This window comes from Cygnus olor, chromosome 22, assembly GCF_009769625.2.
Source record: "Cygnus olor isolate bCygOlo1 chromosome 22, bCygOlo1.pri.v2, whole genome shotgun sequence".
NCBI classification, from domain to species: domain Eukaryota; kingdom Metazoa; phylum Chordata; class Aves; order Anseriformes; family Anatidae; genus Cygnus; species Cygnus olor.
The window spans coordinates 4214443-4458714 of NC_049190.1; the positions used below are offsets into that span (position 1 = coordinate 4214443).

Here is a 244272-nt window from a genome sequence, read left to right on the forward strand (position 1 = left end):
TGCCTGCAATGGAAAGAATAGGTGCTTAGCTGTCAGTGAATTGGACACTAAGGCTTTTTGGTTGTTCAACAACTAACTGACAATCCAAGACACACTTCAGCCACAATCTATAATCTATACTAACTGTTACTAACTTCTGCATATATCCTTTCTGACTTCTCTAAGTCCTTTGGGAGAGGAGAAAAAAAAGTCATGTAACTTTGATGTCCATTACATATCTCAGTTATGCTGCTGACACAGAGTATGTTTCCACAGAGCTTACACACTGCCATTCCTGTCTGGACCCCATTCCTGACCCCCATTTGTCTACTTTAAATCTAACAAAAAGAAACCTAAAACATATAATAAATATTTATTACAATACAACCCTGTACTGAAAGAGGCAAGGCTTCAAAGCCTGATGCTTTGCTGGTTTTTAAAGCACCAGCACTAAAACACCTCAAAACCATCACCTGCATTGCTATAACCCCTCTCAGGAAGCCTGGTGTGCCAGGCTGTGCTCCTTTCACATCAAACAGCCCCCCGCTCATTTTGGAAGCTCACCTGGGTGTAGATGGGGGATGGTCTTTAGCCTACTTGTCCCTAGCAGCACTAAATCATGTAGCCTACTTATGTATGCTTTTTCCTACTTTTATATGAGAAGGTGGAAAGTTTGCTTTTTAACTAGGCATTGGAGACACGTGGTCCAGGTACTTGAGATGAGAACTTTCGGCTGTGTTGTGCAGTGATTTCTACGCAGATCTGTAGGCCTGCGATATGCCCAAGCAGAGTAAAAGACACACTTTCATGCTTCACAGTTTCACTTCTGCATGTCAAAAATGCTAACCAGAAGGGAGTACATACATACAGGTTTTGGTGAATACAGTTTCTTTCTCACATGACCTTAATCCTTCTCCCTTTCCTGGTAGCTCTGCCTTCTCAGACCTGTATTGCCATCATCTTTCAGTGATGCAGAGGCACTTAAATGGAGGAGACAGAGAGGGTAGCCTGCAGCTTTCACACTGGCCAGCACTAGGACAGAGTGGTAGAGATAATCTCCAACCCTAAAGAGACCTGCACACAGAATGAGCTGCAAACTAGAGGTTAGTGGCGGAAATTCTGGGGGAGTGAATCACTCCTAGCTAGTTAGATGATTTTCTCCTTACTGCTAGGAGTGGAAAAACTTTGGGCCCCTTCTTCCTCTGGGGTTCATTTACAGAAACACAGCATGAAGTTAGTGTGAGTTAAGGTGTAGGAAAAACCCATCTGTGAATGCTCATGTCCAGGCATACACAGTCTCTAGCGTATTGCAATGATCTGGGAAGCGGTTCTGTCTGAAATAGGAAAAATTTCATTTGTGGCAAACACATTGAGTCCTACTCTGCCATCAGTGTGATGCGACCTTGCTCCTGAAAGCACCTCTCCACAGAATGTCCGTCCATGCTTGCTTCCATGGGAGGTATGTACTGAACTAGCCATTTTCCAGCATATAACCAGGGCAGGACTCTATCTGTGTTTCTTTTTCCCAATCAGGATACAAGCAAACCACTTTCTAAGTTAGAGGTGGCAATTTCTGGTTCCACAGCATGCTAAAGGTGAAACAAACAAGGCATCAGCACCGGGTGCCTGCAGTACTGCTGGCTAGGAGAAGCAACGACCTAACTCAAGGGAGGCACTCTGTCATGTTTCTCAAGGCAGAATTGTGTTGCCAGAACTGTTTTTTCCAAATTATGTGCTCAACTCTGAAGAGATCATTGCAGCAGGATCTCTGCTAGGCTTGCTGCCATTGAGAATCACAGAATATCGTGAGTTGGAAGGGACCCACAAGGATCACTTGAGTCCAATTCCTGGCTCCACACAGGACCACCCAAACAGTGCAGTTGTGTAGACTCTGGCTCAGTCTTTTCAGTCTCAGAACTAGTTAAAACACCCAGCAGGGGCTTGCTTAAAAACAGTACTCAAAACAGAGTCTCTTAAACCAAAGCATCCGAGGTAAGTGGCTCGCAAAACCTTTGTGTCAGTGTAGTTTCTAAGATGTGACCATGCTGGCCTTCTGGCCTGTTCCCTCTGCCTGTCATGCTCTGAGCGCTATGCTTTGCAGTCTCCATAGCACGCGTCTCTTTGTGCCATAATACCTGTCTTTTTCTAGATGTGCACACTGGCCAAATAATCTCCTCACGTCTTGATCAACTGCCGATTGAGATTATTCCTTGATCTAGCCAGACAGCATGGGCTTAACCCTTAGCATGGATACGTGGTGTGCCATGCCTCTTATCCCATACACATTTTGCAGTGCTTGCTATGGCTCTTCCCTCTCCCCATGTCCCTTTGCTGCCAGACAATCATTCCCTTTGTCATAGATGGACTGACCTGGTGCTGTCCCTGCTTGCCTTTCCTTGATGCAGTCCGTACCGCTCTTCAAGTGAATGTGTTTTTTTTGTGTTTTTTTTTGTGTTTTTTTTTTTTTTTTTTTTTTTTTTTTTTAAGTAGGGAAAAGGACTTCCTTCTGCAGAAGGAATTATATTTGCACATGGCTTAGGGAGGTACCCTCTCTGGCCGTTTCTGTTACCTCACTCATTTAGGCCAATTCCATTGCTAACGTTAAATGGCCACTTTCCCCAACCGAAACTCCAAGAATAGTTAGGGAATAAAACAAATGTGCAGCTCAGGTTCTACAGCCACTTGGTCGTGTCACAGTCTCAGCTCAAACTGCCCCAGCAGCACTAGGATTTGTGAGAGCAGCTGTTATGAAACAGCAACTTCATCCAGCAAAGAGGTGGAGCCTGTGCCACACGGGTGTAGTTCCAATCTCCGCAAGCCCACCTCCCTTGTAATAGCACTTAGCAGAGCAGATACGGAAGCACTAACCTGGCTCTTGGCCTGCTGAGGTCAGAGTGGAGGGAGGAGCAGCAGAACCGTTGCAGCGTACATCCTTAACCACCCTGGACTGGCATCGTGTGGCTGCGGACCCTCTGGGACGTTATCATTCCCACGGCAGTTCATCTCTCATCACATGCTCCAGGGCTGGGTAAAGCTGCTAAAGACCCTGGAGCGTGTTCTCCTCATCTGAGGTCCCGGATCCTGCAACCCCAGATGCTGTCGTAATCGCAAATTAACGAGGATGGCCTCATGTCGGCAAGGAAAGGGAACGGGTCATACAGTCACCCGCAGGTGCGTGCTTCCCTTTGGGATTTCACCACCGGAGCCCGGGAAGCAGAGGGCTGTTGGCCAAGGCTGGTGCAGCCTGTAGCGCCACCGTGAACTTCAGGGTGGGGTGGGGGACGAACCGTGATTTTGTTTTAGGAGTTGTATAACTGTCAAACTTTGCGCTGTGCGCAAAATGCGATAAAACGATAATGAAACTTACCTGCTAGAACCTAGGAACTGTAAAGGCTATGCAGCCGAAACTTAATGTAAGTAGCTAGTACAATGAAAGTATAAATTAAAAAAAAATCTATCAGACAAACAGCATGACTCATGAGTGCTTTGTTATTTTTATTGTCCTGCCTATTCTAAAATCTCTTCTGTCATTGCCAAATACACAGAGAGGGTCTTTTCAGATACCAACCAGGACCATCTCGCCCAGGACACAGCCTGCCTTTAACACCGCCCTTGAAAAAAACTTTTTTTTTTTTTCCCCACTATGGGACTCTTGAGCAGAATTTAGACACCATTTTCCCCTACCTAGAACAACACAGGGCAATAGTCATATCTGTATGCAGGAGCTGGAAAAGTGAAAGATTTGTCCAAAAGGCATCTTAAGAAGATGCATGTAAGATACCTGAAGGTGCAGGACTAAAGGACGGCCCTTCTTTACCACCTGAGGTAGCTCTCAAGAAGTTTTCAATTTACTCCTTTTTTGACTTCACATTATAACATCAGAAGGTTATCATTACTTCACAAGGACTGGGAGGAACAGAGCTGAAGTGAGAGAGAGATTTATGTAACCTTACCTAAAAATCACTCTGAGCATTATTGCCATGGTCAGCAATGGAAACTCTGTAGTTATTGTATAGTCACTCCTCTGTTGCTGTGGATCTAGAGTTAGGATTATGCACAAAAGTGCCTTAAGGTCAGGCAAGTTGGCCTAGGGAAAACAAAGATATCCATCAAAAGTGGAAGAGGAGCTATTTTTGGACATTATGTTTTAAGGAACCAGTGCCCAGACTACAAGCGTGCTTCATCTGGAAAATGTGCTCACGTTGCCAGACTCAGCTCTGGACTTGAGAAAGATCCTACAGTGAAGACTGGATCCTAGTAGTTTACTGAAGTTGACGCTGCTCTAAAAAAGGCATTTTTGAATAACTGCCAGTTAGAAATCTGGCTTGGGCTTGACTGACAAATGGAACAATTTCTGTGATTTTTAGCAACACATAAACTGCAGCAGAACATAAGCAGGGGAAATTCCATATGTAGGAAGCATGCTTTTGATTCACAAGCACTTTGTAATATTTAAAAGCGGTCAGTGTAGCAAAATTTGTCAGCTCTTGCAAGCAGTACAGGCTCCATTGCAGCAGGGGTGTAACACCATCTACTATATGAAAAGAAAACCTTCTCCCACTTTAAGTACAATTCTACCCCGGCCAATGTTTCTACCATTTGTTTCCTCATAGTCCTGGTTATTGAGCTCAAATATCTATGTTTGAGGCCAGAAAACTGATTTTATTCTGTTTAAACCACTAAAATTTAAAAGGTCAGTTTGCATACACTGAATTTACAGTGTAATTCCTGTGCAGTAGTGGGTCATTTACAATGAATATCGAGACTAATCATCACGTAATACATAATTACTACAAAACTAGGAAAAAGTAACCACTTTCCATATTCCTCTAGGTGGTGCTGCACGATAGCATGAGAAGACCATCACGGTTACAAGTACTATCATTTTACAAAGCTGTCGGTCCTTTTACTGTGAGGACTACGCAGCCTATTTACTTGGCATGCTTGTTTGCTGCCAGCTGTCATCCTTTCAGGGTTTTCCCCAGAAACAGGTTAAAGGCATACCTTGTCTGACTGGCTTGCCTGTTGTTGCTGAACACGGCTCCACAGGTTATTCCTACCATTGTGTCTCTGCATGCTTGAGGAGTAAACCTGCTACACAAGGGAAATGGAAGGAACTAAGAATTTTGACACGTGCTAAGTGGAAGGGAGGGTACAGGGGATTTTTGTATCATACAGCCTCCCAAATTAGGAGTACTTCAGGATTTATGTTCTCAGCTCCCTCCTTCAGAAGCAAGTGTGAACATGGCACAGGGACTCATCCTTCCTACTACACATTTTTCATCAATTCCAATGCGTTTATAGTCTTCATACCTCATACTCTACATCTGCACTGGTAGCCCAAAGTCCAGAGCAACTTACTGAGCAATAACTCAAATAATTGAACTCCTTCTGTTTATCACCTACAATAAATGCTGGGGCTGTAACAAATGGTGGAACATCACCCTAAATGACCTCGTTCCCAGTCCTGCAGGTCAGAACAACACGATACATACAACCTTTACCTCTGCAATGGAGAACTAGCATATTTTGCAAATAAAAGTGGTGGTGACAGCAGCTAAGGAATGACACTAACATTTACAAAGCCATTAACGTGATGAGGGGACTGAAACTTGGGAAGGAGCCGAGCTGCCCACACCCCTGTGCCCTTTGCTCAGCATGCTTCAAAAGGAGAGTCCATTAACAAATGGGCTGGCAGCTCAGAATGGAGTCATGAGGCCAAAGTCAAGGCTGTACAGAGTCCAAGGCAAATGGAAGAGAATTTACACTTCCCCGTATTTCCTCCCGACGGCGTAGAGCTCCCCCTCAAACCTGGCTGGCATGACATGGTCCTTCTGTCTTCAGAGCCCCTGCAAGTGAGAGAATTCCCTTGGAGTGCAAGTCATTTGAAGGTACTGAAGTGAGGATCGTGATACATTTAGCGTGATACCTGACAGGACATGAACAAGTCTTTAGAAGATCTAGATGACAGACTTGCACACAGAGTCCTTCCTAGGAGACGTATCCTTTGGAGACGGTGCCATTTATTCCTCCTGTTCCCCATCTGCAGGGGACAGTGACTGTCTCCAACTCCACAGGAACGCACAAAGGAGGAGTAATGAAATCATGGCCTAAATATGTGCCTTGGTTTGGGGTTTAAAATAATTAGTATACCCACCATCCAAAGACACCTGAATTGCTTTTAAGGTCACTGGAGAAGCTCCAGAGAAGGGGCAAAGCCAGACTCCAGGAATCTCCCCTCTGCCATTTCTCCAGTCCCACACACACCTAACCCGCTGTAGTAAGGGTGAGGGGTTGACAGGCACAAGCAGCAATTCACTGCTCCCTCATCACCTACCCTGGTGCCGTTTGTTCCACTGGATCCTCTCTGCTATTCCTCCACAGGCACGGCACAGTTTTCCTTGTTTTCTGATGGAATTGCAAGGTAGTCTGTTCTGTAGTTGGAAGGAAAGAGGAAAGCTTAACTTCAAGTGCACATTTCAGGCCCATTCACCCTTTCAGAGATACTGAACGACTGTAAGTATCCCTAAGGTAACAAATTCCACCTGTAGAAGATGCTCACAGTAGGATATTCTCCTTGGCATAGTCAGGAGCAGACAGTGAGCCTTCCCAACTGTTAAATCCTATACATACAGCTTTCCTAGAGATGGGAATGGGCCAGCGTAAAAATTGGAACATCTCTGGTGTGTCAGCTGCCAGAATTGCCCTTCTCTTCCTCTGCTTTTTCAAAGTAGCACAGGCTGCAGACTTGTGAGTCAGATCTCTTGAGGGCAGGCCTTCCAGGAGAGCATCTCCGCACAGTTCATGCTGGGCTACTTTGGAATACTGCCCACCTTGGCCACCCTCCCTTCCCCGTACAACATCCCTCACCTTGCTACTACACTGTCTCTTTTGGTACTCCAGAACACCGCAATTATTCCAGACATAGCAAGCATCAGCTAGAAACGTGCAAGACCAAGGTTTGGTCTTCTTGCAGCTTGACCTGGACTGAGACATCTGAAGGACCCTTGCAGAACCACTCACATCTGGAGGGATGTCACACTTACGCATTTTCCTGGGCAGCCTCCTCTGCCTTAGAGACTTTTCTGTAGCAATAGACCATTTCTATCAGTAGCCACAAGGTGAGGAAGACCAGCAGAATATACATCATAATTTCAGAGATGACTGAGGTGAAGTCTTCTCCAGCTGTTGAGAAAATGAAATCATCTCTGATCATTTACATGCAGCTGTCAGAGCACAGCAGCTCCATTCAAACTTTCCACCCTCCTGTCATCCTTCCTAACCCACCGTGCCACAGACCCAAGTGCCACTACACTGTCATGGGTCAAAAGACAGGGAGCAGGCAAGGCTGCCAGCAGAATATGTATGCCAGCAGTGATTCCACTGTGTGTTTCCACAGGCATCAAGTATGCACAGGCTTGCACGTGTCTTGCATTCTCTGCAACCTACACATTCCTACAGATTGCTCACCGTGTGCCTGTCTCATCTTCACATTCTGCTTCCTTTGTACGTCTTACTCGCTGCTGTTACTTGACTGTGCTGTGCCGGCAGTGATTTGAGAGAGATCAAAACATGGATGCTTGTGGGGAAGAAGGAAAGGGTAGACACAACAGGAAAAGATGAGGGCTAAAAACTCTTGTCCCTCTCTGTAGAGGACAGCAGGATTCCTAATGGTTTCTAACAAGCCAGGATCTCAGCACAGACGTGAGCAAAACCAAAAGGAGTGGTAAGACAGGAGCAGTGCAAAGGGAAGGAGGGGCTGGGAGAGGGAAGAAGCAACAGACTGCTATCAAAATGGAGATTGAGTTGTTCAAAGAGGGAGGGGGCGGAAGTGAGGAAGGAGAAGCTGTGGGTATCCTGGCAAAGGCCGTGCTGTAGCATCCCAGAGCCACCAGGGGAGAAGCGAGGGTTCTCTGAGCAGAGGAACTGGAAACCTCTGCTTGCACTATGTGCCTGCCCAGCTGTTCCCAGACATTGCCTCAGCCTTCCATGCTTATACCTTCCCACACTCACACAAGCAGTCTGTGCCCAAGGCAAGGCTGCAGTCAGGAAACAAAATAAAGCTGGGCTTTCCTCTTGAACCCTGTACAGTACTTGCTGTTGGCAAAGAAAGACACAGCTACCTGGGAGCTCAGTCACCCCTCTCCTGCCATGCAATACAAAATTATGTCCCTGTTAGACAATGCCCATGGCACGTTAGGACACAACGCACTGTCTGCCAGTCCTCCGTACCCTCCTCCACCACGGTGAGGTGGATCTGTCTGGAGCTTGTGAAGAGAGGCCGGTGAATCTCAAACTCAAACTCCCGGGTGATATTACAGGTGTAGATACCCGAATCGTTCAAGGTCACGTTTAACACAGTGATGGACACATCCTGCATGTCTTTACTCCCATTCCACTGTAACCGACCACTGAAGCGGCTTGGAAATTCTTGATTTGTATTCCTGTACTTGTAGATCTGTGAGGAAACATGAAGGGATACTCAGATTAATCACTGACTCATATCTTGGACAACACCACAGAATATGCAAGAAATGGTTGAAACTCTGTTCTTCCCTAGGTACACCTGTGTATGGTCTGGGATATGACTTCCTTGGGAACAACATGTATTCAGATTCTATCATCCTTTACCTCAAAATCTTAAACTACTTTGCAAAAGAGAGAAAACTGAATTATCCCCATTGTGGAAGTAGAAAAACTGAGGCACAGAACAGCAGAGAGACACAGGGACAATGACACAAAAGATCAGCAATGGAACTAAAATTAGGATCCCGTAGTCTTAATGACCAGCCTGTCAGTCACTGGATCATCTTCAGAAGGTACCACAGAAAATAAATACTGCAAAGACAAACGGTCATCTTCAGTAAGCCCTGGGATACTCAGCTGAAATCGAAGTGTTGCAGAAGAAATAGAGCAGTGTGAAAATAATATGTCAGAAGAACAGATCTTAGGTGGCTTTCACAGGCCTAATCTTTGGTAAGTTTCTGGCTGACCACAGTTCACAACATTACACTGCCTGCCCCAGCTCACCGTCATTACCTTTCTTTGGGTTGCCACCAGCACATACATCGCCTGGGTCACTAAAAGTGAATGCCTGCCTCACTCCCTAGTGTGGCTCCTTTTGTTCTCAGACAGTTAGAGACTATTTGCTGTCTTGTCTGTCTCTGATTAATCACAATAAAATGCAGGTACTTACGTAATTATTCACACTTACATAAAATAGCTAGAAAGAAATGCGTGCACTCAAACCTTGTTCTCAGATTTACCATTCTTTCTTGATTTCCAGTTGCCTCTTGTGTAAGATTCTCATTTTAATTCACCGTGAAAACTTAATTCTACCCTTTCCTGACAGGGATCCAAAACAACAGAGATCATGCCACAGTCAGCACACTACTGCTTTCTCTGTAGCAAAAAAAAAGAATTAAATTATGTTCTACAGATTTAGCAGAGCCTGATTTAACCTCCAAAGAACAGTTTCAGGGTTAAGAAGTTGCCCAGGAAATAAGACTTGGCCAAGGCAGCCAGGACTCACTCCATACTTTTATTTCCCTTCTCAATTCCCTCATATATTGGACAATACATATTAAAGGAAAAGAACTAGAAATTCTCATTCATGTACATTCATGTACAGCCCCAAATGTTTGGGCTCACCAACAGATTCCAGCTTTTCCTGACACAGGTACCTGCTATGTGCAAGTGTGGATAACAGCTAAACATGGAAAAGACACTTTAGATACTGACCAAAAGCAGTGCTGTGGAACCTCTGGGTGAAAATGCTATACAAACGGTGCAGACCTGCAGTTTGGAGCTGAATTTAGCTCCAAGCTTGTCTCTCCTCCATGTCATTAAAGCAGCCTGCTAGACATTTCTACAGACTTTGAATGAAAACGAGGCATAAACCTTTTGTTTGTATTTAGGTCTCTCTTCTTCATCAAGGACCCTGTGGCAAGACAAACTCACTCTCCTAGCACCTTTTGGCTTCTCCTACATGCCTTCACTGGCCCATGTTACACAAGATGACCTAGGAAAGCAAGGGCTCAGCTACCAAACATACATACGGGTTCATCTTTTCCACCCTCCGGCCTGTAGAACCATTCCACCATCGTGCTGGCTGTGACCTCTTCCCTTTTCATGCAGGAGATGCAGAGAAGCTTCATGTGTGTTCCTTGGACAGCCTCTGTCTCTGATGGAACTTCAACACATACTGCATAACAAAAACCAGCTAGGAGGAGAAGCGAGAAGAAATGTTAAGAAAGAAAAAGAGACATATCAGTTATCCACATCTCAGCACTTATGACCCCATCATCCCCCAATGAAAAACCTTTTGATTCATTACTAGCACCCTCTGACAACAAATAAGTCTCAAATGTCAAATTTTACCAAGCTTCCCTCTCAGAGGCATAAATAATTCATAATAATTAACAGAGGGTGATCACTTCATGCAGATTCACCTCTTCAGCATCTGCCTCGCCACAACTTTAATTTTCCCTCTAGTAATTAATGCTGCTTTAGAGGCACCGTTCATTCTCTCTCGCACATGCTGAGCATGCTCCTGTTTCAGCAGCAATTACAGTGTCTGGTATGAGAGAAAGCCCAGAATTCAAGCATGGAGGAACAGCTCGCTCTTCTTTGTGCTAATTTAAAAGGTCTGGATGTTTTAATCTGGCAATGTGTTCAGAACAAAGGGGTAGGATTCCTGTTTCGCTTCCTGTTTCTAGGTTTCATAAGCAGTCCAAGGAACCAAGGGGCTTGGACTCGAGTACATTTGGCAGCTGGGGGAGTTATTGATTTTATATGCATTCCTGTTCAAAATGTTTCCAATCAGATTTGTGCTAACACTGGCAACTATAAAATACTGCTCTCCCAACCAAGACAAAAATCACAATCTGTGAAGTCGAATACTTGATGTGAAAACGAATGCTTCAAAACAGCATCTCAGACTAAATCCCTGCTGACATTCGTCCTCTGGGCTAAACAATGCTGGGTTACGTCTGTCCAAACCTGTCTCCAAAGCCTAGAGTGTAGCTGACTGAAGATGCTGATTTTGCTAGCTGCTCCCTTCCTCCCCAGACTCTGAGATCCCATTAACCCCCACATCTTGAGCACTGAATTATCCTGGGACCTATCCTGGGGAACAGCCGGATTCCAGTTCTCCCATACTACCAGCTCCGTGGGTAGCAACAGCTTTCTGGGAGAAAGGAAGAAAAAAATACTGGATCATGTTTTATTCCAGTTCAATTAAATATGTACACCCACATTCACGTACACACACACGTACACAGAGCTGTAGGTATACGTGCATATTACATTTAGCTGTATTTGCAAAACTAGCAAACCTTTGCTGGATTTCAGAGGAAAAACTGAAACTGCAATAAAAGCTACACATTTCCTCTAGTTTACACACACTGCATGGACAACTAGCACTGAACACGCACTGCATATTGGTTTGCACAACCTCTCTAAGGAAACTACACGTTAAATTACATTGCAAATTTGAGAACAACAGCAAAAAGGAAACAGTAAAGAACTTGCATGCATATAAAAGCACACGTTTTCTGTGGTAAATCCACTTAGCAAGAATACATTTTCTTTGTTCACATTAACTCCGTTACATTCATAGTAACTCTCTAAACGTTATTTCCTTCTCTTGTAAACAAAACTAAAATCCACTCTGAAGGCTGGGCTCCACGGCAGCCTTCAAGAAACCCTGCTAGGAAAAGCGGCACTTGAAAGAAGCATCCTCCGGGAAGGAAGCAGAGGATTTGGAGGAGAACCTGAAGATGACGAGGAACGGAGCACCTACCCCAGACCACCAGCACGGCCGAGGACACCCACACCAGCCGTGGCAGCGCAGCCATTGTTGGGAGCGAGGAGCAGATCCCAGCCTGGGCAGCGGCTCTGGCGGAAAACGCTCCGGCTCCTCTCGCCGCCTCGTCCCCGGTGCAACAGGATGCCTCTGGCGTGCCTGGAGGAGAGAGCCGAGGGTGGGTGGATGCTGCTGAGCGCTCCCGGATCTTCGGGTGCCGCTTTCCCCGCGGGGCGGGATCCACGGCCCGGCGGCAGCACCACGGACAGGGCCGGGGCAGCAGCCAGCAGCAGGTGGCCGCGGGATGGGGCTGGCGGCGCTTCGCCCTCCGGCCTCCCCGGCAGCCTCCCCTCGCTCGGCAAAGGCTGCGCCGAGCCCTGCCTAGCCCGGGCGGGGGGCCCGGCTCCCGGCAAGCATGCGCGGGCCCTCCCCTCCCTTCCTCCCGGCCCCGGCCCCAACGCGGGGAGCAGCCGGGCTCCTCCCGGCACCGGGGAAGGAGCTCGGGGGGCTCGGCTGCGCCCCCCCTGCGGCGCCTTGTGGAGTCAGGGGAGCGGGCGGCGCTCCGGCATCCTCCTGCCCCGGCTGCGCGGACGTGGGGCTTGGTTGGAGCCGGAGGGAGGATGTTAGCGATGCTAGCATCACTTATCTGGCCTCCGAAATAAATCCGGATTGAGGGAGGGGGAGAGTTATCCGTGCGAGGTCACACAAAGGCCTCCGCCTCTAATGAGGTTAATATTAACATTCGTATAGCTCTGAAGGTCGCAGTTGGAAATACTGGGAAATCCTCTCTCCTCATGTTCCAGTCTGATTCCCAGGGGGTCGATGCCAGCAGCAGGCTGGGCTTTCTCTTCTTGGACTGGAGCCACCACGCCCAGAAGGGCTTCTCCAACTTTGAAGGTCACAGTGGACTGAGAGGGAAAAATGAAGTGCTTGTTAAATGTGCTCCCTCTTTTTAAGGCGTCTGCTCTGATGGCAGCTCAATAAACAGCACAGTCTATTGAATTAAACCTAACCCATCCCATCAGACGACATGTGAGCAACTTCAGTGCCAAAACCCAGAAGCAAGTGTTGGACACAGGCAGCGTGCAGACGGTCAGACTCACCCGAACAGAAAAAACTGCAGGCAGCAGAGAGCATCAGCTCCGAGCCCGTCAGCTGGACGTTTACTCTCAGTAGGGCACAACATTGCTGAGGTCCAGACCTGCCTGGTGCTGGGGGCTTGGTGCTAAGGGCACATGCGTACAATCTGGTCCCTGTGCTGCGTAAGCGAAGCAGGCACAGAACAAAGACAGCAAATGCTTTTCCTAGACATCATCATGAGATGATGATGATGCTCATGTCAGTACACTCCATTACTATCTGCCAATAACCATGTGCTGAGCAACTGCCTCCTCAGCACCCGCTACCCCCTCCTGCGGTTCCCTTGCATGCTGCATTTCTGCGATGGCAGAATTACATGAGGCATGCCAGGGTCCAAGCAGCACCCACATCTCCCAGGCAGCATCAGGCACCGAACCACAAATGCTCAGGAAGAGAACATCAGGTGTAGGTGCACGAGGAGCCATGCAACAAGTCCAGGTAATTCCTACCTAAGGACATCTTTTCAGCTCCTTGCTCTGCTCCATTATTACCCCCTGGACACGTTGTACTCTGCCTGGTTTCAACCCTCGGCTGGTTGGGAGCTGAAACCTTTGCAGCCCTGAAGTATTACAGCAGCAACTGACCAAAGCCATGATGGTTCCTGTATGCTGGTGGTCAAGTTTCACTCGCTGCTCCCTCTGCTCCTAGGCTGCTTGGGTTTCTGTGCACTCCCAAACTCATCACAGCTAAGACCCATTCACTATATCTCCAGGAGCCAGGTGTGACTGGGGAGACCGACAAGTCACTGCCCTGCAGATGCCAGCAACGCATCTGCAGATGCCAGCAACACACTTCCAATTTCCCCCTTAAAAGCCAGCCCTGATGAATATCCAAACCCTAACATTTCACTTTTCTCTACAGAAAGACAAAATAGCAACTGTGATACCCAGAGCTGACGGAAGGACACAGCCTACTACAGTCAGTCAGTTGTTTTCTCCCATCGCCCCGTGCTTCACAGCTCAACAAAAGGAAGGGCAGACAAAGCCATGGGATTTGCTCCTAACTTTTCTGGAACAATCCAGCCTGTGTGTGGTGGATGAGTGCCGATGGAGGGTTTTTTTATAGACCCAGGAACTACTGAACAATGTCCACGGCCATCTCATTTGACAACCACCTGTTTCATGAAGTGGGGTGGAAATCACATCTGTTCTCAGGAAGCCAGGTGCACTGCCAGGAAGCACAGGACATGGATCAGCAGAGTTGTACTGCGTGTGCTGCGGCTGCTCTAATTACATCTATCATGGAGAATCCTGCCAGGGACAATAGGGGCTGGAACTATAGGCTTACGAGGAAGCAGCAGCTCTGTCATTTGGTCAGCAGCCACTAATTGACCCTTCATCATTTCTTCTCCTTTCTTAGCACAACCCTGCTCTCAGGTGCCTCAGTGCTCCTCCAGCAAGAAACAGAAGCCTTTCCTCCTCTAACCCCAGGCACTCCAGAACTCATCTGTCAACCAATTTAAATTACAGTAACAAACAAATATCCTTAATGAGTTTGTCCCTCAGAATCACTCATGTACAGACCTCAAGCGCTGCGCACTACCCATCCTGGTGAGACTGGAGCTCTAATTACTATTTAAGGAGACAAACTGTACCCAGAGATGAAAATTGGTGAAACTGGGCTTGGATTTGGGTGGATTGTAACACAAAAAGTCATAGGCTAGAGAAGTACATGGAGATCACACCCTCTCTCACCTGGCTCTGAACTTTATTCCTTCACCTAGAGTATGCTTCATGTACTACAGACAAAACCAAAGGTGATTTAAAACAAATACCTGTAGTCAGTCCAGTTTATTGAACTGCTAGAACGTGTTCCCTGGACTTTTTTTTCAGCTATACTGCATGTTTTGAGAATGAAAGGATAAGATACTTTCACTCTTACTGCAATCTGGGCTTAGCTGGGAACCGCTCCAACATCTCCATGTGCCTGTCTTGAGCAGAAAAGAAACACTGCCCAGACCTCGTCAGAAAAACCTGCAAATACATGGGATGTTGTACTGGAAGCCTCTTTGAATTTTCTGTGCTGTGAAAGGGGTGGAGAGCACGTATCCTCCACAACCCACCCAAGCCAAGGATGCACAGCCGCTCCTTCCTGCCCTGACACTTCCAGAGGGCAGGCTGAGGACAGGTGTGACCCACAGGGTGCAGGGTCCTCGGCACCACAAAGCCCTCAGCCATTTTGCTGCTGCAGGGGAAATGCTGAAGGGTACTGAATGGTGAGGGAGAAATCTCTCTGCAAGAAGCAGCCCAACTTACCGTGAAGGAGTTGCTATGGCAACCCACCCAGTTAATGCTTCACAGGCAAAAAAAAAAAAAAGGGAAAAAAAAAGGCTGGCACTTTTGCACAGGCACAACAAGACAAGGAGATAAAAATAAATTCAGCACCCCTGCCCCCACTAATCCCTCACTCTTATGGTCTCCGAGCCAGGCTACAGGAGTGGGAACACAAAACCTGTATCTCTGGTCTCCATGTGACAGCCATCGCGGCAGCTTCCTCTGCCATCGCAGTCACATCAGCTCCCTTCAGTGCAAATCTCCTCTTCGCTGTGCAGCTACACATCAGCAAAGCTTGTTCCCTGCACAGCCTCTCCTGTCTGGCAGGAGCCAACACAGACCCACCCCGGCATCACTTGCTCCTAGTCAGTCATCCCAGTCTCCGTGCAGTAAGCCAACAGCAGCAGTGCAAGCTCCCGATGCACAACAAGTGCTGGAGGAAGGAGCACAAAAAGCAAGGGATCACCCTTCACGCTTGCTCACTGCTGCTCCTTGAGAGCAGCCTCGAGCTGGTACCAAACTAGAAATGGTTTGCAGCAAAGTCACACAGGATAATGCTGATAAGACTCATTTAAAAATGCTGAATTAGATGAAGGCATCCTTCCCAAGCACTTAAAAAAACACTCTACAGAAATCCACTGTAAGGGCAGACTTCTCTAGTTGCCTTTACAGGACAATTTCAATTCTCTCTTTATCCCATGCAAGATTTTAAATGTATTCGCCATGTACATACTGACATCTGGCCCCAGTTACTGTAAGCAGCAGACAGCGATACTCCTCATACACCTTTCCATCTGCAGACCTACATTTCCAGGCGATGCAGAGCTCCCAGTGCAGTTTCAGGTGCGCCCAGCCCCAGCTGTGTGCTCCTCCCAGACACCCACCCCATACACAAGGGAGGTCCCTGTCGGTGCTCTCACAACGCAGGTACCCAGAGTAACTGTGCAGCCTGACCTGCTCTCTGATATAAACACCTGCCTGAATTTGCTTTCCAGCCTTTTTTTCTATTTCCCCACGAATGTAGCAGATTCGGGTTCCCAACACACATACCCCTACGATTCCTGACAGCTATGCTCCATACTGAACAACCACTCCATTTTCTGTCCCATACACGCTGCAAAACATCTTTCCAATGTATAGGATTGTGCATGTTCTTGATTTACTACTACTCGCAGAGCTTTATGTAGGTCTGTTCGTGCCTGCAGGAGAGACCAGCTGATTTCCAAGGCCTCTGGATGGGCAATACTCTGGCCCTTTAACACCAGCTGCTCTCCCTTCTCTTTTCAGTTAAGACACACAAGACCTGATCCCTTTGCCATCCTTACCTCCCAGAGAAAACACAGGCTGTTCAACACACCTCTATTTATTGTTGGCTCTGAGAATTATTTTCCTTTCAGGACAAAGAATGAGGAGGACAGGATACAGAGATCCCTTCTCTCTGTGAACAAGAACCAACTGCTCTGGCAAGCCGGCTGCCTGAGCTGTTTGTGAGCCCGTAATGCTTCCAGAGTGGTGCTCCCTGTCAGAGAAATGCTTTCTCAAACATACAACAGCATTGCATAAGCCAAAGCCTGCGCATGCACAGAGGGCTGGCAGGGTCTGGGGACTTGGATCCCTTTAAGCAGCAGGTGCACTCTGAAGGCTGGGCTGAAAATTGTCCTCTCTGTCTGAGAAATTGGCACTGAGAGACATTCCTGCACATTGCTAACTCTGTGGTCAGCAACTAAATAAACATTTTTTCAGACCTTTAGTGCAAGCCATATTTGGAGGTGTGTTATGGTATACATCCTGGAAATTCTAAGCCCTGGTGTTGCTCCAGGTACTTTTGAGATATTGTTTTCTGAGACTCAATGCCAATAAAATCAAGTAGTGCATATGCACATAAGCAAGCCTTTGTGTGCTGTAACTGAACTGCTGTTTTACCAACCTGGAATCTAATGAGGTGGCACTTTCACAAATACGCTTTTAGGCCTCTCCTCAGCCCATTCACTTCAGCAGCAGCTGAAAATCCATTAGCGTTAGATTGCCACACACATTCATTCACATTTGCTCATTTAATTTCTAAACTTTTACTGCTAGTAAAATACACCAAAGCATCAATTATTGTAGCACCATGCAATGACTGTATTTCTGGAAAAAAAAAAATCTTGTTCAGCAAGTGTTAGCACCTTACCTTTGCTGAATTGAAGAGCTGGCTGTTGCGGTTTTCCTTAAATGGTGAGCAAGGCTGAAGCTCGTCACAGCCGTTAATAAACGAGGGGCATGCAGCTTTAAGTTCATTTTCAAGCCTCCTAAAAGACACCTCTGGGCTACCTCTCAAATGTGCTTTGTTTACACAGAAGTCCAGGGAATACAAAGGATTCCAAGAGACTTTTTTTTTTTTTTTTTTTTTTTTTTGTACAGGAGATGTTTGGTTGGATATACTTACTATCTTGCAGTCACATCTCCATTGTGAAAGAAACTTTATTGGTTTTTGGTCATGTTGTGTATATATACCTTCTATCTGTAGGTTTCCAACTTCCCGTTCCTATTAACACAACTGTCATCTAAAAGAACAAGTACACATAATACATTAGACATCACACACAAAAAAAGGAGAAACAGTTTTTCCAGCTTCAGTACGACAAATCTGAAAGGTCTTTTGACAAATTTGAAAGATGTTTTGTCTTCAGACAGTAAGAAACATCTTCCAGGTCAAATTCATAGGGGCTGGGTAAAATAATGCAAGTTATACAGAGCTTTTAATCTGTAAAAAAAAAATCACTTTTGTTGTCAAAACCACTGTTTTTCAAAGGGAACTCATTGCTCGTACTTCAGCATCCAAGTAAGCACCTTCTCCTGGCTAGATATTGTGCTACAGCTTGCTGAACTTCAGTAGTTGTTTTATTAACTTAAAAAATAAATAAAAATAAAAAAAGCAAAACCAACCAAACAAGAACAACAAAAAACAGATTTAGAATAATCATAGGTTTTCATCCAAAGGCCAAATTCTGTACAGGAAAGCAGAGGCTACATGGAGAAATACCAAGGAAAATGTGTGTGAGTAGATGTGTGCTGTGGGCAGGAGATAAAATATCCCTAGTGCTCTGCTTTGAAGACCTGGAAAACACCAGCAGTGCTCTGCAGGGCCGGCAGATAGCGCTGTCCTCTCTGTATTCCCGCAGAGAGCTGGGAGGGGAGAGGCGCTTCACGCTGTTGCAGGAGGCAAGAGCAGGCGCCTCTGTTCAGAGAGGTTTTTCAGGCAATACAGATCTGAAGAGTTAGAGATACCGTGTCGCTGTTTCTGTGTTCTCCCATCATTCTGGCTGCATGCACTTGTTGTCATCTGATGGTATTACTGTTCATTATTCACCTTGGAAAGTCCCCGTCACAGACGAGGCGTTCTGTCCTGAGATTTCATGACAGGGAGTTCTTCAGGGTCCCAGTTGGGGACTGATGAAAAGTCAATGGAGAACAAAACTTTCATCAGAAAAGCCATGAGTTGTATGAAAAAAGGAATCCCATAACCCTGTGATATTCCATTTCTGGCATGGATTCTTCTTAATATTCTACCAACAAACTGATCCGTCCTAAACTACTTCATTGCTCTGAAAATTCCCTTTCATTTATCTACAAATAGTGTATGTGTGTCTATCACTTATCCCTTTTCCCTGGTTACTGTGAGACTCTTCAGACATACATCAATTCTCTTAGGAAAACAAACAAACAAACAAACAAAACCAGCAGCACAAAGCTATGTTAAAGTTGCACAGTAACTGCCAGGTAGAACGCAATACCTAATATCTCACGTGCAGGGGCAAATATTGCACTTTCACCCCAAGGATCTGAAGTTCTTGATTTAGCAGAAACATAAAATCCCTGCAGCAGAACAGCTCTCTGTTTGGTGTCTGGTGCCTGTCGAGCTCTAGAAGCATTTGGCCATAGAAGACGTACGTGATGCTTAATAAGGACTTCAGAATTAGATTTCTGTGACACGATAAAAGCAAGAGAGATACAGAAAGCTCTCTGCAGACTAAACCTAGGGATATGGTACCAATTCTGACCCGCTCCACAAGCTTGCCTTGCTTTCCCCCTCTCCCTCACTCCTCCCATTTCACCTCTGTCTTCTTTGCCCTGCTCAACCCCTGTCCCCCCAACAGGTACCCTTATTTCTGTCATCCTGATCTGTCTGTACCCTGCTGCCTCGTATACCATACCGGCAAGCCTCATCGGCCCTTGTCCCCTCTCACTGCTTGTTTGATGGACACTTACTCTTTCCTCCATGGTGTCTCTGAAGAGCACGTGGATTACACTGAACAGAGAGGATGCTACACATAAATAGACTGTATTGCATGCAGTAACCAACTACAGTGAGTCACTACTTTTAACTAGAAGCTACAGACTATATAAAAACACTGGCTTTGGCTCTAATTAAAACATCCGATGCTCTGAGGAGAATGAATCGGTAGCTGCTGATATCACATACAGATATCCATGTGCTCCTGCCACACATCAGCCACTTCTTTAAAATAAAATAATAATAATAATAATAAAAAAAAACAAACAACTGTGAAATCAGACAGGGTGGAAGGCAGAGCGAATAATGCAATTCCAACAGCAGCCCTTGTACAGAACATAACAAAAGCATCCCTAGTTCTACATCCCGTGGACAGGAGAGCCAGCAACCTGAGTCATGTAATTGCCCGAAGGTCACAGAGGTTGCTTACTTCAAGGTAAGCTGAAACCAGGTCATCAGCTCAAGTCTGTGCTTTGGCAAGGACTGAAAATCAGTGCCAACTGCCAGTGCCACATGGAGGATGAAAGAAGTTCAAGAGTGCTCTTGGTCCTAAAGATACCATAATTACCTGCCCACCCTCAATACTAAATGAAACCAAACCCAACTCTTTGGATGGTACTTACTTTGGAAACAGAAACGGCTTCCTTCCATCACTAGAGATGGGGATCTCACCTCCAGAACAAGGGACACTGCTGATGGGCTCTCCCTAACCACACTCAGAAATACAGAAATACAGAATTTCAGCGTGGTGCTTCCAGAAGGCCATTATTATCAGAAACACTTCCTATTAAAAGAAAAAAAAAAAAAAAAAAGAAGATATTTGCTATTACTCGTAATTAAGAGAGAAGCTTTCTGGTCTGATGAGAATTAAATTTTGTCTGCAACTTCCATAACATTTTCCTTGTTATTATATACAGTTGAATGATCAAAACAGGAAATTACTTGTACAGTAATGTCCTTTGTCTTTTTCTTTCATGCTTGTATAGATTCAGCTTCAGAGCATTCTTGTCTAGATACAATCATCCGATGATAACAGCAGATTGTGGATAAGGAGCCATGCTGATTGCATCAGAGAGTGAACACTACACATATATTTCATTTAAAGAGACAAATATATCCCTCTACATAAAAGTGGTGATGTCAGAAGCTATCAATATAGTCATAAAATCCCAGTAAGAATGAGGTGAAAGGCTACATATGTGACCCAGTAAGGAGTGGTGTGATCATTTCCATTCCAATGGCACGACACATGGCCTTCAGCCCCTAACAGTACACCAGCTACTAAATTCTGATCATTCATGTACCCAGGATGCTCACAGTACCTCTACAGCAGCTAGTTATTGCTTCCAGGGTAAACAGTCCTTGATTAAAAGCAGTTTGGGAAGTACAGTTTTCATTCTAAAACCAAGACATTTTATATTCTCAAGCCTTTCTAGAGGCTTTTCTGTATAGGATCAGCAGAACAATAGCTGGGAGGCTGAGGGAAGCAGAGCTCTCTCTCAACCCTCATGCGTGGCAAGCAAAGGAAGATGATGGGATGTCCACTTTTTGTCAGAAGACTTCAAACAAAGCCATCTCAAGAGGGAGTTTTTGTTGCTGTTGTTATTTTTTTTTTGTTTTCAATAAAACAAGTTTTATGCCAGAAATTTCATTACATTAAAAACCAAGCCGTGCACTAAGCAGCACAACCCCGACAGATGTTCGCAGTTGGCTGCACGTAACCGTACTCCATTTGCCTGGATTATGTTCTCAGCTCCTGCGTGTAACTGTTCTCCCCACCCGGGGAGCCGGAGAGAAAGGTGCTTGGTGGGGCTTGGGCTGCTTGCTGCAGAGCAACTCCCAACGCTTTGACATCGCTCCTTCCTCCTCCTACACGCATCCTGATGTACGCCACACGAGGAATGACATCTCCTAACACAGGAGCTGTTTGTTCTATAAATAGTCTTTTTCTCACCAACCACAGACGTTGCCACCCTTTCCCAGCATCTTGGAGCAACAGCACACAACTAGTATCAGACTAGTTGTTTCTCTAAGAAATGACACCCATCAGCACAACATACAGAAGGCACAAGCATAAAGCTGTTTCTGAAGCAGAAATAAGAATTTCACACAACCTCAGAAAAGCAGAAAGCTTATTTCAATTTATAAAGAAATGTGCTTTTTCCTATATGTCAGAGTAGCCTCTCTCATTCTCTGAAAGCAAGAAATAAAGCTGCATTTTTAGAGGAACCAAAACCTAAAATAATTATAAAAAAACATCACAGCAAAGTATTAACAAGTATCTTAAACACAGCAGCATATTTGAGTTGATTCAAAATACCACGATTGCTCCTAATCTGTAGCAGAATATTAAGCATGGTATTTTTCCTCTCAATTACTGTGGGGGCCATAAAAGCAGAATTTTAAAGACCAGACAAGACACGTAGGGTCAGTTCTGCACACAAGCATATGCAAAATGCATTCAGGTTTTGAATACTCCTCCGGTGTCACCTCCTTCTGCTTTCAGTAGGTACTGGGTACGTATCCATCCATAAACTGATGCAGCCCTTTAACACCTGAGCCCACGCAGTACCAGGTCCTCCCACCCAAGAGGCAGAGTGGAGGCACAGGTAGACCGAGGTGAAGGGATTTGCTCAAGGCCACAGATTAAATCTGGCCTTGAGGTGAGGGCCTTTAGCTTCCTGTTTCCTGCTTTAATGACCAGGTTACGCAGCCTCACCCCACCACTGACCCCCATACCTTCATGGCTGGCCCATGATCACACATGGGCTCGTTTGGCAATATCAGTTTTTCTCCTGCCTTTATGCAGCTTGCTCAGCAAAACCTCCTCACCTGATTTCCCTTTCTAGGCAGAGCTTTGCAGTCCCTTCTTTTCCCCACATTGTGTTATGCTGTTGGAACATATGGGTGCCAACGTGCAAGCAGGAAGCACTTCAGTACTTCAAAGTATCAAAAGCCTTTGCCTGCTGATGATAGCAGCATCCTCTTACCCTAAATAATTTCACAAGCTGCTGCAGCAGCGCAGCACAAGGTCCTCTTCCCGCACAATTCTGTGGAATGGGAAGAAATGAAATGCCACACAAGGCAGGCATACAGTAGGACAGTGGACAAAAATCTTCTCTTTTGACAGAAAAGGTCAGCAACATCAGCATACTCCATTACCTGTGTCCAGCTGTGCATGTGAAGTATGGTAAGGAGAATGGTAACCTCACAGGACCTTGTTCTAACCCTTTAGGAAGTACCATTCCAACTACAACCCTTTCAGTTACTTTAAGATATTGACACCTTCTTAATCCTGCACAAACCAGAAAAGTTTCTTTATTCTTCGCTGGGGAAAGAGGGCTCCATTGTTGTAGCTGTTGTACAAACAACAGATGCAAAGTCAGGTGCTATAGCTCCAGTAGAAGGCAAGAGAAAAATGCAGAATGGGGGAGCAAAAGGAACAGTCAGGCCAATAAATCTGGACTAAACCAAATCTTAGCATTTAAACTTCAGGGTCCTTGACTGACTGCAATAATACAATAACAAAACCAACCTTCCTCTTGGTGCTATCTCAGAATGAAATGTTTCATTTTTTTCTCCTGTTCTCATACTTTTTTTTTCCTTGGGGTATTAAGGCATTTGCATTAATGATTTGCATATCATTACATTTGCAAATAGCTACAGTCCTCTATAAACGGATTCTGTGTTCTACTAATTTGCTGTTTTCCGGTGAAAACACTCATCAGCCAGCTTGATAGACACACCATGCATCACACAAAACAAGCATGAAACTGAGCAAACCTGAACACAAGCCTGAGAATCCATGGCACAATTCCAAAGGCAGGCTTAGATTGATAAGGAAGATCTAATGCAGTTAGGAATGCTTCTAGCAGTGCATAGATTTTCCTGTGTGTTATTTTAGCCTCAAAGCCAAAATGCTGGCTTGGAAGGTTGGTGTCTTCTGGCTACACCTGGAAAATACAACACAAATACCCTGCTGTGAGAAGGAGCTATCTCCAAGACTTGTTCTAGTTTTGATAATGACATTGTCACCCAAAGGAATGCAATCACACTAACAGCAGCACCATTTCCTATTCACGTGGAAGCACTATCACAGAAAAGACAAAAGCCCACGGTGTATTTCACAGAACCCACACAAATAGCTCCCAGACAGCAACCCTCTCTGGCCCAGTCTACTGGAGCAGAACTCAGGCTTACCAATGGGAAGTTCCACCTGCCCTTTACTGGAGCAGCCAGAAAAGCTGATCAGCAAGAGTGTGTCAGTTACTTGTTAATTTCAGCTGTTTTGAAAAAAAAAAATTTAAAGTTTGTAAAATAAATTAAAAACATATGATTCTTATACATACCCCAAAAATAAAAAATTCACAATTTGAACAACATCAGTCAGTTCCATCAATTACTATTTAATGGGGTGTCTCTACATTCCTGAGCACCAAACTGCAAATTCCTTTCAGCTCAAAATGTAATAAAATAGTACCCTCATCAGTACTGAAGTGCTGAGCAGCAGCAGAGTGAGGATGTCAGAGAGAAAAACAAGACGAGAGAACAGGGCATCACTAAAGCAGGTTGTTGGAGAAGACAGCACAATTATTGGATCATGAAAACTGGCTGGATGCATTAAATAGCAGACCCCAATACTCACTCAAGGAATCTCAGGAAAGGAGATGTTTTGCCACCTGTGTCCTGCTCTAATGAGGCCAACCCAGTCTTGGTTTCGACTGGAATTTCCTTCTGCAACCAGAACAAAAACTTCCCAGCCCTTGCCTGAAGCAGTCTAGAGCACAGTTCACGTGATACAGGTTCTTTTTTTTTTTTTTTTTTTTGGTGCAGTTCTCGGAAGCAGAAAGGAAGCAGCAGGCCCACAATCCTTACTCCCATTACCAGCCTGCTGCACCCACCTCTCTCACGTGGCTTTTAACACTTTCCATAAGGAGGCTGGCAGGCTGCAAAAAGGTCTCACAGTCCTGATAAGCATGAAGATAAAGACAGCAGAAAACCATCAGTTAGGACTTCAAGTATATAACCTACATGTGCTCTGGTTCACTGTACATGTTTAGCTCTTTATATGCCCTCAATTCTGTAAGGTACTAATTTCCTTTTCTTCCAGCAAATTCTCAGTGGCACCCTGATCTACCCTGACCCCATCATTTAATTCTCTTTGCCTCCAAAGTTCTCCCAAGCCACTCTTACGATCCCTGCTTTGCTACTAGGTTTTCCCCTTTCTCAAAGCAGTGCTCCCTCCCACTACTTGCAGGCAGGTTTTTTCCATGCCCTAAGCTTTCCACATCCTGAGCCTTCGGGGCCCAACAACCTGCTTAAGCTACCATTTTGGGCAGATAGAGGCACGTTCTTTACGAGCGGCAGGAGACAAATTCAGTCTATGGGAACTAAATATGTAGACACCACAAAATTTCTGGCACTCTGACAGTGACCAGACTATGCAGCACATATCCACAGGTTCACAGGAGATTTCTGTATGGTGGCAGAGTATATGTAGGGTAATAAATGCCTCAGAACTGGGCTGGGCTTCTGGGAGCGAGGGAGGCAAACCACTGAGTGGCACAGGTCAAAGAAGCAGGCAAGGAGCTGGAAAATTGCGAGGCAGCGTGAAGGTTTGGGACATGCTCCAAGGCAGCGTCCTGACGTGCCCCATGTTACAGAAATCCCTCCTGGAATCAATGCCCAAATCTCCTAACCTCGCACTCCGCAGGACATAGTCTCAGAAAAAATAGGGCATGCAGTTTAAGAGGGAATCAGCAACACAGCACTGAATAAAGACTTGGAAAAAAAAAAAAAAAAAAAGACCTCAGCCTGGAGCACAGTCTGAACTCAGCTCAGGTGCTGGGAGCCCTGACAAGCCTCAGAGAAGGATTTACACCATTTGGTCTTCTCAGACATACACAAACCAGGAGGCTGAGCTTTGCTGTTTATCAGTGTATAATGCAAGAACAGAAAGTAGGTCAGCAAGAATATCTCAAAAATGAAGAAAACTACCCGCCAGTCCCTTCCTCTGGGGCAGTCTTGATGCATCTGGGCACCAGCAGAGAGGATTTTTAGAGTGAAAAAACAGAGAAACTGCTCGAGCCTGAGGCTGCAATGGACTCCCCCAGACTAGGTCAAGTAGCAGTGCAAGTAAGCGAGCATTCAGGGAAGAAGAGAAAGATGTTCACGCCTAAGTTCCTGGGGGCCTCAGGCAGAGGCACGCTGCCAGCTCTGGGTGCTCTTACTGCCTCAAAAAGTCAACCCAACGTACAGCAAAGCAGCGATCACACCACCAGATTCAGCACAGGCACACACAGCTTTAAGCTATTCTTCCTGAGCGTCCTACATAACAAACCCAAACAAATTAAGGAATGAGTAATGAAAAGGTAGGAGGTGGCAAGGCTTGTTTTGGTTCAGGAAAGGATTCCCATCCCTTGCTTGGAATCTAAATTAGATTCAATTTAGATTAGAGTAGGGCAAGGCCAAATCCCCTTGATGAATGAGTTGCTTTAGCAGATTGCTTGTATTTTGTAGCCATTTTTCAATGCATTTCTTTTTTGTCTCCTGCTCCTACTTTTGATTCTGATGTTATCAGTTTCGTGCCATGCCCTCCCCTGTTACTCTAGGTTAGGGTAGCCCTTATAATCTCTCTCAGTAAGGAAAGAACTAATTTGTCATCTAGTGAAGAGAGAATGTGTGCTTGGGCTGATAAGTGGATTATCTCCATAAACATGCTTTATAATGCAACGACACCCCACGCTCACAAAAACCAAAGGAATTAATCACAGCCAGTGATGTGCCATCCCAAGGTAAAAGCTCCCTCTCCTGCCTAATGTGCTAGTATTGCAGCCAGGTTTTGTTCTGAAGGGAAAAAAAAAAAGGAGAAATGCACATAAGAAAATGCATATTCATGCTTACCGTGACACTACAGAAGGCTCTGCCCACGTAATGGACTTTGTAAGGTCACAGAAGGAGGCAGCCGTATGCCCAGGCCAGATGTACAATTTCAAGCAACACGTTTTACACTGACAGCACTTCTCCAGTTTTGAAAATCAAACCACATGATGGGCAGCTTTGAAGATTCGGAACTTACCTTTAGATTGTAAATAACTGCTGACAGACCGGTATATATTGCACTGCGTGAACAGAACAATTTACAAAGCGAAACCTCCAGCTAAAAAGCATTCAGTAGGCAAGAAACATAAAGAGAGAAACTACATCAGGAAATGCAGTACTGAGAGCACCACAAGCTAATGCAAAAAATGAACAAAGGAACTTTAATGCGCACATTTGAGGGAACCAGGAGAATGCTTTACACAAAAGGCACAGGAACAGTGCTGGCTGCAGAAGAAGCAGAGTCCATCTACCCCCAACAACTCGAGAATGTCGAGGCATTATCTGGTTGGCTTGCTGCAGTAGGGGCTTGTAATTTTGTTCTGATACTCTCCATCTCAAAGATTACTGTGTGAAATATCAACAGTATCAGCTGAAACGTTCAGTCCCTGCTATCTCCCTCTCAGGAGAAATCAAGAAAGCACGGCTACTTAAAATGGGTACTCTGCTCCTCACTAGACTGAAACTCTTTAGTCTCTGACTCATCTCCATAAGGAAACCAAGCATAAGCAAATCAGACACTGATCCAGAACAGCGAACCCGGTAGACATTTATATGCTTTGGAAGGCCACCTGCTTTAACAGGAAAGGGATTCATTCATTTCAGACTTGTCAAGAACTGATTTACAACTTGCTCTTGCTGGGTAATAGGGTTTGTGTAAACCAAAAGCAAAGGCCATCACTGACACTTCCTGCAGGAGGCTGGGAGTGCTGAAAACCATCTGTGTGACTTACAATCACTGCACATGGCACAGCTCCTGGGAATTGGGCCGATTCACCTAGAAACCCTGGACACATGCCTGGCTTTCCTCTCACATTGAACATTTCAGCAGTGCCACTCCATCAGCCAAATGAATTGGCTTTCAGAATTTTTTACTGGCAAAAAGTACATCCAGGTATTTCATAGGATAAATTATCACCAGCTGCCAAACTAGATGTTTTATACTAGATTAGAGCTCTATTGCAAGAGACACAATCGTACAGGCAGCTACCACAAAAGCACGAGGCAGCTGGTAACAGCCAGGGAGGTGTCCAAAGGCAAATGGGAAATGGTACTGACCCGCAGCATGTAGGAAGCAGAACTGGAATGCTCTTCAACGTGAATGTGCTACTTGAAGCCACCATGAGGGATAAACACATCTTGGTTTCACGGAGTCTGTGGAGAAAGACAAAAACTTAAACGTAATTCAGAGCAGGAGACTGAATCCAGTTGGTGAAACCTCTGCTTAGAGGGCCAGCCTGTCGTGGCTAGGCTTTAATTGCGTAGTTAAGTACCTAAGGTGACTTTGGAGGAAAGAGCGTAAGTCAGCATGGGGATGATACAGCCTTGTGATGTGGTCCCAGTTTCCCCTGTTGAATCAAAACTGAACTGCTGTATTTCATTGGTCCAACTCCTTATGCAAGTATCCTCATTTTTGTCTCTTTCTTAGAGAACCCGGTTTCACAACGGGCAGCTGCAAAACCACTAAGCTTTCCTTTTTTTGTACTTATCTTTTGCTTAAGCATGCTACCTCTTGCAGAATCAGTCCATTAATCATTCTGGTGAATTAATCACAGAATTGCTTTTCAGAGCACAAAACAATTCCCACAGGAGAGGTAATTTATTACAACTGGTTTCCTTACGATGCTATTTTTCCCTTTCTCAACTCTTGTGGACCTCAAAAAACTGTCACTATTGGATTTTAGTTTTTTCTTTTCCTACTAGTATAGCATATAATTTATCCTTTCTGATGTTTAGTTTTACGTGCATTTTGTGACAAAATGACACTCATTTTGCAGTATCACTTCAGCAGCTGAATAATACACTTCAGGATGATACTGCAAGACGGTAATATTTGAATGCAATGCTGATTTTCTGCGATAACCCAATAGAGATGGTTATTGTCCCAAGCAGCTTTCTTGAATGGATGCTTTAAATCTTCTGAAATTATTAATCCTAAAATACACTATGTTAAAGAGTAATCTAATTTCAAATGATGCAGTAGCATAAATTTCTACATGCTATGATTACAAAACCTCCTTTTTCCAGATAGTGGAAATTTTCAAGGTCCTGAAATAGCTGTAAAGGAGGTATTATTATGTGCATGTGAACTATCAAAGTATCAGGCTTCACTTCCATGGAAGAAAATACTAACTCATGTATTTTAATTTGCCATGATTACATTTTTCTTAGGAGACACATTTTGGAACTTTTCTAGTCATTCCTAATGCATTATCTGTCTATAGTGTCCTGGCTGCCCAAACTGCACTAGAGTTTAAAACAATTACAAAGATCAAGTTTACTATTGCCAACTAAAAAGCAGGTGGATAGTGTCCAACAAAACCCCAAGTCAGTAACTAAGTTCTGCACATTTCCAAATTTAAATTCTCATCAGCATCAAGAAGGATGAAAAGTTCTCAAGTAAAATGATCATTATGGCACCAAGCACAGTAAATCTCATCATAAAACAGCTCGCACATTAAGTAAACCAGAGCATGGCTGTTTCCATGGCTTTTAAGGCACCTCCTGGAATCACGATCCCAAAATGCTGCACATTCCTCTACTAACAGCTCTCTACACTCAGATGGTTTCACAGCTCATCTACACCCTTGAAAAGGAATAAAACTGTCTAGTCCGAACCAAACTGAAAAAAAAAAAGCTGATTGACTCCATCTTTTATTTTAAATCCATATCAACTGCCTGAGTGCCTGATTAGCTGAGAGGGCAAGCTATACAGACGGTCTGGAAGCCAACCTATTTATCATTTGCATTTAAGCAATTCTTTCATATTTGCAAAGCGCTACGCAAATACCAATTACCGCTGTGATGCAGCAGAGCTTATTACCACAAGCACAGTGCTGACGTGGCTGTGCTGCTTCCAGCTCTGGAGCTGGCTCATTTGCCAGCAGCCCCAGCCCTGCCTGCCTCCTGTTGCAGGGTACGGTTACGCTTCCACATCCATCTCCATCACGTCGCCCTGGAAAAGCACCAGGAAGCGGCAGGCACAGTACAGCGAGGTACACGACACATCACAACGCATCAGAACTGACTTCTGAAGCAGGAAGCTGGGTTTGAACACTTCAGCTGTGCCCCATATGTGAGCTACAGGTACCTGCAGACAGGCTGCACAGCAGCGAGGAAGGCGTGATACAGCTCATTTGACAGGATGCTGTAACTATCCCCTGCTTCGTCTGTCTCCTCACAGGATTACCGAGATCATCAGCAGGTGTTGCAGGGCACAGTCCTTCACTACGGCATCTCCTAGAGCTTTGCTGGCTTTGGAGTCATCCCTCCTGCGAACAGAGAAAGACACGGAGCCCTCGGCGCTTCTCCCAGGACAAACCTGACCTCCCCAGCCCTTGGAGCCACCTGGGGCAGACTCACTACACCAAGATGCCTCCGTTTGCTTTCCCTCTCATCAAAAGCAGAGATCTTGTCGAGATATTTCAGCTTTTTTTGTGTGTTTATATTAGCATTAAGCTTATTTGCACGTAGCTTACAACAGACCTCAGCTCCTACCTGCTTACTTGTAAAACTTTGCATACTGAGCATGGTCCGGGTGACACGGGCAGCCTTTCCTTCCTAGTTAGCTTGTTCACAAATCCTCTCACCCCAGATGCATTCAAAATAATTGACTCTTAAAGCAAAACTTGATGGGACACGCAGGAGCCACTCTTGGTAAAAATCACTATTAGCAGCAAATCTTTCCATGGCAAATTGATGTGACAGGCTGCAGCTCAATCGCTAGCAAAATGTGTTAAAAGGAAGCCCAAGGACCACACGTGCCCACACCTGTGACTAATTCATACATGCCCAGACACAAAAGCCAAATCCTAACAGAGCGCACGCTTGGAAAATACTTGTTTCAATATTTAAAACACGTCACCTGGCCTCATTGATATGCATTTGTTCCTAAGGACAGGATTCATCTCCACTAAAAGCTAGGTATTTCATCTGAATTATTCTTCCAGGCTCCTCCTCTCTGCAGGCAGAGAACAGCACGCCTCTACAGGGTTATCATTATCTCATATATGCTTAACACAAATGAAACGAATTGCTGTCTGGAGGTGCTTCCTTCTTCCCTTTGGCTATACAGACAATCTGAGTGACTACTGTAGCCTCGGCGTTAAATTAGATGAGCTGTATCTTGTCCTAAGCAATTTTATAGTAGGAGATCCTATTACGTTTTGCAGCTATCAAGCAAATTGTACGGTGAAGGGGCACAAATCGAGCAAGCAGAAAGCTCAAGTCTCTTTGTTCCCCAGGACCTTACTGCTGCTATTGATTTTCCTATGAGAGCACTCGGGTTGTGGCACAGCCTGACGTCCTCAGCAAACCGCCTTCCGCTCTGCACCACTCCACAGGGCGCTGCTGCAGGTCCACCCAGCCCCCTGCAAGCCTGCGGTGGCAGCCAGCAAACACAACGGCTAAAAACACCGAACGGGGACCGTGACATCATGAGCAAGTCACCACAGTGCCAGAATAGCACTCCAGGTTTCCCCGTTGGTTTGTTGCCCCTCTATGACTCAGTTTCTCCATCTACAGAGTAGAGATGATGCTCCTGGCCGCCTTTGTCAAACGTTATTAGATTTATTGGTGGAAAAAACCACCCTAGCACAGAGTGGACACAGGTCACTCGCTACCTAGGGGTATTTGTAAACCTTTACATATGATACTAAAAAGTCCCTGCAACCTCCAGGGGCCTTCCTGAAGCAGAGCACAGTAAATAATAAAGTACCTCAGACAACTTACCAAAGGAGATCTACAGGGAAAAAAATCTAACTCAGCTAGCATCTTCTATTGAAGATAACATTTTGAAGCTGTTAAATATAAATGCTTCACCAAAACAAGACTACAGAACACTTCAGTAGATGTTACATCTAACAACATACAATCTTTGTGAAGTGCCTTTAGAAAATGTTGACCATGCTGTCCTGAGTGTCTTCCAAAGTCAAAAGGACCACGAGGAGAAGAAAATTCAAAAACGACGTGAACATCGTGTCTATGCTTCCATGCCATGAGGCCTAGAATCCCATCTTCTTTCTCTCCCAACAGTGACTAATACTTTACAAACTCCTAAGTGCTGCAAGGTACGGAAACAAGTTTTATATAGAAACTACTGGTGACAGAGTACAAAGCCAGACATTATATTACTTGAGCAAATATTACCTAGTCATTATTTCTAATCAGAGCATCTATTGTCAGCCTATTTCCTAATTAATTTAGAATTACGGAATGAATGAAAAATGCCTTAAGACAAAGCCCTATGCCTGTGTTACTAATATAGATAACACTGTCAGGAAGCAGAAAGTACCAGCCATGATCCCAATTCCAAACGACATTCACATGTGAACTTATTTTAAATATGCTGAACACAGCATTCATTGAATGAGGGCCTAAGTCACTTTATATAAAAAAACAGTTAGTCACTGAACGTGGCTGCCTTAATTCCTTGCTGGCTTCCCTGAGCCACACGGCCCCTGGAACACATCCCCACTCCTCCAACTTTCTGGATTTCTTACTGAACTGACTTCACACTGATTTGCATCAAATGAGCGGTTGGACTGGTTCTCGGCAGCAGCCAAGCACTATCCAGTGTAAATCACAGTCAAGGGCATTTTCCCAAGAGGGAAGTAGGTGAAAGGTACGGCTCCATTTTCCGACAGCACCAACTGCCCCAGGACTGAGGGCGCGAGGTGAAACTGCCCACGCACGGGGATGTGCTCAGCGCTGCTGGAAGGGAGGCAATGGCAGCGGCGCAGGCAGCAGCAGAGCGCCTCGCTCGTGCTGCTTTCACGGAAAGCTCCGAGGAGAGCACGACCACCTTCCTCTTTCCATGCCCATTCCTCCCTCTGATGCCACCAGCACACATGTACTGATCTGCAGCACATAAAATTCTGGACGGAGCTAAGTGGCAAGGGAGTTTTTTCACCGTGACTTTCTGCCTCATGGCAGAAGCACAAGTAACTTAGGAGAGCAGGGTACAACCAAAAGGGGCTTCCAGAAAGCTGGGCTTTCACAAACTGCTGAGAAACAGCTCTGGGAATTTCTCACTCTCATCATGCTCCTTTGTCATGCTATGACACCGGCACTTTCTTTAGCTCTGCACTTTACCTTTCAGATTGCTCACTGCCCACCTGACCTGCGGTGTCTCAGAGCACCTGGGTGACTGATCTGGGATGCTGGTTTACAGGTGCGGAGCCTGGTGCAGGACCAAGGCAGAAACACCGGTGGCAAAGGCACAGAGACTGGGCCAAGCCCCTTCACATGCCTTTGACAAATATGAAAACAAGTTTTTCCTGATCCTAAGTATTTTCAGTCTAAGGCCAAGTGCAAGGTCTGTAGGGGTTAAGATTTCACACTGCTCTGGGTTGCACATAAGCCCATGTGATTTTCAAATTCCACAGGCAAAATGCTGTTTTCAACTTCGTATCGCAGCTCAAACATCTCAGTTGTGTAACACCCTGAACTATTTCAAGACCATTTTCTCTCACCCTGTAAGCCTTCTCTGAATTTTGCTGCAGCACACAAACATAACCACTATTGCTAAAGAACAGACTTTCGTAAGGAAATACAAATGAAAAATGAAATGCATACAGATTCTCTGAAATCTCTCTAAAGGTATGAACAATTGAGTAGAGGAAGCTCTTCCTCCTTACCCACCTTTTAAAGTGGAAAAGGAAAGAGGGAGACACAACATTCTCCATTAAATGCTTCAATAGATTCCTACCTTATCTGCTGGTGCAGCTCTGTACAATCTACAGAAATGAAAAAACAGTTTAAAATAGTCATCTTAAAACATGGTTCACTCTTATCTTCCACTAAGCTGCTGTAGCCCCCAATTTTCAATGTCCATTTCAACTATTGACAATTTCAACTTTGCTTCCTTCCTGCAAATCTGCTAGCACAGTTCCTGATGGGAATACCAAACACCGAGGTCAATCTGCATCAGAGCACTGGTCGCTGGCTGTCAGGTCTTGTAAACCATGAGCCATCACTTCGTCAGTCTCAGCCTTCGGCTCTGCAAGCTGTGACTAAAGATCCTGGCTTGCTCTGCTAGCAGCTGTTGCAAGCTGTGAGGCAGCGTCTTGGCATTCTCAGCTGAAACGCTCACCACTTCTGTGCTCGCAAACTGTCATTTTCTGTTAGCAGAACTCCTGGGTGACATGACATCAATGTAAGGACATCACGGCGCTTAAAAAAAAAAAAAAAAAAAAAAAAAAGAAGATCATCTGTCTGAGCAACCCACATTCAACCAACTGACTCATTTTTAATCACTTTCCAATAGAGGTCATCCAGACAGTAAACAGCTGGCTGTGGCACCTTAGCAGTCTTACAGTGAGAATTATCTCGCTAGTCAACATCTAAGCCTGCTGTATCGGTTGTCAATTACTGTGCAGTCACGTTAGTCCAATGACCTGCTTTTCATCATCAAAAAGCAAAAGCCCCAAACTTTTGCAAGTTTTCTGTGCAAAAGAGCATCGTGCCATTGCCCGTTAAGAGCGACTTCAGACAAATAATGGCCAACCCTCTTCCAGAGGCTGTGTATGGAAACACTTGCTGACCACACAATGCTGCTTCTAGACTGAATTCTTTAGAAACACGTATGACACATACTGTTTATTTTACAAGTGAAACTACCCCAAAGCTTTCTTTCCTATATTTGCATAGGTGCTTTGCGGTAAACGTCCCTTTGTGTTACTGACTTCTCCTCCTGCGTACCCAACTTTAGCTTCACGTAGGCCCATACTCACAGCCCTCTTCTAACTGTTCCTTTTTCATCTATTGCACAGCCCGAAGAGCTAGCTTGCCTCTGCCCCTTGACGTGCTGTGACATCTTTCAGGAATGAGGTTGGATATGTTGTGCTAGAGGACTAGATTTGGACTGCAAACTACAGGTTCGCTGTGCAGGCTCTAGATATACTGGTTTGGCAGATTAGACCAGCACATTAGAGAGCATTTTAAAAGGAAAAAAGGTTTGCCTGAGAATGATGAGAGCACCAAGACAGCAACTGTTTGAACAAACGACTAGAATTTACAAATTCCTGTAAATCACATAAGATTGCAAATGAAGCATTGAAAATATCAGCACATTTAAAGAAGAAAGTTGTACTGTGCTTCTACACCAACTTCCAGTCCTGACTGTACCTTTGGGCAGCCCCAGCAGTTGTGAAGAGGAGGAAGTCCAATTTTCCTTACTCTTTTTATACCAAGCTCAATAAGAATTGAGTAACAGATCACATTAACAGCAATAAGAAGCAGGCAGATAAAATAGCAAGAAGAATAACCAAGTTCTAGACCCCGTGTTTCATTTGTGACTTCTTTTTTTTTCCTCAAAAGTCCTGCACCCCACCCCATTCACAAGAAACATGCAAATTTGTCTCATCTTTGTGAACTTTCCTTGGATAGGGAGTTGCTAGTTCAGCAGTTGACAGCATGCTGTGAAAGACGTACCTTTGTAGCTCACTATTTCCAATAACCCACGATTTCTCTGGATACATTAGAGACACTCATGGCTTCTCAATGACCCATGTGAAAATGTTTTGAATGAGCAAATTAGAAAGTGACAGAATACAAATGACTGCATTGTTATAGAAATCTGAGAAGCAACTCCCTAGCTAGAAATAACAAGATCAGACACTTCCCCCAAGCCTAATTCTCTCTTCTTCAGAGGAAGAAATAAAAGGTACATTGAAATGAATGTATGAAATGATATATTTCATCTGTTATCTCATGTGCATACACAAAATTCACCCCAGGAATACATTAGCTTCAAAACCCATAAGCTTAAGGCAATTCCTTTTATAAAACTGAGCTAAAACTTTCACTGAAACAGACTACAACAGTGGTGACTGTGCCAGGCCCCTAGGGATATCAAGTCAACATGGCACTTCGAGTAAGGCAGACTACAGCTCATCATTTAGAGTGCCATCTTAAAAGCCGGGACCCGATCCTATTGGTTTTCAAAATTTCCTATTCACCTGTGATGAACAAGAAAGAAAAACCATAAAAAAGCACAGAAATATACCTTTCTATGACCTCCATAAACTACTACATAAAACAGAACATGCAATTTGCTGATTATGGGAAGATGAGTGCTGTAGGCACTCAAAGAGCGGTTTATGGCCAGTGTTTACATTATCAATGTCAAAATACTGCCTGTGTTTTTCATTTGGCTTCTTCCATGTCTATAGAAGTGTTTTGTTCATCACTGGTGGCCTGTGAGTTATGGTTTAGCATCTCTGAATTCAACTAAGAAGGAAAAGGGTAAGATTTGACACTGGCTTTTCCCTCTGCTCAGAGTTTTTCCTCTCTCCCGAGTAAGGAAGCGAGGACTCCCCAGAACTTCCCACATGAGGGAAGTTCCCAACCCAGAACATGTCCTCAGCCTAACAGCTGCAACAGCCACTGGAGAGAGCTGGCTGCAAAGCCTCATTTTAAAGGCTCTGACAGCACAAGGGAAGCCCACAGCTCATTTGGGTACCTGCCAGTGCTTGCCTAGCTCATCTGTAGTTCTATCCCACCTTTGGAAGACGACTTTAGCACTACAAAACTATCACCTGTAGTTCAGATTTTTCTTCGTTTTTGCTTTATGTTTACATTACAAAATAAAAAGCCACAACACACTTCTCTCTAGCTAGAGACAGGCCTGTATAGGACATTGAGACACACACTGTTCTCTGAAATCTCTGAGTATTTTTGTTGCTGTGAAAGCAATGAATGAACAAGGAAAGACCTAAGCACAGAGGCTGCTGCGCTCCCTCTGCTGGCCTTCCCTGTGCAAGCAGCAAGCTCCTACGCCCTGTGAAAGCAAACTCGAGCACCGATCTACCACCCACACACTCCTGCATCTTTAGGTACTTCTCTAACTGCATGCTGCTTTTTTGGTAATGCACGCCCTAATTTATGCAAGATGGAAGGTATTTAAATAAAACTGTAGTGTTATGAAAGGTACACACTGTCAAGAAGATAAATGAAAGCAAAACCATTAAATAGTTTCTTTACTCCAGAAGTTTTTACAAATATTTTCACCTTCCCTGCACTACCTGAACAGATTTGAGAATCTGAGCACACGTACCGACAATGAGCCTGCAGTCTTCAGAGTACGTGTGAAGAAACACCTCGGTGTGTTAAATAACAGCAAAATATTCTCCTGTTTGTCCTCCTGCAACACTTGCAAGCAGACATTGCCTTAAAACAGAATCAAAATATATCTTAATACTGAAGACACAAGAGACAATATTTCAGAAGGGACACTCACTATTTCCTAGGCCAACAGCTAGAAATCTGAACAAAACATGTTTGTTTTACCTTTGAAACAGGGCTCAGCTTGAAGTGTTGAGACACGCTGGGAACCCACATGATGATTACAGCTCTGGCACAGGCACAAATATATTCCTCTCTGGGCATGCCACATCTTGCCAAGCCAAGGGACAAGTGCTTCACTGGCAGGATTCAAGGGTGTCTATGCACTTGTCCAGCACTGCAGCCTGGCTTCTCACGTGGGCTCCATTTCTGGCACTTCTTCACCACAGGGCCAAACAACAAAACCCAAGAACATCAGTGCTCCCAACAGTGGGATCCTCCCGTGTCCTGCCGTGGTTTGTTGGTTCACAGGGAACAAGAAATTTGCCTTTTATAGCACTTCTCATCTTTACTTTGTAATTCACATGAAAATCAACAATCCCTTCAGTGAAAAAATGAATGAAATTCCAGCCACAGAATTTTAAACCATCGCTTTTGTACTTTCAACTTGGAATCTCACTACAGATTGTTTGTAAGCAGTAAAACCAGCTCAATACTTTGTGAACATTAAGCTATGGCACTGCCTACAGGCCTTTCCCAGTTGAATTAACTTGCTATAAGACATACCTTTAAGAAGGTACATCAATGTAAATATTGCATCCAGACAATGGCACATGGAGAGCTTTGTTGCCAAGCACTTTCTAACTTGTGTCTCTAGCATTTGTCCCCAGACAAAAACGATAACTGCTTAGAGAAATGTGAAACCCACCAAAGTGACCCAGAAAACATTCTAAATCATGAATTATTAGGAAGAAGTACAGGGTAGTTGTTTTTACAAGTCAGTGAACAGCATGGTATGATACACACTCCTGTTTTCCATCTACCAGCTATTCCTCACTGCTGGATTGTAAATCCCAGTTCCCAGTTAAAAATTATAAATGCAAAAGGTAAAGTTATGTTAGCCCTCTTCTCTCATTTTCCAGCTCACCGTCTTTACTAATAGATCTGAAGGACAACACAACTGCGTTCCTGGATGGCTTATCACTATTTTCAAGTAGACGTTTGCTTTCAGATAGCCCCTCACTTCCAGCATTAGCATTCTGGTTTAGTGTCCAATACCATTCTGGTTTTGGTGTCCCTGTACCTCTCGATCCGCTTGGTTCTAGTAGCTTGGTAATGGGAAACACATGACACACAGAGACACCGAATAGTCAACATATGTTCTTGCATATGGCATATATCATGAAATCTCCAATGTTTATACGCATATTGAAAGGTTTCTGTTCAAGCTCCAGGACACAATCCAGTTCTCAAAAAATTAGCAAACAGCAGAAATTCAAGGTGAAACCTTTCCAGATGCAATTCTATATCTTACATAACGTTTTAAGATTGAAGAATGCCATGGAAAAGGACAAATAAATGTAATTTGAGAAATAGATGAAGTTCTGATTTTAAATGTAAACATAGCTTAAGGATGCATGAACTCTAGTCACTGGAAGCCAGTCCCTAATTTGAATGTGTTTGCTCTTGGTCCTGTTGAAGCAGTAAAGCATGTTTCTGGGTTCTCTTCCCTACTCTAACAGCTTACACGTATGGCTTGAAATGGTCCATGTTAGTTATTTCTAGTAATGTCTTCTATCTCTTACGACAAATGGAGTCATCTGCCAGTGACTGTGGTACCTCACAGCATCTCAAATGATGCAATTTTAAGCTCATGAATTATATAACGTAGAACACTGCTGGAACGTTATGTGTGCAGTGAGACCAGTTCTGCCAGCCAGATGAAAGACACCCTTTCCCAAAGTAATGTTGAAGTACAGAAAATTTTTCATATATGTCTTAGTTTTTCTTCAGTGAAATTAAAGGGATGAAGAAAAAGTTAACTTTACTTCTGACTGATGCGATATACCAGGTATCAGGCATGTCATAAATCCTGTTATCACTCCCATATGGAAGCTTGTAATTGGCACAAGACAAACAATTTACACAAGCTGTTCAGGTAAGTGCTGTTGCTGAAAATGCATGGGGAAGTGATTTTTTTTCCGGATCCACATGAAGGTTAAAAACGCATCAAATGCAATCCAAAATAAAAAATGAAGTCAAAGTTAAGAAACTTGAAGGAGAACTCCTCCATAAAATCCCTAGTACCTAAATAGGGCAGGGATCTGACTTTTAGGGACCCAAGGCAGACAAACAGAACAACGCGTTAACAGCCAGGAGATACAGAATGTGCTCAGGCTTCCTTTACCCCACCACATGCTGCCGTGACAGCTAGAAATCTGAAGGGGAGTCCGGTGCTGGAAAGTCTCCGAAGGAAACTCTTTGCTTCTAGCAAGATGAATAATACACCTGTTCCCTAGTCGTGAGCAAACACTACAAAGGAATAATTAGAAACTATCTGACCTGAAACCCACATGCCCATTACTGTGGTATTTTTCCACCTACTACAGGTGAAACAGAAGATGGGCTGGACCTGGAAGGGAAGGGGTGGAGTGGCAGCACAAGATGCTGATTTATAAAGCACTAGCAAACAGTGCTCTTTCTCCACAGGCTTTGGACAACGAACCCGTCCTGCCTGAAGGATGCCAAAGCACAGGCAGGATTCCAGCTAACGTCTGCTTGTCAGCTGAGAGGGAACTACAGCCTCTGTGAGCTTTTGCACTGCAATAGCCAGAAGTGCTCTGAGATACTCTGTTGTTCGTCTGGGCTTTTGCTTTTCATCCAGACCCTTTGGCTTGGCTGTTTCATTCCATCAGCAGGGGAATAAAATCACCAAGATGGTAAAGGTGAGTACACTGTTCACCAGAACTACTGGCACTGCACAAGTTTCTTAAGAATAAGCACTGAATTAAGTTTTAATATACATGTATGTGTTGTAATTGTGAGCTAAGTGAAAATGGAACTGATACTAGACAATGCTGGGCATCCAGTGTAACAACTAAAATTTTCACTCTAGATAGGAATGCATTTCTAATCCTAAAAAGTAAGGAGATCAGATTGGATAGGAAATGCTTCTAGGAATAGCTAGTTTTGTAATCAACAGTTTCATGAATGGTAGCTCTTCTGCAAATGCCAAAATCTGAGATTTTATGAAAATGTTTGGGTTAAAGGTTACGTGTACATCATGCACAGTGACCAGAAGATTTTACTAACTTCATGAGTTTTCTTTATTATTCTCTTCCTGTGACACTCTTGCAACAGATAGTTGCTTTCTTTCTATCCTTGTCTTTACTTTCTGGATATTTGAAAAGCCAAACAGATTTTGGGCTGGATAGTTAAAGGAAGGAGGAGAAGCTTGAAGGAAAAATTCCAACAGATAATCCAGACTAAAACTTCTGCAAGATAAAAAATTAGAACATCTTGTAACAGAGATGACCTTTACCTGGGATATGTATCAAACAAATCCAAGTGCTTTAGGGAGAAGGCTTCCAGACTTGTAACTGCTCAAACTACCACCAGCTCTTAGCTTTTCCCTTCCTTCCTCAAGATACAACTTCAAGATTTCAACATTCCTCTAACTAAAGGGCATTGGAGGACAGGGTGCCAGTTTTGAACTCATAATAATAGCAAGATGTCTGAAACCTTTCCATTCCTTGCTGTTTCCATCACTTGAGCTGTCTGGTTTAGTCTGTATGTAGGATGTCTACTTTCATCTCACCTGAAATATTACCTTTGCAGAACAACTCTGAACATTGACATCTGTCCTACAAAAATGTGTATGTACTTGTTAGACAGACAGGTAACAGCAGCAGCAGCATACAAGTGCATCCATCTCGCTAGTAGAGCACACCATCAGATAAGATGCAGTATGACTCTCACGAAGCTCTGATGGTTAATCTCTAAGGAAGCCTCTGAAATGGGGTCAACCAATAGTTCTTCCAAGGAATGGCATGTAGTTTACAAGATAATTAATATCTGGAACGTTATGATTATAGAAGCTGGTAAATTGGCAACACAGGAAGTTTGCCCTTCAGACTACAGTGTTAACTTAAACTTGGGAGGCAGCAACTCCCTCCCCCTCAAGTTATCAATAAAAGCAGAACATCAGGGGTTTGGCAGCATCCCTCGGTTATTTAACAGTCTCCTGTACCTGCTACTAGATTGACAAGTATGAGTAAAGAGAGAATGCAGAAGTAACAGGCTTGGTTCTCCTTGGCAACCATTATGCTGTTTGCCTCAATTTCTATGTAATCCAGTGTAAATGGGTAAATATAAACATTAATTTTATTTCAAAAAGAAAAATTAAAGTCACATATCTAAATATCCAGGAATAGCCAAAGAAAAAAAGTTCTCATTTAAATTTTTTCCTTTCCTTTTCCTTTACTCTTCACTTTTCTTTTAAACAACTTTTGCTTTTATATTTATCTCCTCTTTAGAGCCAATACATGACAATGGTTTTCAGTGGTGATCCTGAGATCCTAGGCAATATTCCTATGCTTTGTGTTAGATCATAAACTACTGGAAGTGTTGCACTCTCTAAGGAATCACTGTCAGTTACATATGCTGAAGACCAGATCACGAGTGATCTAACACTTGCTCTAGAAATCTCAGGACAAGAACTAGTGCTCTAAGTTGCCAGCAGAAAAACAAAACAAAAAACAAACAAAAAAACAGTAGCTGTTTGTAACTTGTCTCAAAAAAGTGGATTTGTCAGTCTGAAATGTTTGCAGTATTTTTTACTGCTTCCTTCTAGTCGCAGCAGGTGCTCACACCAATGCCAAAACTTTATTTCTTCTACAGAAAAAGTCTGATGTTTACTCAGTTGAGATCAATGGAATAAAAGATCTGGAAAAAACAGAGACTGGAGATGAAGAGGAGAAGTACAAAGACCTGAAAGGCAACAAGAAGAAAAAGAATGAAGACCTTAAGAAAGAACTGGACCTGGTGAGTGTTGCTAAGCTCCTGTTTCACCTGGCATTTTAACGGCATATTGCATGAAAATCATAATCGGGAAGAACTACCTTCCCCACTCTCCTGAAGTCTGCCAGAGAAAAAGTTGTGCGGGATTAATACCTATAACAAAAGAATGATTCTGGCTTACTTAAGCTACCAATGGTACAGAACAGTATCTCCCTAAAGAGGTCTGTATTCTCCCAGATGGAGTTACTATAATCAGCATTTCCTCTGAACTGCCACCTGTACATTCAGCCAAGAAACAGAGGGAAGATGGAAGCAAAATATCTTGCTCTAGATTTCTAGCACATCTAAAAGCATGCCTCAGCTTTAAACACAGCTTTTCCGCCCTGAATTAAATGCAATGTACTTCAAGGACTGCACACTAAGCCTAAGAAACCTGTATTTTACTTCTGGGTCGCTCCTGACTTGACAACTGATCTTGGAAACCTTACTTCTGCTCTGTATGTTTCAGTTTCCCAATCTGAAAAATGAAGGTAATTATACTGACCTCTTTTCTGAATTGCTTTAAGAGCAACTCACAGCAAAGGCTATTTAGGGGCTACACAGTATTTCAAAGGTAAGGAAAGCCAAAAATGGGCCATTGATTTATCCAGCATCTTTCCAAGACCAATTCAGTACCAGCTAAATAATTCTCAATGTATCTTATGTTTGCTATTAGGGGATGTAACATTACTCTCATGTTTCTAAAGTGAAACCAAAGCACAGACAAGTTAATTGACTCATCCAAGTACCAATGAATCATTCTGTGAAAACAATTGTGAGAACTCACGAATTCTTGGCTTCTAAATCTCAGTTGGGCACAAGTTATAATTAGGTCAATGATACCACAAAGGTGTTACTGCAGAGAAAGGAGAAGAGCTTTCAGACTTCCCTCTCCCATGCGCCTTTTTAACTGTGTTTAGACCCTGCTGCTTTCTTTCTACAAGACTGTGGCAAACCATTTCACATACCTTACCTTGTCAATCAGATGCAAAGATTGTTGTCACACATATTCCAACACCACACCCTTTCTTCTATCAACAACATTGCCCATGGTACTGAATGCATGGTCTTGTAGCATGCATGTAAAGAGGAACTATTCAACAGAAAGCAGCACACACATTTGTGGCAAACAGTATGGTATTAACACGAGAACACCATTCTGTTCTTGCAATAGATTTGTTGGAGGAGGGAGATATTTACAAAAGTACACACAAAATCTAAAGAAAATGCTATCTTCCAGTGGTGTGTACACTGCTAGCAGCTCCCCCAGACCTTTCACATTTATCAGTTAAGCTTCTTGATTCCACATAAGACTGACATTTGTGGTGAAACACATCTTACTTCTGTCAAGAGAAGACAAGAAGAAATGTTTTGCAAACAGTAAAAAATGAGCTAACAGCAGAGGTGGAAATAGACAAGAGAAGACTCGTGCTTTTTATGAAAAACTGCATATTGTTTATTCATGGAAGTGGGATGTAATCCTAGCAACTGGATCCATGGTCCCAGATCAAGGCAGTTTGAACATTCTCTAGATCCCAATATAAAATTTCCAACAGTCTGACATCCTGCTTACTATCATTTTCTCTTTCTTTTGGAATTCAGGATGACCACAAACTCAGCGCTTCAGAACTGGAAGAAAAGTACGGCACGAGCATCAACAAAGTAAGTACTTAGGGCATCACTAAGAAACTGCCCAATTCACATGCCTTCCTATATCTTTGGCTGATTCAAAGCTTCATAAAGGCGATGGAAAAGCATCCAAATCGAGAGATGCACTCATGGATACATACGTGCATGCATAAGCATGATGCACTAACCCCCAATAAAGCCTAAAACAGACAGCAAGTCAGCGTGCAGCAGTGACCTGGATTCAGACTAGAGTTTTTCTCAAGTCTGAAGCAGTCCGATCTACTGCTTTGAAATAAAATTCCCTGTACAAAACCCGACCTCAAAGTTTTCAGAAGGACCTCTGCTTTTCTAAGGACAGAGAGTTTTTATCAGATGTTCAGATCTCACTACAATTCATTTTTCACTGGCAGTGTCTGTAAAAACCTATGGCAAGTGAGTGCACTGGACATTATTTTGTCTTGAGGGAAACACTAAATTTGAGAAGCTGTGCCCCCTTTGATATCTTACATCTGAATATCAAAGCATCTAACACAGACAAATACAGACAATAATTTCAAGGAACCCATGAACTGCAGACTTCATTGTGGAAATATAGAAACAATAGCAAAAGAACAGATGTCTGTTTTTTCTCATCTTTCCAAACATTTAGTACAGGTGTACTTGACAGATAACTGACAGAGAATGAAAACTCCTAATGGACACAGCCACAAATTCACTGTTCCAGAAAAGCAGTATCTATGTCTTCATAGCAGATAACTAATAATAGCTACCCTGAAATCACAATTTGGAAATCAAAGATGCAGGTTACTGCAGCTGATCCGTAACACTAACAACGTTTAATGAACAAGCAGCATGCAAATTTTATTTCTGAGTTCAGATAAAAAATCTGTTTTCTGTGACATCGTTTTAAACATGACATTTGCTTTTGCAGGGTCTCTCTAGTTCAAGAGCAGCAGAGATTTTGGCTCGTGATGGTCCCAACTCACTCACTCCTCCCAAAGCCACTCCTGAAATTGTTAAGTTCCTCAAGCAGATGGTGGGAGGGTTTTCCATCCTTTTATGGATAGGAGCTGTCTTCTCCTGGATTTCATTTGGCATTCAGTTTGCCCAGGGAGCTGAATCACCCTTTGACAACGTAAGTGTTTGAATAACTACAAAGTGAGTATGTGACCCTTTGACAATCTAAGTAATTTAAATACTACTTCATAGTTACTCAGTAACTACAAGGAGGCCTTTTATTCCTTCAGGACTCTCCCTCCACTACTGAACATTTCTGATAAATACCTGACATACCACTTCTGTCTATGAGTGCCTGTCCAAAGTTTTTATAACCACTTACCCACAATCATAACACTCGAGAACTCATAAGAGCAACACTGAAGTCTGAAAAGGACTCGAGTCTTTGACTTCGATTCCCTTATGAGTTGCACTCTGCTAGGAATATAATTTGTTCAGTTTAGAGAAGGCTTTTCAGAGAAACTGGACACTTGCAATTAAAAATCCTTTTTATACCCCAAAAGACGTACTTGATCACCAGCAGGGCAAAACTTGAAAGCTCTTTTCTTAATTTGTCTTTTAGCCTGGTCCAGTAAGTCATTTTAAGAGTCTCTTGAAACAATACAGAACTATGAGTTATTCTAGCAAAGGAACTGCTGAATGCATACCTTTAATTAACTGGGTTATTTCTTTTATTGATTAGCTCTACCTTGGTGTAGTCCTCGCACTGGTTGTCATCCTCACTGGTATCTTCGCTTACTATCAAGAAGCTAAAAGTACAAACATCATGGCCAGCTTCAGTAAAATGATTCCACAGGTGAGAGCAACCAAGGCTTTTCATTTGAGATAAAAACTCATTCTAAGAGCACACCTCAAAATGACACAAGTAGGACTTAAGCAATAAGCACAACTTGAATCTACCTCTTGGTAGGAGATTTAAAGAACAGTGAAACACTAATTTTTGTCATACTTCCATCCCCTCAGCAAGCTCTTGTCATCAGAGATGCGGAGAAGAAGGAACTGCCAGCAGAGCAGCTGGTGGTTGGAGACATCGTGGAAATAAAGGGTGGAGACAGGATCCCAGCGGACATTCGCCTGATCTCTGCTCAGGGGTGTAAGGTAAAAAATGCTTTGTAGAGCATGTGGAGAGAGGAAAAACATGGTCGAGAGGCTTTTATAACAAAGAATTTCTATGCACCCAATACGAGTTATTAGAGCTTTAAGATCAGCCATTAGCTATTAAAATTACAGAATGCAGAAACTCTACTGAGACGCTCAGTTCATGCAGTACTAACATCCACACTTGCCAAACACCAAAAGAAGGCACTACGGCCATACCTTGTTCTAGCAATGCTCTTTGTCAGGACAGAGGCAGAAATACCAACGCTGTGTTAAATGTCTTCTGAGACCTGGAGGTAGATTTTCAAACCATGTTTTCTTTCAGGCTGCTACTTGAAAATCCCACCACCGGGCATACAATGTGGAAATCCCACAGTAACAGATTCTCTCAGTGACAACGACAATCATCTCAGAGAAACAGCACTGAGAGATTATGGCCCTGTCACCTGTTACTAAATGTGCTGCACTCTTGCCTTCTGGGCTGTAACCGTGTATTACTAACTTTAATATGGGCATGTCTCCATTTCATTAAAGGTGGACAATTCTTCACTCACAGGGGAATCAGAACCACAGTCCCGCTCTTGTGACTTCACCCACGAGAACCCTTTGGAGACCAAGAACATTGCGTTCTACTCCACCACCTGTGTGGAAGGTGTGTAGTGACAGAGAAAAGGGCTTCCTGAAATGACACATGGACAGGGTGCTACATAATATTACTAACTCATTTTGAACAATTCTGCTTCAAGGAATTAGAATCCTCTAAGTATTTGTGGATGTTTCTGTGAAAGGGCTCTGTACACTTAAAGGTGCTGTCCCTATTTTCAGAACTAAAAAGTTACGTACCATTCTTAACAGACTATCTGTTAGGAAACTGTACAGTGCCCAGGATAACGATGCATTCCTACTGCAACACAATCAAAAAAGATTATAATTAATGAAAATATGTCCTTCTTTCCCTTCACTGATACCTCTAAGATTTCTGTGGGGGAAAAATGTCATTCTGGGATAAAGTCTTAGTCACATTAGGCCAAGAAGGGACTTCGTCAATCAGTACTATGTACAGAAGACAAACTCTCTTGGAGCCAACAGACTCTTATTTCCTTGCAGGCACTGCTACTGGCATTGTAATCAACACCGGGGATCGCACTGTCATTGGGCGGATTGCCTCGCTCGCATCGGGAGTAGGAAATGAGAAAACACCCATTGCTATCGAGATAGAGCATTTTGTCTACCTGGTGGCAGGAGTGGCCATTTCCATTGGTGTCCTCTTCTTCATTATTTCTGTTTCAATGCGATACAAGATTCTGGACTCCATCATCTTTCTCATTGGCATCATTGTGGCAAATGTGCCAGAGGGACTGCTAGCTACAGTAACAGTAAGTCTGTTAACTAATACATAAGAATTATCACTAAAATCTGTGGCTGAGAAGCAACAAAACTGTTAAGTACTGTTAGCCCTAAAGTACACCACCAACGACCAACTAGCAGTACTACAATAATGAAGAGGCTTGCTTCAGGATTAATTAAGGTAGTGATTAGGAGTTTTCCCCACATTGTAGTTTCTTCCACCTAAAACAGCCTCTTAATTGACATGACACTCTTATTTCTATCAGCAGGGAAGCAGGTTCCTTGTACAGCACATGTACTTTGCTAGTTACTGCAAAACCTCTGATCTTAATAATGCTATTAAAAAGAAAAACAATGCACTGCAACCAACCAGAAGATTTTTTTTTAAAAAGATCTTTTAGAAAGTAAAAAAGCATTAAAAAAACAGAAGTATGTAACTTCATTACACCATTCTGTAACTGTACCTCACTAACAGCGAGCTGAACTTCTTTACTTCTGCCAGGTGAGTCTGTCCCTGACGGCCAAGAGGATGGCGAAGAAGAACTGTTTGGTGAAGAACTTGGAAGCTGTGGAAACACTTGGCTCTACTTCCATCATCTGCTCTGACAAAACAGGGACCCTCACACAAAACAGGATGACTGTTGCTCACCTCTGGTTTGATAATCAGATCTACTCAGCTGATACCAGTGAAGATCAAACAAGTAAATATGGCAATGGGGGATCTGGAAAGTGGCAGCTTACATTTATCAAACCTGTGATGTTTCACACCTACTGTCTGCCAAACTGGTGTCAATGGGGGTCTTTCCATAGCTAAAACAGATATGTCTCCCACACAGAAGTGTGTGTGCAATAGGAAAGTCCCTTCTTTGCCATGTAGAGATGCGAACAAAAGAATTACTATTTGAACTCCATTCACAGAGAGTAAGTCTTGAGGAGGTTCTAATGCATGTCCATTCACCAACAGTAAATTTAGTAAGAAAACAGACAGAAACATCATCTAAGTAACATTGCCAGAACTAATTAGTTGACTAATGCAAAGGCTTGTGTCAAATTGGTTTTCTATAACAGAACCTATCAAAAGAACGATGCTCTTCTGCAAATAATTCAGTCCTGTTGTTTCAAACTTAAGTTTCTACTTCTACCATGTAATATGCTAAAGGATGCAATCTTTATTTTGTTTCACTTCAGCTCAGCCTTTTGATCAAAGTTCTCCATCATGGACAGCATTATCAAAAATTGTAACTCTCTGCAACCGGGCAGAATTCAGACCAGGACAGGAAAATCTCCCAATAATGAAGGTATAGCCTACTTCACGTCAACCTGTTCCTCCTCCTTTAAAAGAACAATACACACGAGTTGTTCTGTTTAGCTTCAGTTATCTCTTAAATTTTACCGCTTCAGTCTTCTGAGTTACTACTTGCTATAGGCTTGCAAAAAGTTTAAGGCAGGAAAAAAAAAAACAACTCAGGTATCAAGAATTTCCATGCTATTAATTACTAAAATTTTTAGTGTATTTTTCAGGACAACCGTTGCTTTATGTAGCTTCATTGCTGTTTAAGCACACAACATCTTATAGAAGTATGCAAGCTCTCTTGACAGAAGTGCAGAAGTGTATGTGCTATAAACTGTTTCAACCTTAATGATTCTATGATTCTTCTGTCCATACAGAGAGTTGTGGTAGGTGATGCCTCTGAAACAGCTCTGCTGAAATTTGCAGAAGTCATTCTGGGTGACGTCATGAGTATTAGAGCACAAAACAAGAAAGTGGCTGAAATTCCTTTCAACTCCACCAACAAATTCCAGGTGTGTTTCAGTTTGGGAAATTAGGCCAGACCGTTTCAGCTTTCACTGTTTCTATCACTATGTGTAATGCATCAGTTTGTGACCTGCAAGTCTTAATGGGGGAATGCAATGACAGGGGAAATTTAACCTACAATAACAGCAGTTCATTCCATTTGATGGAAAGAATTATGTTTTCATGGAGAAAAGCAGGAGAAATGTTATTTTCATGCAAAGTGACCAAAACCAGAAACAAATGAGGATCACAAATGTTCTTTCAAATCATTTCATATTTGTGGCATGCAGCTTTCCATTCATGAGACTGACGATCCCAACGACAAACGCTTTCTGCTGGTGATGAAAGGTGCCCCAGAGAGGATTTTAGAAAGATGTAGCACCATCATGATCAATGGCAAAGAAGAACCACTGGACAGTGAAAAAGCAGAAGCTTTCCAAACAGCATACATGGAGCTGGGAGGCATGGGAGAGAGAGTACTGGGTGAGTGCAACTAGAGAGACTGTAAGAGAACTGCAATGTAGAATGGGGCTTTAAATCCTGGTACGAGACCAGTTTGCCTGGACACTTGCAGTGAAGGAGAAAAGCAAAGTGTACAGCCTCCTCAGCAGAGGGCTAAAACCTCAATGATGTGCTGTAAGCTCCCTGTGGCGGGGATGCCCTTACTGCTATATACTGGTGCTGATCTGCCACGCCGTGCAGCCAAAAAAAATAAAAAGCCAACAGAAGTCATCCACAAAAGAAAACACTCTTGCCCAGCTAGTAGCATCAATACCTTTGCCACGTGAAACACTGACTCTATACGCACTTTGATTTGAAGGTTAAAATGGCAGGTTAAATAGTGCTCCATAAAAAGCTCGTGGTTAAATGCATGCGAGTTTTATAGACAAGAGGAAAGTCTGAAGCTATGCTACAGCAAACTCTCTTATTTCTCTCACTATTTCCTGTACATTTCATCAACTGTTTCCTTTCAGGTTTCTGTCATCTGTACCTGCCTGAAAATGAGTTTCCAGACACGTACCCATTTGACACAGATTCCATGAACTTCCCCACCTCCAACCTGTGCTTTGTTGGGCTCTTATCTATGATTGACCCACCTCGTTCCACAGTGCCAGATGCTGTCTCAAAATGCCGCAGTGCTGGAATCAAGGTAGGGATCCTACACCGAAGGATACAGTGATGCTACAGAAAGACTAATGATATTGTAACTTTTAAGATCTTCCACTGCATTGACATTAAATATCTTTCTAGAAACACCTACCACAAATTTCAATGTTCATTAATACTGTTCTGAAATTGTAACTTAGAGAAACTACTTGAAGGCCCTGAGACAGGAAATGGATTAAATTTAAGTGGGAATCAGACCACAGAAAGTGTGTGAAGAACCCTGGAACTGGAAATCCAAATTTAGAGAAACCGAGATAGTCTCATTGGATCCCCTTCTAGAGTATAGAAACCATGCCAGCTAGAATTACTTGTCTGTAAACAGCGTAAGGTAATAGGAGCAATTCTTGAGAAAGCATCAGGACACAGGGCTACACTTGTTAGGAACTTTTACACATATGAATCACTAATCTCAAAACCATTCAAGTTGAAGTTGACGCAATAGTTCTCCTAATTTCAGTCCCAAGAGAACCACAAGTAAATTTCCAGCTTGAGACTGAGAGGCCACCTAGCTAAATAAAGGAAAAATTGGTATTTGGAGTTACCAATTTCTCATTATCCTTGATGAGATGAATCCCAAGTCCTAATTCTGAGTAATTTTTCTGTAGTCTTAAGACAGATCTGGAAACTGGCAACTTTTCTTCAAGAAAAATAAGAAAAATCTTTGCCTTGTCTGTCAGGAGACCTCATTCTCAAGGATCCATTTTACAATGCAACATTCCAAGAACTCTTACTTTTGAGTATACGTGTTATAAATTCTTATATAAAAGCTTCTTTATTCTGCATCGTTCCAACCTTGCTGCTCATGACAAGTTTTTCTTTTGCAGCCCTGATAAAATAGTGCCAATAGCAAGAAGTGGAGAACAGAAATCAATACAGAGCTAATTAATAGTCATAATCTGTCTTTGTTACGTACATGGCACAGCTTTCCAAGTTCAGATTCCAAACTGCTTCCTGGTAATAGAACAATAGATATTTCAACTTATCTCTTTACATCCATTGCATATGCATTTGTCACTTACCCTAAGTGCTTGTCCCTTCCTCAGGTTATCATGGTCACTGGCGATCACCCAATCACTGCTAAGGCCATTGCCAAGAGTGTAGGCATCATTTCAGCCACCAGCGAGACCGTGGAAGATATTGCTAAGCGCCTCAATATTCCTGTTGAGCAAGTCAATAGACGGTAAGAGCAGGCAGAATATAGGAGGTACCCATGGCTTCATTTTCTGCAAGCTACGCCTTCTCCCTCTACAATGCTTTTGGCCAATTTCTGCACCACAGCTGCTTTTTGCTTTTCTGGTTCTTGGTAACATGCCCAGCCACCTTGTCCATCTAAGTCATCTCTACGTAAATAACTGTATGCTTAGGGCAGGGGCTCTCATCTGCGTGGGGCACTTGGGAAAAACTAGTGACTAAAACTTGGCAGATCACGTTGGTCTTTGCTGTCACTGCACCTCTGACAAAACACACGCATATGAAAAGCAAAATTCAGAATCCCATGCAGTGCTGGAGGACGACCTAAGGACCAGCAAGTCTACGTTCCTCTTTCACCCATTAAATGTGAAAAAATTAACATAATAAGAGAAACCTAAAAGCTTTTTACAGAAAAGATCCTCCTCCACTTCCACTGTCCTACCCTCCCACTCAGTTCTCTTTAAAATGCATTTTCTCTTGTTAGGTCTACTCAGGAGGAAGCTTCAATTGCTTCCCTCTGTATCTAGGTAACTAATTCTGTCTGGATTTCTACAGCATCTTTCATTCAATACCTGCTGATTAACAACTACTGCTTGTGAAATTAACTCCGATTGCTGCTTTCCTTAAGCTGCATACATTCTACAAGCATGCTATTTTTATCTAAGCATTTGGATTTGAGAATTTATCCAGCTTTCCCATGGCTATTACAGGGAAGCCACGGCAGCAGTAGTCAATGGGATGGAGCTGAAGGACATGAGCTTGCAGCAGCTGGATGACATTTTGTGTAACCATTCAGAGATAGTCTTTGCTCGGACATCGCCCCAGCAGAAACTGATCATAGTGGAAGGCTGTCAAAGACAGGTAAGAGGTGTACAAGGTTATACATGATACGGCTACGGCGCATGCACCAGGTAGCAGGGGAAAGGGTGGAAACCAATTTCCCAAGCACTCCAAGCTCTGGTTATACTCTGTTCACTGTGCAAGAACGTTATCTAACAGCTTGCCACAAACACTGTCTTCTCTGGACAGATGCCAAGCCATTTAAATTCCTGTTACAGACGCTGAACTCCGATTGACAAAATGAGCTTTTCCTACGTTTGAGTGGGTTGGAGCCATACTGAGGGAGGGGGCCTGACTAGCTTGCACGAAATTCAGAGAAGCTGCTGCTGGGATGCCCAGAAAGCCTCCTGGGTAAAGACTTGTACACAATTTGGGAAGGAGCCTTCCCCCAGGAATTCCTTAAACCCAGATAAAAGCAGTGTTGCCACATCCCCTCATCTTATCTCTCGTAGCCATTTAGACCTATGTACTTCCCGCCCACAGAAATGCTCAGACATGAAATAAGGTATGAATCCCACAAAATGTCACAGCATGATTTATCTATGACCAAGCCTTATCTATATTACTTTAAATGACTGCAAAACAACCCACAGAAAGCATGAATATGAGGCAGGATTTAAAGAGGATTTGTCCTATTCATAGGCAATATTATGTAAAGGAGCATGGAGTGCAGCCAGCACGGGAGGCACAGGGAAAGAAACACCACGTATAGCGCTCAGGAAAAGGTGCAAACTGTCATCAGGAGATTTTGCCCTCTGACATTTTCCAGATAGATGCTGCAAACTGAAAGCTCCACTACCACCACACCTGAACTTTACAGGAAAGGGGACGGCACAAGCTATTATTTTGTTTTTGCAATTATGCCAGCACTAAGCTTTCCAATCAGCATTATCAGCTCTGTGGGTTTAAGCCTGAATTACTTGCAGGGGAAAAACTGCATTTAATCTCTTTTTTATTTTTATTTTTATTTTTTTTTGAATGGCCATGAGCAGGCAGAGGGTAAACATGTTCTGTACTGCTTAGATGCCCAAACTCCTAGTAGCTTTGGCTAGGTTGAAGAGGAAGACCCTACCCTTCCTCCCTGACTCAAGCCAAGCAGTCTACATGCTATGTTTAGTGCTTAGAGCTTATAAGCCCTTCTGTACATGGCAATATTTATAATTAGTGACACAGTGTTAAATCCCCAAAGGGACAGGGCATTTAGTATTTGTTTTGATCAGTTTGTCAAGCTTTCTTCCCCTCAGAACACTCTGTGTTCTAGCTGAGAACCTAGCTGAGAACTTTTGCATCAACTAGAAAAGGCCCCTTACCTGCAGTAGATGGTTTAACTGGAAGGCAACAACGAAGCTGACTTGAAAAATCAGAGTTTTCTGTCTTTTGGACTACTAGTGCAGTTCTAGCATAGCCTGGCAATGGCCACAAGTTGTTGGGATAGGAAACTAAGGATCTCTAACTGAACAGCTATGCAATTTACAGATAAAATCAAAAGCAACTGATTCCATAAGCACTTCACAAAGCAAGACAAGGACAGATCATGTTGAATCCGTTTTAATATCCCACAGATGCCAGAGATGAGCCTGGGTCTGCTCAGACAGAGGTAGACCACATAAAAATAGAGAGATTCAAAAAATTTAAGCCTCCTTATAGCCCACGAAAATAAATAATAAGATTAAGTGCATTTTAAATGCATCTAATTCAGGTGTTGTCTTTAGGATATGGTAAATCCCATCCCTGAATTTCCCATTTCTCTCTGCTGACTGTGGAGGCAGTCTCGATGACACACAGACATCTACACATACATCTGTACAGACATCTATTGCACAAAAGCCCAAGGCTGCCATGTTAATCCTACCCACTGTCTTTCTGATCACTGGTTATGTTTTATGTATGAAGAGAGTTCAAAACTTCGTATCAGCAACTTTCTTCTAGAGATTTAAAGACAGGGAGTGTACTGAGAGCAGATTGTCCTTACGAGAAAACACCATAACCTCAAAAAAACCCCACATCCGGATCCTTTTGTGTGTTCCAGGGAGCAGTTGTTGCCGTGACTGGAGACGGAGTCAATGACTCCCCTGCTCTTAAAAAAGCAGATATTGGAATTGCTATGGGTATTGCTGGTTCTGACGCAGCTAAAAATGCAGCTGACATGGTACTGCTGGATGATAACTTTGCTTCTATTGTCACAGGAGTGGAGGAAGGTAAAAATAATGTTGCTATTCACTTTCTTAGCTGAAAGCTGCTGGCAGCCCCACACACTGGCCAAGTCCTCCTGATCCTTCCCTCCTGCATACCCCCACACCCTATTTTCTACCTGAATTGGGAAATGTGATTTTGGTATTTGGAAAAAATGGGAATTGCTTCCATTCACTAGACACAACAACCTCACTGACAATGAGGAACCTCTCTCAGACATATTTGTTAAGTAGAGCATTGGTCTGCTATCTCTGCTTGTTCAAACTCCAAACAAAGCACTTCCCATCTTGTTCCCATGCAGTTCTAAACATCACAAAGATACAAGGTGTTTTCTTTCCATTTTCTCTCTGTTACTTGCCTGCACCTCATTCTCATCATGCTCAGTCCACGACACTAACACACACTCCATTTCTCTAGCCACAAAAAGCTTGTGGTTTCCATTAAAACTACACTGTGTTGTGGAATGGGATTTTTCCTCCATCTTTCTCATTGAAAGTGATTTTTTATTTTCATTTGAATTTTCAGAAGAGTTGAAGGGAAGGAAGGTTTGAAAAAAAAAGTTAAAAAAAAGGGGAAAACATATGAGGATAGCAGACATATGCCATGACTATTTTCACTTCAATTAATTAAAAAATTAAGGTTTCTTATTGCAAACACTGTTGACAATAAGCTTTTATAGAAGTGTTTCCTTTTCCTCCAGGCCGCCTGATCTTTGACAACCTAAAGAAAACAATTGCCTACACCCTGACTAAGAACATTGCTGAGCTCTGTCCCTTTCTCATCTACATTATTGCCAGCATTCCCATGCCCATTGGCACCATCACCATCCTATTCATTGACTTGGGAACGGACATTGTAAGTTGCTGCCTCAATGCTGGTGTCTTTTAAGTTATTTTCTGCTGAAATACCATGACAAGTGAGAGAAGCTGGGAGCAAAGGGACGTTAGGAGATTTAGTTGCCTTACCCTACAACTGAATAACAAACTAGTGAAAGGGTAGAGGGCTAAATTAAAAACAGCTGGGTATAGAGAAAGACGAGCTGGGGAAGGAACTGCAGAGGGGGAATGGAAAGAAAAGACTTCTGATCCCTGCTGACAGGCAAAATCCAGCAGTGTGCAAAGTATCAGTGTTTGTCAATCAAGAGATCATACGGATTACTGCATTTAGTACAGGGGATGAACACTAGGCACTTGATCAGAGCCCGGTCCAAGGTATCTGAAGGACACTTTAATGTTTTCAGTATCCTCTCACCCTCTGGACTGTCAAAAGATCATCAGACCTATAACAGAGTTTCAGCTTTCTCTCACATCTTTTATACATGTCAACATAATGCCACATGGAGCCTTTCTTCATTTGCTCTGTGTATATTTAAAAGCCAAGTGTTCTGATTTCAGCTGGTTTAGGAGGAAAATTAACTCTATCCTAGCTGAAACCAGGACACCAAGGGAGGTAACAGAACCACTCCAGAACTGAAACTTGTCTGATGAGCCTCTGAGAAGCAGACAAATGTTGCTACCAAGACTCTGATGGTTTATTTCTGTTGTAGATCCCCTCTGTTGCACTGGCCTACGAAAAAGCTGAAAGCGACATTATGAACAGGAGACCTCGAAACAAAAAGAAAGACAGGCTGGTGAACGAGCAGCTCGCTGTATACTCCTACCTGCAGATAGGTAGGTTGGCCTATTCTCTGCAACACTGTCTTGCATCAGCAGAACGAGACAAAGACAAGTTCATTAACTTCTTAGAAAAGGGGGATCTGGAATTAAATTCTTTCCTCCGCCTTCCTAGGCAGACTTACTAACTCCCTTCTGTTGCTCATATCAGACAACACAACAGGTTTTATCTACACAGGTCAAGAACGTTAGAGCACCTAGAGCTCTAAAACTAACTTTCTTAGCACGTTTCATGTCTTAGCAGGCATCTCAACGCTGATCCCCAGTGCCCCTTGATTTTGCATCTTCTCATTTCTCCCTCCTTGATTTTGCAGGTATCATGCAGTCAGTGGGAGCCTTTGTAACCTACTTCACAGTCTATGCTGAACAAGGTTTCCTCCCTTCCACACTGCTTGGTGTGCGAGTCGACTGGGAAAACAACGCCATTAATGACTTCGAGGACTCGTATGGACAGGAATGGGTAAAGATGCACTGAAACATGCTTGCACTGTCTCTTACCCAACAGTTTCTTTAAAATTCTATTCTATCCTCCAAAATAGAAGTTAAGAGAAAGAGAGAGATTTAAATGTAAATATAGTTTTCATCTAATGGTTCCTCAGGATATATTCTTTAGAGCTTCAGGCCACCTAGCTCATTCAGACTCATTCATTTATTCTTCTACAATTTCCCTTCTTCTGACTTCAAGCCCCTGGAGATGCACCTTCTTCTCTGGACTTCACATTTAGATCCATCATAATCTCTCAGCCCTGCTTCTGAAGAGCACTATTCAAAGCAGTCTCTAGACTCTCCCTCCTCCTTTCAACACTTCACTCCCCCTCACTCCCTTCTGCTTAAATCATAAGACACAAAAGCCATTAATAAATCAATATAAATTCCTCCTCATACCACACCAGTGCTCCAGCCACATGACTCATCCACTATAACTAGCAGACTAGAAAAACAGGCCAAAATGTGATCATTACCTATCTAAATCTGCGATAACTCTGCATTTACACCTTTGTAACTGAAATCTTACTATCAAGGTTTGCAGTCACTTGCACGAGATATGAGTGTCTGATGTAACACAACTGTTTTTTCCTTTGCTTTGCAGACTAAATACCAGAGGATGTACCTGCAGTGGACTGGCTATACTGCCTTCTTTGTCAGCATCACAATTCAGCAAGTTGCAGATTTGATCATCAGGAAAACACGAAGAAATTCCATTTTCCAGCAGGGTCTTTTCAGGTAAGTTTTGCAGGTTCTGTATCTCACACAAGGAAGGATAACTTAGCCTACCACTGATCTGACGAAAAAAAAAAAAAAAAGAAACATTAGCTCAATGATCTAGCTGCCTCACATTCAGTTGGTGAACAAAGACTAAACTTGGATTCTAGCAATTGCAAATCTCAGACAAACATTTTATTATGCTTCCCCCACCTCCTTTTCTATGTCATGATAGAAGGTTTCTTTAAAGAAACACTTCGTACTGTTTAATCCGAACACAATTCAGCTTAAAAAGCAACTCTCCATTCATTAAAATGGTTACTACAAAGAAAAAGGGAGTTTCCTCTCCAGACTGTTTTCTTAAGTTTTATCTAGTTATCAGTAGATAGAACATTTAGACTTCTCCAAGCTAACTTTAGCCTGTCAGATAAGGAGATACCAGCTGGTCAAACTCCCCAAGATAGCACTGGCAACCCTTTGCAAAAGGTTCTGCACCTTTCAATCCCATGAAAGCCAGGGAATTAAAAATATCTACTGGGATGGAGGCCACATGTAAAGCTGGCATTTAGTCAGAGTATTTCTGATAGGAAAGCAAATTGTTTTCCTTTCTTTATCTGCAGATACAGAGCCTACACCTATGTATTTTTCCTTCTTACATTTACATTTGAGTCACTATGAGCACATTGACAATGCAAGAAAAAGACATGACTAATGCACACTGCAGGCCTACCTAAAGCTAGCTTTAACCTAGGTAGGTCAAGAACGGTAGCAAGGAAGACACAGGAATATGTGACGTACAACAGTGCTACAGTCTACCAGATGTCTTGTGCTACTGTGTCTACGTTGCTCATCACCTGAGGCAGGTCATGCTGCAATGATGCTGAAAGTGGCCCAGCCTTGTATTATGCTGAGGAATCTGTTTTTCATGCACAGACAGACACGTGTAACCCGTTCTCTTTGGTTTTCTTGTAGGAACAAAGTCATCTGGGTGGGTATATTCTCCCAGATAGGAATTGCTCTGATTCTCTCCTATGGTCTTGGACATGTTACAGCCCTGAACTTCATTCCTCTGAGGTGAGTTTTGATGGCAGCATACATCCCTTGTCTTTGTGTATAAACGGACATGGACTTACCATTCTGCTAGCAACAGATACATGGGAACAGGTTGCTCATGCATTACAATTCCAGGATAAATATTTAAGAATATTCATTATGAAGAACAGGGTGGACAATTTCTTGACCAAAAAGGGAGTTATTTTCATAGTTCCTACAAAAAAACACACTGCTTTTTCTACTGGATTTACCATAGAGGATACAGAAATCTACTTGTGTATAACAAACACTAAGATTTTTTCCAGGATCCCCAATCTTTTGGTGAGATTAGATAACATTTTAGTTAATTTTACACAAGCAACATTTATCTTAAATATATCACTGTCAGAAATGTTCAATTTTTCTGCCCTCTTCAGAGGCTGTAATGCCACTAGGCAACAATCCCTTCTGAACAGTATCTGGAATAAATTAATTCAGTTAACTACTTAAGCTTAGTAGTCTTGCATGGACCTAATCTTATTTCTAACTATTTAAGTGCTTCACTTAGAGGAAAAAAAAAGCCATGAAATCCAGATTCTCTTTTAGTGACATCAAGTAGCATAGTCAGAGAACCAGAAATTCAGCTGAGTAGTTAAATGCTTCTGAATGAGAACCTCTTCTCCCACTCCCAGGTTTCAGTACTGGTTTGTGGCTGTACCATTTGCCATCTTGATATGGGTCTATGATGAAGTCCGCAAGCTGTTTATCAGGAGATACCCAGGAAGTAAGTAGAATTCTCTACATTTAGGACTTTAAGTTACCTCTTCCTCCCCTTCCACTTATTCACCCATGTTAGCTGCCTCGGACAGGTGCAGGAAAAACTGGACCATTTGTTCCCAATGATTACTCTTCCTCTTTGAGAAAAAAGTAACTGGTTTTATTTTTTTACCCTCTCTTTTTCCTAATGCAGGCTGGTGGGACAAGAACATGTATTATTGAAACAATCCTTGTCACTGGACTTCTTCATCCTTGTGGAGAGCTGCTTCCCCACCTCACACAGCACGTGCTGCTTAAATGTCCTGTCTGTGCAATATCAAGCATGTACTGGGTTCGCCCCATGAATGGGTGGAGAAATTTCATGAGTTTCATGAAGAAATAAGGACTTCACAGTCTGACAAATTACCTCCCACTGTACTGTAAAGATGACACTTGTCTGAAATTGAAATGCTATCTATTTTTATAACAAGCACAACTTTCCCTCATCCAAAGATGAACTTTGAGAGCACTCAGAGAGGAAAACACACATAAAGAAAAAAACACCAGAAAATCCTAACAATGTAAGGCATTAACTTGCACTAGAGGTGTTGTTTGCTGATTTTCTTTTTTTTTTTTTTTTTTTTCTGAATTCCAAGCAACTGCATACCTAGATCTGTATTACCTTAGCAAGGGTAACAATACTGTATAGGAAGAATTTGATAATAAAAGTATTTTCCAGAAAACTGTTTTCCACCTTATTTTATTATTTGTAAAGACTATGAAATGGAGTGAGATGGAGAAGGATCTAAGCTCTGCCTGAAAGAGAAAAGAAGCGTGCACCTGCTTTTTTTTTTAACCTCCGTTAACAGATTACCGTATTTCAAATGCCTGTTCAGTTTTGATAAATACATCTTACAAAACAAAGCATAAATAAATGATTTATTCACCTTAGGATACCCAATTTACCACTCATTTTCCAAAGACTACACTCTCTGGCAAAATAGACCAGTAAGGAAGACCAATAATAAAAGACCAATAATGCATAGTAAATGCATTAAAGATTCTACTACCATTAAGATTTTGTTTGAAACCAGGTCTTTAATATAGTCTTTTTTAGCAGAGACCAATAGGTAACATGTTGTTTAGACAAAGGCTTTAACAAATTTAAAGAGAACAAGAAAAATAACCTATGTTGCTATTTCACATTTAAATACAAGTCCAGACAAGAAGCTTTAGAGAAGGAACAGGGACAGAAAGGAACCTCCTGATGCAGGAAAAGGCAAGAGGGATTATGAATGAGGAAGAAACTAGAAGAACTGAGGGAGGGCAAAACGGAGAATGTTTTCTGGCCTAGAGCCTGCCTGTTCCCAAATCTCCAGTCTTACATGCTAGAAGTTACTCTACTTTTAGTAAGCCCCCCTTTCAAAACCCTCTCCCCATGAAAACTGGCTGGGTATTACAACAGATAACAATTACACTGGCTATATCCCGGTTTTCCACATATTGACATGAAGAAGAGGAAATACAAAAGAAGAAGGAAGAGTGACAAAAAATAAGCATGTAAACTATGAATTATGAGGGCAAGCCTAGATTCCAGATCCATGCCTTCATGCGCTGCTTATCACTTGGTGATGCAACCCTGCAACACACCAACAAGAAGTATGTGAGGTGCCAAGCGGACTAATTTCAACACCTTGTCATTTGCCAGCTATCAGGACTGATTTGTTTTCTCTTCTGCTTAGAAGACAGGAAATATATGAGGAGAAGCTACACGGAGGAGCAACATAACCCTTTTTTCACCAGCAGTACTTAGTCAAAACACCTTGTCCAAGTTCAGATAGGAAGAGATTGAAAAGAAGAAAAAGGGTGAGGGCAGTTTTTGCACAACACAGGGACAGTTCCTGCACAGAACCAGGACAGAATACACCTACCTTTGTTTTACTTCAAAAACAAAATATATTTTCTGGAAAAAAAATGAGGAAAAGATAAGTAGACACGTTGTTCACTCACAGAATATTCAAGACCCTAAAAGCACCAAGAAATCCAGTGGTTGCTCTGGAAAACCTTTGAACAGTGAAGGCTTTTTTCTCCCACTGGTTGAAGACCAAATCCACAACAAATTCTTACAAAAAGAGATGTAGCTTGTTTTGCTCTAATTCCTGGTAGTTATCTCATAAACACAGGACTTTTGAAGAATAGGAGTGTACTATCTCTAAGCACTGCAGGGACAGCCTGGAAAGCTCATTTAGGATAAAATTTTTGTTGAAGCTGCAAGAAGACCTTGAGAAAAAGTCAAATAGATCAACAGATAGACAAGCATCACTGCAGCTCCTTCAAAACAGAAACAATGTGATGTGGGAGACTGAGGCATATGGGATACAGGGAAGATTCTGTTAATCAGAATCTCACAACACAGCAAAAGAGACTGACAAAACCACAGAGCTGCAGGAGAGGAATTTTTCAATTTCAAGGCCAAATGACAGCAGAAGCACTGCAACACCGGATGCTAATCCATGTTCTTCATTGTTTTTCTACAGACATTCTTCCCTTGCATTATCACAAACCATTCAGTCTTGGTCTGATAAATATATCCGTCCAGTGTCAGAGGGAAGTTTGATACATGGATGCCACTGGCTTGAAGAAAAGCCAAAGAAACCAGGAGGAAACAAGTAATGCAAGCTGGAAAAAAACTCAACAGCAATGGAACAAAAAATAATAAAGAGAGGTTTGAAAGGAAAACTTAGAAGATGATGCAATATATCCATTTTTAGTATTAGCATATGCTTTTGGCAGAAGAGTAGAAGAATTCTGTCATGGTAATACCTGTAGAACTAGCAAACGTGTGTCTCCATGCTTCCCTCGGTGCTAAAGTGAGTGGGGACGAATTGTGGCATCTCATTTCCCACATGAATAACCATTTTAGGGGGAAAAAAAGCCATCTAGAACATCAGAAACAGCAAAAAAAAAGCAGCTTATGGTCTACAGCAAAACCCTCAAAACCCAGCAAACGATTCTGAAACAGCCTGCTCTCCTACCTATAGGATCATTTCTACTTCTAACAAGAGGCACCAGCAAATGTTTCTTTGCATTTCCAACATTGCTTTAGTTCAAAGTCCTCTTCCAAAGGCTAAGGGCAGTATACAACCTAACACGTCTTCCATACTTCGTCTGCCTGTGACTCCAGCACACCAACATTTTCTTTGAGAGGACAAGATGTACTTAGCAATCTGTTTTACTATATTGATGCCTAAACAGACAGTGCAAATAGCCAAGCAACCAAAAAGACAAGTTATGAAATCAGAAGATGAATAGCCAAAAAGGGATCCAAGAAAGGCAAAGCCCATGAACACCTGAAGAATGATTCACTTTTTCTAAATCAAAGAGACTTTCCAGTATTACATAAGACCACCAAAACACTAAGGCAAAATGGACAAACATGCCATAGGTGTGGAAAGAATGAATCCTACATTCGCTTACTGGCATGCATAATGCTTGTTAGAACGAGTAAGTCTGGGAATTACCGCGTTGGACAACACAGGCCGTTGCATAACAGCATGTGCAGTAAACAGCAGGTAGGACCTCTCCGTCCAGTACAACCATCCTCCACTGACAGTAAGGTGTGAGGCTGTAGTGTCTGTTGCAAGTGAACATGGAACTATCCTCAAACAAAGGCCTCATTTAACCCAGAGGATGTTACTGTACCCACCAAAGTTGACTATTAACAAGAAGTGCAAAAAAGGTGGTACAATGCAGCTGCATTGACGTTAATCAAACAGGTACAGAGGAATCCTCCCTTCAATCTCATAATGGGTTTCTAAAAGGCAATAGCTATGCCACCCATCAATTCTTATACTTACTGCTGCATTATTTATTGTTTTACTTATTTTGCATCCAAATCATGAGCAGGTTAAAGATGTTCGCTATAGCATGGCATCTTCAGGTTCTAACTGCTCCCATATCAAAAATGTTACAGACATTCAAGTTAAATTGCAAATCTGGGCAGAATACTCACACTGCGATCCAGGAACTGAAAAACTGAGCTGAAAGAGTCTTCATATTAGTAACTGGTAAGGAAGATAGTTTACTTTCCTGTTCAGGTCTACATACTGCTTTTTTGTTTAGTCTCGCAGAGCCTTTATCACAAGGATCTTTTAACCTTACATAGGTTTCTTACCACTGCATGCATACTACACCATAATTATCTTCTCGGGATTAGAAAACGTGCAGAAACCATTGCCATGAGCCATGATAAATAATTCTATGCTAACTACTAAAGCAGAAAGAAAATGCAATTTCTCCACTCAGTCCTTACTTATAAATTCCTTTACCAGCTCTGCAGCTTCAACATGAACAGGCATTGTTCTCCCTCAGTCAAGTAAGTAGCAATAACTCAGAGATATGCAAAGCAGAGGAGAAGATTTTGAAATGGAAGTTACACCTTCAAGCAGGCTGTTTCTTTTCTGGCTACACCTATGTTGCAAGCATGCAAAAGTTAAGTTATTACCTCATAAACCGAGAAATCTTTCTTTAACACAAAACTGTGCTTTCTTGCTCCAGCCTAAGCCAGACTAGACAGGTCAGATGTCCCCACTGATTACATAGAAATTCACAGTTTTCCTTTACCTCCCTTGTAACAACAACAACTTTGCACAGTTTTCTCTAGTTTAAACTAGCTCTCACCATCTCCCCCTCCTCCCACCTCCAAAAAACCCTGACACCTTTCCCCTTTTTCATGTTATGTCACTAGACAATTCCTGCCTTCTGGTCAAGAGGCAGCCAGATGAAAACGGAGAGTTGCCCTAAGGTAAAGTGCTACTCCTCAGCACATGAGAGAGAGAATTTAAGGACAACAAAAACTGCTGTGCAACAAAGTGTGTAAGAGCTATTTAGGCAGGAAAATTGCAATAATTTGTCTGTCCTCAGGTCTGTGTCTTGGCCCTGTTAGTATGTTGCTGAAAATTTTTACTCATAAGAATACTTCATACTATAGTAAAATCAGTAGGATTTTGTATTGTACTTCTGAACACAGGGCTTTTGAACAGGTCAGTTATAAGCACTAAATTTTGGGTTAGGCAAATTTTAAAACGATAACAAATAATAATACTTACACCTTCCGCTTTAAGTGAGTAAAAGATGAAGTTCTTATGTGTAGCAGGTCCAAATTTTCCTATATACTCAAATGCAAAACTGATTTTGGCAGTAGTAGCAGAGAGACACGTAATATCTGAGTATAGTATGCAGCCTTTCTAGTGACTACTTTATGTAGAGAACATTCCCTTCCCCGTAAATCCATTCTGCAGACCTCATGCAGGATCACTCATCTTTCAAAATATTACTAACCAGGAATTCTCAATAATACATTTTTAACCACATAACATGATTCAAGAGCTGATGAACTGTTTGAGAGAGAGCTTGTGGTGTTGAGATTTCACTGAAGACTGGAGGGATATAGTGAAGACTCGCATTGCTGCAGTGTAGAGAGTGCCTTCCCTGCCATTAACTCATAGGCAGGGTTCACATTTCTAAACAAAAATACAGAGCCAAATTATACAGTGGAAATTGTTTTTATTACCTTTCCTGGCAGCACCACCTCTAGAGCAAGGAACCTCTTCAGCAGACACCACAATGCTGCTGGTCCATGTCAATCTCTGCTAGAAGAGGAAGGAAAACACAAAAATAATCTTCTTCCTGCAAACATTTGCAGACAACTGCTGTTCTCACTACAGGGTCAACACTTACTGAAAATAGAAATGATCACAATGATGCTGGATACACACACCCCATTCACTGTCTGTTTAACCATGTAATTCAATAGATTATTGCCAGAGCACTACCACACAAAGAACTCAGGATTAGCTTCCCATCAGGGTAACACATTCTCAGGGGCCTTACTGGAGATCTGTGATGCATCAAAGTAAATTACTGTGAACGCATATCTAAACCACAAGAAGCGAGTCCACACCACACTCATTGAGTATGATTATGATGCCACTCTTGTGCCTTGACATAAGTCTCAGAAATGTCTTTAGCACTACACAACCCGGGGCCTCTTGATTTACAGCAACACCGATGTCTTGTTCCAATCCCATGCTCTGCCAAAAACACTCAAGATGACGTTAAGCTGGCTGCATTAATTTCTTCTGATACCAGAGGTTTTCAGAGGAAAAACGCCATCTCCAAAGTCATGCCTTATTACACTTGCTTTAACCAGATCACTTCACCAACTCTTTCCAAAACATTATTTTGCAGTGAATGACTAACGAGCCCAGACCCACCAGTGTGAAAGATCCCCTGGGAGCAGATATTTTCTGGCAGCCCTACACACTCCATAATCACTCAATCCATCTGACTTCCAGGTAACAGCACCAGAAAACACAATGTTGTTTGCATTCATAATGACAGTCAATTTCTTGCTCAGACAGTAATTGAATTTCCTATGACTTCACATTGTGAAGTTTATTTTTAAGCTGACAGAAGAGTTTTAAGTTGCAGGTGCAATATTTGAGTCCATAAATGAAAAACAAACACAAAAGTGCTAGTTGCAAAGGTATTTACCCCCAGCACTGGCTACCTTACAGATTTGCTGGATGAACCATAACCACTACAGCAATGTGAGCTACCATTCAGCAACATGAGCTACCATTTGTTCCCTGTAAGATGCTATCTTAAAGGCTCATTTGGCATCATTTACATGCTCACATTACTAACCATGCTATTTAGGAAACAAAGCTCAACTGGAATCAACTTTAGCTGGCTCGATGCTGCAAAATTATTGCAAATTTCAAGCAGAATGCCCACCAGATCTTTCATAGCAGCACGGTATGTTGTATTTAAGGATGAACATGAATTTTCTAGCAGACCTGTATAGCAAAGCAGCAAGAAACCCAGTTATTCACTTCAGAACTGTGTCTTTTCTCTAACAACCTACTCTGAAATACCACTGTTTTTTAACTAATGCTCCTTTCATTGGAAAATGAATTGCAACAGAACTGATGCTTTCTGAACAGACTAAAAGACTACTTTCCTTTGATCTTACAGATTTTTGGAACTGGATGCATACTTTCAATGAAGTGTTTAATAGAAAAAATATAAGCAAAAATCCAAAACAAGTGACAGAATGCATTGCTCTTTTTCTTGAAAAACAATAATAAGACCTTCAGCAGCTGATTATATATCACAAACAAAACAGTAATTCCTAACTACTCAATACATGCCAATAGGCCGAGTGAAAGCACTGGAGCTAGGGTTAACCAGACCACAGCCTTTTATAAGGAAGTTCTGGGGCTCTGCCGTTGGTTATATATCAACTGTATCTCTTTCTCCACTGTCTGAAGATGTTGGCATGATATTCTGCATAGACAGCTATTTCCCTCTTTTTCTAAAGCATTACCTGCTGACGTTAAATATCTGATCTGTTGCAGGAAAATCTCATTTCCAGCACTCAGACTCTGTACTTTTGCGATAAAAGATTATCCTAATGCCTTTAAACAGTCTCAACTTGAGGGCCACAGTTCCTGTTTCAGACAAGGATTATTTTCCAAAACCTTAACAAATTTTAATAAAAAAGCAATTGCCAGGTGATCCCCAAGTAAAGCAAATCCACTGATACCAAACTCTGCTGATGATATTAATGATGTGGATCTGTAAATCTCTGAATGTTTATTTCCTAGAAAAAGAAATGGTCTAAACTTGCAACAGTTCTGCTACAGAGAGGGGTTTCTACATATCAGAAATATGAGTCAGAGTCCCATGGAGACAGGCACTTTGACTTCAAACAACTGCAGGTCATGCCTTTGCCAAGGAGGCAAATCCAAAGACCAGACTTCCTAACTCTGTGTTACTGCTTCCCTTGAAAGTTCAGCCCTTACCTCTGCTAGCTTAACAATTACATGGTCATAAGGGTCAAAGTCCCCAGGACTTCAGAGAGCCACTTTGGAAAAAAAACAGTAGTAATTGCTGCCTTATTTAGGCAGTCAATTTGGTCCAAAGCAATCATTGTTAGTTCCAAAAATGCAGCATTCATTAGATAGGAACAAATAAAAAGGGTAAAGTACAGTGTTTGTTAGCATCCTATGTAGCCAGGGGGCATGTAGACGGCACTCAGCTGAGAACCAACTGAAAGAAAAGTCTCATTTTTAGCAAGCAAGGCCGAAAGCATGACCTAGTACAGCAAAGCGTACATCAGGTGAAGTAACTGAAGCCCATCCTGCCTGTTTTAAGGTCTTTATAGTGTACGAGTGGCATGTGTTGTTTAGAAAGGAAAGCCCCACAGTTCTGGCCTGGTCTGTCATGACTTCCACAAATGCTGATTACCTGTAGTCCCGCATTCATTTTAAAGGGGACTGAGAGAACTAACCCCTTCTAAAGGCAGGGAAATCTACTAAAATGGATATAAACCCATCTGTAAGGTCTTATTTTAGCTAATGCTCAGTATTATGATCCTATGGGTCTTTTCCAGCCACCCTTTCTGTGAAGAAATTCTTCCTAATATCAAATCTAAACCTACCCTGGAGCAACTTGAGGCCATTGCCTCACGTTCTATCACTTGTCACCACAGAAAGGAGACTGGCACCCTCCTTGCTGCAAACTCCTTTCAGGTATTTGCAGAGACCGTATCTGCAAAAAATTGGCAGAGTTCTCCCCTCAGCCTCCTTTTGAAGGGTTAAGAACAGTAAGGGCCCTCACCTCCAAGTATTTCTGAGGGGGAGCCACCAGAAGAGCCTGGCCAAGCCGCAGCTCTTCCAGGGAAACCATCCTGACCTCGGGAGCGCCACAGGCGGCTGGCTGGTGGCCACACACCCTCTCCAGGCCCAGCAGAGGTGTGGAAGGGCAGACAGTTTGTGTTGGTCATTAGTAAAGGCAACTCACATTTTATTTTTCCCTGCATTCATGGATTACAAGCTCACAGGAGCCACAGATGCAGCCGGTCTGTCACCAAGACCATGCTGAGGTGAAGTGCAGCCTCAGCTCACCACAGACAGGCTCTGCCACCGGTCACCCCCCACCTCTCCAAGTGCTGCCTGAGCATTTACAGCACTCGCAGCCAAAAAAGCAAAACCTCAGCAGCATGATCAATACTCCTCGCCTACACAGAGGTACAGTGTGAGGCAGTGTGTCCACAGACACTGCAGGGCTCCACACTGCTGTGCTCACTGCCCCTCAGGGCTGTTCTGCTTGCCACGGGGGCACCCACATGCTCCTGCACACCTTGCAGAAGCTTTCTCAATGACATGTTTTCCTAAATAAATACACTTTGGAACAGATGTTTGTCAGTATTTATACTCCAGGTTATTAACTGAAGGAAGAAAGGCGTTTTTATATCTGGCAAGAACAAAGTACTTCCTGGAAGGAAGCAGCTGTACACTGAAGCCCATTCCCTATCAGCAGTAAAAACACAGCAAGATTTGGAAATGCTGCTAAGATGAGCAATAAGCAAACGCAGCCTCCAGTTCTGCAGGGGCTGTCTTAGGTGCCCTGCAGGCAGACATCCCTACTGAAGCTGTCTGTAAGCACAAAGCCAGTGTATGTGCATCAGCAAGACACACAGACTTAAAGTAGAAGCTTTTCTGTGTTACCAGGAGCTTTTAAGATGAACACTGTAAGACACTGTAAGTCTTCCTGAGGACAAAAGACAGGCACTTGGGTGTAGAACAGGTAGAACAGATGAAAAACAGCAAAATCGGTGGCAGATTTCTCTGTTGAATGAAGTGGGTTTTGGCTACTGTAAAATCTCTCCCTTGGAAGCCAACAAAGCCATGCTATTCAAGGTCTGTTCCAACTTCACTGGTCCTTTATTAAGCAGAAAGAAAAACAGTAATTTTATAATAAATATGATGCAAATAGCATAGTCTTGAAGCTTCTAATAGAACACAACTATTACTAGAACTCTGTTCCTCCAAATTTCACCCCAAGAAAGTCTGCACTGTCTCTTTTTGTACATTGTAGTGTAACCCCACTAGAGATTCATAAAATTCAGCCCAATCTCATTCCAATCTCAATGTGAAAAGTAAACGGTACTTTATCAGTCACCTTCTGTCAGCAGGCAAGAAATGCCCTAACCTGAAACTATCATGACAATAAAAATATTGCAAATGACTGCATTATTTATTTTTCCAACATACGAATTCTTCCGTCATATGGCACTTTTGTTTTGTCCCATCGTTCCAGCCCTACATAGTCTCCATACTTCTCCAGCCACTACTCTTGTAAAACTGGAAAACAGACAACATTTGGGGCTGTGCAACTGAGAAACTACAAGAAAAACCACATTGTTCTGTACAGGACTAGCCTCTTAAGCACAAATTCCTATACTGTCAGTTTGCCAGGTCTGAAGCCCTCTAAGACTGCTTCACTGACCTAGACTGGGCTTCTTCCAGTTGATGCCTACACATGTTGCTTCCTATACTGCTGCAATAATCTCTGCTGCCGGCCCTGTTCAGATCAGTAGCTCAGTTTGTTTTATATACTCAGAAACTTGCGACTTTCTTCTGCAGGTAGCATTAATGCTTACAGGGCCACATCCCTCTGGAATATCTGTTCCCCCTCACATGACACATCAATGTATGCCATTTTTATTAATTCAAGGAGACAATTACTCCAAAACTATCAAGATCTGTCACAGATCTGCAGTTTGGTGGCAAGAAAATACACAGCACAATTTTGAAAATCTTGAATGAGTACATCTGCATTGAGCTAAGGGTTTACAGGACCAGGCTACTAGGAGATTCAATAGGAAGAAAATACGCAATATCTCATCTTTGTGAAAAGACATCAACACCTAGAATAGACCCTGTCTGACAGGAAAATACACTTCCAAACAAGAACTAATTATCTAGATGAGCAACTTCTCTCTTTTCCTCAAGAATCTCTCACTTGCTCTTCTCTTTTGCCTATATATATTTGTTAAGTCTGCATTATGTGAGACTGGCTGGTCTCGATAATACACTGGTAAACAGCACACCTGAGACTGCCTGTTACTGTCCCTTCTGGCCTTTCTGAAGCAAAGGGGACAGGAACAGAATGAAGATAGTTCAAAGAAATATATTTTAAAAGGCTTTCACTACCAGGCATCCCTGAGCTGTAAAAGCTGGTGTTTTAACTATGGAGAAAAATACCTCACTCTGGACCAAATGAGAAAAAAATAAATAAATAAAAAATGCTGGTACCAGCCCGAACCTGAGTAAGGAGAATGCGCTGGTACCAGCAGGGAAGGAGAGACTGTCTGCATGCACAGGTAAATAGTGCTCTCTCTTCTCTGCTGGTACCAGCAGTTTCTCACCCTTGTGTACCACAGCCGCCCCAGGCTCTGACATCTCTCTGGTCCCTCCATGTCACGCAGGCTGAGTCAGAAGAGGTGAGGTTTGAGCAGCAAAGAATTGTTCACAGCTACAGCTGACAGACACAAAGACCGTGTGTACTGAGCAGGGAAGTAAATGAAGTAAAATGGCTCAAGTAAGTCTGTGACACTTAACTGTTCACCTCCTACAGTCTTAGGGAGAGAATATGGAGAATCAGTAAATTTATCACAAACTGGTGCTAATGATTCATAGATTTTAAAGGCCAGAAAGGATTACTCAGTAAGATTATTCCAAAAAGAAGCTGAAAAACAGAAGTGGATTAGAAAAATACAGAACAACGGAGAGAAATATGTAGACATGGAAAGTGAAGGGAATTAAGGAGAGATGGATGCAAACGAAAGAACTGACAGGAAGGAAGGATAGAACTGAGTTATTCTTAAATAACTTCTCAGAAGGGTTCACTGCTGATAAAAATCCCACGAATGGTACATTTATCATGCAAATAAACTTACTTATGGTAGACTTCCTGGCATATCTTGCCTCATCTTTAGGCCTGTTTTCCAGACATTAAGTCAACATCTCAACGATCTCCCTGGCAGTCTGAATGGTCTGCAAATCAAGAGTGCACACTTAAGCAGGAACAGTCCTGATCTATGAATCCTAAACAGAGCGTAGAAAAGCACTTCGCAGAGTATCAATAAGGCCTGGAAGGAAGGACAGAGGGAAGAATGCAGAAGTGTGCTGAATGGATGGACTTTGTGAAACAGGTCAGCAGTGCATCAGAATTTCTGCGCAAATAAAAAGCAAAATAATATGTTGAGTAAGAGAGTAGGTAAGATTCACACAACAAAGTGTAGGAAATTCCCCCAATGGAGAAAGCCCAACAGCCTGAAGAAGCTACCTGTGTTTCTCCTGAGGGTAAACGTGGTGCCAGAGAGTCGGGAAAGGAGGGTTAAAGTTCAGATACCACTCACAGCAGTGCTTTGCAACTGCTTGTTTTGAGCTTGGTTCTCCTACTTGCCTGCAGGAAGGCTGGGAGGAGGAGGCAGCCATAGAGATGCACTGAAATTATGCGACAGAGGAAGAAAAATACATATGCAGCTATTTTTGAAGATGCCCACAGTGCTAATTCTCTGCAGCATTCTACTATCTTACAGAAAGAAAAAAAAGAGAAAAGGAAACAGAAGAAAAAAGATACAATGAAAAAAGGAATAAAAAAAAAGAAAACAAAAGATAAGAAGAAAAAAAAATATGAAAGAAAAAAGGAAAGGCTGGTTTGTGAGAGGACAATTTAGATCTGTAAGTCCTGCCTTATGAAGACAAGAAATGTAATGGCTAGACCATGCAGACATGAGCAAGGGCAAGAGCCAAAGCAATGGCAAACTAGCCCAAGAGGTACATGACAACAGATCACAAAGATCACAAATAAAACCTTTGAAAATCACACCAGCCCGACTCAATCAAAACCAGAGTCAGGTGGCCAGACCTACATCATGCCTGAGCAGAGAGCTCCTGCACTATAGCTTGCGAGGGAACAGGCAATCAACTCTTGACAAGTTTCTTGTTAACACACACCCACTTCAACAAAGCAAAGGCACAGACTGGGTGGCAAATTCATATGAAGGGACACACTCGAGTTAGGCCAGCACCTTGATGTCATATTTTCATTTAGATCCCCCTCTGAAATAAGGTGAGATCAGTAGAACACATTCCATTGGAGAATTTCAGTATTCTGCAATAGGCTTTGTACCCATTTTGCACAAAACAACTTGTACACAGCAAAAGCTTTTGGCAAGTCCCTTGGCCACAAAGAGTGCTAGCAGAAGAGTCAGGTTATTATTTTAAATGGGAATACTGAGACAACCCAAAACAGACAGTGCCAGGTTAGATTATTCCAGACTCGTGGTGCTAGTTCCTAAATTGGAACAATTTAGTAACTTTCCTTGAATATTATTCAAAGCCTTGGAGCTTCAAAAAAGTCTTCATCTTTACTGTTCCTAGTAAACCAAATCTACTACTCATGAAGACCTCCTTTTTCCCCTATGCAGATTTAAAAAAAAAAAAAAAGTCACCCCAAAAGCATGGCTTAATGATAAAGTACCTGTCAAATGTAATTTCCCATGGGAGTGTAACAGACAATAAATGAAGACTACATAGGGATTTTATACCAGAAAAATAAATCTGTTTCTTCCTGGTACATACATAAGGTACCTGTCAAAAGGGCTCAAACCCAGCCTTGGTATTAGTTCTGAAAGTTACCCTATTGTCACACAAAAAACTGTTCAGTAGATGTGCTGGTATGGAGGTTTCTAACTTACAGTACGACTCTGTGCAAGGCCTTTCATCTGAGGAAGTCCAAGCGTTTTCTACAATCAGAGTCCTGAATTCCTCCAAGACTGGAAAAGCAACCTGATGTAATGCTGTCACTAAACACCAGATGCAGAGAAATGAGAGCACAGACCTATGTATGCTTTTAATCTGAACAACCTCTGGTCCAATTTTCCACTGAGGTTCGTAGGCTCCCAAAGCATAAACATTAACAGATTTACCCCAAATCATTCATAGTTACCAGCAGACCTGGAGAAAGAAGCTATTTGTGGCACCTTCCCCATTTACATATGCAAGTCAGAAACTCAATGCTCTTTTACTGCATTTGCATTTCAGGCATCCACCTCAGTCTGAGGAACTATAGGGCTTTCCCCATCCTAACTCTCTCCATTACTTTGCCATGTTGGAAGCAGCACAGCCCTAGCTAGAACCAGTCTCTTCTCCTTTTTGCGGACGAACAGAATTTTGTTTTTAATTCCCAGGGGGTCCAAGTCAGCTGTGCTAGATTGGACTTGAATTACTCTCTACTTTTGTCTGGAATAGCCAGGCATGAGCTACTTTGGAGGAAAGTTCATTATATCCTGAACAGACAGAATGTTCCTAGCACAAATCTCCTCCCAGTTCCCAACTGGCCAGCTGTAACTGAACCTTCTTTATAGGGTACACACCAGGGCAGGTCAAATGGGGTGCAGGAGAGCTGCCCCCACCACACCATTAGCACCACCCAATGAAGTATGAATAGTAACTCGAAGGGTAAGTAGCCGCTTGGCTGCACAGCCCGCTGTTCAGATTGCAGCTGGATCCAGCTTGCTTGCTGCTGAGATTAGCCTCTTCCACAAGGTGAGTTTCTCCTTGAGTCCAGTAGCTACACAGCCAATTCTCAAATCCCCTCCCAGACCAGAAGGTGAATGTAGCAGGAAGAAAAAATCACGCAAGAATAAAACTCACCAGGAGTAATTCTGCTGCATGAATACTTCCTTTCTGAGCTTGGCTATGAATTTTGAAAGCGCAGTTTGCTAACAGAGGGTGGAGAAGCCAAGGTAAGCAAAGGATTTATAACACCACAAAAGTTTTCCTCATTCTTAGTTACTGCTGACCTACAAAACACAGGTAAATACGCTACGGGAAAACTGTTTAGGGTAGTAAATCATTGATGGGAGACATTTGCTGATGGACTTACCACGGATCAAATAACTTTAACATCTTAAATTCAAAACAATTCTCCAGGAGAGAGTTGAAGGACTGGTTACCTAGTGTAGCATACTTTTTCTACTTGAAGAGAAAAAAATAACTGGCTTCTCTGACAAGACAGAGAAAAAAAACAAACAAACAAACAACAACAAAAAAACAGGTCCTGGCCTCATTTATAGCAAAACATTTCAAAATTTCATGCAAGTGGAGTAAATTAAACTTAACAGGAGCATATATTAAGAGAGGACCCTGTCTTTTTATTGCTCGAATTTCTAGCTTCTTCAGAAGTGTCATGATGTAAATCCAAACCATGAATATCCACTTTTTCCTCTGATCTCTCCCCTGGTATCATTTGCAGGCATATACATTATCCGACACTATTCCAGAAAGCTGTTAGCCGGCGTCTGCACTTAGGACTGCGGTAATTCGCCCTTCTTGCCAACTAATGTTGCAGTAAAGCTCAGCCTGTGGATCCAAAAGAGCTGGGTGCTTCAGACAAGCTGCTCTTGAAAATGCTATTTCTTACACCTGCCATAAAGGGACTGACCTCAATATGCAGCGTTACAAGAGGCCTTTGATTCGTACAGCATGTTGACTTCTCTTTTTCACCACAACCCAGGTATCAGCTCATACCTCCCCTGGCACTGTTAACAAAGGGCAACCTGTCAGACCTACGCACAATGGCCTTCTAGCGAAGTTTAGCTGGGTACCTGGAAACCACCAGCTTTTTAAATGCCACATTCTTCACTTTATCTATGTTTGGTTTGGCAAATTTGCTCCAAGAAATAGGCCTACTAGCACCTTTTCTCCCTAGCCTGTGGTATTCTTACAAGAATACCAGAGGTGTACACTTTGTATAGCTTTGGAACTACAAAATACAGTGCTGTTTGCTTTGTTGCTCAGAGGTGTAGGAGTGATGGGCTGCAGCAGATTTCACACAGAGAACAGTGCATCTTTTCTGCTATTCTGGGCTTTGATTTGTCAGAACTTAACCGGCTGACAGATGGGTGAGGGGGAGACTGGGAATTAATGCCTGTTGCTTTTGGTAGATATGAGTGTATTTTCATGGTTTCACTTCTTCAGGGTCTAATACTGCTGGTCAGGAACAGGCAAAAAGGAAAACCCAGTTTCTGCTTCCTCACTTCAAGCTTCTTCCAGTTTTTCTAATGACTGGGCTGGATACCTGGCCTACTTGAAAAAAACATTTTATCCTGCTTTATTAATGAAGTTAGCTAGGTCTACATGCTACTTTTCCAGGGTTATCTGTTTTCTTTCCAAGGAAAAGCTACCCTGGATAACTACTGCCTTGATCTCATTTTTGTTTTGCCAGGTTTCTTTTAAGACTGAATTCTGTATGTTCAAGAAAAAACAGAGAAACATCCCACTGAAGTAATTGCTATCTCCAATGCTACCTTACAAAAATGCTGTGTCCCAACAAATTTTAGATCTCCAAAACCCCAGAGCACACACTAGTTTTGCACTTCCCTAATATCAGTACAATCTGCCTTTGCAGCTCCATTGCTTCATGCCTTTGGCAATCGCCATCAACAATGCAGCAAGTCAGCAACATGATCTGCAGTGATTCTTCCTGTATCATCACAGCATGTCTTAGCATTTCTGCCAATCTAATAGAAAAGAGATGGATTCAAAGTATGCATTAACATATGGCAGAACAAATAACATATAGAACAGTGGCTATACTGAAGGGATTTATATCAGAGGAATATAGTATGTCCAGGACCACATATTTCCCCTTCGGATTTAATGGCAGAGGGCTGTTTTACTTACAAAGGCATTTTAATTGCTGTCTGACTGTGATCTTTCCTTGACCATGTGTTCCTTGTGGAAAATATAGATACTACTTTTTCCATGACGCAAATAATTAAATATATCCAAGACTGTTATATAGTACTCACACAGACGCAGGTGAATTCAGTGTACAAACATCAGCATGTAGGGAACCTTACAGGAAAGTCCCAACAGCCCTTTTCTTATTTAGGGGTCACTGTTAAAAATACATTTTGGAGATCTTTTTGTTTAAATTGAAGAATTTTCAGCAACAAAAGATTTGCACAAAATCAAGTGTTGCAACTTTAAAATTGTTTGCAAACTTATCTTTATTCTGAGATCAATGTATCACTGGGTGTTTTATACAGGGAAGTTATGTTTTGACTGATTAGATTTTACAGCCTTTTTTTAAGAGGAGCCTTGAAGAAGAAAGGTTTATCTATTACTTTTACAAGATTATCTTAAATATTATATGCAGGTTTAGTATGTTTCTCATTGTGCAGGGTATGAAGAAGTACTCAGCACAGCAAATCAGCAGGATTACAGTACACTACGGATGGGACAGGGTCCATCCCATGGAGATATGATCCATATGAGGAGTTATAAAGTTATTTACAAAGTTGGTTAGGTAAAAGTTTAGAGGAGACTACTAAGGACACGTTAATTGAATACTTCAACAACTTCAGAAATAAAACTAAGTTAAAGATGAATCAATTACAAGACTGACCCTGAAAGCAGCCACCTGGGGCTGCAGCTGTCCATCTGCCAATTTCTACGATTCACCCTGTGTCTGCAAGAACCAAGGCTTCATTTGGCAAAGTCATTAAGCACGTTCCTGGCTTCAAACTGATGAACTAGCTCAGTGAGACTTCTTTCTGATAGGAAAGAGGCATTTAGTATTTCAGCCTAAGTATTGAATCTCATTCAGGCCAGAGGCTTACCTTCTGTGGATGGAACTTCCAAAAGCAAGATTGTTTGCTTGCCACATTTTCTAGTTTTCAGTCAGTAGGTGACACTTTCAAATCTTTCCACTTTCCCAATTTAGCTCCAGAGAGAAGAGAAAAAGAAGCTGTTAAGAAAAGATCAAATGCCATTCTGGTACTTCTACGGCACACACCAAGTCATCTATGATTTCAGTACCTCACAATGAAAAGCTATTAACAAGCATTTTCTTTTCTAGTTAGCTGTAGTTTTTTGTTTGTTTTTTACTTCTGAAAAGACTTCTCATTTTGACCATAAATTTAAAGCATTCTTCTTTACCTCAGGCTTTTATTCCTTCCTGAGGAACACAGCTGACACAATACTTTCTCCTCTCAGGTTTGAGAACAACATTACAGAAACACCTACCTTAGGCCACCAACATGGGAACTTTGGAGTGACAATGCTGTGATCTTTCAACAGTGGCATAAACACAGCTTCTTGAGAACCTTCATGTCCTGTTAGGGATAGAAGCATGGCATAAAACCAGAAACTTAAAAAAAAAATAATTTCTTGGAGGTCAAAACCGAGGTTGTAAGGAAACCTCTGTCCTACAGGGAGGCAATCCTAGCTTCCACTGGACCATTTTAAAAAGCAACTTAATTTCAGATGTCCAATTTCTGGTATCTTAGCCTTGTCTTCAGTAAGTGTTCAAGATCATTAGGTTCTATTATCTCTGACTGGAGTTAAGGATGCTCACAGGCTTAGCCAGGGAATCCAAAATGAAAAATTCCCTTTAACTTTCAGCCTTCATTTGTGTGTGTGGTATCTCTTCAGCTGCAAAGGAAAATAATAGCATCTGCAATACAGAGATTAGCAGATTTACATACATGTAACTCTGAGTAGTACACAAAACTCTCTCTCACTTAGGAACTGTGATGTATAATGGTTCTGGACCAAATTCGTCACCTTGCCATTCTCATCTGTCAACTCAATTTCACCTGCAACACACAGAAGTCCTGGTCAGGGTTCAAGGGCAGAAAGTTACTAAGGGCCATGCAATTTAACTCAAGACATGTCTCAGCTATGCAGATATAATCCACGTCTGATAAAAAGCACAGAGTCTGGGTGCCTTTTACTTGAGGACTATGATCCAGGACCACCTCAAAACAAATTATCTGCCTTTCACTCTAACAGTTAGTCAAGTTAAAACAACCTGTGCTTTTAGTCAAGGCAAAAACTAGTTTGTATAGTTCAGCACAAAATTCTTTTGCTGTGGGGTAAGCTGGGTCATAATAACCTGCATCTGCTACAGTCTAGGAGAATTCAATGGATATTCATTATTGTTATGTTTGTAGCTGGCAATTGAATAGGCTTAATTAACCTGCCTGTACTTAAGCACTGAGTGTGAAAACCTGCAGAGACTCTGCCAGCAGATCCGGACCGGTACTGCATTTCATTTGCGTTGACATACTAATGAAATCCTCATTGGACATTTTCTTCGGATGGACATTCTCATTAGTTGTTTTCACTGGACCTTTTCTTCCAACAGCATTTGAAAGCACTGTATAGAGCTCTATCTGGATGAGAAGCAAGGATTAACTACATAATGAGCACAGCCAAGGTGGGCCTCAGTAACTGCGACACACAACACTGGAACGTTGTCTGGCTTTGTTAACCCACTAGGAGGCTTGATAAGCTTCACACTGGAAGACAAAAGCAGCAGAAACCACCCAGTTTCAGCAGGTGTTGCTTCAGAGCCACACACAGCTGTAAGCTGGAGAGGTTCCTGGTCAGGGAACTCACCATACCTCCCTTTTCACACTCACAGCCATGTTTAGTGCTCTCCATGAGAAGCTAAACTTTACCCTGAATGCTGAAAAGGGCCTTTCATTTTCTGTTAAGAGAGGCATAAGTCAAAACAACCGAAGGAAAACCAACAGCCCTGTGATCCTTCTTCGAATTCCAAATTAAGTCACCCTGGACTTGGTCAGTCTTATCAGCAGTCTCAGGGAAACAGCAGCCTTCCAAACGTAAGGGGACTTCAGAGCTACTCCAGACAAGCTTGACTTCCAGAAGGTTTCAGAGAACACTAGAAAAAGAGCTATCAACAGTAAATACTTTAGAAGAAGAACAAAAATAATGGTCGCACCACTCCTCTTTATATTTGTTCTTTCTTTCAGTAACCATCAACAGAACATGAAAAGAAAATGCTGTGTGAAATTCTGGTCATTTCATTGATATTCTTTCATTTTGTGGAAAAAAAATATAATAATAATTTGAAACACAAAATTATTTACTTATAACTGAAGTGTACTTGTTAAGAAAACAACAGTGGAGAAAAAAAATCAGCAAAATTCTATATACATATCTTTGTTTTGATCTAGAATAAAAATAATTATTTTCATTGGAAAACTGTTGCAATGAAAAAATTGTCAGATTTTACTTGCTACTGCCTTCCAACATGCCTTTTACAAGTATCAGCTGGAAGCACAGCACACAGAGATAACTCTATCACCTGTGTACCGTATTTTCCGGTGGATGTTACAGAGACAGCAGTCACTGAAGATACTTATGTCCATGTAGTACTGTTATATCTGCTGATAACCTGAAAAGAAAGCAATTAGGAGAGCAATGACAGCCTTTTCATTACTATATCCCAGAAGAAGGCAATCACGGTGTTTTGTAGTGGTTGCCTGTAGGTACATTTTGCTTCCTAAAATCCTCTCATTTTCTGAAAGTCCCTTCAAAGTGTCAGCAAATAACTAAATTCTCCCAAGGTGCAAAGGAACTACAACAGAGCTTTTGCTTCTGGGAGCAAGCTCAGAAAATGTGGAACCACCAAAGTGAGTAGGTAAGGGCAAAAAACAGGCAGTTCCTCTCGATCGAGGAGAGACACCAGTTTATGGAACTGAAGCTGACAGCTTCTGTCTTGGCTTCCAGGCACTTAAGTCTCACCCTCTTAATACCCTCTACAGTTATGCAAAGGCAGAATGAGTAAGCACAGGTTTGTGTTTAGGAACCAGGAAGGAGTGGGTTCACAAACCTCTTCACACATAAGCAATTCAGTAAACACTGAAATGAAAAAAGAACAGACTTTGCTGTTGAAAACAGTTGGCTGAAGCCTACCAGTGTGGTTTGCCAAGGCATTGTGCTGGCTCACAGACGAGCAAGTTTATGTTATGCTACTTCACCTGGAGCTAAGGAATACTGTGCAGAAAGAGACAGCAGGTGTGCTGAGTCCAATCTTGCTCCTCAGAAACAAAGCCCATTTTGCAGCCAGGCTCTCCTGGCATCATAAAGACAGACTAAAAGAATATAAATGGTAGAAAAGATATATTCTATTTAAAGATCAAGCTCACAGAGCATTGGACACCAGCAGACACACAGATTGCTGCACTCTCTACTACAGGGAAATATTTAAGTGTACTCTTTGCCCAAACATCACACCTCTAAAGGCCTTCAAGGTCTCTGCCAGCAGATCTTACTGATCAATACGATTCTATTGAAAACATGCACAGGCAGCGTAGAAATGCTGGGCAAGGCTTTGAAGTATTGGTCTGAACTGTACCTAAAAGATCCTCACAACTATCCTTGATATCAGAGGTGAAAAGGCAGTACAGAATGCACTGGTAAGAGGGGGTGACCCAAGGCCTCACATCTTTTCTGCTTTACTGACTTAGCAATGAAAACTCTGAAATTAGTAAACAACGTTAAGAACTTCAGCTTTCCTCTCAAGCCCAGAAAATTATTGATGACTGAGGGTAAGTGTGAATGTACTTCAACCAATTAAAGAAAACAGAATATGGATTATCCATGACATATTTGACCGAGTGCATCTCTAACTACGTATGTATCTATCACGATACTTCTGATAAAGCACTCTGTCCACAGATTCAAACATGCTCCCATAATCTGCCTTTAGCTATTGCCTTATGAGCTAAGTTCCTCAAGGAAATGGGCTGGTGCCTAGTTTACTTTGCTGAAGATAAAACAGTTCTGCTTCCATCTCTTCAATTCTCTGAGCAACGCAGTTCTTCCTTATTTCCAGCAGCAGGGCTTCATCCCTCTTTGTGGCCCAAGAATCCAACAGCTCTGAATATTGCTGAGCTCCCCACGCTTGTTTGTTGCTTGCAGTCTATTACAGAAAATCAAAACAAAAGCAGAGTGTAGATTCAGTGGACAGCATCAAGGGATGGCTAAGCCACCACCGAGGCCACCTCACTCAGTGGACAGGTCCGGGACAGGATCTACTGCCAGCACTATATGCTGACGCAGTTACTCAAGAGCATGTAGTGAACTCTGTAGGGCACACTCATTGCACATTCTGACCTTTGCAGAGCCCACTGTATCTGAATTTCAAAATACTGCAAACAACCCACGCCTTATTACATCAAAGCCACACCAATAATAATTTCAAGCTCTAGGCATCGCAGTCTAAAAATTCAGCAACAGCTGGAGGAAAATATTCAGTGCACAAGACATCCAGCTTATTTTAATTCTTTGTTTATTTACTGCTAGAAACAGGTATACATGAAAAGGAAGAGGCTTCTTATTCTCTTGCAGGAAAATTGCTCCCTAAGATCACAGAACTTGGCTATATTGCAATGGTTTCGCCTGAATCTTTTGTGATGAACCAAAAAGCTCTAACAAACGAGTTCATAAGAAACAAAACCCCTGAGTTTTTGCAAGTACCTGCTGGGAGACCAAAAGACACAAGAAAAATAAAAGGACTTGTACCTGAATGGCTGTTCTCCACAGCTTTCTCTTAAAAACTGTAATTTCATTCAATATCATGTTATTCTACACAGTGTTTGAATTCTCAGCACCTCTGCTTTCCACTACATAGCTTAAGGATAGGCTGTGTCACTCTTCGTATGACTCAAGGAATCTGCTTATCACTGTAGCTTACTGTAGGCTTTTGAAAAATAAATGGAGAGACTAATGAACAAGGAATTTACAGGACTTATCCAGTATCACGCATGGAGATGAGAAGAGAACACAGGAGGCCTGAGTCCCAGGTTCTGTCAATGAAGCACAGCATTTAATTCAAGCTGTTGCTTCTCACTCGTTAGCTTGAAACCAGAGCTGTGGACTGAGCTCAGCTTGATACTTACACCGTAAGGACATGGAATACGTGAGGAGTGAGGTATGCTACTTATCTTGCAAAAAAACTTTAAGTAAGGGGACATTGCCTGACAGAACCAATTACATGAAAAGAAAATCTTTAAGTTTAAGTGAAGAAAGAATCTCTTCCATTGTCTAATACTCCGAAATAAAGATACTGGAGCTTACGGAGGTTCAGATTGGAATGCAACTGATTGGCATAAGCACGTGTTTTCTGGTGTGCCTTTTTCACCTGCCTTCACCTCTGCAATGCAATGAAGCTGAATCACAAGGGCATGTGCCTATGTAAAGATGAGCTGCTGTGGCCACTGCTCTATGGCTGGTTAAAGACTAAACAGCAAAAGATGATTCATACCATAAATGACTCTTCCTGCATTCTCAGCTCCTCCTCCAACGATTCCCAGTCTTCCTGCATGCTCAAGGCCCGTACTGTCAGTTCAAAAAACTCCTCATTTAGCTCATCCAGCCTCTCCTCCAGTTTCACAACCTTCAGCTAGAGAACACAAAATACCTTCATGGAAAACAACAAACACACATTCTACGATGGCAGCATCTTCTAGCAGGGGTCAGTCACTCTTGGGGACAGGCATGCCAATTCAGAGGATACAGGTCATGTCATAACTGCAAGTAAAAGAGATGTCTCACTGAACGCAAATTCTTAGCAGGAGTTGTAGCAAGAGAGAAATGCAGAGGTGATGCTGTTGTTTTGCAGACATTGGCCAGTCGATGTAATGTGTCTGTCAGATTGAGGTTGAACAAGATTGTCAAAAAATTACTAAAAAGTTGAGGTGTTCATACTTAATTTCTAGAGCATAAGGACTTCATACTTTTCTGAAATTAAGACTCTCTGAACCGACTCTCTGTATTAAAGACTGTCTGTATTAAATCAATATACATAATTTGAGACCTTTGATGACTATCATCATTGTGCATAGGGTGAGAGTTAAAAGAGAAAACAAATTCTTAACTTCCTAAACACTAGAGAATTTTTTTTTTTTCCCTGCACACTCAAAATATCAGGGAAAGTTTTAGAGACGTTGATGGATGATTGTAAGAGAAAAACTAGTAAAATGAATGACTGACCTTAACAGCAGAGGAATCTAACATCCAGTTGTAGTCATTTTTCTGAGAACTTTCCATCCTGTCCTGGGTCTCCACTTGCAGCTTAAGGGCCTGGTACTTTTCCAGACTAGACACCCTAATTGGGAAATAAACATGACAGGAATTTCCAGAAGGAATCACAGAAGTACAGCCCATATTTTATCTATTTCTTTTCAGAAGGATGGAAAGAATGAATGAAGGAAGGAAGGCAGGCAGGCAGGCAAACATACAGGATAGCACTGTGAACTGTCTCATCCTATATCTCCAAGTAAGTCTGGTAGATTAGACAGTGAAAGACTTTTTGCCACATTCTGTAGGGATAGGACAAGGGGTAATGGTTCCAAATTGAAAGAGGCTAGATTCAGATTTGATATTAGAAAGATATTTCTTACCACAAGGCTGATTAGGCACTGGAACAGGTTGCCCAAATAAGAAGCGTTCAAGATGAGGTTGCACAGGGCTTTGTGAAACCTCATCTGGTATGAGGCATTCCTGCTCCTGGCAGGGGAGTTGGACTAGATCTTTAAAGATCCTTTCCAACCCAAACCATTTAATGATTCTATGATTAGCAAAAGGGATTTCTCTGCCTCAGTTATATGCCTGAAGAATACTTGAAACAAATGATTGCAGGTAACTGACCAGAACTGAATCCAGCATTTGGAAGGAGAAAAGTGTCAGCTGCAGTAATAGTTTTGCAGCAGAATACGAAGCAATTTGTATTAGAACATATGAAAACGTTTCCATCAAATATTTTTCTCTCTCTCTAGTAGCATATGACTTCTGCTATTAAATGAGAGATTTAAAGCTGACTTTTCATTAGAATAGCTGTCTTTTCTATTTATGATAAAAGACTTTAGTTCCCAAAGTAAGTTGTTATGCCATTCTCTTTCTGTCCTGCTCATATTCACAATAAAGACACCAATTCAGAAACCCCGATGTCTGTTTCACTGTTTAACCCATTCCTGGGTTAAAAAACGTAGAAACAGGTTTTCAAAAAAGGAAACTGAGGCACTGGTCAATGACTTTCCTACAGCTTAAAAGCCAGATGATGAAATTGGTCTTCATAATGGAATCCTGAATCTGTACCACTACAGCAAAGCTGATTCAGGACTCCAGATCATGAGCAGAAAAAACAGGATGTTGGGAAGCACAAACTTTGATAGAAACAATGTGTTGCCACCCAAAATGGAAGAGTAATATATCCACTGTCTAGAAAGACAAAGTAAATCATTCTACATAGTATGAATACTTTTATTTCTCTGGCAGCAATCTGTTGATGTGTTTTACCTCTTTTCTGGGGCTTTTTCCTTGACACATGGGAGTGGTGATACTCTGATGCTGACAATTTCTTTGAGCACTGTCTGAGGGTCAAAAGGAACAGCTAAGCAACCTCCTGAAGAATCCTGAAGTTGGAGATTAAAAAAACAAACAAACAAACACCCAAATATTGCATAGAACATCACAATTCCAGAGATGATTTTACCCCAACCATGATCCAGTAAGTTTTGCAACCTATTTAGTTAGTAAAACTGACAAAAACTGGTTACTTTCCAGTGAAGAATTTCTGGTTATCAACTATCCTGCCAAGCTGAGATCTAGCTGTAACTATAGATCTTAATTCTTTACGGAACTAGATGTTCACAAGCAGTCCTGAAGAATCCCCTTTCAAGGAGGCGTTAAACTCTGTACACCTAAAGAAACTTTCCACTCCTTGCTTCATATTATGAATGTCTATTTAATGTTAACATCCCTAAATGCAATAGATGTAGAAGTGGGAAAAAACATGCAGTAGAAATCTGCCTTACACAATGGAGAAAATATTCCTGCCCAATAACACCTAATCACAAGATGCCTCTTCTCATTAAAAAGAATTCTAGCTTTCTTATGCTTCTTTCTTGCATGTTGGAAAAGTGTATCTCAAAGAAACTCAGACTCCTGACTGCAAATAAAATCAGGGTAATACCAAAAATTCTAGACAAAGCCAAAGATCATGCTCAGGCTCAGCCAGAAAATCCCCCAGCTCCTAAAAAATCAAATCATTTTATACTGCTTCTGCCTCCTGGCTTCCAGATTTGCAAGCTAGATAGTTGCTGCCATTAGACGAAATCACCACATTTACCTTCTCTGCTATCCCCCATGAATGCTGGAAAAAGGCATTGGCAAGAGCCATGATAGCTCTGTTGAGCTCCATCAGAAAGCAGGAATGACCGATACCAGTTGAGGGACAACCTAAAGCAAAGGAAAAGGAATAGGACATATCTGTTGACATCAAGACTGTTTTAAGTCAGAACATCAAAGAGGCAATTCTTCTTCCTGTTCTTCCACACTTAAGATGTACAAGTATATCCCTTATCCACGACACAGAAGTTTTTTGACACACACACACACAAAAAACCAAAAACCCAAAAAACAAACTGATGCTCCTAGGTTTCATAAAATCCTGCCTGCTTTTGGGAACAGGACCCCCCTATTTACCTATGTATCTCAACACAAGGTGTCATTTCCCACATGCAGAACCAATGTGAAGACCAGACGCTGCCTCTCCCACAGGCTACACACTCCTCATCACACCTGTACCTGCTGTGATCCATGCCACAGCGTTCAGCAGGATAGCAGTAAATTCCCCTGCATCTTCCAGCCTCACTGCCCGTACATAGAGGTACTTCGTGGTGGCGTCATAGTAGCAGTCCCCAGGGCTTGGGAGAAGCTCTTGGCCTGGACTTCGGGCAGGAACTGAGTGAGCCAGTGCAAGTATGAAAGCAGGGCATGAGCAGGCCCCGATTAACAGGCGCACCACTGCACAGCCAAAGCGATACACCACAAACTGATGAGGTGACAAACTAGCCAAGTCTGTGGGGATGAGGGCACTCCTCATATCTTCTGAGGAACTGTCACTTAAACATTTCTCTGAAAAGGAGGAAAACAGCTGTAGCGGTACATATTAAGCCAGCTGAATGCTCCATCTTGTCCTCTTGCACATGGCAGCTGTCTGCCACCTCTTATTCACTCCTTCCCTGCTGTCTGCTCACTGTGCCGCAGCCCCGTGCCATGCCCTGTGCAAGACTCCAAAGCCACAGTTTCTTTTCCATCACAACACTGTCTGAGATTGCACTGGTAGCCCAGCCCCCTAAACATGCCAGTAACTACTTGGGAGTTGTTTGAAAAGACTGGCAGAGGAAACCTGGCCTGCCACTTGGAACTTCCTCTCCTTCTGCTTACAGAAGGATTTAGAACTCCCTGATGCCAAATGCCAGGCAAGCTGGCCTTTCCAGTCTACACATGTGAATTATTCAAGCACTTTGTTTGGCTTATCAGTCTTCTGGTGACTTCCTTCTAATGACCGGCAGCTCAACAGCACACATTTTTGTGTGCAAATGCTTTACCAAGACAGCAAGGATGAGAGACTTCTTTCCACCCAGTCTTATAATCTTATATTCTATCTCCTATAGGGAAACAGAAGCTGCAATACAGACTAAGCTTTGTTACCTGGATTACGAAGGTCTAAAGGTTGTTGCAGCTTCACCAAAGCTTGCTTGATCTCACACAGAGTCGTGGCAAGGGGAGAAGCTGCTATCAGGCCTTCCACCTCCAGCTCAGTCAGGTAAGCCAGCTGGGGATCTAAAAACAGGGGGACACTTATAACACCTGAAGCTAGAAGAAGCTCTTCATGGCTGGATGACTGCAATAAACATGCTGCCACAGGAATACTTCATTCAGCAGAGAGAATGCCTGTCTGGAAGCTGTGAGGGTCACAGAACTTACGGTGTAGAATTTTCCTGACCTCCTCATATTAACACTTAATTAGCATAGTGACGCTCAATCTCTTCCCTCCAGGTGGTTGCTTAATCTAGAGGTATAAAGGGCTCTATGGGGATGAAAGATTCTTAGGTTCCCTCTTTTTGAGGAACAGAGGGGACAGAAGCAGCTTTACTAACTGAAGAACTTTCCAGTTATCCACCTCAATGAAAAGAATTATGTGCGAGTAAAAATAGCATAAATGGGGAAAGGTAATTATACATTTGCTCTGTTAGCAAAATACAGATCCTCTCTTAACCTGGGCTTCACTGAGTCAGCCTTCTATTGTGACCTTTGTCAACTGGCATACTCACCATGTTCGTCATGTCCAGGGAAGCTGAAAAGAGCACCTTTTCTACGGAAAAGCTCACATTGCTGAAGCAGCTCAAGATCCTGTGGGATAAAAGAGGGCCCAAGAGTTAAAGAAATGGGCAGGTGGAAAAAAACAGCAGAAAGGTGAGAGATGGCCCTGCAACAGACACCTGCAACTCACCTGCCCTTCCCCTACTTCTGCTTTACTTTCACTGGCGAGGCTGCCCAGTGAGGGTACAACTGCCAGCGCATCCTGTCCTTGGACCTGCTGCTCCATCTCTTGTTTCACAGAGATATTCTTGCGCTGAGCTCTCCTAAGCAGGATTTCCAGAGCTTTCATTAACTCTGTTGCCTCTTGCCACGGTGCACCTAACAGAATCCAATAAGCAATTAAATTGGACTTCAACAGAACCATCTGTCAAGTTGTCATCACCAGAGCAAAAACAAGAGCAGGAACCTTTCTCTGAAACTTTCCCCCGATGGCTTCAAGATGCCTCCTAAGAAGATGACCAGACACTGCCATACTCATTAGGCTTGGACTTCTGGGAGGTGCTGTAACTCTGTGCTCACCCATGCCTAAGCTGACAGACCTGTATTCTGTCAACAGGCTGTCAACTCTTCAAGAATTACAACAACACTGGAAGACACAAGCTCATCCATACGAGACATGCCTTTTTTTAACCATTACACTGTTTCTTCCTTCCCGCTCCACTTCTCTCTTGCTCTGCCCTTTCTCTCACCTGTGTGCCCTACTGCTTGGAAGTTGCTGCTACAGTGCTCATCACATGGTTCAACGCTCACTGCTGCCCAGCTGCTCTCTGCAGGTTTATGCCCACAAATCCTTTGCTTGGCAAAGATTTTCCGGCCTCCAGAGTCCAGTGCTTGCACTATGTCCTGTTTACAACAAAGTAGTATTTTACTTTGCAAGCCTCACAATCCATTCATTTCACTTTCTTGCTCTCATATCAAAATAGAGATTAGCACAAACTATTTTATGCTAGGGTACAATAAAAAATCAGTGTACAATAAAATTAAAATAGGGTACAGTGGGGAGTAAGACCTATCATTCCCCACTTCAGGGGAACCATCCATCTCACAAGTTTCACAGTTCCAAGACTCCCCTTCCCTCAATTGTTTCTTCACACTGACCATGAGACCTTGAATCTGCTGGCTGATTCCGTTGTAAAACACCAGCACATCCATCCTGTGTTTTGCCAGCTGAGACGCCAGGTGTAAATTCTGATCCTCCAGCTTATCATACAGGGTGCGAACACTGAAATCCTCCAGATCTCTCACTGCAAAACACTCTTCTGAAACACGAGGTAAGTCTCAAGCTTGACCACTGGCCACAAATCTATTCTATTTCCCCCCAGGGGGCACTGACTATCCATAGGAGGTAACAGTGTTTTGTGTACTGAGAGTAAATACCATGAATAGGCAAGACATGTAAGAAAAGGTCTCATTCCCTAGTAAGGGGGAGGATGACGGAGCGTTACTATCAACTTCTAACTTGTCCAGTAAACTGTCAGGGTGCTACTTCTCTACCAGATTTGTAGCTGTGAGTGGTAGTTTCTCCATGAACTGTTCTCAGCACCACTAGATAGTGCCATCTACTGGGCTCCAGACGTGCTGTGAACATCCTGAAATTGCCAAGATGAGGTCATCGAAGGCCTTTTTAGGCCCACAAATCACATGCATTCAGAGAATAGAATAAACATCAGAATAACCCAGGGAATTCTTTTTAAAGATCTTTTTTTCTTCACAAATCACTTGAACCCACTCTTGCTCCAAACTATTTTTCAGAGCTAGCCACTTGTCCTCCTACCTTCTAGGAAAAAAAACACTAACTTATTGCAATGATAGGAGGTCACAGTCCCCTACTGAAGAGATCAAATGAACCTAAAATAAAAAGACGTGTGTGTAAATGCCTACATACGAGTGCACAGCAGTAAAAGTGCCTGTGATCATGTGTGCACATATTTCTAGGTGAGCAGGTACCAAAATTATCATACCAGGCTAACAGAAGACACAGAATGGGGAGTAAGTGGTAAGAAGGAATGGAAAAACAGCTGGGGTTGGCACATCACTTCACCTTCCTTATGTGCAGCTCCTTTCTCTTCAAAGTCAGCATCTTCTCCAGAACCACGAGGGCCAAGTGTCTGATAGTACTGCAGGCTAGAGGCAAGGACAGAAGTTGGTGAAGGGCATCTCTGTGTCTGACATACACATTCACCCTGGTCAAATCAGACACTGCACTATCACTACTTTAGTTCAAGCAGAAGAACAATTTTTTTTTCTCTAGATTCAAAACAGAGGAAGCCTAGGTCAGGTAGCTCTTACAACAGTACTCTGTGCAGAGGGCATGGTATAGCTGCCATACACTGTGCTGAAAGAGAGCTAAAACACTGCTGGGGAACACCAAGAAACTTCCCACGCAGCCAGAAACTCAATCTATTGTGCTGCTGGCCAGGAGTCCAGCCCTGGGGACTGAAGGAGTCAGGAAGTGCAACAGGACATGATTTGGTACTATCGAGGTGTGAGCTGCTGCTTATCTACCACCCAAAGGCAGCTTACCTGTCTTTAAGAAGGACATACTCTGGGGAGATGTGTGGCTCACCCAGGCTCCTCCACCGTGGCTTCCAGCTCTTCAGGGGGTTAAGGATGGGGACAGTGGGCTGTAGCACAATAGCCAGAGTTGTCAGCACCACAATTAAGAAGCCCAGAACAAAGAGCACCGCTGGGGAAGCCACAAGGGATGGCAAGAAGTGAGAAACACAGGAAGCAGTTTGTGTCAATAGCATTGTCTCCCTTTACACTTTACTAAATGCTCTCCTTCCCACAGAAACCAACATTTAGCAAGTTTCATCTTCATTACACGGGCTTCTGCTCCTCCCCTCCCTGATCTGGTACACACAGGCAAGGAGACAAAATGTTTTCCATGCAGGTAGTGAAGAGAACCAAGACTCACGCTTTCATTTCCATCATTATGCTGTCCTCTCTCTGAAGGACAAGAGACTGGTACAGGCAGAACACTTACAGAGAGGTAGGGCTTTGGGAAAAGACCTTAACTGCCCTTGTGGTTAGCCTTTAGTGAACTCTTAAATGATGCATTTAATTTCAGTTTAGTTTATCATGGAAACATACTGACACTTTCTGCTTTCATGCCAACGGAAACAAAGCCCTCAATTACTTGAATTCTTCAAGCAGGGTGTGGGTAGAAACACAACTGCTCCTTCCCTCTCTCTCCCTTCTGCTCCTACACAAGCAGGTTCTTGGCTACAGAGCAGTGAACTTCGGGAAGGAAAAACTGACGGGGAAATGGATTAAAAACGACAAAGCCCGTGGATTGATGGCATTTCTTAAGAAATGCTGGTTTAAACACACCCAAACAGGTACAATGAAGGTTATGTCAAAGTATCAGAGTTCAAGATCCCCCAGCATTTTGGCTGTACCTGTGATAGCAGCCCAGTTAGGAGCTAAGTTCAGTTCCTGGTGCTTCAGAACCCCATGTCTGGCCAGCTGGATCAGAGAAGAGGGCTGGAAGGACACATTTCTGGGGCTGCAGCCCACATTTGCTTCATTTACAGTCACAATCAAGAAGTGTTCCTGAATGGTCCTATCCCTGAAAACATATGTCCCAGACTCCAGGAAAACATGGGCAAACCTAAAAGGGAGAAAAAAGGAAGGCACAGGTTGATCTAAGCGTCCTTTAGCCTGCAGCAGTGATGACAGTTAAGTACATGGACCTGAACTCACCAGATTTCTGTATTTGCACATGCTGTTCGCTGCCGAGGACCTAGCAATTATGTGAAAGACTCGCTCTCAATTCCTGTGCCTAACACATGCACTATTAGTCACACCAGATATTACCAGGAGATGTTGAGGTGAGTCTCCTGGACGAGGTGGTCTAGCCTTCGGAAGGGTCCAAAATCCCACCTGGGGTTGCTGTTGTAAAGATGCTGCTTCTGATAAACTGGGTAATGGCTGGATGTGCGATCTGGGAAGAGTTCAACACAATGTCAGCAACTTTGACCCACTTCAGTTAGGAGAGCTGACGGTGGTCTCACAAAGTGCTTTGTCACTGCATTTGTTTTACAGGGCCATACAGTGTCAGCTCCTTTGTTTGAACTGTGCTTTACTACCCAGCAAACACACTCTTCTAACAGAGGAAATATATTATCTGTAGCCTACAGAAATCCAGTCAAAATGTAAAAACACCAGATGAGTCACTGACAGAGCCTAGACTAATGATGAGGAATCCCTTGAAGGCAAGACAGTCTGGGAGGTGAAGGAATGTGCTCGTACATGCAGCACTACCAAAAGTACAGTCACTGCTCTGAACGCCGATATATCCACAAAGAGCACACAGACCCAATCAACACTCACTGTGAGAATCGATGCTAAGCTGGAAAAGGATTGTGTCTCCTGCTTCCAGACATACCAGTGGGTTAGGGACAAGGGGCAAAGCATGGGTATCTTTGAAGAAAGTCCTTTGCACTTGATGACCTTTCTGTAGCACCTGATCTGATGAAAAATCTCCTGCCACAAGCAACAGAAAAAAAATAAGAATCAGCTCTGGAAAATGAGCAGCATGTGATAACACCCAGCCCTTGGCAATGCAGCACTCTTTTGTATCTGTGGATGGTCTGAGCACACAAGCCCAAATTCTACTCTAAGTGACACTACCATGCACCAGGATTACACTGGAATCGAGAGCCAGTACACATACTAACAGATTTGCCACCAAAGGAAGTTTACTTTTAGCAATTTTGGAAGGCCAAAATCAATCTAAAATCTTAATTTGACAATAAATACCCTCTCTGTGCCAACTTGCTGTCCTCTTGCTGTGCAGACTTGAAAGTAAATTGACAGCTGAGCCTGGCTGGGACCTCAGTTCACCCTGAGGTGCTCTCAAACCTTACCTGTGAGAAATGCATCCAAAACATCTGTGCTGGAGACAATAAAACCTAGCACTCCACCGGGACTAAACAGAACCAAATGCACCCGCTGGCTCTTCTGCACATGGTCGTCTGGGCCCAGAACATTTGCCACCTCCTATTAAAAGCAAAGGGGAACACTGATCACTGACAGGATCAACCCTGGGCTCAGACCCTGGTTGTGATCACATCTTATATTCAGCTGGGTAAGACTGCTCCTAGTGAGGTTTTTTGCCACAATTCTGGAACTGTCATTTCTCAGGAATGCACCATCCTGCCTGATCAGTATTCTGGGCCATGAGACATAAGGAGCCTCCCTTCTCTCTGCTCACAGCTTCATACCTTTCAGTAACATCAGCCCCCTGGGGTCTCTTTATGTAACTGTCATCTCTAAGGGCTCTCTCCAGGCTCTCACATGATCCACACTTACCCTGACTTCTCCTTCACTCATCCTCAGAAGCAGCTCTCTCTTGATGCCAAATCTCAAGGAGATCCGTGGGGCTTTCAGCAAACACAACTGGTCACAGAGCTCCTCAGCTGAGACATACTGCTTGCAGTGACATCTGTACAGCAGAAAAAAGGTCCTGCCTCCTGATCCACGAGCAAACAGCTACAAAATACTGAGGGTCAGGCTAGCCCTGGTATCTTACAATCTACACAACGAGTGGACCTACTCTATTGTCATGGAAAACAGGATAAAGCAAACTCGCAGTCCATCTCATCCAGTACTGTGCCTGTTATTCAATACTTCTTCCTTAGCACAAGGACCACATATGATAGGCCAAAATGTGATAGCCCACTCTCTACCAGGGATTAGTTACAGTCTGGAGCAGAGCATCATGTATCCCTCCCCAAAGTTCTGCCTTGATAAAATGGTTGAAAGCAACAGAGTATAATTGCAACACACCAACTTTCTGTGCTGTGCATGTCAGGAGGAGATTCTGCAATACAGAAGTTCATTCATGAAGAGAAAAAAGCAGAATATGACAAGAACTGGTTTCAATGCTTCAGTCAGTGTTAGAAGGGGGGGGATAAGAACTGGTTTTGGTTCTGTTCTAACTCTAATAAAGTCATCATCCACTTGAGGTGGGCTTAATCTGAGATATGTGGAAGAGATCTCCCTCAGAAAATGTGAGTTTTATCCACTCTTACATCGTCACTTGGTGGCCATTCTGCTGTCTCCACCCAAGCATACAGAAATCACTAGGTAATTTTAAATACACAGGAAGAGGAGTGAGGCCAATGAACTGAAGGCCAGCATCTCCACACAAAGGAACTCCAACAATGGAAAGTTTCTCAAAAACACCTCCACAGGTCCTACCCTGGAATTACCTCATGGGCTCCGTAACTTAGCCAGTCAGAACTAATTGTGAAGTGTTTCTTAATGAGAGGCTAGGCTGAGACTTACATGCCCAGCTCTGCATTAATCTCTCCACCTGCAGGCCCACAAGATGGAGAGCAGTCATATTGCTCGGGAAAAACGCACTGCCGTGTAGATGCCAGACGAACCTCTCCAGGAGCACAGAGCTCATCCACCTAGAAAACCAAGACATCCGATCTGTGAAACCTGACAAGCTCTAGTGTTTCAACAGAGAAGCAGCATCGCTGAAACCCTCCACTCATCACTGATGTTCAACATAATGTCAATCCAACGAGGGTTGCTAATTGACAACTTGAAAAGCATGAAGAAAGATCACAACAATTTCACTTTCCATCCAAATTCCTCAACCAGCCATAATGAAGATTTCCATAGTGAAAATACAGAGGCTTAAATTCCTGCATCTGGCATCTGAGATGCTTAGCTTCTCCCCCTTGTCCTAGCACCCAAGTATCTTTTGCCTCCAGCCCTCAATGAATTTAACCTTGCAAGATTCTGTGAAAGAAGACAAATGCCATTAACCCACAAGGAAGGGCCAAGAGTAGCGAACAAAATAGCTGAAGTGCATGCTTGTGTCTGCAGCAGCTCAGTGAACTGAACTCAGATCGCACACATCCACAGGCTCAGAACCAGCACCAAAAGCATCAAGCTACTCTCCCTCTCCCGTGTGTCATGCAATAACTGTTTTGAAGCCTGAGGTTTTACCTGAGGTAGGCAGTCTTGATCACTGTTGCTGTCTGGGTTTTCCTTGCCTCGCTCGTCGTAGTACACATAACCTGCCTGGCAGATACAGGAGGCATCTGACTGCTGGAAAGCCCGGTTCAGCCCATGGCAGGTACAGCTGGTAGCACCTTAGAGAAGGGTTGGATTTAAAGTTGAAATCAGGGTAAGGAATATAATTTGCAAAAAGTGTGCTCACAGTAAAGGAGCAGTTCCTGTGCTGAATACTCTGGGCAAATCACACTGCTTGTTTTAGTCACACCTGGAGTTTGCTGTCCCTCTAGCACAGCAGAGCTAAGCCAACAGGAAAGCCCGCAGGAGCCTTTGCTTCACCAGCACAACCATTTGCTGCAGTGTCCATTTAACAAGAAATGCAGAAAGGCCCAGCTGGGAATTGTAGCAATGGCATTTTGCCAAGCTCTGTTAATGTGTAGGTTAAGCCACCGGACAGGATAAAGACCCAGCCAAGGCTGCTGAGCTCCTCTCTGCAGTTTCTCTGTGCCTCAAGATTCTCAAAACCGCTTGGCTTGAAATGCTGGAAGAATACTGCACAACACATGGAGTAAGGCATATGCATTCTCTACTGTACTTAGCTTCCTCCCCTATGCTTTTTCAATCTCTTCCTGCTTTATTACGGTCCCAGTTAGACATGGCTATAGTGCCCAATTTTGGCTCAAAACCACAACTACACTTACTGCAAGCTCTGCAAAGGCAAAAGTACTCCACTGCTTTCAAAGCAATGATAGAACACAAATTAGGAGGGCTGCTCATCTATTCCTTCCTTTGAAGGAGATGAGATCAAAACCCCTTGGCTAATAGAAGATAAGAGACAAAAGAAAGCTTTGAAAAGTCAATCCTCCTTCTTCCAGGTGGGGCAGGAAGAGCAGCTGGGCCTTGTTAGCACACACAGCATCATGAGGATCCCATGTCTTGCAGTCCATGGGGAAACCACATGGAGGAATCACTTTTCTGGGTGATATTCTTATTAGATTTTCTCTCAACTGCAGGGCAAGTTTCACTGACAAACAGCAACTCACCAGGCTGCGACGAAGAAGAGCTGCCGCAGGGAAAACAGGCAGCCTGTGCAGGAAGGTGGTTGAAGGTGCCAGCAGGACAGGCCTGACAATCCTCTATGTGCTTTGCAAAGTTGCTGCTCCCATGGGTCCCTGGGGGACAGGGAAGAGGGGCAGATGCCAGGGGAGGGCAGTAGTAGCCACTGGGACAAGGCTTCTCGTGGTAACTCTCACTGCCTAGAGAAAGTGGTGGCGTTATCTCAGATACAGACACTGCTTATGGAACTGAGCAAGTGTTAAAAGATAGACAGAAACCCCCTTGTTTGTTCCAGTTATACATAAACACGCACCCTTATACGTTACATGCAAATATATGAAAACACATACACATACAGACATGTAAAATTAATCACCATTCAACATTTTCCAATTTAATTTATTTATATTTAAATGTCTTGACTTGTTTGTCCCAGTTCTTTGGACAAATCAGTGGCCACAGTGGGTAGGCATGATCTCCTCCACGCTTTACAGCATGAGCTAACACATCACTGAACTTAACAGAGGATTCCAACCAGGGGAGACCTCAAAAAGCTTGTAAAGCTATTCCCCTCCTGCCCAGCAGGATCCATGCAGCACTGGCTGTCACACCGCAAGGTTTGAACACCTAGGTTCACTCTTCTGGTAATATATTAATTCCTGGTCTTGCAGCTGAGTCACAAAATTGGAGGAAAAAGGGATCACAGGGGCCAGAGAGATCATCCCCTCCACCCACACCAGGGATTTAAAACTGTAGAGGATCAAGAGCTTTGCCCATATAGAACTTAGAGCTTTCTGGTTACAATTCAAGCTACTTCTTGTACTACTTCTGCTTAGCAGCCCCATTTACCTTGTGGGCAGATGAAGCCTGCTGGGCAGGGCTGACAGGGGGCAGCGCTGGCAGAGACGTTACGATAGCTGCCTGCGTCACAGATTCTGCAGAATTTCTCAAATGAATCCCTTGGACCGGGCAAGCTGAGGGCCATGAATCCTCCTTCACAGGGCAGTGGATGGGCACTGCCTGGGGGGCAGTAGTAGGGAAACACACACCTGGAAAGCAAAACAAGGCAGGAAGAGAGGAGAAAAGTCTCTGAAAATGTTCTGATTTCTGGACTCAGTCACCAGTGCAAAATTAAAAACGATTCTCCTCTGGTTCTGGGCTTAGGCTAACTCATACAAATCATAAATCATCCTATGCAGTCCTACCAGTCACCAAATCCCTAACTGTGATTACGAAGATACCTTTGCTTTTGCACAATGCACAAAAACTGTGGTTGAAGCAGTAACTCAGGTTTTATCACAGGCAGATTTCACAATATTCAGAGTTTTAAAAAATCCTTACGCTGGCTCCACCAAACACATGAAGTACTTACAGCTGCTCAGGGCTATTGTATGTTGACGAGCCTTCAGGACAGTAATACCCAGCAGGGCACACGGAAGGTATGGCTGTGTGAGCACCACAGTATGAGCCAGGTCTGCAAGGCTTTGGATTCACTGAACCTGGAGAAAAAGGGGAACCAGAGACTGATTTATGTGACATTCCCAGAACAGGAGAGCATGTGTTGGGAAGACAGTGAGCAAGATGCCTTTATTAAGTGTTACTGTCCATAAAAACTCCACTTTTTCTATTGCTTACTAAGGACATAGATCCTTTGGGAACCAATTAGCCATTTAGCATGAAATGCTAACACACCTGAGTATCTAGCCTTGGATTACTTATGCCTGCTGTGCACTGTTCACCTATCTGGACTCAGAAAGAGCTGGAAATAAGGAAAACCAAGGTGTATGTTTACATCACCTGCTGGGCATTCAAAGCCAGGTTTACAAGGTACTCCTTGGCTGTTAGGTAGCCCTGTGTGCGCTGGGTCTGGGCAGTAGTATCCAGGTGAGCAGGGACCACACTCTTCCAGTGATTTTGCACCCGGCTGGCTCCTGGAAGTACCAGGTGGACAAAGGAAAGCGTCCCCTTTACCAGTGCACCAGTATCCCAGGGGGCACGGATAATCCTCAAACCTGGTTAGACCTGTTAGAAAGAGAAAAGAATGAAGAAAGGGAGGCCGAATGGCCATGAGGTGTTTTAGAGAAGAGCTCTAAGCTCACTGTGAACATGAATTACCTCTCCCCTTCCCTATCTCATCTTGGGGAGTTTTGTAATCCGCTCCAGTGGTGGGAGAGGGCTGGCTTTCATCTGGCACTTACCTGATAAAGGGCAGTGATAGCCTGGAGGACACGGCTGGCAATCTGTCACACTCTGAGCTCCAGGGTGTTTGCGGTAAGTGTGCGGAGGGCATTTCTGAGGTTCCAGGAGATTGCTTTGGTCACTGACGTTACCTCCGAGGCAATAGTGTCCTGAGGGACATGGATAAGCCTCTGAATCCCCTAACAAAAAGAAAACCAAGCTTTAAGGAGCCATCTTTTCACTGTAATTGGAACATTTTTCTTCCGTTTCCTCCCTGGGTCCTTCCTAAACTACCACATGTATGTGTATGATCCACCTCCACAATTTAAGCCCCTCTTCTGGCAGATGGCACACAGAGATATTTGCAGACTGGCTTTGGTCTTACGCTCTCCTACATTTCCATCCTTTGACGGAACAGCATATCATACCAACAGTGTTATATGACTCTTCTCTCCACAGACTCTAGAACTCATCAGTAGAGACAGTGTGTCCCACTGCAAGGACTGTCCCACAGTGCAGTATCTGATACCAAAACTAGCCTGACCAGATTCAGGGATACCTACAGCTCTTGTGAAAAGCAACTCTCATTCCCCCCCTCATCATTCCCCCAAGTCCCAACCTGCTTTGCACCAGTGGCCGGGTGGACAGGGCAGGCAGTCTTCTCTCCGCCCAGCCCCTGGAATATCTCTAATAGTATTGGAAGGACACGGTATGGGCACCTCAGAGCCCTCCAGGCAATAGAAACCTACAGAAATGGATGGGAAAGAGATGAAGGTGAAATACAGAAGCCCTCCAATGGCAAAAAAAGGATTCAGCAAGAGTCTCCTGTTGATGGACAAGACACAGCTGTTAGGATTCTGTGCCTATAGAGGGCCAACCCAACAGCCTTCAGACTCTTCCGGACTGGCAGCTTAGCCCAACAAATTCAAGGTGGTGTATTTGGTCAGGAACAACTCTTTGTTCAAAAGATGTAAAAACAGAGGACGCTGGTGAGCAATGACAACTTCTAAGCAAGTATCATGCAAGGTAACAGGTGCTCCCCAGTTAGAAATAGAAACAACTCACTATTCTACAATTTATACACTTCTGAGAGTCTCCCTTACCTGCAGGACACAGCCCAGCACAAACCTGACCCCAGCGGCATCCAGACAGAAAGCGCCAGGAAAAGCCAGGGTCCTGTGGAGCAGACTGTGAGCTCCCAGCAAGGCAGAAATAGCCAGCAGCACACTTGCCCTCCAGCTGCCCATGCCTGGAGCAGAGAGAACAGGAAGAATTTATATAAGACCTGCTGATAATGACTTGGTACATAAACAGAGCAGTTGTTACACTGATAAGAGGGAGAAAATAGACCCATTTTTGCCACTTAAAAAAACACGTAGATGACTGGAGTGAGCCACACACTTCTGAGTTCAAGTTCCACGAACGTGGGCAAATTGCTTTACATGAAATTGTGGACGACTTTCCACTGGGCTGGACTTTCTGGATAATTTTATCTTTTCACAAACACTGCCTACATCTCTCTTTCAGATGCTCCTTTACCTTTATTACATCATGGCAATGCCAGACTGCTTTGAGATCTCTCTCCAAATTCACAGATCCAACATCTCTGTACCCAAAAGCTGTGTCTGGGCTTATACTTAATTCTTTGAGAGAGAGGAGGTAGAGAAACTGGGAAGAACTTAGCATTGACTTATCAGCACAAAACAAGGATGCCTAAGTGCTTAAGACAACGTGAAAAAACACCGGATTGAAATGAACGGTCACTACCTGCAGTAGTGGCCAGGTAAGCAAGGCAGGCATTCCTTCTCATTCCAGAGGCCAGTCATATTTGGAGGAGTAAAGGTGCCTTCAGGACAGGTCTGAGGAAACCGTGTGCCTGAAAGGGAGAACAAAGGAAAAAAAATAATTCGGAAGACCCCTGTGATCTGACATGACTCTAGAACCATATCAATGAGTAACAAACGATGCCCAAGAAGGCAGATGGCACTATGTCAGATTTGTTGATTGTCACTTCCCCATCTCCTACCCTACAGGAAAACAAACACAAGGCCTGTACAAGTCTGGGGCCACAACGAGGCTCGCAAGGTTTGAGTCCTCAGCATAGCCAGTGTGCCAGCTTTATTGTACCTGTGGGACAGTAAGAATGTGGTGGGCAGCGCCTGGGGTCTCCTGCCACCAGGTCCTGGCAGTAGAATCCTCTCTGGCATGGAATGCAGGATGCAGAGCCCCTGGCTGGCTGGTATTCCCCAGGAGGGCACGGTGTGGGGTGGGCTGCCCCTGACTGGCAGAAGTGACCCTGGCAATGACAGAGAAGGAAGAGGATTGCATGGCGATGGTGGCAAACTTGGGGTCTGCATGAAGGGTGAATCCCAGCATTACCAACGCCTGGGGCAACACTCCCTGTGGATGCAATCAACATTTCAAACAGGCCTGTAAAGACACTCTGCCACAGTGGAAGACACACACTTCCTGCCCAGAGCTGAGACACACCTCTTTCACTACCCAGACATCACTCAGCAGTACCTTAGGGCAAAGGAATGCTGTGGGGCTGAAAGAGCTGAAGTTTGCTGGGCAATAAAACCCCTCAGTACAAGGTCCTGTTGGAGAGCTTAAACCAAGGCTAGCACAGAAAGACCCAGGATAGCATGGCACACAGCTCTCTGGAGAGGTACCACCTGAGGAAGAAAGGAGAACTCCACGTCAGTGACAGCGGACATGGAAGCATCTCCAGGACAGTCACAGTTTTATAAGCATCTATTCGTAGGGATAACACATCGCCATTATCAGGCTCGGCTGAGTGTATCAATACCCTGCAGTGACCAAAGGGCAGCCCCGCACCACAGCTGCCAGAAACCAAGACCCCAATCACTGTGGACTACAGGAGAAACCTGGGGGTGAAGTCACACTTACCTGTGCCGTTGTTCAGGGTCCCAAGCGGGCAGGTGACTGGGAAGGGAGTTCCCTCTGGACAATAGTGCCCAAGCGGGCAGGGCCCGCTGAGGGGGAACCCAGGCGTCCCGTGTGGAACAGCATCAGTGGCTCCCCCCTCACAGTAGTACCCAGCTGAACACAGACCTGCCATGGGACAACAGAGCAGGTAGCTGTGGCGCTGTGGTCAATGAAGAGGATGGAGGCACCTCCTCAAAACCTCAGATGTAGGCAGATAAATCAGAGGAGAGAAGTTGAAGCCCATCCTTGCCCCATGTAATCACTCTGCTGATAGCCTGCACTGTTCACCTTTGGTTCATCTCCTCTCTTCACCACCACCTATGCCATCTATCACTTCCTTTCTTTACTTGCACTGACCTCAACTGGTATTTTTTATTATCTAAATACTTTAACTTCTTCCCCAGATTTTGTTTTCTGTGAAAAGAGTTCTGCCTTTCTTCTCTTCATGTGTCCCACCTTTGCATTTTGGCCCAGTAACAACCACTCTGAACAAACAAGAAAGTGGTGGGGGAGGGAGGAGTGGTATTTCGGACAGAAAGAAGACCAGTAAAAGCGTTAAGAACAAGGAAAGAGCGAAAGCAGAGAAAAACTAAGGGACACTAGGAAAGTAATGCAGGAGGAGACTGAACACCCAAAACAAATGCTCAATTAAAAGAATGAAACAGAGAAATGACTGATAGGAACAGACAGGATATGAGAGCACCCTCCAGTACTACCCCTGTTCTCTGTGTTATGATTTCTACTTCCTCTGATTCCTTCAGCCCTGAATCTGTGACCCCTCTGGTGTGGGAGGTCTGCTATTAATTAAACTCACCATCAGGTTCCCAGTTAGCGTCTCCTCTGCAGTACCTTCCCACAGGACACAGCTTACAGGCAGTGAGGGCCAGGGCCCCCTCCAAGGCGTTCAGCGTCCCCTCAGGGCAGGGCAGGGGAGCAGCAGTCCCTGCTGGACAATAGTAACCTGTGCATCAAGAGATGAATGAAATATTGCTCAGAAAAGAAAGGAGGAAGAAGTGGGAATGCTGACCTTGCTCTAATTATTGTCAAATATGGCATTCCCTGGGGTGAACCACTGCTATGGTCAGGCAGAAAGATGTTTGCATGACTGTTCTGATTGCATGACAGGGGATTTGCAGCACACATGTACTGCTTACCTCTGGGGCAGCTGAGTGGCTCCACAGTGGCAGCACTGCTGCAGGCCATACCAGCTGGGCAGGGGAGGCAGACACTCGCCCCAGGCATAGGGCTGAACATGCCAGGCTCACAGGGCAGCTCTACCCCAGTGCCAGCAGGACAGTAGAAGCCACTGGGACATCTGTATCCATGAATCCCATCCAAAGGGCAGGGAGAAGAGCTTCCCTCCAGGCAAACATACCTATAAGGAGAGAATTCAGTCCTGAAACAATGGGCTCACAGGCTGTTCATAGATAACAGATGTGGGAGGCACTAACCAAGAACCAAAGGTCTGCATGTTAAGAAACATCCCTTTAAATATACATTTTATTTCAGTTTGGCCAACAATTGCTCCTACCCCAACCCAGCAGCTGTAATTTACTGCCCACCTGATAAACCTAGTAAAAAGCTTTTTTTTTTTTTTTTGCACTAAGCTGTCTGGAAAGTGTTCTCGTTCTGGAAGAAAAAGACTTTAAAAATTAAGGTTTCTATTTTATTTCAAAATACAGGGCCCAAGTGTTCAGTTCCTGCTGTTTTTGCTTAGTCTCATTTTGCCTTCGATCTTCTTGTAGGCCTCTGCCTTCATGTCATCTATTTCTACATTGACTCTTCCTATACCACTCCTCTGACGCATACTCACAATAAATAAAGATGAGGAAATATTAAAAAAATATTATGGTTTCCAGAAGCTAAGCAACAAGAAAATGAGATCCATAGTCCTACTGTATGCTGCAGATGCAGTTTCTAAAGAAAAACAATTCCCAGTCCTTAAGACAATGACCGAGTGTAAAAGGAACAGCGTTAAGCAAAAGAACAGCAGAGCTGCCTGTCATGCTTCCCCACAAGCAAGACACACTAGACTGAGTAGCAGGCTATGAGAGCTGACAGATTCTACATGATAGACGTGTTGGAAAGCAGCCTGGACAAAACACAAATTGTACCCAGTTGGAGGACAAGAGCTTCAAAGATTTTGTAAGCCAAGGGTCGTTTATAATCACATAACGTTCATTATAACCCAGGCCAGAAAACCTTCCCCAGTACTGTTGCAGCCAGGCTGTCACATCTTCCTAAAGTTAAAGGAATTCTTAGGAAGGCTTAAAATTTAACTAGGATTTGGTAAATACCTCTTTTTCCCAGGAAGTTTGCTCCTGTGGCTAATTATTTTAGTTCTTCCAAATGTAGCCCTTACTTCTAATCTGAGCTTAGCTTCATCTTCCAGCTAGATTAAAACTGTGTTATGATTTTCTCTAGTAGATTGAAGGGCTGTTTGCTATCACAAATCTTTCCCTACTAAATCCTGTTACACCATGCTGAAATCACTTCTAAGCTTCTCTTTCACAAATTAAATGAACCGAGCTTCTGCAGCCTTATGCTTCAAGGCATACTCGTGAGATGGACAAATGTTGCTAACAGCACTTTTCTGCTTGCGTTACGCCGGCTAGGACTGCTAGCTTGCCAGTGGTTATTGCACCACCTTGTGGGAAAAGAGATAAAACACAGAACAGGGAAAAGGATGCCCAGGTCAAATGCTCATCAAGAGTAATTATGAGACCAAATAAGGGTTTTGTAATAAACTGAACCTAAGGGGAAAACAGTAAAAGACCACGTATAAGGCTGGGGCAGAATGTGAGGCAAGTGTAGAGGGAGAAGGAATAGTTTTGACGCCATTTAGTGAGATCACCAAGCAGATGCTGTATAGACAACCTGGAGGGCTAAGAACAAAGTCTTTGCAGTTTAATTAATCTTGAGTATAAATATTTGCACAAAAGAGACTGCTTTAACCTACAGTAATCCCGCCAGCTGTATTTTCCCACTAACAAGCAACTTTCTCACCGCACCCTGCGTTACACAGCAACGTCTGAGCCAGATCAAACAATCCTGCCCCACTGCAATACCGTCCTGCTGGGCAGGGCTGGCACTGCTCTTCTGCCTCCAGGCCCATGACAGCAGAGAAGGATCCAGGAGGACAGGGCAGGGGATACCCTGTACCAGTGGGGCAGAAATGCCCGACGGGACAGATGTCATTAGTAGGCACACCAAGGCCAGAAGATTCCACCTGTGTAAGAAAAAAAGAAAACAGAGAAAGAAAGCAAAAATATTATTGAAACAAACTTTGGCACCAAGTACTACAGGGATAGGTTCTGGAAAGGTTATGTATGAGCTGAATCCTGCAAGCTTTCTGCCTATGAAATTACATGAAGACCACAGCTGGCATAAAAAGGCCGCTGGAAGTGTTGGCTGCTGAGCCATGGCTATCTGATCACTGCTGCCATCATTTGGAAGAGACCTTTGCACACTCCAGTACAATCTACAGAAATGGCGGTCTGGCCAGAAGCTGTTAGCAGGCAGCTACATGTTCCAGCAGATGTTAAGAGCAGAACGTTAGGCTACCTGGGGAGCTCTCAAGGGCAGCAGTAGCAGGCAAGAGTAACTCTATACAGAGCAGTAATACTTGGAAAACATTACGCTAGAAGCTATGAGATTGTGACAGTCCAGTCCTTGTCCCCAGGAAGCTAGCCTTACTCTGCTGCTGCCCAGCACTCACTCACCCTGTGTTTGAAGGGTGCTGGGCTGGTGGCTCCACTGGCACAGTGATAACCCGAGTAGCACAATCCAGAAGGCTGGGAAAGACCTGGTGCTGAGCAATACATGCCTAAAACGAACAGAAAAGCGATCTCCATAACATGGCCTGCACAGAAGACTGGTGGAGGAGTCAGTAACATGAAGGGAGAAGACATTTTCCTGAGCTTTTCCACATGTGCCCCCTGAGTTTCTCATGCCATGTCCCTGCTTACCTGCTGGGCAGGGCTCGCAGTCAGAGCTACTAGTGGCACCAGCCCTGGGGCCAAAGGTTCCCTTCGGACACGGATACTGTGCACTGAAGTTGGTACCTGGCAGACAGAAGTACCCAGCAGGGCACAGCTCAGGAGTACGTGCTCCAGAACCTACGACACAAAGGAGAGCATCTTGCTCAGGAAATATTACAAGACATGACAGGCAATGTCGTTCCCTATCAACATATTCAGCCTTCCCCCTCCTCTATCAGTTCAGCCAGACCCAGGACATAGGATTCATGATGTGTATTCTGATGTAGTTGTTCAGATTCCTGTTGCAGTAATTGGAGAGAAACAGCACTTACAGAGGAACTGCGCTTCAAGTGCGATTCATCTCCCCCTAAGGCAGACATCTAAAATAAGAAAGATGAATTGCACCCCAGATGTGCCTCTTTCTTTCCACTGACTACAGAGGAAGGATAAAAATCTAGCTCAGATTCAGATGTCTACAAAGGAGCAGTCTTAAGTTTTATTACAGTAATCCCATCTAGGGAGTAGAACCATGCCTGTGCAGTTATATTTCTTGTGTTTCTTGTTGCATGCATGAGCTGCCAGAGAGGAATAGCTTCATTGTATTTTCCTGGGCATTGAGTTTCTTTCCCCGCAGAGAGGAGAAGGATTTGGCTTCAGCTTACACTTTCAACGATAGTCTCAGTGTCTTAGAAATCTGTTTTGGCTTCTGTTCTTGGCAGAACCTGATGGAGCTGCCTGCATGGTCCAATCCACGTAACACTTAGCAGAACCTTAACAGAAGTAAGGAAGCTACGGCACTCAAAATCCTTTTTGTCCCACTAAGTCTCAGAGGAAGACTCAGCCCTTAGTGACATGGGATCCCTTTTTATCACAACACACAGCCCCCTCACATTTGTTAGGCTGTTCACAGAAGAGTCCAGCTGGGCAGAGTTTGTGCAAGTCCTTCCTCTCCTGTAACTGACAGATCCTGTTGCCACATGGTACAGGAAAGGCAGATGTTGTGGGGCAATAAAAGCCTCATGGGCAGCAATAGGGAATGGGACTAGTAGCCAGGTGGACAGTAGTAGCCCACAGAACATGGTCATTTGGAAGTGATTTTTCCCAGCCCTACAACGAGAACAGCAAAGTCTTTAACCATCTTTTACTGATCAAAGACAACAGGAAACCTTCATCTCCTGAGAAAACAACCTCCTTCAGCATATACCTTTAACAAGCATCAGAAAGCAAGAATTCTCTGAAGTTCAGCCTCAGACAAAGAACATCTTAGCAGACAGGAATGTCAATTCTGAATTATATGCCTGCAGGAAACATGGGCTTCCAATTAAAATGCTCAATCATAATTTTGGAAATCTCAGTTGTGGTTCCAGCTCCGCTATAAACTTGTGTAAGCTCAGTTGAGCTATTTCCTTTCTACTGCTTCTGTTTCCCACCTGAGAAAGGAAAAGCCTCTTCGTCTCAAGGAAGGGGCGGGTGAATTTAAACTACCAGAGTGACCTCAAATAAACATACTGCACAGATGGATTGGGAGAACCTCTGAGAAGGAGCAGCTGTCTCAGAGCACAGCCCCTGGCTGCTAGCCAGTACCAAGGACCTGTTTGCCTGGCTATTTTCTTTCCCTGAGGGGCTGACTATATATAAGACATCTAGAAAGGGTGTCTGAGCCAAGGAACAAAGAAGGTGTAAAATAACACAAAGCGGTCTGTGTGAGCTGAGACTGCTATGGAGAACCCAACAGAAATGTTGGAAGAGAAATGGTTTAGGGCATTTATACCTGGTGCACGTCCTGCAGAAACCTTCACTAACCTAAGAAAATATTGTAAGCGATAAAGTTGTGAAGGGTACTTATCTCACTTTACATTGTGTAACCCACACATCTCAGGTACACCAGCAGACACTCACCACTACAGAAATACCCAGCAGGGCAGAGCAGGCAGTCTCTTGACTGCCATTTTCCACTGTCAGAGTTGAAGTGCCCAGGGCTGCAAGGGACTGGGGATTCAGAGCCTTCAGGACAGTAGGAGCCAGGTGGGCACTGCTTATGGTCCGGCTGTGTGGACCCAGCATCACAGAAATAGCCTACATAACACAATCCTGCAAGAAAGAAAAGCTTCAGCATTAGGATTAAGCATAATATTAAATCCAAAGAGATGTTAGGTACACATGACACACACCTGAAACACTGGTCAGGCCCTCTCCTCGGCAGAACCTCCCCCCAGGGCAGGGCAGACAGGCGTTATGGTAAACCATTCCAGACAGAGGCAAAAATGTGCCAGTGGGACATGGCTCTGGCTTGCTGCTGCCTGGTGGGCAGTAATGGCCTGGTGGACAAAGGCCCCCAGTCTCATCACTGACTGGGCTTGGTATACGTGCCTTTGAAGTGCAGTAATACCCAGGCAAACAAGTACTACTTGGGGACACGAGTCCTAAAGAGAAGAAACAGAAAATCAAATAAGCCAGTGTGTTACCTAATTCACAGCTTCTGGACTAAAGAAACCAGACAAGCCTTGTCATTCAGAGTCTGCTGATCTGTGACTACCTCTGTTATTTAAAAGCTAGATCTACAGTCTCCGTATTTTCTAACAAAGCTGATTACCAGAGAGCCAAAGGCCTGAACAGCTTTCTAGATCACCTCACAGAAGAGGCTGATAAGATCATGCACCCATTTCTCCACTAAGAGACAATCAAGAACAAATAAGCCCAAGAATCCAAGCAACTTGTCTTTTGGTTTAGTAATCTATTCAAAAACAAACCCCACCTTAATCTGCCTCTTTTACTAAACTTACAGAAGATAGGTTGGAAGAAATCTTTGTAATGACTGTAAGCAGTCTCTAGTCAAGGGGTCCCAGAGACCAGAGCAAACGCTACTTGAAAGTCATACAAACTGCAGACAGAAAGAAACTTCATTCATCAGTGAAACTTTTTAACTCTCCTAGAAACAACACAGTTAGGATTGTCTTTAATCTACACATGATCCCTACCTGCACTGGCACAAAACATGCCTCCAGGACAAGGTCTGCAGTCTCTCTGATTTCTTAGTCCAGTTTCGTTACTGTAGGTCCCCACTGGGCACGGATACTGATTGCCAGCTTTTGTGCCTGAGAGGCAGTAATATCCTGCTGGACAGTCTGTTGGTTTGATTATCCCATGGGAGTTCTCTTGAAGATTGTCTGGGTGGTCCTTTAGGGCACAGAACCTAACAAAATAAATAAATAAATAAATAAATAAAAATCCAAGTACTGCCACAGACCATGCTTTCCCTCCTTTCTAAGGGACTGAGAAACCCTTTCTGCACAACAGTGGTAGTCTAAGATGACAAGCCAAATTACTTGAAATAATACAGAGAGCTGAGATGCAACCTGTCAGGGCCATTTTTTCTTCCCCAGCAGACACACCTATCAGGACAGATCTTCTATCCACACAGGCTGAAATACAGAAAAGGACATAATAATGGGAAAGGCGATAAAAATACAGGAACAAAAAGAACAGCCACGTGTATCAAATGATGCATCACACACAGCAGCCTAAGGCAGATGGAAATGACATGCTAATTCCCAAGGAAAGCATCAAGATGAAGAAGCAGATCCGTTCCACTTACATTCCTGCTGGGCATGTTTCACACTGGCTTTTACCAGCCTGGTCCTGATATTTCCCAGAGGGACATGGTATGGGCTCAGGGCTGCCAGAGGGGCAATAGTGACCCACTGGACAGAGATAGTCTAAGAGGAAATAAAAAAGGAATACGTCTAACATAACTGCTCTGCTTGTGGCCTGGAGAGCTGTATAGTGTCATTGGAGGAACCGTCACTACAAATCTAAAACTGGAAGGTTTAAGATAAAAGCTTTATAAAAATCCATCAATCCATTAAACAAAGAAACAAACACAAACACACAATAAAACTACCCCAAAAAACCACCCTGGGTTTGTTAAAAGCTGTGCTGAACACAGATCTGAGCAGTGAGGCTCATGCTCTGCACTCTGAACACAAACTTCACTTATCACTGAGCTGGGCTTTTAAATGAATGCCTGTGCAGACTTGTTGCCCTCAACAGCTTTCAGAAAGCTGAAGGGGCAGCAGCCTCTCTGCACTGCTGCATGGTCACTAACTTCCTTCTCACAGAGCTCCTGTATGCTTTTGACATGGCAGGATTTGAGTTATACCTATCCCTACATTACCTTTATGAAATGGAGAAGCAACAATCACATATAACCTTCTCTCTTCCTAGCTCCTTCCAGCAAAGCTGAGAATGTCACAAGGAATAAATACCTCTTGAGATATTTGTTCAACTTGTCCTTTGTCCTGGTAAGATCCCAGTAAACAATGCCTATTTTCCTATTAAATTTATGCATAATTACCAACTATTTAATCGGTGTTACTGGGTAGAATTTTTGGAAAACATTTTTTTATTATTTAATTAACTAGTCATTCTTAAACATAACTTGAAATTTTAACTAGAGGTAGATTTTAAAATCTTGCCATCACAACTCCTTTAGGTAAAGAATGACCCCAAAGATTCCTACCTGAGTGCTGAGCAGATACAGAGCCCTCTGGGCAAAACCATCCCTCTTTACACAAGCCCTCTGGGGAGCTCTGACCGTGCTGAGAACAGAACCACCCTGGGAAACAGGCCTGGCAATCCTGTGCTGTCTGACCACCGCGATAAGCCAGGAAGGAGCCTGAAAATAAAGACACCAAAAGCACACTGTCCCATCCGTCCTCAGCCCTGCTGGAATTGGCTATGGAGAGAAGTACAGGTTCTTCATGCATCAGCTTTCCAGCTACACTAGTCCCAGCCACCTCTCATGTAAGATGCCAAAAAGATGCTGACTAGGAAGGAAATCAAAGGGACCATCCTGCACTCCTGTAAGAGACATGGCAATGGTGTACAGCTGTAGGTAGATGGCAATGTTCCTATGAGAAAAGGCTGTGAGAGGTTGGTCATGGGTGTTTGCTGAGGTCAACTCCCATTTATTTCTGGTCTAGTCTCAGCAGAAGAGTCACATGCTTAATGTAACTATAGATTTAACCAAGAAAGAAACAAACATCTGAAAGTCTTTCTCATTCAATTTAATTGGCGGTCTCATTAAAGGTGATGTTGGAGGACAGCTCTCACTGTGCAGGGAGAGCAGCAGTGTCTTACATGTGCTCAGCTCACCGTGGCTGTGTGACCTTTCCTTCCGGATGGCTCAGGAATGAGCTTCCCCCCCACCGCTGCACGTAAGGCCACAGACTGAGGCTGTTGTGTAATTACTGTCTGAATGCACATTTAGGGCTGATGCTTCCAATACAACAGCACCGGATTAGAGGCTAAGCTCTCGTGCTGACAGCAGCTGCCCCTTGGGCAACATAAAGGCACGCTTCAGTGCAAAATAACAAGGGGCTGCAAAACAATGGCACATCCTCAGACGAGCTCAGCAGCTCATAAAGCACTGGGAAGAGAAATGCTGGTATGCAGCAGCTGCTGTCAAACCTACCTGGGGGACACGGAGATGGAGAGGAACTTCCTGCAGGACAGAAGTGACCTCGAGGACAGATGTTCCCCACTGCACCACCCATAGGGTTTGGGAGCGTGGAGCCCCCTGTGCAGTAGAAGCCAGCCTCACAGGGACCTGATGGAGCTGCAAGCTCTGCAGTTGCACAGTACAAACCTGAAGCAGGAGGCAGAAGCAAGACCCTCAATTTGAGAGACACCAGAAATGAAATACTAATATCACCAGATTGGGATTGCCTAGTGGTTCTGGCACAAGGGGAGCGAGTATGTAAGATAAATAAATAAATAAAACAACTTGTGCAGGGACAAGGGTGTTTCTCCTACCTGGTGGGCAGGGAATAGGAAGGTATGAACCAGTAGGACAAAAGGTTCCTGCTTGGCACTGCCCAAAAGATCTAGAAGCTGGAGCTGCCATGCCTGCTAATGGAAAGAACAGAGACTGAGCTGAAACAAAAATTGCAAGTGCTTTATCTCATCTAAAGAGACCAGGAAGAACAGAACTAGAGCACAGAATTAAGGAAAATAACAAGAGAAAGCAAGACATACTGAAATGGGCGGGTTCTTTAAGTGACTCTGTAGTACCACCACCTCAATAATAACCATCACACTTGATCAATCTCCTCTGTACCAGAGTGGTTTCCAGGAAACACCGGTTTGCTTGACATGGATCCAGGTGGACAAAACCATCCAGGTGTGCACAGTCCATCTGGTCTCTGTAGGCCTGGCTTGGAACAGACCCTTCCAGGAGGACACAGCTGGCACTTGGAAGCATCCCAGACATTTAAAGCTTCACTGTATGTTCCAGGAGGACAAGGATACTGAGAGGCAAATTCTGTATTCCTGGGGCAGTAGTGACCTAGGAAAGAAAAGATGGGTTTCATAAAGGTTAACAGATGATGGTAATAGCCTGGGAAGAACCCCCAGCTTGCACACAGAGCTTTCTCTTCATCTCTTTCCGAGAAAGGCTGAAACCAAGCTATGATGGTGGGCCCATCTTGCAATTTACCACAAGTGTGTGACGCCTTCAGCACATCAGCACCATAAAATGAAGCTGATCGGTGCTGAGGATTAGCAATAGTTTTAACAGCAACCAGTTTTTTAATAACATCTCGAAGTATGTTATAAATGTCTACTGCCAAAACTATCTCTGCTATGTTATACTTATGTTATACTTTTTTTTTTTTTTTTTTTTTTTTTTCACATTCAGACAGGGGAACTAAATCACGAAGAGGTTGTAAGTTTTGGCCAAGGTCATTGATTTGTCCAGTGGAAGAGGCTCATGATCCATGCAACATGGTCCAATGACAAATCCACTATTAGAGCATCTGTTAATCCTTTAAATGAAATTTCCCTGAATGAGTGGGTAGGTGCAATCAGACCCACCTGCAGGGCAATCTGTGTAGTTTGTAGAAGCAGTCTTACAGTAAAAACCTTCTGGGCACTCCAAACACTGTGCCATACTCCAGGATGGGTTATAACTCCCTGCAGGGCAAGGCTGGGCTCTGCTGCTCCCCACCACGCAGTAATGTCCAGGTGGACATGGTCCTCCAGTGATTGTTATCTTTGATGAAAAAACACCATTGTTACAAAAAATCTTTCCATGCCGTTTACACACTCAGAGGGCAGCTTTGCAAAAGAGCTATGTCAGATTCTAATAGTGTGAAAGTCTGCATTCATCACTTAGTCTTTAAGGCTGCACACTTATTCTTTTCCAAGACAAGGGATCAGAATTTTGCACACAACAAATCTCGTTGGGCTGGCCATTTGGAAACTGGCACCACCCTTTCCTCTTTGTTCATAGGCTGCAGAGAGCTGTGGCATAAACCCACTGTCTTCTTGAGTTATCATCTATAAAAATTCTTAGTGTATTTTGCCTAGAAGGAGGGCTGACAGATGCAATATTCTAATCAAACTCACGTATTGCTGACCTCTGTAATTCTTACGTGATGGCATTCTGTGCTGCTCTGCAGCATCAATATGCAAAAACAGAGATACTTTTGGTCAGCCCTTAGATTTAAAAGCTGCAAGATGGCCAGGTGTATTTTGCTGTCTCTAGCCCCTCACTCTCTCTCATGATCACAAAAACTTTCACCATCAATAAAACAGATTTACCTGATACAGAAGGTAATAAGGTAACAGAGAGTTTGAGGCAGGGCAAAAGAAAAAAGGTGACCTTATGGTGCTCAGTTCAGGTACGACATTTTACAATATTTACATCACAAGCACAGCTTACCCTGGGAGGTTTAGGAGAAATGGCTCCTCCACTACAGTAGAATCCAGCTTCACATAATCCAGTTGGAGATAAAAGTCCAGTCCCATTGCAGAAATACCCTGAAAAAGGGACCCAAAAGCACCACAATGACATTGGCCAGGCAAGACAGACACCAGCAAGTATGTAACTAGGAAACAATCACTCAGCCATCATGTTTGATGTCACCCACTTCTCCTGAAGATGCTTTCACTGAGAACAGCTGCAGTTCAGAGCTTACATGCCTGAACAAACAGCACTCTGCATCATCTCAGAGCATGAAAGCACATAGAGAAAGAGTGGAAAGTGAAGATCATAGCAGAAGTTTGCACCTCACTGTGAGTATCCTCTTACATAGTAAAGTGGCAGATTCAGTCTTTCTATACTCTACTTAACATCTCTCACCAAGACAACTGTTGTTCACAATTACCTGCTCTACAATCACAAAGTTTCTCAGGAGCCCTAGAAATGCTGGAACCTTGCTAGTCCTTTCTGTCAGTATTGTACCTGCATCGCAGAGGAGACAGTCCGCAATCCCAGTATTCCCAGTTGAGTTGCTGTAGTAACCAGAAGGACATAGCTGTGGAAAGGCAGTGCCCACAGGGCAGTAAGCTCCCTTGGGGCATGTGTTCCCCAGGAGACCATCCGTAGGTGTTGGACTAGAAGCGCCTCCACTGCAGTAGAACCCAGCCCAGCAGGCTCCTGTAACGTGCGACTGCCCCGGCAGTGCACAGTAGTGCCCTGAGAAAGCAATGCACTGGCATCAGTACTGGCAGAAAATATCAGAAACCTACTGCAGAGAAGAAGATAACATGCCTACGCAATCATGAAAATACGTACAGTGAAGTGCAAAAGGATGTTCATTTCCATGATTCAGGAAAACAAACCAACCAGCAGGTGATGTCTAGTGATAGCAGGCTTAATGAAAACCAGGACATTTCTTCCTTTTTTTTGTACCTCTAAGTTAGGCATGCAGCCTAAATTAATCATCTACTCGTCAATCAGATGGCTATACTAGAAGAATAATCCGACCTCTCTTTCTTCTTGCCTGACCAGACAGCCTACCTGATGGGCTTCACCTAGATTCCCAACTTAAAAGTGGCAAAAATCTCATGCTAAAATCATATTTGCATTGAACAATGCAGTGCTGCATACAAATACTGTTTCAAAAGCTGGAGACAGTATAATCAATTTATAAGATCTTTTGCCCAAGGTAATTTAAGCTAATTCTTAGCAGGGCATGATGTCGTGGCCATATTGCTTCTAGTTTTCATCTCACTTGAGTACATCTGCACAGTGTGAAATTTTGTCTTCTAAGTTTCTTTTACATAGATCACCTTATTTAAGTTTATAAAGCATTACATAAGGTACCTGTGGAAACATGGAGATGACAGTCTCCCAGACAAGTACTTTCTCCCACATTTTTCCATATAACATCTCTTTAAGATACATTTTAGATTCAAGGAGTAACTCGTTTTCCGCTTGTTCTCTGAAGTGCTTAACTCCAGTCATACCAAGGAAAGGAGCAAGACAATTGCCAAGTGTTTCCAACTCCAGTTCTGGCCATGGCTTTAGAACCCCTAAGGATCAACAGGCAGCTGAATATTTCTCTGTCTTCATTTCCACATCACACACTGGGTGTGGGACACTGTAGCCTGTCATTCATCCACTGAACCATGAAAATGCTACCGGTGAAGCGCAAGAACATGCAAAATACATTTTCATAAGCTGTCCAGTCACCACCCTGAGATACGCTTATGTGCCATTTACCTGGGTCACAGGGGGTACAGTGAGACAACAGGCTGCTTCCATTTTGTGGGTTGTAAGTTCCCTGGGGACATGGAAACTGAGTGGCAGCAGCAGTACCGGTAGGGCAGTAGTGGCCAGCTGAACATTCATTCTCCAAAAATGAAGAGGAATTTTTGGGGCAGAAGAACCTAGTCCAAAGAGAAGAAAAAAAAAAAAAAGAGTTCCAATTAAAAAAGGAGGGAAGGGGAGGAATTTCTAGCACTATTCTATCCACAAATACCTGAATAATGACTTAATGGTGGCAGAAGCTAGTCTAATATGGCTGCTGCACTGTGCTGTATTGACCGCAAAAGAATCCTACTTAGGTATATTGCTACATTCTTAGTTGTTTCCTTGTATGCCAAATTGATGGCATAATTGCAAAAGCCACAGAGACGTAATTTTCTTAACTTGAGTCACAACACATCTAGGCTGCGAATCATCAACTTGTAAAAGTTAATCAAGGTCAAATCCAGTTAGTAATTGGAGATGAATCCCCTAAGGGAACGCCAGCCTCAGCATCAGGTGATACACAAGACCTTCTTCCCCTGTATCACAGCTATGCCAGCCTGTTGCCAAGGGAACCATTTATTACTTCAGACATGAAAGATGTTTATGGTGCCAATAGTTTCCTTGCTTTAAATAGACTTCTGATCTAAATCCTCTTCCACAGTAGTTGTACCTGGGTTTAAGACTTTGCTTGGTGCCACAATCAATTATATAGTGTTGTTAACAGCATTCAATAATTGTCCTGCTTCCTGTCAGATCTAAGTGCTTTTCAGTGGTAAGGTCAGTCATTTTTCCACTGAACAGTGGTCCAAGGTGGCGGGATAAACCATTATTTCCCATAGTCCTTTATTAATACATGCAACACTAAGGTCACGGTCTCACTCTTACCCTTCAGGACAGGGGAGGCAGCTGGATTGCCTTTGTGAGGGGTTATATGACCCTGCTGGACAAGCCATTGGAAGAGCTGTGCCCTTGGGACAGAAGTGCCCTGGAAAAGAAACAACAGGTCAGCATTAGCAGTCTTCAGAAAATCTACAGCAAACCAGGCATGTAAGGGGAATCCTAACTCACCCTGGGGACATGGCTCTGGCTTCTCCCCAGGGATACAGTATTCACCCTCTGGGCAAGCATGGCACTTCTCTCCATGGGTCTGTGGCATGTAGGAGCCAGCAGGACATGGTGCTGGACTCCTGGATCCAAGAGGACAAAAGTGATTGACTGGACATGGAGATCCTGAGAGGCCATCCGTGGGTGTTGGGGTCCGGGCCCTGGTGACACAGTAATACCTGCAGCAGTGAGTATAGGAGCATTCTGTCATTATTTCAAGATGGTAAAGAAGATCCCTTGTAGAACACTTTTCCTTACCAAGAGTACATGAATATGTTCACTATTCTCTTACCCTGGGCTGCAGAGTCCTGTGGGAGCCCTCTGTCCAGAGCTATTGCAATAGTATCCCCCAGGGCAAGGCTGGCATTCCTGCAAACTGCTGCTGCCTTCACTGCCAGACCAAGTGCCAGGAGGGCACTCTAGGGGAAGTGGTGCACCTGGCAAAATGAATGGCACCAGAGTGAGGGAATGCCACCTCACGCTTTACATGAAATAAGAAAAAATATGCTTTAGCAAAGCACCCTACCTTCTGGACAATAGTGACCAGGTGGACAAGGAAATCCTGATTTCCCATCTTGAGGATTTCTTACTTTGGCACCACTTTTGCACCAGAATCCCTCAGCACAGTCTCCTAGAAAACAGAACAACATACAAAAACCACATAACTGCAGAAAAAAAATAGGCACAAAGATAGAAGTTTCAGCATACATACTGAAATACAATCATTTGCTATGGCGCGGTGCAGAGGCACTGCTGGTCTAGAAATAAATGATATAATGGCCATCAAGTGGAGAAGTTGCTTGTAACCGTAGGGGAGTGGAGAATTGGTAGCAGATGACAGGCTGACAGCTCCTAAATAGGAAAGCATTCTACTTAGCTCAGACCTTGCAAGCAGTGCCTCCATAACTGGGCAGGTACTTAAACACATATTTCTCTTTAGGCACGTATTCAAACCATCCTTAAGTGAAGCCTGAAGTTACTTAAATGCTTTATGTACCTGTTGGGGCAGCAAGTCCAGAGGATTCACAGTATTTTCCTGGTGGGCATCTCTGACATTCCTTGATAGTTCTCAGTCTTTGCCTTGGTCCAAAGGTTCCTGCAGGACAGCTGTACTGAGTGCTCCTGTTTGTCCCTGGCGGGCAGTAAAAACCTTGTGGGCACGGGTAAAGGGTGAAATCGATAACTGGCCCTTGCTGGTTGTCACAGTAATAACCTGCAGCGAAGACAGAGAGAAGAAAGGTAAATTAGTCACCGAGATGTACTAGCTACTGAGCTGTGCTCATTAGAAGAGAAGGCTCCTAACGGTTTCTCCCAGGCATACCAAGCACCTCACTGGCCGCTCAAGAAATAAAAGTATTGCTGACCTTAAATTACTATTGATCTGAATCACACCTCTGCTGGGACAAATCCACATCAAAGCCTACCAGATGCTGAACTCATAAGAAGGAAATTTACCACCCAATGGTCCCCAAAACTCAGGACAAAACTTACAGGTGGCACAGGAAAGCACTTAGGGACACAGCACTGATCTCTCTTCCTTTCAGTTACTGAAACCCTTCAAAGAAAATTTCCCCACTGAACACCAGAGTCTTCCCTTAATGATATTTTAATTGTTCAGAAGAAATACCTGGAAGTTACCACTTCTGCTTTCACCTCAGAATTGCTTTTGCCTCTTACAGCCTTTCCACAGAGACAGAAATTCTTCTCTGGTTAAGAGAAGAAAACCAAGGTAGGCAGTAAGTCGCAAAACTTTCACCCACAGCAAGACTCAAGAGCCAGTAATATCTATGCAGGCATCTCTTGCAGGGACGCAGTACAGTCATTTATTCAAGGCTTACCTTCCCAGCACTCTCCAGTGGGGGCACTGAGACCAGGTAACTCACAATAGAAGCCAGAGGGGCAAGGCTGGCACTCAGAAAGTGTTCTCCTCCCTGGCAGGGCAGAGAAAGTGCCTGCTGGGCAGAGCGTGGGGACTGCTGATGCTGCAGCTGGGAGAACAGAAACAAGGCAGAGAGAAATGAACAATGAGAGAATGAAGACATTGCTCCATTTGGGGCCTAGATGAGTGCGGTGCATATGGAAACAGAATCAGTGGAGTCTTATTTACACTCACAGGTCAAATGGTGCTCCATGGGAAAGGATAGATGTTATTAGCTAAATTTTACAGAAGGAAACAGAGATGAAGCTACTTATGTTCTAAGGACAGACAAGTTAAGGCACTGAGACAAATACATCACCACTTTCAGAGAACAGGTCAAAGGAGGAACTAGAGAAGAATCTGGGACTCAGGACACTCTGGTCACACCCTAGCAAGCTGGCCACCACACTCTCAGAATCACCCACCAGTATTTCAGATATTAGGGGATATGGAATTTTTGTTCCTGATCAATACTGGACACTTACTGCAGTAAGTCCCCGCAGGGCAGATATTCCCAGTCACATCATCTCTTGGATTAGGGAGGGTTGCTCTGCCTTTACAGTAAAAGCCAGCAGCACATTCCCCACTGGGGACGGACAGACCTGGAAGACAGAAGGGTAATAGCACTCCAAGCACCAAGACGGAGGGAGAAAAGCAGGAGGCTTGCAGCTTCCCTCTGGGCAAACATTACAAGGTAACACCTGAGCCCCATTCTATGCTAGCAAAACCAAAGGCATCTTGCAAGCACTGGTGCAACTTTATGAAAGTATAAGGATAAGAACAGCTCCAATTTAACACACTGAAAGAATACTGAAAGGACAGAAAGAAACAGGAGAAAATGAAGGAGCAGTCAGTATCCCAGCATCTGCTGGCTCAGCAGATTCGGAGAATACAGAGGAGTCTTACGGAAGATCCTGATCCCCTGTGCCTACGAGCCTGTAATGTGTGTTCATACTGGTCCTCTGAAAATGGGCATATGGTCACAAGAAGATAAGTGACTCACTTAAGGACACAAAAAATTCTGGGCTAAGTTGGCTTTATCTTTAACAAGAACCTAGCTTTAAAATCTTCTGTCAAGTTCCTAAATAACAAATACTTTTATTTACCTTTATTTCCACACCCCCCAAAACACACCACTCCTGTTCTCCAAAAGCAGATGCTGACCTGGGGCATTGCAATAAAACCCTGGACGGCAGGGAAGAGGCTCTGAGCTTCCTGTGGGACAATAGAAACCAGCTATGCACTTCCCTCCAGTGGCAGTGGCAGGACAGAGGCAGTTGGCGCTGGTGTAGTTATCCAGATCAAAAGGCCGTGGGGTCCAAGCAGCTGAGATGCAAAACCATCCTGAGAATACAAAACATGGCTGAGAAGTTCAAGCAATGTCAGAGCCCCAGAAGTTATCATCGACAAGCCAGGGGGAATGGACTTTCATGTAGTGCCTTCACAGCACAACCATAAGCACAGGGAATACAGGACAGGCTAATATCACCAAAGTTTAACAGCACCATGGCATCATTTTCCATGCACTAATACATACAATAATCCCAATAAATTTGGAGGATGTATGCAACAGCCTCCTTAAGGCACTGCCTCCAAGGGCAGCAGCCAAACAGATCCAGAACTCACCTGCATCACACTTGCCTGATGCAGCTGTCAAGTTCTCCTTCCCACAGTAATGCCCAGGAGGACAGGGCAAGCAGCTGTCCAAGCTCTGTGTCATGGGGTCTGGGTTAAAGTAGCCCCGAGGACAGGGAAACTCAGTAGCAAACCTGGTTCCTTCGAAATAAAGACAGAATGTTTCATGGACTATAAATAGGATCTTGGCTATTAATCCCACAGCATCACCTCCTTCATCTTTGGCAGTTTATGATTGTATGATTCTATGACCTTTGCTAGTTTATCTCCGTGTTGACCTCCCCAGTGCACAGCCTGGCCTTCAGGGCCATGACAACCTCTAGGTGCTGATCAGCTTACTGGTAGGGGGGGTTAAGTGACAGCCTTGTCTGTGGTTTAAATGATCGGGTTCTTTTTCTATGAAGAACCAGACTGATGGCTGAAGGTTTATTTCACAGGGACCGCTTCCTGCCTTTAAAAAGTTATTTCACCCTGGCGGATAGCTGGTTTTGTCCCCTGGGCCCATCTTACCTCTAGGGCAGTAAAAGCCAGCTGGGCACGGATTTGCACTGTAGCTGGTAGTATTTTCTGGGCAGTAGTAGCCTGCAGCACAAGGAAAGCATGCAGCTTGTCTGGTGAGGTTGTTGTAAGTCCCTGCAAGGCACGCTAAGGGAAAGCTGGTTCCTTCGGGACAGAAGTGGCTCACAGGACAAGGGCCTCCATTCTCCCACACACCTAGGGCACAAAAAGTAGAAGACAAAGCCAACAAAGGGAGCTTTTGAGGGAGGGTCAATGCCAACAAAGGAAGCGAACTGATGAGGATCTCTTCTGGGATCCCACAAGACAGATCATGAGGAGGCACAACACAGTATCTAACATAACTAGAGTATCTCAGCTTTGGAGTTATTCAACGCTGTGTCACCGTGTTTTTTTCCTCCTAGCTTCACAGGCAAAGCCACGGCGAACTGTATTTCGCACATCGGCTTTCTAAACACTCTGCTTTGTATGTAACAAGAATTTTGGAGAATATTTAATTGTCCACAGGAATTGACCTGGAATTCTTCCCTGGAAATTATTCTTTCTGATACACAATAAAATGACAAGGGGGAATCAGGCTGTTTCCATTACAGGCTGGTACCCACCACTTTCCAGTGTTCAATGCAAGCGTCTCATTCAGTAACACAGATAGGGGGACTGACTGCTTTTTCATACTTGTTATGTATGCAGATGTATGAATACCCCAAACAAAAATAATACAGGGTTTAATTATATTAAAAATTAAACGACTGAGAAGAGGCAGGGGCAGGAGTACTGGGGGAAAAAACATCATTTTTCAAAGCTCTCTGTTGTCAAGACCCTTAATTATTGGACACAATTAAGTGAAGACACTGACATTCACCTAGGGCAACTCACCAGGTGGCGATGGTGAGGAAGCTCCAGAGAGGCAGTAGTACCCAGCTGAGCAGGGTCCTGAGGGTGCCGTGAGGCCAGCAGAGCTGCAGTAATAGCCAGATGGGCATGCTGTGCAGCTGGACTCTTGCCCGATGTACAGCCTGTAGAGAGACAGAAGCAAGCTTTCTGTTGGCAAGTGTGCAAGTTCAGCAGGAGGTCCCTGATGCCTACACCCCTGGCCAAGGGAAAACAACCATGAGGCTTTTATAATAAATCCAGAGATGTATCTAATGAGCCTTACTGGGCTGCAGCTTAAGGACACTGTAAGGAAGCAAAGGAGGTAGTAGATAGCAGTAGAAGAGAAAGATAAAAAGGAAAGGAAAATACAGATTAGCACCATCAGAACCAGAAGCTCACCTGTCTGAGTAAGTGCCCACAGGGCACTGCTGTGGGATACTTGTGCCAGCAGGGCAGAAGTGGCCAGGTGGGCATGGGCCACCAGTGCTCGTGTTTGTGGCTCCATTAGGGTTTGGGACACTTGCTCCTACACCAGGAAGAAAGACCAAAGGTTTCCTTAATGATATAGGACAGTCTGTCACCCTCCCCATGCCTAAAGAGTAATTTCTATAGCAGGAAGCGTTCTTCTTTATGTGAGAATATGGGGAGCAAGCATGAAGTTAGTTAAAAGGGCTGTCATGCACACTGCCAAGCATGGATCTCAATGCAGATCACAGCACACTTGATTGGTCTGTTTCAGAGCAGTCTCCAGGCTTACGTGTTAGTTGGCAAACAGAAAGTTAGAAACAAAAAGGCCTCTTTTTAATGCAAGTTCTCCCTGCACTGGTGTGGCAAACAACACAAAGTTGCCTGTAAGCATTTCCTTTAAACTGGACTGCATCCAACGGTACCTTAAATTTGGACTTGTTCTCATTAAAGCATTCATGACAACTGCCATGCAGAGAGCACAGAAACTGGTAAAGACCTGAAAGAAAACTCAACTATTATACATGGTGACCCCAGAGCCAAACTCTAGCTCAAAATGTTCTTGAATCGCTGATAGCTGGACATTGGAAGAACACAGCAGAAGGACTCCTTGAGTCCACTTTTTGTGTATTTTCTTAAGTCCTTCTACTGGCCTCAGAAAGCATGTTTTGACTAGAAAAATTCCTGTTGTGACCAAGTATAATCTTATTACAGAGCTTCATTCCTCAGGGCTATCCTGGAACACCCTCCAGTAAAATCCAGGGAGGGACTGCACAGAGAATGTATAAAAAAATCCTCGAGATCACAGCTTTCTACTTTTTCACTTCTCTTCTGTCCTTGTGAATGCTACATTCAATACCTGCTGTGCAGAAGAATCCTGGCCAGCAGGGACCACTTGGAGAGGATAATCCCCAGTCTCCACAGAACATTCCTGGAAGATCACACAGAAAAGAGTGTCAGTAAAAACAGCAGAGCTGCTGTGCTCCATGCACTGATTGGAAGGCAAAGAGGCAGACTTTGGGTGAGCTAATTCCTCAACATCAGCATGCCAATTCAAATTGTGCTCCTCTGGGAAACCCTGAGTTTAAAACCAAACTTCTACCTACAGAGGACAAAAGAAAAAAACAAAAAAACAACAACTGTGGCTCACTGGGGGATACTATCAGTGGGACAAGGGATCTCCTTTGGTTATGTATTATTATGCTTGCATTTCCTAGAGGTGGAATGCATCAGTGGATTGGGAGAAGAGATATGCAGATGGATCACTCTCTCAGACACTGCTCCACATGGACGATCAGAGTACTGTTTATTTCCTCACCTGCAGGGCACTGCTGACACCTCTCAGCCTGGCTGTGTCCATAAGAGGGATTGTAAGTCCCGGGGGGACAAGGATACAAATGGATTCCAGTTTTCTGAGGGCAATAGAAGCCAGGAGGACAGCGGTGTCTTAGTCCTTTTGGACAGTGAAACCCAGCAGGGCAAGGAAAGCATTTGTCTTGACCTGTGAAGGAAATTTAGAAAACTGGAAGGAAACATGTAATGAACTGGAACAAAATACCATATGCACAACATTTTTCTTGTCTAGTTGTGCACTTAGAGAAGAAGCAGATGAAATGAAGTTATTCTGCAAGCCCTCCTGGAATGACTGGTCTTCAAATATGTACATTCTCCCAAGAGCGTCTGATTCAGCAAGCTTCACAAACCCACTCGAGCCTCAGAGTCACAGTAACCTCCACATCTCACCGGTAGGTGGCAGGAAGAACAGTAGGGAAATCTGGTTAACTGCTTACCAGCTTTCTGTGCACTGTCACTGCTGCAATCCTACTATTTGACCTCCTGCAGGGGTGAAAGAATCCCTTTCCCCCCACCATGTAACACCAGGGGGAAAAAAAAGGCAAGAAAACAAAACCAACCAACCAACCAACACCAAAACAAAAACAAACAAACAAACAAAAAAACCTTTCTCTGTCCCAAGCAAAATACTGAGCAACTCATAGCAGTTAGCAGCTATCGACACATTCTTGGATGCAGACATGAGATACCACCCACTTCTAGTTTTCCCAAGTCACACAGAAGCTGCAGAGATCCAGTTCCTCACCTGTTGCATCACTGTATTCTCCACTGGGGCAGGGAGAAGGTGCTGCTGAGCCTGCAGGGCAGAAATGTCCTAGAGGACAGATATTTCCAGTGACACCATCCTCTGGCTTTGCAGTCTTTGTCCTTCCCGTGCAGTAATAGCCTTAAAGCAGAAAGCACTTGAGTCCTCTCTGTTATGCAAAAAAACCCCTGAATTTCTGAGCAGCTGAGTAAGTTCTGGTTGTGTCTCACCTTGTGCACAAAGTCCTCCAGGAGCATCTTGGCCAGACATACTGCAGAAAAATCCAGGGGCACAAGGAAGACACCAAGTGGCATCCTGGGCTCCCCTCCGTCCGTTCCAGGTGCCAGCAGGGCACGGCATCTCTTTTGGGTGCGTTGTGCCAGCAGGGCAATAATGTCCTGGTGGACAAAGATCTCCAAAGGAAAGCCCCACCTGAAGCAAGGGAAATAAGATGAGCATGGTTTATGAAAGTTTTTGTAGCGCTGAAGGGGCTGCAGCAACGCATGATGTTCAGTACTCACAGGTGAGGAGCTGCTGGACCCCTGAGTGCAGAAATGTCCTGGCTGGCAACGCCCTTCTGGCTCCGTCAGACCAGCCATGCTGCAGTACGTGCCTGCTGGGCAGGGCTTGCACGAACCTGTCCTGGGTACATCTGTGTATGTTCCCTGCACAAAGACAGTGAAGTAGTGAATGCCCTTCACCAAGGGACTGGAAACTACTGAAAAGTGCTACTTAAAGAACAGAGCCATAAAGGATTCTTACCACTGGACATGGGAGAGGCAGGGAACTTCCGGCCAAACAGAAATACCCTTTTGGACAAGGCTGGGCTTCAGCCAGGCCTGTCTCATTGCAGAATGTACCCTCTGGACAGTCCCTACAAACAGACTGCCCACGGCCCTAAAAAAGGGACATAAGAAAGAACTCGGCAGATGTGCAGTGTTGCTGCTTACAATGTGAATAAACTTTGACCATTCTACCAACTCCCCAAGACTTCCCCTACTACAAAATGAACACAGAGGTCCAAACACAACAGGTTTGTGGTATCTGCACAGCACCGTGCAGCATTAAAGCAGTGGCAGGCACAGCCCTGGTTTAATATTTCTAGTTCTGCAAAGAGTTCTTCCACTGCAGGGCAGAAGCCAAGATGGTGACGTTGACTACTCAGCTTACCAGAAAACCCAAGTCCCTCTTTTTTTTAAGCTGTCTGCTTAAAGACGCCCCACAAATGACTATTTACGCATTCGTAAAGCTGCCAATGGCTGTGATGACCCCACAAGCATCTTGTAGTGAATTCTAACGTACTTACAGGCTGGAAGCTGCCAAGGGGACATGGCTCTGGCCTGAAAGCTCCTGTTAAGGAATAATGCCCCTCCATGACCATCTTCTGAAGAGCACTTTTGGCACCTCCTGTACAGAAGTAGCCAGGTTCACATGGTCCTGAGGGAGCCTGGCTGTTTATCCCATCACAATAAAGGCTATGTGTAGGGGAGAAAACGATAAAAATCTTGGGTAGTTTGTTTTGTCACTGGATAGTGTGGTCGCAATACAAAAAAATTCCCTGCAGTCTACCTAGGATCTCACTGAGACCTAGTTCCTGTTCACTTACAGGCCTTGAAAGGAATTTAAAAAGTACATATATCACTTGTCACACATGCTTTTTAAAGACCATAGTCCCTCAGATTCAGTAGTTTTATCCTGGAAAGAATACTCTCCTCTACAAAAACAGAGTGGCATCTGCATACAGATCACACAAACACCCAGATGTCGGTTTTCTTCAAGCAAGCCTTCTCTGCTTCTTTGGACTAGAAATACACAGGAATAAAAAGGAGCTTTGAGGGCATTCCATTAATCTTCTGGACAGAACGTGAATTCCAGAGCTGTCTCTTGCTCTGTTTTTCTGCCTACCTCTCCGAGGAAAACAGGGAGTGAAAAAATGTAGAAAAAATAAGAAGACAGAAAAATTTGAATTCTACCCCATGGAGACCTAAAACTGCATCCCAATACCCCAATCAGCATCTTCCTTCACAGTGAAGCACAAAAATATTTGTGCCACCAATCCCGAGATGATCTTGCATGCTCCATTTGTCACACCAGCACGAAGACATGACCACCTGAAAAGCAGACTGTCCATCACTAGCCTTAAAAACCTACACTTATTCAGTGCACACTCAAGGAGAGGTGAAAGCCAACACTAGATCCCTATCTTTTTCTTCAGACTCAGATGTGTAACTCTGGCATCATTAAAAGGGATGTAACACAATCTGGTAATATAAAAAGGACTACCCAATTAGTATTAACGAGAATGTTTAAACAAGAGCTGCTAGGTCAAGCCATCCAGCACTACAGACATAATGAGTTTTGACAGATGCTACGGAACAGTAAAAGCTGAGATACAACTCACACAGTTCAAGTTCCTTATTGCAAATCGACTGATACAGGTATATAGCAATGGAGAAGGCAAGCACACTTGTACTGGAGCCCTGGGACCAGAGGGGACTCCTCTGCAAAAGGGCTGAAGGTAAGGATGGGCTGCCGGGGCAGGAAATTTGAGGGTTAAATAATTCCTTTGTGATGGGACTGAACTGAGCCGTGTTCAGCAAACATCACACTCACCCGGGTGGGCAGTCCAAGCACTGACGGAGGCTTCTCAACCCACTCCTGTTGCTGTAGGTTCCTGGAGGACAGGGGACAGGTAAGGGGGACCCAGGTGGGCAGTATGCCCCAGGGGGACACAGGTTTCCTGTCACACCATCTGTGGGCAACTAAAATTGGAAAAGGCAATATGTAAAAAAGGGAGTAAACTTGGTTAAAATATTAAAGGCATTGTACTGATTTGGGCTCAAGGCAATACCAAGAAGAAAAACAGACACATACTTTGCTGTACAGAGGACAGACAACGCCTCTTTAAGGCAAATGTAGCAAACTCAGAAAGAAGAAATATGGATGGCCTTTTCAAACTAGCAATCCTACTGTGATCCGCACCCATTGAATTTCGCACCTGGATATAAACCTGGCTACATTTTTAGTTAAGGGGGATGTTCATGTAGAGAGGGAAAACTATGAAATGGTCGCACGTCCTTTGAGGATCCTCACATTATAACCTTGAATGTGTGCAGTGCAAAATTGTGGCTCTTGAAAGTGACTGGGTTAATAAAAAACACCATGGCGGAACACAATTAGAAAATGAGAAAAACTTGCCATGAGACTTACTGGAGTCAGAGCCCTGCCCTGGCAGAAGAACCCAGCCTGGCAGGGACCACTTGGCCCAGTCTGTCCTGGAGCAGCACAGTAGAAACCACGGCCACATGGGCTGCACTCTGATGGCCCGGACAGCCCCTTCTTGTTACTGTAGGTGCCCTCTGGGCAGGGCTCAGGTTTAGAGCTGCCTTCGCCACAGTGAAAGCCCTGCAAAACAAAGTCAGCTGAATACTGCATTTAAGAATCTTCTGTTAAATAGACCCCCACATTCAGCTCCTTGCATTAGAGGACTGCAAAGGAACAACTCACTGCTGGGCAAGCTTTGGGCTCTGACGTGGCAGGAGAGTCACAGTAGGAGCCAGCTGGACATGGTTTGCACCTGTCTTCACCCTCTGCACTGGAATTATCCCAGAAGAAGCCTGGTGCACAGGGGAAGGAGAAAGGGAATCCAGTCCCTGGAGGGCAGTTATAGCCAGGTGGGCAATCCCCAGTCTAGAAAGCAAGAAAGGCAGTCAGCACAGCTTTGCTGTTCTTTGGATATGAAAGAACAATCTGTCAAGATTCAACACAGAAAGAGCCAAGCTTCATCTACACTTTGAATAACCTAGAATTTTTACTGCAAGAAAATGGGGGAGAAATGTAGGGAAGGAAAGGAATTCATAATCCCTTTACAATTACAGATCAGTAAAATTCTGACCATGTAGGATAATCATTTTAGGTGAGAATTTCTTAAGGGAAAATCTTGTCCTTAAGACAGCCCCTATCCTTTGTCTGTGCAGTCATGGCAAAGATGCTCTTCTTATGTACCTGGAAAGTAGCTGTAATTGGTAAGAGTTGTCACCTCACTCTTACATAAGACCATGGATTCATCCACATTTAAGAAACTCAACTGCTCTTTTTCCTCTTAATAGAAGCTTCTTTTTTTTTTTTTTTTTGAAACTGCTATTAATGCTTGAAGAATTCACTCTTTCAAGGGACAAGACAATCACAAGGAAAGATCCCCAAATTCATTAGAGACAAAGCAACACCAACTCCCGACATTTGAACTCTCTTTCATAACCTGCATTGACAGGCAGAAGGCAAAAGAGAGACAGGTTTTAATTAGGCTCCATTTACAGCTGCAGCCTCTGGAAAAGAAAGGTTGGGAGAAGCTGGGCTGTGCTTACAGGGTGGGGAATTCCCAGAGGCTCCATTCCAGCTCTGTAGCAGTACTTCCCTGCAGGACACAGCAAGCATTCCTCAGCACTGCTTAGTCCCTTCTGCTCACCATAGGTCCCATTGGGGCAAGGTTTAGCGGGCAAGCCCTTGAAATAAAATAGAAAAATGGGTCTTTAAGATACTAACATGACTGCTGCATACCATAATGCAAACACACAGCAGCTGAAACTGAAAAATATTTCTTCCCAGTTACTGGGAACAAACACTGAAAAGCAACACTAGGCATCAGGTATGAATGCTGGAGAGAGGCTGTAACAAAATGGGGATCCAAACAGCAGTGTTGTTTGTATACAGCAGCTCAGAAAACATTATCCCAGTATTATGAAATTTTATGTTGGGTAAATACCAACATCAAAAAAGTACAGAAATCAGTAAAATAAAAAAAATAGGAAAGGTTCCCGCAGCAAGATTCCAGTGCAGACACTGTGACTGTACAACCAACACAATGAGAGAAGAGAGAATCCCAAGGACTAAAGCAGAAGCACTTACAGCATCTCCCTGGGGACAGTAGTATCCTCTTGGGCAGGCATTTTTACTGGCATCTGGAGCGACTGCCTGTCCTTCTGGGCACAGGAGACCTGCCGGGCAAATCATGGCACGCAGCATCACCTCCCGGCTGGTGTGCTCACTAGCACAGTAATGTCCAACAACACATGGCAAGCAGGAGGCTGAACCTTGGTCCTACAACATGAAAGGCACATGGTTCCCATTTTAGAGGACAAAAGAATCCCTGTATGTTCGACATGTTGAGACACAATACAAAGGAAATAAATGCAACCAACACTGCAGTGGAGCCCATCAGTAAATAAAGCAGTCTGCAGAAATAAAGCCACTGAGCAAAGACATGGCCCTTGGGAACTGACGACAGGACCCTGTTCATACAAACCATTCCCTGTTATGCTTAGCAACATTATTGGAAACAGAAAGGTTTCCCCTTAAAAATTCCACCTAACCTAATCTAACAACAACAAACAGTATGTAATTCAGTGTATTCACCCTGCAGGCAAGAGAGCCTGTGCTTCACAAATAAGAAGCAGGTCTTGTCGCTTCCTGTGGATTATCCACGCAGAAGGACCCCCACAACAGTCAACCCAACATCTTTTGCCAGCAGGAGTAGAGAAAAACAAACACATTCCCTCATCTTTCTTTGTCACACTGAACTACAAAGTGCAAAAGAGAGATAATCAAGATAATCAAGGTCCATTTGTCACACATACATCCCCATTCATCATTTATCTCCTCTCTTAATGAATCATCCAGTGATAACTACAAAATGTGTGCACAGTGATAGAAAACCAGCATAAATAGAAATACTGGGGTCGTTTGACAGCAGTGACATGCCATTTCCCCCTCAATAGTGAAATCTGGCACTTATTGCTAGAATTATTCACTACAGTTTTGGGGCAGATAAATAAGAAATAAGCCTCAGAACCCTGTTGTGAGAGTCAATGTGCCATCCACTGCTCCTTTCTGTGGGTCTATCTCATTGTTTTACTTTCCACAGCCAAACAATTATTTAACTGCATTGCAATCCAATACATCCTTTGAGGCAGGAACTAAATACAGGTGCCTGCTCTGTAATTCCCCTGCAATACTTACACTAACAACGAAAGACTAAAATGAAAAACCAAAATTCAAAGCATCTACCAAACTACCCACTGCCAGGTGCACGACAGATGAACTTATTGCTACTGCAGGCCTCAGGAGCGGGAGTAACAGCAAGAGCAGTACTGCACACGTGATGCATTTTCGGCATCATGTCTGGAGCAGCTCCAAGCCTGACCATGCAGGAACATTCCTGGTGCTTTCTCCAGGCTAGCACTTTCTCTCATCACTTACGGGCTCAGCACAGGTGGGCAATATTGTTTAAAACACCATACAAAATCACCCCAAATAAGCAGACTCATAATGCAAGGAGATGGGCTCGTTCCAGTGCCTCCCTTGAGGGGTATATCCTGCAGCTCCTCTTTCTGCCAAAATTGAGTCCTTATGCTAAACAGATGCCAAGATAAAACTATTGCTACTTACTGAAAAGTTGCCAGCACCACATGTTCGAGGAGTAACAGTGCCAAGCTCAGGACAGTAATACCCTCCAGGACAAGGGACACAATCTGCAGCCACTTTTGCACCATGTTCCATGCGATAGGTTCCTCTGCAGGAGGAAACGGAACAGAGGGAGTCATCAACTCTAGCAAAGTGACCAAGAAGAGGACAGTGCATCTCTGGTCTGCATTTCTTATCCTCTTGTATGGAGGATATCTTGCCATCAGGCAAGAAACTGGCCAGTTCAGAAAAAACCTGCCCAGACTGTCCAAGAACATGCAAGGTAGAATGAACTTGCAAACATTTTTGGAGCAGAATGCTATCTTTTTTTTATAAGAAATGTTGTGAAATGCTACATACAAATCCTTTTGTGTGCACAGAGACCCACAGCTATGACAGCACGCGTAGTGTACTTACACTGGGCAAAGAAATGGCTTGGAGGTTCCCCTGGTGCAGAAAGCCCCTGCAGGGCAGACCGTGCAGTCTTCCACTCTGCCTTTTCCCAGCCTGGTACTGTAAGTTCCAGCAGGGCAGGGGTACTGTGTGCTTCTCCGTGTACCTTTCCAAAAAAAAAAAAAAGATGAGAAAACCATCCTAATTCTTATTAAAGCCTTGAAGAGAGAAGGCAATAATGCCTCCTTGTTCTTCATTGCTATTAAGTATTTACATGAGCTACACGTAAGTATGTATTTATATACACTTAAATCACTGCCCCCAACTCTGAACACAAACCAACCAACCAAAAAAGTCACCACTTAGTAAATACTTCTGAAACTTGGCAGGAAGTTTCAAATTATAATTGTGTTTGTACCGGACACTTGATTGCGCATTTTAATTCTTTGCAAATTAAAGGAAAGAAAATAATGCTATCAACATGCTCATTTCAAGCAGTAAAGGTTAAAAGTATTCATTATTCAGAACAGCCAGTTTGCTATCCAACTCCACACTGAAATGGTTTGGTGCAAAAAAATATGCTGATAAACTCAGCATATGACTCAGAGCCCACAAAATTCCTAAAGACAGAAATGAACTAAATTTCTTTCATTTCTGGGAAAAAACTGCCTACCTTGAGGGCAGTAATGCCCTGAGCTGCACATGCCAGAAGGGACATGAAGTCCTCCTACACAAAACCAGCCTGCAGGGCACAGCAAGCACTCATCTTCTGATGTCAACCTTGTCCTATTGCTCCAGGTGCCTGGGGCACACTTGTGCTGTGTTGAGTGCTTTGTGCCTGGTGGGCAGTAGTGACCAACTGGGCATGGAGCAGGAGGCTTCTGTCTCCCCCCTGTTCCTGTAAAAACAAAGACAAATTTTTAAGAGAAGCAAAGAAGCTCTTGCACCTTTCATCCATTTAGAATGAGATAACAATAATTACTTCCTCTGTTGATGAGAGGTTCTGTTGCAGAACTGGTTATCAAAGCAATTATTTCTAAACTTGAGAATCCTGCGGGGTGTCTGTGTCCAAAACTGGCCACCAACTTTGTGGCCAAGTTTAGGAGGCCAGTAAAAGGCAAGAAAGTTTGGAGACTGTAAAAACTGGCTGCTTCCAGATCATGAAGTTAAACAGTAACTATGGGTAGCATAAGGGAAAAACCTCACAGTAAAATTAAAATCAACCTATCCAGTTAGCACAACAGTCTCTGCAGTAACACTAAACCCTACATGGCACCATTTTCCCCATTTACCAGCACTGTGATACCTCAGTGACCTGCTCTGGTACTTACTGGGGAGCTTCACGGTACGAGGTAGAGAGTACAGTTCACTTTGTCATAAAGCCACCTACCTCTAACACAGAAAAATCCAGCAGGGCATGTTTCACACTGGGACTTATCAAAGAGGTTGAAGTCATTGCCAACTGTTCCTGGAGGGCAGGCGTTGCTTGGAAAATGAGGGCTGGATGACCCCACTGGGCACACGAACCTAATAAAACACAGCAGGCTACTTGGGGCAAATGCTTTGATGCAACAGGGAGACAAATTCTGTGCCCTCCCAACATACCAGGAAGAAAGCTGCAACTGGAAAAAAGCTGAAGCACTTGGTACCACAACTGACAGAAATGTAGCTGACAACTGATAACACAGACTGAGAAAAAAACACTGTGAATGGATTGGTTTTGCTATACATTTTGCACCAAAAGAACAGGGGTTATTCAGCCAGGTTGTGTTCATAACCATGGATCTGCAGCTGGGCTTCACTCGTGTCTGTTTCACTATTTCTTGCCACTTCTGTGGCAAGAGAAGGCAGCAAAATCCGTTGTGTTTAAGACAATTCCTCTACAACTACAGCCTGCATTACACTGAGTTACCAGAAAATGTAATAAACTCTCAACATTGCAGAAAATACCACCTGCACGTCCCTGTGCACAACACCCCAACAGTGGAGCTGAACTACATGCGTAGACTTAAAGAGAAGCACAGAAAACAAGCAAGGCTCACCCTGGTAGGCACTCCGAGTCAGGCTGTGCTAATCCAGCCTGAGTGCAAGCTTTCCCTGCTGGGCAGGCTCTGCAGTCAGTGACTTCGTCCTGTCCTTGGAGAGGATTGTATGTACCTGGCTGGCACGGCGTTGGATGATTTGCTCCAGCAGGACAGAAATATCCAGCAGGGCACTTCAAACACAAACCAGTTCCTAAAGAGAAAGAAGATGTTTAAGGTCCCAAAGGGAGCATGACCTGCTGATAAAACAGAGGGTCCTCCAAACGTGATCCCTTTGCTTTCACCTACAGCAAGAAAGTATGATGGAGGTTCAGTCATAACAGCAAGGAAGTTACTGCAAAGCCAGAAGGTGGTGGTGTTGGATTAGCTGATTATTACTGCAGTTGAGTGGCTCCTGGAAGCAGCAGAACCACCTCAGAACTACGTTCTGAGCTGATAATATGAGAAGATACATTAAAAAATAAACACATCAGCCTGAAAACACACTGACGCAAGTAGATTTAACAACCAGAATGCCCGGACCTCAGTTGTAAAAGAGCCTGGTGTTCCCACGAAAGCTGGGCCGTTTCCATATTTGCATTCTGAATACCGAGAGAGCTGAACAGGTTTCACAGACTGGAGATGTACTCAACACAAATACAGGGATACCTGCTGGAATGACAACCATTTGAGCTGTGATCATCTCTAAAATCTCATGTGTTAACAGGTGCTCAAACTGTACATTAAAGGAAACACTGGCAAGATCAATAGGTAATAAAACAATAATTTGTGTTGCCACATTCAGAAAACGCATTTAATTATAAGATGTCCCCAAATGCTTAACTCAGTGAAAAGGAAACACAAATTTAGCACAGGAGTAGCTGCTGTCCTCCTGAGTCAGGACTTTCAACAGCACAAAGCAAACAGAGCAATTTGGGCTGTGCAGGGAAAACACTGGCTCAGTGTTATCATGGCTCCCTGGGATAGGTCCAGGCTGAACCCCAGCTGCCTCCCAAGTGCTTATCACAGCAAGGCTTGAGCATACACCAGTGTGTATAGCATACACAAGCCTCTGCAAGGCTGGAGAAGAACCTTACAGCACACCCAAGTTGATCAGGACGTATTAAAATCTCCCTCTCCACAGACTGGAGGCTCCTGTGCAGACAGGTTAGGATGCCTCAGGTGGCAAAGCCAGATCAAGGGGCACCTCTCCCTTGGCATTCCACCCACCTTCTCATCCCTACACCTCAGAAACATCTGCAAGTTTCCCCCTTACACTCCTCATGACACAGATAAACACAAGGTTCAAAAACCCCAGTAGCACAAGACTGGAATTTCTCGAGGCTGTCTCATTCCCCAGCCCGAAGAGCTGGAATCCACACACCTGAAGGGGGCTGTAACCCCACAGATCTGTAAGGTTCCCCTACAGGGAACTCTTAAAAATTGCCTCAGCTGACAAAAGCTTCATGATGTGGATCTGCACCCCTAGCAAACCCAGCAGGATTGCCATTTTATATAACCAGAACCCATGCCACTTGACTCTGGTTATGTAAAATTTAAGTTTTCTGCCCAACTTTCTGTAGATAGTGCTTCCCTTACTGCGGAGCTCAGAACAGACTTGAAGAGCATGGCTACCTGGACCATAGGAAACCAAGCAGGGCACGGACTTACAGCATATTATTTATTCTGTAGGACCAGGCTAGCCCACATTCATGCTGGGCCATAAATATGATGCGGATAAACTTGGTTTCACTGAGGGTTAAGTACATCACACTCAGTGTGTGACACAGATGGAAGAGACAGGCTAAGACCATCATCTACCCCATGGCAGTACGACTTGAAATATTCTCTGCCTTGTCAGAGTTTATTCTTGTGTCCCCCGCCTATTTTTCAGCGAGCATTGTCCTAGCTTTGCCACGTTTTCCTTTGGAGAGTTGACAACATCATTATATAAGGTAGTACAGGCATAGGATAACAGCTTACATTATTAAACTGAAAGTGTTTTTGAACTCTCATTTCCTCTGCAGCTTCTTCAGTGTTTGTTCAGGTGCCACTGGCCCTGTCTGTTGAATTTTGCTGTCTTGATGAGATGTGAGGTTTCTTCCTTGCTGCACCATGTAAATGCAATTCTGGTTTTAATTTCAGAAGTGGGCGGAAAGCAGCAATTTCCTAGTCTTAGCTGGTGAGCAAAAAATCATTCAACAGTCAAGATGCTTTAGCAGCTGAGTCATTCGCTAAAAAAGAAATGATCAAATAGAAAAATATATGGCTCGATTTGAAGGAGATAATTATTTTCTTAGCGCATGTACCTCTCTGAGGCAAAGAGCACAGCAGATGTGAAGGGAGACTGAGCAACTGAATTTTAGGTTTCTGCTCCTAGCAGTGATCTGTGACCCTGGAGAAAACACTCTGGACTTGGGCCAAAGCTTAGTGAATGGAGTTCATCCCCTGAATCTCTCTCTGACTCTATTTTCCAATTTGTACAGCATCATTAAGAAGAGAGTGGCATATTTTATACCATTGTGAGAGACACTGAGGTACCCTGAAATGTTCACAGCCAGGCAGGATTAGCCTGAGCAACATGTGATTATTGCAGCAGAAAGCTGGGTCTCCCTTTCCACATCTTATCAAAGACTTGGTAGCAGAGAAGACTTCAGCTAAGCTCTCTATTACTTCACATAAATGCCTTCACCAAACAAAGTACATTTCAGCCACCTCTGAACTTCAAAAAGTGAAAATCAGACGTTTAAAAATTAATCAGTTTCCCACACATTATTCTGTCCTTTTAAATTAATTAACCCACTGCTGAGCTGCGAAGTCTAGTCACTTTTAACACATTTCTCAATCATCAGCATGACACTTAGTCTTACTGGATACAGAATGAAGTTCTGTTGATTTAGAAAACCAAAGCAAAAATGCTTAGAAAAAAATGCCACAGAAAACAGGGCTGGAAGTCTGTGCAAGCCTTTTGTCTACACCCTTGCAAGCATATCAGAACATCTCCTGTGCCTTCAGCTAAGCAACACTTTAAAAGCTCTTAAGGGTAGGGCTTCTACAGCTTCTGAAGCCATAAATGACAGTGCTTATTTACTGTTGTAATAAAGAAAAAAAGCTTAGACTAATCTGTAACCTAATTTCACCTCACTGCAAAAACGGGTCTGCAACTATTGTGATTGATTCATACACATACAGAAAGAAAACCCCTTTTCCAAAGGGAAAGCATACAGTCAACTTACTTTATTATGTTACTCCTTGACTGACCTGTTAGATTACCTTGGGCAGATCATTTCAGATTATTCCTTATTTCTTTCTATTGAAAGCACAATAATCACCTTTTCCCTTTGGTGAAACTTCTTAGAAATCTCTGCATAGGTTAGACATGTAAATACTAAGGTCCACATCCATCAGGATACAGGCAATTCCAATGAAAGAAGTGGCTAGTAAGCACCTCTGGATGTAGACCTACACTTAGTTTTTGTACTGCTAGTAACAGGACTCTTCAAGGTCATGTTTTAATATGGGATGGATTTCTATTTGAGACAAGTCCATCTGGTTGCTGATTCTGCCAGCTGTGTCTTTTACAGAACGTAAAGCTGTACGGTATCCTTCAGGCTCAGCAGCAAAAGGAAAACACAGTTGCACAAAGAATCTGCTCCTAAAAATTCCTGGTAATGTAAAAGTCAATTGATGGTCTTACCCTAAACTTTCCAGTGGTGCCCCAAGGTGTTCGGAAGGTGTTCCAGGCCTGGCACTCCAGCCCTATTAGCTTGAAACGTTTTACTGAGATAGTGAAAAGCTTTCACCTACGCCTCATAAACTGAGGGTCAGCAACGGTTCCCTGGATTGGGCGCTCACTTCTACTGCTGCATATATATTCATGGAAGTGTCCTTTCTTTCAGAGGTAGCTGCGCATGCAGTCCATTCCACTAAAAATAGGGTTTACTTCACTGAGAGGTGTCATTCATTAGGACAGTTGTCGTGACAGAGACTGCTGGCTGAATCACTGATGTCCTGTTCTAACAGATGTCACTGGTGAGTAAAATATACTCGTTTTATAATGGAATAGACAGCAGGAATGACCTTAGCACACCAAGAGCATTCCTGCAGAAATACTCACAGTGCTCCGCATGTATTGCCACCTGATACCAGGGAGATCCAGATAGCTGAGTGACAGCTGTGGACCCTCTCCTTATGTTCACACAATTGGAAAAAGAAACTCCTAACTGTGCCCTGCTTTCTGGAGGGGTTGATTTTGACACAGCAGATGAAATCAAGCTAACCATCTAACACCAATTTGCCACACAATACTGTATACCCAGTAACTCGTGCACACTGTTGGGTGCAATCACCCAGTAGACGAGGTGCATACGAAGCCCATTCTCCCCTTTACTGCACTATTTCAAAAGCCATCTTATGTCAAGCATTGTATTTTTGCAAGCCCCCTGCACCAGCACAAATTATTCTACAGTGGCCTAGAGCATCATGGCCCAATTACTACCTGAGTGCACAGCCAGCAGGAGGAATGTTTGTAATTACCAAGACACATTGTTCTACCTTTCCCTTCCTCACTCCAAGCGTATGCCTTTACCTCACCTTAAACCTTCAGTGGTATGAGAAATTTCCCTCACTAAATAGGCAGTCTCCGCAACTCTTTTTATCTCTAAGTAGCTTAAATAAAGCTCGAAAGGAGGATGCTGTAAACCTTGCTGTCACTGTCCTGTATGTGAAAGGTTAATTTTACAGCCTGGATAGTTCTAGATGAACTGCCTTTAGTATTGATAAATGTGGTAGCCCCGGGGACTCACTCACCCTGTTCAAAAAGTAGATGAGGGCAGTGGTTGCACAGTGCCAGTTGAGCTCTAAAGGCAACACAATTGACTATAAACTGCTTCCAAATACAGGCGACACTTTATTTGCAGCCCCTCTCAACAGGTTCCCAACCTGTAAACTGGTATTTAACTAATGCAAGCAACTTGCATTGATAAACCAGTTGTTTCTTGAAAAGATTCTTTGGCTGAGAACATTTTAGCGAAGTGGGCAGGCCATTCCTCTAAAGCTCTAACAGTGCAGGCAGTCTGAGGACCTCTAGCCCCAGGGAGTTGCACTTCAAACATAGCCACCTGAATTGGCACTAGTATTAGGAAGGATTCTCAGCCTACCGTACCACAAACTTCAGACAAGGATATTGACTGCTTGTGTCAGGGGGGTCTTGTCTCTTGTGCTTAGGGGAAAGGGGGCAGTTGCACACAAGCAGACTCTGTGGCCCAAGTCCTGTTAACGTTTACACTGTTCTCATGCAGTGATCGAGCAGTTCAGCAAAAGATATCAACCCCTGAGACTTAACAGATGGAGTTTTAGTCAACGTCTATGCTTCTATTGCTAATTCTCATCGCTCATCTCTTCCAGAGAACTTATAACCCAAGTATATTTTATTTTGTAAAATGCTCATAATTACTGAATGCTTCACTACAAATCTGGTGATTTGTAGGAGATTCCATGGGTGTTCCCTTCATCCAGCTCTAGTAATGCCTTAGACAGAGCCTAATAAATAAATACTCTAACTGGCAACCCCCTCCATAAGCATGTACTTCTTAGTGTGATTTAGAGCAAGAATTATTATTCCCAGTGCACAAAATTAAGATTTTTTTACGATACAGACCAGGCAAGCATGAGGAGCTGCTGCTGGGTGTGTGAAGTCCCTCTCTGGGCTTGAAACTCCCTGCTGGGCATGGAGGAGTGACTGTAAGGCCGTCCACACAGAAGTGACCTGTAGAGAAGAAGAATACAACACGTAGTTCAGAAACAACTTTCTAGACACCTCACTTAAAATCCTTCTGCCAGTTGTACATTACTGATGAAATGTTCATGTCCAGGTAGACTGAAGTACTTTTTCCAAGTAAGATTTTGTAGGACTTAATATCAAATGCTTTAGTAAAGTCCAGATGGATTATCTGAAGAGTGTTAAAAGAATATATGGATTTAACTGTGGCATAAAACTGCCACTGCTGTGTTGAAATATACTGCTATGTATCAGCATAGAGATGATAATTCATTCACATGCACACAGTACTAAGTACACAGATTATATATAATTAAAGTCAGTCAAACTGTGGGAAAGAATGCTGAGGATCCTCAAGCCTCTCCTGCTCGCGATGGTATTGAAACTCCTTACCATCTAACATCTTTTCAATTGGGCTGGATGACTTATTCAGCTTTATGAGAACTGATGGAGAATGTGCATCCTACCCATTAGAACACAAGAGGGACTAATTTTAACACTGAAACATTCAATTTCAGCCTGGAATACTCTATATATTTAACCCACTGATCATCTACTGAGAGACTTTCACTTGCTCTCTTCAGGTTCTGTGATTGATAGACTGGAGTTGAAATCTGACTGCAGCTTAGGGTGATCTTGTGCTCTAAACAATAAGACAGTAGCAAATCTGTCACTGTAAAATCCACACACTAACATATATCTGTTCACTTGTTCAAACTTTTATTAAGCAGAGTTTATAAATGCTTCCTTAAGTCCAAAGAAGCCAGTGTTTCCTGGACTATTATTATTTTTAATGGAGTCAGAATTAGCACGTTGGCTCTCTACAAAGCACCATGAACAGTTAAGTGCAATATGATATGTGATACACAACCACAAAGCCACCATCACTTCCCACGGATGATTTACATATGAGAGATGGCTTACTATTCACAACACCTAATACCAGGCACTGGAAATATGGGAACTCATCTGTTTTTTCATCTGTGTATTGTAGCTGGATCTAAACTCCTGAGGCTTTGGTCTAGTACGATCTCTGTAGCTACTCCATTTCTCCTTCTACTAGGAGGTAACGTACCCAAAGCACAGGAACCCATCATTATTTAATAAAAAGGATTCTAATTACAGATGTAAGAATTAAGTTGCTGGGTTCAGTGACTCTGCAGGAGGCACCTGGAGCTGCTCATTAAATACTTCATCTTCACATGCAGTACAGGGCTTGTAGGAGAGAGGAGAGCTTGGTAGGACTGCAGATTGTGAACTGCATCCCTGTAGTGACATTAAATATTCTTTTGCAAAATCACAGCTACACCACACTCTCCCTGTCAGGCCATTTTGCTTGGGTTCTGCAGGGCCAGGAAATGTGAATTGAAGTCTGCTGACACGTGGAGGGAATTATCAGCAACACTGCTGCTACCTGCAGCACCACACTTGTACTGTTACCGAGTGCTGTACAAAAGAACCGAAGAGAACTTCTGTGGAAGGCCTCAGAGGTACACCAAAGCACCCAACTTTTCATAGGAGAACTGCCCAACAGGAAGCTAACCTTGGGCTACCAAATTCTCAGAAGGCTTGTAAGCATTCTCTAGGATGTAGGAAGGACGTGCCAGGATTTTAACGTAGAAAACTCTTTCCTCCCCGGCTGTACCAAGCAGCCATGCACTACAGGAATGGCTTAACCTGTACTCTCAGTGAAGACTGGTGGGCCACCCACCTGGGCAAGTGCAAGGTTTGTTGTTGTTGTTTGCATCAGGCTTCTTCCCAAACAGCAAACACCCACAGTATGCAACCTAAGGAAGCTTCCCAACTTACTCCATCATTTCCCTTGAAGGATGTTTCTAGCTAATTCATCATGTGAAATGACATCTTATGCTTTTTATAATTTAGGAAGATAATTGTTTTGCAACAAAAGTATGGTCCCTCCTACCCTCTTCTCCTTGTTGCTTGATTCTGCATCAGTGATGGATTTGTGACACACCCAACAATGATGCACTGCAATTTCCTAAACATGGGATTATTTTGATTTTATTGAGCGTCAAGCAGAATGAGAAATTACGTAAGAGAACCACGTTGTACCCTTATCTGACCCCTAATACCTAAGCATTTGTCACCTGGGTAATAGAGCACCCACCACAAAGTTGCCATGGCCAATAAACTGAGGTCCTGAAGTGGAGAAAGCTCTAACTGTGTGCGTAGCAAGTTTACAGCTGACAAACTAAAATCAGAGTGAGCTGCTTTCTGTGTGGGAAGAGAAAGCAAAAGTTTCCCTCACTGCTCAGCAACGTCTGCACATTCAGACATGTTACTGTATGTCCCAAGGCTACCTCAGCTGGACCTCTTAGCTGGATCTTAGACATACGATTTAATTTTAAGTAGTTCTGTGTAGAGCCAGGAGTTGGATTCAGTGATCCTTGTGGACTCCTTCCAACATGGGATGTCCTATGACTCTATGATTCTCCCACAAACCCAGCAAGTGTGATGACTACCAAACCCCAGCTGCAATTCTCAGTGTTCTCTCATCTTCATTCTTTGTTTTTCATGAGCACTTCTGAACAGCACCCTGCTTTATCTCAGGAATTACTCCTTAACCTCATGAATTCTGCTGTAACCAGAATGAGCCAAGCTCTGTTCTAATACTGCAGGCTAACTTTTACCAGAGCCAAGTGTCATTACAGTCTCCTTCAAGTTCTACATCTTAATGACTAAATAAGATGCACATGAGATGCACTTACCTGCTGGGCAGGGCTGGCTTATCAAAGTATCTTCAGTTGAGAAAGAACCAAGAGTGCAGGTAACACAATGAGTGCGGCTTGGATCTGGCTCCTGCCCGACCAAACAATGCTAAGGGGAAAAAAGACAAGCTCATCCCAACAGGCCCAAAAGGCCACTGCTATCCAAAGCTATATCCCAGGGACACCTGAAGCAGGACATCAGCCAGTACTGCACTCTGTCTTGTGCTTCCTCCTTCTCTGTCCTCTCTTCCTTCCCAGCACTGTTTCAGGGATATTCTCCAGGGATAATTTCTAGAAGCAAAAATGATGCTTCAAACTCCAAGCTCCTCTGGGGCCTCAGCTGAGGGTTTTAGTGGTAGGCAGATGATGTGAGCACTAACACTCTCAGATTTTAGATGAGAAATATTTATTCCTCTTAATACAGGCCATTTGTGGGAAGTCCTACATCTACTACACCACTGAACTGTTTCAGACTCTTCTTTGCTGAAGAAAGTTCAGCAGTATCCTCCTATTAAACCAGAGGGCTGTCATCTCCCGACAATACAATCACATTCAGGCCCTGCCTGTCAGGAAGAATGAAAATTTGCCCTTGAAAAGTAACATGCCCATTCTGTACCTGTCTATTTCGTCCATCTGGGCAGATGTAATTATCTGGGCATTTCAGGCACTCCAACTCTCCCTCTGGAGAATACTGACCAGGACTGCAGCTCCTCTGCACACCACTGCGTGGATCACATGAATAGCCATCTGGACACGCACGGCACCCAGCTCCGTTCTCTAGGCTGAGATAGCCATTGGGACAAACCTGCAGTAAAATCACAAACACTGTTAGATCCACAACAACATATTCTTTGCATGAATAATGTACAAGAGAAAAGTTTCAAACATCCTTAGCTCAAGTGCTAAAAAGAAAGCATTTCAAAGTCTAGCCTATGAACTCTTGAGAATTCCCAACACAAACTTTTTACTGTCAAAAGAATGTAGTGCAAACAATAAACAGAGAAAGTGCTGCTCACTGTTTACCTGGATGGACAACCAGCTTGCTCTGAGCCAAATCAGAGCCAAATACCAAGAAGAAATTTCCTGGAAAAATTCAAACTAGTCTGCAAAATATATAAAGAAGCTTAAAATCAGATGATTCAAAACATATGCCAGTAGAGGTAGAAAACACTACTTCCACCTGTTGGCTCTCCTTCCCCAGCTTACCTGACAGGCTGTGATATTCACTTGAGCTGTAAGTTCATTCGCTGTTCCCAGTGGGCATTTCCTTGGAGCTGCTTGACCCCCTGGGCAACTAGAACAAAAAGAATTACAGTTTTAAAACTAAAAAAAATAAAAATAAAATAAAATAAAATAAAAAGTAAAACTAAAATCTTCCCCTTCTTTGAAATTCCATCCTCTAAAAGCCAGTATGGGTGTTGTGTAGCTATAGAACCACACCCATCACCAACTGCTCAAAAAGCTTCTTCAGCCACGGGTGGGTGAATTCAAGTCAGATCACTCCAGAACCTTTGGGGGAGCTAATACATTTATTGTGTTTGGGAGGTCAAGGTGCACTGCTTGGACTGCACATCCATGGACACAGATGTAGTTTTTGCAGTAGGACACCTGGCAACCTGAACTTAGGCTCACGATGGTCTGTATGAAACCTGTCTTTCACAGTCTTGGTTTGGAATTATGTCTGAGAACTCTGAGATGACCATTACCTCTTGCATTTGAAGTGAGCTGGGTGTGGCAGAGAAAGCAGCCTGAATGCTTTTCTCCTGAGGAAGGCAGAAGCATCCTGGCTTCAGCACCTCTAGAAATCAGCCACCAGCCCCTGCAACTCATTTCTCTTTGTACCCAGGCTTCCTTGTTTTCAGGCTACTGTTCTGTGCTCGGCTAACATCACATGTTCTGACTGGCATACCAGTAAATAAGCAACCTGGACACAGAATAAATTTGCCAAGACAGGTTTCCTTGGACCGAGTGCCAGACACCTTGTGCTCCTTTTAAGCTGAAACTCAGCCTAGACTTTGCTGCCACTACAAATACAGACAGTACTCCTACCCTGCCCCTCCTAAAAATACACAACACGGAATACACAAAATCTGTCCTAAGCAATCTCAGAGGGAATTTGGTTTCATCAAGCTTACACTTCCTAGGAACACACCGGCTGCCTACCTTTTTTGTGGGACTATAGCACTATTGTGTTGAAGAACAATCACTTCCATTGATTTCAAGGGGAACTGTGAACATGCCAATCACTGCAGAAAGCCCCAGAAAGCCTTATTACGTGAAAATAGTGGTTTTCCTAGTCAGCTGATTTTTCATCTATGAGGAACTAGCACCACACTTTGTGCCCCACCTCCTGGTCTGCATTACGAGGTAGCTCTCAGAATTTTCTCAATGTAAGAGGACGTTGCAAATGCCCCAGTGCTTAACTTCTTATTGCAGGAGTAGAAATGCTGAGCGAGAGGGAAGGAAGGAGACTTACTAGAAGCCCGTTGGACATTCCAAGCAGTTGCCAGCCATGTAGTAATGGCCCTGCCTGCAGTCTATCAGACACTGGGTCTGGCAGTCTACATTGCACCCTGGTGAGAGGGAGGAGGTCCCTGTAAGAAAGCAGAGGAAGAAATCTAAGGTGGCAAAGAACAAACACTGAAACCTCCAGGCTAAACTACCAGTTATTATTACACCATAATGTAGTATCTGCACAGTTCTATCACTGGTGTTAATAGCAGCAGCACTATTAATACATAATTTTAGCATTAACAGCGCTGCTTTGCCTTTATAGAGAAGCGGTGTTAATGAATGGGACGCAGCATCCCAGCAGTGTAATGACTAAAAACCAAACTGGAAATATTCTAAGGATCTCGTTAGAAGGAAACTAAATCAGTAAATCTCATGTTCCGCTGTTAAACAAGTGCCTCATTGTTATTATTACTGTTACACCTACATGAATTACCTGACTTCCCAAAGCCACCCAGAGAGTACCAAAACTGGAAATAAACCTAAATTTCTGGCTTTTCCATTCAGCAACATTATATTCCATTATGTCCATTACCACACTCACTCTGAAGACTGGTGGTTAAAATTAAGAAAAGGTTTCTTTTCCAGCATGAAAATCAGTTTCTGTAAGACCTGTGGGTAAATACTCTAACCACAAAATTCTGAGGGAAATCCCAATAGGCTTTGGATCAGCACCCCTATTTCAGATGCTTTATCAAACTAAATCAAACTGCTCTCTGTAGGCAAAGATGCCTTTATCATCTTTCAAAAAAGTCACATTTTGTTTGCCAGAAAGCTGAAAACCTACGTTTTCGTCAGAATGCACACAACACTGTCTGGCAGAAAGAGCCAAAGGATGACAGAGGTACTGCAGTGCTGGGTGATCTCAACCAAGACACTTCATCTTTCTCTGCTTTACATATCTAGTCTACTCAGTGAAGACAATTTTAACCTCCCCTTTTGAGGAAGTCGCTCGACATCACGTTGTGTCAGAGAAAGGTAACAAAAGCTCAATAAGGAGTAAGGTATGCAAAACCTGAACTTCAGAGCATGGAATCAACAGAGTTACTAGCTCCCTTTTTGCATTTCTTAATTTTGCAGGACTATTAGATTTAGATTCTAATGTGCCACTGTCCTAATACATTCGTCTGTTTTGAAAAGTCAACTTTGCTATAATAACAGCAAGGATTTTACATGAAGTTCCACACAAAGGACTTCTCTGTGTGCCTGTACCTGAGCACCAAAAATGAGCGTGCAGGTGTGCAGAAAAGTTCTCATTTCAAATTTTATAAAATACCTAGTTTATTCTGATTTTTTTTTTCCATTTTCAGACTAAGCTGTCTGTTCCACACTCAAACGAGCATCTTAGTGTTATCGTTATCCCAAAACATGGCCATATTGGTTCTTTTCTGTCTTTTGAAAGATTAACACTTCTTTATGAAAGCAACCCCCTTTCTCTGCCTGTTTTCTCCCTGGATGAATTGGAAAAAAAAATACTATGCTTTTGGATGAACTGCAACCAGACTTATCAGTTTATAACCAGAATGAGCAAAACAACTGTCATGTCTAATTCCTTACGGCTCTCAGAAGGTAACAGTGTCAGCACCAATACAACAACAAAAACAAGAAGTTTGCCTGAATAAGAAAGTTATCCACTCACCTGTCAGCAAGATCCTGAAGCTACAGAATAAAATCAACCAACTCAAAGCATTAGCCATGGGGGCTAGTAAACAGCTCTTAAGAAAATGCTCGGAGGCTCTGCTGAAAATATTTCTTGAACATCTGGCATCGCCTTTGCTGAAGCCCAATGTAACGAAATCCCTCCCACGTAATTACTTTCCAGTACAGCCTGAAGTGAAACAAACACCAAGCAGCAGAAAGAAAGGATGGCCAAAGAGCTAATCCCGTGTAAACTCCCCCCTAGCATTAGTGATGCTAAAAAGTGAGAGAACTCCTTCAAACATAAGATAACACATACCTTCCAAGCGTCCTGTGGGCAGAGAGCTTTCACGTTTACTTGTCATTAACTTGCAGATCTATCTAGCTGCTCAGAAAGATAACCATATGAAAAGGACACCACAGGGTCAAAAATTTATTCTTCTTCAGCCTCTATGTGAAATATTTTTGCAGTCTATTTGTTCTGCAATTTCAGGTTCTTCCTGGAATTTGAAAACCCAGGTGAATTCTTCGTAAAATTAGACTCTCCCCTGTAATGTCTCCTATCTTCTAGTTAAGTTTTCCTGTTATAAGAAATACCCTTGGATGATGCACTAGGCTAAACTTCATGAAAGCTATGGTAGTGCTGGGGAGCAAACAGAACTTTGGGTTCTTCTGCAAGTGCAAAACAAGCAGAATATATCCTGAAGCACTTTCATGCACATTATACTTCAGAGCAGACTTCTGTTTAAAAAAGAATTCTCCTACTTTTACAAGTAACATGAAAAATTAAAGATCCAGCACCTGCTCCAACGAAGACTGGAAAGAGATCCTTTTTTTTCCCTGGAAGCTGCAATATCCTCTCTTCGTTTAACTTTCTATAGAACCTCCTGGAAGCCAGAGGCTACTTTGGGCTCTGGAAACATATCAGTTACCAGCAACAGAAACAAAAACGTCTTCCAACTTTCACAGACACAATTTCACTGGGATGCATGAGTCAGACCAAGGATGCCCACTGACTAACATGGAATTACTGGGGAGAACTTCTGTCCAAATAAAAAAAAAAAAATCCTCCATCTTCTGTACCACTGGAGTTTCTATTAAGAAATCTGTATGGCCGCTCGTGTGTCTTCTCACTTCTGCAAGCCTTTAAGAGGGCAGTTGAGGAGGACAACTGGAGAGTCCAGTGAAATCAAAGCTCACTTTGAGAAGAGCAGTCCTACCACATGCACAAAGGATTTCACTCTGTGACCGTTTAATTTTCCTTTTCAGAACAGGATCTTTATGCAGTTTGGACCAGAACATGAAGTGCCTGTTATCCTCGAATTGCTTGAGTCCTCTAATGACAGATTATGTCAGAGCATCTCCGGCCAGGAGGGCGCAGAAGCCCTAACCACAGTGGCAGAGTGTCTACAAACAGGCCTCACGCCCGTCTTCCTAACTAGCAAAGCACCATCTGTTGCACTTTATAAAGTCTTTAATTAAACTCCTCCAGTAGAACTCAGATATATCTGTTTCTTCCTCTTCTGCACACAATTCCTGGAAATCTCTGCAATTATCTTATATTACAGACAAGAATTGCCAATTAAAACCTAATCAGCGCAGTGTAAAGGCAGGCACCAGGCCAACTGCTTCTAATTTTCTTCCCATTTTCGACCCACTTGCCCCTTGTACTTCAAAAAGTTCAGAAAACACAGAAGACGCAATAGAAGGCAGAAGAGGCAAGAAAAATGGTTAGATTCACATTGCCTCATTTCCATTTTCTTAATAAACTGTGAAATTATCAGGTTTATGCACAGATAACGCTCAGGTCAAACCCACCCCTGCGGCATGTGCTAGACTAAGACAAAGAAAGCATCTGCCACCTGTCTGGGGACTCGTTTGGGGAATGAAATACCGACTTGGCGCGCAGAAATGGTCAGTCCTCCCTCTGGCCAGCTGAGCTCTGAGCAGGTCGTTGACTCACAGCAGGTCACCCACCCTGCTGGCACAGCATGAAGCATTATCTGGTCATAGAGGTTGCCTGGTTCAGAACTCTGAACCTCTCAGCACAGATTCTGACATCCAGGGGATCAGCACCAGTTTTGGATCAGCCCACTTCGTCCATCTCTGCAACAGCAAGAAGCTGAATCTGGCCTGACGGACTTCTCTGTGCTGCCACAGAAATGAGCTGCTGGGAGACCAGCACAATAACCTGGGACTCGCTCCAGGACGCTGCAATTTACTTTCACAGAGCAGCAGCAGCAGTCATCTGAAACACCACAAAGCCCCGTGCAGTTTGCACTGGACGGTAAGCCGTAGCTATCCATTCCTGACTATAAAGAAAACAGAGTTTTGCTATTATTTTTTCCTCTTCTGTCAAGAAACAAATAGATGCAGATTGAATTATAAATCTGGGCTGACAGAAGTAATGTACAGATACGTGAAGAAGACTCCAGCGTGGAAAATAAATAGGTGTGTCCTTTTCTTGGCTGGAGGCATTGGAGACTGTATGACTGGTGTGTATCAGCATATTCATTCCTTCAGAAAAAAAAACAAAAACAGTTTGGTTTCCAGAATTGACATATTCATCCTCTCTCCACCAGTGACTTGACTATTGCTTCAGCAGACCTGGCTGTATATTAAAAGGGTTCCCATCTTTCTTGAACTATTTGGTCAGTCCCAAAATTATACTAGTGGTCCTTCACAAAACAGAGAGGTACTATTTTCCTTGCTTTGAACACCAAAATTCATTCTGCTCAGCTCACTGCCAATAGCAATAAACCACTGGATGCCTAAGAAGCATTACTACCTACCTTATAGCAGAAAAGTACCTTCTTGTGGTCTCTGCTCTTCACCTGAAGTGCCAGGGAATACACCTCACCTTGCAGAAAGCTGCAATCAGTCACACTGAAATTGGTTTGCTTTCTGTGTAGGCAATTTTCCTCAGCCATCAAACCTCATAAAAAGTCCATTTTCTAAATGAAAAGTATGCAAATACGCAAATTTGCAAATCTCGTTTTACCCACAGCAAGTCTTTTGGGTAGAAGGGAGCAGGGAGGGAAAAGGAGGCACAAAGGGCTCAAAACTGTGGAGAGAGGCAGGAAGTAGAAATCGCGTTGAGAATAGTTTCTTTACTTATATTTGCACAGATAGAAGTTCTTCAACAGCTTTTAGAAATTTCTCATTAACACAGAAGGAAAAGATCTGTGAGTTTGAATCAAAAACATACTTTGTTCCTGTACATAAACAAGTACATTTCAACTTTATGCCCCCACTTATCTCATAAAATGGCAGGAATTATGCAAACGGCTAAGGGTGGAGTCTCCTCCCATCCACTTCCCTCTCTCTTTTTTCCTTTTTTCCTTATTATTGTGCAGATAGTGCTGCTCGCATACCTAAGGATTAATGCATTAATATTCCACCTTCAGAGCTGCAAAGTCAGGGCCACATCTTTCTTGCATGAACACATGCATATATTTACACACAAACCATCAGAAACAACTCTGCAAGCCCCTGCTACTGACACCTGTAAACCACGTGCATAATTCACATCTGCTTAGGGGGTGCTGCAGTGCCCCACTATGCACACAGCCCAGATGTTCATTAACACCCCTTAACACAGGGCTGGATGTCACAAGATAGCAATACCTCCCAGTATGGAGCCTGCAGATATACTCAGCAATGCTGCAGTGATACAGAGGCTATTTTCCTGTTATACAGTCCCAGAACAAGTCGAGTGCTGAAGAAAGCTGTGAGGTTTAAACAAGGCGCAGCAAAGTTCAGTGACACGTTAAATACAAGCAGACACCATCACAGTCAGGGTGCCAACACGCCCAACACTCAGTTATCCTTCACAGATAAATTAAAGTTTTTCTCCTTATGTGAGCAACAACAGCAGTAAAATAGCAGTGTAAAATTATCCCATAGCTTTATTTTGCATGCTGTTTTGCATGCTAAACTTTATCCCCACCGAACTAACAAAATTAAATGGTAAATTTATAAAGGCAATAAACTTTGAAAAGAGAGCGAAGTTAAATGGTTATAACATAGAATAACACAAAGATCTTCATGCAAATTTAGATAAAGATGCAGAACAGCTTTCCCAAATCACCTCCAGTAGACCCAACATAGGTGGCCAACGGATTAGAGCAGCATAAAAGCAGCAGTAGGGAAATGTGTGGAGGCAGAAAAAAGGGAGGAAATCCTAGCTCTGGAAAAATCAACAGCAAAAAACTCTTGGATTTCTACAGGACTAAGATTTCACCCAACAGTGTGCACACCTAATACCAAAACTGCTTATCAACTCTGAAAGTGTTAGGACCAACAAGAAATAACCAAAATTTGCTGTATTAGCAAAGCCTTATAGCATTCACATACACATAGCATCAGAGGCAGCACAGGTAGGTGAAGAAACGCATGCAAAGAGGCTCAGCTGGGAGAAACTGTCTTAACAACAGGTGCTCCTATAGTTTAAGCAAAAAGTAACGACAAAAAATGTCATCTATTTCTCTCAAATGGGTAAGATGTGCTTGGTCTGCTCAGTACCCATACCCACGGAGCAGACAACCCTGCCTCCTGTCCCACACCACATCAAACTCAGAGCGCCTGGCCCATTCCTACACCAGCTCAGACCATTTTCCCAACATCCTGCCTTCAACAAGGGCTAGCAGAAAATGCAGATGTTAGAAACTGGGCCAGAACAGGCTGAGCCCTTCCTTGGTTTATTCTCCCACAGGTTTTAATTTTCTCTGGTAAACAGCTAATTATAAAACACAGCACAGGGTTGTCTCTGGACATCATCGCAGGGCAGGCAAGACTTCCAAAATTTCATAAAGCCTGCTTCATCACCGCACATACTTCTATTGGTACCTTCTTAGATAGCTGCACTCTGAGTGGACCTCAGGCAGCATTTGTTAAAATGATTACATAATTCCATTGCAGTTTATGAAAATTATACTCCGGTAAGACAATGCTCAAAGCCTTGTATTTCTTTGCACTGCCCTTAGTAAAGGGGCCTGGGAAGGCTAAGTGCCTTTTAACCTTCATTGCCCATAGCCCCTCAGCTCCTGTTGTGCCTAGCAGCAAGGACAACTCCAGCTGCCTTCCTCTTCTTGAGCTGGATTAACATCCTGCACAGATTTGGTGTCAAAAAGGAAATCCAAAATCACACTGAACAGCTAACGCTGTCTTCTGAAGTTTCCACTACTGCAATATTAAACATGGTCTGGAAGGTGTAGGGAGGGACAGGTTAACAAATGCATTTTGTTCGTTGCTCTGAAGTAAATGAATAGACAGAAACGTAATCAGTGATGTTGACTTGGTGCTGCTGCCTGTTCCTTAAGCAGAAGGACTGGACTGTAAGCCCAGTGAATCAGAGCTGACTCTTCAGAAAATGAAATGAGAGGAAGGGGGCCAGTTCTTAGCTACCAAAGCAACCCGATGCTGAAATTACCTAGAGGAAGAAGCAGGACAAACATGCAGAGGGCTTGTTAAAGAGAACAAGGGGAATATTTTTGAGCATACAGAATAATAAATAGGGTTGGCTACACCTCCATTGTGTGCTAGTGAAATCTTAGCCTTGAATGGGACCAGCAAAGAAGAAAATATTTTGGAAAAGCAACGCAGGGATTCTAGGATTTTGCTACAAAGCAGGCAAAAATAATTCCATTCAGACTGTGTGGTCTAGAAGAGATCTTTAGCTTCTGCCTGAGCATGTTTCAAGGATCTCAATCCTTTGTTGTCTCTTGGCCCAGCTCAGAAAAATTACTCTAGGGCATCTCTCCTTGCAAGCACCATGGTCTTCACAGACAGACAATGACATCCAAAAGTTGACGGAGATCAGTGTGTAACAAAAGGAATAGGGCTGATAAACACGTTAGAAGCTAGGATAGGTTAGAATCAGAAAAGGGCTGAACTAAAACAGTGCTATCAGGTGTGAATTTTATGCCCATAGCTGAATTTCATCTCCAATTTTATCAGACTGGGATAATAAAACAGTTGGTGCTATTAAAGTGATGCCCACATGTACTGCAGTAGATCTTCATTTAATATTTTTAATAAAATAAACAATGTTTGTGATTAATAACAAGTACTACCAAACAGCTGCAGCCTTGTTAATTTTATCTCCCATAATTAGAAACAGAGCAGTGTTTTCTGACTCTGAAAACAGCAAAAGCCTCCCAGCATTAGATCAGTCCACATGTAGAGCCAGTATATGGAGAGGGTATGATGGGTAAATAGGGGCAATGTAGAGCTAGGGTGTAACAGTACAGCAGTATTCATCAGTGAATGAACGGGCAGAGTAGTCTCTCTTATAGATTAGAGGCCATTTTATAGTAGCCCTGTTACAGAATGGTGCAGTTGGGTGGTTGGTAGTGACAGTATTTACATATTTTCTATGAAACAGGAGCAGAAAGCTGTTCGTTATTTTTACAGCTGAATATAGGCCAAACAGTCATTTAATGCAAATCTCCACAGAATGGAAACCCAACTGTGTGTTGAATGTGCCAGCTGCAGCTGTTTATTCCCCTCCTCTCTGCATGTATGTGAATGAGATGCTGTAATAGCATGCTCTCCTCCAGTAAATAGAGCTACGGAAAGGTATTTGATTCAAAAGTACAAAGCAAACTGCAGAAGAACAAAGCACAGGGGTTTAAAAAAAAACCCAAACAACAGATTTCCAGTCCTGTAACATGCATGAAGTGGCATGCAGTCCAGAAAGGATCTTAACTTCAAAGGCTCCTCGCAGCACCAGAGCTTTTCTTCCGTAAGACACTGTCACGCATTTTATTAGAAAAAAGAAACTGCTACTGCAAGAGAAGAGTGGCATTAGCTGGTGACCTGGAAAAGTTTGCAACATTTTATTTGAAATTGCCCCCACCACTTCCATTAGATATTTTTTGCCTGAATTCTTAATTAGTACAATCACTCATTCTGCACTACATACTAGAAGACCACTGTAGGATCATTGTTGACTTACACTCAAGAGAATGGGGCAAGTGGCATTTAGGAAAGAGGGAGTCTTACTTCTTCCAGATGAAAATAAGCTTAAAGCCTATTGCATCCTCTAGAAACCTGGATCCTGTCACAGAGGAGCTGAAGTAACTCCCTTTTTAAAGCCTGCTAAGACCTTGCAGAAAGGTTTTAGCTTGGGAAATTGGACTGTCAGAAGTCTCCAAGGCCAAAGCAGCAGCTCGAGTGTCAAAGCCTAGAAAAAAAGAAGACTGAAGTGAGTGCCAGCAGCAGAATACAGAGTGACTGAAAAGATATTTCAAGAAAAAACTAGCCTTTCAAAAACATCAGGCTAGTAATTTATCAAAGGCTGCAAGTGTTATATTAAGGGACCTCACATAACCCATCAGAGGCACACAATGATTTCTCAGTCTCTTCATCCTGAAGTACTGAAAAATTAGATGCTTCAGTATCTGAATCTGAGAATTCCATTAAAGTGACAAATGGCTTCTAACAGGACAGACGAAGCCACTGTGTCTGTCCAGCCAGGAAGAAAACTTCAGGCTAGTCATAACCCATCAGGAATTTAATTGAAAGGCAAAACCATTAAATATTAAATAGTGTAGCTAGCTGAATGCAGAGATACAGAACACGCTACAGCCCTCCAGGCAGCACAAGGTTTGTCAGAGATGGTCACAGTACTACCATCACACACCTCCAGGGTGCCTGAGAAGGTTGGATTTTATGCATGTTAAAGAAACCACTCCAAGTGCCACGTGACTTTATAGGCACCTCTGCACAGAGGAGAGCAGAGTCTGGCCTTCTAGCACACGTACGTCGACAAGCTGGGATGCAGTCAGTTGAACCTGTTGTTCCTTGCAACTCAGCTGCCTCATACCACAGGTTGTTACAGCAAGAGCAGTCTGAAAGCAGTTACCAAGGCAAGGATATGAGCTCTAACGACTTATGCTACCCCATTAGTTTTGTTTTGCATTCATGCCTTTCCCCATCTCACCTGAGATGAGGGGAAGCAGACATTTAAATACTGCCTTTAGCTTCCTGAAGCTAGTAAACAACCACAGGATCCTGATTTCAGGGTCTTTTCAGCATGTGATTCAGACTCATTTTGCCACTCACAGGTGGCTGGGTGCCTGTTTATCCCTGGAAGGTTTATACAGCCTGTATCATATAACTACAGGTGGAGTTCAAGAGATGCCTTGCAGCAGTTAGAAATGTTAAGAACAGGAAAAAACAACACTAGCTTTATATGCAATGCTGATGTACTCTCCAGAACAGTGTCTGAAATAGTTCAGAATCATTATTTCTAACAGGCTTAAATATCTCAATAGCTACTTCTCTTCATTTTTTCCTACTTTTACTTTCTGTAGAGGTGTCACACAACTTTACCTATTGAAGAAACAAGTATTTTAATACGTTAAAATCGGTCCAGTTGTGTAGACTCCTTTCATTCAAGTGCTTGAATTCAGCCCTCTTCTCCCTTTCAATAGCTTCAGCTAGCTTTTGCAACTGCCTTTCTGAATCTCAACCATATTTTTTAAGAAGAACATAGCACAGCCTCCAGAGCTATCTCCAGTCTGGTTATGATGAGCTGAAGAGATCTTCACTTGCCTTAGCTCCACAATTGTTAGAATAACCTATTTCTTTCAATAACAGCTACACTGCACATACTACTGTTTATTCTGTTCTGTGGCTCATTCAGGAAGCAGCACTGCGAAGTATACACTTTCTCCTGGAAGATCCCTTCTGTGGGTCTGAAAAATCCTCCAAAGTGACACATGAAAAAACTTGTTCAATGGGAACTTCCAGATTTTAGAAACAAGTTTTTAATAGAAGCAGAGATCAAGATCATTTGGCAGGGAACAGTGTTCTTAGTACGCTCTGAGAGCTATTACTTTTGTTTGCAAACTCTTTACCTAGTGTGTTCTCCCACATGAACGTCATGAGGCAGGGTAGCAATTGTATCCTGTACTTGAGATACTGAGGCACACGATGCAAACATCAAGAGGAATTTTCAGGGCTTCTATCCTGTCGTATGCTAACCATACATCTAACCCTTTAGGCATTTACAACATGCTGTTGTAGCCTTACGTTTTCTACCAAGCTGATTTCTTACATCTGTAAAGGACTTGCCCTGAAGTGCAGAAGGTAGCTGTCTGGAGTTGTGGCTCCTGCTTCACTACATGGCCATGAACCTTCCCAAAGTGGCAGTGTTATAGGACAACAGTAAAAGCAGCCATTCATCTTCATTGTAGTGCCTTGTCTAAGACCACAAAGGACACATACAGCACAGCAGGAACTGAACTCAAGTCTAAGTCACTGAACTCCTTAACTTCAGGACCTCCTCCTGGTTCAACAAGAACAAGGCACCTCTGCACACAAGCAGTTTCAGCTGCTATCCACTTTACCATAGCACCTGACAGAATGCATGAGATTCAAACATTAGCCTAATACCTCAAAAAAAAAAAAAAAGCTTTTTAGATCCAGCAAGCAGCAGAGTATTGACTTCGGGGCTATTATCTGTGAGCTTTTGATCCACAGAAGTGATACATTTCAAAGTTTCTTCCATCTGTGTAGTCCTCTAGCTAATAGAGCTTATTATATAGAAAAATCTGTGACAAGCTAAAATGGTCTGCACAGCCCTTCAGAGACTAGCAGATAAATTAATCTGTAGATAAACTGATTTTAAATATTTGGGTGTACACTTGGACCTTTTGTGTTGCATCCTAAATCTGCAAGGTGCTAATGTGTCCTCCCATTCACTCTTAAATACTATTATCCCTCCTTCCCCACAGCTTAAGCTGTATATTTACCCAGGCAATTACTGCAGGAAGCTAAGTACTTTATAAAACTATGGTCAGTTGGCAACTGTCCCACTGATCTTTACCTAGGCCAGCCTCACCCCCAAAACATATCTGTGGGAGCAGATGTGCAGCCACACTTTGAGGTACCCACCTTTCCTTTTTTTCCATTTGTTTCTGAAAGCCAAGGCTTGGGTTGTGAGCCAGCCCATGATTTTTTTTTTTTTTTTTATTTTTAATTCCTGTTTACCCTAGCATGAAATTGTTTTCTAGGTAGTGATTAATTCTGCTGAAATGTTTCCCACTCATTGAGTAATGTGCTGTTTGAGAAGACTATGCTGAACCACAGCTTCCCTGTTATCAGCAGTGTCATTACAGCTGTGTCAAACAAGCCCTTTAGCATCTCCCATCAGTTACAGCATCTCTTACTAGCTCCTGTGTGGTCTGGAGGTAGTATGTTAGCTTAGCTTCTCAAACAAAATGGACAGACTAGCACACAGCATAAAGGAATGATTGCAAGCTCACTATTAGCTTCTTTTATACTGATTGCAAAAGCTTGTTTCATACTTTGAGTACACTACATCTTACATGACATTTATAGTGCAGGTGGTCTACCCTGAACACAGGGTAGGTATCACCAGGCCATAAAGTGCTCAGTAAGTGGGACACGAGGGCCTGTCTTCACGTCTCATGTCAGACACCTTGCTCAGTTTTCTGTTGACATCCACAAAGAGTTCAACGTCCTTCAGTTTTGGGGCTGATGACAAACCTGTGCATACGCAATTAGGAAGGAATAACAGCACTGAACTCAACACCAGCTTCTAATGAGAGATGTTACACCAGAACACTGCACAAGATTGTTATTTTTTCAATGAGAGAATAGACTTTAGAGGAAGGCTGAGGAATCTGGTAATCTTCAACAGTAGGCCAGAGTCACTTGGGCATACTATTAATTTAATGGAGAGAAACCATATGGTACCAACAGATTTTTAACTTAAGACATAACAAGACTTGATAACCTTTAAACCAAACTCCTCTAAACTGAGGACTGCCTTCGAAAACCAAACCAAACCTCTAGTTTGAAGGAAGCAACCAGACCTCTATCTCCATGCATTCAAATCAAAAGTAGGTGCCTTCCTAGGAGCTATGCTTGACCCAATCACAACTCCCACTCAAAACAAATTTCAACAAAATTCTGAGCTGCACAGAGTTAGATTAGCTGACCTAACAGTCGCTCTCCTGGCCTACAGATGTTTTCCAGAAGTTGCCATTTCATGAACTCAGGGTAACACACCCATTCCTCAGACTTAAGATCCAAAGCCAAGGAAACATTTGGGGCCTAGAAATATATCTGACATTCTCATGCAGCATTTCAAGTGCAAAACATCAGCAGAAACTAAGAAAAACAGAACTGAGGGCAACTGACAACAGCACAACTTTCACCTACTCCAACAGACCAGGCTTGATACCTAGTCCTACCACTAAGATGTATTAGTAACAGAATCCTACAGATTGTCAAGGTGATTTTTCCCTTCATCTACAGTGGGGCTATTCAATCTAGTTATCTCCTGCTTGCCAGAGAGCTAGGCAGCAGAAGTGTATGTGGATGCTATTGTTCTACTGCCAAAGTTTTTCAGCATCAAGAGAAAACTATATGCATGTACACATCATTAGGAATTAAAAAGGTGTGAACCCAAGCAAAACAAGGTAACTTGTCACATCTTATGAGTTCTGCTGAAATGGTCAGTGCTTTGATTTCATTCTTTATAATCTCATGTCTGTAGTAGAAAGCATACTAACAACCTGTTTCTCCCTAGTTTGCATTCCTTCCCTTTTGCACTGCATTTTCCTGAGAATCCTCTCTTCAGAAGGATTCCTTTTGTTTAAAAAGGGGCCAAATTGTGGTTTTCTTTGACACAGTGCAGGGATTGCATTTAGTTTTGTAACTTTCAGTGTTGTGACAGTTTAACCCAGGGGTTAGTTTAGTTGCCTGGTTATTGTTGTCACGTTTTAATTAGCAAGCTTCTCTCCTTTCAACTCCTTCGCAATTATCTTGCACTAGCCTCCTCCTGTTACAGCATTACCTTTCCTGTCTCATCACTTTCCTCATAGAAAAGAGGGTGGCTGAAAGGAGCAGGAACAAGAGCCAAAGCAGCTTGTTTTCATTTTTCTATTATGCCGGCACAACTGGAAAAATCCAAGACTGAGCAGGGGGAGTAGAGCCTTACCTGAGCAAGCACTTCTCCCTTCTACAAAGTCATGCCAAGGCCAGGTTGGATGGGGCTTTGAGCAGGCTGGTCTGATGCGAGGGGTCTTTGCCTGCAGCAGAGGGGCAGGAACTAGATGATCTTTAAGGTCCCTTCTAATCCAAATCCTTCTATGATTCTATACAGCTGACTTCCAAATTATTCATCATTGCTGCTGCGGAGCTAAGGTAGCAAAGGATTCCTTTCCTGTGCTTCAAGATCACTTTGAAATGCTTTTAGCCAAGGCAGCAGACCTGGACATTGCTCATCAATTAAACTGCTTTGGGCAAGAAGCCACTTAGTACTTTTAGCTATTCTTGTCCACGTGAATAAGAATGGCAGAATTTGGGCCCTTACTAAAACCTCTTCATTAGAATATTTAGTCAAGAACAGAATTTAAGCAGACTTTTTCCCCCACCCCTCCACCTACTCCTTGACCAGCAGGTATTTGCAACTCTTGGCACTGAATGACTTGTGTTAATGTTTCAAGAGATCCCAGCAGCCAGTCTCTTACAGGAATTACCCATCGCTCACAGCTGGACTTGTTCTAAATCATCAGCTTACCTAGAAAGCCTGTACGACCAATTTCCAAGAACACAATCATGTGCTAGATTCTCTTACTGGAAATTCAAGTAGGAAAGGGATTATTTAATTTCACTGGGTCAAAAATATCTAGTAAAAAAAAAAAAAAAACAAAAGACGAAAACCTACAAAGCCCAAATCCTTGTTCTCCCTGTATTTTGACACGTTTTATTTACATTTGAAAAATGAGTGTCAAAACTCCAAAAAGCATTGTTTAGATTTTCGGATGGTCAGTTTTCCTTTAGAAAGCCACAAAGTCACTCACATAGCATTCGCTATGAAGATTGTTTTAATTGTTCTCCTTTCCCCATCCCTATTTCAGGGGAAAAATCATTTAAATGCCAGCTCTGAACAGAATTTATATTCAGAATGGTTATTGCTTTAATTATTGTTTGTCTATGAAATTTCCAAGAGCATCCCTCTTAGGGGACATCTGCAGCTTGCCAGCTGAACAGCTGCCTGAGAGATAAGGCTCATGGGCTCTTTCTTCCACTTACTCAGTACAAATTCCCACCTGATGCTCATGCAACTACAACCTGAAATCCAGGACCGAGGCTGATCTTGCTGCCCCCTAGGACAGCGTGGACATGCCTATCCTGCACAAAGGAGAGTTCAGATATACAGGGAAGCATAACACTGTGCAGACAACCCAAGTCTCAGCAGAACAGCAATGCTTCTGTAGCATACAGATATTTGATCTAGCCAACCTGCGTAATACTATCAGTTGCTTATTTTAGCAACAGTTGAAGACCCTTGCAATACACTGCTCTGTACAGTGGTAACAGCACCAGCCTGCAACCTCACCTCTCAGGTTTAGGTCCCCTTCACATTTAATAGGGTAATACATGCACACAATAACGTAGATCAGGTGACACCAACATTAGGAACATACCATTCCAATCCTAACAAAGTCATTCAATTTATTAAGCCTGCACAAGTAATTTAACATGATTTTGAAAAGCTGTATTAGATCAAAATCAGATGACAGCCAAAATGTTTTGTTATGCCACCAAATGCTGTGGCTTTTGTTGCGAAAACCCATTTGGCTTTGAACCTAGTTTCCCTTTCGTGATCTATTTAGCTGCACAGCAGACCACAGCTGGCATTTCACGACACCATCAAAACTTCAAACCAGCACTGCCTTCCAACATTTTGCAAGCCCGAAGAAAGTGTCACTTAGTGACAACACCTCGAACTATTGCACTTAGTGTTGGTGCTGGTAGGGATGGTGACATTGGCTGGGCAGCAGAAGCGGCATGCATGTATTCTGTTGAAGATACAGTTTCACAAACTCAGGGGAGTGACACCAAGAAATGATTCCTATAAGCATATGGTCACTAGTATGAAACTAGCCCACAGCAGTAGTGGCAAGAAGCTTTACCATATGATAGCTGTTCAGTGGATGAAGTTGTATGCAACTTCACAATAAAAAAAAAAGCTTCTATTGCCTTCCCCAAAACAGGCAATCAGCAGTTTTATTGGCAAACAGACGCCAAGGACTAAATGAGCCAGTGATCATTAATGCTCATTACAGGTCAAAGTTGAGTACTTGAAACATTGTCTACTCTGTAGGGATCTGACTGATAGATGCAATGAGGAGACAGGAAAAAGCCAGCACATCCATCATCCCAGCACCTTTTATGCATGCACAGAACTGTTTTGCCCTGATTCAAGTCAAAGGTAGAATTCAGTGGATGGAAATGTGCATCTATTTACAACAGTCATGTAAAATGGAAACTCTGCAAGGCCAATCACACTACCCATCCTTATCACCGCCAGCATGCTTGAAAGCATGAAGCAGTCCATCTTGCTAGCTTCTATTAGTACTCACCTATGGAGACAAAATCCATCTCTGGTTGTGGGAGTACAGGGAGACAGAATTGATTTTTCAGCCCCCTGCTGATGATCTGTGAAGTTGGAAGCATCATTCTAACAAGCCAAGTAAACACAAGGAAAACTGGGCTGGATGGCACAGGATGGAGGGACTGAACATTATTTCACAAAGGGACTTGAGTGCCCTTAAGATGCTTTATGCTTCGCATTCACTCAGTAGAACAGAAATACTGATAGTTGCCCTAAAAGAAACACATGAGGAGCAGAAGACACTTCACATACCACAATTAGACAGGTCCAGAGGTAAGCTACGTTTGTGTGTGCTACGTTTTCATAGCTGTACAGAAGCTATGTGTAAAGAAGAGAATCTAATAGAAGATGGCAACAGCTACTGCTCTATGAAGAGCAAGCAAAAGTCTAAGAGGACATTTTATATTACATATATATAACTGTACTCTCCCATCAGCATCAGTCCAGGTACTCCTTCTTCACTGAATAAGTGAATTTTTAAAAACTCACACACAAATGTCCCCCCAGTCAAGACATTTACTAAGCTTCGTCTTCCATAGAGAACTCACTGCAAGATGTCACTCCTCAAAGTGGCTGCCTCCCCCCCCTTGAAGGAATTGGAATCAGCAGTGCAAAGGTATAGCCTCTCCCTCCATGAAAAAGCAAGCTTTCCCCAAAGGCTAGTGACAGAGCCCAGGGACCTTCAAAAACACCATCTGTTCCAAGACAACAATTGAGCTCTTCAGAGAAGAATGCACTGCAGTATTTTTAAAGTTGTCAAATACCATGAGGCATTTCTGTAGTGCCTTGCAGAATTTAATGGAAAATGCCAGTCTTGCTGTAAGACTTTCAAATTTAATACAGAGCAAACCCCTGCTGCAGAAATTCCAAGAGTGTATCAATAAGGTCTGTAGAGAACTATGTTTTCCATTAAACTCTACGAGGCTTTATTTAAACAAATAATTTAGACAACTTGATTACATCTCTGTAAAAATTGCATGAGTCTCAATTCCTATTAAATTCCAGTCCTTTTCCTTTTGGGCCCAGCACCACACACTTAAATGACATTCAGAGTCTCAATACACAGCAGTTATAAAGAAAAGTCATCCCAGAGGTGTAGACAGAGAAGGTAAAGAGACCTGCCACAGTAAGATTTTGGTTTTATCTCCCCTCAAATATTATAAAATCCTTCTAGACACTGAATCCCTGAAAAATTTTTAGCTTTATTGTGAATTTGCTTTAAACACTGCAGCATCAACAGCTGCAATGCCCAGTCCTCCGCTTACAGAAGCTGAGTTGATTTAGCCGTCAGTGGACAGCTTTTTGTCATCATCCCAGGCAAGCTGAGCTGCCAAGCTAGGGAACTGCTTCAGTTCAGAGTTTAAGAGGCACCCACTTGCCACCGCTCCACTTTTAACCATTTTCCATCCCCAAGAACTCAAATGAGCAAAAGCCTGACCACACTTAGAAGCATAGAACTGTAACGTCATTCAGGCTGGGAAAGACCTCCAAGATCATCTAGTCCAACTTTTAACCTAGTACTAAAGTCCACCACCAAACCATGCTGCTCAGTTTTACATCTACATATTTCTTGAAGACCTCCAGGGATGGTGCCTCAACCACATCCCTAGGCAGCCTGTTCCAGTGCTGCACAACCCTTTCGGTAAAGATGTTTCTCCTAATACCCAACCTGGGTACCTCCCTGGCACAACTTGAGGTCATCTCCCCTCCCAAGCACCAAGTGATGAGAATAGCCCAATCCCCACCTCACTACAACCCCCATTAAGGTAACTGTAAAGTACAATAAGGTTCCCCTGAGCCTTCTCTTCTCCCATGCTAACCCCAGCTCCCTCAGCTGCTCCTCACAAGACTTGTTCTCCAGACCCTTCACCAGCTTTGTTGCCCTTCTCTGGGCACACTCCAGCATCTCAATGTCCTTCTTGTGCTGAGAGGCCCAAAACTGAACATGGTACTCGAGGTGCGGCCTCACCAGAACAAAGTACAGGGGGACGATCACTGCTCTAGTCCTGCTGACCATAGTGTGATTTCCACGTGGTCCCACAGAGTACCACAATTAACACTCCTGTAGAGCTGTTCCTGAACAACCCTCTAATCCATACACTCCACTATTTTATCTCAGCGGTGTTAAGGGCTCGGATTTAGTAGCACTTGAGGAGCTTGAAGTCAGGTCCTTCCCTCACTGTTCTGCAATAACATCAGTTACATCAGACAGGCTGTCTTCTCAGCTTGGGGAAATGAAGATAATACTAACTACACAACCTGCTGAGAATGTCAGACAGAAGAACCATCCCTTGACATACAACTCCTGCTAATGCTTCCACCTCGCTTCATATCCCAAAACTTTCCTAACAGCTTGCCTCACACGATCTTGTTTTACAGGCACATCATTGACATTGCTAAGATTTTAAACAAGCCCCACAGCAGTGAACAAAGTTCCTAGCTTCCCCCCCAGGCTCTTCTGACATGAGATCCCTCAAGAGCCTCAGGTCCATCACATCAATTTGCGCACACCATATGTGGCTCTGGGTCCCCACCTGCCCATCCGAAGTGATCACGCCAGCTTCCAGAAACTTCCATGGCAGGCATTCACCTTTCTGCTGTTAACCTACCTTCCAAGCAAACCCACAAAGCCATCAACTCCTCTCGTCTACTTTGGCTAATGCAAACAAAGAGCAATACCACTCTGCTACAAATGGTCCCTGCTAATGGCTTTTCTTGTGTTGCAATCTAATTTAATAACTAACAAAAATGGCTGGTTCAGGAGAAGAGCTTATTTAATGCTTTAATTGGTACTTATTTTTAACAGTTCATTAGAAAGGCAGCATTTTCTGCGTGGTTTTACAGCCTACCTGACCTGACAAGCAGGCGGCCAGCCACTCGGATCACACAGGGACACTAATTAACAAGCCCCAGGTCAGCAGTCTCTTTACAAACACATTAGGTGCTGCAGTAAGGTCACAGGGGGAAACAGAGACAGCATGCTGAACAGTAAAAGCCTTTTGTTTCCTTGTTCCACCTCTCTAGCAAGACAGCCCACAGATGGATTACACAGGCCAACACCATCATCGTTTCAGCAAGGGGATTTGGGGAGCAGCAGCATCTGGCAAGAGGCTCTGAATGCCCTGCAGGACTCTGTGTTACCATGTCACCTAGTTTCTGCAGGGGTACATCGATGCTCCAGGGACTACACTGCGGCAGGTAGGACATGCGTGCATGACCTCTCCTTCATGTGGTATCTAGCCACTCCATAGCAAATATATCTGTGGCACAGAGTCACCTTGGAGCAGCTCTACATGCACTAGGGAGGTCTGGGGCACTCTGCTGCAACAAGACTGTCATCAGCTGGAATGGAGAGCCCCAAATATTTAGCAGCCTTCACCACAGTGAATTAGTGCCTGTGATTCTAGGGATCCAAATTCTACTCCCAGGTTCAATATTCATCCCTTGCAAGGAGGCAAAACCATGTCAAACAGACTGAAGTCTAAATGCAGCTGCTTCAGCCTTACATGGGTTTCAGTCACTTGGGTATGACACTTCGTGTATTACCCCCACATATCTCAGGCTACACTGCCACCTGAAAGTGCTCATTAACCTGATAAGATGCAGCTTTAGGGTAACTGCTTTTCAGCAGGTTTATGCGGAATAAAAGCCCTATATAAAGCTCACAGGAGCCTACAGTAAACACAGGCTCAGGGGCTTTGTAAGCCTTTCTCGTTTCAAATCAGGAAGCATGAAGGTTCATTAATAGAAAACAGACTTCTAAAAAAAACTCGAGTCTGAGGTAAAGGCAACTATATCAAAGTCTCTCAGAAAACCATGTTTCCTTACATGCTGCATGGATGTTTTTTTCATAAGAATTGTTTACACTCAGGGGAAAAACAAATCCATTCAGCTTTAATACTGCATTAAAAACACATTCAGACCCAACAATAAGAAAGGCTCAGCCCTTTCGTGTACTTTTTGGCATGCACCTGGATATCTTATTTATGTTTTTTACAGATTTTTTTAAAGCTTTATTTCAAGGACTACAGTAACCTATCACATCCTTTGAAATAAAGCGCAATAATCCAGATGTTTTCACCCAATTGCCCCTTTTCTGAAAGGAGTCTTCCCTCCTTCTTCCATTAAAAGGATCACATCAACATGCATACACATAAACTCTTCCCATAGCCAACGGTATCATTTGATGCTCACCCTTGGCTGGATTAGAGTGACACTGAAGAGGTCACAAACCTCAGTGGAAAAAGGTACAACACAACTGAGCATTTTAGTGCCCCATCTTAACAAAAAAATAGGGCTGGGGCTAGTAAGATGAAAGCTTGACCCAGAGATGTCAGGTAACCCATAAATCAGCAGAAACCTGACTTAATTCAGTTGTGTCACTACTCCTATTGGATGTACACAAAGCTTTTTCCCAGGAAGGAAAATTCTATTACTTCTGTTGCTCTGTTCTAGATTTAAGGTATTCCAACCTCTCTTAATGGTCCCCAGTAGTTTCTTTCAACAGCATGTCCAGTCTTCTCCCTGCATGAACAACCATTCTTTTACCCTAAACTTGCAACAGCACTGCTTTTAAGCATGCTACCCCAAAGCTAGTTGGTTTCCATCAGTAGATGGAGCAATATGCAGGCAGGATATCTAATCTGAACTATTAATATGAAGGCAGCAATAAATCTGACAAAGCACTCGATTTGCAAATGCAAAACAAGTGCGGAGAGTTAGCCAAACTGCTTCGGAGTCAGTAACAGTGGAAAGTAAAACTGCAGCATCTCACTCCAAGGAATCAAGACAGAGTCCCTTTCCTGTGATGCTAGAGGTACTGGCCTGTACAACCCATCTGCTGGTTGCCCTGCTGCCCAAGTGGGACTATGCAGGACGAGCTAGAAAGAAAACCTGGTGCTATACACAGATGGTTGCACCTGCAGTTTGAGCTTTTTTTTTTTAAACCAGAACTGCGGTAAACCTCATGCCTGGTCCTGAAGACAAATTCATATGAATTGTATATATGAATAATATCGTAGGAGTTTCTGAACTTCAATTGTTGCATCTGTACAACTGGAGACCCTTCAAGGGTCAGTTGAAAAATGAGTTGGTTAATGCAGCAACTGCATTACTTCCCATTGGTTTGCACATACCAGAGTTTGCAGCTCTTCCCTTCTGTTAGATCAACAGCTCCAAGCTGACAAAAGCTCAGCCTTTTCATCGGCAGATTCCCACCTACCCCTGAAGAAGCTCACAGAAAAGCCTGTTCATGTACGTGAACTAGCATCACCATCTCTAACCCTGTCCTATTTCAAGCTAATAAAAATGCAAGACAGCAGCAATATTGTGGTAAGTGGGATTAGAAAACATCTACGCAATATTTTCCTGTTTAATCAATTAGAACCACTCACAAAAGCCATTTTTCTATAGAAATGCGTAAAACCAAAAAGTTCCCTAAGCAGTTCAGTCAAGCCATTTATTTGGCAATTTTAGTCTTTAGATACATGCTTAAGTGTGTATCGCTTAAGAATTGATACTTCTAACTTAATCAGAAAGAAACATTACGTGGAGTTTTATTATCTAGTATGAATGCCTACAGAAGCCAGGCACTTGCTGTGTACTTTGCACTATTTCATTAACTGGCTTTACTTGCGTCATTGCATTCATTGTGACAAACGGTCTGAACAGAAAGGCAAGCTGTGCAACATATATACTAATACCAAGGGAAGGACAGCATTAACCATGAACAGCTTAACTACGGAGCTGGTACAACCTCAAGGGAATTCTGATGTTACTGTTACACAGATACAAGGACATTCAAAATAGAATAACATTCTTTGAAGGTCATCACAACATTGTGATTAAAACCAAAGACAAACCTGCAGAAAACCAAGGTCACAGGTACGGGAACCGAGCTAGTGCTGCTACATTTTCTTTTGTCTTGCTTTCTTCTCCCTACTACAATTCAGACAACAGTACCAATTTTCTCATGGAATTAAAAAAAAAAACAACACTTCCCTAGTGGGGAGTTAAACCTTGCACTCTGTTCCACCAGCACCCCTACACCACCCCAGCTGTCAGCCCTGGGAGCTTGAGAACCTTTTCACAGATGGGAGAACCAGACTTGGTCAAGTGAAGCAACACACGTAAGGTCACAGAACAACATGGAAGCAGACATGGGAACAGAACATCAGCCTCCTTTTTCAGTCCTACATCCTTACTGCTTTGGCCAAGCATTTTTCTAAAACCAAAGAAACACTACCATGACTACAGGCCACTTTTATTCCTTTCCTTACTAGCTTATCTGAAAGTACGATGCTGAGTATTTTCCTCCCCAGCTAACAATACAGAAACTAAAATGGTTCTGACGCTTGCATGATGGAAACATTCCTACCCCAGGGATTAGCAAAGTACCACTACCCCCCTACCCTCAACCAAATAAACCATCTTAGTGTTTAGAAGACTTATTTTTCACATTTTGTGTAAATTTATTTTATGCATGAACATAACACCCAATCCCTGACAGTCCCCATTTCAGAGGAGTGTGGATGCTGCATTTGTATGCAGGGTGCTGCATATGTGTGTATGATAACAAGATTCAAGCTGGAAACAAGTGCTCATTACCATGCAAATATAGCGACTGGGCTGAACCTGTCTGCTAATCCTCAAACTCCACCCAGCTCCTCAGTGACTCTTACTGCTGAAGTCATACAGAACACTTCTGCTGGATCTCCAGAGGGCCAGAATAAACCCTCACCTAACTTTATCAGACAAGAATTACAGCAGGACCAATTTCACACAGACTAACAATACAAGCTGGAAGTAATCCTAAGCACGACTACTTCATTTCTGGGTGTCTCAATGAGCATCTGCTGAAGAAAATACTTTGCAAAGGATAAAAAGGAAAATGTTGCTTTATGAATAATGCAATTTTAACACAATGACATGTTGGAAATAAGCCCAAGCCTTTGAGCATTTCAGTAAACACCTTTGTGCCACGAGGAAGCAAGGGAAAACAGTATGACAAGATGCAGGAACAACTGAACTGCCACTGGTACTTTCACAGAAAAGTCCTCAGCTGGGCTGATGAAGATCAGAACTGTCAAACAACTTAAATATGATCAATTACGACACCTGAGAGCAGATGTCTTACACTTCATTCTGGAGCCATCTTGAAGATTCAAACTCAAAATCTTAAAATGATACCACTGATAAAACTATGCTTTAGTGTATTTCCAGGACATTTAAAATTTAAGTTACCTAAGGAAGTTCTGGAAGGTATCTGACACCTGAGAATTTTACAAAAGCCTGGAGATCATTTTCAGGATTTTATATCCAGGCCTGGTTTACTAAAATTAAAAACATTCCTTACTCATTCCTTGTTGAAAAAATGAGTAAAAGAAAATCCTCTGTAAAACAATATCTACATAGTTTTCTTAAAAATTTGAAGTTTTAGAAGACATAGTAAAGCCTCTTTCCACTGAATCCTGTGCAGGGGCTGGAAACCAGCACAGGGGCATGGAAGAAGTTCAGACCTGCAAACAAGGCTTGCAGCAAGGGAAAACTTACTTTTATAACCCAGTATTTAGTTCCAGTAGTAAAAGGAAAACTACCTGGCACCCTCTAAGATACATTCGGCACACACAGTTGGACCCCATCAGGACTATTACTAGCAAGCCCCTGGAATTTGCTTTAGTATTTCACCCGTTGTTTGCACTGAGTGTCTTGGACTGTCTTACAAGTGCTTTAAGCATCTGAAAAAGAATTCTGAAGTTTCATCAGAAATAATTTAGAACACGTCCTGAAGAAGCCATTTTCAGTATGCACAGAAGGCAGCCAGAGGGTAAGTGTCTTGCTTGCTTCTAAGCTCAAGTCCTTTCAGAAAAAACCCAGGCTGCAGGAGGTAAAGTACAATAGCTATATGGTTACAGAGGTTTCTAATAAAGGAATAATCAGATGAATTAATCTTCTATCTTAAACATTTCTTGCATATACAGGAAATGCAATATTCATTTAAAATATTGCATACCATGTACACTATAAACCACCATGGAAGGTGGAAGCCTTTGAAGGATGACTGCAGCAGTTCCTCCATATGCTGTACCATCTTTCTTCCTCACGTAGCACCTCTTCATTTCATTTTTTGTGCTTATACTTAATATTCAGCCTGCATGATAATTTCAGGAACTCTCCCCCCAATTAATAACATGCAGATTTATACAGTTCTCTATTTTGCATACCTAATTCCCCCACAGTTTGCCTGCTTTACTGTAATTCCTCTGATGTTTACTTTGTCTTAGCATTCTTGCTAAGTTAAAAAGGAACTCACTTGAACATTCATTATTAATTTCTCTTAAGTATTTCCAATTAATTTTCTGAATAGATTGGTACTTTATGACATTTGTTATTGATTGTTTGGAAGCAAACTTCCAATTACTAAAGCAGCACAATTTCCTAGCTCAGAACTGTAGTTTGAACGTTTTTCTGCTAAGCAATGAAATCTTGAAGCAGCAGCATCCCTTTCACAGTCAAAATTGGAGCCCAAATAGCTACAACAGGCCATAAATCCACTCTTTGCATCTTAATGGGCACATACAAACAAATCACAAGACTGCTTTTAGCAAAGCAGGCTGAAACCTACAATTTTAGGAGTCCATAACATTGCAAGAAGATCCCATTACATGCATCTTCACCACTTAGTGGCTCATATCAAATGAAATCCAGAAATGCGAGCTCACCATGAAACTTGTATAACCCTTAATGAGACAGACAAAAACTGAAGAACAAAAACTGAAGAGCTGGAGCAGTTTCTCGTCCAACAGTCATTGGAGCCAAGTTAGCAAAAAGCCCAGGAATGCTACAAAAGTCTGAATTTTAGCAACACCATTTTCCTTTACTCTATTACGAGGCCTGAGCAGCACCTGAGTGTTAGCAGACAAATGGAAGACCACGGTGGGTCATCTTAACTTTTAAATCCCCCTCCCCTTCTTAATTGAATGGTTTGTAAGAGGGTATTTAACTCGACCCCAGAAGCATCTGAAGCAAGGGTAAGAATATCCAACTCCCTTGCTCCTGCAATACAGTACTTTGAAGAACATTACAAAACCTGATTTCCACAAGAACAAATGAATCCAGGAAACATTCTGTAGTGATGCATTCAGGGAGTCCATGTTTGTTATCAAAATTCAAAGTGATCATTACAAAGCACCAGGGCCGTTGTAAAAGAGAAGCCCAAGTCATATTCCTTTGATATAACCTTCAGTCAAACCTTCAGCTCAGAGACAACAGGGTCTGGTAGTTCTTTGGCCATGATCTAATACCTCTACTACTAAACCTGCACTTTCCTGTACAGGCCATGGGAGATCTATTCTACGTAGAGACATTCATCAGCAGATGCAATATAATTATCTATGCCTGGTACTGTCTCCTTGTAGATCCAGGCACATTCTAATACAAGTTTGTTTGTTTTTTAAAGCATCAGTCCTGACACCAAGCAGCTCATTAATGGTAGAAGGTCCTGTCACTACAGAAACTCACTCAAGGAGGGCAGTAGCTGTGCTCCTCTGACTGCCTTGCTGGATAGTCCAAAGTACACCTAGGTTGGGATCCACTTTTGGTTGGGAGGTCTGACAGGTGAATTTCTTAGGCATCGCTCAGACACTGTAAGCTTTAAATCACAACAGCATCGCTGCACAAAGGAGCTCATTCTTACCCTTCTATCTTCTGCTTGCTAATGCCTTCCAAACTACATTTGTGCTCTCTTCCTACAAACTCAGGAAATAAAGTCAAGTATTTGGCTTTTGCAGAGATTCTTGAAAGATCTCTTTGCATTGCTCAAGTCTTAATTTTAGAGGCAAGAGATCAGCCTAGAAACCTTTACAAGACCTCAGGTCTGTACAATGCTCTAGCAGAAATGCATTGCTAAGCAACACTATCTAGCCGTGTCTGGGCTGTAAAGATATTCTGGCCAAGAACACAAAGGCAGGGCTCATCAGAATTACAATTCTAAAGTGTATGCCTTTGCCACTGCCAGACAATAATATCCCCAAGGGGACGTAGGGTCAGTATTCATGTCAGCCGGCTTTCATTCTGAGGCAGATGGATGTTATCTGTCTGCCTGCCTGAGTGGCCCAGCCTTATCTCAAGATTTTTGAGCCTGATAATGACTTTAAGTGTTTGAAACTACAGTAAAAGACTTGAATCCAAAAAGGGACAGGACTCATGTAAGAAAGTCTGTGCAGGAGATTATCACGACAGTCAAGCCTTCAACAGCAACAGCTGACACATTCCTCTTATATTACAACTGCACTGTTGGACATGCAGTGTTTTTCACTTAGCATTTTAGAATAATTGGATGTAGACTGAAGTAATCAATTTCACCAGATCTCACATACAGTACTAAAAACTCAAGTTCGCTTTATTTCACCAGTTTAAAAAAATGTGACTTAATAGGTTTACATTTTTGTCTGTGCTAAAAAATAACCCAAGCCTCAGTCTCACTGAAACAGAGGAATTCAGTTCTTGAAGTGCAAAGTAAACTATTTTACAATAACAGAAACATTACCCTGAAGATTAAGTCCTTCGTACTGCACACAAGAGAAAACCTTGAAAAAGTGTTTTTCATTAAATAAGAAATAAGCTGAGATAAATACACCCAGCTACAAGCAGAAGCAGATTTCATTTCTTCAGGTCCCTTGCCTCAGCTTGCATGCCCAGAACTTAACTTCACTGGACAACTCTGCTGCAGTGGCACCTCCATGGCACGGGGACCATGCCAACCCAGCAGCTCGCTGATAGCACGATGCCACCTCTACCACAGCGAGTTCCCTTACCTACCAAAGGCAGCATGGCAGTAGGGCTGTTTCAATAAGACCCATTCCCCTTTTCTCAGTTTGCAGTTAAGGCAAGAAGAGCTCAGAGACAGAAAAGGGTTCTCAAGGACCTATAGGAAAAGAGAATCATCTTCAAAGCATTTTCATGTGCTGTAAAATTGGGTAGGCATTCCACACAGCGACACACAGGGAGTCGGAAGCTCAAAGGTCAGAAAACATGCTATTAGCCCCTCAAAAGAAATCTGAGCACTTTTGTTGAGTCATCACTTCATGGACACTTAATGCACAGTAAGGATGCCAGGTATGTGGAAGACCACTGAATCAGAGCTATCGATCTTGGCACCCTAAAGCGCCTTTTCAGAAAGGTAATTATTTGGTTCCACCCCAAACTCTTCTGGCCTCATCAATAAGTTGTCACTCCTCAAAGAGTGAAAGGTAAGATGAAATAGTTCTTACTCTCATAAAGCAGCTTATGTCATTCAATAGCTAAAAGCTGCAAGGTTCTCCTAGACCTTCACTGGTTCTCCTCCCCTTTTATCACACCCTGTGTCAAAAAATGTTTGAGTTTTTTAAAAAAAAGCTTCCTTTACCTATGGAGCTGTACGACTTACTCTGACAGAAAGGAAGGAAAATGCAAATGGAAAGAAAATGCAAGTGTGGGAACCTGCTCAATTTAACTGAAAAATAACTCATTTAGCAGAAAGTGTTTAGTGAAATAAATGCCAACAGAGCCAGAAGTCAGACAGTAAATAAGCCTTACCCAATTTGAACACGTAGCTGCCTAAAAACATTCTTCACAGTAATGTGCAGTTTAAGCACTTAGGAAAATTGCCAAGAGGTGTCAAAATACTGAGAAGTCTGAAGATAAGATTGCAGGCAAGTAAATCCCCCTCAGCTCTTCTAGAGATCCCAGGCCCGGTGACTATTACAAAACTATATTATATTCAAGAGAAAGTTACTTTCCACCCCATGTGGCTAGAGAGATCTCCTCTGCCATGCTGAAACAAGCCAGCAGTGTGGCACACTTCATTCTGCATCCCCCTTACCCCAAAATTTCACCTCCAGTTTTACCATTTGGTGTCTTGGTACCTTTGCCCTCACCAACCACCCATCAGGTACTTGGGATGCAAACAGGTGTGGTATTCTGCACTCTTCATTTAAATGGTATTCTTGACCATGGGTCCGCCTCAAATATACTGCTCAACTCTGGTCACTTCACTGAAGTTGCACAAGGAAGTTACAGGAACACAAACAGAACCTCACTGGAAAAAGAATTTTCGAAAAGGGCTCTAACAGATTTGTCAAAACCTGAAGAGCTACATCCAAGGTAACTAGGGAATTTAATTCCACAGTAACCAAAGGAGGACTTAGCTCATTAAGACATCAGGTAGCAGACTGAAATCCAAGAAAAATATTACTTTAGCGCACATGCAGTTATTACCTATTACGTTAGAACTGTGCATTACAGCCCGTCATGCTCAAAGTTACACAGACAGTTAGAACTGGGGCTGTCCTCTAATCACTTCACCTGGTTTCCACGTTAGAATAAATCTAGTCAGCTTCTACTAACAAGCTGCAGGAAAATGAAAGCCAGCCGTGAGACGTGCTAGCTGACATGGCAGTTCCCTATGACTTGCTATCCACCCTGCAAGAAGAAAGGAACTGCAGCCTGCTGAATTTCTGCCAGCAGCTAGCACTCCCCCACACTCCTCATTACATAAAACTCTCAGAACCAGGTGATTCCCTGCACATACATAAAGGGAAGTTTGCAACTCTTACGCTCTTCAATACCCAACTGTTTATACCAAGCACCAAAACACAGTAAAAACACTTTTCAAGCACAAATAAACCCATATAGCCAGGAGTACCAACTCACAAGCAACCAAACCCAGGAATATTGTTAGTTTCCCATTTTTCCTGCTCAGTCATTCACTCAGAGCGTTTCCCTTGCTTTGCTCATAGGAGCTGATATATATACTCTGCCTGGTTCCCAAAAGGCAGGCTCTTCACTTTGCTGAAGTGAGCAATAAATAGTAATCAGCTTAAGACCAACAGCGATATCTTCAAAATACTCTGCTTCTTTTGCAAGTCTATTATAAGACAAAGCAGTATCAAGATTGAAAAATCAAAGCAGCCGTCTGTCTAGACCACTGGGACTCAGATCCGATCTCAGACTTACGCTGGATCAGTAACTTTAAAGGGAGACTTAAAACCCAAGTACCACAAAAAGCATTACTGGCAATGGAATTGGCTCGTGTCCATGCGTAGCACCTCGGGAGAGCATTTGCTGATATTCATTCCATCTTCCCTGCTCTGTGCCCTGCAGGTCACAACCGCGCTTTAACCACGTGTAAACACAAAGGCCTTTTCCCTGGCTGGAGTCAAACATTATTAACAATGACTTCCCCACTGTCTGCTGCTGACACTGAGTATGGCTACAAACACACTGCATTTCCTTCAAGGCTTGTTTGAATACATCTGCTTTGGAGACATACATAGGATTACCTAACGTCATTTAGGTATAGACATCATTCTACAACACAGGACAGGAACAGCTTCATTAGAGGCCCACATAAATAAACAGGGGTCCCAAGCTCAGCCACTGCCTTCCCAGTGGCCTTTCATTTTCTGTACTGCATCACTTTCTTCACTGGCTTGGCAGGTGTTACTCTTGAATCCCACCTCACAACAAGGCATTTCAAAATCCAGTGCAAGTTCTAGTTTAATAATGGGTCTATTCCACACAAGACTGGCAAGGAAAAAAATCTACTGAACTGCCCTGAGGTGGTCTCCACCCCCATATTCTGGGCATCTTAGGAGACTGACAAAATCTACAACACTTTAAAGAGCTTTTTTGACATTTGCAGGAGAATTGTCCCATGCATATCCATCTAAGACCTTCCACTGTTCTTCACTACATGATCTACTATTCAAAGTTATTTCTCTAATATGCACTCCATTAACATTGCTAAAATAAAACTGCAGATACAGAATTACAAACTCCACTATCATAAACAGGTTTTACACCCTTGAAATTATACCAAACACAAAATACTATTCATTTTACTTCATAAAGAAAAAGATATCTCAGTTGATTTCCATCTCTTGATTGCTGAGAGCAATTCCCATAAAGAGCCTTGGAAGAAAAAAAATACTTCAAGCCCTACTTATTAATCAGTACCACTACACCTCCACAGAAGTCTGACTTTTAGAAGAGCAGGGAAGCAAGTTATATACCCGTGAGCCAGAACATTCACAGACATGAGGGTCAACTCTTGGGAGAGCACAGCAGCTGCAATGCAGGTCCCCCATTAGTCCTTAAGATTGGGGAATGCAGTTTTTCAGAATGGCAAAGCTCTTGACTAACTACGCAGATAAGCCAAAGGACAGCCAGAAAGGCTCGCACATGTTTTACAGGAAGCTCAGCACACACAGGTTAACGTGAAGATTGCCCCAGTCCAGTCCCATGCATATTCAGTTCCAGGCCTGGCAAACAGAGGTCACACAGCCAGCCTTGAAGAGGGAGAGAAGTACATTGCAACAGTAAACTGCAGAGTTAAGTGGCCTCTGTTTTATAAGGCTATATGCCAGCAGGGACATCTGCCAGGTAAAGAACTGATGAACAGCAGTAACAAAATGTAGTGCCTCAAAGAGCTGAGCCTGCCCACAGAGCTAGCAGCACACCTGCCTATCAACTCCTGGTATCAAACACTGCACTGGGGATTACGTATACTCCTGATGGCTCTTCTAGAGAAGATTTTCATGATTTCCCAACATACAATTCAGTGGAAGCAACCTACAAAGATGGAAACCAACTGCCCAACTACCTCAGAGCTAACCAAAAGTTAAAGCACATTATCCAAATGCCTCTTGAACACTGACAGGCATGGGGCAGCCACCTCACCAGAAAGTGTCTTCCAGATGCTGAGTAACACTGGAATAGAAAGCAGAGGATGAAAGAACCTCTCCTCCAGACTCAGCTCTTAAACACACACATAAGCATAGCAAGGAACAAAGTTAAACAAATCCCCCCAACCAAATATTTTACCTCTTCACATTTCTATTTCGCAGAAACAATGACATTCTGCAACAGCAAAAGTTATTTGAACATGCAATTGCCATCAGCTACTTTCAAACTGAGGATGTGTTTGTGCTGCGAGCTAGAGCACAAACAATACTTTGGAAGAGTGCATACAATATGAGTATGTGATTAGCAGAGCATTGCACCATGCCAGCTTTTTATGACTGCACAGCCAAGTGTCTGCAGTAAAATTTACTGTCTCCTATTTCTGTTACTGGCCACAAGAGCAAATTGGCTCACTGCACGCTTCCCACAGGTATCTCTCCTTACCAAGGGAGGAGTAACGATAATTTAAACTTTAAGATACATATGTGTAAAAGCACAACTAGTAGCTCTCATTGAAATGTCAAATGGGAGAGCTACTGATAATGTCAGACACTCATTTCACTCCTCGCAGCTCTATGCAGCATTATTTGCTGACAAGTAATGGACACGATCTAAATTACTCCTCCTCTGACCTCTTCAGATACAATCAGTTATCATTTCTGACAGTAATGAATCTGTCAGACTGGAAAATCCCCGAAGATCCTGATAGAATCAACTCCTTGACTTCCATTTAACCTCCTCTCACCCTTCAACAGTTAAAACTTTTGCAATATTCCATTACAGACATTCTCAGAGCAATGCATGCAAATACCAGGACAGGTCTTGTCACATTAGAGGCCATGTGCTGATAGATGCTGACATGCTCGTACCCTATGCATATAGTCACAACGTGTTTACAGCAAGGTATAAAAGTGTTTTCCCTTTCTGCTTAGAAGGAAATGCACCTTCCCACTGCTTTATCAGCAGTGGAGACTTGCTTAAACCTCACCAAAGCACAGCGTTACAGAGGCTCCCACCCCCTATATGGTTGAGCCACCAGAGGTGGGAAAATACTACCTGATAATTCACCTAGAAAACCAGAATTTTTGGTTTACAGCCACCTGCAGGTTACAACAGCTTTCAGCGTAAGACACAGGGGTTCCTGCAGTCTGTAGCCATTCAACATCTGGCCTGGATCAGACCTTGGCATTTGCCTGAAATTCATTGCCATGCTCACCTAACAGTTCTGTGACAGAGGAGAGGTTCCTGTGCCCAAGAAACAACACCATGCTTTGTAACACATTAAATACTTCACACGTACTGGTAGCTACAACCTAAACAACCCACCAAAATGCCCGAGCCTTTTGCTGAATGGATACTGCTATTCCTGAGCACTGAGGCTGACATGACAAAGAAGGAACACCAAGTCTACAGATGAACAGTCTGAAAATAGTGCAACTTGTCCTCCAGTCATAGAATATCAACTATACTAAGTTATATATAAGAGCAGGACAGTTGCTTCCCTCAGCACCAGCCAGCAGTGCTCTGCTCAGCGCAGCCCAAGACAGAGCCGATGCTTTTGGCCGCCAGCGCACGCTGCTGATCCAAGCACTATTTGATCGTCTCAGCTCTCATATTCTTCACTAACAGGCGTGATTTCAGAAAACAGTTTCTCAATTCAAACTGTAGCCCAACAAAATAGATTAGAGCAGAACAGTTGGCCTGGAAAAAACTATGCAGTAGAGGACAGTTGGAACATTCATTTTCTCTTACGTTCTTCTGCTGCTGACTAAACCCTAATTTAGTGTTGGTTTTGCTTTCTCTCTCATCTTTTTCCTTTTTCTAAGTGTGTTTAATCTGCTGTAAAATTGTTTTCATGGCTGCAGTGAATGTTATTGTAACTGTTTTACAATGTGCATTATCTGCACTGTGTAAAGGCTTTTGCTTTCTGTATGCAAATCACTACCTTGCCTGCTGTCATTCAAGGTGCATGCCCTAACACAGCCATAATACTAAGTAACGTTCCACATCACCGAAGGGCACAAATGCTATTTCCAGCAAAATAAATTAATGAACCACTTTGGATCCAGCAGTACAGAACTGGAGCCCATTCTTAGACTGCAGCTGGACCTCAGCCAGAACATAGGAGCTCAGCTAGCTTCCTTCTGACCCATAGCTTCTGCCAGAGCAGCTAAGCCTTAGGAACTACCAGTCTGAGAGGGCCAACAAGAACTACAGAAAACACTCTCGTTCTGTGGGCAGAAAACAATCCTAGTTGTTTTATGACAAGAAGCAACAAACTGAAATTCTGCAAGTTCCATCTGAATATGAGGGAAAACTTCACAGTGGGGTGATGACAATGAACAGGTTATCCAGGGAAGCTGTGGAAACTCCTCCAGAGATATTCAAAACCTGCCTGGTGTTGATGCTGTGCAACACGCTCTAGGTGACCGTACTTGACTGGGGGGGGTAGACTAGCTGGTCTCCAGAAGTCCCTTCCACCTCAACCATCCTGTGAATCCAATTATGGCAATTTAGTTACCTATCAGGACAACTGGGGAAGCGTGGTATTTACCCTCCCTATCCTGTAACCTATTAAAAGGAGTTAAGTTATTCAAGGTCCATCAGCATCACTTACATCAAACAAGCAAGCCAGGACAAATTCTCTTTCAGCTTTTCCAAAGATTCCTGAACAAGTCAGTATCAAGTCATCAGGACAGTTTGGCACCTGGTTCTTAGCCTCCTGCATCAAGGCCTCACTTTAGTTGTTCTGTATCTAACGTTTTACTGAATTGTTTACATCTGGAAGTCAATTTGGAACCCAGTACTAGGGAAGAAACAGATCTTCCCAAAGATATTGCCACTGTGAAGCATATGACATCATTAACAGCACCTGCGTACGACAGCTATTGAAAACTTGTGCCAAAACTATCATTCATATGCTCTACAACGCTGTCTCACCTTTAACATCAATTTCTATTGCATCACTTTTGTTCTGCATCTCAACTGCTTCTAAAAAAGCAGTCTTAAACCTCTACCTGTTCTGCTGGAACAATGCATCCATCTTTCCTGTCCTTCTTCTTAACCCCAGGATTTACCACCACCATCCCCAGCAAAAAGACCTGAGCTGGCTTTTTGTGTAAAGGCTGTTTTTGACCCATCACTGCAGGACGTAGCCACTTGCAGGAAAAAGATTCCACTTCATAGCAAGCAACTACATCAATAATCAAAACCAATCTAGGAATAAGGCAAGTGAGACAACCTACCTAGCTGCTCACAAATTTATGCCAGGTCAGCTGGCATTTGCAAGTGCTTCTATCCACTCATCTCCCTTGTACACCTGGATATAGTTTTCACCTCCAAAGCGAAACTATTTCATAATGGAATTACAGTCAGTTATTTTTAAACCCAGAGTGACTGTATTTCATGGTTCTTTATAGTTTATGGCACACCAGTTGACAAAAGATAAGTCTATAGACTTATCACAGCGATATGCACACAACCAGGATATAAAAACAAGGCAACAGCTTCAGCGCTGCCTTTTAGTTCAGCGTTCTCTTCATTTCCAAGCTGAAAGAGGTCTCAGAACTTTAAATGCTGGGTCACGAGCCAAAGGGCCAAGCAGCCAACTTCTCTGAAGTAAAGCATTCACACTCCACAGGGACTCTCTAGCCAGAGAACAAGCAGCTCATGCTCAAGATCACTTCTGAGATGCCAACTGGGCCTTCTGCCACCAGCTGGCTGATTAGGACATCAATCGTGTGATTATATTGCTCCCCAATTACCCTTCCCTGGCAAGAACCTCAGCTTCATAACTCTACATTTGCTTAGATCTACAACTTTGTGACCGGTGGCAATTGCTTAAGAAACAAGCTATTCACATAAATCCTTTTCTCAGACTGAAACAAAACAATCATCTCACCTGCACAGAGGAGTATGACAACATTTAAAAGACGAGCCTACAGGAAGCCTAAGCTGTTCATCCTCTGCACTGCAGCCTGCAAAAGGCTTTCTGCTCTATTTATATACAGCTATCTCTCCCAGCACAGCAACTCATTTACCAGTGTCTATAGGATCTACTACATCCTGAACTTGCCAATTTGCCTCAGCAAGTAATCACGGCATCAGACTGCTCAGAGAAGACCATCCCTCAATCTGTCAATGCAAGGTCACATGATTAACCAAGAAAATCCATACAAAAGAGGAAAAACCTCCATACCCAATCCTCAGGCACTTAATCACAGCCACTCACACTATCAGCACCTGAAGCAACATTGCCATGACAACCGCAGTACCTTTAGCCCCGCTGCCAGGGTAGCGCAAAAGGAGACACTTGTCTCCAGTTTGTTAGCTGGGTAATTGGTCCTGCTGTGCAGGGTCAGTGTTAAGAAAGATGACAGCAGGCAGGGTCTGTCTGCTTAGGTATCAGGGCCACCTTATCCTTGGGATGGATCTCAAATTTATTAAACACTTACGAGGTTAGTGAGCTGTGAAAATCCTATTCACCACCACTGCAGTCTGCTGCCTGGAAACTTCCTCCTGTGCTTCAACTTTTTCAGGAGGGGAGGAGCTTCAGGGATTTACAATGCTGCGATTTTCAGGCGAGAGAAGCCTTCCAAATCCCTGTTCTGGGGGGCCGCGGTTTGTAGGAAGAGCAAATTGCCTGGAAACAATTCTTATGCTGAGCTCTTCAGGTGGCACACAGGACAGACCAGGTTTTGCCAGAAATTTTCACTTAACTGACCCTCAGCTTGCCTACAACTCTGTAAGTCAATTCTAAAGCTTTATTTCCTGTACTCATTATTTCTATATTCGTCAGCTGTTTACTCCTGTGAGGCAAAGAAAACAAGCCCCCAGCCTTGTTCTTAATCTGATACAAACTGCAGATCTTCAGATGAAAACGATGGATTTGCTGAATAATGTAGTTTCAATACAAGCTCTTTCTCCATTATTCATGAATTTATTTCCTGCTATTCCACAGAGGCAGCTGAAGCCCTGTACACTGTCACTAATGCCAAATGGATCAGAATTTCACCCTGCAAGTCTGTAGATAAATTTTTAAAACCTTTATCTATTACCTCTTGCATTCAGCAGGTCAAGGCACAAACATTATCTGATTATTCAGAGCTGGTTGAGCCTCAACTTCCACACAAGCAGCTCCAAGCTCTAAACGAAATACCTGGGGCAGGACTAGTAAAGTTGCAACTCATTAGCCCACCTGCAACAAGCAAGTGCCCCTTGCCTGCATCATTCAGCCACACAGAGGTACCTGGTGATCTGCTGCATAACACACTCAGAATATTAGCTTTTAGAAAAAACATCTTAAAAGGAAACTTCAGAGGGAGTGCCTTCTATACCTTAGTTATGTGCCTTGGCAGACATCTTCCACCAATTCACAAGCCCATTTTTTGTATCCTGCAGAGAGAAGGCCCATGATAGGTACAAAACAGCTCCTTCAACAGAGGAAGAATTTGTTTTGCTCTTGAATTTACAAAGCTTTCTTCCCCACAGCATAACGGAACCTGAGCAAGTCCTTTGCTGTCACTCTTCTCCACACAGTTGGTTTTTATGAGGCGGGGAGTCAGGAATAGCCAATCAAAAGGTTGTACTACATGAAGGCTGGGCAAAGACAAAGCTTTCAACAGAGGAAAGGACCTCGGTAAAATAAGCAATTGAGTGATGGGAAGTGTCACTGCAAAGAAATTTCTCATCAATTCCCATTCAAAACTTTTCCTCATAAGATAGCCAGTTGTAGTAAATTCTGAGGTCTTTACAGACCTTTGAGCAGGAGCTTGGACTCCAGACCTCCTGAGGTCCCCTCCAACCTGAATTATTCTGACAATCCAGCTCCAATCAAGTTAACCACCACATCATTCTCAGAAAACTGAGTCAAAGATGGAAATAACTGCAGATCACAGGCCACATAAAGAAGTTGTCAAAAAGTAAATATTTCAGCTATCAAAGCTACTTCTGTAAAGGCTATTTACAGCCCAGCTGCATCTGAGCCACTGATCCTGCCTGCTTGGGAGAGGGCAGCTGATAAGGACCTAAAACATCAAATGGAGACGGTAAAAAAACAAAACAAAACAAAACACACACAGCACAGCTCAGAGACCCTTTAAAAGGGCTTTTGCCATTCAGTCTGTATGGGATAAGAGTATCCAGAAGGAACTACATTCTCTTGCAACATCAGAAGAGGTTTGCTACTGTGCTTCCTGTAGCCCAGACATGCTTTTAGACTAGTGTCCTACTTCTCCCTGTAGTCCATCACACTTCAAGCTGCAGCCCTGGAAGTCTGAGTGGCCCAAGCCTAACGCAGGATTTACAACAGAATGAGTTTTGCCTCCAAACTGCAGAAGCTACAGCTCACCTTCCCCTACCATCCCTAAGTCATTGTCAACAGCTAGCAAAGAATCTAGGGCAGGGAAACGCACCATGTTAGTTTTGTATTTACAGAAACACAAAACAATGCACAGATTACCAGCAGCAATACTGAGAAGTGTCTTTCCACAGGTCCTCTCTATTCTAACAGGTGGACTTCCTAACTGATATTGCACATGCATTTCAGTGGAAATAGTACTGAATAATATCCTGGATTGCAGTAATACATAAGGTAGTATTTAACAAGCAACACAAGAAACCATTTAAAACATTTTTAACAAACAGTAGAAGAAAAACATGCTAATATTTTGTATAAGATTTAACAAAAACAGATGAAAGAGCATGTAGGGGCCTGTAGGAGCAGAACCCAGAAGCCGTTAGCAGCAAAACCAAGTACAACTCCATGGCTGCAACTGTCACCAAGTACGCTCTAGCATAACTGTCTGCATTCTTAGGTGATGGAACTCTTCTGGGCCTGATGAATGACAAGTGTATGGAAAGTCTTCCATCCCAAAACTATTGTGATAGAACAGAAATGCATCCACGCACAATAATCTTGGGCCAAGATGCAGGTGTTTGTGCCAATGGGGTAGAACAAGGATATTACTGAATTAGGACAGATATTTTTTCCAGCACCAGCCTCTGTGAAGCTCACCCTAACACTTGTAAGGCCCCCAAACCAAAGTCATCTGACCGGGGAGTTCTGGCCTACATTGTGTCTTACTGTGCAGTTGACCGGTAAGGATGACATCACAATAAAAAATAATTAGTATTAGCCATGCTATAAATACCCACTCACTTCTAGTTCAGCATGCAGATTATTATAATGACCGTACCTTTTAAGCTATGAAATTCTGTTTTACAAGCCTTCATTTCAGCATAATGTCCTCATAAAACACAACAGCAGTGCAGCGAAGAGAAGACTAAATTAAAAATTAATGAGCCCTGCCAGCACTAGGCTTTCTCAGAGCCAATAGAAAGTTGAAAGTCTTCTCCCCCATGCAAGCGTCCAGGTTATGTAAAGGCAGCAGACATACCCTTCCCTGTCCCAGGTTTAATAGCCACTGCAGTGCACTCATTTATATGCATGCAGAGGATTGACATCACTGCACTATGATCTCAGGGGATGCAGGGAACAAACCCAGCTGGATTAACAGGAGTCACGAAACCCGACAGGACTGAACTCTGTCAGATTTTCCCTTTCCCTCAGTGCGGATCACTATTAGTAACCACTTCCAGATGACGAGTGGCTGGTTACAGAAACAAAAGCACTTCTTTGGAAGGATTTCATGGGAGATGAGGCAAAAGGTTAGGCACCTTTCTGTCCCCACTGACTGAACTGCTCCATGCAGAGTTAGAGCCCTTTCAGCATCTCCCAAGGCTCTTAATGAGCATGGAAAAACACTATTTTAATAACCTCCCAGAGACAGTACCCAACAAGGTTTTAGAGAGGTCCATACTGAACAGACTTAAGTGTTCCTTGCTACGGCTTTAGCAATTATTGGTCAAGGGTGAAACACCAGCAATAGCAGGGCAGTCAAATCACTCACATGAAAAATGTGATCACTTTTATACAGGCAGCTTACTGCCCCACAACCAAGATGCTGTCCTTTGTCTTAGGAGAGATGCCTGAGATACAGAAGGCACCTCTCAGCTCCCACACATGGTTCATTTTCTTTACAGAGAGCAGAGAAGGCGGCTGTTGGGCACCAGCGTAGCCTCTAAGTTCATAGACATTACAAGCCCAGACTCTAGTCTGACCCACAGAAGCTGTCAAACACCTTCAGCTCTCCACTGGAAGCACGCACCCTTGTCTGTTAACACCAGGAGTATCAAGCAGGCAATTTAAGCAAGATGTTTGTAGGTAGTGGTAAGGGACTGGGCTGAACACCCTGTATTTCCTGCTAGCTGAATAACTTCAGCTCCTAGCAATTAAGCACTTGACCAGAAGCTCTCTCCACTAAAATCCCACACAGAAGCTACATGGTTTAACTGCAGCCTTTTATAGAAAGCTCTTCACGGATGCCTAGAAAAAGGGACTGATATGGAATTCAATAGGATTGCATACTGATTACTCTAAAGCAATATCCTTTAATGGAAACTGATCCTTTGTATGCATTTTGTGATTCTTTCCATGCATTTTAAAGCTCATCCGTAGAATTTAGGAGACACGTACTCCCACCTAATTCTATGCAATTTTCCCCTATTTTTAGTAACTGATTTCATTCTCTAAAGTACACACAACCTCTCCTTAACTGCCTTCTCTTTTCCCCTCCAAGTATTCTAATTTCTTGCAATTTCCAGTCCAACTCCTTATCAGCTCAGTGGCTCTGAACACTCCACTGAATATTCCCAATCCGTCAGTTTATACAATTAAGTAGAAATTCTACTTATCAGGAGCTGGTGCACCATCTTCCACAGAGCTATACGTGGTTTCTACACTTAATCCTGGTGGCAACAGGAGAAGTATTACAGCATGCAGCTTCAAGACAGTTGGTAGTCTGCAACATATTACAGCCATTCCTTGCTTTTGTTGCTAGGTTCATCTCCCAAAAGGAAAGCCTCGGTCCTTGATCAGCAGACCATGAGAATACTGCATTGAAACATGCCCTTGTAAGACAGAAGTGACAGACCAGAACCCTCTTGCACTTTTCCAAGAGAAGGACTGACTACATGTAGTCATTAAAATAAAGGTCTCAGTCAGCTGAAGAACTTGAAATAATGTACTCTGACTCCCTAAGCTGCCATTTTAGCGGAAAGAGGAGGATTTACCTGCTCCACCCGCTCCAAACCAGTTTTATTGATTCCAAACATCCATTATTTATTCTACTGATACTGTATTTCAATACCACCCTGGTTTTGGCTGGGATACTGTTAATTTTCCTTCTAGTATCTGCATGGTGCTGTGTTTTGGATTCACTACAAGAATAGTGCAGATAACTGATGTTTTAGTTGTTGCAGAGCAGTGCTTATACAAAATCAAGGACTTCTGGGCTTCTTACAGCACCCTGGCAGCAAGGAGAAGGCTGGAGTTGCACAAGAAGCTGGGAGGGGACAGAACCCTAGCACAAAAAGCTGCTTTGAAATCCAGTTGCTGTATTAGCCATGCAATAAGGACAAAACCCAGCTGGGCACCACAGCTCATACAGAAATGCATAATTCTTGTACCCACTGCAGACCAACAGTTCCCACTTGGAACAATACCCCAGACAGGCACCTAGGGCCCCAAGATTTCACCTGATACTCCATCACGAGCAAGAAGAGGTGCAGAAAGCACTGCTTAAGCATTGCTAACATGCCCATTCCTGTCCCAGCATGGAAAATGCAGTCACCTAGGAAACCGTTTTGAAGATCTGCTGGTGTCCAGGGGTAAGGTTCAGAAGTGTGTAAATGTAACAATTACTCACAGGCATCCACAGCTTGTGCCCATCGGAGAACCTGCTGGAGAGCTGACAGTTTCCATAGAAACTGTCTGGAAGAGCTTACAGGGAGCTTCCTCCCAGCTGTTCCACCTCCAAGTGCAAACAAAGGCCCAACAACAACAAATGGGAAGGACAACTCATCTGGAGTGCAGCAGCTGGACAATGAGCAGCAAGGCCAGAGGAGTGAGGCAGGCGAAAGTCAGCCTAAGGGGGAAACAACGGAGTCCATCTCTTATAGCAACTTACTTTGCTACTAATCTGCTTATTTCTTGACAGCTACTTCCCTTAAAAACCTTGTTTCACTAGCTCAGAAAGAGTCCTACAGTGATCTAACCGGGGAAGGCAGCTGAGGGAGAAAGTTTGACAGCAAAACCACCAGTCACATGTAGCCTCCGCTGAATAGCCATACAATGGAGCTCCACGCTTGTGCAGAATAAAGCTCTTAGCTGTAAAATTGAGTCATCACTCGGAAGCATTAGTCAGCAGGGAACCTTGCAGGTACATAAATGCACGCCTGTCCCATTTAAGAACAAGCAGCTGCCAAGTTCCACTGCTTGCATTTTCACCTCAGATGTTCTCCAGCTCCTTAATGCCAACAGGTGAACGGATCTATAGCCACGTGGTCTGCCAAGGAAACACTCACTGCAAGATGTCACATCACTTCATGTCTGCTGCACAGCACATACTCAAACCTGTTGCCTAAAGTGAATTTCATCCTCAGAAACTGAAAGTTTTATCTTTTCAGACTCTTATGCTGTCTGGAGTTCCCCGTTCATACACAAGGTGGTTTCCACTCTAGAAAAACAAAGAGCTTCCCTGCAAGTCTTCCCATCACCAACTCTTCTCCATTTGCCTAGCCTCTCTGTGGTCTTTGCCACAGCATCTTCCACATCCTTTATTACCAAAAACCCCTCTTACCCCACATCACTCTAACACTCCATGTTATCATCTACACTTATTTTGCTACAACTAGCACACAGAAGAGCAGCATCTCTGTAGACTTCAAAGCTTTTTTCCCCTTTAAGTCCAGGCAAATGCATTATCACGATTCTCTTCATAATTTCTTTTTAATCCCAGAAGCAGCCTCCCTTCTATTTCTGGAGGTAGCGACTTTTTGCTTTTAAAGGGCACAAGAGGGAAATAAAACTGACCTTGGGAGTTTCACAGCTCTCACGCTTCAGCAACAGGACTATTTCTTGACACTGCTGCCAACCTTCCCTTACCAAAAAGGACAGTGAGAAACATCAGCCAGTTCTAAGAATAAGTCTTCCCCTGCTCTGCTTCCCCTGCTGCTGGTGCTATCTATCAGCCCAGCCTGTGTAACAATGGGACTCATGACAATGAGCACAAGCACAGGTCTGCAGGCTCTGCCTCAATACAATGCTGGTGCTGCTTTATGTTGTCAGCCATGTTTATGACCTGGCAAGCAGCAATGACCAAAAGCCCTAGCGCTATTAGATATAGCTAGCTTCTTAGTGTCAGTCCTTAATTAGAACAAATCATGTTAACCACACAAAAAGAAGAATTCACAACTCAGTGACAGCTAATCATTTGCAAGGAACAACAGATGCACTTACAATGAAGATATATTTCATGGCTCCTTGCAAAGCACTTTTCTGATTGAATAATGCATTATAATGAACATTTGGATAGTTCAAAAGTGTTTTAAAGATTTATAAAGCACTTTCTTCTCCATCCATTTCTGCACAAGTATTCCTTAGTTTGTGCCATAGTTGAAGGCTACGCAGGTGCTAGCTTTTATCCCAGATTTATGCTGGCAACATACAAAATAATTCAAGAGATGTCTTAAGCCAACAAAAAGACAACCTAAGCAGAAGTGTCACAGGTGGATGTAACGCTTCTTGGTAGTTCTAGGGATGGACGTGCTTTTTTTTTTTTTTTTTTTTGCATCGCTTCTCAAAAGCTTGACAGGAAGTTTCAAATGAACTAAGGCTTATTCGAGCTAAGCCTTTGTCCAAAGTCAAACTCTCAACTCAGCTTTCTTTGGCTTTGACAAAACCCAGAAACAGGCTGGATTTGGTTTTCCCCCAATTTTTGAGAGGTTTACTATAACTCAGAATTCTAAACAGAGCAGAAGGAAAGCTTCCTGTAATATGTTAAGCCGTAGAAAATGCATGTACGAAGTCTCATGAACCAAACCTACAGAGCTCCTCCTCATTTCTCATCTGGAATACATGGAATTGGCTTAGCAGCAACCAACTGTCCTGAACATTGCTTCGAGCTCCTCACCATCTAAGAATTCACAAGTCTATAAAACTCTTTACCTGCCACAGGTGAAGAGTACAAAACACAGTGCTGGAAACTCAGATCAACTGTACTCATCTGATATCCCCGAAAAGGGTTATGAGGATTTCCAAGCATCTCATTCTTCTCTAATTTTTTGCTCCTTAATAGATATACTCACACATGCATTATTTTTATGTCAACTTGGTGTGAAGCAAAAGAAAAAACATTTACAAGTTGTCCCATCTCTGAAGAAAGCAGGCTGCTAAGAGGCTGTTCCCTGCTTATCTAGGGATCAGCTTATCCCTTCCCATCTGGTAACAGCAGAATTAAAAGAACTGTCCACCTAGCAACCGACTAGTATGCCTGAAAATGGTTTCTCCACAGTCTAAATAAAACCAAACTCACTCTTCTGCAGTTTGTTTTAGCCGTGCAAAAACGCATAAACTGGTACACTGATCAGGGTGAGAGTAGCATGCACATCATGTGGGTGAGATTAGCACTTCAGACCTGTGGTTCCTAAACAAAATCTCTGAAGTGGAAAGACCTCCTGCCAATCCTCATCTAAACTCTGCTTTTCAAAGGACTTTAAGTGTTTGACCAAAAGTAGACGTGAAAAGCCTCAAGTGTTCTGACAAACAGGCTAATCCTTGACCTCCCTCCCAAACTAGCAATAGCATCAGTACTTTCAGCTTTAGAACTACAAGTATGTTGCATTTGGTTCCTCAGCTAGCTATAAACAAGCTCATTACCAATTCACCTTCAGATAACTTTTTATGATGCTTGGATAAAGATCAGTACTTCTAAGTGCTCAGATTAATTTCTATTCATGTTTCTGCACTGCTGCCAATATTGAACTTTCCCCTCTGTAGAAAAGAAATAAACCACATGAACTGCTACAATTCCTTACTCCTAAGGTTTGCTTTTTGAACAGGGTTTTTCCATTTCTGTTGTTCTGATCTCAAACAGCAGGCTTCTCCGTTGCCACTAAAAGAGACTGAAAACAGGATCATCCATTCTACATGGAAAACACCAGGTGACTATTTCACCCTACCAAGAACACTGAGAAAGGCATCCCTCTGGTATGCAAGTCAGGGACACCAACACATCTTTAGCTGTTTTTCACCACCATCCCTGTGAGAATTCTTCTATGAATTTAAAGCATGTCTTGCATTTGTACTCATATCTTGCATCTGACATGGAGCAAATCCTTCAAGGTCCAATAAGCACATCAGCCAGCTCTGCTGAAAACTAAAAGCATGCTAATAAGAGAGCAAGAGAGTGGGACAGAAGCCCTTGTCCCAGCTATTAATAGAAACACTTCAGCAGAGCAGAAAGAATTGAGGGCTGGGATGACTGTGCCTTCTTTCTAGGATGCTGCTGTCCTGCTTACTGGACCATTAAATGTTGAGCAGAAGGAAAGACAGGTTCAGGCGAATAATGGAAGTGTAGCATCTGCAGATTTCCATGTATGTCTAGAAAACGCTTGCAATCACTGACCTAGCTGGTAGACTGGCACTTTTGTTTTTGCAACATTTTGAGAGGGTGTTTCAGCAGGTAGGTGATGCTACCTGCTTCTGCAAGACCACTCCTCACTCCAGTAAATGGCTCATCAATTCTTCCAGATCTAAAATGAGCATATGCAAAGCCCAAGTGAAGAATCTCTGGCTTAAGTCAGCTCTGCTCCAGAGAATAAGCATCTCAAAAACAGTGCCCTTACCTTTTTCAATCTGTGATCCTCCCAAAGATAATACGAAGATCCCTGCACACATAAAGGCCATACGTGGTCCACAAAAAGCATGCCACAGAACACTTCTCTAGCAGCCTGTTTCAGTGGGCTGAAACTTGAAGCTGCCAAGAATAATCACAGTATTAGCTGGAGTGTGCAGTGAGCTATGTAAGTCCTCAAAAGTCTGACATCTGCAATTTCAGATGGGTAAGGACTCAAATGCACCACTTGGTTCGGGAACAGACTTCAGCAGTTGCACGAAGTATTTGGTGCACAAAGACAAGGAAGACAAGGCGTGGGTACCTCTTGAGCCAGCAAGACAAACCTGTCTCATGCAGCATTTTTCCAGGCTGCCAGCAAACAAAGATTAACTGGCACCATCTGGCACAGACAACTTAGATCTTGGATAAGTCTTGTCATTGTTTTTGCCAGCAGGTCCAATGTTACCTAAGCAATACTCTGCGCTGAACAAACTACTCAGAGAAGAAACAAGTAATCGTCCTACTTCCCTGTGCTTTCATAAACACATCTGCTATTTTAAGCTACCTGGCAGGTTTTCTACAGCCCATTAGAGCTGCACACCAGCTGCTTTCAGTGCTTTTGTTACTACTTCTGACCCTAGTCATCTATTACACCTACCTGTTCTGTTAGTAGCGTTCCTGGAACACAAGGATCTGGTGCACTACTCCTATAACAGGTGTACTGCAAGCTTAGTTATCCACACGATTCCATGCAAAATGTCAAAAAGCATTTAAAATAACTGCAGAATTAGGTGCTACTCTCCAATCTGTTAAGCATGCATATCCCTTCAAGGATGCTTATACATGACTGTTGCAGTATTTGTTCACACAGCCCTACCCCTTGTTATAGAGAGAATTTTCTTGTAGCCTTAAGCAGAAGTTATTTACAATTAAGAAGAAACCATGCAAGTGTATTTTGCATATGGCAGAAGCTTGTACAGACGCACTTTAAGTATTTCACAGCAACTGTATGTCACACCAGTGTAATAACAATGTCTGCAAGGAAGGCTCCCAGATTCTCATGAGGCAAAACACTATGTTTAAAAAACACAGGCACCTGCTTGCACATGTGGCCAGTGACAGTTCCACACCTGGGGCCAAAGAACTAAATTATATGCCCCACAAGTTACATTTATTGTAGAAAATGTCTTCCTAGTTTAAAATCACAACCAGTCCTTACTCCACGATTACAAACTAGAAAGCGACAACTGCATTCTTACTCCTGGAATCTACCTACACAGCACAGTATCAGAAAAAAACTTGTACTTACTGAGATGTCCCACATTAACCGCGAGGACATATGGCTGTTGCTGTCCATGACCACAGGTCATTTGTCAAAAACAGTGAAGCTTTCTGCCCTTCATCCACCCATGCTAACAGGACAGACGCCTGACCTGTGGGAAGATGCTCCTTCCTCATGCACTTGCTATAAGGACTGCACACTCCAGGAGTCAGCTTGTGCTATAGTTTTTGTTTGTTTGTTTTTAAACCATCTCAGTAAGCTGCATTAGAAGAGGTTTACCAAAGCCCCACGTCTATTATTACTGATTCCTTAGACAAACTCTGCTTATAAACTTACCCCTATCTCTCAGACCACTTCCCTGTCAAATGGCTTGCCAGGGGCAAGGGGCACCTGTCTGTCCATCTTTTCTTACCCTAGGAAACATGGTACAAGTTTAAGCAGTTTCATCCTATGCAACTCCTTGCTAAAAGTTACTATTATGAAACCAGGACAAAACACATCTAGGTTACTACTCCAAATTATATTGCAGTTGGAGAAGAATCAAAGAGAAGAATCTTTTCCTTGTGAAAGACAAATCTAAGTAAAACCGACCTTGCGAATTACAGGATAGTTGCACAACACGAATTACAAAGCAGGGTAGGAAGGCAAGGTTCACAGCTCTGCTGTCCACTTGCAGAGCGATTGGCTTATTTAGGCAGTTGCCAGCTAGAATATTTCTGTTTAGCCTCTACACCATCTAATGCAGGCATAAGCACTGTGCCAGCCTGACACCAGAAACCTATTTCAGGGATTGGCTTCTCCATCAGCACTAGGTCTCCCAGCCAGTTTAACAGTAAGCCATAAATCCCAAGAAGGTAGAGGGGGGTGGCAGGCTCTCTGCTGGAGAGGTGTTAAAATGTCAGAGTTTAGTTTTCATCTGTAAGGAATCCAGCTGCATCAGTTCTGCCTCATCTTAGAATTTACATTCCAATTCACAGCAGTGCAAAGCTGATGTGGCAACAGCACTATTTTAACTTACGTGGTCCTTCTACACACATCACAGCCCAGGCTAAAACAAAGACAAATGATTTCTGCATAACATTACCCAGGTTATTTATTCATCTCTCAGCAGCAAATTCACAGCTGTCAGCAACACCTTTCTGGCAGCCCTTCCACATTCCCTTTGCCTTTTCTCAAGGAGGCAAGCGTTTGCTGCCCTTTGCAAGCAACATTAGAGGCATTAACATGCATCGTGGCATGTACCAGGACCAGTAATGCAAGTTGTCTGGTAGGGTGTCACAGCTGGCAAGCAGCCATTAATGCCACTCCAGCAGAGTACAAATTGCAGAAGTGCACTGCAATCCTGTTAGCTTTTGACCTGTACCGGCTTTAGCACTGCTGACAGTCCTAGCTTCCCCCCACACACCTTTTTTTGACAGCTTTTTTAGGACAGAAGTACCTAACGCAAACCAAACATTTCTGCTCTGAATGGCATGGTGCTCTTGCAGATGTGAAGATGCAAAGCCTGTGCTTCAGCCACACACCATTTCATGTCACCGTCAATAAAGCACAGAAACGGGAGCCTCCCAAGCAAACCTAGAGTTACTGTAAGGCATCCTCACCATTTCTGCTTCTAGTACCACCTCAAGCAGGTCCCCATCCATGTTCAGCTTGTGGGGAAAGGTTTGACCGTATCCTGCTACACTTCTGCTGGAACAAGTTATACTGGATACTAGCTTACACGTAGCAACAGAAAAAGCTAAAACAAATAAGGTATTTCCCTCCCCCTCCACCACTGCTTTCTGAAAATGTAAGATGAGGGAGTTGCCCTCACCTACCTCCAGCTACTGGCTTTCCTGTTACCAAAATGGAAAGGATGGCAGTGAGGCAAGGTATTACATGTAACAAGCAGCTGTAATGCGATGAATGCAGTCACAAAGGTGCTGGAGCATTTGCATGTGACTGCATCACTGCTACCTGCTGAAGGGACAAAATGCCTCATCAAGCCCTAAGCCTGAAGTTGCTGTTGCTCTCATTGAAAGGGGCAGAGAGCATGGCACGGCTTCGCACCAGCAGGCACTAGGAAGTGAACTTTCATTCTAAGCATCTGATGACAGCAGCGTGAAACAATCAGTCTCTTGGTTCAAGCAGGAGCTACGAAGAACCAAGGGCAGGATGCTCCAGCTGTCTTTCAGAAGTGTGAGGCTGCAGCTGACCTGCACAGGGCTTTCAAAACAATCCAAGGCTGAGACGGCACTCACCACAAAGTCTTGTGACTCCATCCTCATGCCTGTAGTAAAGCCATCTGTTTTGTCTAAACTTTAAGTAGTTTTGACCCTTTGAGAGACAGATGATAGACAAATGGATATTGCTAAGGGCCCAGATGAACTTTCTCTTCCAACAGTAACCTCACAGGAGAGCAGCTGAGGTGTTAAACTCAGTAATATTCAGACAAAAGTCATCCTCATGGTTGAAATGAATACTCACACAGAGAAATAGACCTCAAATCACATCAAATACTGATTTTCAGTGAGGCTAAAGCCATCCTGAGCCACTGTATGACACGACAAAACTCAGCACCAAGTTTTACCGACTTATGGTTAAAGGACACCGATGAACTAGGAGTTTCACTGCTCCTGCTGAAGTACAGAGGACACTTCTTAGCATTCATTTACTGCTTTGCTTAAACTTAACGAAGTCTCCTTTTACTAATTGTCTTTCATTTGTAAGCTATTTTAGTTAGCAACTCTTCTTCCCAAAGAGAGATGCTCTTCTGCAACAAATGCGTACCAAAACCTGCAATCAGCAAATGAAAAAACCTGGGGGGTTCTTCCAGGCAAAACATGCTCTGCACAAGGAAAGTTTCACGTAAATGCACCCAGACATGTGGCACCAATTAAAGCACACATGACAGCCACATAAACCTTTGAACCAGTCCCTTGCCAGACCAGGCACCATTTCCTACCTCTGCCTGTATTCATACTAATTTATTGAATTGCTATAGCTACTTCCAGTCGCTAGCTAATGAGAGAAGTCATATTTCAACACGATGCTGCTGGATCGATATATTTTATAAACAAGGGTAGCATAGCTCTAAAAGCTACTGTCTTTTTAAGGATGGAAAACTACCAAGTCACTTTATGCTCACACAGCACATTCCCCTAGGACACACAGATGTACTAATGTCAACTTTATGACAACAATAATAATACTTTGCTTTCCAGCAGCATCTTTTACACAGGAACTTGGTATGCTTTAAAAATGATGGACCAGATGCTCAGAGCTTCTCAGCGTACCTCTGGGAGCATTCACAGAGGCTAACTTCAGCTAAGGAGGCCCATCGTTGCAGATCCTGCGGTTTAAGACAGAAGCTAAGTCAGGACTGATGCAAATCATTTTCCATAGGATCTCTCCCCAGCTATACAGGGAGCCTTGGAAGATCTGCATTTGTAAATACCCTCCCCTCACTCTCTTCTGACTTTAAAATAAACTTGGGAGTACTCAAAAATAGCTGGGCCACTGTGCTTACATCAACACTTTAGGGGACAGGTAATGAAAAGTTTACAGCATCTCAAAGGTACTATGGGGAATATCATGGACTAGTCACCAGGATAACATCCACAGGAACTGATGACACAGGTATCATAAAGAAAACTCTTGGGTTCAAGAGAAAGCAGCATAGCCATCTTGTCCCTGCCGCTCACTCCACAGGAAGGCTCCGCTCTTCCCAAAAGCACTTCCACTGTCAGTCCCATTCACCAAGTTTTACTGACACGTTCCATGTACTGACACATTTTTGGTAGTGCAACAGGTGAGCTTATTCAGACAGCACAATTCCCTTTTTGCACCAAAACACAGCACATCTTGCTGCCGCCCATCTCAGCCTTGCTATAAATGACAGCCTTTGTGGTATTGCTATGCTAAAGTTAGAAAGAACAAACAGGAAACCACGTGTAACTGTCTTGAATCTCAAACAGGTACAGTAATAAAGTTTGACACTGCTTCACAGTAGAACAAAAGCAGCCACAGACTGTTCAGAACTCAAACCACTCAGCCAGGTACACAAGATTCCCTAGAAAGTGGTTCTTCATTGCTTTGCAGTACAAGAAACACCTGCACCTGACGAATTATACCACTAATGAGGCCCCTCAAACTATACAGTGGGGGAATTCTCATTGTGTTACAGTGAAAGCAGTGAATGGCCAGTTTGGTAGGGGAAAAATAGAAGTTTTGTTTCCAAAAGCCAAAAAAACACAGGGCAAAACAGTCCAAGGAAAACCTTACTTATTGAAAATAAGCCTGTGACTTCAAAAATAAAGCTCTGGAACAAGATATACCCATCAGCCTCCCTCCTTAAGAAAAGGACCGGATCTTCTGTGGTGCCAGAATAAAACAGACTTCATCTATTGCAGATTTATGGCTAATCTTCCAGATTTCATTTGAAAGAACAGGCTCAGCATATGCATCCACCAACTGTATGCGCAAAGACCTCCACCCATGCAAGATACAGTAGCAAACTGGTGCAGAAAGAAAATACAAGTGGAGCTAAGCACAATTCCTTATTTTTTCCACCCTCTTACAGTGTGCAGGTCCCTTCCTACTAACCTTCATTACTTTCAGGGGAAATCAATACATGGTGTAGATTAAACTGAGCTTTCAGACACTGAATATTTGTTCTTCACTGGTATTTGAGATCTGCTTTTTGAAAAGACAACACTGAGTCCCTTAGAACTCAAATAATTTACTCACGTGATGCAACTGAATCATTCCAGTTCCTCTTAGCAAACACTTAGGACATGGGTGGAAATAGTGAATGCACAAGCACCAAGGAAACATGAAAGCCCAAATCATACCACGCTGCCAAGGCTCTACATTTGTCACACATTTCATGCTCATTACTAAACGCCTGGGCATCTTATTTCTGATTTGCCTTTCTGCTATAACATTCCTGGCATCAGTTGAGATGTTTTGATGAACACCCCTGTGAAGCAGCAGCAGGCCAATGAGAGCTACAGAGTCCTTAGCCGCTAAGTACGAGCTTGGACAAGGCTTGAACACACTCAGGAATTATCAAAGCAGTGAGGAAACAGACATCCAACTGATAGCAAACAAGTAAAAACTAATGTTGTGCCCAGAGAACGCATTGATCTTGTTAATAAAATCTTTCCTTCCCATCTGACCACATCAGAGTTTTGAAAACTCTGCATTTCTCAGTTATGCACCTGGGTTGCCTTGCACTCCCCATCAGATCATCAGGATCTTCAGGAACTGAAGTGCCCAATTCACTAAAGGCAGACTTAACATCTCTACCAAGCACTCACAGAGGAACTGAACCCCTTTTTCCAAGGGAGAGGAGAAATAAAGGCTACTGTTGTTCTAAACAGCATTTTAAATGGCCTTTTACACCACTTTTCCCCCCATAATTTTCCTTCATGTCAGACTTCCACTATTTCAAAATATATCTCTAACATGCACAATACCAACCTCTTAATTTTTATTCCTTGCAAGACCATTTCCCTCACTATCATGTAAATGAGCCTCCCTGGAGCTCTTAAGCATTATTATACATCATGGCAGTTGTATTACTCTCTGCACACTATAAAAGCAGTCCAAGACTCAATTACTATTCACAGATGAACAAAGTATACAGTGCATTTACTGAAGTTATGGCTGCTTAAGGTATATAGCCTCTACGTTGTATACATTTACTTATGAAGTGCCTTGAAAGAGAAAAGCATGGCTGTTGAAGGACATTCCTATAGACAATTTAGGTTTGTCAATAAATGCCACGCTTCTACACAACGTTCATTTCAATGAATTGATTCCATTCATAGCTGCAATCCTGACATAAGTCCTGTTCTTTCCCGTAGCTTAAAGGACTTCAATGAGAACCCGGGTCGCTAAATTCAGTCAAATTCTGACTCGAGGGACATCTGAAAGAAACAAATTTTCAGTCACAGTCTAAAGCATCTTGCTTGGAGGCTTCTGAAGGTAGTCTACTGGTTTTCTTCCCCAGTAAGAGCTTCCATAGTCACACAGGCACTAAGTGTTAAATGCTTTTAGTATGGCTGAGAGGACTGAGGTACTTTCAGCTGTATCCATATGAAATACGATCATTTGCATCCTGCAAATTCCCCAAAACCTTCATCCCAGCCAAATAAAAACACGCTGTCTAAAATTCCTCAGCCTAAGTACAGAGCTACTTTCATGATTATGCAGTCCAAGTGCGTAGCTTTGGCATCACCAAGGTGATGATATACAGTCTGTAACAAAAATCAGAGAAGAGAAGTCTGCAGGTGTAAGCAGGAATTGTTATTTCTGAAAACACAGTGTAAATACAATAATTGGGACATCCTTAGCCTATTAAAAAATCCCCAAGGAACTGCTCCACAATTCAGTTGAATAAAAATGGAAGGTAAAAGGCAAGCCAAAGGTATACCTATACCTTTGAATCTGCAGTCTGCACGAGGAAAAAAATCCGTCAGCTTGAGACATTATCATCATAGCCAATAGGTGTTAGGTTTTACTTTACTCCTACAGCTAACTGAAGCTAAACTCTTAGGGACCATTGTCTACCTTCCTCAGTAGTATGGTATTCATAATTGAAGCTACTAACATTGAGGAAAGAATTGTAATGAACCACAAAGAGTTCTATATTCCTAGCACTTAGGCTTGCGGTACTCTCCAAGCTTTCTCAGCAGACTGGCTCTGTCTTTACAAGCAGGAAGAAAAAGTATGTACTAAGACAATATTTCTAAATAGTTCCAACTGCACTCCAGCGTATACTTCACCCAGTAATTACCCTATTAAATGATCATCTGTGGCAAGATAAACATCATTTGTATAATGCCTCACCAGTTCTCCAAATATTTAGCAGTAGATATGCAGTTTTGTGGTCAGTCACCTCCCAGTCATGCACTTAAGGACCTTGTGCTAGCAGCAGTTCTGGTATTCAGTCATTGTTCTACAGCCTGGGGCACAGAACATATGGCACAACAACTGTGTCCTAGAAAAGGTTGCAACTCTCCAGCAAGAGCCACAGATCCTGCAAGCACCTGACTCATTAATCTGCAACAAAAACTAAATTACCTCACTGCAAGCAAGCAGCCCAAAGGCCATCTATTGGCCATTTCAGTCTCTTCTCTGAATCTGTGAAGACCTCCATTTCTTTGTTGTATTTTCCATGTAGAGGGCTCACCTTGAACCTCATCCAACAGCTACAAAGATTTGGCTGTCAGGAGTTTAATATTCAGTGCAGGTGCAGACAACATCTAGGAGCTCAAGTACCCTCTGTCAGTCTACTGCTGCTGTAGAGTAACAGTTCTGCCCTGTAACACACTCCTAGGGCCTAGCCCTTCCAGCCAGAAGGCAGGGGTGTTCGTATTCAAAGCACTGAAGAACTGCCAGACTTCAAGCTACGATGTTGTTGGTTTTGTCTTGATTCCCAAGCTTACTATATGAAGAGCCAACTGTGGCACCAGGGTTCAACAACACCAACACACAAAGCAAGGCATAAATCAGAAGCTAACTAGTTATGTTACACTAAAAAGCAAGCCTTTGCTTTCATGGAGGCAAGACACAGACCAAGAAGCAGGAAACAGACGAGGAAATGAAAGAAAATTATTGATACTATTCCTATGCAAGGTTTAAACCAGTTTCACAGCTCTAAAATCGAATATTAAGCCCTACCCTTCAATACCTCTCTGGAGTAAAGGTTACTAATAACCTACAAACCCAAATATCCTGCCGTAGTCCAGAAATATGCTTGTACGCTGGATCCTGCTGACATCCTTTCCACTACTGCCACTGATTTTGAAGGACTAGAACTCACAGTACTTCTACAGGCATTGCAACATTCAACGTGATGGCAGCAAGACAGCCATTTCAACTCCTCCAGCTCCCTTCTCCTTACCCCTGGAGAAGTAATGATGCAAGTGCTGCAGGCTAAACAACTGTTCAGTTCCCACAGTAGCATCTATGCTGCAGGGCTAACAACCACCCAACGGTAGAACTCGCATATTAACATTACCGTCCCACCAGCCAACTTTTAAGGTCACACTCCTTTGCGCTCCTAATAATTAACTGCTACTTTTAAGACTTATTTCAGTCTGTTTAGCTTTCCATGAAAAACCTTACCCAGCAGAACACATACAGAACTTCAGAAAGATCCACACACCTGCATCAGTTTACACAATACTCCTTAATGAGCTTGGCAGAACATCTCAAGTTCTTTACAGGATCAGGACTTCACTGCATAAGTTTTATAAAAGCTGACCCACATTCAGACTAAATTTAGAAGGGCAGAAGTTTATCAGGCAGAGAAGAATACATTGTTAAGCCACACATTTAAAAATTCCCAATTTATGAATTCTGAAAACAAAGAATAAAGCCAATTGTTTGAATCGTTATAAGGAAATGCAGCTTCAGAATTTGACTAAATTTGTGAAACTCAGCTCTGTACTACCAAAAATGAGGAAAGCAATGGAATTAGAGGGAAAAGCAACGGTACAGAACTCAGACTCCTGAGTTCTAAAGAAGGTAGCTCTGTCTCATTTTATACACTGGAGCAGACTAAGAACACAGCAGCTTGCTGAAAGAAGAGTTGCATGAATGGTAAGCTGCTTAAGTGAACAAAAAGGTCAAGGAATCAAATCTGCCACTCGCAAAAAACATCTACAGACTATCAGAAGTCTTGTTATATTCTCTCTCACCCCTGCAACATACATTTCTGATGAAATGCTGTGTAATTTCCTCTATTTTCTGGAGGAGATCAGAACGATCACTATACATCTTCATATTGTTCCATTTTTAATTGTTACCAGCCCAGCCTTTAAATGACAATTGTTACAACTGTGAGCCGCAGTGTAAATTAGCAAATTTAAGATAGTTTCACAGTTAACCATGACAGAAATAGTGCTCTTCAACTAACACCTTCCTAAAGAGATAATTTCATTCCATGTGAGAGTTAACTAACTACTCACTAACACTTCTCCCTGAGCTCCACCTGCCAGTGCTGTTAGGGGCTAAATACTTGCAGGTGACATGTTTCATTAGCGGTGGGACTTCCCTCTGTGCTTCCATCAGCTCTGGGAACAAGATGAAACCTGTGGGGAAATTGAAAAGTTCCTTTCACATACTTGCATACATTACAGCACACCCTTTGTCTTCAGTGGTTAAAACAGCTTCACTGTTCGTGAAAGCAAAATACCTGTAATAAAGCACCTCATGACCCATTTCTCACCCATGTAGACACCCATCCCTAGAAACCCCCAGCATCTCTTGTACCCAGCTCAGCAGCAAGCCATCTCTCATTCCCCCTCTTATTGCAGGTCTGAACGAATCACCTCAGGATGGATAAAACACTCAAGAAGCTGGGCAATGTCAGTTTTGAAAACCTGCCAAAGAAGCCTCAGACCCTCCAGTGGCAGCTGCAAAAAAAAGGGGGAACAAATCAACATAGAACTCATTTGTCCAGCAGGAAGTGAGCTCTCATTTACACCACTTTTAATCTATTCATGCCCGTTAACAGTTCACTTTTTAATACCTTACAGCTGAAAGTGCACCTTCCAATGGAAACCGTTTCTGCCTAGTAAAAGCATACAGTATACATTTACTTACATTGCTGTAGTCACATATAACAAACAACCTTAAGATGAAGCCCCATTTTCCTTGCCAGCTTAACTATACAACAGCTCTAGTGTTTTGTCCTGCAGGCTGTTATCGATTTTGCAAGTTGATGTATGGCTTGACCAGCATATGTTAATTAAATGCTGGATCCATTTTTGGAGACATCAATTGCTTCTTCTCTAAGAGAAGAACTGCATACACTGCATAACACTCTGTTTGTCTGCACACAGAGTAGTTGCTTAGCACAAACACCTGAGGCTTATGGAATTACTAAGTTGCACATGGGTATACATTATTTTAACACTTGTTTCAAAATCAGAACAAAAGAAGCTTTCAGCTTCCAGGGAATAAGCCTCAATTACGGACTATATCAAGAGCATGAAGAGTTATTGTCATGGCAAAATCTTTGATTCCAATTCCTTACAGATCTACTTAATTATGTGTTAAGAAGCCATACACAGCAAGCTCACTTCATAAACTATTTTACAAAGGGACTCCATGATCTTGCAACTTCAAGAAACAACATAAAAGAAGCCATCTTCCAAGCTTTACACCTCAACCTCACTGCAAGTGGAGGCTAAAGCTGTTTCATGAGGCATATAGGTTTATGTAATGGCAGAAAACCAAGTTATAAATAGCTGCTGTCTCAAGTAATGCTCAGAACACACTTTCCCCACCATCTATATCCTGGCACCTCCCAATTTTGGTATTTGACCTCATCTTTTTTTATGTTTAGTTACAATCTGATTTCCATTCACTAAACCCCTTTAGCTTGTAAACAAGATAGTAAGTCACTTACCTTTCCTGGTCTGAGGAGCTTTTGTACTAATGAACCCCTTCTTTCCCAAGCACTCTTTTCCAAGTTTTCATATCTAACTCAATCTGCAGCAACACTGTAAGTGAAAAAATCTTACAAGTATTTATTGTTGTTCTTTAGGGTTTTACCGTCCCTGCATTTATGCCAAGTTATTTTTGCACTTGCACTGAAATGGAGGAAAATCACCTACAGAAGAAGGAAGACACTTTGAATTTTAACTGACAGAGCTGAAATAGTTCATTATTTTTATTTCCTGGACAGTTATGTCTTCTATCTTTCATACATAGGCCTGTTCAGATGTTGATTCTGAATGGTATCACAAAACTCTATCACATAAATACAATTAACACCAGTATCTGCATTTTCCCTTCTCAATTGAGATACAGCATACCTTGATGCATATACTTCTTCCATTTTGATAACTACTTCATCTACTAAATCTATTTCTGCATAAAGTGACTAACATGGTACTAGTTAAAAATATAGAATTTTTATATGGATAAACTGTGGATACGCTGCTGGTTGTTTCTACATGCATAAGCCACTTCCTTGCCTACCTGCTTGCTCCATCGATTAACACATGGTTCTGACCCATCCATCTTCGAGCAGGCAGAAGCTCAAGCACATACACTTCATTCCAGACCTGAAATGAAAGCATAAATGTGAAAGCAGCCAGTAAACTAGAGCAACAAAGTAGCTGCCTGGCCAGGCATCTGCTGGATTGCCCTCAGACTATTGAGGGAAACATCCCTGAGAACTAATTCAGTATTAGTGATTAAAGATCTGGGAGTGTGTCAAAATTTTGTTTTTTTCTTTGAAGTTTACCAGCGTAATTCAGTTTGCTCTCTTGCTCTGTAAAGCTCACTTTGGCCATCAATAATTTATGAGTTGCTGTGTACTTTGTGTAGTAATTGGGTAATGATTGTAGTTGGGGAAAAGCAAAACAACGCAAACAAAATCAGCGCTTGCTGCTCTTACAGCTCTATTGGATTAGGGACTACCTGAGATCATGTTTAAATTGCTGCGTTACTTGCTCATATAAAGCCAATCTTTTGACGTGTAGCTGTTTTTCCTGCAGCTTCATAAGGTGGCTGCTGCCATACTTTAGGTATGAAGTGTTTGTGTAAACTCCTGTACTTTAGGGAGTTCTCACTTGGGTGGAGATGAGAAAGCACAGGCAGGCTCTGACCTGATAGAAAGTGCAGGGTCTGAAACCTGGTTTAATGCATTTGAGCACTAAAGCTGGAGTCCTAAAGCTGGTTACGTTTCCATCTAATAGTAGGGTGTTGTGGGCTTTATATTAAGGCATGTTATTCGTACTGGGGTGCGGAGTACCTTTCTGTTGATTAAGAAGATTTTAGGATTCTTTATTTTTATTCTCGTCTGAAGTTCGAATGAAGTGGTTCAGTGAAAGACAGGTTTGCACTAATCTATGAGGAGGGGATAGACCTGGTCAGGAACCTGCCTTCGATCAACACATACTTGGTCAAACGAAAGCCACTTCAGGAAGCCCCCTGAAAAGGCAGTGCATGGTATGAGCACCATAGTGATCAGTAACAGGAAAAGGTTTGACTTTTCTGCAGGCAGCTGACCAGCTGTAGGATTTTCATAGCAGTATTCATCGCAAGGCAGAATTTTAACCTTGGCCTAGAAGCTTAAGGATGTTTAACAAACTGAGTGTTTAGCCCTGTTCCTGGTGGGACATTTGGAACATGACATTCAAGTAACATAAAAGCTTTTGCAGGGGAGTTATCTTAAAATGATGTGCTGCACAGTGTGAAATGGATGTTTAACAGAGGATCAGTAGTCCTTTGAAGGGCAGGAATCAGTTGCAGAAAAGAGGGATGTAATGGGAAGTGTAACTCATGTACCTGTCCTGGTCTTATTCATGGCATACAAAGGCTGGCTCTGCAGCCCAGAGATGAGAGCAAGGTGATGGAGAGATTCTGCCTCCCCCACAAAGGACTGCTCATACCGCCTTGTCCCTGAAGGTCAATATCCCATCTAGGTTTCTTCTTTGGAAGAAAAAATGCGACTTTTCACCCCAAATCCAGAGATGTAAGCAATTATTTCCAAGTGTCATTTTCATCAACATGCTAATCCTTGTCCGAGGTTTGTCATCTTAAATTGACTTGTCTTTCCACAAGCTACTTAAACTATCTAATGGAAAGCACTTCTCTACAGCCCTTCTGGCTCCGCTACATGTGCAAGTGACACTTCACAGCCGTCAAGAGGAGAAAAGTTTAAAACTTGGGATAATGCTATTATCTGACATCGTACTGTGGCCAGCTTCTGCCTCTGTGCCCTCTTAACAGTGCATTACCTCAGAAGCCCCTTTGTCCCCAGGAAAGTATCTCAAATTTAGGTTGCAGCACAGTGACCAGCAGCGGAGCTGCTTAGCTGTGGGTATATCAGTGTGGACAGTTTAAAGCTGTGTTGGAGTTTGAGAAGAGGTTAATGTGCTTTTAATCCAACTGTGAGCTTCTGCCTTGCTGAAAGCCTGAGTTTTCCCTATCTGGGAACAGTAGGGTTGAAGATCAAATGAGTTTCAGTCTCCATAATCGTGTGGTGTGGTGAAAATAAAGGAGCTAAACTGGTGTTACAGCCAGGATGTATCACTTACTGTCCCTTCACTCAGATGGCAGTTGGCCTGGGCTGCTGAACTGTATAGACAGATTATTTTATCTTCTAAATTAATAGCCTACTGTGATATACTGCATGATTACAGATGCAGTTTTAGTGAGTTTGGAAACTAAGAGCAAGCTTGAGAGCCATAAGAAACTAATGCATATAACCATCCACGCTCTGTGCAAGAAATCATATTCAACGTGAGCTCTATAACACAGGAATATTTTGAAGCCTGATTTGGCATCATGAAATGCTACAGTGAATGAACAAATGCTGATGGGCTGCCATCAGTGTTGCAATAAAATAACTGTAATTAGGGGGGAAACAAATAATAAAAAAGCCTAACTGTATTTAGCAGTTTCTTTATTGTCAGCAGTAGGATGTATATTCCCGTAACAGATTTAGAAACTGCAGTGATAGGTGGTGACTCGTGTTGCTGCCACCATCATTCACTTACATTAGGATGATCTTGATAGGTATTTGCAATTGTTCTCTAGAGATGCTCTCAATTGTTGTAAGAGAAACTACCCGCTGTATTGAGTCAGCCACGTGCAATATAACCATTAGGATGACATGGGACCTCCAGATAATTAGTGAATCAGATTTATTGCCCACTATGCCCCATTCTTTTATATGTCCACCCTGATTTCTCCCATGGTGTTTTCTGTCTAGCGCAGTTAGAAGGCAATAACTTCTTCACCAGCCTTTCCTCTGAGTGTTTGGCTGTGGGGAAGGCATCTTCTGTACCCGTATTAAAGGCTGAAGAAATAATGTGAACTTTATTGCTGCTTCCAGTTGGGAGCTCAGTCCTTTAGTTACTTGCAGGTGATGGTTCTTAAATGAATTCAACCCCAGGAACAAGAAACAACAATGCATGGGATCCTTAGGCAGTTATCGCTTCAAATTTAGTATGAATTGGAGTCAGGCATCAGTCAGGACAACCCCCTTCGTTTGCGTGCAGCACCCTGGCAGAATGTGAGTGCTTTGGTGGGTGTGAGAGAAGAGGCTGGGAATGGTCCAAGCTGACAAGAAGTGACTTCTAGCATAATTCTGGATTTCACAGCAACGTGACAGGAAAAACACCTCCTGTTTGCTGCTTTGAATTGAGAAGTAGGTGGGTAAATTCTCTGTATAGGATTCTAAGGATAAACCAGCTCTTTTCTTTGATTCTGCCTGGCTGTGCAATCGGTGCTGAAAGACTGAGTGTTGCCTTTTGCATTTAAGGAGCTTTGGAAAATATGTTGTCACTTCTGATAAAATTTTTTTTAGCACAGCGAGCACTGCATTGTAAAAGGGTTGTAAGGATATGAGACGAACAGTCGAGGTATCAACAAATGGTGACCTGGTCCTGTGAGAACTGGTGGTGATTTTTCATGAAAACTGTCAGGTAGCACAGAAGTAGAGATGGTGTGTGTAGACTTGTTTTCTCCCAGAAAAAGCAAAAGCAGCTGGTGAAGTAATGCTTTCTAAATCACTTGCCACATATGAAAAAGATTTAAGAATGGTATTAATCCAGCTAATTGGTCATATAATGTTCTTAAGTTGGGCATAAATTAGTTTACTTCAAGTTTTTAAGGCTGGCGTGTGAACCATCACTGTACTTGAATGGTTGTCTTAAGCCAGGTGGATTCCACCTCCGTTTTCAGAGTAAAGCAATAGCAGAAATGCAGTTCACTTCCCTGAAGTCCCTCTGTGCAGTACATGCTGTTCCTTCTGCGTGAACCAAGTGTTACCAGGGTGCTGTGCTGCTTTTCACCAGGCAGCTGCTATTTGCCAGTGCTGGACTGAAGTACATACACAGGATGAAGGACTTAGCTCTGTCTGCTTCTGTAAGGCTCCAGCGGTGCAAAGTTGCATGCAAGTCCTTAATTTCCTACTCTAAGTGTGCTAAAATGAATGCTGATATGAATTGTGTAGTGTTTAATGTATAAATAGGTTTGTGGGACCTACTGTTTAGCTACCAACACTTCATGTGAATGAACATAATCATGCAGCGTTATGAACAAAAACTTCAAATTTCAAAGGGGCACAAGAATATAGACATAAGAATGTGAGTAAAATATGCATAACTTAGAAACATCGTAAGTAGTTTAATAAAGCATTTATCTTTGGCTTTCATATGACACAACAGCAATGGCTCGAGGAGGAAGAAAGCCTGAGGAACTGATGCTCAGGGACTTTGGGGAAGCAATTCTGTGCGACTCCTCGATCCCACATAAGACCAGCCAACCAGTAGTGCTCACAGCTGGGGGTGTGCTGCTTATTGCAGGTTTGCAGTGGCTTTTTGCTGGTTAGCTGATAGTCAGGTAAGTGTTCTTTAATGTCTTCCTGCTCTGGGCACCAAGTCTGTTCAGAAGTCTGATGTGTAACTCGTTGATGCAACTTTGATAGTAAATTAGAAAGAGGAGAATGTGAAAGTTGAAATATGCTGTGTTCCTGTAGGTATATCAGTTGTGGGTTTGAAATGAATGGCAATACGTTCTGCTGTTTGCTCTAACTTGCTACAAATTACACAGAACTATTTGGGTGAGATACCAAAATAAAACCCAAATAGCTGTGCTCAGCAAGCTAACGTTAAACACTAACCTTAAAGTTGTCATCTTGTTTCCCCAAAAACTATTTTTATGGACTTGCTAACAGCTCTGTACTAGAAATCTTTTGCATGACAGTAATAGAATTGTAGAATGGTTTGGGTTGGAAGGGATGTTAAAGATCATTTAATTCCACCCCCCTGCCATGGGCAGGGACACCTCCCATCAAACCAGGCTGCCCAAAGCCCCATCCAACCTGGCTTGAACACTTCCAGGGATGGGGCATTCACAGCTCCTCTGGGCAGCCTGTTCCAGTGCCTCACCACCTTCATAGTAAAGTATTTCTTCATAAATTCTTCTGTACTTCAGTGGCTTAGGCTAAAATAGAGTTAATCTACTTCATAGTAGCTCTGGAGCTATGTTTTGGATTTGTGACAGCATTGATAACACTGTTTTAGTTAGTGCTGAACACTGTTTACACAGTGTCAAGGTTTTTTCCTGTTTCTCTGGCTGCTCTGCCAGTGAGTAGGCTGGCGGTGCACAAGTAGGAAGAGGACAGCCTGGACAGCTGAACTAACCTGACTGAAGGGATATTCCTCACGGGAGCAAGCTGTGCTCAGCAGTAAAAGCTGGGGGAAGGAAAAAGGAAGGATGCTCAGAGTTATGGCACTGGGCTTCCCAAGTAACTGTTAGATATGATGAAGCCTTGCTTTCCTGGAAATGGTTAATCACTGCCTGCTGGTGGGAAGTAGTGAATGGATTCTTTATTTTGCTTTGTGCACGCAGCTTTTGCTTTACCTATTAAACCGTTTATATCTAAGCCCATGAATTTTCTTGCTCCTACCTTTGTTTCACCCCTCCATACCACTGGGGGACTGTGTGAGCAGCTGTGTGGGGCTTAGAGCTAACCCACAACACCAAGATTCTTGAAACTTGAAAGGGAGTCAAAAATAATGATTATGTTAGATCTATGCATTCAAAATATGGGTTCTTCTACTGAAATCGTGACTTGTAGCTATTAAGAATAAAGAGTTGCTCTTCTCACTTAGAATCTTTCAAAAATTCAGCCTTGCTGCTCACCCTGCTATCTTTACTTCAAGACTTCACGTGTAACCCAGAAAGTATCTTTTTGTTTTAATGTGAATCTTTTTGTTTTAATGAGTGCCATCCAGGAATGCTGTTGAGTGGCACCACTTCAAGTGAGGTACTGAATTAACTTGCGGTCTGTCTTAGTTTGCTTTGCAAGACAAATGTTTTTAGGAATAGAAAAACTAAGGTGGAGTAGCTAATACATCTAATGTCACTTATAACTAGTCTTTTACAGGCCTGCTGGGTGCTCCAGTGGCAGAGAGAAGGTTGCTACTGTTGGGCAGGAGACATATACCACTTAAAACTTCCCTGGAAGGCACACCTGTGAACATGGGAGATAAACTCAGTAAGGAGCCCTTCAGTGTGGTTTACAAAAAGCCAGTCGCCAAGAAGGTGGATCAAGTTCCAGAGACTGCTTCAACACACCGTTACAAGCCTGAGGACTTCCAGGGTACAGCCAAAGAGCCAGCTAAGGGAACTTGTAAGGATTTTCAGGCTTCTGCAGATGCAAGAAAAAGACTGTAAATGCGATCAAGAGCATGTGCTGTAAAAATTGTTCTGTCGGCCTGAGACATGCAGGCAGTATTTGTGCTCTGTTTCCATTACAGGCCATATAGGCGGGGAAGGCTGGGGCTTGTTTTAACTGCTTCCCATTCCTGCAGACTGAAGATGGGGATTATATCATACAGTCTCTCAGCATGCTTGTTTAACATCCTTTCTGATTTTTGAAGGGGGGGCTTTACAGCAACTGAAATCTTTGGTATCTAACAGGTTGATTTTTTTTTTTTTTTCCTTAGAAGTATGTTGTCCTTCTGTACAGAGAAGAATGAATACTTAATGGACAATAGCTGGTGTTCATGTCTTTGGTAATGGCCTTGCTGATGTATTTTGGCTGTACTGAATGATCTATAGTGGCTAGAGATGCCTCTTCCTGGTAGATGTGCATCTTAACTGGACTGGCTCGGGCCAGTCTATGTATTTACAAGAGTAACTCTACCTTCTGGGAAATTTTATCAGTGTTAGAAGCTGTCTGTTACAATCTGAAGACATGACTGAGTTTAAAATGAATACTTTCTGTGCAATATTTCAAAGCATCGGTGAAGTTCCTTAATGTGTCAAGACCTGTACTACTGAGACTTGGCTGAAGACACTTAGATGATTCTGAAGGTCTTGCAACTTTAATGTAAATGAAGTTGTTTGAAAGCTATGGATAGACTCAGTATAATGAAGACAAATGTGGGACCTAAAGAAACCTGAGCTCTGTAGTGGGCATTCTGTAACTTGAGTGTTCTGCACCTGTCTGTCATCCAATTAGTACCAAAGTAATTTTTTTCTGTAATGCTTTAACTAGACTTCAGGGGCCTCATTGTGCTGGGGAAAACACCAGGCTAACAGCTGAGGCAATGTAGCTCTCCTGCAGTTACTGTGGTTAGAGTTTGTAGTGACTGAACAACAAAGTCCTTGGCCCGAGCTGTAATAAGGTGAAAAGAGGCCTTGCTTTCTAATTGAGGTTGTCACACTGATGTTTTGAAATTCTCCCTTGAAAAGGAAACCGAGACGTATGCAACATGATTCTTCAAAGCATTTCTAAATGTGTGCTCTCCTCTGAAGTTTCACTTGGGTTGAAAGCAGCTTCATTATTTTTTAATCTTTTACTTACCATGCTGTTGTCTCAAGCTGTTTGATCTTTTTGCTAACCCTGTTTCTGCTCAGTCCAGTACTTATTTAGGTGAGGGATGTGCTTTAAGGTCCCTGGAACAAAAGCCTCTTCCACCCATGTCATTGCTCTAAATAGTTTGGTCCCTTCTGCTGCTTTTTCTTCTAATCTAGGCTTCACAGCATCTGGTGCTCAAGGTATCTGAGTTAAAGCCACATTCAGCTCCTTCTCAGGCCTGTATGGAATGTTCCTCTTCCAGTGCCTATTGCCAGAATGAGGAATATGGATGGCATGACCGGGGCAGTACTCCAGACAGTGTGCCTTATTAGTTCCTGGATCAGTCTCAAGTGAGCTAGCTTGGCTTACCTGTGTGGGAAACATCTGGAGACACTTCCTCATTAAAGAGGAGTGAGAACAGGGTTGATGTGAGCTACACTGATATAAAATGTAGAATCTTGTTCCCTATTAGGGTGTGAATAGAGAGCTCAAGTGCTAAGTTCATGCTGGGCAGACAGGACAAGACTGGGCCTAGGTTAGCAGTGGGCCTTGAATTGCAGTTAAAGAAATAGCTTCATTTATTTGGAAGGTTCTGGAATATTGGTTATGACACTACATTCAGTACACGTGTACCAAAGGTGTGGGAACTGGGAGCTGATAACTCTGATGCACTGCCTTCACTATGCCCACAGCAGGGGGTTCTGCTGCAGCTCACTGGTGGGTGACCAGGTGTGGGATACCAAACTGGTCTGCAGCTGTAACGTGCTGGGGGAGCAGACCTGCTACAGGTGGCAGTAGACTTGAATTTTGACAGGCTTTGTCAGAAGTTGAAGAGGCCAAGTTCTGCTCAGCCAGTAACCTGGGCCACGTGCCTCCTTGTCCCCTAGCTGGCCAAAGGGTTCAACTGGATTTTTGCAGCTGTCTCAGCAGTGAGGGGCTGGGAAGGCTCTGACACATGCATCCCCTTGAAGTTGGTCTGCCAAGTCAATTCAACTTTTGCAAGGAAAGTGTAACAGTCTGTATCAGACAGTACGTGTGCACACTTTTCCAACGCTGTAAACGCAAAAAATCCACAAAGGCTAAGGAAAGAAAATGAGACTTCTTGTTTATAGTCTTTCCTTTGACTGTTCTAATGTACTTTGTCAAGAGTCTTAAACCAATGTTACTTAAAATGTTACAAGCATACAAATCTAAAACCATTTTAAAATGGCATTAAATAACACCTTGCATGTGATACAATAGAGAACGGTGCGAGGAGGAACTGACTTAATGGAACTAATGTTCAGGGACACAAGGAGAAGTGGAGCGTGGGGCATGGGGTTTGTACCTTGTCTTGATGTGTGCTGAAATACTGAACAATGTAATACTTAACTGCTTTGTGTTTAACTGTTAACAGATGACATGGTGGAGTTGCTCTTTTTGATAGGTATGGTCTATGTTCCTGTGCCACTTGCTCGTAAAACAATGAAGGGGGAATGTAATGCCTCGTGATACATTGCTGTAATTAAGCACCTGTCAAAATAAGTTGTCAAAGCATGTTAAAGCAATTTTGATGTATTATTATTGGTGAGCTCTTGTGCTCTTATTTACCCTGCAAGGGGGAAGTCCATGCTTTATTTCAAAAGTACTTATGCTACCCAGTCTTGTGTAACAGCCCATTAACTTGTAGAAGTACATAATCTTTCACATTAAATCAGGGATCTCAATACTATGGTTTTAAGTCTCTAGACACAAATGTAAGGCATTCTGTGACCATTGGAATGCTTTGCATAACCCATGGGGAATCTGCATACAATTTCCTTTGTAATTCTACGAAATGGATGACTTACTTATTTAAGCCTGATGTATTTAACACCATTCTTCCATCTCCAGATCAGTGTCTTGAGTGAAACAATATAAATTTTGACCAGTTTTTCTGCCTTTTCCCCTTCCCCACAGGAACCAGTCAATTTCTGCCTTTTCAGGTGTGTGGATGTTAATGAAATTTTCTTCATCTGTGGATGAAAATATTCTTGATTTCTTCAGAAGCTACTTTACGTCAGTTAAGAACCTGTCTCCTATGTTAGTGCACTTAAAAACTTTGTATAATTTAATCACCATCTAGGTATGTTGCTGCTGCAGTGCTGAAAGCATTGGGAACAAATATCATATAAGGAAGATTTTTGTCTTCCAAGAAATCTGATATTTTGTGTAGAAAAATAAATAAAAATAAAAAATATAAATAAACTGTATTAATCACTGCACTAAGCTGTCTCCTATGTGAATGAGACTACTTTTAAAATCAAAGTGAAGATAAACTGATAGGCTGAGGAGAACACAAGTCCAGGATGCTTCAGGGAGCAAAGAAATGTGAAAAGGAGCACTGGGACCACCCCTACCTGAGGAAGAGCATGAGCAGGCTGTGCTGTGAGACTGAAGATAGCACTCAGAAGCAGTCCAGTGTGATCAGAGTGAGCCTTAAACCTTGTCCTTTCTATAGGAACACAAAGCCTGGCACACTTTTGTCCTTAAAAATAACAGATGCCCATGTGCTGTGGAAATAAATGAAGTGTATGTGGAAAATTCTACACTATTCAGCAGTCAGTAAGGAAATAAAAACACTGTGGTGAAACTTGGATAGCTGTGTATCTTTGCACATACATTACAAGACAAGACTGTTTTCAGATTACTAAATGTGTAATCATACTTCACACGTACGCACTTGCATATTTCTCAGTCATGCAGCATGTGTCCCATTGATGTTTCCATTCACAAGCAAAGTGTTTGCCCTAACTTCCAGGTCAAATGACATCAGTGCTTTAGCTACTTGTCCTAGCTTTGCCAGAACCTAATGTTTTAGACTAGTTTTTACATTTGAGTGTAATGTTATTTAGCTTCCCCCATATATACTTGTCCTCTGCCTGTGACAGCTAATGTTCCCTTCCAGATAGGTGATGTCTCTTGTCCAAAAGACTTTTTTTTTTCCACAATGGTGTAATAAGAGTGCTCTCATGCTGTTTTAGTTATACACGTATTTATATTGCTGCTCAATTTGAACTGTAGCTCATATTGAAACAGTACAGTAAAAAAAGTGTTTTGTTCCTATTTTGTATTAGACATGCAAACTACATATCAAACACTCAGCCAATAGCACAGCTTGTGTCAGGTGGGGCAAGATGTAAGCTGTCATCACCAGGCACGTGCTGCGATTGGTGATGTTTCTGCAAGGTGACTTACCCCTCTAAAGGCAACTAAGGAGAACAACAGGCTTTTATCTTAGATTTTGTAGCTTGTTCACACAGTTATGACAGTACTTTTTCAGACTGGGTCTGATGAAGCAGGTTGTGCTAAGAGACTGGCCCAAACACCTACTGTCATGCTTACAGGTGGTAAAGGTCATGAGAAAATTATTGAAGCAGACTAAGGGTTCCCTTAGAGGCAGTGAAAACTAAAATAATTAGAAATTGTCAAACTTATGAAGAATCTTACCTTCTTTCTCTATTTACTTAATATGCACCAGTTCTCTTGAGGTTGACGATGAGCCATAAATAGAAAGCCACCTTTTATTTCCATTAGTTTAGTTGCTAGTTGGTGTTCATGGGATGTGTAGCATAAATACATCAACACACTGACTTCACTTAAATTATCAAAGCAGTAACAGTAATACTCCATTCCCTGGGCTGACGCTGGCCTGGGTAATGCCTGCTCCTTCAGAAATGGCATCAGTGTCACCCTGTGGAAGCAGAACAAAGGATGTTATGAGAGGAGGCAGAATTTCTGCCCATGCTAAGGAAATCTGTAATAGTTTGAATGACAGTCGGGTAAACCCAGAAAAGAGAGGTCGTTCTGAGAAACAAGGGGGAAGAAGAAAGAAGCAACTCTGTACTTTGCAGAGACCGATCAGGTTCACTCTTGGGATGTTTATATTCTTCACCGCACAAATGAACTAAAAAAACATGGAAGTATGTTAGGAAGAGTAATACACAAGTCTCAGGAGTGCCTTCTGTCCTCTTACTAAAGATACGTTATTCAGGTAGGTTCTCCAAGGATGTCACTAGTACTAAAGACATGGATTTGATCTATTTGTGTTTTTCTTTCTTGGTTTTGCTTCCAGGTTTTTGTTGTGTTTTAGGGAAGGTTCCAAGCTGACTTTGAAAATGCAGCAATAATGCATGGAGCTGTGACAGGGGAGGTCACACTGGATATAAGGAAAAGGTTCTTCACCCAGTGGGTGGTTGGGTACTGAAATGGGCTCCCCAAGGGCAGTGGTCACAGCACCGAGCTGCCAGACTTCAAGAAGCGTTTGGACAATGCGCTCAGACACATGGCCTGATTTTTGGGTGGTCGTGCACAGATTAAGGAGTTGGACTTAATGACCCTTGTGGGTCCCTTCTAACTCAGTATATTCTATGATTTTATGATTTTAATGACCCTAATTTCAACCCTTCTGAGCACTGAGGTTAAGAGAAGCCCACACTGACTTACATTTTTCTGCACTCACAACTAGTAGAGTCACAAAACACACAGACCTCTTTAGGAAAACTAAACAACCAGAAGAAAAAAAATTATTGCATCACGTGCTGAGTCCTGAGTATAATGAGTACTCTCATCACTCTCGTGTCTGTTTGTGTTATTCAATAGAGCTGGCCCTTCCACTTTCTACAGGCATCACCTTTGTACTGATATTTCTGAGCCTACTACCGATGCAAGTAAGAAGACCAGCTTAAAGGATGCCCAACCCCATTTCCACTGCAGCAAAGCCAGCAAGCCTGCTGAACTCACCCTCTCTGAAAAAGGCAGGGCAGATGGAGATGAGGCAAAGCCCAAGCTGCCTGACAGTCTGCTCTTGGAAAACCACTCGAGTCTGCCTCTGCCTCTCCTGCTTTATGACAGAGTGTTGTTACAGCACACTGCCAGTGATCGCTCATTTGCAATAAACAGAAGCTGCATTTTATTTTTACTTTACCCTCTGATAAAACAAACAAACAAAACAAACAAACAAACAAACAAAAAACAACACAAAATTGCCAATAAAACACCTTCAGCTGTAAAATAAAGGAGGTAACCATAACAGCTGTTCCCAGAAGGGAATAAGAACGGAGAGGAACTAAATATTCAGGGAATTGCTGCCCAAGGAGCAGGGGGAAGTGGTTTTGTGGGGCCCCTCAGTACTATTTAAGTTGAGCTTGGGGTCCAAAGGATAACTGGGAGGTTTCTGTTGCTTTTATTTGTTTTAGGCTGGTAAGTTATCATTTAGTTTAAGATTTGGTATGTTTCTCCAACTTTCTTGACTTATGGAAGCTAATTATGGTGTCTGTTGTTAGGAGAAATGTACTGGGGAAACAAGGAAATTGGAAGAGGCTGAGATCACCCTGTGTGGCTTGTAGATAACTATAGGTCCTAAAATTGTTGTATGCAGATTTTTTTTTTTAATATTTATTTTCTCAAAGTTTTAAGTGTTACTGAAAACTGAGGCTCCTAATACATTCACTGCTTTGATTTCCAATTAGAGGTTATACTTCTGCATTGAGAAGACTATCTGGTCTGATTTTTTTCTTTATTTTTAAGCAAGTGTAAATACAGATACCTAGAAGAAGCCATGTGACTATTGGGAATCTTACGTTTTTAAGAAAAATGTGTCTGGCTTCAGTGGGAAGCCAAAAAAATGCTTGTGTTTCAGAAGCCTTTTAGTGCTTGAGGGTACTTTGTTCAACTTAATGTTCTGCAGTTTCTTATTTTTCTAATGGTTCTTGTAAATATGATACTGTGCTTCTGGTTGAAAGGGTGGATGTCTGCTTAAAGCTGCAAAACATAGTGCTCTGAAATACACTGGTCTTGGTGCAAGATATTAATTAATAGTGTGGCTGTGCTGTCTTGGTTAGCCCCAAGTCTGACCCTTTCTCTGTAATGGCCATGGAAAGAAAACAAGCCCATGTGGCTTCAACCTGAAAAAAATTAGAGTCCTTTGTGGAGACTAACTGTGCAAGGTTAGTCTTTCAACCTTAACAAAGACCATTTCCTTGGTTAGTTACCTTCCCTTTACTGGTACTCCAGCTGAAAGTTCAAGCTCAATTTCTCCTTCATGCTGAAGGAGTTTCTGCTGCAAACAAGCTGCATCTGAACTGTGTTACTCAGTGGGGTTAACACCAGGTGTTACTTGGTGTTGACTGCCACCTTGCAATTAATAAATGTGCCTGGCTGGCTGATGGGAATCCTTGATTAAGAGTAGAGAAATGATGCACTTGAACTGCATTAGCACTGCAGATTTCTTACCATTAAGCTCATTATGATTGTTCAGTGGTACATTTGTCACTTCTGTTGTAATGATACTTACCAAAGTGTGCTAGGAAGATGTCCTCTGGCATACAGAAACTCTGTTCAGCTTCTGATGTAAAGGGAGGTCTGCTCTGTCATGTGGGACCTTACAGTCTCTGGTGCAAGAGTACAGACCTCTGTAGGAGCTAAGCCAACAAGCCTTTGGTGTATAAAACACTGTTATGAAACAGTTAAGATAAACAGTTCTTGTTTCTTGCAGGTTCTGTCAAGTGACAACATGGGGAGCAATTCCAGCACGCAGTTCTGCTGTGGGACTTGTGGGAGATGTAAGAAGGAAGAGGAAGTAAACGAAGAGACCAGTGAGACCAAGCCGATTTTGCAGACCTCGAGGGATCCATCAATCTGTATTGAGAAGCAGCCTTCCACACCAGCCCTGAAAGCCTCTGAACAAGGCTCTGAAGAGGTGCAGTCACTGTGCTGGAACCAACAGCTGTCAGCTGATGCTGCAGAGCAGAGCACAGAGACCTGTTCTCCTGCAGATCCCACAGGAGTGACTGAGGAATGGAAGGCAGCCTGGGGCTCCATGGATTTCTTGGTGGCATCTGCAGATAGGGAGACCGAAGGAGAGGTTGCAGTCTTAACGCAATTGCAAAGCCAGCAAGGAAGAGAGAAACCATGCAACACAGAAGAGAAAATAAAACCTGTTTCCCATGCTTCTGAGGCCCAGCTGGTTATGCATGCAGCTCAGGCTGTGAGTCTTGTTGCATTTATAGGACAGCCTGATGAACGGGCTGGGGCTGGCAGTGAGGATGGCTCATATGCTGGAGGAACTCTGCAAGAAACAAATATTCTCAACCTCATGGAAATCACAGGGGAAACAGCAGCTGGCCAAGAGTGCGAGATCAAGCCTCCCACAGAGACTGCTGAGAGTCCTGTAGGAAGGAACTTGCCACTGTATGCTGTGCAGGAGATGGCAAAGGAGGCTGAGCCCTGTCTTCCTGCTGAGCACACAGAGGAGATGGACAGGACTAGTCTTGCTGAAGGAAGCCCTCAATCCACTGGGAGTGACAAGATCATGGTTCTTGTAGAGACAGAACCTCGAAGTGTCCAGGTTACACAGGAGACTAAGAAGACAGAGGATCCTCCAGAAGAAATAGTAAGTGGTATGGCTGAGAGACACTCTACTTCTGCAATACTTTGGGAGGCTCTGTATCCAGGAGGGGAATATCCAGAGTCAGCAAACCAGCTGCTTGACCTCTTGAAGGAAGACACCCAGTCAGTTGTGCTAACTGCACAGGAGATGCAGAGCCTGAGTTCTGCAGAGTCTGATGAACTGAGTGAAGTCTTCTGCCAGTCAAGTGACAAAGATCAAATATGCCTCAGTGATCTGGTGGAAGATGAGGAGATCAGGGAATGTGATCCAGAAACTCTAACAGGTGGAGCAGAGCCCCAGGAGACAATCACACAACCAACAATTCTGGTTCCAGAGGAACCCCTGGCTTGCCCTCAGGTGCCTGTAAAGGAAGAAGCTGAGTTTCTGAATGTGGCACCCCTGCATTCAGAAGTGTTTGGGATTGGAGGAGAGATTCAGGCTGAAGATGCTGAAGCTTGAGAGACCTGGGGATCAAATGAAGTGGTGTCCAATGGCAAAGATGATGTACCTGCCTTTAAGAACTTCAGCTAAAAGAAGCAATTAACTCAAGCTGTTGAACCCAGGATTTTGTGCTTTGTGTCCTGGACTTTAGAGAGTGATTTTGCTGAACAGATTATACATACAGTAGACCTTTCCAGATATTCTCCTGAATTATAGTTCAGTCATAGTGCTGTTCCTTTTTTTTTTCCAGTAGTTGATTCTTCAGTTGATTCTGCTCTCACACCTTACTGGGAGAAGTAATTCACTTAAACTGTGGTTTCACTGAAGTAATGCTGGGCACTGCATTTCCCCCAGTGAGGTATCATGATACGAGGTTTCACCTCAGTCTTATGAAGAGTCAGCAACAAAACAAACAAATGCTCCTCTAATCTAGCCCAGTCAAGTGTTTTCTGTGAGGCTAACAGCTGCTTCCCTTGCTACCTCTAAATAATCAAGTCTTTGTAAGGGAAGCATCCAAGGAAGTAGCTCACAATTGATTGTCACTGCCATATTGTTAATATTGAACAAATATTTTCACAAGAAGTCAATGAAATGCTATTTCTGGTTTGTTGTTTGTACTTCTTGTGGTAATGGAAATGTTCATGTGACATTCTTCATGTAGAAAAAATGTAGTCTTGATCAGAATGCATAAGTCAGTGTATTGTAACTTAAATATACTGACTTTTAATGTTCATAACTGTATAGTATCAATAAAATGTTTTAAGATCATGGCAAAAACATGCTGAATGCCTCTTAATTGTTGAGGTGAAGAATATGACTGACTACTGTTTTTTTTTTCTCTATATGCTTTGAGGGATAAATGGTAATACTCTACTTAAAAAGTCCAAACAAACTAAACAAACTCAGTGACCATATGGAGTAAAATGCCCAGATGCCTATGGGGGGGGGGGGGTATGAAGGCATGCTGAAATTTCTAGATTTTATAACTTGCATCAGAACTTAGAAATTATGCTGGAAAAAATCTCAAAGGCAAATTCATGTTGGTGACTTGATTTGTTTTGCCTGCATGTCACTGATAGCTGAGGAGTTGAGAGCTAAATGTTTCAAGTTACACTGGATGCTGGGATAACTCAATACTCTGAGGGAACTGTTTTGGGAGAGGAAAAGACTTTCTTAAACACTTTGACCTCCTTTCTTTCAAATGCACTTAGGCTGACAAAGTGTCCTATGTTTCAGACCTGCCATCTTCTCTCACTTATGAGTCCATACACTGCAAAGAAAGAGACACCTATAATATTTTCCTGTTACTTACAAGGCTGGTCCAAGCTGGTAAACCACTCTTGCAGCTTAGTTGGACAGTCTCTATCCCGATGCTGAAAAATCGGCTTCTTGGACCTAAAAGTAGGAAAACATTAAATAAACACTTCTGCAAAGGCTACTGAAAGCTCAACTTCTTTAAGTTGCTTGTCTTACTCGATTTGTTCTGCCAAAAGTCATGCAGTCTTCCCTGCTAAAGCTTCTTTCTAAGAGCTGCTTAGTAGGGAGCTGGGTGCCTTAACAGCTATTTTTTTCCCCCAAACTCATCTTGGTAACATAAAGCTTCACTTCAGGCAGGAGAGAGGCTTGAGTAAGTAATCCCAAGAGAAATTAAACTCAATCATGTTTATGCCTGCCTATGGCTTGATAAGTTAATTCTGTTAAGCAGGGTTATAATAAGTAACTGTGCTACAGGAAAAGTTTCCTAACTATTTGAAGGCTTCAGCATGTGGTTCCTTAGCCTGGAAACAAGGGAAAGGCAGAAATTTTACAAACTTTGAGCCATTAGGAAAAGCTAAGCATTGGTATCCAAACCGTGCTGCAGAGCTCGGTGTCTGAAAGCCCTTCTCGCTCTCTGAAGACAAAAATTTTCAAACATAGCCTGTCATTGTCTTGTAATGTTAGCTGAATGACGAATGAGAGATGCCCCTGGGCAGATCGTCCAATGTATCTAGATGCCATAGTTAATGTACTGAGAGGCCCTGCCACGAGCATAGGAAGGAAGAGACAGCTCTAGTAAGAGGGAGGAGCTTGAACTCTCTGCAATCAAAAACATCAACACAAAGATCAGTGTTCTGAACTGACTGCAGCACACTCTTTGCAAGCGATGATGCTGTCTAAAAGGCTTTGGAACAGTCCTGTTCTACAGCGTTCAATCACGCAACCCCGTTCTGAGCTGCCATCTGAGCCAAGCTCTTCTTCAGGTCTATGCTTTTTAAAAAGTTGTCAGAGAATCAGATGTATGCATTTGTAGAATCACCCTTTTAAATGTATCAAAGTAGCAGAGAGCAGAAAAAGCTTTGGAGACAAATACTAAATCTAGCCAAGAGAGATATGATTGACAGAATTTCTTTCCTTCTCCCATGTGTCACTTTGCCATCTTCCACAGTGTCTTGCATGCAACAGATTTTCTGGATTGTTTCAAATGGGTGTAAGTTGGACTTTGTTATTGGAATGTCTGTTTTCCACAATAATACAATTGTAAGGAAAAAAATGTATACTTTGAATCTCAGAAAGATTCCCACCACCCAGTGACGAGCTGATAACTAAGCGTCTTCCCATTGTACACAACACTGACAACAGCATCTATCCACAACAGCTGTAGCCAGGAGCCATTTTTCTTCTCACTTACAATCAACAAATTAACTCAAAAGTTCTTATAGCATTTTCAAACCAAGGGGGAGCTGTGGACGCATCATTTCCTTGCAACCACCTTGTTTTGCAAAGCATCTATGTGTATTGCATAGACTTGCAGCCCTAGAGTGACCCAAGTTTTACAGCCACCGATCTGTGTCAGTCCCTATGTATTTTCATCTGTGTATCTCAAAAATTGAAATCGTGGATTAAGTTCATGTATTAACGGGCAGAAGTTTCCAGTAGTGAAAGAAACCATAAACTGCCTTTGTATTCCAGTTCTATGGAAGCCCGACAGAAAATATGTAAATGGCTTTTGAAAAGCTGTTGTTAAGGAAAGATAGGTGTTACGTGAAACTCTTACAGCCAATGTAAATGCGATCGGGGAAGCCACTGAGACATGGAGGCCTGTTTTGTACTGTGCGAAGCAGACGTTGGACCACATTTAAAAGGCAAGACATGGACATTGTCCTGTTACGGTCTCAGAACAGGCTGCATGCATAGAATTACATCAACAAAGGCTCATTCTGCATTTATGAATCCAACAAATCAGGGTAGCTAGGCAAAGTATAGGATGCTGAACCAGATTTGCCATCAAAAGATGTAGGTTCATTTAACAATAAATAAAATAGTCTGGAATCCAGTTATTTTGATCTTTTTGATCCTGCTCAGGTGCATTGCTGTTGGCGGTGTATATTTAGAATCTGCCTTTATGCTCACGTCTCTGGGATTAGTTTGCTTTTACTGGATATTTGCTTTCGTGTTTTGCGCAGGTGACCTATTTAGCATTGCAGCTCCCAGTCAGTAAACACAACTGGAGTGATACGGTAATGTTAACGCCAACAGAGGGTTATCAGCTGTGGCTGGAAGCATTAAAATAAACTGTAGCCACCGTGAAATAGCTAATTGCATGACTCAATCAGTTGAAGACAGCAGAAAAGTGGTAAGGGGAGTAATTTTTCACCCCTAAGTGGCCAGTATAAAATAATACCAGAGACCATGGGTTCACTAACATCATTTGTAAATTAAAGCGCTGACTGCCTTTAGCATGCCTGTTACTCCGGTACTACACATTGCACGTTATAAACAGTGGTCACTGTTCATTGTTCATGACTGCACTGTTTTAATCTTCAGTTTTAGTTTTAATAGTCAATGCCAATTACCAAATAACAACAATCATACAAATAACATATCAGCTGCTTTTAGGAAGGACAGCCATATGCTGTTTCCAATGGCAATGAAATGGCTGGGAAAAACAGTAAGAAAAAAAAATAAAAATTAAGGGGACTTCAGAACCTGCTGGAACCAACATTGAGAGCCAAAGGGGGAAGAGATTGAGTGTGACCACCTCCTCCTATTTAAGGCCAGACTGATGCCCTTGTGTTGTAGGTGATGGGTGTTCAGTGGGGAGGATTGTGGAGTTGTGTTGGTAAGGGTGGGGAATTTTATGATGTGCTTTTTGTGCTATCTGAGTCTATCAGCTAGTTTGCCTTTTTTTTTTTTTGGATGGGTTTTTCTTCCCTTTTATGCAAGCTTTTACAGTGTGGGTCTCTTTGAGTAAAGTAGGTATCTTTGTTTTTAACCTGTGCGATGGCAGGCCTTGCTACTCCATTGTCTAGGTTTACTCTTGTGCTGGAGGTTTACTTTTACTTCTTGGTTTGCTTTGTGCTTCTTGCAGGTGGTTAATCTTTTCTTAATGGCCTTATTAAGGAGTAAGCCATGCTGTCTCTTGTGGGCTTCAAATTCATGTGTAGTGGTTTTTTTGTTTGTTTTGTTTTTTCTGTTTGCCTTGCTCCTACCCCCAAGCTCCTATCCTCCTTGACTGGTCTGACTCCAATCTAAGAAACTCGGCAGCTTTGCTACAGAAGTCTGTAGTATAACAGAATGCTATTGGCACTGCAGCCATCCTGCTGAAAGGTAAAAGCAGTGCCTGCATGGCTGCTTGGCTCCTGGAAGCTTAGGTGGAACTGCAATTGTTTTTTCAGTGGCCTGGTTTGATTACCAGGAAGTACTAGGTACTCTTTTCCTACCAGGTACTCTCTTTTTCTTCCTCCTCAGACTCTTCTTTCTTTAAAGATCATCTCTGTGTCTTGTTCTTCCCTCTCATGTGCAACTCCACCTGTATTTAGCTTGCTTCTGTAGCCTCTGACAATGCTCTCCAGCTAATATTATGTGAGAACGTGGCAACTACTGTCTGCAAAAGGATGTGAGCTAATAAGGATCCATGTCTTTCAGGTGTGAAGCTGCTTCTCTGAGACAGTTTCCTGCTCATCTTCAGGCAGTGTGCAGCTTGTAGCTGGGTGGCATCACCTTCAGAAGACAGCTGTTAATTGGGTTGCTCCTGTCAGCTCTGGCAATGGGTGGTATCTTTGGCAAGAACAAGAGGCTCTGTGTGTTTCCTAGGAAAGTTGTTTTTTGTAAGGCCAAAGTTAAAAAGACATCAGGAGCTGCACATATGTCCCATGATGCTTCAACATGGACTGGGGAGAACCATTTTCACTTGGCACGTATAGGAAGGACCCCAGAAAGCCCTGAACCTTCTCTTGCAGAATCAGATTCGGATATTGCTGAAGGTGAACCTGCTGCTCAAACTCAGATGGACCGAGGAGATCCGGCTGCATCTCTGCATGCACAACACACTGAAGGCCCACTTACTGCCTCGTCTAGAGATGCACAAGACGGTGAGGTGCCACAGGACCCTGAAGCCGAACCTAGCACAGAGGTGACACAACATCAGGAACCTGTTGAACAGACAAAACAAGAAGCCCAATCTGCCAGGAGAAGCCTACAAGAGATCAGTGAAGCTCAAGCTGTTGAGCAGCCTACTGGTGGCTGTAAGCCCTGTGAGCGACTCAGCTGCAAGGATCATGAAGCAAGAGCTCCTACACAGACTACAGTGAAGGCTGATGTCCACGTGTGTGCAGAAGTCCAAGGTGGACCCAGTAAAGATCAGCCTGCCCTAGTGGAGTCTGAGCAGTTGCATCATGCAGAACAAGATGCCACAGTTACTTGTGTTTCAGAGGAAACTTGTGAGGAAAAGATCCACGAGGAAGTGCCTGTGGAGAGGGCGGCTGAGTCCCCAGCTGCATTGTGTAATGTGGGGGAGACAGAGATGCCTCTAAAGACCACAGAGACAAGAGAGGTCATCACAAATGCGCAGAGATCTGCAGAAAAGCAGATAGTGGAAAAAGCATGCTGTGCTGCTAAAGCCCCATCTGATCTCCAGCTGGAACAAGATACAGAGGTTCTTATTACTGAGTATGTGGAAGAAAATGCTTCTGAGTCAGAGCAAGCTGGAGAAATGGCTGAGGTTGGTGATGATGGGCAAACATCTAAAGAGATCCCATGCTGTCTGGCAGAAACTCCGACCGCTCTGCGGGATAAGGAGATGATTAAAGTTAGCAATGGGGGAGAACCAGCCTGCTGCAGAGAACTGCTGAAAGAGCACCTGAAATCTGATGCAGCAACCACTGAGCAGACTCACGGTTTGTCTGCTGCAGAGTGATGCGCCTGCTGCCTTGATCCTGCAAGGAGCCAAGATGGGCAAGTACCCAATGGGTGCTTGTATCCTAAAGGACTTGGGGCAGGGTGGTCATAAAGCCTGCTTTGAAAAGTGGTACTACATTTCAGGCTGGTATATAGATATAGCCTTCTGCAGGTGGCACCAATTCCCTTCCTTCCCTAGCTGGGGGGCAGTATGAGGTGATGGGATGTGGGCAAGTGTACCTCAGTACAAGTTACAAGTATATTTATGTAGATAACTTTCCTTTTTCCTCCACGTGCACATACACCCAAGCTAGGGCTAGCACTTGGTAACTTTCTAACCCTGCATGACTGCACAGGGTTAAGTTTTCTCTGACAAACAAGCCAGATCTATTAATTATACTTGTCTGTATACCCTACTCTGATTGTCACTGCTTGAAACTATGCTGAAATGCTGTGTGGATTGTGAAGTCTGCTGCAACTGGAATCAATAAAGGGGCATATTTTAACACTGGTTGATATCAATTGCTGTTTTATTAATGGCCAGCTGCTCCAGGGCTTGTGCTAAGTGAATGGAGGTGAATAAGCTAGGAGAAGAGGCCTATGGAAGTAGTCATCTCCAGGGCATAACCACCAGGAGATGTTCCTGATGGTCATTTTGCTGCAAGTAATAAATATGTCAGGCTACCACAGACACTATGCTTGTCTGTAATTATACAGCTCCTAAATGCAGGAGAGGCCTCTTGTCAAACCTGGTTAGTTGGGCGCGCGAACCCGAACTTCAAAAATGATGTAGTGCTAAAGGGAACCAGAAAAAAAAAAAAAGCCTAATTTATTTCCTTTGCTTTCAACCCCCCAAAAAGGGGTTTGCATAGAATTATTCTGCCAGAGCTCAAGGGGAATTATAAGTGAACTTGTACTAGACAGAGAGCTGGAGAGCTACAATGTAAAGGAGAGTAAGATTAATCTTCCCTAAAGAAACCATTTCCAGCTATTGTGTTCCTGTGTACTTCCTATAATAGCAGGCTTCACAGAAGAGGGGAGAGAAAAAAAAAGATAAAGGCAAGTCAGGATATGAGAATTTTGATAGTGATGCATCTATTTAAAGGATGATTGGTTTTACTATCTTTATTAGTTTAATCACATCAGGAAGATAGTGTATCCTTAAACATTTCCTTAAAGTAAGGGACCAGGCTGGTGCATCATGAGCCTACCAGTTTAAGCCTTCCTTAACAAGTTTTCCCTCTTGACCAAATCTGGATGGAGACACTGTTTATGGCAATGTTTCTTTACTCTCCCTTAACACAGAGCACGTTCATCCCCCTTGGCTGTTATATAAAATCCTGAAGGTACCTCCATCAGCTGATTATGTTGACAAGCTGTCCTGGGTCGGTTGCTTCTAAAAAAAACTGCTGCTGATGTTAGTCTGGAAGAATGCGTGCCCTCCTTACTTACAATTTAGATTTACCAACCTGTGGATGGGTAGGCAGGCTCCTCCTTACCAATACCAGGAGAGCAAGGAGGCCTGAGGAAATCACTGAAAAAGAAACAAAGCTAGCAAACAGCAACAGAAACTTCTGTGCACTGTTCTGCCAGTATCTTAGATACTCAGAACAGCCACTATAATTAATTGCCAAGTATTTTCAAAGGTTAGTATTTATCATCTGCTCCCTGTTTTGCAGTTGCTGAGAAAACCAAGGGGATGTTTGACAATGTGGCACAAAGAAATACAGAAAGCAGTGAAATACTCAAGAAGAGAATTACAGCTTTAGTGGAGACAAAAGAACACCTTTCCTTCTTACGCTGCACAAGTGCTAAACAGCAGAAAGGAAGAAATTATGAGGGACAGATTAAGGCATAAAGTAGATGGAAGCTTGCTTGCATGTATTCCTGGCAAAGGATCGTGGAAGCAGTGGCAATGTAGGATTCTTAGAGTGACTTTCTATCACTGGGGTTGGGCAAGCATTTCAGAGAACCTGGAGCAAAGATCTCTCTCTGGTTTGGGGAAAAAATAGATTTTTGCATTCTTGCATTAGAGAATCATTTATTTTCAAAATCAGCTTGTTTTTGTATTTTATGCTTGTGATTTAATTAATGCTTGCATCTCACTACTCAACAGGGAGCCATATAAGAGTGATTCAGCAACTCTTATTCCCATTATGACTGTTGGTAGTACGTAGCTGAGACTGAAGGTATTGGTTTAATCTAGAGTCACAGTGAAATGTATAATTACGTGACAGACTGAAACAAATGGGTGACGGGGATCAATTTTCACCCCAAATGCTATCATACAGAATAATACCGCAGGCTACAGTTTCACAAACATTGTTCCTAAATTCAAGCCTGCATCAGACTGGCTGCTGTACAGCTGTTAATTTGTCAGTCTACACCATGGGCTGTTAAATGATCACCAGTATGCATGAACAATTCTGGTAAATGTTTCATTTCAGTTTTGCTTCAATCTTAGTATTTAAATCAAATTGTGAAATGAAAGCAAATCTGGGAAAGGAACCTACAATCTGAGCCATCATCATTTTGTTCTGAATTCATTTTTGCTCTGAAAATGGAGTAGTCCTTTCTTCTTTTCCCAGAAAAAACCTGGCAAAAGGGAATAATCTTTCATGAAATGTATTACTGCACAAATTCGGGGAAACAGGTTTCTGCAACATCCTGCCTTCGTTTACAACTACCTGATGTTTGCAAAGTGTTGACCAATGGGTAGGTGTCCAACTAGAGAAATGGCTCCCAAGATGTTCCTTGGTAAATGAGAATAGTGACAGTTCCTCCTTCCTTGAGTCTTCATCATACTCATCATACTCTGTTTTTTAAGATGCGTCCCCAAGTGTGTAAAGCTAAGTTTTACTCTCAAACACTAGCAATTGCATTGTCCTGGTTTAACCTACTCAAAATTTCACTTGGGGAAGATTTTGCTCCTGCAATTCTAATGGCTTTAAAGGTATGTCAGAATTCTAACGCTATGCCAGAAGAGACTCCACGTCATTTCTGATATCTGCATTGCCTCTAATGTCAAAACTAATGTTTCTGCCCTTTTCATCTTGTAGGGTATTTGGGTAAAATGCTGAATATTGATGTTGCTGGCCTCAGAATGAAGGGTACTTGTCTCCTGATGATTTCTTTGCAGATCTTTAACGCTTCCCAGGCTCACTGTATTCAAACTCTGCTGAAAATAAAGATGCAAGGCTAAACTTTCAAATGTGATTCTCGTGAGATGAATAGGGCTTAAGTCATGAGAACACTTTAATGCTTTTAAAATCCTATTCCTACCCTTAGAAAAAAAAAACATAGGCCACTCCATAACAGCAGAACAATTGTACCACCTAGCGCGGCACATCTCTAAGCCACCATGACTCTGCCTCATTGTCACTGATGAGTGACTGACTGCCAGCTGTACCTTTTACTGCTGTTTGTCTCATCTTTTTAGGCAAGTTCAAACTGGAGAATTTATTAATAACGTAGCAGTGTGAGTAAAACTCAGCTCTGTTCCCAGGCTCTAGGCTGCCCTCTTAAGATGATAAGCAGCAAATACTTTGACTAGTAAATTGACTATGAATCACTGCAAATAAGCATGAAAGTAGCATCACCGATTCCCATAACTGTCTTGTGGATAGTGTGGCGCACTGTAATGTAATTTTTGGCTTTCTGAAAATCCTAGCTCCTGATGTTAAGAATCTTTAACTTTCATAAATAAGGCTTTCTGTCATTCGGCAGGAAACCTTGAAGATACAACCTGGCCACACCTGAAAAAGTAAAAACTCAGGCATTTTTAGGAGCCTAACATCTGCTATCTACTTATGCTGTAAGGAGCTCCCATATATATTTCTTTTCCTTTTGAAGCATCCATAAAATGTCAACAGCATCTTAATCACACTAAGTCTGTTTCTCCTAAACTGTTTAAAGTACTTTCACAACTTTGTGAAGTGTTCTGAAAACAGCTGGTCAAAACTCAAACAATTCCCTTAACCAAGGCTTCAGCTGTTGGTCAATATTTTTTGTCAATACAAAACATTATTTTTTTAAACTTTAAAAGTGCATCCCTTCCTGGCCTTCGGCAACAAAATATTTTCCTTGCTTCTTTGAGCACCTCTCCCTTGGGAAGATGTAAGTCCACATTTCAAGCCACAAAACCTGTCGGCAATTTGACAACAGGACAGGAAATTTTAACAAGTTCAGAAACAAAAGCCAGTCAAAACAACCTTCCTGAGAAAAAGCACTCTGCAGCCAGAGAAAACATGATCACAGAGTCTCAAGCAGCTCTGCCTCCTTTGCTGCAGATGCACAATGCAAGCAGCCAGCAACACTCCAGAACAGATGAAAAGCACCTGAGATCTGCTGTTCCTCTACGTGAGGAAGATGTATTGTGCCTAAGAACCACAGTATAACACCCAAGCTACAAGCTATTTTTCCTAAAGCCTACTGTGTAGCTGTTGCTCAGTCTACGATACTGGTTATTATTGTCAATTTGCAGGTAGAAATACCCTGTTACATTTCTCTTCAGCTTCGTATAAACATTTCAGGAAAAAAAGATGATGATATCCAAAATGCATAGAGGCTTATGAATTGAACCAAGAAAGAACATGATATGAAGTTTCATAAACATGGAACGCGAACAATTCCTCACCTCTGCTTTTCAGGCAGCAGAGCTGGCATAAGGGAACAATAATTCGATCATTAGGTTCTGGAGGGAAGTAATTTGGAGTGGCTGCCCTGCCCTATTTAAGGCCCACCTGCTTTCACAAGTTGTGTGCTGATAGTGGTATGTGGGGGGTGTTTTCATCTGAAGGTGAGTGAGGATGCTGCATGACTCAAGTCTGGGTGGTGGTTTTGTATTTTTTTAGGTTTCCTTTTTGATTTTTTTAAAGTGTTTTTTTTTTTGTATTATATGTCTGCTCTGGTGAGGTAGAACTCTGCCTTTAGGTATTGGCAGAACTGTAGTTATGCTCTCTTCTCAGAACAAAATCCTAGTAGTATGCATTAAGCTTTGTGTATGTTAAAATAGATTAGCCTAATTTGTGTTAGATGAATGATAAAATCATAGAATGGCTCAGGTTGGAAGGAACTTTAAAAATCACCTAGATTGCAGAAGCACAAACAAGTAAGAACTTATTTAAGAAGTTAAGAAATATAGAAGAGGGTTTTTGATGCATGAGACGTTGGGGTGGGTTACTTGCTTTTGTGACTTAAGGTGGATTGTTGCTGGCTTGTTGGTTTTTGTTGTTTTTTCTCTTATTTTGAAGCTTTAGAATTTTGTCAAAGCTGTGACATAAGATGGTGAATATGAAGGCTCTGTCCTAGTCATAATTCTGTATGTTTTCTGTCTAAGTGAAGCTACTGGCTATCAGGATACCAGCAGGAAAATAATGCCTTAAACAATACTGTTCTTTTCTGATTACTTGCCAAAAAATGGATTTCCATCTGTGCTTTTCAAATCTGAACAAGAGAGGGATAAATAACTGCTCTTATCCTCAGTGGCAGTCTCATCTTCTGTCCTGCTGGTATCTGAGAATATCCTCAAGTGCATCCGAGGGAGTCTAGGGACATGGTTCACCCTTAATTCACAAGTCATGGTGGATGCACGTTAGTCAGAGCTGGAGCTCTGGACAGGGATCACCTTGAAATTCAGGGATGTGTATGCCTATTCTGATGGGTTTTCTGGTCTTTAGTGTTCCTCCTGTCACCTTGTTTCAGGAGAGCCTACCTCCTGCTTTTAGCAAAAGAGGTGGTTCTTATGGCAGCATCCAAACCTCCACTAAACAGTTCCAATATTGGCAGCAAGAGTCTGGGGCTACCAGAAGAGTGAATGAACATTCACAGCATGAAATGGCCAAAATGGGATCAGGAAGGGGAAACAATTTTACTACATATAAAAAAATAACTGGTGCATTTGTGTTTACGATAATGAGTATATCTTTATGCCTTTCTATAAATAACACCTCTCTTGAGACAACAGCAGAAGAATCTGTCAATCCTCAGATTTTGAAGAGCTTCTGTAGTGATGGCAACATATAACAAATGTAAACACATCATAGAATAAACTATTATTTTGCTTTCTTCTCCTAGCATTATGCTGCCCTTCCAAAATCACACGAAACATTTCCCTGCTATACTCATTTACACAAAATCATTGCTGTTGCCACAGCAATTGCCTGCTCTGAACAGTCAACCTGACAAAACACTAATTTATTTGTAAGCTGACCTCTTTCTAGCTTTGGCATCAAATAGCATGTCTTTGTTTTCTGATATTGTTTTCTTCCACAGTGAAAGTGACTGAGTTGGTCTTTCCTGTTTTTTCTTTCAGCTATGTAGTTTTAAGCTCATGTGGTCTTGTGAGTGCCTAACTGGCATGGAATCGCACATTTCTGCAGATCCTATCCATAAAAACAGTTCAAATGGTGCATCAAAACTGCTCTGGGTCCATTAGCATCAATCTAAAAACTGTAGTCCCTAAATTATAGATCTGTTTTTCTGCGGTTCCTGTTATTTTACGTTGTGATGGCTAAACTTTGTGCCGAACCATCAGTAATCATATCATGTTGCACAGTGGCTCTATTTAGCTTTAAATATTTAGCTATAAGAAGTGGCACTGGATTTGCAGTGGAACAGCAGTTTAAGAGAATTAATGATCTGGGACTTATGGGGAAAAGGCTTGGTGTCACCAACTACCCTACTTAAGAGCAAAACCTTATCAACCTGAGTAAGAAATAAAGGCTGAGAAGTTGTGATGCTGGAAATGGTTTAAATAATGCTTCATTTGCAGTTTCTCTGCCAGCAACAGCAATTTTATTGTTGCTGAATTATGAGTTTAAATTGTTTACTTCTTTCTAGCAACTATGGCTAATCTGCATAAGATAGAGTACAAGAAAACCTTGCTGAAAAGGGAAAGAGGGACTCACATACAGCTCTGTCTATTAATTCCCTCTGAAATCTTTCTCTGCAAAGTACTTAATCTATTTTCTAATGATCCTGTGGTCTTATAACAACACTCTCCAAACATAACTTGAGGTAAAATGTTCTCTGCATTTGAAATGTACTGTCCCTTATTCTAACTTGAGTTTGAAGTGACAACACTTCTGTGCTTCCTAAAAACTGATAAAATAATGACCAGGTGGTCTGAAATCCACCTGTTTCTGATCTCTCAACAACGAGGCATTTTGCTTTTCCTTCTTCCTCCCTTCCATATCCTACCAGGCCTATACAGAACTACTCTGTCTGAATGTGAATTTCTTCCCACAATTAACAAATGGGCTAGGAAATAAGAGGAGACCTAAATACTATTTACTTTGGTAATACAAACTAATAGCTGCAAAGTGCAGTATTGGCTGAGAGTCATGGTGAGTAACTGACTTCCTAAGTGCTCTTATTGATATCAAAAGACCAAAAAAGACTGTCCCTTGAACTACGACAGACTAAAACAGTGAATCTTGCAACTTGTGTCCAGCCTTCTCTGAAATAAGATGTGAATCTGAACTTCACTTTAGGGGGTCTTTCCTGGTCAAAATAAAAATGAGATGGAAACAGTGCTTAGGCACAGGAAAATCCCCAAATCATATTGCTCTTCTTATTCCAGATGCAGATAACAGAACGAACCTACAGTTTGAAACTTCCTGGCAGAATCTCTCTTCTCACTTGGAGAGAGGTTTCACATCAAGTTTTAAAGTTTCTTATCACATGTTTTTTAAAAAACTCAGTCAAGGTGATACTTGGGATACACAGGGATAGGGTGTGGGTCCTAATTAATTTCTTACTGTATTGCAGGTGGGATAACTGGCTCTGGAGTGGTCTGTCAGCCCAGCACCAAGGAAGAAGCTGGGCTCTGTGTCTGCTTCTAGGCTTTGCTTTGCTTATGCCCAAGTCTTTCAGTATCCCAAAGCCTAAAGGTTTGCTGGAGAAGGCTGCTAGCAGGATTATTGCTGTACATCTCCATCATGGGAAATGAAATCAGTCACAAGAGGTATTGCTGTAGAAAGTCCAGGAATTTTAAAAGGCAGGCAACTGAGCAAGGAAATGCAGAAGGTGATATCCCTGTTGCCCCGAAGGCTCTGGGGGCTGTGCTGCAGAGTAATCTTCCAAAGGAGAAATCACAAGATAATGGTAAAAGGACACAGAATGAAGACATAGAAAATGAAATAGCCTCATCTCTAGAACATCTGCACAAGTCTGTGGAACAGACAGCAGTGCAAACCAGAGAGCTACAAGACCTTAGTGAGATCCAGCCTTATGGAGAAGAGACTGAAACAAAGCCTGCTACAATGATGAGTCCAGACACACTGGGTGCTCTAACCCAGGGAAGAGCTGCAACACTTCAGCCAGCTTCAGGAGACACAGGAGTAACAAAACCTGACGTGCATCTGCAGGCTGCTGTGGAGACAGAAGCTAGAGATGTGGTGACTGCCCAGGCACCAGTAGAAGGCAACTCAGTGGTATGCAAGAGACCACGTGGCAAGATGTGCAAGCCAAGCCCTTTCTGCAGGTGGCTGAAGAAACTCAAGTCCTCTGCTTAAAAAAGCTAAGGTCAAGCCTGATGCAATAACCAGGCAAGAGTGAGGCTTCCTGGGGACTATGAAAGGACTATTAATTGCCCTGTGTGGTACCCTCAAAACAACAACAAAAAAGACTAAGAAGTAAACTCTGACTTGCATTTGATAGGAGGAAAACCTTGTTTTGTCATCTTCAACCTGTATGTCTGCTGCATAGTTCTGGCTGTCTTACAGGCCTGGGTGTAGTACAGAGGGCTTCCAACCTGGATGGGGTAGAAGCAGAAAACTGGCTCCGTTCCCTTAGAAAGCAACTTGTGAGATGTTTGGCTTGCCTTTCTTTCTTGCTCACTGGGGCTTGTCTTTAATAGCTTTCTTTCTGAACTTATCCAAAAGTGCAGTGTACAAATTTGTATCTTCTTAGTGCTTCCCACCACTATTTGCCTTCCTTTCCCCTGCTTTTAATAACTTGCTCTGCCTGACAGACCAAGCAAGTGCATTAGTACTATCAAACTAAATACATTATAAAAACACTAGATGTTTACAAATGCATAATGTTAATAGTGGGTGTTGTGTGGGAGGGTTGGTAAACAAGGGGCTCTTGTTTTGCTACTCGAATTGATTGCTTTGTGTATATTTTTATGTTTGAAAGTCAATAAAAGCTAGTTTTATTGCCTCAAATGAAGCGTTGACTACAGCTGAATGGGGGATAAGGGAGGGAGGAGAAATGGGCTGCCACAACCTAGCCACAGCTGCAGAGAACGATGCTGAGAACTAGGAGAGCTCCCTGCTGAACTGGAGAGGCAGGAAACCAGCAGCTTATGCTCTGGCTACAGTGGGGCTGCCTCCAGAAGAGAGTGGTAAGTACAGTCTAAGGAAAAGTAACTAAAACTGCAGCTTGGTCTTTGATTTGATTACTGTAGCTGTGTCCCATCTGTGTGGCTCAGAATGTGTCACAGAACTGACCTAAGCACATTTGCACTGATGAAAAGTAAAGGCACCTAGAAATGCTCAACTTTGTTCTGATAAAGAAACCAGCTGGCAGGAAAAATTCTTGTGGGAGATGAAGAAAACAACCCAATGGAGCAGGTGACCTGTAGGGAGAGACAGGGACCGGGCAGCACAGGCTGAGCTAGAAGCATCCCGGCCCATATCAGTATCCCAGCCTGCCTTGGAGAAGCAGGGAGTGCTAGCCAGTCTTCCAGGAGAGCTAATGAGCAACCAGCCCGTGCTCCTGCAACTCATGGTCAGCTTCCTAGGAACTGCCCAAGGTAGCTGTGTTGTTCCTAAGTGTAACCCTCCAACCACTGCTTTTGAGCATTGATGAGAAGATTCAGCCTACTCCCAGCAGGACACAATGATTGGAATGAGTAAATTCCCCGTTTTCCTTCTTGTTCAGTGCTATCCTGTACATAAGATGCAGTTTAATGTTCTGCCCTACTGTTTCTCATCTTGCCAGGTGCATCACCAGCTTACCTAAGGTGAATGGGGACAGCAATGTGCTGTCAGTGTATTGATGTTGTTGCTAATACCGTGTTTAACAAGCTTAGGGTGCACCTTAGTGCCTTTCTTGCAGCAGAATTCAAACTAAAAAAATAGTTACAGCATATATTTTTTTTATACTTCTACCTTAATCAAAAGCAGTTACCTGTGCAAGCAAAGAAATATATAAGCAGCAAAGCAGCTGTTTTTCACCATGTGCTCAGAAGCACCATCTGGTGCACTGCCTCTCCTGATGCAAAATGAGTTCCTTGGTTGCTAATGACCTATAAGGATAACATTTGCCTGCTATAATCTCCAAGTCCCCAAACAAAATGTTACACACAGTTTTTTAAAGCAGAGTTTAACAAGACACACCCCAAAAGAAGAAATAAAAAGTATATAGGTATCGAAACTATCCACTGGTGTCATGACTGCAGTAAGCATTTTGGAAGGTGTGCTATACCAGATGCCGTGGGCAATCAGGATGAGATCTTGTACTTAATTATTTCTTTCTACATGCACTTCATCAAGATTCTTAGACTACCAATACAGGGTACCTGACTATATATCTATAGCTGGTGGATCAGGCAATTCCTGTATGGGTTAATAAGCTACTGGGGAAGCTACATCGGGGAAGAAAACAAATTACAGCAGCACTGATATCTTGAAAGACGGTTGCCAATTATCATCCTGATTTTTTTTGGCCTAGATTGTTGGGGCTCTTGGTATTTCACCTCTAAAAGTACAGCTGGTAACTTATAGTCAAGGGCAGTAGGAGAATTTCTTCCATCCATTCTCAAGTTTGAAATCTGAGCACTAACCAAAGAAGAGGGCAGTTAGAAAGCAGTAACAGGCCAGAAATTTGTCGTTAGTGCAGGCACAGTGAGCCCTGCAGGAGATGATTCACGCAGTAACATCAAAGTCCAAAACCAGTTCTAGTGATCAGGGCCAAACCACAAAGCCAGACACCTCTGTGCACCTCTGCCCCTTTTTTGGAAGTTTTTTTTTTTTTTTTAAAGACAGGGAAGTGGTTTTTTTTGTTGTTGTTGTTTTTTTTGGTTTTGTTTTTTTTAGCAGGGAGGCTTTTTTTTTAAGGCGGGGGTTGCATTTGGTTTTTTGCCTGTCTTTTTTTGTTGTTTTCTCCTTTTTCCTTTTTTTTTTTTCCCCTTTTTTTAAGCAGGGATGTAACCTGATTTTTTGTTTGTTTCTTTGTTGTTGTTGTTTTAAGGCTGGGAGATTTCATATTGTGATTAAGCAGAGGCCCTGAGCAAGGGAGCACTGAATCATGAGGTAACTGAAAATCAAGGACACAGAGCAGCTCAGAATCTCTGTATTATTGTCTGTGTGGAAACACTCAGGCTTTCTGTAACCAAACAAAGGATTCTGCTTGCAGAACAACTCATCTGATTCCTTTCACCCCACTTATTTTTGCCATCGCCTCTAGAGCACAACTGCTACACTTCCTCCGTCCATCCATTACAGTTCATTAAAAATTTAGGGGGAATCCCAATTTTCATTTTGCAAACCTGCTTCAATATTCAACATGTATCTGAGCAGGGGAGATCATATAACAACAGCCTGTGATTTTCTCAGTTGGGAAGAAAGGATCTTTGTTTAAATCTGGTAAGAGACAGTATCCCAGTCTTTCATTTAAAGGCAAAACCTTAAGAGTTGTTTACTTTTCTGAAGTGCTATATGTGGTTTCACTGTGATTTCACTATGTTGGATACTTTGAGGCCATGACCCTATGCATTCTCCCCTCACTATCTGTATTGTGATCCTAGATAAACCCTTTTCCTGTTTCCTTTCCTGCTTTTGAATAATCTGCCCATTTACACTGTAATTTGCTCACAGTAAAGGGCCATGCTCAGTATAACTGAGCTCTGAATTCAGCAGGTAGGAGTGTGCAATAATTTCTTAAAGTAGAATTACATATAGAGTTGAACAGTCTGTGTCAGAGATTATTGCTCTGTTTCATTAGGCTGTTACATTTCCCTCCATGGCGGTACTTTTTATTTCTTAACTGAAAGTCTACATAATCAATTAATCTCACTGAACAATTCAACACAACAGTTCTGTGCTGTAGATTAGGATACGTTTCAATACGCAATGCACTGTCATGAAAAAATCATTACGTGGAACTCACTGTGAGGAGGTGGCAAAGATGCTGAAGGTGGCTACTAAGCTCTATTCAAGAACAGCCTGAAGTTACAAAAGGCTTTTGTGTAGAAATGAGTGTTAAATAGCTTTCCTGTTCTGCTGTTAGGAAAATGCTTTTGCTTTTTCTTCTTTTCTTCTTACTTTATTGAGAAGAGTAGTTCCTGTAGTCACTTCTTTGTTCGTCAGTTCTGCAATTGTATGTTGATTGTTTATTTTTAAGGGAATGCATTGGAACACAGGTATTCGCTGCAGTGCTTAGTGCTTCCTATAGGGATCCATTTGGAAAAGCAGGCTTATAAATTGGGACACTGTTTTATATTTATTGGAAATCATTGTTTTTTGTTTTCTAACATGCTCTCCGTAAAAAGAAGCAACACTGGTAATGGAATATCACAGCTAGGGCTAAACAGCAAGAGGAAAAAGCTTTTATTCTAGAACATCAGTGAAAACCTAAAACTTGGGGCTTTGTTAAACTGATTTAAAATCTGTTACCTGCTATATATTTCAGCTGACAGAAAGATAATCTGGGCAACTAACACCAAATCAGCTTTGATCAATTGATCAATTAACTAGCAAGTGTAAGGGCTAACCCAGGTCAGATGCACTGAAAGTAGGTCTGATGCAAATATTTTAGCCTCTTAGTGTAGGGAAAATAACCTAGCACACATTTGTTCTCTGAGTGAAATGACCTGAAGCTAACAATGTGAGTATTCTGTTACTTGCATGTGAATCTCTTACATCACTCATACCTTCACCTAGACAACAAAAAAACCCTGTTGTGTTAAAGAATACTCTTTGCTACAATTTGGATCAAGGTACACCCAAAACGATCTGACTTTTAAAAGCATTTATTTTCTTTCCAGCATTAGCATACTAAAAGAAAAAAACCCCACTGTGTAACTGTAGAAAATGTCTTACCCATTAATAACAAGCTGTTGGAGGCTCAAGAGCTGTTTCATAGGACTAAATCCTGCGAACAGGCAATACCCCTTAAATTTACTAATACTACAGAAACTGCATTTACAGCGCAAAGGCAATCTTAACACACTAGCTTGTATGCATTTGCACTGCCTAACTGCTGAAGCAAGATATTAAACTTTTAAAAATTCATATGCATAACTGCTTGAAAATGCTCTGATGGAGGAAAGACTCAGTGTGATTCCTTTCTTCCGTGTGAGCTTATAGCACAAGACAGCCATCTTGTTGCTCTGTGAACAGAATCTCTGAGAAGAGAGATCTTGAAAAATTCCAGGTACTGATGCTGCCCAGTTAAACAAGAAATTGTTCTTAAAATGCAGTAAATCAGCATGATGGTAACCGCAAAAAGCTAATAGTTATGAATACCATACATCTACTTAATTGAGCTCTGCTGTAGTGCAACTGCAAAGTACTCCATCTCTTTTCCTTTCAATTAACCAGCATATTCTGGTACATAAAGGAATAAATACCGGGCTTTTCCTGGCTTTCTTGAAAACTTAGCAAGAAGAAAGGAATCACTGATGCTAAGAAAGCTAAAGGGCAGGAGGCTGAAGCAGCCACCACTGAGTAGAGAGATTCTGCTAAAGAAAATAGGGAGCCAAGTGCAGAGGGCACGGAACCAAGAATGTGAGAGATGATGGGGACAAGAAGCAAGAGAGAAAAGCCCAGATGCTCTGGGAAGTGGTCTGCCTAAGCATACATACCAAAGTGCCGGAAATGTCATGTCACACCACACAAACCCACTATTTTCAGAGAAAACAAGGACAGTAAGTCTTCTGCAAGCTAAATGCTAGGCCAAAGATAGTTTTTATATCACCAAAAAGCAGTGAAGCTTATCCCAGAGTACAGCTAATGTGGAGTTTTTAAAGCACTAAGCAAAACGCATGCTCCCATTCTCTAACAGATTTTCAGGGTTATACCAGCCAACTACACGCCGTAACTTGCTATACAGGTCTACAAATTGGCAAGTGGAAAACCTGCAGGGAAACACAAAAGGTCATTTACTTCACCTTCAAGTATTTTCAAGCTTCTCATGCTTGGAGTCTTTCCTTGGCTCTGCTCGAGGTCCTGGTCTGTGAGAGATCTTTGGCACAGAGAGCTAGGCAGAACACAGGCTTTCTAAATACGTCTATGAGAGCGCAAGAACGATATTAGATTTTGTACAATGTGACGATAACCTAAGAATGAAGTCCAGAAACTGGAACTCAGGTACTCCATGCTGCAAGCTCAGTGAATAAACTTTCACTTCAATAACTTCTTAAGACTCCTGAGACATGTTTTTTTGGTTGATTCCCCTTGCCTTTGTATGAAATTCTGCTTTCAGGCCATGGACTTATCTGGGGATTACTGGAGAAGAAGCTTGCATTGATGGTTTGATTTCACATTAACAAGTCACTACGTAGGAAGCTGAGTTACCGGCCGTGGCTGTGATCAGGTGTCTGGGGGAATGGCCTGGACACTGACTACCCACAGATAAATTACAGACTGTCTGTATCTATAGGAGGCCCTTCGTGTTATTCAAGCACAAACACAGGCTGGGCAGAGAATGGATTGAAAGCAGCCCTGATGGGAAGGACCTGGGGGTGTTGGTGGAAGAAGCAGCTCGACACAAGCTGGCAATGTGTGCTTGCAGCCCAGAAAGCAAACCGTATCAGAAGCAGCATGGGCAGCAAGGCGAGGGAGGGGATTGTCCCTCTGTGTATGTATGTCGGTGGAAGAGAGAAAAAGCTCCTGACTGTGCTTCTGGAAAGCCCTGTTTTCTGTTTTGCTTCTTAATCAGAGAAATAACCATCAAGTTCTCACTGCACCACTTGTGGCTTGCAACTGCAAACAGAACAGGCAATCTTCTTAAGTCAAGATTTGCTCTGCTGCGATGGTACTGAGAAAACAGTTTCTTGTGCTTGTAGGTACGGATCCCTGGGGACTTCAGGAGAAAAGAATGAGGAAAGGAACTAATCAAGTGTCTCTTCTAAAAGAAATCCTTGCTCTACATTTCTCTGCGACTCCATCCCATACCATGCTGCACCACCTCCTGGTATATAACTAAAGTCAAAATATAATTACAGAATGCATGTAATTTACACTAAACACCTTGCAACATTCATAAAATATGAACAAGTGGTAGTAGAAATGCTCATCTAGTCAACAAGGGAGTCGTCAATTACAAGTTGTGCGCAGTTAACAGAACAGTAACACACTGCTGGGCTTATCTTGTTCTGCCAAAGATCCCAGGGAAACCAGGCTCTGCATAGGAGGCTAGCATTGATATTACTTGCTTGTAATAGCTGCTAGCTGCCATGGAGAAGTGGCACGAATTGTGTTGTCACAATAGATAGGATGGTCTTAAGTCAGATACTCTTGCCAAAGAAGGTATTTATCTGCAGCCCTTACTGAATCTGTAGGGAGATGGCCTGTTGCATACCCGCTGCTGTGGCAGTAATTCCTGCAGCTTAACCCAGATCCCAGTGCTGAGCCTTAGCCAACTACCCCTTTTGTTTGCATATATTTAGTGTTATGTAGACTATTGAGCCAGTGCTGCTGTTACCTCTCTTGGCATAAGCAGCTCCAGAACAAACACTCCTCCTTGACTTGTGAGAACAGGCAATGAATTGGGATTGCTTCTTCAAAAGACGACCCTGAAAGAGGCCTTCTGTGTGTCTGGATTGTCCAAGTAAGGACAGAGAATTATCGGTTACACCCGTTACAGTGAATAGGACATTGAAAAGCTGAGACAAATAATGCCTAGCATCTAGATACAAAAAAATCTTCTAATACTTATCTGTACTGATAATTTAGTTACTTGCCTCAGTCCTCCTGGCTTAATTGTCCTGCTGGCTAAATATGTGGCTTACAACCCTTTTTCTCCCTTCCCACAGAGTAGTTCTGGAATCTGAGCTAGCTTCAGTGGGAAGAAGCTACTCATTGCTCTGAATGGAGTGCTTTCTACTTACATTGTTGGAACAGAAAATGTCGGTGTGAAAAGTTTCAAAAAAGAGGTACGAATCTTAACTTTGTGCACTTTGACAGTTTTCCTAGTAGAAGAATGTTCCTACCCGCTCTCCAAAACCTAAGCACTTACGAAACATGCCATCAGATGTCAAAAAAGTGCCAGAGGAACTCCTGGCTACATATGAAACGGCAGGTGAAACCTGTGCCCAGAATAAGTATCTATTTGTAAGGGAACAGAAAACGCAGGATACGTACTTCAACCTGCAGTCTACTCTTTATGCTACTGGCTTCTACATTCCTTTAAGGACACGTATGAGAAAAGGAAGCCTGTCATTAACATACATGCAAACTGGGGTCTCTCTTTTTCCACCCCAAATCCACACACGTATGCTCTTTTTGTCAAATCATCTCAGTATTGAGTACTACATGGGCAACAGCTGTTCTCTCATTGGTGCAAGTATAAAAGCTGGACTAAATGAAACAGAAAGAAGCTGTGTTTACAAAAAATTGGAGGCTAAAACAGATTTTTTTCCCCAACTGCACAATTCTATTCATGGAGTGTTGTAGGATTTCCCTGCCGAGTCTGTTTCTCTGCTCTTTGCTACAGGTGCAATTCCTGCAAACACTGCTACGCTTGCTGAGAATGCACCGTGAGATTCACTGATCTGTGAGGAAGGGAATGGAGGCTTCCCTTGTGTAAGAGGGGAAGGGAAGAATTGGCTCCAGGGAAATCCACTTCACATTAAACATTAAGGACTTTTTTTTTTCTCTGGGTAAGCTGGGAATCTGCCAAAGAAGCCTACAGTGGCAACTCTGGTAGTTTGAGTTGTGTTGTGAGTATGCAGCATGCTAGGGATGCACGGATCCCTCCGAGTCATCAGACGCATGGCATGGACAGGATGCAAGATAGACTCCCTCTGTGGACACAAACCTGGAGTTTCCGAAGTACCAAGAAATTGAGGGGTAGGGGTTAAGGACCTCCATTTTGAAGAGAGATGGATGGAAGAAAGCAAGCACAGACTCCAAACAGCACATTGGTCAGCTTGTATAATCTGACAATAAACCACCAGGGCTCCAAGTTCCATTTTGTACTGCACACCCTTTTAGTCAGATAAAGGTAGTCAAACAGTTGCCTACTACATACAATTTAATGATTTTTTCTGATTCGGCATGTTGTCCTCCTTACAGACCTTCACGTGCTTGAGCAGAACATACTAGCCCCAGCTAACGTAAGGGCTAGAGCCTGTTGTATATGGATACTTAGGGCCTTTCCTTTAGGGAAAGAGCTTCAGAAATCTATAGAAGGTTCAAGGTTTATAAGACAGGTGCTTCTGGAAAATTTCTGAGTTAACTGCACAAGAAGCAGCTGATGAGGGAATGGAGACAAGACCGAGGGCCACATGTGCTAAGATGGTTCAGTGCTATCTCTTACTCAGGAACCTAAAGCTGCTGCTTGTTTAGCTGGTGGTGAGGTGTCCTAGATGAACTGCTCACCCAGAATGTCAACTGAAGTGCAAGCTTGTGATCCCCTGTTTTCTGAACCCAGTTTAGTGCAAGCCCAATTACTTAAACCCTGCAGTTCCCTCCAGAGAAGGAAAATACATTGCTTTCCAAAGTATAGGAGAAACGCTTACACAAAGCATGATATTCTGACAGCAAAACAAAGGATATCTACGTACTCTCATCTCCTGCATCTGTTTGACTCCTAAGATAACAAAATATGAATACTTTTACTGTAGATAGACTACAAAAAGATCCACAATGGAACAGAGTTACTTCTCAGAAATGACACTATAAATAAATCAGTTTTGATGAGTGAAACAGATCTCATCTCCCATACCTACCCATTCAATTTATTAGCCTTCCAAACACTTGAGTGTATTACAGTAGGAAAGCTCATCACAGATTTCAAGGTGAGAGAAAATCCCTGAAGAAATTTGCCTGCCTTTTCCCTGCAGGAGCACCTGGACATTGTCAGCACAAATTTATGATGGAGGAAATATAGACGAAGTAAAACAGAAAATGAGCCTGGAACCTGTTTTAAGTTTACTGGTTTGCTGAGTGTAAATCACTCAGCATTCCTAAAATATGCAACTACCTCTCAAGTACTTAAATTGCTTGAAAAAGGTAGTCTGAGGTACCTGAGAAACCTAAGAGCTTTTTGAGAAAAATGCATTTATTCTGTTTTCTTTGCACTGACCTGACTGACCCTTACATTGGCTCTCCTGCAACAGAACACGAAGCTCTCCCTCCTGTACCTGGCAACACAAGAAAGCCAGAACTTTAAAAACAAGCCCCACTCACTACAGTTAGAGTCTAAGTGCCCTGATTTCTACCCCATAACCTCAAGGAGCAATGTTAGGTGATAGCCTTATTTTTTCAACCCGTGCCACCCATTTTAAATTTAAGCTTCTATCTCTTGAAATATGCATGGCCCAGATTTCCACTGCCTCTATTTTTCTCTCCCTCTGTGATCACTTCTCTGATGGCATTTAACTCTCCCAGCATTACTCAGCTACTGCCTGTGCTGCGCATTTCTCAAGACCTCAATGCTGCAGCTTCCCTGGACTAAACTAAAATTGGTGACCTTAGCAGTGAAAGTGAACAAAGATGGCTGGTCATAAACTGAATTTATTTGACTTCTAATGAAACTTTTTTTCTGACAGGTTTGTTGGGGCACTTTTGAGCTGACAATTTTCATTCCAGCACTGGTACTGATTCAGGTTTGTTGCCTGTTTACCATGCCTGCGGTGCACACCTATTAGAAATAAATCTCTTGCTAGCATCAAAACAGAAGGGTAAGCAGTAATTAATGGCATGTTCTATAAATTTCACCTCTTTCTCCTTCTCCTCTCTGCTAATAAATATGGAAGAGATGACTGAAGAGGTGTTCTGACAACACGGAGACAACGGAGTATGTCTATTACTTACCTCAATAAAAAGCAACCCAAAAATGAAATAACTGTTTCCTGTCACCTCACCTCCCCACAGGGAAAAGTTTACTCTTCTCCCCACCTTAATCAAGCGCTTTGTGCTTCTGAATTTAATCTGATCTTACTGATGCTTCTGAAGCTCAGTAAACATTTAAGGCAAGAAGAAAACCCGTCTCACCCTCCTTACTCACAGCCTCTCTTTGTTGTGGCTTAGTATTAAATATTAACTTTCATGTTTTCTTGGGGCTGCGAAAGCCATTACGGAAAAGATCAAACCAATTTTTCTTTCCAGTATATGTGATTGTTTTCTACTTCCCTGAAAGGTTAATGTTTAAAATGAATAATGGGTAGTGGGGGAAGAAGAGGGGAAGGAAAGGTTCTTCCTGCTTACCCTTCTCTCAGCTCGCACAGCACGGAGGTATTGCTGCTTCCTTGCACTCCTAGTCCTTTTGCAGCCTACAGAGCTGCTTGCCATGGCATGGTGGACTCAGAAATGGATTCAGGCCTACTGATACATCTACTTACAAAAGGAATCATTTTGTCCTTCTCGATTCCTCTAACACTTCCCGATCAACAGTTTTTGCTGCTGCTGTCTCCAAGGCCACCGGGTTAGTCCTCAAGACCCTCTGCAAACTAGTAAGCATGAACCCAGACCAGTTTCACATCTTGGGAATCTGTGCAGATACTACTCCTTGTTACCGATTTACTAGTGGACTTAAAGGAATGAAATAAACAGAATTCAGGTCAGCTAAAATAATAGTTTAAAAAGTCACCAAGAATATAATATTTAAGAAGTGCAGCATGAGATGTTGTACTTGTCAGCAAGGAGGGCTGCCTACTGCTCATGCTCATAACTTCATGCTGGCAGCAGGAAGAGAGCTCAAGAAGAGCTCAGCTCTTCTTGCTTCCAAAATCAGACTCTGAGCTGCCAAATGATATGAAGCCTGTGGCACAAAGCAACAGGATTCCAGCCAGCAGGAGGGCAGCAATGAAAGGCATGAAGCCACCCTGTATCAGAGCCTTACAGAAATAATGCAGTTCCATTTTGAAAAGCCATTGGATTACCCTGGAATAAATCCACATTGGAAAACATTATTACTCCTTATTAAATCAAAACCTGCCGGCTTGTAGAAAAAAATAAGTAGTGCTGTGGACTCTTTTGGGGGTTGAAAACATAAGGGAGCTTGACAATATGGAGAGAGCTCTTGAGCTCTGTTGCTCTTGAGCAACAGAACATAATTCTTTGCAGGAGGGAAGAATGTAAAGAAATCTATGAAGTCAATGACTAGTTTAGTCCAAAAATACATGGCACATAGCACAAAACAATTAGCACAGTGCTGAGAGTTCCTGTTGGATATATGTAAGCCTATATATATATATATATATTCAACCAACAGTAAAAGTTAACAAACACATCGTTTCAGGGGAAGATGCTAAATGCAATGCATTTAATTAAAGGATAAATATCTAACCTTATGCAATCATCTATTGTTGATCCCTGATGGCTATACCAAAAGTGGTAGTTTCGAAACCAACAGAGCCCACAGATGATGACAATCTCCCTCTGGAAACAGGCCAGTTGATCATCATAGCTCAGCAGTCCAGTCTTCTGGATGCTACAAAGTTGCGGCATGGCTTTTCACATAGCCACTCATTTTTTTCTCCTTAGATTTCAACCTCCTAGAGTTTCAGTTCACAGGTAAAACCACACAACTGCTGACTTCCAGGCTGAAAGCTGTGCAAAGCTAGAGATTTCTCATATTTATGCTGCAAATCTAGGTTTTCCTGAGGTTGTATCTAAGTCCTATCATAATTTTCCACTGCTTAGCTGTGTGGACTCTCAAAGCTGAACCTTCTGCATCTCTTCCTTTTTCAGTACTCTCTGCATGTCCTTGCTACATGTACAGAAGCAACTGCACAACTTGATTATAGACACTCTCCAGAGATGGAGGGGATATATTCCTGTGTAGACTTTGAAAATCAATCTGCCACACTGGCTACTAACTGTAGGGCAAACATCTCTCTAAATTATGGTATTCGGATTTCTGCAAATGCCTCTATAAAAAATCTAAATCAGAAGCAATAGCATATTTTTTTCAATAGAGTCCAACTTTGTATTTCTCTTACCCAGGTCACTTTCTATTTTGTTGCTCATCTCTTCCTTCTCTCTATGCATCATCAGTTCAGATTCATTCTCCCTTATTTTTATACTAAGAAAAATTTGAACAAGGTATGATCTAGTGGTCACAGAAGATTCCGCTTATAAAATATCTTGGCTTTTTTTTTGTTCATCTACTGTTGTTCTGAATAATGAATTTGTCTTCACATTCCTTAGTTCAGTCTGTTTAAATCGTAACCACCTTAGGGCAAAGAGTACTCTGTGTGTGTCTGTATGTAATTATGAAGGCTTAAGAGAGAAAATACCTGGACCTTAGTTACGACCTGTGGCCACTACTGTAGTATTAAGGATAAATTCAGAGAGGCGGCCTGACTACATCGTAAGGCTGGAAAAAAAAACAAACATCAACAAGTATTGCATGTCATGGTGGAAAAGTGAACACAAGACAAAATTTACCTGCATGGCACAGCTGAGTTGCACTTCATTATACTGCACTGGTGTCACGCTGAGTGACAAAAAAATGAAACCCATGTCACAGGCAGTGTTAGGAAGTACATTGCTAAGGGTGCATTAAACTTTGATGGCTCTATTTATACATTATACATGTGCAAGTCAGCAAAGTTGTACTGGTGGTAATTTTCCAAAGGAATCAGCTAATAATATTACAGCACATGCTGGAGCAAACTATTGCACAGGTTGTTGTTGCTTTTCTTCTCCTTTTGCTTATTAGCACAGAAAATATGTAATGCTCCACACTATTTTATGCCCTAAGGTATAGTCCAAAGAGCAAAGCAAGGGGGAGTTGTAAGGAAGACTGATAGAGGCGCTTGGCCTCTACAAACAGCATGCTGATGAAGACGAGAGGAGGGGATTACAATTGGAGGTCCCCTTACATTTGAACCACATATGACTCTAAATCTCAAAGAAAAGCCTACTGCAAGAATTATGCAAACTATATGACAAGGAACATCAGCAATTTTCGGAGAGGCTGGACTCCCTCAAAGTCTGAGGCCACAGGTGTTTAGAAACCTCGCTGACAAACAGCATAAAATACCCTGATAGAGAAGGGCTGACAGCCAAGAAACCAGCTGATACTTCAGTGCTTTTCTCCTTTGAAGCAGAACTCCAGCTGATTACATGGTTGGAATATGAAAAAAAAAAAAATAGAGAGAAAGGATGGTATGTGTTTTGTCCTCAACGTGCCATCAATGCTGAGAACAATCATTGCTGCACAAGGAAAGGGAGAAGGTCTAGAGACTCAGGAGAGGGAAACAGCAAATTTCATGGAAATTTTCTATTTTCATCCCCTTAATAGCAGTCTCTTAGACAAAGCATCAGCTACTCCTGGTCCAACATGTGTTTTCCACTAGAAATTCTCCAGTACTCCAGCGATTCATGTAACATCTGAGACAGCCCAGTAGGAAAGGACAAGCACCTAGAAAACTTTGTTTTTCCAACAGGAGGTGGAAAGGCATCATCTGTTTCTATGATCTCCTGAAGAACCCCTAAGCCTTATAAAATTTTCCAGGCTCTGAGAGAATGTAAGACTGACTTGACTGTTTCTGTGGCAAATAAAGCAATGAATGAATATACTCTCTACTCAACATACACTAATCCCAAAGATAAGAGAGACACCAATGCATTCTGAGCCACACGAGCAACATATTAGTATGAAAACATGCATTTCTGAGATTTGAAAAAGTTGTGTTATGAGTTTAAATGGTCCCAATTTAAGTATCTGCATCATCAGGGAGGACTACAGGAGAATTGACATAAAAAGGCTTTGAGGCAACAACTATGTACTTGTTTTCGCCCAGCGGCAGTCACAGTAAGTCTTTCCTCAGTGCTAAAACTTCTTTATATACTACTGTAACAGGTAGTAAAACCAACAGCAAAAGTAGTGAGAATCTGCAGTTGAAGGGAAACATTCCAGACCATTACCTAGCAGGATGATGCTTCCCTCCACCCAGTGCGAATGGAAACAGAAACGCACTAACTCACAGAAGTGGTCTCTGTCATTTCAAATAACTCACTTTCAATACTCACGCACTAAGAGTGCTGCAGCCTGAACTTAGGTGCTGCAAAATGCTTTGCCTATTTCCAAATCTCAGAAGTAATTCTGTGCTCATTGTAGGATGAATCTCTACTGAAAAAAATTACTCCCGCTAAGGAGACTTTAGAAAAGTGAACTCAGTGATTTCTCCACCATACGCTGCTATCAGTTTAGCTCATAGTGCCCCTTCTCCAAGCTATTCCCACTTTGTTGTTGTTGTTATTCCGCTCTCACCTCTTGCTGTAGCTTTATTTAATTCTGAGTTCAGCACGGCCTTGGTTTATTTCGTGCAGCACCTTGCACAGCCGCGCTGCTCTCCCTGACTCGTCGTTTCATACACGGAAATACAAAGACGGATGTTTCCCTACTCTGCAGCCCGCAGGTGCTATCTCAGTAGCACATAACTATCACAAGCACTGCTTGCATTTGCAGGATACAAAATTGAAATTCCACCAACAATATCAGAAACATAAAGAACAAGCACTGGAATTGCTTGTGCTTTATAGACGCTTTCTGACAGGAGCTTATCTCTGTCTGTACCACGCGTTGTTATTCCCGTAAACACTGCATGCTGGTATATTACGGTTAATGAAATGCAGTCCTAACAACTCGTAAGATACAGCAGGACTGTTAGAGCTTCTCGCAGTGACTGGATAATTCAATGTGCTGTGCTTAACAGGAAGAAAAATGTGGGAAAGAATAGATTATTAATGCAAGAAAAATAAACAAGAAGTAACTCCATGACCAGAGGGAACTTTTTATGACTTTCTGGCATTCAGGTCTCAATTATCAGAGACACAAGTCAGATCATAAACAGTATTTCTCTCTGGCGGAGGTAGGCTGCTTTATTACAGGCCTTGGAAAGAGTGAATGTTTTGATAATGGAGTTAAAGGAAAAACAGAACCTCACGATTTGAGAGTAGCCTTTTCTGATCATGATACTGGTGCTGTGCTAGGTGAAAAGTAAATCAATAATACAGCCCTCGGGAAGGCTCTGTTTATGAAAAATTCTGTAAATGGATGATTATGTGCTGCTGGCAAAAGATAACATTTTCTTTAAGGGGCCTAGATCTCTGGAGATAAAGAGAGGTTGGATGGAAGTCAAGGTATATTTATACACCGACTGTATAAATATACACACTGTGGCTCAATTTGTCAAATTTAAAACATGAAAGACAGATGGAGGTTCGGGGAAGGTAGCCCTGTTATAGCCTGCATGAAAGTATTTCCTTGGGAGG

General features: G+C 42.9%; 5 protein-coding genes and 4 long non-coding RNA genes across 19 annotated transcripts; 5 read left to right on the forward strand and 4 right to left on the reverse strand.

Annotated features, from left to right (window-relative positions):
* Positions 1–3617: 3617 nt before the first annotated feature.
* SCN3B (sodium voltage-gated channel beta subunit 3) lies at positions 3618–17746 on the reverse strand. Of its 4 annotated transcripts, none has more exons than XM_040534046.1 (6): positions 17372–17746; positions 10038–10201; positions 8212–8437; positions 7026–7164; positions 6317–6413; positions 3618–5828 (listed from the first exon to the last, which is right to left on the reverse strand). In XM_040534046.1, the coding sequence occupies exons 2-5, from the start codon at positions 10134–10136 to the stop codon at positions 6350–6352; spliced, it is 528 nt and encodes a 175-aa protein (XP_040389980.1). In that variant the 5' UTR covers positions 10137–10201; positions 17372–17746; the 3' UTR covers positions 3618–5828; positions 6317–6349. The 4 variants fall into 4 exon arrangements, with proteins under 4 accessions (XP_040389980.1, XP_040389981.1, XP_040389978.1 ...); XM_040534047.1 differs by lacking the exon at positions 17372–17746 and adding an exon at positions 15544–15618; XM_040534044.1 differs by lacking the exon at positions 17372–17746 and adding an exon at positions 11783–12182.
* A 708-nt stretch (positions 17747–18454) lies between these two features.
* On the reverse strand, positions 18455–25193 carry LOC121058469. Its single transcript, XR_005814206.1, has 4 exons — positions 24376–25193; positions 23258–23427; positions 20098–20258; positions 18455–19489 (listed from the first exon to the last, which is right to left on the reverse strand). It is a non-coding gene; the product is annotated as an uncharacterized LOC121058469 (long non-coding RNA).
* A 106-nt stretch (positions 25194–25299) lies between these two features.
* Positions 25300–77154, reverse strand: LOC121058701. Of its 2 annotated transcripts, none has more exons than XR_005814306.1 (8): positions 77049–77154; positions 76588–76676; positions 76182–76285; positions 64209–64284; positions 56757–56927; positions 50768–50906; positions 27632–27727; positions 25300–26595 (listed from the first exon to the last, which is right to left on the reverse strand). It is a non-coding gene; the product is annotated as an uncharacterized LOC121058701 (long non-coding RNA). The 2 variants fall into 2 exon arrangements; XR_005814305.1 differs by having other exon boundaries at positions 64209–64287.
* Positions 39361–59453, forward strand: ATP12A (ATPase H+/K+ transporting non-gastric alpha2 subunit). Its single transcript, XM_040534577.1, has 23 exons — positions 39361–39582; positions 41537–41680; positions 43298–43357; positions 44256–44459; positions 45024–45137; positions 45305–45439; positions 45974–46091; positions 46547–46815; positions 47289–47487; positions 47975–48084; positions 48455–48589; positions 48872–49064; positions 49556–49731; positions 50792–50928; positions 51650–51800; positions 53809–53977; positions 54673–54827; positions 55519–55642; positions 55960–56105; positions 56736–56869; positions 57821–57922; positions 58573–58664; positions 58851–59453. The coding sequence occupies exons 1-23, from the start codon at positions 39574–39576 to the stop codon at positions 58877–58879; spliced, it is 3105 nt and encodes a 1034-aa protein (XP_040390511.1). The 5' UTR covers positions 39361–39573; the 3' UTR covers positions 58880–59453.
* A 1376-nt stretch (positions 77155–78530) lies between the features above and the next one.
* On the reverse strand, positions 78531–145333 carry LOC121058632 (zonadhesin-like). Of its 7 annotated transcripts, XM_040534460.1 has the most exons (46): positions 109722–109796; positions 109500–109592; positions 109159–109332; positions 108205–108360; positions 107281–107401; positions 106664–106878; positions 105857–106108; positions 105585–105776; positions 103674–103823; positions 103428–103531; positions 102717–102934; positions 100860–101080; positions 100520–100666; positions 99667–99831; positions 99280–99431; positions 98884–99052; positions 98524–98632; positions 97860–98005; positions 97376–97501; positions 96777–96956; positions 96376–96600; positions 95951–96077; positions 95428–95627; positions 94566–94778; positions 93514–93659; positions 92839–92966; positions 91861–91993; positions 91416–91548; positions 90880–91032; positions 90364–90490; positions 89946–90157; positions 89068–89230; positions 88586–88668; positions 88319–88321; positions 87643–87803; positions 87234–87387; positions 86675–86862; positions 86496–86574; positions 85873–86004; positions 84964–85293; positions 84506–84615; positions 83674–83789; positions 82369–82483; positions 81641–81778; positions 80137–80296; positions 78531–78766 (listed from the first exon to the last, which is right to left on the reverse strand). In XM_040534460.1, the coding sequence occupies exons 2-46, from the start codon at positions 109588–109590 to the stop codon at positions 78750–78752; spliced, it is 6834 nt and encodes a 2277-aa protein (XP_040390394.1). In that variant the 5' UTR covers positions 109591–109592; positions 109722–109796; the 3' UTR covers positions 78531–78749. The 7 variants fall into 7 exon arrangements, 2 of the variants coding, with proteins under 2 accessions (XP_040390394.1, XP_040390393.1); XM_040534459.1 differs by lacking the exons at positions 78531–78766; positions 88319–88321 and having other exon boundaries at positions 78775–80296; XR_005814272.1 differs by lacking the exons at positions 78531–78766; positions 80137–80296; positions 81641–81778; ... (39 more) ...; positions 108205–108360; positions 109159–109332 and adding exons at positions 110559–110736; positions 111409–111506; positions 111931–112164; ... (35 more) ...; positions 143682–143747; positions 145261–145327 and having other exon boundaries at positions 109510–109592; positions 109722–110031.
* Positions 145208–167499, forward strand: LOC121058635. The gene is made up of 4 exons (XR_005814274.1): positions 145208–145649; positions 160827–161000; positions 163012–163133; positions 167137–167499. It is a non-coding gene; the product is annotated as an uncharacterized LOC121058635 (long non-coding RNA).
* A 35225-nt stretch (positions 167500–202724) lies between these two features.
* Positions 202725–208367, forward strand: LOC121058646. The gene is made up of 2 exons (XR_005814279.1): positions 202725–202898; positions 204438–208367. It is a non-coding gene; the product is annotated as an uncharacterized LOC121058646 (long non-coding RNA).
* A 2564-nt stretch (positions 208368–210931) lies between these two features.
* Positions 210932–214869, forward strand: LOC121058666. The gene is made up of 2 exons (XM_040534526.1): positions 210932–211086; positions 212381–214869. Exon 2 carries the CDS (start codon positions 212399–212401, stop codon positions 213731–213733), a length of 1335 nt encoding a protein of 444 aa, XP_040390460.1. The 5' UTR covers positions 210932–211086; positions 212381–212398; the 3' UTR covers positions 213734–214869.
* Positions 214870–217753: 2884 nt separating this feature from the next.
* Positions 217754–220684, forward strand: LOC121058688. Its single transcript, XM_040534555.1, has 2 exons — positions 217754–217814; positions 218621–220684. Exon 2 carries the CDS (start codon positions 218742–218744, stop codon positions 219888–219890), a length of 1149 nt encoding a protein of 382 aa, XP_040390489.1. The 5' UTR covers positions 217754–217814; positions 218621–218741; the 3' UTR covers positions 219891–220684.
* Positions 220685–244272: the final 23588 nt, after the last annotated feature.

Bases quoted from the DNA above. Each gene is read 5' to 3' on its own strand.
- LOC121058688 (XM_040534555.1), top strand. From the start codon at position 218,742: ATGGGTGGTATCTTTGGCAAGAACAAGAGGCTCTGTGTGTTTCCTAGG.
- LOC121058666 (XM_040534526.1), top strand. From the start codon at position 212,399: ATGGGGAGCAATTCCAGCACGCAGTTCTGCTGTGGGACTTGTGGGAGA.
- SCN3B (XM_040534044.1), bottom strand. From the start codon at position 11,837: ATGGCTGCGCTGCCACGGCTGGTGTGGGTGTCCTCGGCCGTGCTGGTG. The intron at 10,202-11,782 runs GTAGGTGCTCCG...TTCTCCTCCTAG, and splicing joins GGCCGTGCTGGTGGTCTGGG to CTGGTTTTTGTTATGCAGTA. The intron at 6,414-7,025 runs GTAAGTGTGACA...TTCCAACTACAG, and splicing joins GAGGCTGCCCAGGAAAATGC to AACAGACTACCTTGCAATTC.
- ATP12A (XM_040534577.1), top strand. The intron at 48,085-48,454 runs GTATAGCCTACT...CTGTCCATACAG, and splicing joins AAAATCTCCCAATAATGAAG to AGAGTTGTGGTAGGTGATGC. The intron at 57,923-58,572 runs GTGAGTTTTGAT...TCCCACTCCCAG, and splicing joins CTGAACTTCATTCCTCTGAG to GTTTCAGTACTGGTTTGTGG.
- LOC121058632 (XM_040534459.1), bottom strand. From the start codon at position 109,590: ATGGCAGCTCCAGCTTCTAGATCTTTTGGGCAGTGCCAAGCAGGAACC. The intron at 97,502-97,859 runs GTAAGGGAGACT...CCATTTCTGTAG, and splicing joins TGCTGGGCTGTGTCCTGCAG to GTTTCTATTGCCTGGAGGGC. The intron at 95,628-95,950 runs GTAAGTACTTCA...TTTGCTTTCCAG, and splicing joins TACAATAGCCCTGAGCAGCT to GTGTGTGTTTCCCTACTACT.